This window comes from Trachypithecus francoisi, unplaced genomic scaffold (genome assembly GCF_009764315.1).
Source record: "Trachypithecus francoisi isolate TF-2019V2 unplaced genomic scaffold, Tfra_2.0 Lachesis_group2, whole genome shotgun sequence".
Classification (NCBI taxonomy): domain Eukaryota; kingdom Metazoa; phylum Chordata; class Mammalia; order Primates; family Cercopithecidae; genus Trachypithecus; species Trachypithecus francoisi.
The window spans coordinates 109,405,365-109,693,722 of NW_022681465.1; the positions used below are offsets into that span (position 1 = coordinate 109,405,365).

At 40.7% G+C, this 288,358-nt stretch overlaps 3 protein-coding genes and 1 pseudogene across 3 annotated transcripts in view; 1 reads left to right on the plus strand and 3 right to left on the minus strand.

Annotated features, from left to right (window-relative positions):
• Nucleotides 1-437: 437 nt before the first annotated feature.
• On the minus strand, nt 438-185,727 carry ARSB (arylsulfatase B). The gene is made up of 9 exons (XM_033179952.1): nt 185,679-185,727; nt 184,378-185,175; nt 169,154-169,340; nt 161,267-161,457; nt 156,138-156,345; nt 94,542-94,785; nt 62,169-62,239; nt 5,059-5,181; nt 438-3,894 (listed from the first exon to the last, which is right to left on the minus strand). The coding sequence occupies exons 2-9, from the start codon at nt 184,684-184,686 to the stop codon at nt 3,629-3,631; spliced, it is 1,599 nt and encodes a 532-aa protein (XP_033035843.1). The 5' UTR covers nt 184,687-185,175; nt 185,679-185,727; the 3' UTR covers nt 438-3,628.
• Nucleotides 185,728-204,936: 19,209 nt separating this feature from the next.
• On the minus strand, nt 204,937-276,281 carry DMGDH (dimethylglycine dehydrogenase). Its single transcript, XM_033179953.1, is given in 17 exon segments — nt 204,937-205,436; nt 205,438-205,626; nt 212,267-212,401; nt 231,207-231,266; nt 233,970-234,127; nt 235,969-236,186; nt 237,431-237,561; nt 238,379-238,544; nt 240,239-240,392; nt 240,800-240,969; nt 248,573-248,771; nt 251,636-251,884; nt 258,581-258,785; nt 261,418-261,582; nt 263,063-263,161; nt 270,976-271,150; nt 276,087-276,281. Coding segments are annotated over 17 exon segments (2,601 nt in total). The 5' UTR covers nt 276,188-276,281; the 3' UTR covers nt 204,937-205,409.
• Nucleotides 206,125-208,175, minus strand: LOC117065311 (annotated as a pseudogene).
• The window catches only part of BHMT2 (betaine--homocysteine S-methyltransferase 2), a 20,787-nt gene continuing 8,669 nt past the window's right edge, over nt 276,241-288,358 (plus strand). Inside the window, exons 1-4 of the mRNA XM_033181552.1 lie at nt 276,241-276,387; nt 284,439-284,571; nt 286,355-286,446; nt 287,764-288,165. Coding sequence (XP_033037443.1) covers nt 276,355-276,387; nt 284,439-284,571; nt 286,355-286,446; nt 287,764-288,165 — 660 coding nt within the window. The 5' untranslated portion in view covers nt 276,241-276,354. The remainder of the gene's footprint in view (nt 276,388-284,438; nt 284,572-286,354; nt 286,447-287,763; nt 288,166-288,358) is intronic.

The following is a 288,358-nucleotide window of genomic DNA, read 5'->3' on the forward strand; positions in this document are numbered from 1 at the left end:
GTGGCTCCCTGCTTACTTGCTCTGGAGGAAGCTAACTGCCATGTGTGAGGACATCCAAGCAGCCTGTGGAGGTGCCCACATGGCAAGGAGCTGAGGCCTCCAGCCAAGAGCCTTGTGAATGAGTCAGCTTAAAAGCGGAGCCTGCAGCGTGCCACTCAAGTCTTTGGATGAGCACAGGCCTGCTTGACTACAATCTCGTGAAAGACCCTGAGCCAGAACCACTGGGCTAAACCACTCCCAGTGTCTTTACCCTCATAGAATGTGTGAAGTAATAAATGTTTATTGTTTTAAGCTGCTAAGTTTTCGGGCAATTTGTTATGCAGCAATAGAGAGCTAATACTCTCTCTTAGTGTCACTTTGTTTTCACTCCTACCCTTCCTTGACCTCCCTCTAATACCTTATTTTATAGTTTATATTCTTAGGGCAATGATTGACACTTTTTTTAGTTCTAAAATTTTTACTATATTTATTTATTTAACAGCTTTACTGAGATATAATTTATGTACCATAAAGTTGGCTGACACATTTAAAAAATTGTAATAAAACATAAAACTTACCATTTTAACCACTTTAAAATATACAATTCAGTGGCAGTAATTGCATTTATGCTGTTGTATAACCATGACCACTATCTAGTTCCAGAACTTTCTCATCACCCCAAATGGAAGCCCCATACAATGGCTGACACATTTTAAAAGGTTAATTTTATTTTGTCTCCCAAATCTGGAACAATCACGTAGTAACAAAGAAAAATGAGCTCACAATTAAATAAGCAAAACCTTCCGTAGAGGTAAAAAAAATGTGCTAGGCACGGTGGCTCACACCTGTAATCCCAGTGCTTTAGGAAGCCAAAGTGGGTGGATCACTTGAGGTCAGGAGTTTGAGACCAGCCTGGCCAACACATGGTGAAACCTCATCTCTACTAAAAACACAAAACATAGCAAAGCGTGGTGGTGTATGCCTGTAATCCAGCTACTGGGGAGGCTGAGGAAGGAGAATAGCTTGAACCTGGGAGTTAGAGGCTACAGTGAGTGGAGATTGCATCACTGCCTCTAGCCTGGATGACACAGCAAGACCCCATCTCAAAAAAAAAAAAAAATTGGAAAGAAATAACAATATTTCTAACAACAATATATCAATCTTTTCACATTCTTACATAGAATCAGATAATCTAATGAGATACATTCTACTATGGATAAACCAAAATCTCAAGTACTTATTTTACAAAAAATTAGTCTTCAAAACTCTTTTGAAGTCCACTGGGTACAGAACATCCCCCACTGTGTCTGGCAACCAAGGAGCTAGAACTGGAGATAGCTGCTGGGAGGACGGCAGCAATAATAGATAGGTGCCCTGTAGCAGTGGCCTCCAACAGCTACCTACACCCAGCCCTGGGATTCGGAGGATGCAGAAGGAACATCTGGGCTCGGTTATTTCATGCTATCAGCCATACGCTTCCAAGTGGGAGGTGGTGGCAGTTTGGCCAGCTGTTTGCCAACCCAGGAGTTGGGTAAAGGTTGGTAAGAGATGTTATTAGTTCTAGCACCATTTCCTTCCAATAGTCTCATTTTAATACAATATAGGTTAGTAGTGACCAGAAAATATTGCTACTGAATTGAAGGATGACTATACAGGGACCTATATCAGATTATTTGTTGCTTTTAGTTTCTAGTGTCCCATAAAGAATAGAAATGGAAATTGCTGACAAGAGAGTACCTTTGGTAGGCACAGTTCCTTTTCTCCCCGCACTGGAGAGGATGCTACAACCTCGCTGTAGAGTGTCCTGTGACTGCCCAGTGATGTACATTACGCTCCTACCCCAGGGGGGGCAGTTTGAGAACCGAAAATCAACAGTTGGAAGACATTTACATTACCTCCATATTCAGCTCACTGGACTAGCATCTTTCATGGTGTGAGACTTTCTCATTTACTCATTTGTCCATTTATTCATTTGTTTTAAAAAATGAGGCCAGGCATGGTGGCTCATGCCTGTAATTCCAGCACTTTGGGAGGCCAAGATGGGAGAATTGCTGGAGCCCAGGAGTTTAAGGCCAGCTGGGCAACATAGGGAACCTTGTCTTTTCGAAAAATAAAATTAGCTGGGTGTGGTGGTATATGCCTGGAGTTCCAGCTACTTGGGTGCCTGAGGTGGGAGAATCACTTGAGCCCAGGAGTTCGAGGCTACAGGGAGTTGTGACTGTACCACTGTACTCCAACCTGGGTGACAGAGTGAGATCCTGTCTCAAAAAGATACAAAAAATTAAAAATAAAATAAAACTTTAAAAATGTATTGAGTGCCTTCAGGCAGTGTTCCAAGCACTGGTGAACAAAATGGTGGGGCGAATGCAGAAAAGAATGTCATTTTTGCACATATTTATCTGGGTTTGACACTCTCAAGCTAATATGGACTGTTCCACATTAGTAAGACATTAGTGGGATTGAGAAAGAGCTGCAGGTCAAACTGTGCATCCTCTTTCCCAGACCCCAGAACCTCAATACAAGCAGTAAAACAGAGAATAAGAGGACTGTGGGTGTGCCCTCCTCTGCTTTACCAAGGCCCAGTATCCCAGATACTGGCCACTTGCTTTTTTGTATTGGTTCCTGAGGTTTCTTCTCACTGCTAGTAAATAGCAGTGCAAGTCTTAATACATTATGAGATAAAGCCACAATCACGATGACTAACTCCATGAAACATAGGAAAAGCCTCGCCGAACAGACGCCACGAGCCAAGCATCCACCACCCAGCCCTCCTAGTGTCTACCATGAACATCCTCACAGAGCAACTCCACTGCCTATTACGGGGAGGCCTCTAGCTTCAGCCCTAGGGGCAAAAGTAAGGCAGGGCTCAGCAGCGTTCCAGAAATCAGGGGTGCTCAGGTAGCGAAGCAAAGTGGCCTTCCCAGGGATAGGACACTGAGGTCAAAAGGAAAGGCAGGAAAAGCCACAGAAGAACTGGAAGTGGCAGGAAGTCTAGACAGAGTGAGCAATGGCTGGGGAAAAATAAATGAGGATAAAAACGCATTTCTTTATTGTAAAAGCCACAGTCAAGGTGCAGGCATTTTGCTGTTGACCTGAACAACAAAATGGGCTTTATGCTCTGTGATGAGAGAAGCTGAGTAAGCGGTGAACCAAGAGGGGTGGTTCACATGGAGTGCCTGAACATGATCCTTCACCGACAGGGAAAAGCCTTGGCCAACAGAACCATTAATAACTGTCTGCTGCCTTCATTTGTGTAAGAAATGTGATTCACTCCAATAAAACCGGCTATTGGCAGACGGGAATCGAACGTCTGACTTGTGAGGCTAAAAGAGCCAGCTGTTGCAGCCTCCAGGACTCAGTGAGAACTTCCTATTTCAAGTTAACTTCCCAGCTGTCCCACAGCTTAGGAAAGTGGGATAAACCCAGCCATCCCCACCTCTAGACACATGCTCCGGCCAACAGCAGGAGTGTTGCAGATTTTATCAGCTTCTTAAATGCATTAGGGGTTGAAATTAGACACCTCGGTGTGGTTTAAGAGCAAGAGAAGGGCCAAGTGAACTCAGGTTGGGATAACAAATGAGACAAGAGTCATGAGGAAAGGTCTGAGGTCCAACTTCCAATGGAAAGGTTTTCTAGCCTCCCTGAAATCCTACATCCAAGGGCCCCACACCCCAGTGGCCTTGGGGTCACAGCGGGGGTCCTGTGCAGGGAAGTACACGGGCACTGAGTGTTTATGGTAGAACTGTAGGCGGGACAGGAGCTTTGTGACGATGTGAGGATATTCTCTGGACAGGTCATGTCTTTCTTCAGGGTCCCGATCAATATCAAAGAGCCAGAGGGTCTTGGTTGGTGGGTCTGATGAGGGTATCTCAGAAACATTGTATTGAGACGGTGGAGGGAACCAGTAACCACAGCCTAGCAAAGAAAACAAAACAGTTTACTGAGGGAGAAGCACAGAGGCAGGTTCTAATTTCAGGGAAGGAGTCTGAGGCCAAGGCTGCACTGGGTCGTGGGTGTGGACACACAAAAAGATGTGGCCCTAGATGCTGTCTCTAGATGCTTCTCAGACTCGACTTCCGGTGCTTTAACTAGACATGTCTCACTGCTTCACAAGCAAGGACACCCGGAAATGTGTGTGCATGTGTGTGTGTCCTTGTCACAAGGACTGGGGCATGGGGTGCTGCTGGCATTTAGTGGGCATGAGCTAGTGATGTTAATATCTTGCAATACATGGGACAACCCCAGTCAAAAAAGACTTGTCTTATTGCAAATGCCAAGAATGTTCTCATTGGAAACATTGATTAATTACATCACAGCCTTAACCATCATCCCACATATTTTAAAAGTATTGAAAAGATGTTACTCTTAGAGAATATAATCAAGGGAGCAGCCTCCTTCCCCAGCTATACCACTGGTTGAGGGTGTAGCTCTCAGAGACTGTCTTTGCTAGCTAAATGTGTTGTGCTTAATAACCACACATATTTCAAATCTGTATTTTCCATGAGGCATAAGAGTGGCATTTATTCCTTTCACCCCTGCTACAGTTAATTCTCTCTCTCTCTTTTTTTTTGTTTGTTTGTTAGGATGAGTAGGTTAAACCATTCCTTCTTACAATTTCCTCATTCAGCAGCCCCAGAGATACGTTTTGCAAAAGGCAGTTGTTACTTTGGTAAGCTGCTCCTTGATGATCCGTTGGGAAAGCTTACTTGCACCATGACAACAATGGAAGCTGTGTAACTGGGAACAGGCAGAGTCTTAGAAGTGGGAAAAGAAAACCCTGAATAGTTGTCTTTCTAGGACATATATCAGGAGGGATCATGAAAGATTAGAAAGACAAGTTAAGATTTCAGGTATCTGAGCAAAGTGAGGTGAGTGGTAGGGCTTAGGAGCCTTGAGGAGGAGCCACAGAGGAAGAGGTAGGAAATGGTTAGAACAAGAGTGATAATGTCCTCTCTTTCCAGAGAAATGGCCGTGGGAATAAAATCCCAGGAGTGCAGACAGACTGGAGATACTGCTCTGAGGACACAGCCCTGCTTTGTCTACCCCGGGAAGGGAAGTTTGCTAAGCTAAGCACTCTACCTGGGTAGCCCGTGAGGAGTTTCCAATTTCCATGTCTAATTGCAGCATGGACAGATGTGTTAAAGACTGAATATTCTGGAAGAGAAGAGTCATCCTTTGCTGGAGCCATGCTGTTCCCGGGACCTGGGAAGAAATAGTTTGAAAGACTTAGATCGCTGTTATTGGAACGTGTCGTTATAAATCAGCATTTTATACTCTTGCAGAACAGTAGCTTTTATTCAACATTGGAGTGCAAATGTGTGTCTTGCCACAGAAATGAATCTTTTATTAAACCCAAACAGAAAGCTATAGTTACATGAAATGTCAGTCATAAACCACCGCAAATATAAAGAAAATCCCAAAGAGATTACAACACTAATTCATCCTTAAAATCGCTATGTTCTGCCAGTGTACAGCTAGCCATATGCAGAACAGTGTTCTGTTACAGCAGGGTGACTTTTTTTTGGTTTTTGTTTTTGGCTGTTAAAAATTTAAATACATTTTCTGTGTGTACTTATACTTACGTAAATAGTATAAGAAATTATAAAATGTACATTCTAATGCAGTCATTTCAAGCTATGAGAGTTCATGCATGCCATGACAGAGTACAAAGATTTATTTTTTAACAACTCTTATGAAATCTAAAAGTGAGCAGTGCTCAGTTAACTATTCAGATAGGATAACTATGGGGGTAAGAATAAATGTGGTATACAAATTTTTGGCTGGTATCATGGATTATATTAATTGATCATGTTTGAGATCTTATATTAATTTATCATCAGGTTGGTTTTTTGCTTTTGTGGGGAGCAATTACTAATCTCTACCCCCTCTTAAGTTTGAAACCAATTAAGAGGTAGAGGATAAACAGATGGAACAAAAAACATTGCTTTTGTTACTGACAAAATTGATTGGAGAGAATATGGCTTCAGATCTGTGGCAGAGTGATCTTGTTTGTAATTGACGCTTGACTTAGAAAGACTTAACCCTCATCGCTGATCTGCTGAACACCCATTGGCCTCCCTTAGAGCACACAGCTGAGAGCAGACCAGAGTGCTTACATATATCCAGGTGACAAGCTGGCTGGAAATTGGACCCAGCAAAAAGGGTCTGGGTTGAGCATGCTCAGTTCCTCCTTTTGAGTAACTTCTTCCTTTGCCTGATTATGAAAGGAGTGAACAAGGAGAGAGTTCTACTCTTGCGGAAGACCCTGGTGGGTCCACGAGGGCCCTCACCTCACTCCTACCTTTGCATATGGTAGGAGTGAATAACATATAGTCTGTTTTAAGCCCACATTTATCTGTTAGCTTTGCAAATATGGTCATGGCAATCATCTTGGGATCACTTCGAAAGGTTGCTGAACCACCAGCCTAATAATTAATTGTCATAATATGTGAAATGTCTGTAAAAGTATAGACTCCATTGGAATGGTTAACCCATCTGTCTGCCTTCCTTTGATAACAGACTTTGAGAGAGCCCTCATCCTCACCCAAGCAGGGCTTCTGTGCTCCTGGGGTTTTCATGCAGGGTGTGTCGGTGGTGGAAAAGGTGGGACATGCCATTCTTTTGACAGTCTTTTGGAAATGACCTTGTAGAGACAAGCTGGAGACAGATCCAGCAAACACTGGTGCTTTCAGAGCTTCAGTCTCAACAATCACACAGCAGCAAATCTTTAGCACCAAAGAGGAAAATATTTTTGACTTCTTGTTTCTCTGCTTGTGGATATTTTGGCTCCAATACAAACGGATCCTTCTAGTACTTGAGGTGCATGATGATGACTATCACAGGAAGTGGTTGCTAACATACAGACTGCGGTAAAACCGTGAACCCTCATGGTTTACTCCTCACAAGTTTGTATGAAGGCCACATTTTGATACCAAAGAATGTTAAATAAAACAAGCATGTTTTGTGAACATAAACAAAAAAAGGAAATTTAACTATCTCATCTATACATGTATTTATACACATTTTTTTTCTTAAAACAAACAGGAACATAAAATACCTAAACAATAAATAAGCCTAAGACTAAACTATGAAAGATACTATTATCTTGACTTTATTGTTTTCATTTTGAGAAATTAAACAAAGGGAAAATTACAAAGAATAACATGACTAACACCCTATGAGCCATCACCCAAAATGAACAGATGTTAACATTTTGCATGTTTGCTTTTTTTTTAAAAAAAAAAAAGAAACTGGACAATAAAAATGAAGTTGAAGTCTCCTTTGTTCCTATCCTCAAACTCTGTCCTTTCATTTACTCCTCTAGAAGCTGCTACTATTGTGACTTCAGTCCATCCTTTAGCCATTTTAAAACGCAGAATACATATGTGCCAAGGGATAATAAATAGTACTGTTTTATGCTTTAACAATGTATGTGTGTGCTGTTGGTGGGAGTGTAAATTAGTAAAGGTATTATAGAAGACAGTATGGAGGTTCCTCAACAAATTAAAAATAGAACTACCATACAGTGCAGTAATCCCATCACTAGGTATTTATCCAAAGGAAAGGAAATCAGTATACCAAAGGGATACCTGCACCCCATGTTTATTGCAGCACTATTTACAATAGTCAAGATATGGAATCAACCTAAGTGTCCATCAATAGATGAATGGATAAAGAAAATGTGGTATATAGACACAATGGAATACTATTCATCCATAGAAAAGTGTTTGTTGGTAAAGCCATCTAGGCCTAGAGTTTTCTTTGTGGGAAGGTTTGAAATCATTGATTTAATTGTCTGAGCAGGTATAGGACTATTCAGATCTTCTGTTTCTCCCTGTGTCAGTTTTGATACCTTGTATTTTATTAGGAATTTGTGTAATACATGTGAACTTTTGGAGCATCTGTAGTAATATTGCCTATTTATTCCTGATATTGGCAACTCACGCTTCTCATTTTTTTCCAAGATATATTTTCCTAGTGTTTAATTGATTTTATTAGTTATTAGTGTTTTGTTTTTTGTTTTTTTTTAGATGGAGTCTTGCTCTGTTGCCCAGGCTGGAGTGCAGTGGTGCGATCTTGGCTCACTGCAACCTCTGCCTCCCCAGTTCAAGCAATTCTCCTGCCTCAGACTCCCGAGTAGCTGGGATTACAGGCGTGTGCCACCATGCCCAGCTAATTTTTTGTATTTTTAGTAGAGATGGGGTTTCACCATGTTGGCCAGGCTGGTCTGGAACTCCTGACCTCATGATCTGCCCGCCTTGGCCTCCCAAAGTGCTGGGATTACAGGCGTGAGTCACCGCACCCAGCCCAATTTTATTAGTCTTTTCAAACAACAAACTTTTGGCCTTGTAGATCCTACCTATAGTATGTTTGTTTTCTATTTCATTAACTTCTTTTATCTTTATTATTTCCCTCCCTTTAGTTTCTTTGGGCTTAATTTGTTATTCTTTTATAGCCTTTTGAATAACAGATACTCAACATTTTCATTTCCAATACATACATTTAATACTATGAATTATCCAAGCACCAATGTAAAAAACATGTAGTCTGAAGTTGTTGGTCTCAATGCTCTGTATATCATTCAGGTCAACTTTGTTAACTATGGTGTTCAAATCTTTTATATATTTATGGTCATTTTTGCTTGTCTGCTTGTTTTATCATTTACTGAGAGAGGTATGTTAAAAATCTCTCCTATGACTGATAATTATTTTGAAAACTCCCTCTTTAATTCTAATAATGCTTTCCTCCTTTAAATCTACTTTGTCCAATGTATAGATAACCCAGTTTTAGCTAGCATTGTTGCTGCCGTTAATATGTGGCCTTTTGTGTCTGGCTTCTATCACTTGGCATAATGTTCTCAAGGTTCATCCATTTTGTAGCACATATCAGTACTTCATTCTTTTTAAATAATAATATTCCTTTCATTCCTGTATGTTGCCAAAAATATACCACATTTTCTTTATTCATCAATTAATGGACACTTCTTAGTTTATACTTTTTGGCTACTATGAGTAATGCTGCCATGAACATTCATGTACAATTTCAGTGTGGATGTATGCCTTCACTTCTCTTGGGTATATATCTAGAAGTAGAATTGCTGAGTTATATGGCAAGTCCATGTTTAACCTTTTGTGTAACTGCAGAGCATTAAAAAATGGCTGAAATGTGTTCTGTATCACATTCTCAATTTTATTTTTTTTAGAGACAGGATCTCACTCTGTCACCCAGACTGTGCAATCTTAGCTTTAGTTCACTGCAGCCTTAAACTCCTACGTTCAAGTGATCCTCTCACCTCAGCCTCCAGAATAGCTGGGGCTACAGGCACATGCCATTATGCCCAGCTATTTTTTATAGAGATGAAGGTCTTGCAACATTCCCCAGGCTTTTCTTCTGGCCTCAAGTAATACTCTCACTCCAGCCTTCCAAAGTGCTGGGATTACAGGCATGAGCCACCATACCCACCCAATTTCATCCTTTTGTATGTAGATACCTCAGTTGTCTCAGAACCATTTGTTTGAGAGAGTATTCTTTTCCTCTTTAATTGTTTTGGTATCCTTGTCAAAACCCAATTGACCATAAGCATGAGGGTTTATTTCTGGACTCTCAATTCCATTCCATTGATCTATAGTTTTTAAAAAATCAATATCTATCTATCTATCTATCTAGATACAGGGCCTCACTATGTTGGCCAGGCTGGTCTCAATCTCCTGGCCTCAAGCAATCCAGCCTCCCAAAGTGCTAGGATTACAGGTGTGAGCCACCACACATAGCTGATCTATGTCTATTCTTACGCCAGTACCACACTACCTGGGCTTGTCAAGCTTTGTAGTAACCTTAGAAATTAGCAAGCCGGGCCGGGCGCAGTGGCTCAAGCCTGTAATCTCAGCACTTTGGGAGGCCGAGACGGGTGGATCACAAGATCAGGAGATCGAGACCATCCTGGCTAACATGGTGAAACCCCGTCTCTACTAAAATATACAAAAAACTAGCCGGGCGAGGTGGCGGGCGCCTGTAGTCCCAGCTACTCAGGAGGCTGAGGCAGGAGAATGGCATAAACCTGGGAGGCAGAGCTTGCAGTGAGCTGAGATCCGGCCACTGCACTCCAGCCTGGGCAACAGAGCGAGACTCCGTCTCAAAAAAAAAAAAAAAAGAAATGAGCAAGCCTGAGTCCTCCCATTTCATTTTTCCCAAGATTGCTTTGGCTACACTGGGTGTTTTCATTATTAACTTGACAGTGTATTGGATAAACTGTCAGGGCCAGAGACAGGAGGCAGAGGTTTCTTAGAATGTTAACAAACTTTTAAAATTTCTTTGACAGAGTTGGACTAGATTCTGATTTAAGAAATATTTGTTGATTAACAACTGTATGTGGTAGTAAAGCATTGTGTTCTGGAATTCTACGACATGAAGTGATGAGCAGAGACATCTAAGAGAAGTTCCCAAGGTGAAATCCAAGATAGTTGGTGACAAAAGAATATAAAAGATAAATAAAACCCAAGGTTTTGAATTTGGTGATTGAGAGAATAGTGTTGATATTGGCAGAATAGAGATGTTGAGATGGGAAATAGCGGGGAGTATAGGATTCTGGAATGAGACATACTGACTTTAGGAATTAACTTGAGCTCAAGGTAGACGTCTCCACGACATATTAGAGCTATAGGACCGGCCGCTGTCTGAAAGACTGAGGCACACACTAAGCACCACCCGCAATGCAGTGATCGCTTAATCCTGGAAGTGGATTTGCTGTCTAGGGAGGGAGGTAAGAAAGCAGACGCCCAGAAACAGAGCACTGAGGGCCAAAGGAAAACGGCAAACGGAGCAGAGAAGAAAATAATATGAGGAAGTGAACCAGTTAAACAGGACATCGCAGAAGCCAAGAGAGCAGAGGGTTTCAGATGGCGAATCAGAAGAGCCAAATATTCCATCTATTAGCTTGATGAATGGGCAGAAACTAGGGAGTTAAGAGAGAAGTATAAACAAACAAATTTTTCTCATTTCCTTCTGAGCTGAAAGCCACCTCTGAGATAATAAAGCTTTCTGGCCAGGCAGAAGTATTCAGATATAAGATGGATTAGCCGTGTGTATTGATTTTGGATGGGAAAAAGGAGATCAGCAGAAAATTTTAAGATGGATGAAATATGTTACATAATACGTAGTAAACTTACAGCACTCCTTATCTGAGCAACCCCTAGAAACTGGGAGTTGTTACCAGAATGAAGTGGACTGGTGGTTTCAGTGCAGAACTGCGTCCTCCAGACCGAAAGTAGGTTCTGGAAGTAACTCGGAAGTTGTCTTGAAATAGGATGGTGAGTTAGTGGGTAGGGGTCCAGGTTCGCCATCTCCATTTCAACACAGTAGTTGAACTCCTTAAGGAGGAATCTATAGTATCTGCTAAATATGTTGACTCCTCTACATTTTTTTAATTTTTTTTTTTTATTTTTTGAGATAAGGTCTTACTTTATTGCCCAGGCTAAAATACAGTGGTGAGAGCACAGCTTACCTCAGCCTTGAACTTCTAGGCTCAAGTGATCCTCCTACCTCAGCCTCCTGAGTGGTTAGGACCACAGGCATGTGCTACCATGCCTAGCTAATTAAAAAAAAATTTTTTTTAAGAGGCCACTGTGATTTTTGTAATTGTCTCCCTAGGTTACCGGGCTGGTCTGAAACTCCTGGCCTCAAGTCATCCTCCCACCTTGGCTTCCCAAAGTGCTGAGGTATTACAAGCGTGAGCCACCACACCTGGCCTACATTTTTGTTTGAAGAAAGGGTCTATGGCTAATATATATAGTTTGAAATATACGAATTAGTGATTGGCAATGGGTTCACCAAACAGGGAAGGGACTGAGGGAGGCCTGAAGATACTTCTGATCTTCAGGAAAGGCAATCCTACTCTCTTGACTGCACAGGGCATCATCTTGACCTTGGAAAGTATTGTATCATACAGTCTATGATTGTACTTTTATGAAACGCAGTATTTTTCATAACACGCAATTTATATGTTTGTTGTATATATGTTGGAAAATACAGAAAAACATGAAAAGGAAAATAAAAATGACCTGTTAATTTATTCGTTGCTGTTAACATTTTGGTATATAGCCTTTGAGACTTTTAACTACATAACGCTTAAACAAAATAAATATGTGAGCCGACCTGCAAATAAGAAGAGGAAAGTCCATGGAAGACAGGAAGTTTTCATGCCCAGAGAGAAGAGCATGGGCGGATCAGCAAGAAATTAGTAGAGAACCTAATAATCCATCCAAAGTATGAAAGCAAACAAGAACCAGTTTGGCTTCTGAAGAGGGAAATGATGTACAAAAGCAATATCCCAGAAAGGCAGTTCTTAACGATGCATGTACAGCAGACTGGAGTAAAATGGCAGGGAGTCTACAAAGTCATCACAAAGGCCACCATAGTATCCTGGAGGGCAGGCTGCAGCTGACAAAATGGTGAAAAAGAGTGAATTCAAGAAGGACTGAATTTGTACTATAAAGCGTTTGGGGTGGAAGCCATAGAGAGAAATAATAATAAAATAGTAATAGCAGCTAATATTTAGCAAACATAATACAGATTAGGCATTGTTTTAAGCACTTTGTGTCTAATTTAATCTTCGTGAAAGCTCTATGGATGAAGAAACTGAGGCACAGAGAGGTTAAAGGCACATAGCACCATTTGGGTCAATACGAGGAATGTGTTTCCACCAGACAGAGTTTCCCCAAGACAGAAAGAATGGGTTTCCTTGGAGAGGGTGATTTTCTGGCACTAGAGGTGTGCAAGCAAGGGCTTGGCAGGGTGGTGAGGTGAGGGTGGCACAAGCAGCGCTGGAGGGTGAACGGGAGGGTCTAGGGGCACTTCCTCTCTGAAATGCTGCTCAAGTACAATGAGCTGGGCATGATTGGAGAATGGGGCTTAGGAAGACCTACTGTTGTGACCCTGAAGGAAAGCAGTGCTAGGGATGGTAATGAGGATGGAGGAAAGGGCTGTATGATTGAAGTGGCATCCTACCAGCCCTTCTCCAGGAGGCCATAGTGCACAGTAGTATAGAACAGGCACTTTTGGAGCCAGACTGCTTAGGTTTGAATCTCAGCTCCATCACTCACTGGCTGTGTGATCTTGGTGTTAGCTGGCCTCCCTAGGCCTCAGTTTCAGTATTGTTGTGAGGTCTAAATGCAACGATACAGTAAAAATGTCTAGTACTAAGTACAGCACACAGAAAGTGCACAGTAAATGTTATTACCAGCTGTGCAATCTTGGGCAACTTTCTAAACTTCCCAAGCCTCAGATGGGAATCAATCATATAGCCCTTTCCTCCATCCTCATTAGCATCCCGAGCACCACTTTCCTTCAGGGTCACAACAGTAGGTCTTCCTAAGCCCCATTCTCCAAGCATTGCCTCAGATTACTATCTATAAAATTAATATAACAGTAGCAAGTGAGAAAAGGCATATAGAGTGCTTAGTAGAATAGCTGGTATATTGTTAAGACTATTGTCAACATTGAAGATAACAACATCTAATACTTAAACACTACATGCTTATAAACATAAAACACTGCTTTAATTGTTCTATGTACAACTCATTTAATCCTTGCTCTATGAAACAGATAATAACATCTGTCAATAACTATCACTGAATGGTAGCTATTATCATCAGTATAATATAGTTTTACTTTCTTTTACAACCTCTTCTACCCAAGACATTACAAAGAGGCGAAAAGGAGGCAAAAATTACTATTATATCAGAAAAAACAAAATAAAACCAAACAAAAAAACAACCAAACTCACTCCTCTGGTGTGGATTTAGAGAGGGTCTGTATTTGCTCCCCCATTTATGTTCCAGAATTTGAAGAGGGATGAGGTAAAAAGGATTTATGTGTAGAAGCTATAATTTACCACTTTTAGTTTGTAGCCCCTTTTCTGTCTGGTTTGTTTGGCCTGCCATTCATTTCTACTGAGTTCTATTTGTTTTTGGTCATTTTATAATTCATGACGATCAGTAAAATTTCATTCTCTGCTAATAACCTATCTGACTTTCCCTGCCAGTGTGATGCCACCTTCACACTTAATGATGTATGCATACTTACTTAGAGTAAAACTTACTCACTTGGGCTAAGTGAGAAAAACACCCCAGTTGTCCCAGAAATTTGGTTCTTGAGGAATTTTCTAATCTGGAAACTTTGTTGAGTATGTTTTTAATGTACAGGCAAGATTTAGGTTTAATTAGCAACTATCTTCAACTTTTGTACTTAAAAGTTCCTAAAAGTTTGTTTATTTATTATGTAAATCAAATGTGTCTCTTAAAGTTTATTTACGCTAGAGGTTAGTTTATATTAAACATCTGATTGGCTGACCATTTCTTCATGGCTCACTCTAACAAAAGCTCAAAGGATCTCAAACTCAAAGGGAGGTTCAAGTCATTAAGGTCCTTCATGTGCCAGCAAGTCAGAGACCCAGAGCCCGTGAGTCCCCCTTCCAGATCAGTGCACCCAGGCTGCGTCTGAGCGACTGTGCTGGTGCACATGTGGCTCAGATCTCCAGTCTGCTCATGGTTTTGCACGTCCCAACAACTGCAGGCTTCGGCCAAGGCCACCCTCTCATCTTGCTGTGTGGTAAGGGCTTTCATATTCAGACATGCACGTATACACTGTTGTCTAGATTTTTGTTTTTAAAAATCATCGTGGACCTAAAAATAGTTTTTCCCTAAAATTAGTTCCCTAAAATACACTGACTAGAAGCCCCATACTCTGAACTGATGCTTTAGCGAACCTCTTTGCTTAATTTTTGAAGACAAAAAAAGCCCCTAACAGCTGGGAAGTGGGGCTACGCAGAGCTGTTTTGGATGGCGTGGTGGCATGCCGTTTGCCAGGCGTATCCAATCTTTTGGCTTCCTTGAGCCACACTGCAAGAAGAATTGTCTTGGGCCACACACAAAATACACTAACACTAATGACAGCTGATGAGCTAAAAAAAAAAAAAAAAAAAAATCACAAAAAAAGCTCATAATGTTTTAAGACAGTTTACAGGCATGGTGGCTCATGCCTGTAATCCCAGCACTTTGGGAGGCTGAGGTGGGCAGACCACTTGAGGCCAGGAGTTCGAGACCAGCCTGGCCACTGTGGTAAAACCCAGTGTCTACTAAAAATACAAAAATTAGCCAGGTGTGATGGTGCATGCCTGTAATCCCAGCTACTCAGGAGGCTGAGGCATGAGGAGCACGTGAACCCAGGAGGTGGAGGTTGCAGTGAGCTGAGATCGCACCACTGCACTCCAGCCTGGGCAACAGAGTGAGACTCTGTTGCCAAAAAGAAAAGAAAGGAAAAGGAAAGTTATGCAATCAAAGCCATCCTGGGTCACGTGCAGCCCGTGGGCCGTGGGTTTGAATAAGCTTGACCTATGCCATCACTCTCTGGTTCTGAAAAGTAACTCAGAGAAATCAATCACTGGCATTTCAATAGCCTTTAGAACAAGCTCTTTTTCTTATCTTACCAAGTCATTTAACCACTCTGAGTTCCTGTTTTCTTGTATGCAAAATGAGAACCAAAATACTGCCTGCCTGACAGAAGGAGCATGAAGAGGAAAGAAGATTGTACACATGGTGAGCATTCTGTGCGCTGCAAGTGCACAGATCATGGTACAGGTCTCCTGAATTTCCACGGCGGTTGCCATAAGCCCAGGCAAATAGGTAAAACTGACTGACCAACTGAAAGAAATCATTTCAATATATGTTGAACCTATGGCCTCTGACTGACAGCTGTCAAAGTCAAGGTGTGACCAACTGGCCAACCCTCTTATGACTGTGAAATCTGAACCAGCTGCCAAGGGAACAAAGTATTGTTAGAAAATTATGTGGGGAAAATGTGGTAACACCACTTAAATTCTATATGCCACACTACGGGTCTGGCCAGAATTGTAAAAACAGAGAGAGACAGGCCGGGCGTGGTGGCTCACGCCTGTAATCCCAGCACTTTGGGAGGCCGAGGCGGGTGGATCACGAGGTCAGGAGATCGAGACCATCCTGGCTAACACGGTGAAACCCTGTCTCCACTAAAAAGAAAATACAAAAAACTAGCCAGGCGTGGTTGTGGGCACCTGTAGTCCCAGCTACTCGGGAGGCTGAGGCAGGAGAATGGCGTGAACCCGGGAGGCGGAGCTTGCAGTCAGCTGAGATTGCGCCACTGCACTCCAGCCTGGGTGACAGAGCCAGACTCTGTCTCAAAAAAAAAAAACAGAGAGAGACAGAGATTCCCAATTTTGGTTCTGCCTTGGGGTCACTGGAGCCTACAGTCCCTTTCATACCTATCTTTGGTTCCCTTAGTCTAGCCCAGCTGAGCCCTGGCCTGTTTGGCCCAACATGGGCTGCCTGAAATTACCATCTTCAGCAGCATCTGTTGCACTTATGATGGTCTTTGCACAGCTATTGCCCTAGGACAGTCCCACAGAGGACTTTCTGCCTCACCAGGTAGCCATGCCACAGATGGTCAGCTGGAGCAATTTGAAAGATCTCAAATGTGCCTCCTATACTACCCACCCTATTATTTCCATGCTGCCTGCAGTGGGCACCTAGGAGACATTCAACTCCCACCCCTTAGAAGACAATGCTCTTTTTCCCACCTCCACACTTATCTTACACATAGTGGGGACAGGGAGGAGCAGGAAGTTTCTACTCTAATTGGCATTTTTATGTAAAATAGATTTTATAGCTAAATCAAATGTTTATGAGCGTGGATGTACTCAGTTGGTCAGTGAATTTCAGAATGGAAGAAACAAAAAGATGTCCTCTCAACTGCTTGGGAATCAGAGTCTGGAAAGGAAGAGTAAGGAGACAGCAGAGAGCTGAGAAGTGTCTGGACCCTGTGGCCATGGTCTCCCCAGAGTAGATTCATTTACTTTGTCCACAAATACTTCTTGAACTAGTCCTAGCTGCTGGGCACACAGCCAAGTGGAGGAAGGCGAGGAGACAAGCGGTGATGATCAATTATGATGGGTGTTGTGGTCAGGGATGGGGGCTCTAGGAACGCAAGGTGGGGATCTTGATTAGTCTAGGGAAAGGAGAAGATATCCCTGAAGAAGTGAGGTCTTAGATGAAACTGGAAGGCTGAATAGGCATTAGAAAGATTTCAATTTTTATTATTTTTTTTGGAGGAGATGAGGCAAGTATGTGTGTGCTGGGGGCAGCATGGGAGGAAAGTAGAAAAGGAGAAGAGTGATCTGGGCACAGGCACAAAGCAACGTAGTACCTTCTGTAGAGCCCATACATTTAGGCCCCAGAAATTCTCAAGTTATATGGTTTCGGCTGCAACCTTAACTTGAGCATAAACATTTCTTTAGGCATTTCCAAATATCTAACCACACTGCTGGAATCAATCTCATCCTGTAGGAGTCTCTTCTCAGGCTTACTTTAAGCTGGCTATAGGTGCTGTAGTGGATTCTAAATTTGCTTGCTATTAATTTTATGAACTGATTTTTCATTCCTGGGCTTGTGGCCCTGTTTAAAAAAAAAAAAACAAAACCCACCAGGGTTCTTGGCTCAAAGGGCAATTCTAATTAATATATCATTTTGGAAAAAAGAAAAAACACAGAATAGATTCAATAGTCTTCAATCGCACAAACATGAAATAAAATAAAAACATCCAGTGTTTATTGAGGCCAGTGAACTAACACTGGGTAGTAAGAGGGGAGGGTGTGTCCTGGTATAGAAGCAAGAGTAGATGTGACTTGTCCTGAAATAGGAGCCTAAAGAATCTAACACAAGGCAAAGAAGACAGGACTGATAAGGGAGGCAAAAAGAAAACAGAAAACAAAGAAGAAAGGCAAAGGGAGAGGTGATAGGAAGGAGGAGGAGGGAGAGGAGGAAGAATGCTTTATCAGGCAGGATATTTGGGGAGTATTTACAAGCCAATTTTTTCTTTTTACACTTATTTATCTGTCTCACTGCTTGTCAAACTTTTCCAAAATTAGGTGAGGCCAGTGGGGTAAGAGGGATAGAGCGAAGCTCAGAGTAACTGGGGCTCAAGCATCATTTAACGCCTGACTTTCATAGGCATTACTAAACATGTGCTCTGCTGTTTTCCAGTTGTCCAGGCTGCCCTTCACTTTTACCAGAGCTAATTAATAGCAGTATTAGCAGCAAGATTGAGATCCCTGGCTTTGGAGCCAGACTAACTGGGCCAGCTCTGCTATTTCATAACTCTGTAACCATGGGCATTTTACTTAGCCTCTGTTTTCTCACTGATAAAATCAGTAACTACCTGAGAGCTTTTTGGGAGAATTAAATGAGATAGTACATTGAAAGCCCATAGTTTGTCCCTGGCACACAGTAAGCTCTCAACAAATGTTAGTTATTATTATTATCATCATCATCATATATAGTAGTTATTGAAATTACACAGTTAAGGCAGTGGTTTTCAAACTTTTAAGGGCAAAATCTTCCTTCCGAACAAACTCTATACAGCTGCCCATCACATAAAACAGCTAAAAGCAGAGCTGGCCAATGTCCACCTTGGTTCACCTTTGGGAGTCTCCAGAGGTCCTCCAGCTCCATGGACCCCAGGGGGATGCTGGTGGCCCAGGGCACTCTGCTGGATGCCCCCATGTGGGTGCAGGTACATGTGGGGAGGGGGCTGGGAGCCACGCCAGCTTTGGGGAAGTGGGGGCTGGCTTGTGGGTCTAGACTGTAGTGGGCCCCAGACCCTGTGCCTTTCACAGGCACTGCCACCCCTCAGGGCCTGTGCAGCTCTGCCAGCGTGTACCAAAGAAGAGTAAAATAGGGAGGCCTGACCACCACTAAATATTTCCCTCATTTCTGAACTTGAACCTGATTGCCGCAAGTTTTCTATTACACCCTCACTACTTACTTAGAATCCTGTCTGTCCTCGGTGAAATTCTTATAACCTGAAATAGGAGTGTTGGGAAAAATATGCCAGACATGAAGCTAATCAGAAAAAGGTGAGGAGGAATATTACAGATGTTATTTATTACCTACAGGGGACAAATCAAAATACTCATAATTTTTATATATGCACTCCACATGACGTATTTCAAATGAATCTTAAGTTTATGATTTTCAGTTTACAAAGTCAATTTCTCTGACACCTACTCACTCAGTTCATATTTGATATTTTAAAAGTCCTAGTGAAAAAAGAGCTTTGATGTGGCGTACTCAGCCTAGACAGAGTTCAAATGTTAATCATTATTGCATTGTGCATAGTAAGTATTCAGAGAATGTGCTGGTGTTACAGGGAACTTCAACAACTGGTTAATGCCTGACATCAGCCGGAGTGTCGATTGAGCAGTGTAAACCAAAACAACAGAAAACAACCATTCAATGAATCCTCAACTCATGACTATTGTAGTAAATTAAGCCATCTATACCTGAAATAGGTTGATGAGAGCTCTTCTCATGCTTTGGTTTAAATTGAGTCTTGAAAAAAATAGCTTATTTCATATTATTCATTTACTTACTAAACAAATAACCGATTTTGTTGACCACTATATGTGTTAGACACTAAATCTTTAGAATGAATAAGCTGGAGTCCAGCAGGTAATAATAAAATTATTTAACCAGCATAAATTCTAAAATAGTGGAACAAACATCTGTTGTCTGAATAAATAAAATGCACAAAGTGCTAGGAGATTACAAAAGACATACCAGATCCCCAGGAGGATCCAGGAAGGGCCTATGGGTGGCCAATGCAACAGGTAAAGAAAGAGTGACAAATATGATCAAGGCAGAAGGAGGGTCTCTCTTTTTGAAATTTTCTTCTTTCTAAGGTATCCTTCCCCTTTTCAGCCTCTAAGTGAGAAAATGCATGCAAAGCACTTACTGCAGTGCCTGGCACAGAGAAAATGCTCCATCTGGGTTAGCCTTCATTTCTACCTGCCATTCTTTTCTTTTTTCTTTTTTTTTTTTTTGATGGAGTCTCGCTCTGTCACCAGGCTGGAGTGCAGTGGCGTGATCCCGGCTCACTGCAACCGCCACCTCCTGGGTTTACGCCATTCTCCTGCCTCAGCCTCCCGAGTAGCTGGGACTACAGGCACGCGCCACCTCACCCAGCTAATTTTTGTATTTTTAGTAGAGACAGGGTTTCACCATGTTGACCAGGATGGTCTCGATCTCTTGACCTCGTGATCCGCCCGCCTCGGCCTCCCAAAGTGCTGGGATTACAGGCGTGAGCCACCGTGCCCGGCCTCTACCTGCCATTCTTTTCACCCTTATTTGCTTATTCTGTTTTCTCTGTTCATCTCTTCAATGCTTTCATTCCTCTAGTTTCCATGCCCAACATTTCGCTGGGCATTCTAGACTCCAGAGTCTTATCTCTAACCCAGACTGTTCTTTTGTGTATCCAACCATGGTGCCTCTAGCCCGGGCAAACCTGCACAGGAAACAAAGCCCAGCCTTCTCACTTCCTTCTCACATCACTCCTTCGATGGTGCTCCACTCCTACACTTCACATAGAGATATTGACATCCATCTCCTGGCCTTGGCCATCAAAACAGGTTCAACCTCTTCAGCTTGCCTCTCCCGGTATCCACCATGGACAATAGCTGACCTGCGCTCTCTGGCTCCATCACCTTTCTGCTGCCCCCATGAGCCATCCTGCTTTTTTGGGGTAGGGGTAGGAGTCACAGAGATCCTGTATATTCAGCTGCCCCTAAGATAGCTTTATGGGCAACCCCTCTCTAATATCCGATGTCCACTGCCAAGTCCTGGGCTCCCAAACTGCGTGCCTTGTGTCCACTTCTTCTGGCTGTATTTAAGGTGGAAATAATATATGGACTGAGAAGAGAACAGGGAGGAAGATGGAATTCTGGAAAGAACCACCATTTGAAAGGCAAAGCAGAGGGGAAGCAGCCTCTAAAAGGCTAAGAAGGAGGAGTTAGACTAGAAAAAGGCCTCAGAAGTCAGGGAAAATACTCCATGGAAAAAATGGTTAATATCAAAGAGAGGGAAAGTATGAGAAAGCAGGAAAGCAGATAACTGGATTTGGCAACAGGATGTTACAGATGATGTGGAGACAGAAAATGCACGGAGCTTTTAACATATAATGGCCATAATAAACATGAACTTGTGGATCTGATGAGCTGGTAACAACAAAGATAAGATTGGAAGAAAAGCAAGTATTTTTTTCTAATCATCCTCCAATTAAAGTGACAACAGACAGCCATCTCCAGTTCTGGCACTAGCAGATGCTAATCGAATACAGAACTAGGGCCACCATTGAATTCACATTTTTGGTCTGTCTCTCTCTAAATACACGTTTTTTTAAAGTAATTGGTAGAGTCTGTCAACAAATGGTTATAAATAGGCATTGTGTGTAAAAAAAAAAAAAAAAAAAGAAAGGGAAACTAAACCCAAAATATTCCTCTTCAGCCTGTGATTATGATGATGAGCATGGCCCAGGCTGAGTCTCTGGCGAGGGATGAAAGGAGAAAGGCCCCCCCGCCCCCATCATGGCATTTAGTGCAATCCCAACCACAAAGCCTCACCATCCAAAACAACTTGCTGAAGGCTGAGCTCACCCTGTGTTGCACAGTTCATTCCGGTGTGCAGGAAAAACGTGTCTAGGCTCTAAGCACATTTTTGGATAAGGATGAAATAATGTTCATTTAATACTTAATTTGGAAAAAGGGCCCTGCCCATGGAATCAGCCTTTTAATGGCTGTCAGGTGGGCCCGCCCCCTGCCCCCTCCGGGGAGCTTGGTGATGCTATCCCTCTTGACCCTGGGAGCCCACACTGGGCTAGCATTGGCAACAATTACAGTGCAGAAAACTGAAGCTGGTTGGCGTTCTTCCAAGGGCAGCCCTCCACAATATTGCTATCCACGGCCCAAATCCTGGCATGTTACACAAACCCTGTAATCACTGACATGAGGGCCACTAGGTGATGCTTGCCAAAGGTAAAAAAGCAAACATTTGAGACAACTCTTTCTAGCCTCCTCTAGTTCTTGGCAGCAGCCCTGCTGAAACTAAGGATGTTTTATATTTTGAGAAGTTATCAGGGTCTCACAGGAACTGGGAATCAGAACACAATTTCTCTTTCCAGTGAAAACTGGAAACACATCTGAGACAGTAAGCAAAGATGGTTTCTTAGCTCTACAATTGACTTAGAATGAAATATGAAGGAGGTGACACCCAACTCTTCAGAGCAGCTTTGAAAAGGTTCAGCTTCAGAGGGCACCCACCTCAAGTGCTCAAGAATTCGTAGATGCAGATTTGAATCTGGCAGCTTGATTATGGAGCTCAACAGACAGACATCCTGAGATTCCTGAAACCTCAGTCCTCTCTCAAACAACCCACGTTAACTTTCACATCCATAATCCCAGCGTGCTTCCTGAGAAACGCCAACCGTTAGACACTTCAGCCACATTCATGAAATGACTCATTTGGGGGGCAGAATCTGGATCTGTGCTGGCTAGCCGAGTCTGGAAAGAGATTCCCTCCCTAACAGTCAGTTTGCCTCTTTTCCTTCCCCTGATGCTGGTGCTCGCCTACTCACATGAAGGATGATGTGTACAGCAAAATCCTACTTCTGAACCTGCATACAGAAAACCAATTAAGATGGGGAGAAAAATGAAACAGAACTGAATTTTCCATCTGACTCAAACAAGAATGTTTAGAACCAGGCAGATTTAGAAATAGAATTGAGGGGCCTGCTATCATAGTAGAGGCTCATTTTACTAGAGGATGGTACCCTACAAAGGTGTAGGTGAGCAGAACCCCACAGAGTCAAGGCAGATTTTGAAGCTTTGGCTGTTTGACCTGATGCCCTCTTCTGTCTCTCACAGGGTTTGGTAGATGAAAACTCTTGACAGCAGGGAAAATTTAAAAGACAGAGCCCCAGGGCAACACCCTTACTACACCTTGCAACCAACCTCTTTCTTGGCGAAAGAAGGATTGTGAGTGAAAAAGTGGGAATATTTGTGAGCAAGCACTCTGTGACAAACCCAGAGGTGGCTTCCTGAATGAGCAAAAGAAGCAAAGTAGGGGCCAGGTGTGGTGGCTCATGTCTGTAATCCCAGCACTTTGGGAGGCCGAGGCAGGCAAATCACTTGAGGTCAGGAGTTCAAGACCAGCCTGGCCAACATGGGAAAACCCCATTTCTACTAAAAATACAAAAATTATCCAGGTGTGGTGGTGTGCACCTGTACTGAGAAGGCTGAGACAAGAGGATTACTTGAACCCAGGAGGCAGAGGTTGCAGTAAACCAAGATCACACCACTGCACTCCAGCCCGGGTGACAGAGCAAGACTCCGTCTCAGAAAAAAGAAAAAAAAAAAAAAGCAGCAGCAAAGCAGGAGGCTGTGTACAGAGGCTGGAGGAGCACTCACAGGCTCCCCTCCCCACCGTGCATTTTACCCAGACCTCCATTTGGGGCTGGAATTCCCAGAAAAAGCACTCCCTTTTAACTGACCAAGGCTTTGCATTTTAGAGGGGGTCATATACTAAAACAACAACAACAACAAATCAACAGAATTTTTTGAGCATCTGCCATGTTTAAGAAACTGTGTAAGGTGTCACAGGAATTACAGAAAAACATTAATTAGTTAATTATTTTTTGGAGGGTGTGCAAGATACTGTTTTAGATACCAGGAAAAGTATCTCTACTTAAGAAGCTTAGAATGAATTGGGAGAATAAATGTCAATAAAAGGCAATACATGATAAATGCCAAAGGAGTGGTAAGACCCAATTTAATTTAAGCATTAATTACTTTGAAAAGTAAGTACTACAGAACTCCAGAGATGGAAAGTCTATTTCTGGTTGGTTGGAAGGGAGACTTTCCAGAGAGGGTGAGACTTAGGGGATGAAGCCTTGCACTAAAACATCAGTAGGATTCAGAGAGGAGGATGAGCAGGAACAGAGTGTTGGCAGAGTGTGGAACAGTACAAGGTGGGAATTCACCAAGGTTGTTTGGACTCTGGATAGTTGAGCACCCTGGCTGACTTGAGGAGGACAAAGTAAGAATTGTCAGGAAAAGATGGGTTGTGTTAGTACCTCCAACATATAGAAGTTAGAACTTTATTCAGTAGGTAATTGGAAGCAAGTAAAATTTTTTGAGCAGCAATGAAAGGTGTGTTTTAGAAAGATACATCTCCACGTTCATTATATTGTGATTACTAATTAAGTTTCCAGGATGACCTGACAATGTAAAAAAGTTGCTCTATACAACAGCCAGGAAAACTCTGTCACTGGAAGGGGATAGTCTACATTGTAAATATGTAAATTAGCATTCTGTATCAGAGCAGAAAGAAACCAGTTGAAGAGCCTAGTTGGACAAGTACTGAACCAGTCCAGGGTTGGATTGGTCAAGTAAGTCTAGGTGACGAATAGAGCAGGAAAAAGGACTGCGAGGTCTGGAATGGCATCACTGGAAGAAAACGTGAGAGATGTTGCTCTTGGAGGGAGATGAACTGCATGACATGAGCAATTGAACGTGTAGGTTTAGAAGTGCTGATGGATTTGCCACAGGTGCACTCTCACTCACACTCCTCAGCGTACTAGGAATAAAGCTGAAACTGCAACATGGCCCATGGGGTCTGCATCATCATCTGCCCCGTCTCTTTGGGATCACACTCTGACCGCATTTCTCAGCCTCTCTTGCAATTGGGCATGTGCCCGCGGAATGTGAGTGGGGTTGGGAGCACCACTTCCAGGCAGGTCTGGGCCCAGAAAACCCTCTCGTGCACAGCCTTCCATGCAGACAAGCATGCTGGCCTTGGCAGCTCATTAAAAATGGCAGAGCTGCAAAATGAAAGGAGCTGTGGTCTCCAAGACACTGCTTTGAACAGGGATGTCTAACTGCTCAGGAATATCTAGTTTGCACTTTCTGCGAATGAGAAATAAAAGTCTATACTGTTTGAATGTCAGTTTTGGTTTGTTCCAGCAGCCAGAGTTATCTTAACTAATCTGTCATTCTCCCAGTCTCATCTCACCCCACTGCTCTCACTGTGTATGTTCCAACCACACTGGTTTCCTTCAGTTCTTTGGGCACACTGAGCTCGGTTCATCCAGTCTAGCCCTTCCCAGCTGCAAGGGTCTTTGTGTTAGCTCTTTCCTCTACCCGGAGCACTTTCTACAACTCCTTGCCTGGTAACTCCTTTTCCAGGTCTCAGATCAAATAACACTTTCTTAGAGCAGCTATTTTTTGGCCTCCCAAATTAAATCAGGGCAACCCCTGTTCATCTTCCATAACACGTCTTACAATTTATCATTATGTATTTATTTAATAGATTTAATATTATTTACATTATATTTGTTAAATTAAACTAAATATTTTTAATACATGTCTCCCTAGAAAAGTATATGATCCAAAAAAAGCAGGGATCATGACTCTTGTTCACCCGTGTACTGTTCATTCAGCATCTAGCACCGTGTGGGTGTTTGAGAAATATGATGAATAAATGAATGAACTGGAGTGCTGCAGTCAGGGTTAGATTTGAGAATGATCGCAATAGGGACAGATAGAGAGTGGACAGAACAGAGCAGCAGGCTGAGAAACAGCTCCAGGAAACACACACCAGGGTACAGCATCTACCTTCCACCCCTAAACAGAGGCCGTGGAGCAGAATAAAGTTTAGAGAAGAGAAACTAATTAGAGAGATAATTATTACAGAATGAAGAGCACTCAAGTTCTCGAGGGGCCTTAGACATCATCTAACCTGAGTTCCCCTTTGCATAGATGAGGAAATAGAAGTACAGTTCCCTGGCTCAGCCAATTGGTCTCCACGGTGGGGAGGCCATACTAAAAATGTTAGAACTGTTCTGTTTGCATTGATACCTGAGAGGGAACAGGAACAAAGTCTTTAAATTTGTGGCCAGGATAAACCTGTGGTCCTACTGCCAGCTTTAAGGGGTGCCCTGTGAAGGTCTCATAACAGACTTAAATGAACCAATATCTCCTAAGATCTCAACTCCAGGATATTTTCTCCTGCAGGGATTAAAGAGAAAGGGGACTGTTTGAAAACACGAGGAAGGGACATCTAGGTCATTATTTGGTTGTGTTTGCTGTCCTTCAAGTGAAACACTTATCTGAATGCGATGAAGAGGCTTCTTCAGACAGAGGAAGAGCAGGGGGCCACGGAGAGAGTCAGTTTCCTCCCCGGTGGGACTCATCTGCTTTCCTGGAGAGTGTTTCCATTCCATCTTGAAGCTGGAGCTCCAGCCTCCCGACAGACAATTCTCCCTAACGCACTACCCTCTGCACTAGAGACGGCTGCCTCTTGTATTAATAAGATTAAATTAGCCCATCAGTCCCTTGGTATCCTCTGAACACGTGAGAGAAAGTCGGCAGCTTACTAGGGCTTTTCCAAGAGAAATATGTGCTACTAAAAAGTGATTTCTACACACATCCCTCCCTCCCTTGATCAGGAGGTAATTACTGGGGTACAAAGGCCGCTGAAGCTGGGGCCTGGCAAAGCCAAATGTGTGCTGCTTTCCAACTGCCAAAGGGAGGAGACAGAGCCTTGGCCTTGCTCCACTGGGGCCTGCACCACTCTTGCAAGCTTCCATGAGTGAGGTCAGTGGCATCCAAGTTCCCACAGAAACAGTCCTGGTCTCCTTGGCTGGAGGGCTTGATCAGCCATCTGCTTCCCTGCTCAGGCTGCTTTCCTAGTTGATCCAGCCCAGAGCCCTTGCAGAGCTTCAAATGATGCAAGTGCTGTGAAGACCAGAATTCTTCCTCTGTGGAATACAGTGATGTATTCGTTACTTCAACAAATGCTTATTGAGCATCTACCCTGCATCTGTGCTGGGCTAGGAACTGGTTTTATCCCATTTGATGATTATTTATTGAACACCTACTTTGTACTAGAAGCTGTACTCCAGTGCTATTCCCTGCAGGGAAGGAGCTGGAGGTCCGGGCAAGGGCCGATTTGTGGTTTCAGTGCCCTTACTCTCCCACCAGAGGGCACCTGGCAGAGCTAGACAGGGCCCTGGCAGTGCTGCTGAGTCAAAGGTATAAGCAGGCACCCAAATGGCTCTAACAGTCTTTAGCCATTAACGTTCTTTCGTTTCAAGGAGCTCACATAAGACACAGGCACAGTGAGACTCTTGCAAAATGTAAGAAATACCAGGGAAGAGAAGTCTCTCAGGATTAGCAGCTGCTCACTGCAGATGTAACCAAAATGTGCAACGAAAAAAAAAAAAGATCCCCTCAGACTCAGTTTCTGTGGGGAAAAAAGTGTGTCACTTCAGCTCAGCATGATTTTTTAAAAATCCAAACTGATTGAATTCCTTTTTACTTTCCTTGCCACCCCATCCAAACCATCCTATCATTGAGGTTAGAGGACTTACTTGGTCAATGTCATCACATAAGCCTCTCTTAAGGAAAAAAAGTAGAGAGTAAATTAGAGAGGATGGGAAGGTTGGAAACTGCCTGCTGTTTATATGACAGAAGAAATGGAAACCACTGTACAATTCTAACTTACCAAGCAGGATGAAAACACCACTAGGAGCAAAAGGGAGAGAGCTCAGAGGAATCAGGAGAAATCTTTTGACATGGCAGATAATTAAGACACTGAAACTAACAACCAAAGGCAGAAAGGCAAGCTGTAATTATCCAAATGCTTTCAAAGAGTGGATCCTGGAGAGGAGACAACAATGGGTGGTTCCTACTTTAACCAATGTGGATAGCCTGGTAGGGACTGGCCTTCCTGTCCTCAGCATGGTTGGGTGCAGTCATTGGCTTCCAACCTCCTAGCTCCCAGACAGTGGACATTGTACCTGTGCACACTGAGGGAATGGGGAAATGCTGCCCCATGCTCCATGCATCTTCCAGGTCCATGGCACATTTCCTATAAAATCAAGGCCAGGGACTTGAGGGCAGGGACTACCCCTTCAAGCTCCTTTTATATTACACATAGTACTTTGCTCAGAAAGAGTCACATGTATATTTGCCAACCAGAGACCATTAGCGGGGACACAGCATCCGGCTTCCAGGGTGTAGTGACATCAACACACAAGATACCGTTTCTTACAAGTGGGAAGTTCCTCACAGACTTACTCAAATGAGCACACACTGGGGAGTGAAACAGAGACCCCGGCCAATGTTGTCATGTCATGAATCACATTTCCCAGGGGCTGCTGAAAACACTCAGCCTTTTCCTAATAATTGCTGAGTTGCGTAACAAGCAAAAGGCTTAATCCTACAGTCCCATCACGTTTACCTGTATGCGGAGTTACTTTCCACTTATCTGTATGGAGAATCTGCCATATTACGGACATATCAGAGCATAATTCAGCCAAAGAGGCGCACAGGCAGCTATAAGACATTATCAGAACCTACACTGTAGTGATTTTATAGCAAGTATGTGAAATTTAATATGATTAAAAGGAAAACAAAATGAGGTTGTTAGGAAGAAAGATGTCTTTCTGTTTCTCTTCGTTACTGTTATTTCTAATTGCTTTCCCCTCTATCCACTCTCCACCACTCAAGGAAGAGGCTACTGGAGGCTCTTTCACTGCTTTCCACAGAGGCAGGAACCATTTCTCAGAAAGCAAGGCTCACTCTTCTCAGCACTGGGTGTTTCTGGTTCTCTCTGACCTTGACTCGAAAAACCAGCAGGAAAGAGGAGGAATGATAATAAATATATGGTCAGCATGCCTTTGTCCTCTGATAAGGAAAGTGGCTGGATGAGCAGGAATGTCCAATGGAAGCAAATTTAAAATTTTTGATTATCATCGACTGAGCAGCCGGGTGGCTTTGTGAGCTCTGAGGCACAGTCACACGTAGACATGATGCCTGTGGAACTGGTCGCGGCCCCGAACCCCAGGCAAGGAGCACTTCAGGGGAGCAGTTATTCACTGCTGTGGAAAGAGCAACACCAGGGAGAGGCACTGCGAGCTTGGGCTCCCGGAGTCCCCGCCTTGTCACTTTCTAGCTGTGCAGCCTTGGGGGCAAATCGTTTAACTTTCTAATACCTTGCTTTTCTGTAAAATGAGACTAATACTACCACCTACCTTCATTGGGTTTCTGTGAGCGTTAAATGCACTAATGCACGTTAAGTGCTGAGCAATAAAATAGAAAGTAGGGTGGCCTTTATTCTTATTATTATAAAATCTGTTCTGGATTACCTTCCTCTCTAATACCCTAGTGTGTAAGTTAGGAACTAAAGGGATGACAATAATCAAACAAAATTAACTCATATGCAGAGAAAATACAAAACAATAACAAAGTCACAGTGTCCCCTGGCACGCGTAACAATTGTATACCTGAAGGATGTCATAGGTTGTTAATATGTAAAGATCTTTAGAGATCTTCTGCATGCAAGATGCAGTATCACATACCATCAGAGAAATAATAATATCTTTCATATGAACAACCATTATTTACTGAGATGGCCCCCTTCAGAAGCTTACAGGAAACAACATGTGATTCCTGGACTGGCACTTCTCCTCTGGATAGATTACAGGATTGACGCTTTCAGCCTCCTGTATCCATGCAACTGGATTTTAAAACATTTGTAGGTCTGTGCAGCCACACCACACTGTTGCCTCCTATTAAGTTCCTAGTCAGCCACTCCTCCTCACCCTGCGCTTTGCAGGTGGCCCACGCACAGCACTCTACATTGACCTGATGACATTCTGGCCTATTAGATTTGCCTCATTATTCTTCACCGTCAGCTTCTCCTGGATTCCGACTTCATCGTCTCCGTACTCATGATTTATTCAAAGGCCCTCTGGTCTCTGAAATGTGATAAATATGGTTTTGGTAGCTTCCTTCAAGTCACACCACTGGAAAGTGGCACATGGATAGGACACTAGACAACACGGTTACCTTAAATGGGCAGACGTCCCCCAAAACTCTACAGTTCCATTTAAGACTCCACCAGCTGGCATGCTCTCGCCATATTTGTGGTCTGCACTGGCAGAAAGCTGGGCCGTGAATGTGGGAAATGGCTGAGGACAATACAGTGAGCACAGAGCATTCCGTGTTGGGGTGTGGTGTTGCAAGGGGTGTTCTGGGAACATGAGGGTGGTAGAAATAAGGCCAAGAAAAAATCCACTCTGAAAAATGTTAAGCTACTGGACTAAAGAGCTTCTAGTCTCCCTCCTTAAGAGTGAGACATAATAGGAACATTTGAGAGAGTCAATAATCCAGAGCTAAGCCTGCCCTCCACATTGTATGTTCCCAGTTGGTTGGTGGTCCCCAAGCTCTATCAGATAGCACATCTTCATCAGTTGGCTTCCAAGCTGATTTAGCCATATGAAAGTGTCTTTCTTTTAAAATGTTCCCATGCTGGCTCCCTTGGATACAGGCACAGTGAAAATGGCACATTTATCTTCTGCAACCTCAGGAAGGCATATTCTTCATGGGATGGAAGCAAGTGACCCACCTCAACGGAGCCTAAGCCCAGGCAAGCAGCACTTCAAGGGAGCCTGGTTTCCAGTACCACATGCTGCTCCCCACCCCTTCCTGAGCCAATGGGAGGAAATGCATCTAATTTCCAAAGCCTTTTAAACATATTTGAGGAATCTTAAGGGAAGGCCTTTTAAGAAAGTACCAAAAGGGTAGATAGACCAAAAATTTGGACCCTCTTCTCTAACCTCTAGGAGATCCTCAGAGGTAACCTGGGGTGAGGAAAAGGGACAATAAAGCAAATTCAAGAAACGAGCAAATGAGAAGAAAATACTGTTTCCCCTTAATCTCTCAAATACTTAAAAAACACCTTGTCAGGAAAAATGTCAAACATGCACAGAAGTAGACTGAGCAGAATAAACACCATGTACCCAACAATCACCAACTTGTGGCCAAGCTTCTTTATCTTTACCTCCCACCCCCTCCTCCCCATATTATTTCCAAGCAAATCCCAACCATCATATTTCATCTATAAATATTTTGGCATATACCCCTAAAAGACAAGGATCCTTAAAAAAATAAACCGCTCATAATCATGATACTATTATATTAGTAGGAATTTAATGTGCAAAGATGAGCAATGTTTTCTAAAACATTCACGATAATTTCCTAATAGCCTCCCATTTCTAGTTAGTGTTCAAATGGTCTGACTCCACATGGTTTTTAAGCCACTTTTCTGACGAGGCCTGCATGGCCTCCTGGGTGGCTGGGAGGACGCTGTTCTAGAGCACACAGCTGGCACAGGGTAGCTCAGCATGCTCTCCGGGCACATCCTGTACTGGGTGGAGTGAGACAGTTCACATTGCACTTACACCTCCCCGCACACAGAAGCACTCCCACTAAAGCATTTCCCGGTTTCCGGAGCCACAGGCAGCTTCAGAAGTCCAAATACTTTTGAAGGCCACAAGGGACCCATCTTACTCCCAGCCTTCAAGACAGGTCAGCGCTCCTGCCCCCACTGGTGCCCCCACCCTGTTTGTAGTAATGCTGGAGGGACACAGGATGGCCCCCTGGGCTCCCTCTGCTCGGGTCAATGATGTGCTGGCTGACTTTTTACTGGATGTGGGGTGGGTAGGGCAGCACACAGCAAGACGTCAATAAGTGTTAGCTGTGCCATGTGCTCTACTTTTGATTTATCAACTAGTCAGAGCTAAGATGTTAATGAAATCTACAGGCTTTCATCTTAGATAACGGATTTGCAAAACAGACATGTATAAATGACAAACTGTGCAAACTGTGTTTCAGGCACTGTGCTGGGAGGGGTCCAGAGATGAATGGACAGATATTCAGGTCCCTGTCTTGGATGGATTCAGCATGTAACAAAGAATGTGAATAAATAACTCTATCATAATGGGCTAGAGATGCATAGAACACGCTGAGCGGGCACCGAGAGGGGTGAAATCAGTATGCAATCCTGCCAGGAAAGGTGGTGGTCAGAGTGGCTGGGAAGGCCTTGCCAAGGAAGGTTACATTTGAACTGGATCTCAAAGAACAAGCCAGATTTTACCAGGCAGAGAAAGGCAGGAAAGGTCAGTTGGGCAAAGGGGACAGCATGAAGAAAAGCACGGCAGCACATTGGGAGAACAGGGGGAGGATCTGGCATGGCTGAGCAGGGAGCTAGCGGAGGAGAGGGTTGGGGAATGAGGCCAGACTACTGGGTGGTGCCATGCCTGTGCATGGCCTCTGTGGTGTGGACTGAGTCTGGCTTTCTTCTGGAGCAAGCACTGGAGGCTCACTGAGGGGTTCTAAGCAGGTGAGTAATTCTCCTAGAGAGGATTTCAGGCCCACCCATGGTGGGTGGTGTAGGTGTCTTGTGACAGAGCTTTCGGCACATAACAGTGTCTCTCTTCTATGTCTATAACAAGGGCCAGCCCCGTGGAGAGCTAAAAAGAGTGAGGAACAACAAGAAGACAGATAATCCTGAAGCATGTTCAGGGAGGAGGGCAGGAGCCAGGTCTGGCTCAGCTCCCTAAGTCAGTAGCACTTCTCGCCTTCAGCTGAAGCTGGGAGACCCATCCTATGGTCAGGCTGAGGGCTGCCAGACCCTGCGGCCAGGCCTAACACTAGGCAGAGATGACTCTGCAGCTGTTTGCTCACACTCACTACCAGTCACTCTTCACTCCGCTTTCCTGCTCTGAAAATCACGTCCTGGCAATCTGCCCGTCAGACCTAGAGCCAGCCTTGCTCTCTCCACTGCAGGCCTGTAGGCCTGGCCTTGAACCCCAGCCTGCTGACATGCTTCTCAAGCTACAGGCCCACTGCTTGGGCCTCTGATTCTGGCTGACCATGGGCCACAGAGAGGAATAGGTGGCTGATGCTGCAGTTGTAGACTGCACAAGCAGGACCCATCTCTGGGCCCTTTCCATCAAGCTTGGTCTGGTGGCCAGTGTGGTGGGCACCCCACTAGACCCCTTGATCCAGTAGTGAGTTCCAGAAAAAAAGGCACAGCTCCAAAGCTCATCTGGAGCAAACTCTGTTCTCCTAATCTCCATTCACTTCTCAAACTTCCTGTCCCCCACAAGTTTCACTGGCCTCCTAGTACCTCCTTACCAAAGGAAAAGATTAAGTGGTCTTTTCTTCAACTCTTATTTCTCTTTCGGGGACAGAGCCTGCTATTCAGGGCATCAGGGAAGCGGGGGAAATAAGGATGGGAGCGATTAAGTTCATGTCCGAAACCAGCTCTCTGATCCCATGAATTTCTTGTACCCCTGGTACAAATGAGAGAACTGAGTTGTGAGATGACAGGTAAAAACAGCACAGTGAAAACCCCTCTTGCTTTGAACAGAAAATGCAGTTGGTGCCTGTGAGTTGTTTCTCATTTGCTTTGGAAAGATATCGTCTAGAGAATTTGGAAACCTACATCCCATTTCAGAAAGGAGACCAGATTTCTGCTGACAGTTTGGCAGGGGGTAGAGTTTGTCTGTTTTTGCCATGAGAGCTCGTTTTCTGGGGGACACACCACACAGTTCTAATTCTAGATGCCAACAAAGCTGCACCATTAACCACGGAACTTGAATTAGCATTGAATGGCTTTTGAGTTTTTATTTAGGATGCATTTTAAGAAAATACAAGGCCTTCCAGCTGCAAACAGTAAGCACCACCAGGGACTATTGAGTTTAACATCTTTAACTAGGATCTGTAGTCAGCCTTCCTGTGCTTTGGGAGTTCCTGGAACTTTCAACCACAGAGTCCTATGTTCAGCTGTGTCAGAAAATGACTGGGGTTGGATTTCTCCTAAGCTCTCAAAGGCTTTGAATCTTTGACATAGTGTTGTTAACATAGTTAAACTGTTTTCTACACATAAGGCTTACCCAATACAACAAATTCGCAATACAAGAAAAGTTAGGTAAAGTTTCTATAGAAAATTCAGATCCTAAAATGTTAAATTTAACAACATGAAAAAATGTCCAGAGCTGTAGGTGTGATAAGCTGAAGGCTCCCCTTGCTTTTGGAGGCAGCAGGAGCTCAGTGCAGAAGCACGAGTTTGACACTCACAACTCGCTGCCATCCTATCTTCACGTTAGGTTTCATCTTTCCAGACTGCAGTTGCTGAGGTTAGCCTCCATGTACTATCCTGGTCTTGCCCCCATTTCCTGGTGCAGTGAAACAATGGATGCTCTGGAAAATGTGTTGATTAAATAATTGAAGTCACACATGGATACACTAGAAACTTTCTTGCGGGGCGGCATTCTTTCGGTTAATGGGATTCTGTTCTGGGTAGAGAAGCTGCTTCCCTCATTCTCTCCCTAAGAACCTAAATTCCATCAAGAGGACACAATCAAACCAGCAAGAGAAACTAGTAGGACAACTGAAATTCATCACAGGAGGCCACAAAAGAGTTAATTCAGCTCTGATATGAGGATTATGAGACAAGGGTATAAGGATTACACACAATGGATTTCTAACAGAATACAATTTTTTTTTTAAAGGACAAAAGTAGTGCCTAGGGACGTTTGTTTCAGATGAAGAAATAACCACGTTAACCTTTTAAACATTTGCATCTGTGAATTGCAGAGGCTCAACATAAAGCAGATTGCCTACATCCACTGCAGCCATTCTGGCATGAGAAAGTTCTCTTGCCTAAAGCAAAACAGATGTGTGAGAGGAAAAAGCAAAGTCTCTTATGGGTGTATCAACATTCAGAATTATACAGTTATCTCAGGAACTATAGATTGCGTGAAGCAATGAATATGGAATCCTTCCCATATTTTGTCCCTAAAAACTCAGTATAAAAAGCAGAAACTTAATATTAGAAAAATACTAATTATAAAGGCAGATGAAAAAGTTAACAGTGTATTCACATTTCATCTATACTTTTTTTTTTTTTTTTTTTTTGGCCAACTGAGCTAATCCTGTACCACTGATTAAATATTCAGAATTGTTGGCCAAGTGCTGCCTAAGAGAGATCCACTTGACGGTTCAAGCAATTAGAAAAAGTGCCACATCCTTGCATGTGCCTCCAGACAGGAAAGAACACATCAGGGACATCCGCATATGTATTCACATACGGGATTCACAGGCAAATCAACTTGGAAATGGGAAAGTACACAGAGGATACCCCACTTGAGGTGCAGGTCGGCTCGGCTGTCTGCTAGGTCCTGGGAAAGGCACAGAAGAAACACAGGCAAGAGCACGGGCACCGAACAGGAAGGAAAACAATACCCCAGAGGGCACAGCCACCTAGCCCAAAAGAAGAGTATTTACAGTGGGCAGGGGAGGACAGAGCATGGACAAAGTCTCAACAAGCAATCATCCGAAACCAGGCTGGGGAAATCGTTCAAGGAAATGTCAAGTTTGAATGATATGTAAAATGTGTATATGTGACAGATGAGAAGTGGCTACACAGCGATCAAGATCAATTTGGTAGAGAGAAATGCTAATATGATTAAAATGACCCCAAATATTGGTATGATCACATTACTACAGAAATGAAGTCATATGAACATTCTGTTCAAACACACACACACATACACACACTATCACAATTTAGCATTACATGCAGCTTAGAGGGCTTAAAATTGTACTGGTACACATGAGTTTAATAACAATTGATGGGCTAGTGTGGTGGCTCATGCCTGTAATCCCAGCACTTTGGGAGGCTGAGGCAGGTGGATTGCTTGAGCTCAGGAGTTCAAGACCAGCTTGGGCAACATAGCGAAACCCTGTCTCTACAAAAAATACAAAAATTAGTCGGGCATGGTGGCATCTGCCTATAGTCTCAGTTACTTGGGAGGCTGATATGGGAGGATTGCTGGAGCCCAGGTGATCGAGGCTGCAGTGAGCCATGCTTACACCACTACGCTCCAGCCTGGGCAACAGAGTGAGATCTTGTCTCAAAAAAATTTGTAATAATAATTCGGTGGCTCAAGCCTGTAATCTCAGCACTTTGGGAGGCCGAGACGGGTGGATCACGAGGTCAGGAGATCGAGACCATCCTGGCTAACACAGTGAAACCCCGTCTCTACTAAAAATACAAAAACTAGCCGGGTGAGGTGGCGGGCGCCTGTAGTCCCAGCTACTCGGGAGGCTGAGGCAGGAGAATGGCGTAAACCCGGGAGGCGGAGCTTGCAGTGAGCTGAGATCCGGCCACTGCACTCCAGTCCGGGAGACAGAGCGAGACTCCGCCTCAAAAAAAAAAAAAAAAAAAGTTTACAAATTATGCGTACACAGATGGAATAAGTAAATTCCTTCCTTCCTTCCTGTTTTTTTTCTTTCCTTTTTTTTTTTTTCCTCTTGCTCTGTCACCCAGACTGGAGTGCAATGGAGCAATCTCAGCTCACTGCAACCTCTGCCTCCTGGGTTCAAGAGATTCTCCTGTCTCAGCCTCCTGAGTAGCTGGGATTACAGGCATGTACCACCACCCCGGCTAATTTTTCTATTTTTTGTAGAGATGGGGTTTTTCCATGTTGGCCAGACTAGCCTCGAACTCCTGACCTCAGGTGATCCCCCTGCTTTAGCCTCCCAAAGTACTGAGATTTTAGGTGTGATCCACCATGCCCAGCCAATATATTTTTATGAACAGTTTTTCTACTTAGGCAGTGATAAAAATTAAACATTAGATATAATATCTACTTAAAGTCATACAGCATTTATTTATCACTTTAAAAAAAAGCTAGGCCAGGCACAGTGACCCACACCTGTAATCCCAACACTTTGTGAGGCAGAGGTGGGATGATTACTTGAGTCTGGGAGTTCAAGACCAGCCTGGACAGCAAAGCAAGAGCCCCATCTCTACAAAAAATAAAAAATTAGTTGGGCATGGTAGCACATGCCTGTGGTCCCAGCTATTCAGGAGGTTGAGGTGGGAAGATCGCTTGAGCCAGGGAGTTCAAGGATGCAGTGAGCCGAGACAACGCCTTTGTGCTCATCCTGGAGGACAGAGGGAGACCCTGTCTCAAAAAACAAACAAAAAAAGCAGTGATTTGTACTCCAAATAATGGAGTAATGCAGTACTATAAAAATCTCTTCTCATTTTGTATTTATTATGAGTATTGGCAAAAGAGAGGGTCATCTTCATTTTCTTCTGATTTTTAAAATATAAAATATTTGCTGAAATTGTTTTCTAATATACAAAATTGTTTGGGTGAAAGAAAAAGAACTATAAAACACAAGTATCAAACTGTCTGCAACAAAAACACTTAGATAATATTCCATTTGGAAAGAATGAGTTCCAAATATGGATTTTATGAGTAAACAAATGTTCTGTACTGCAAAAGTTAATAGACTGTCTTCACATTTAATTTCATGATCACTTCCTCTATTTGACTCTTCTGTGGCATAGCTTGAGATGTCTGCAAGCCCTGCTACTTCTGAAGGAAAATATACAGAGCAAAAAGACATGCTGTTAATCAAAGACTCTGGCATCTGAATTTAATAATTAGATGCCATTTGGAGTCTATATAGTTTTTCAATAGTGTAACACAAATCAGTCAGCACGTACATTTCAAAAGTGGTTAATCTCTTTTTACATGCACATCTGTGATCCCTTATGAAATATTCTTAACAGCAACCTAATAAGAAAGGAGAACGAACCTGTGGGTCAAAAAGGATCATCACGAAGCCATGAGATGTCGAGTCAGTTTTTCCCTAAGTCTCTCACCACATAAAGCTACTGTGCCTTTATTTACATATTTTTCCCAACTCAAATGGTCTCTCCTCTCTTTTAAACGCCCACTCTCTTTTTCTGAAGTCTTCTGGGAATTCCATGAAGGAACATTCTTCCTCTTCCCACCTAATATCTCACCGGCTCATCATTTTCTCTGTTACTCACTTGCTTCTGTAGCACAAACTGTTGGGTGTTGTTTGTTATCTTCATGTATGTCTACCTCCTGCTCCCTAACTCAGTTACATGCTCTTCCAGGACAAGGAACTACGGATTATATGCTTTCCATGTCTACAGCAAGCTTCCTCAAAGTGTGGTCCTTGAATCATCAGAAATTGCTTGGATGTTTGGTCAAAATATAGCTCAGAGATCCTGAAGTTGCATGAAGGGAGGACCTAGGAAGCTGCATTTTCAGCATGCTGCCCAGGTGACTTTAATGTACACCAAGGATTGAGGACCCCTGTATACAAGGACTAAGAGAGTGCTATGAATAGAATGGATACCGAGAAGTATTTGTTGAATATATAAGGGCACACAAAGTAAAAAACTCCAAACTAAAACAACAAAACCAACCAACCAAAAAAAAAACAATGTGCAAAATTAAAGGAGTTGGGATTATTTAGTCTTGTGCCTGTAAGTTTAATCACAACCCAATTATTTTTTCATGAAGCTGACTGTACTAAAGCATTATTTTACAGAGATTGCTTATTTTCTAGTTGCATCGTTGCTGAATAAGGCAAACGCTCTCCCCTAAACTCCTAATTAGAAGATCATAATGGTCATCTCCTTTCCTCTTCTCACCCTTCCCTATTGACCTTCCCCAAGAATCCTTTCCTTGGCTTTCCTTCTTGTCTCTATTGCTTTTTCCCTGCTTTTTTCTATGAGACTGACTACTCTTCATTCATCTCACTGTGGTTTGCAGCTTCAAGAATAGAAGAGAGCAGTCAACAAAGACAAATTAGAACAAGACACCCCTCTCTGTGCCAGAAAGTGCAACTTGGCAAATGAAGGACAGGCTGTGCCCCTGTGCAGTTAGCAACCTGTGAAACTGTATGTGGCAGCCTGTCAAAAAAGGTGGAGGAAAGCATCTGGGCCTACATTTTCCTGAAGATGGCTTTTCAAAATTTCGGTTTTTAGCTGACTTCACTCTTTTCTCGATATGCTATTAGGTAATAAGAAAAGTTCCAAACATTATTCACTGGGATGCTCGAAAGTAAGCCGCATGTGCCATATTACTCTAAGACAAGTATAAAGGACTTGCATTTTATTTCCACAAGGAATGAATAAAGGAAAAGGAATTTACTTTTGGGAAAAGGTAACACAAAGAACTTTGGTCTATAAGGACACAAAGGAATTCTCATCTCCAGAGATATTTTGAAATAATATAAGAAATGACCCATTTGTGGTAGCTTATGGTTGATCTAAGTAAGACAGCCTCCTGGGGCCCCTTCTTTCTTGGAGAAGGCACTTTTCCTGTGATGCCAGGTTCCTAGTTCCCATGTCTTCTGCCACTTCTGCAGGAGCCACCCAAGACCCTGAGGGGCCCTTTCAGAACCTTGGCTCTAAAGTCATTTCTTATGCCCCGGGTTATCACCTTCAGTAGAAAGTTGGTGGTAGCTACAACAGCAGCGAGCACTCAGGCTAGTCTGTAAAATATACAAAATTCCTTTCCTGAAGATATACTGATTTCTCAGGGTACAGTTGTGTCAGGACTGCATTTCTAGTCCAGGAGATTCTTACAATCTCACTAGACTGTGAATTTCTAAAGGGCAAGGACTGTCTTCTTCATTATTCTAGTGCCTAACAGGGCATAGCAAAGAAGGTGCTCAACAAAGACGCTTACTGATTAAAGGGGCTTGATTAGCTCTGTCAGCAAATTCTGCCTCCAAAAGTCCTTCTCTGTTTGGCTTCCAGAGAATATTTCCCTTCTGTGTGTCACTCCCCAGTCCCACCCTCAGTCACAGATTTCTGGTCCCTGAACCCTGGATTTTCAGGTGTCATTCCAAGGTCAGGTGGAACCAAGGGCTCCATGATCTTCTCCCCCTTGTGTTACTCCTGTGATTATGTTATGTTTGGTGGCAAAAGGAATTCTGCAGATGCCATTAAGGTTCCTAACCAGAGATGATCTGCACAGGCCTAACCTAATCACATGAGCCTTTTAAAAGCAGGGAGTTTTCTCTGGCTTGTTACAGAAGGGAAGTTGAGAGATTCTAAATGTGAGAGGGATTCAACAAGAGAAAGCTTCTCCATTGCTGACTTCACCATGAAAGGGGCAATGGGACAAGAACTTGAGAAGCTGAGGGTAGTCCTTGTGGAGACAACAGGGACTTCAGTCCTACAACCACAGCAATTGAATTCTGCCAACAGCCTGACAAGCTTGGAAGAAGGTTCTTCTGCAAAGCCTCCAGGTAAGAGCCCAGCCTGAACAACACCTTGAATTCAGCCCTCTGAGATCCTAAGCAGAGAACCCAGTTGAGCCTGCCCAGCCTTCAGACCTACAGAAGTGTGAGGTAGTAAAAGGGTATTATTTTAAGCTGCTAAATTTGCGGTAATTTGCTATACAGTGATAGGAAATAAATGCAGCAGCCCTCTGGGCCCTTCTGTAGCAGTACCCTCCTTGTCTTCTGGACTTCAATCAGTTCTCTACTGAGAGAGATAAAGAATGATCATTAGTAGGCACAAAATAACAAGAGCTATGGTAACCACTGTTGTCCTTGTTCACTGACCAATTATCCAACTGCTTCACTCTCTCTGGTTTGTGCTTCCCTCCCCAAACCCACACATCCTTTACAGCTTCCTCTCTGTTCTTTCTCTGGGTGGGCTCTGGCAATTTATGGTAAAAACCTCTTTCCTTGAGCTATATCCTTTATGCTCCCAGGACCCACTCGGCTTCAACATAAGCAAGTAGAAATATAAATAACAACAAATGTTATGTGTAGGTCCTGCAGAACATCTATGGTCAGGTCTGGGGCAATAAATGGGTGCCTTTAAGAGTCAGATCTGATTTGAACAGAAATAAGTCAAATTAAGATCTCTGATAGGCTGGGTGCAGTGGCTCATGCCTGTAATACCAGCACTTTGGGAGGCCGAGGCGGGTGGATCACCTGAGGTCAGGAGTCCGAGACCAGTCTGACCAATATGGTGAAACCTCATTTCTAATAAAAATACAAAAATTAGCTGGGTGTGGTGCCATATGCTTGTAGTCCCAGCTACTTGGGAGGCTGAGGCAGGAGAATCACCTGAACCCGGGAGGCAAGAGTTGCAGTGAGCTGAGATTGCGCCACTGTACTCCAGCCTGGGCAACAGAGTGAGAGCAAGACTCAAAAAAACAAAAAACAAAAAACAAAAACAAAACAAAACAAAAAACATCTCTGATATACAACTAAGGGCTGGGCACAGTGGCTTACACCTGTAATCTCAACACTTTGAGAGGCTGAGGTGGGTGGATCACTTGAGGTCAGGAGTTCAAGACCAGCCTGGCCAACATGGTAAATCCTCGTCTCCACTAAAAATACAAAAAAATTAGCTGGGCATGGCAACACATACCTGTGGTCCCAGCTACTCAGTCAGCTGAGGCAGGAGAATCACTTGAACCCAGGAGGCAGAGGGTGCAGTAAGCCAAGATCACACCACCGCACTACAGCCTGGGCGACAGAGCGAGACTCCGTCCCCCTGCGCCGCCCCCTCAAAGAAAGATCTCTGATATACAACTAAGATCTCTGTAGATCTCTGATATACAACTAAGACTGCACAGGCTTGAGCATCTGGGGCTGAGACAGCTGCAATTTTGGATACTCTTAGTGGTATCTGAGATAAAAATCCTGCATCAAAGATACATATCTGAGATAAAAATTCCCATTTGTAAGGTTCAGGGCTTTACCCAAACTACACGGTGCTCCGCAGAATGGCCATCTAGAATCTTGCACTGCTGGCATTTCATTTCTCCTTTCAGAAACCCCACTTTCCTTGGGTTTAAATGGAAAGAACCCATCGAATAAAGCCTTTATTTTTAAGAGAGAAGGGACATGCTTTTCAAAGGCCTTGCTCAATGTCCTATCATAATTAATCCTCCCTTTCTCCTTAAGCAACCTTGCTCAATCCTCCTTTTAGGACTAACTTTATTCTGTTTTGCATTGTAAGTAGTTGTTTATAGATGTCCCCTCCCACCCTTGCCCTGGCCCTCTCTGGCTCCTTAGGGGCAGGGGCCATGTCCCATTGATCTTTACACTTCCCTGGGGCCTGCACAGTGAGCACTGAATACCTGTTGAGGGAGTTTAATTTCTGCATGGAGTTAGATTTATAGTGGAGATTTCCTTTGCTGTTAGGTTTCAGGTAGGTGCTTAAGACCCCTTGATCCAGGGAGAAAAGGGCCAGGCGGCAGCTGCCACTCAGTCTGCTTCTGAAATCTCCACACAGGAGTAAGGAAGGGGCTGCTGGGAGGTGATGGTCCTATCAGCCTGAGCAGGTTGAAAGAAGGGGCAGAGGAAGGAAGCTCTGAGGGTCAACTTCACTTTCCATCCCTCAGCCAGCAGCAAGCAGGGCTGCTTCTCAAATTTGATCTTTTCTCTGCCTTGGCAAAGACCAAGTGCATTCCCTGTACGTGAAACAATGCAGTTGCTGTTTCCAGACAGACAAAAAGAGTATGGGTGGGAAAATGTGAGGAAAGGCTTTTTCGTGACTTATTTTTTAAAAAAATGTATGTTGTGAGAAAACTTGTCATGAAGATAAAATATGCAGTAAATTCTGAATCATAAAGGAAAAACATTTCCCACTGTTCTCTAAAATCTACTATATTTAGTTATTTATTCAATCACTCAGCACACTTCAAATGTGCCCTGATTAGGTGATGCTTCCCTTTGGGAGATTTGTGTATGTGCTTGTCTTCTAGACTGGAGGGTCTCCAGGGCTGGGGCCTTCCACAGTTCCTCTTCATATTCCTAATGCCTAGCACAGTGCCTGTGACAGCAAGAGCTCAGGAGATGACAGAACCACAGAGACTGAAGGGGCCACAGAAGTAGACAGGAAAAAGGCAGAGCCAAGGGGCCTGGGAGGCCAAGTGCTTCAGGGTGACGAACACTGGCAAATGGCACAGAAGGGCCAAGTCAGCTCATCCTGAAAAGGAGCCAAGGGATTCAGAAAGCCCACTGGTCACCTGTAGGGGGCTGCTATGGTTTGTGCCTCCAAAATTCATGTGTTGGAACCCCCAAGGTGATGGTATTAAGAGGCAGGGCCATTGGGAAGTGATTAGGCCCTGGGGGCTCCACCCTCATGGATAGAATTAGTGCCTTTATCAAAGAACCTGAGGAAAAGAGTTCTTCCCTTTTCCCCTTTTGTCCCTCCTGCCACGTGAGGACTCACTGTCTCTCTCCTCTGGAAGATGCAGCCACAAGGCGCGATCCTGGAAGCAGAAAGGAGCCCTCACCAGACACCAAATCTGCTGGCACCTCAGTCTTAGACTTCCCAGCCTCCAGAACTGTGAGAAATAAACTTTCATTATTTATAAATTACCCAGTCTGTGGTATTTTGTCATAGTAGTAGCAATGGAGTCAGGGGTATTTAGGAAAGAAGGCTGATTGCAGTTGGGTCAAAAGTAAATGGAAGGAACATTCACTGATACCTACAAATAAACATGTTTTAAAAATGCATCTAAATGTGGCCAACAGGGTGAGACCCGGTCTCTACTAAAAACACAAAAATTAGCTGGGTGTGGTGATGGACGCCTATAGTACCAGCTACTTGGGAGGTTGAGGCAGGAGAATTGCTTGAACCTGGGAGGTGGAGGTTGCAGCGAGTCGAAATTGCACTACTGCACTCCAGCCTGGGCGACTGGCTTTTCTCAAAAAAGGAAAAAAAAAATCATCTAAATGTACACTGTTACATGACTGGCTAAATAAACTATAGAATACCATGCAGCAGGTAAAAGAATAAAGTAGACCTTTATCAGGGTTTCTCAGCCTTGGCATTATTGACATTTCAGGTGGAAAACTCTTTGTCACAGGGCTGTTCCGCGCATTGTGGGATGTTTAGTACATCCCTGACCTCTACCTACTAGATGCCAATAGCACTCCCCACTCAGGTCGTGACCACCAAAAATGTCTGCAAAAATTGCCAAATCTCCCCTGGGGGGCTCACTAGCCCCTGGTTGAAAACCACTGATTTGTACTCACTGATCTGGAAAGATCTCCAAGACAGATCGTTGAGAGAAAAAAGTATGTGGCAAAACTCCGCCCCCTGACAACATTTTATATGATACTATTAATGTAAAAAAAAAAGTATTGTATACACCACAGCTCCATAAATCCATACTGTATACGTAAGCACATCTAAAGTGGTCTGTAAAGTCAAAACTGTTAGCAGTGGTCACCTCTGTGGAGGGGGACAGGGAATAGGGGTCATAGTGAATTTTGGTTTTATTTATTTATTTATTTATTTATTTGAGACGGAGTTTTGCTCTTGTCACACAGGATAGAGTGCAATGGTGCAATCTCAGCTCACTGCAACCTCCGCCTCCTGGGTTCAAGCGATTCTCCTGCCTCAGCCTCCCAAGTAGCTGGGATTACAGGCACCCACCACCACGCCCAATTTTTTTGTATTTTTAGTAGAGACGGAGTTTCACATGTCGGCCAGGCTGGTCTCAAACTCCTGACCTCAGATGATCCATCCACCTCAGCCTCCCAAAGTGCTGGGATTACAGGCATGAGCCACTGTGCTGGGCCAATTTTGGTTTTATTTGTATGGCTGTGTTTAAATAAATAATGAAAATGGAAATGTATTTGGTGTTAAAATTAGAAAATGAATGGAAATTGAAGATACGGAGAAAGCACATGCAAACTACTTCTGACAAGGTTTAGTGGTGAGAGTGAGGCAGAATTCAAGGAAGGAATTTTTAGAATGTGGGAAAATGGAGCACTGCTAAATTCAGTCAAGTTACAATTTTGTATAAAGCACTAGGAGGAGGGGGTGCATATCTTCTAGAATGCTTCTACTTATTAGCTCAAGATTTCAATAATGCTTTGCCAGCAATGACTTTCCCACTAGAGTTAAATATGCATGAAATGACAGAATTCCTCTTTCTGTTTTTCTACCACGTTTCTTTAATTTGTGTTTCTTTGGTGTGTGTACAGCTTTCTCTAACTAAAGTGCTGATGCCATTGTGGAAACTGTCACTCTTCAGAGTTGGAAAGACCCAAGTATAAAGGCTGACTCTGACTTGTTTGGTCTGGCATGCCCAGGGATACTGCAGGGGTGTATTTGTTTTTCATTAATTTGTTTGTCATTTTTCTCCATGATCTATGGAACATTTGTTTCCCCTGAAGCAAAAAGTCCTGAAATGTCAAAGGTTTTTTCTTGGTGTCTGCTGGGGTAATGAACTGTTGAGAAAAAGAGATTTTTCTTATATGCTATTTTATTGTAGAAAGAGACATTTTGTGACCTTTTGCTGTTTTACAGTGATAATGAATTTTCTGACAGACTTGGAAACTTTGGGCTTCTATGTTAAAATAATAAAGTTTGAGGAATAACACTGACCTGGACTTTTGGAGAATTAATCAAATACAGATTTTGGAAAATTGATGAGTTTGGTCTTTAGCAAGACACTCTAGTTTATTACTGTCATCAAGGCAGTACACAGATTTATACCACATAAAAACGTCCAACAATTAACTACAGACCCAAGTCCCTCAACAGAGATTTTGACACTCTTGGTGGTGGGAGGTTTAGGCCCAGGAGACTTTCAGCCTGATCAGTGTTGCTTTGTGGCATTTTTTTCTTTGTTCTTTTTCAAAAATTTAGTTGCAAAAGTAACAGGTATACTGAATTGAATGAAAAGGATACTAAAAATTATCCATAATCTCACCCTCTAAAGCTAACTGACCATTATAACATTTTGGTATCTTTTTTCTAATCCTGTTTTTTTGTTTTGATTGTTTTGTTTTGTTTTGTTTTTGAGATGGGGTCTCGCTCTATTGCCCAGGCTGGAGTGCAGTGGCGTGATCTTGGCCCACTGCAAACTCCGCCTCCTCCTGAGTTCACACCATTCTCCTGCCTCGGCCTCCCGAGTAGCTGGGACTACAGGTGCATGCCACCACGCCCAGCTAATTTTTGTACTTTTAGTAGAGACGGGGTTTCACCACATTGGCCAGGATGGTACCGATCTCTTGAGCTCGTGATCCACCAGCTTTGGCCTCCCAAAGTGCTGGGATTATAGGCGTAAACCACCGTGCTTGGCCTCTAATCCTGTTTTAATGTCTATATTATTTTTACACAACTGAGATGGTGAATACAAAATTTTATTATTTTGTGGTTTTTCCTTTCAAATATTGCATATAATGTTTTGTTTCTAATCTCAAAACACTTTAAAGGAAAACTATAGGAACATTAATCAATTCTACCATTGTCCCTATGAATGTGATGATTAGATCCATTTTTCACATGCTCTGACATTGTAGGTGTGTTTATGCTTTCATTTTTGAGAGGTGAGAAAACAGGCTCAGTGAGTCCAGGAGGCAGGCCAAGCTCACATAATGATGACACTGGGCAAGATGCTCCGTGTCCCGTGGAGGCAGAGTAACTCCAGTCCAATGGCTGTCCCAGTGACTACTTTGACTACCCAAACAAATGCATGGTGTGTAATACCAGGCCACAGAAATCTCTCAGCCATTTAAGAGGCATGAGCATGGGGAAGTTTCCTCTTTTGCACACAGTAGTGGCACTCTTAATCACCTAGTTTCTCTACTAAAACTCTTTCTGGGGACTTTTTGGGGTTTGCCTACACTCATCCTCAGTACTTCCGCAAGATCAGAGGAAGTACTTGAAAGAAGTCAGAACCCATAGCCTAAGTAGATTTCCCTAAGAATGTTCATAGGAGAAGTCTGCTACCTGATTCTTGATTTCCAGGGACCTTCTTCTAGGGTGGTGGATACTCAGCTCCTTGCCATTTTTTAGAAGCTTGGTTTTCTTTCTGAATGTTCACATAATGAGAAACCAGGAACAAAAGGAAAAGAGGACTAGGTTCTGAGATGAGCTCTAAAATCTTCATGTCTTGCTGGCTTGAATGTATCTTAAACTTTTTTTCAGCAAATGCATCATGTTACTTTAGGATCAGAAAAGATTTTGGTATTTGGATAATCTGAAGGATAATGTAAATTGCTACACAACTAGCTTAAATAGAAATTTGGGGGAAGAGATTATAAATACTTATAATTTGGATATCTGTTTCCTCCAAATCTCGTGTTGAAATGTGATCCCCAATGTTGGAGCGGGGGCACAGTGGGACGTGTTTGGGCCATGGGGGCAGATCTCTCATAAATGGCTTGATGCCCTCCTTGAGTCTTGTTCTGTTCATGTTTTAAAGAGCTATTCTTTAAAAGAGCCTGGGATCTCTCTTGCTGCCACTCTTGCCATGTGCACACCTGCTCTCCCTTTGCCTTCTGTCTGAGGCCTCATCATAAGCTGAGCAGATGCGGGTGCCATGCTTGTACAGTCTACAGAATCATGAGTGAAATAAACCTCTTTTAAATTACCCAGTCTCAGGTATTCCTTTATAGCAAGGCAAAACAGACTAATACAATTTATAAAACAGTTCTGAAATTCAAGGTCTTACATCTCTGTCTTTAATTGGATATCTTAGAAAAAATCTTTAGTCTTACATACTCATGCAAATATTTTAAATTATAAAGATTGAGCTTCAAATGGGGTGAAAGTCCTCTAGACTAGGGGCTCAATATTCAAATTGTAGTCAGAGACCCAGCAGCATTGGCACCACTCAGGAGTGTGTTAGAAATGCTGAATTTGGGCCCCGCCCCAGCCCGACTGAACCAGGTGATTCGTGTGCACATTCAGGCATGAAAGGCATTAAGTGTAGGGTAGTAGACCAGACGTGTGGAATGCCAATGTTTTCACCTAGTATTCCCAGGTGGGTTCCTAGGATATGCAGGAAAGCTATTAGACCTGTTCACAGCCTGCTCTTTTCTTCCCCATTAATAGCCTAATTTCTGCTATTATCTTTTCATCATGACTTTACTAATCAGCAGAATCTGCCCCCAACTGCTGAGAGAGACAGTAGCTCATAACTATCTGTGATTTTCTGAAATAGATTATTGTCTTCTTGGTTTTCAGTCAGGTTAAGATAGGCAGAAAATAAGATGGCTGGTTTAAAATCGTTTTAACAGCTGCATTGGTAATATACTGCATTTTGACAGATGTGGTTAGTAACTCTAAGGAGTGCATTTTTTCTCTCACTTGCTTACTTTTGTTTCTAGAAGTAAAACAGCCTATGGGCAATATAAGTTTTCGAAAGTATTCAAAAGTAGGCCTGGGGTCACGAATGTGTTTGGTTTAGCAGTTAGGAGAATTTAAACTCAAATCCAGTTGGTTTTTAATTCAGCTTAATCACCAAAACCTGATAAAGTGCCACCAAGTTATCTAAAAGCAAGCAGATACTGCACAATGGAAGGGTTGATGTCATCCTTGGAGCTGCCAAACCATCAACAATCTGGAAAGCGATTTAAAAGGGAAAATGTAAAATATGACAAACGTAGTTCTTAGCTTTTTTTCTATGTACTTCCAAGTGTCTGTGATTTATGTGCATCTTTTTCCTTTCTTTTCTAAACTGGTTTTCACTGTCATTATTTTCATTTAAAAGATGTTTATTCACTGCAGGGTAAATGCTGCTCTTTATAATTTCTGGAAAGACTAAGAAAAAAATCCCATATACATTTGAAAATATGCTTACAATTAGAAAAAGAGAAAGGTTTAGATTCCTTTTCAGTCTCTAACATTTGTTTTTTAAAACATTAGTTGTTAACAATTAGAAATCAAGTACTATATTCTAACTTGTCCAAAAAATAACCCAGATCCAATCTTCAACTTTCTTTAAATAAAGTATATTTATGTCACAAATCATTCTTATATCTCAGTCAAAAGATAAGGGAAGGTAGTACTTAAGCTGACTTTCTCATTCCTCTTTTATTATTCTTTTCTTTTCTGAGAAAGAAGCTAAAAGTCAGCTATAAGCACTGAACTATTTTTTTTGAAGGAGTTTTTACAAAATGATGTAAAAGAAAGGATCTGAAATGAATATAAATAGTTCAAATACCCATGACTTCCTGTTTAAGTCATTTTAAATTTATAGTAATATCAGTCTCAAGTAAACTTGAGTCTCTTAAACTTGCCGTCGATTAAGCCAAATCTAAGCTTTCTTATGTCTCACTTTACAAACAAGCATTAGCTATTACAATCAAGTACCTCTGACATCTATCCAGTCTTTTCCATGGATCTTTTTTAAAGGTTAAAAAAGTTAACTCCATGTCTTTCCTTTTTCTTTTCTTTTTTTTCTTTTTTTTAGACGAAGTCTCGCTCTGTTGCCCAGGCTGGAGTGCAATGGCACGATCTTGGCTCACCGCAACCTCTGACTCCTGGGTGCCAGTGATTCTCCTGCCTTAGTCTCCCAAGTAGCTGGAACTACAGGTGTGCGCCACCATGCCTGGCTACTTTTTGTATTTTCAGTAGAGATGGGGTTTCACCATTTTGGTCAGGCTGGTTTCGAACTCATGACCTTGTGATCTGCTCGCCTCGGCCTCCCAAAGTGCTGGGATTACAGGTGGGAGCCACCACGTCTGGCCCCTTTTTTCGTTTTTTCTTTAAGAAAAGACATTTATTCAACAACTACTTATTGTGCTACTGTTCTAGATGTTTGGGTATAGAAAAGAACGCAAAAGACTAAATTGTCTGCCCTTGTGGAACTTGTATTTTAATGGAGAGAGGAGGATGATAAATAAATATTTAAAAAATAATTGTGCCAGATGATGATAAAGAAAAGGCAGGTATTGGGGGCAGGGGGTAGCTACACAGTGCCTAGAACACACTGCACTGTCAACAATGGTTAGTTTCTTTTCTTTATTGCTCTCCATGTGATTTCTCTCAATTCCTTTATAATATATATACTTATATATAATACTTATTATATATAATTATAATACTTATAATATATACTTAATCGTGTATATTCTCTGGTTCAAAACTGCTTCTGTGAAGGCATTTAGGAAAGAAGACAAATAGCACAGGTGTTACCCCTCACATTTTAAAGGAAGATGCTAAAGCTGACTGCAAGCTCCTTTGCTGGGAAAACAGTATGATGCCCCCAAAATAAGTGAGAGAGATACTAACAGACCTCTACAAACATTCCAAACTTGAAAATAAGGGCAGGTTACAGGGCAGAATGGAAGCCTCCAAGGGGGAACCTCTTTGGCTGCCATGGGTCAGGAGCATTGGGAATCACCTACGACAGGAAGCCCCAGAGCATCCCTGGCATACCAGAGGGAAAGGGCACCTACAGGGGGTGCATCCTAATAGGGGCACAGCCAGCTGCATACCTAGAATAGAGTCCAGATAGTGACAAGAGACTGTAAACCTGGCCCCAGATCAATGGCTCCATCAAATAGAGCCCGCCTAGACATGATTCTCTCTTTCTAGGATAGCTCACTATACCACTCACTTCTCATCCATAGGTCACTAAACTAGTTATAAACATCTTACATAAACTACTCCTCCTGCCTTTTTTTGGAGACCACATCTTGCTGTCACCCAGGCTGGAGTGCAGTGGTGCACTCTCAGCTCACTGCAACCTCTGCCTCCCCGGTTCAAGCGATCCTCCCACCTTAGCCTCCCTAGTAGCTGGGACTACAGGTGTGTGCCACCATGCCTGGCTACATTTTTGTATTTTTTAGTAAAGACGGGGTTTTGCCATGTTGGCCAGGCTGGTCTTGAGCTCCTGGCCTCATGCAATCCACCCACCTCAGCCTCCCAAAGTGCTGGGATTACAAGCATGAGCCACTGTGCCCAGCCCCTCCTGCCTTTATACTTGAGATTATTCTAACACTTTGATGAGATGGATTCCAAAGATAATCCAGCTATATCATTTTTAGTAAAAACCAGCCTACAAAGGAAAATTTATACCTTACCCATATGACTGAATCAGGCCCACTCAGGACTTCCTCTTGACTGAGGCACTTAAGGATTTGGGACTTGGATTACATCTACCAAATCCTTTCAGGCAGTGCCTAAACCAGGCTTTGTTTGGATAAGTGGGAGAGAAACTGCTAGACTTTGACTAGGGCTGTCATTCCAAAGAATTCTGGGACCCACAGTCCTAAGTGCAAAACAAGAGTCTCTACAAATAAACTCCCAAAATTTCTGAATTTTTTTTTTTTTTTACTTCATTGAGAGTTTCCTGTGAAATAGGAAGTGTTGAAACCTCAGCATCTATATAACCACCTGTGGAATTAGCAGATTTTTCTTTATTCTGGGATTAAAATAGTGCAGACACAAAGGGACTTTCCTGTGGACAACAGCAATAGCTGTTTTAAAAATTCTACAAACTAAAAATAGGAGGGAGTTTTCTTATACTGATAAAGAGTACTTAAAAATCTGCAACCAATATCATACTGAACGGTGAAATGTTGAAAGCTCTCCCTAAATAGAAATAGAAAAAGCCCACCAAAATACTAACAATGCTTTTCTGGGTAGCAGAACAATAGGTTTACGGTGATTTTTTTTCCTGCAGTTTCAGAAATTTTGAGCTTTTCTGTATTTTTAAAAATTTCTTGCACCACTCAATGTATTATTTGTATAAAAGCAAACAGGGAGCTTCCCTGTTGCATCCAGGATGAAATCCCATCTCCTTAGTGGGACATACTGTCCTTGTTTAGCTTTCCCACCTCTTCTTTCATGCCTCCCCTTTGTCCCCCAGATAGGCTCACACACCTTTTGCTCACAGCCTTTTCCATTTCCTGTGATGGTCTTTTCCACCTAGGAACTCTGAGGTTCAGCGCAGTTGAAAGAGGGCCTGAGTGGTTTAGCTCTCCTTCACTCTCATAGCAACTATCAGACTCTGTGGAAATGATCTGACAATTAAGCACAGCTTGTAATGTCTCTACCACCATAGCTTTCAACTGTTATTTGATTTTCTTTTAACTTTTTGTATGTTCTTGTTCTCTCCAACTAGGTTATAAATGACTTGTTGTATTTTTCATAAAGTCTAGGGCGACAGAGCAGGTATTTGTGGTAGCAGAATAATGGCCCCCTAAAGATGTCCATGTCCCAATCCTCAGGACCTGTGAACATGTTAGGTTACATGGCAAAGGGGCATTCAGGTTGCAGATGGAATTAAGATTGCTAATCAGCTGACTTTCAAATAGGGAGGTGATTCTAGATTATTTATCCAGGTGGGCCCAATGTTATCACAAGAGTCCAGAAAAGTTGAAGAGGGAGGCAAAACAGGTCAGAGAAGATGAGATGATAGAAGCCAGGTTCAAAGAATGTGCTAGAAAAGGACTCAACCTTCCATTGCTGGCTTTGAAGATGGAGGAAGGAGGCCATGGGCCAAGGAATGTAGGCAGCCTCTAGAAGCAGGAAAAGGCAAGGAAATGGGTTCTCCCCTGCAGCCTTTGGAAGGGACTGCAGCCCTGCCAGTCGGTACCCTGGATTTAGTCCAGTGAGACCTGTGTCAGACTTCTGACCTATAGAACTGAAAATATCCAAAAAATACGAAAATAGAGTGATGGTTAAGTATCGGTTGTTTTAAGCCATTGAGTTCGCGGTAATTTGTTTGATCAGTGATAGAAAACTAATAGCGTTAAATATTCTTTTCCTTCATTCACATTAAAATCAAGAAAGATAAAACCAAAGTTGTTGAAGTAATGGACAAATTTAAAGATATCCTTTTTGAGAACACCTTGCCTAATCACTCCCAAATGCTGTCACTTCTTCATTTGTCCTTACTGCTTATATTATATCACTTATCATTTGTTCTACTTTATTTTACAACTGTGTTAATATCCTTTCCTGGGCATATGTTTCCTTCTGATTCAAAAGACTCTTTAGAAGCAGGGGCCATGTACTCATTCCCTAGGTATTTGCTGCCAGAGGTAACAGACTTCAGTCTATAAATGCCTGATTACTAACATCTTACATTAATGGTTACTAAACAGGCCATTTAGTCTGTTTTCAACAACTTCCCAGAAATGTTTTGAAAAGTTTTACTTCAGCCTTATACACAAGCACCCTAAAACCCCTAAAAATTCTGACAAGATCAATAAATATTAACAAAGTACATTTACTTTGTAAATTTTAATTCCATTGGATATATTCCATACAATTTTGTGAGGTTTTATGTTTTTACAGAATTTTATGGTAGACTCTTTCAAGAAAGGTAGATATATTTATCCTTACAGATGGTAAGACTGGGGAACTGAGGTAGGAGGATGACTGGTCCAGATTGGGAGAGGCAAAAAAGTGTCTGGACACCCTCAACTCTTTGCCAGACCTGGGGAGGCTCCGGGTGGAAGATGGAAGGGGCAGAGCCACTGGACCTGAGAGGGGCTGTTTGGAAGTTACTCTGCTTTTGTGTTGAAATTCAAAATCAGCATAGAACCTTTAATCAACTATAATTAACAGGCTACACTTGGAAGCTATGGCTAAAATTTCTAGGCTGTACCAGAATTAAAGAAAAGTAAGCAAATAAATAGACAGTTGGAAATGAGACAGTTTGGCATAAAAGTAACCGTGGGGAAGAAATATAAAAGTTGATGTGCAAATGGAGTTATGGGCCACTAACCACGTTAATCACGTGGTGCTGTAGAGAAGGGATCTGGTGAGGCAGGTGGCCCTTGGTCAAATGGCCTAACTCCAGAGGTGGGGCCAGGTCAAGCCCTTCAGGTCAGCTTCTGTGATCTGGCTCACAGAAGCCCTAGAAAACGTTGCTTACCCTAATTTCTCCAAACATAAGATTGGGGCAGTGGGATTTGCCATTTCTGCGTAGCCTAGGCCAGTGGTGAGAGTTAATTAGTGTTTTTAAAGTGCTGTGGATTTGGTTTGGTTTATGTATTTTCTCGGGATGAAAGCCAGGATGCCAGCACCAAGTGTTAACAGTGAAGGTTTCATGCGTGCTCCTTGAGATGTGCTGTGTGAAGTGGGGTGGAGGGGATACGAGGCTTGTGGGATCGCCTTTGGCATCAAAAAGGCCATATTTCCAAACAGACTTTAGTGCTCCCCAAAGCGGAGGGGGCAGACTAGAAGCCTTTGAAAATTAAAAAGGAGAAAGCTATCTGTGTTTTGGCTCTGTGATTGAGGGCATGTAGCAAACCACACCAAGGAAAATTTGACGAGCTGCTAAAGACAAATATTGGCAGCTAGAGACGACACAAAATTCTAACTGCTCTGACCTAGCACAGGCAGGCACGGAAGCAGCAACTCCCACTCTGTAAGAACCCAGCAGATTTCAGATATTCCAGGCTCGCCGGAACCCTCGTTGGAGCTGGTTTTCACAAATAAAGCTTTATGGCTTTATTCCTGATTAAGGAAGTCATATGTGCTCATAATTCAAAACTAAAACTGGAGAAATACATAAAGGGAAAAGTGCAACTTTCCCACCCTGCCCCAATCCTAGCAGCCAGAATGTAATTGTTGTTGACTGTGGTTTGGACATATTTACAGGAGATATCGTTATAATCGTTCCCAACTTATAGGTGATGAAACAGATGGCTGGAAGAACTCACCCACAGGCTCACAGGAAATAAGTCAGAGCTGGTACTGAATAAAACCCAGGGTTTCTGGCACCCCCAAACTCTACCTGTTTTACTAGGTGACACTGCCCACCCCACACTCAGCTCCCTCATCCCCCCAGCACCCTCCAGTGGAGTGACTACAAGTCACTGGCAGGGCTTCCACAACTAGCTCTGCAAGCAGAAGCTACCACCATCTGCAGAGTCAGATTACATGTGAATCCAGCAAGGCTAATATCACTACTCGACCCATTTTTCCAGCCTCCTTTAAATGAATCATGTCCCATCAACATGCTATTATATAGGTGAGATGATTGTAACGCAGATCTGGGTGCCCTTCTCCCACAAGACAAGCGTAGGACACAAAGCGATGAGACCTGCGAAATCAGAGGACATGATGTACATGCTGGGTCTGAACAGCCCTGAGTTCCAGCTCTGATATTTAACAGCATGCATGACCTGGTGCCTCAGTTTCTTCACCTGGATTATAAAGAGTGCACAAACTGCCAACGGGCCCTTAGCCTCTGGCATTCTATGTAATGTTGAGCAATCTGTAGCAGGATGAACCCCATGTATTCCCCCTAACTCTTTTAATTCTGCTTAATATCTAATTTCAGGCTGAAAGAAAGATGCCTCTGTGTCACTACTTCTCTAATATGCCCAAAAAGAAATAAAAATGCCTTGAAAATGATGTATGAAATTATTATTGTTCTCGCTAGATTGATTCTAATCAAATCAGCTAATGATAAATTATTCATTTATTAGCACGTATTCTTTCAATATGTATTTATCTTTTATACATAAGACACGGAGAGAACTATACACATGAAGTCTTGCTCTCCTTATAGCTCCGGATGGGGAAAACACAGTGAATATAAATACTGCACTATAAGGCAGCAAGAGCTCACTGTCCTGGGAAGCTCCAGAGAAACTCAAGGGATTCAAGTTCAAAAGAATCAGAGAGGGCTTCATGGAGGAGTAGGAATGTGCACTGAACTCTACAGAAGGAGCAGGGCAACAAGGGAGATCCAACAGGACTGAAGGAGGGCATTGCAATGGTGCTGAATGGTGGATGTTGTAGGAGGGCTTGCTGGTGGACAGCTGGGAGCCACCGACAGCCTTCCAGCAGGGTGGGGAGAGGCTGTGTCCATGCCCTCTTCCAGACTCTTCCAGACTGGGTTTTAGCCAGACCTTTAAGTTTGGCTTTAGTCTAAGTGATCTCGAGTATTTATAGCAGTACCTCATGCATCCCAGGCCATCATCATTTATTTATTTACAGAATAAATAATCTTGGAAATGGTAACATAATACTGGAAAATGGCTTTGAATGGCGCTCTGAGGAGGAAACAGGGAGCAGTTCCAGGCATTCCAACCTGGATGACTCTTGGATCTCAAGCATGGATTTGGCAATTGCACCACAGAAAATGTGTGTGTAAGAGAGGAGAGGGCGGGAAGAAGGCTGTTCTTTCACCCTATAATCATGAGCAGAAATAACATCTCATTAGAAACTTTAAAGAGAAGAGGGCCTTTAAATGAAATAGTAACAAAGCTGTATGGAATCACTTTGAAGAGCTGGCCTTTGGTGGTGTGGAAAATGCTAACATCTGTCACTGCCCTTCGTCTATAATCAAGCTTCTACCAGCAGAATCTCTGTGTCTCCTGTGTGTGCGTACGTGTTAAATACATACACCTGTGTTACATGATTGGCTGTGTTAGTGTTCTGGCCATCACAGAATGCTACGTCTGACTTCCAGAGTAAGTCGTGGTCTCAGATGGGGCAGGACCATTACTGCAGAACAGCCAAGATCAAGTCCGGCGCCTGCAGGATAGGTGTATATGTTTTTCCTCAGGCAAAATAATGCCTTTGAAGCGGTTCTCCTTGTGGTCTGAGCCATGCTTGCTGGGACCTTGGGGGAGTGTGGAATTTGGGGCTGGAGCTCCCCTTGGAACCATGGAGAGCTGAATTCAGACCTGTAGGACCTCACGCCTACCCTGGGATTATGGCTGTTTCCCACCACTTTAGAGGTTTCCAGGCTTTCTCATGAATCAGCTTCAGTGGTGCTATTCCCCAGGCTCTCTCATGGGTTTCTTACACTGACCACCTTGTGCTGCTGCACAAAGATGGATCAGCCTACTACAAGGAAATATTTTAACGACATGGGGCAATAAATAATTCTCAGGAATTTTCTCAGAAGGGAACAGAGGAAAAGAGAAGGGTATTATCTGAACAGAGACCAAAGCACTTCCAAGGTTACTTCAGAACAAAACCTTCAAAAATGAATAAAAAGTCTCCTCAAAGCACACAGGTAAGCAATTACATCCCACACGTCTGACACTGGTCATGAAGCTGCAAGGCAGGGGAGGGAGGAAGGGGACAAAAGTGGAGCCAGGGTTGGGGCACTGAGATAACCAGTGACCAGTGAAACATTCAGAGGGAACATCCCAGAAAACAGGAGCAGAACCGAACTCAGAACAGCAAGAAGAGGCAGAGCCCCAGACTCAGAGGGAAGTCAGGCCGAGCCAGGCCAGAGGCAAAGGCTTTATAAATCTCTGTTTGTCTACTGAGGAGGTCTGGAGAAAGGGATGAAGATGGGCAGGGAAACCCCACATCATCTTTTCTGGTCGGTCTTTTCAATGCAGGGAACGATGCGGGTGGGCACTTAGAAGCTGAATGAATAGTTTCAAATATCTGTATATAATGTCAATTACAACTTAATAAGTGACTTGTAGCTTCTAAGTTATTTTCACTTAGGCACAAAAGGTAGGTTTGGGGTTTAAAAGGAGTGTAAGCGGCCATCTGGAGGTACTTTTAGGCTCAGGAAAGGCTATAAGACAATAAAACAAGGACTTTGACAGGTTGATCTGTTTATCATTCATTAGCAGATATTTACTGATATTAACCCAACAACTTACTATGATGTTAGGTTCTTTGCTACGGAGCGCTTATTGTGCATATGGCAGTAAATGAAAAAGATAGAGACCCTATTCTCGTACAGTTTCTCTTCACTTTTGGAGGGAGGGAAAGTTACATTTTATTTATTTTTTATATTTTTAAATTGTGGTAAAATACAAACAACATAAAATTTACTATCTTAACCATTTTTAATTGTATAGTCCAGTGGCATTAAATACATTCACATTGTTGCGCTGTCATCATTATCATCCATTTCTACACCCACTCAAAAATCATGCCCCATTCTCCCCTCCCCACAACCCCGGACAACTGCCATTCTATTTTCTGTCCCTATGAATCTGACTACTTTGGGTACCTCATGTAAGTGGAGTCATACGGTTTTTCCTTTTGTGACTTGCTTAGCATAATGTCCTTAAGGTTCATCCATGCTGTAGCATGTATTGGAATTTCTTTCACTGTTAGTGCTGGATAATATTTCATTTTGTGTGTGTGTGTGTGTGTGTGTGTATATATATGTATATATATGTATATATATGCCACATTTTGTTTATTCATCCATTCACTGACGGACACTTGGGTTGCTACTACCTTTTGGCTATTCTGAGTAATGCTGAGTAATGCTGCTACAAACGTGAGTGTACAAATACCTGTTTAAGCCCCTGCTTTTAGTTCTTTCAGGTATATACCCAGAAGTGGGATTGCTGGATCCTATGATAATTCTATTTTTAATATTTTGAGTAATCACACAATGTTATTGTCCATAGAGTCTACACTATTTTGCTTTCCCATTGACAGTGAACAAGGGTTCCAATTTCTCTACATCCTCAGCACTTCTTATTTTCCCCTCTCTCCCTCCCTCCCTCCCTTCTTTCCTTCCTTCCTTCCTTCTTCCACTATCTCTCCTTTTCTTTCTTTCTTTTATGTTTTAAACTGTAGTCATCCTCATTTTAATGGTGTAATTTATGCATGCATCCTTGAGACTTTATGCTTTACTGCAGAATGGTGAATCTCCTGCTCTGCGAGAGATCTGGTGACCCCTGGTGTGTGTGCATGTTTCTCTGTGAATGTGTATGTGTATCAATACTTTGTGTCAATCTTTGAGTATTTTTACTGTTAGTATCCAAGCCACAACCTACCATGGGTATGTGACCGTGAAAAAAGTCCTGACTCCACCAGCAGGATGGGCCTCTGGGTACCCCATAATTTGACTAGGGGAATGGGATGTGTGTTGGCAGGGGACAGGGGAGGTGTAGCTGCTGAAATCCAAGAAGCCAGCTTCTGGGGGCATGTGGTGCTAGGCAGAAGGCAGAAATCTCCTGGGAAGTGCCTAACGCCTATTCGTATGATTCAGAATCAGAGGAGACATTGGTCAACAAACCCCAGGATGACCCACTAAGGGAAAGAGGAGATAGAAAAGCGGATTGATACAGTGATGTTTTAGAACAGAGATCAGAAAGGTGGCCAGGATGTAGTAATAAGAAACTCATAAAATAATTCAAATTCCTCTAGTGCATATAATGTTTCTAGCATTTTCACTTGTGTTCATCTATTTATGACCATGCCTTTGGCAACATCACTGCTTATCAATGGACACACTACTTCTAGCAGGCAGAAAAAGGAGAGAAGCAGAGTCAGCAGATTTGCTCCTTTGAGGTCCCATCCATGTAGAGACCCACAGAACACTGAAGCCAGAGGGACATTGCAGATCATTTAATTCCTTCTTTACTCCACAGGTGAGGAAACTGACGAAGTGGCTTTAGGGAAGGTGGAGGTGGAACGCTACCTTCTTGTCCCGCAGTAAGCACCAATGATCTGAGAAGAGCTGGAGTGAGAAACCACAGAAATGCTTCTGTGATAACACTGACTCCATTCTTAATCCTTAGTTTACACCTGAGATTGGCTGCTTTCTGACTTTACTCCACAAAAGCCTCTGTGCTCTATGAATATGATATCCAGACTTAGCTGTCCTCTAAGTACATGTTTTTTATAGCTGGATTTAATTTTTCCTCATAAATGAATTGCATAGAAAAGGAAATGGGCTTGTATCATCATCCTAAAAAGGACCAGGCACCCAAAGACAGCTAGCTCTTCTTTTTTCTGCTTCTGCCTCTCAGTAGAGTGAAGTGAATATAAAAACTGGGCAGAAAAGGCCCATGGAATTGCCATGTGTGAGGAGGTGGGTGGCACCTTGCTACCTGCAGGCGCAGATAGCAGAGAACGCCCTGTGTGTATGAAGCAACAGTGAAGTGGTTCTACGTGCTTGCAAGAGCCAACAATGTCCTTCGTTATCTGCAGGAGTCAGAGCAGGAGTCCCAAGCTGGCGAGGAAGCCAACATGAAGGCCTGGGTGGGCTCCAGAGAGGGGAGAAAGAGCAGCAGAAGGCCAAAGAGGATCCCTAAATTTGGGGCCACAGTACTGGGTCTTATAAGTCCTCCACATAATATGTAGGAAACTGAGTCCAAGAGAAGTAAATGTCCTTACAGTCTAAGAAAATTTTCTATTCTAATTTCCACACTCTTACCAACTTTTACACTGGCGAAACCTTTTGCCTGTGCTGTTATTTTGCTAGGGCCCTTTAGGTAAGACAGGAGAAAGCACAGCAAGTTGCACCAAGAACCCTGGAGCGCGCAGTGCTGTGGTGATAGTGTATTCGTCCGTCCTTGCATTGTTATGAAGAACTGCCTGAGACTGGGTATAAAGAAAAGAGGTTTAATTGGTTCAGGGTTCCATAGACTGTACAGGAATCATGGCTGGGGAGGCCTCAGAAACTTATAATCATGGCAGAAGGAGAAGGGGAGGCAGGCACATCCTACATGGCTGGAGCAGGAGGAAGAGTGCGAAGCGGGAGGTGCTACACACTTTCAAACAACCAGATCTCATGAGAACTCACTCAATATCACCAGAACAGCAAGGGGGAAATCCACACCCACGATGCAGTCACCCCCCGCCGGGCCCCTCCTCCAGCATTGGGGATTACAATTCAAAATGAGATTTGGGTGGGACACAAATCCCAACCATATCACATAGGAGTATAGTTCCCAAGCTCCTACTTCAAATGCCAAACGAAAATACAGCTTAGTGAGTGAGGGGTCTTACGGTTTTTTATTTGTAGGTGGAATTTAGCAGGTGAAGACATTTACAACCATTATAATGTGAGTGGCATATTCCACATATCCCCTAGACCTAGGTTATACTGGGCTTTGCAGTGCATTAAATTACTCAGAAAGTTTTAAAGCCATTCCTGCCTCCCCAGTATTCTCTTCCAGCCACCCTTAGAGATTTTGATATGACTGAAACGTATCTCTTAGGTGTACTGGGGTAGAGAAAAGTTTAGGAGTCATTGATGTAGCCTCACAGTAATTAGTCACAGCTTTGTGATCAGCTCAGCTGATCAACTTACTTTCTAGCACCTTCTAGAAGAGGTTTTTAGGCCAATAGAAATATAATGCAAGTCACATATGTAAGTTAATTAAAATTAAATTTTCTATTAGCCACATTAAGAAAAGAGGAGACAAGTAAAACATTAACAATATATTTAATTCAATATATCCAAAGTATTATCCTTTCACCAAATAACAAATCTATAATATTGTATGCATATAATACATAGGTGTACTAAGTCTTCAAAATCTGATGTGCATATTCTACTCACAGCACATCTCAATCCACAGTTAGCCACATTTTAAGTACCCAACAGCCACATGTGGCCTGTGGCTACCATACTGGACAGCACAAATCTAGACTGTTCTTACAGTCCTTAGGGCTCAAACCTTCCCCTTGCCTCTCTCATTCACATGGATTTACTCCAAAAGAAATAGAAATTTCTCCATGACGTAGCCATTCTCGCCTGTCTCAGGGCCCTTTCCTGTCCAGGTCTTAATGTATCCACTTGGTCTTTATCGCATCTCAACTCTCCAATTGTCTACTGAGTCATCAAGCAATCATTACTGAGTGCCTAGCAAGTGCCCAGTATTTGTGTTAACTGACGAGGATAAAAAAATACAAGAGACACTGACTTCCAGGAGCTCTCAGCTTGGAAATGCAGGCACAAACACGCACACGTGAGGGATGGTATATGGGGACACATGCACACAGGAAGGAGTGACTGCTTCTTCCGGGGCTCTGGAAAGCATTCACAGAGGGGGCATGGGGCCGGGTTTTTAAGGGATGAGAGAGACTGTAGAGAGGTAAGGAAAACGTGTTTCAGGCATAGGGAAAAGCATATTCATGACAGTATGATGACCTGCATGCCTGGAGATGACAAGTGTCTAGGAGATGAGAACATGACAAGGAGTGCCTGGAGTGAGGCTGGCCGGGCAAGTGGGACCTGAGTGCCCGGTGACACATTTAGAATGACTGTGGGGTAATTCTCTGAGCAGGAATCTCTGAGCAAGAATATTTTGTGGCAAGCTATAATACAGTTTCGAAAAAACAAAGAAGTAAGGATAGCCTGAACTAAGGGGGCAGCAGTATGTCCAGAAAGGAGTGGATGGGAGCCCCCCATATGAATAAAGGAATAGGAGGGCACTGTTTGCAAGATGAGCATTATGATGAAAGCTGGGCAAAGGGTCTAATTGCTAAGGCTTTCTATGCCCAAACTCACAATGCTGAGGGGATTAGGGCCACTCGCATGGTATTTATACAGGCCTATTTCAGTCCATTGTGATCCGGAAGCACTACATGCATGCCTGCCTGCCCTGAAGGAAATGGTAGGGCTCTTTACAGGTTAATTTAGGCAGGAGGCAGGATCAAGCGGAATCACTTCCAGGACTGCTAGGAAAGTCACACCTGTGACACCCAGCAGGTGTTGGGCAGTACCTGACCGGCCCAATCAGATAATGTGGTTGCTCACACTACACTGGAACCCAACTGTGGTTTATTGGACTGTGAGTTTTCTGGCAGGCGGCTCTGGAGCTCTCAGGTAAGAACAGGACAGCAATGTGACATCTACAGTGAGAAGGAGCCTCAGAGATGCCATGAGTTCTTCTTTTGTAAATGGGGAAGGCTGGGGCAGGAAGAGTTCAGTGGCTTAAAGGCTAGTAAGTGGCAGAGCAAGAATAGAATTCACCTTTCTTGTTTCATAAGCTGGTGTTCCTTTCATAGCACACTGCCCTCTAAGATGAGTGGAAGGTGTGTCCTGAAGAACTGTTTAGCTTTATAGCAACTCAGGAAAAAAGAGAAAGCTAGGCTGGAGACACACTAGGTAATCAAACCACCTTGGTGGGCCAATGAGATTTAATCTAGTAGCAATGCACTGGTACTCACACGGCGAAGAGTCCACGAAGTTCGGGTCGATATTATGCAGCAGCTCCATTCTGGGGGATGGGCTTCCTTCACTGGAAAACAATTTTTAAGGGAATGTTAATTTCCTCTCTCTAATGGGCACGAGTTATTTTAACACTTCCCTTCCTTGTACTTATAGGAAATAACAAACCTGCCAGTTAACAACTCTGTCATGAACTTGGAGGTCTCCACAATCACGGCTGGTGCATCTTCAAGTAGTCATCATTTGTCTATGTGTCAAGCAAACGATGATATTTAAAAAAAATGATTCTGGGACCCTTTGAAATAAATATTGTGGCCTTATTTAAACATGACCATTTTCTTACACCACAGAAATGAGAACTCAAGTCACCTTATGTAGACTTCAGACGGAACACTTATAAGTAAATGAAGAAACTGCATCTGCCAAAGTGGTGGCACCAATATTACAGATGCAACATGCCTCTTAAATAGTAACCTACATCAGAAAAATTAATGTCTTCCACATCCAAATTTGCAACATGGATCTTAGATTTAATATAAATACATGAGAAATACCTAGATCTCTTTAAGGCTTTAAAAAAATGCGTACACACAAATACAATCACCACCTACATTTGTGCAGAAAAGTGACTTGGAGATCACTTAGTTCAACCCCCTCTTCTTACAAACGATGAAGGTACATAGTAAGTTATTGGTAGAATATTGGGTTGTGTGACTCTCAAAGCAGTGTTCTTAAAAAACTGAGAGCACAAACATCACCAGATGTATGTAGGGAGCACATTAAGCACACAGGTCATTTTGCTAGTATAAACTCAGCCTTACGGAAGTAGCTAAAAACAATGTAAATCATTGAGGGCGTATTGAGGACTCCCTGATCCAATACAGTTCAGCTAAGTACTAAAGGTTGCAAAGTACTGTTAACACCACAGAATTCATACATAATCGAAATAATCAATAAGGCTCTTGACGTAACCAAGACATGGTTTCACGTGTCCCAATGTCCACACCCCAAACTCACAGCTAGCTGTTTATAGCAGTGGTTTGGGATTTCAATACCCAATACAATTTCAAAATCTCTGGGTTGTGACTCACAACTTTGTATTTGCCAAGTAAGGAAATATAAAAACAAATCTTAATTAATTAACTTAAAGCAAAACAAAATAACAAACTTCAACTACCATCACCATTATGTTATAAAATAAAGTTAACAGCAAAAAAGGTAGGAAAGACACAATCTCAGACTAAATGACAGCTCCTTAAACTGAGCATATTTAACTTTAGTATTCTATAAGATGTCATTGCCCCCTCTACTCCATAAAACACAGTGATCAGAGTGGAAGGGAGATACTCAGGGGTGCCCACGGTCCTGGGGCAGCAGTGGCAGCACTGCAGGGGTAGGAGTGAGGCATATTTCCCAGGATCTTTCTTTTCTCATTTTCTTTTGGAGGCACTTAACTGCCTGAATATCCTGGAGACTATCAACCAGTCCAAAATGCCAGGAACTAGAGTTTGATCCCAGAAGCTCTGAATGAAAGTAGCAATGATATGTAAAGAAAATGGTAAATATGAGAAAATCTAAATAGAATGATGATGATGTCTAATTTGTGGACTTAAAACCAAGCAAGTAAGCCGGGTACAATGGCTCATGCCTATAATCCCAGCACTTTGGGAGGCTGAGATAGGAGGATCCCTTGAGGCCAGCCAGGAGTTTCAGACAAGCTTGGGCAACATACTGAGACCCGGTCTGTACTACCACTACTAGTACTACTAATAATTTGAGCATGGTGGTGCATGCCTGTAGTCCCAGCAACTCAGGAGGCTAGGCGAGAGGATCCCTTGAGCCCAGGAGTTCAAGGCTCTAGTGAGCTATGATCACACCACTACACTCCAGCCTGGATGACAAAGTGAGACTCTGTCGTAAAACAAACAAACAAATAAAACCAAGCAAAGAGAGTTAAAATCCTGGAAAATAATAGCAAGCAAGGAAAGGAAATCAGAATGAAAGCCTTTTAAAGTCTTTATATTGTTTGGAAGTGGGGTAAAGCTACTGACTAAATTTAGATTTAGCTAACTAAAACTTTTGTGTTAAAATTTTAGGGCAACTATTAAAAATAAAGGCTTTTTCTGGACTATAGGGTGAAAACTCAAAAATTTCAGGGCCAATATATTAATATATAACTACTTATCTTTAAAAGTAGAGTTCACTGTAATACCCCCAAACATTAGGCACAGTTAAATAAAAATATTTTCCTAATAACTTTAGAGACAGTTTATATACATATTCTTCATTCATGACATTTTTTCATTATTCAGAAGAGTCACAGGTATTTTAAATACAAAAATTTAATAAGATGAGATGATTTTTTGAAACCACAGGTTGTATATAATCCTAGTTGACTGTTTGTTAGGGAAAATCTTCATAGGCAGAATCATTGTGATGCAAATAGGAGCCAAGCCCTCCAACTATCTTAAGTATGTTGTGATTCTACTTTTCAAATGCACACATCAGAATATTTTGATAAGGATGTGGTTAGAGATATAGGCCAAGAAAACACAATATGTGACAAGTGATTGAAACAATGACCAAACACCATTAGGGACTTCCCGAGGGGGAGGCAGAGAGGGACTGTGGGTTTCCATTAATAGTTAACACGTTATTAACACAGATTCAATTAAGTAATTATACCCCCTCCCCCGCCCTCCACCACACACACACACATCAACTCAAGAAGGTACAGAAACTGCATGGTTAATTTCAGTGCAGACATGGGTACAATGTACTGATACTGCAACCAAGAAGGTGGGTTCAAGTCACCTGGAGAAGACAATCTGGGGGCATGGGACAGAAATGGAACTTGTGGGAAGGAGGGGAAGGGGTGGGTGATGAATTGGAAAATCTCAAAGCTAACTCTGCAAGCCTCATAATTTTGCCTAGGAGATATTTTAGAGTCATAATTTTGAAAAGACCAGTAAATGGCAGAGACAATGGTCATTAGAGAGACGTGGCCGGTTGTTGGGGAGGAGAATCCTCAGGGCTGAACGCCACATACAGGAAGAGCACGCCCCAGACCCTGCGCAGGGCCCACTGTCTACTGAGGAGTTAACATTTCCCCAGACCGAAGAAGCTGGACATGGGTACACAGCTTGGGAAGAAATGTTCACCACCATGTTAATAAACTTTCTCTTTATAAATTCAGACAGGAAAGTTCAGTAAATACCCACATGTTTTCAGCATAATTTTAAAACCCTCTTAAGAACCCACAGATTCTTGGCCACTTAAATTTGAGTGGTCTCCAATAATATATGAAAGATCCCCCTCTTGCATTTAGAAGGAAAACGCCTGGTGTGTGGTGGGTTGTTTTTAGTTTTCCTTTTTTTTTTTTTTTATTTTTTTTTATTTTTAGGGCAAAGGTTTTCCATTGTTGTCTCACTCCCATCCCTTCCTCACTTCTCTGGACATTTTTGACATCAATAATCTTCGCTTTCTTACGCATGTTCCTCTATCCTTCTGTTAAAAACAAAATAAGAAAATTTTATTAACCATCTTATTTGCCATCAAGTATCCTGTTTTTTACAGTACGCATTCTCAAACTTTGCTGCACATTAGAATCACCTGGGAAGCTTTTAAACCCCAGATGCACAGGCTGCATCTCATACCCGTAAGATGGCTGGCGGTGGAACCCAGGCGTCGGTACTTTTGGACTCTTCAGGTGATTCCAGTGTGCAGCCAAGCATGGGAACTGCTGCTCCTAAGCAATGCTTCCCAAACTTTAACGTACCTATGAATCATCTGGGGAGCTTGTTAAACTGTGGATCCTGATGTACTTGAACTGAATGGGGCCCAATAATCTGCATTTCTAGCAGTTTCCCAGGTGATATTGATGCTGCTGATCTCAGGACCACACTTGTAGTATCATGGTTTGAGGAAGTCTCCTGGAGTCCTTCCACATGGGATCTCAACTCTTTTGGAGGCTCTTAAATTAAAAACTTATTTGGATTAGGGCTGATTCAAACATAATGAGTCTCAATCTTGGCTGCACAATGCAATCACCTGGAGAACTCTTAAAAAATATTGATGCATAGGTTCAATCCCAGGAGACTGAGTTCATTGGTCTGAGTTTCAGCATCAGCATAAAGATTTATAAAAGTACTCAAACTTAGCTTTATTGAAGTATAATTTTAAAACCATACAATCACCCACTTAAAATGCACAGTTAAATGTTTTTGGTATATTCACATGGTTGCACAATCATCAACAGTCTAATTTTAGAGCATTTTTATCCTCCCAAAAGAAATATCGTACCCATTAGCAGTCATTCTTCATTTTCTACTCCACTCCCCTCCCGAGCCCTAGCCAATCGTTAATCTGTCTCTGCAGATTTGCCTATTCTGGACATTTCATATAACTGGAACCATATAATACGTGCCCTTTTGTGACTGGTTTCTTTCACTTAGCGTAATGTTTTCACAGTCATCGATGTGGTAGCATGCATCAAATATTTCATTCCTTTATATGGTTGAATAATATCCCATTGTTTGAAGATATCACATTTTCTTTACCTATTTAGTTGGTTAATATTTGGACTGTTTTCAATATTTGGCTATTACGAATAATCCTACTATGAACATTCATGTACAAGTTTTTGTGTGGGCAATTGTTTTCATATCTCTTGGGTCTATAACTAGGAGTGGAATTGCTGGGTCATATGGTAACTCTGTAACATTTTGAGGACTTGCCAATTTTCCAAAGCAGCTGCACCATTTCACACTCTCACCAGGAATAATAAGTGTTTCAATTTCTCCACATCTTTGACAACACTTATTAATGTGTCTTTTTGAATGTAGCCATTCTAGTTGGTGTAAAGTGATATCTCATTGTGATTTGATTTGCATTTTCCTAATAATTAATGATATTGAGCATCTTTTCATGTATGTATTTGCCATTTATATATCTTCTTTGGAGAAATGTCTATTCAGATCATTTGCTCATATTTTATCTGTCTTTCTATGGTTGAGTGGTATGAATTCTTTATATATTCTATTTGCAAGTCCCTTATCAGATACGTGATTTGTTAATATTTTCTCCTATTCTGTGGGTTGACTTTTCCCTTCCTTGAGAACATCATTTTGAGAATAAAAGTCTGCATTTTGATGTAGTTCAACTTATGTATTTTCTCTTGTGTTGCTTTTATCTAAGAAACTACTGTCTGACCCAAGCTCACAAAGCTTTACTCCTGAGTTTTATTCTAAGAGTTTTATAGTTTTAGTTTTTACATGTAGGTCTATGATCCATTTTAAGTTAATTTTTGTGTATGCTGTGAGGTAGAGATCCAACTTCATTTTCTTTTTTTTGCTTTTATTATGTTTAATTGACACAAAAATATACATATTTATAGGCTACAGTATATTTCAAGATATGTGTACAATGTGTAACAATAAGTCTGTAATTAGCATAACCATAATCTCAAATATTTATCATTTCTCTGTGTTGAGAACATTCAAAATTCACTCTTGAAGCTATTCAAAAATATATAATAAAGTGTTGTTAATTGTAGTCACCCTATAGTTCCATAGAGCACTAGAACTTATTCCTCCTATTTAACTGTACTTTTATATCCATTAACTAACCTTTGGCTATTCTCCTCTCCCCTACCCTTCCCATCCCCCAGGAAAAACACTACTCCACCCTCTACTTCTATGAGATCAACGTTTTTTAGCTTCCATGTATGAGAACATGTGGTATTTATCTTTCTGTGCCTGGCTTATTTCACTTAACATAATGACCTTTAGTTTCATCCATGTTACTGTGAATGATAGGATTTCTTTTTGTTTTATGGCTAAAGAGTATTCCATTGTGTATATATACCATATTTTCTTCATTCACCCGCTGATGGACTCTTAAGTTGATTCTATATCTTGGGTATTGTGAATAGTACTGCAATAAATATGGGAGTGCACATATCTCCTTGATATACTGATTTCATTTCCTTTGCATATATACCCTGTAATGGGATTGCTGGATTATATGGTAGTTCTATTTTTAGTTTTTTGAGGAGCCTTCATATTGTTTTCCACAATGGCTAGATTTATTTGCAGTCTCACTAATGGTGGATAAGAGTTCCCCTTTCTCTACAACCTTGCCAGAATCTGTTATTTTTTAACTTTTTGATAATGGTCATTCTAACCGGGTTGAGATGATATCTCATTGTGGTTTTAAATTTGCATTCTCTCATGATTAGTGATGTCGAACATTTTAAAAAATAAATCTACTAGCCATTTGTATTTCTTATTTTGAGAGGTGTCTATTCAGCTCATTTACCCATTTTTAAACTGGATTATTTGGGGGGTTTTTCTGTTGAATTGTTTCAGTTCCTTATATATTCTGGATATTAATCCTTTGTTGAATGAAGAGTTAGCAAATGTTTTCTCCCATTATGTAGGCTGTCTTTTTGCTCTGTTGATTGTTTCCTTTGCTGTGCAGAAGATTTTAGTTTGATATAATCCCATTTGTCTCTTTTTGCTTTTGCTGCCTGTGCCTTTGAGGTCTTCTCCATAAAATCTTTGCCCAGACCAATGTTCTGAAGCATTTCTCCAATGTTTTCTTTCAGGAGTTTCATAGCTTCACGTCTTATATTTAAGTCATTAACCCATTTTGAGTTGACTTTTATATATGGTAAGAGACAGGGGTTTGGTTTCATTTTTATGCATATGGATATCCAATTTTCCCAGCACCATTTATTGAAAAGACTCTCTCTTCCTCAATAAATGTTCTTGGTGCCTTTGTCAAGAATCAGTAGGCTATAAATACACGAATTTATTTGTAAGTTCTCTATTTTGTTACATTGGTATACGAATCTGTTTTTACACAAGTACCATGCTGTATTGGTTACTATAGCTTTGTAGTATGTTTTGAAACCTGGCAGTGTGATGCCTCCAACTTCGTTCTTTTCACTCAGGATTGCTTTGGCTATAGGGTCTTTTGTGGGTCCATACAAATTCGAGGATTTTTAAACTTCTGTTGAGAATGTTATTGGTATTTAGATAGGGATTGCATTGACTCTGTAGATTGCTTTCAGTAGTAAGATCATTTTCACAATATGTAGTCTACAAATCTATGAATACAAGATATCTTTTCATTTTTTGTGTGTTCTCTTCTGCTAGTTTGTTGCTGGCATATAGAAATGCCACTGATTTCCGTATGTTGATTCTGTATCCTACAACTTTACTGAATTTGTTTATCAGTTGCAAGAGTTTTTTGGTAGAGCTTTTAGGGTTTTCTATATATATGATGATATCATCTGCAAACAGGGACAATTTGACATTCTCCTTTCCAATTTGGAGGCCCTTTATTTCTTTCTATTGCCTTATTGCTCTGGCTAGGACTTCCATTACATTGTTGAACAAAAGTGGTGAAAGTGAGCATCGTTGTCTTGTTTCAGATGTTAGGGGAAAGGCTGGCAACTTTTTCCCATTCAGTGTGATGCTTGCTATGGGCTTATGATACATGGCCTTTATTGTGTTGAGGTGTGGTCCTTCTGTACCTAATTAGTTGAGTGTTTTGATTATGAAGGGATGTTGAATTGTATCAAATCCTTTTTATGTAACTATTGAGATGATCATATGGTTTTTATATTTCATTCTGTTGATGTGATGTATCATGTTTATGGATTTGTATATGTTGAACCATTCTTGCAACTTTGGGATAAATTCCACTTGATCGTGGTGAATGGTCTTTTAAATTTATTTTTATTTATTTATTTTTATTTTTTGAGATGGGGTCTCATTTTGTTGCCCAGACTGGAGTGCAGTGGCTTGATCATGGCTCATTGCAGTCTCAATCTCCCAGACTCAAGCCATCCTCCCATCTCAGCCTCCCTAATACCTGGGCTATAGGAGCACGCAACCATGCCTGGCTAATTTTTACATTTTTTGCAGAGATGGGATCTCCCTGTGTTGCCCAGGCTGGTCTTGAACTTCTGGGTTCAAGTGATCCTCCTCCTACCTTGGCCTCCCAAAGCACTAGGATTACAGGCATGAGCCACCACACCCGGCCGTGAACAATCTTTTTAATGTGTTGCTGGATTCAGTTTGCTAGCATTCTGTTGAGGCTTTGTGCATCTATGTTCATTGGGGATACTGGCCTAAAGTTTTCTTTTCTTGTTGTATCCCCGTCTGGTTTTGGTATCAGCATAATGCTGGTCTTGTGGAATTAGTTTAGAAGAAGTACCTTCTCTTCAATTTTCTGGAAGAGTTTGAGAAGAATTGTTATTAGTTCTTTAAATGTTTTGTAGAATTCTGCAGTGAAGTAATCAGGTCCTGGGATTTTCTTTGATGGGAGACTTTTTATTATAAAATTCAATCTCATTACTTATAATTGGTCTATTGAAGTTTCCTATTTCTTCTTGGTTCAATCTTGGCAGGTTGTATGTATACATGAATTTATCCATTTCCACTAGATTTTCCAATTTGTTGGCATATAGTTGTTCATAATAGCCTCTCATGATCACTTGTATTTCTATGGTATCAGTTGCAACGTCTCCTTTTTTGTTTGTGATTTTATTTGGACCGTTTACATTCTTGATTCATCTAGCTAGTTATTTGTCAGTTTTATTACTTGTTCCAAAAAACAACTTTTCATTTCATTGATCTTTTGTATTTTTTTTAGTGTGAATTTTGTTTATTTCTGTTTTCATCATTATTTCTTTCCTTCTACTAATTTTGGATTTGGCTTGTTCTTGCTTTTCTAGTTCCTTGAGATGCATTGCTAGGCTGCTTATTGGAAATCTTTCTAGTTTTTGGATGTAGGCATCTATTGCTATACATTTTCCTTTTAACACTGCTTTTGCTGTATCCCATAGGGTTTTGATATGCTGTATTTCTATTTTCATTTGTTTTAAGACCTTTAAAATTTTCCTTCTTAATTTCTTTATTGACCCATTGACCATTCAGGAACATGTTTAATTTCCATTTCCATGTGTTTGCACAGTTTCAAAAGTTCCTCTTGTTATTGGTTTCATTGTGGTCAGGAAAGATATTTGAGATCATTGCAGTTTGGTGGCTTTCTGTAGTAACAAGGTTTTAGTCTTTTCTCTTTCTCCTTTATGCATCTGCTCTACCAGTGAGTTTTACTCTTGTGTATGTTTTCATGAGAATGATTATCATCTTTTCTCTTCCAGATATAGGACTCACTTGAGTGTTTTTTGTAAAGCTAGTCTAGTGATGATGAATTCCTTCAGTTTTTGTTTGTCTGGGAGACTTTCTTTCTCCCTCATTTCTGAAGGGTAGATTTTCTGGGCATCCCATTCTTAGCGGACCATTTTTTTCCTTTGGTACTTTGAATATGTCATCCACTTCCCTCCCGGCTTGTCAGGTTTCTGCAGAGAAATATGCTGTACCCTAGAATGACAGAACACAGTTGTTATTTGGGCCCTGGAAGACAAGGAGCAGCACAGCAATGACTCCACTCGCCAGAGAGAGGGGTGTCTCAGCAGCTCAGACTTCACGAGGCTAGTACAGCCCCAGGAAGGAAGGACACTAGAGTTGTTTGGCCTGCAGGATGGGGTGTCTCAGCTCAGCCACTGCTCGGTTTCCCTGGGACAAAGGATACCACGTCAGCGCAGCCCTGGGATTTATAGCTATTCAGCTCAGCCAGGGCACCAATTCCCCAGAGAGTAATGTGTGATTTCAGCTTGAGTCCAGGAGGTATGACTGTTCTGAGTGGACCAGGCACCATTTCCCTAGGATGCAGCATGCCGCTTTGACTTAGGCACTGGAGGGGCATGATTTCTCTGAGCAGTCAAAGTACTGTTTTCCCAGGAATCAGGACACTGCTTCAGCTCTGGCCCGAGGAGGAAAGGGTGGTGGGGGGTGCAGCAGCTCCGCCTCTGCTTGGCCCCACAGGGAAGCACAAAACAGTTGCTCAACTTGGAGATGTCAGGCCATTGGGCTGGGGCAGTTCATCAGTGGCTTAGCCTCAGCTAAGAGAGCCATGCATACTTGCCCCCAGGGCAAGACACACCCAGCCATAGTTCCAAGTCCAAGATGGCATAGCACGGGAGCTATGTGGGCCACAGGGTGTGGGTCATAGTGTCGGCTCCTTCTCTGGGGGGAGCACAGACATGTGGACTTCAGGCAGCTCCCTCAGCTAGGCTTAGTGCGTGTGAGGACTGCAGGGGACCCCAGTGCTCAGGTCTCTAGGTATCCACGGTGTTAATGCGGCTGCTGGGATCCTTTTGTTGACCTCCTTGCAGTAGGGAGACATTCCTCCTAGTCCATTCCCAGTTGCTTCCAGTTGGCGTTAGGGTAATGGAGGCCTGGCATTTCTTCCCATTCTCTATGTGGCCATCCCAAGTTTCTGTGCTCACCAGGGTATCTGTTACTTCTCTTGTGCACTGCTGTGCTCCTCCTCAGTTATTTTCGTTAAAATGAAGTTGTTTATTCATTGTTCTGTCTGTCTTTTTGAGGGAGAGGAGCACTAGGGTCTTCTAGTCCACCATCTTGCTGATGTCATGCTTCTTCAACTTCATTCTTCTGCATGTGGATAGCCAGTTATCCCAGCACCGTTTTTGAAAGGACTATTTTTTCCCAATGAAACTACCTTGGCACCCTCATCAAAAATGCAATCTGATTTTAACACACATCTAAGATTAAGTATCGTTGCTCTCTGGCCTTGTTATAGAGGTCACCATATGTGATTACATGTTCCAAATTCTTGGTTTTTTTCTATAGAGCAAAAGATGGGTGTTTAGCTTTTAGGACAGTTAGGTAAGAAGTCCACATATAATGATAATGGCTTCCCCTTGAAGAAAAGTCCTGGTCTCCCAGAAAGTATCTTAAGAAATCTGTTGATAACTTCCTATAATCAATATCTTAATATATGCCATATAGGAATATTAGTACCTTGAACACAAAGCTTTATCACAATGACACAATTTCTTCCACAAAGGTGTGTATACCAAAGTGGTCTGGAGAAAAGGTATATGTTGTATGTTCATAACACAGTTTCAGCAATATCAACTCTTGGGATCGCTTGTGATCTTGCAGAATAAATAGTGGCCCTATCAGAACCATAAAATGGTTGTGAGGTTGATTATTGCTATACTATCATCATGTGTTAGCTTCTATCTTCTATATGTCTCTCTCTACACACACACACACACACACACACACACACACACACACGTATTCATTTTTAGGTAATGCTACAATACTATAGTATTCCAGGATTCTTCTGTACATCATACAGTTCCAAAGTTTCATTTCCATACAATCATCAGAAAATGAACTTTCCTCCTGACCAATTTCTGAAGACATCACTCTCTCATAAGAAGTATAGCACTGTCTTTGGGAGCAAAGCCTTTCAGGATGTGCATCCCAACTCCAGCAATTACTGGCTGTATAAACTTGAGTGTTGTTTTTCTCATTAGCAGAATCTAGATAGAAGTACCTATCTTATAGAGTTGTTATGAGAATTGCATGAGGCAACAAAACCCCTTTTACTGTAAAGCATAGATCCGGATTCTGCAGATATGGAAATAATATAACCACAAAGACTATGACCTGGGACATAGACACAAGAATAATATGAACATAAAATGAAACATTAATATTCCTACCTATTCTTCTTGCTGGCAAGGGCTCCCTTTATGAAACACACTGGGGTAGATATAACTTTAATTTCTAAGACACTTTATGATATTCTCTCAATACGAGAGTCTCTTTTTAGAAAAATATCAGTGTCAATATAGTCAAGTCACACAGTCTACTCATTATTAAAAATATATATATTGCAATCTGTTATCTAGGTATTTTCCTTATTTTTTGGTTTTGGCAGATGGTATCGTTTAGCTGCATGAGCAACACTGTCTTTATTAGACTGTTGATTTCATTTGTGACTTAAAAATCTCTAAATAATGACTGATGGTGTTAATGATAAATGGTTTTACAATAATCACACAAGTTTATGAAATGTCCTGGTTTTAGGTGAACCAAGGTAATGGGTGTTTTTATGACAGCAAATACTTGGGCTCCAGGCTGATAGGAACAAAGCAGAGCTCTCTAATTAGCTTCTTTAAGGTAGGCACCCATGGGACGGTTCAAGGATTGCCACCATACAATGTTTACCCCCATCCCAGCACATATTAATGGCTAGCTATGGCAATAAGTAGACAAAGACCTATGTGAAGAAAATAACAGAACTATCTTGTTTACCACTTGCCACTTAGTGATGAAGACCTGCCTCTAAACCGGTGAAGCTGGCATGTTTTACCCATGCCTATAACAACCAAACTAGTTATTTTGGGGTTTCGTTTGTTTTGGCCAGGCTAGTTTGGATAACAGTAGCTTGTATTGATAGAACATTTTTTTATGTGCAACACACCATCTGAAATGCTTGTATGTTTTCATACATGTATCATTTCATTCAACCCTCAGCACTGTGAGGTAGAGACAAGTTTGGCATGGCACGATGAAGTCACTTACACAATCAGGTAATAGGGCTGGGTTTGACACTCAGGCAGACTGACCCCCAAATCCCTTCTGTAACCACTATGCTAAATCCTCCGCGCAGTGAAATGTACACATGGCCTCCGTGTCTCCTTGAATGTATAGTGTTACCATTCATTTGGTTTATTTTTAAGGCTCCATAAACAAATATCTCTATTAACTGCAAATGCTTCTATTAATAAAAGTTCATCATTTTTTTCACCCTCTTCTCTTGAAAACTTATAAAGTCTTATATCATTGTCTCTGATGATATTTTCAGTATTCTGTTTAAATTTATCCCACATTTCACATTTTCTAGAGTATTTTTACTTACAAAAACAGGGCAAGGAGACAGCCACTGACCAGTGACCAGTTTCCAATATGCTATAAATATTTTCTAAAAGTCTACAGTTTCAGACACTGAGATCACAGCACTGTCCATTTATAAATAGTTTCCAGTTTTTGATTTTCATTTTCCTACTAGTTGAAGGGTGGGGCAACAAAACATTTCCCACAAATAAATGAAATGCTATTACATTCCATACTTCTTTTACCACTAACTGCTGACCATCTGTCATAAAAGACACACCCTGAAAGGCAGTATCAAATTTTTAGAAATAGCAATGACAATACTTTCTGAGAAGAAATTTTGAAGAAAAAAAAAAAAACACCCCAGTTACTAATGAAAACACTGACCAAGACATCCACAGGGTAATGTCCAACCTGTTAACCCTTTGTAAGCACCATCATCATTGTTATCATCTTCACTCCCAGCTACTGAGTTCTTACAATGTTCCAGGCATGGTGCTAAATGTTTCAAACACACTCACTAAATCCTCACATAGGTGTCTACAGGATAGGCTGTTATTTGTTACATTTGTTACAGATAAATGTAACTATTACTACATTTTACACAAGGAAATCAACGCTTAAAGATCACACAAGTAATTAACGGAGGAGACAGGATTTAAACCAGATCTAATCAAAGAGTACCCATTTTTAACCACTATCCCAGTGAAACTCCTTACAGGACTTATTTTCTTTGTTAAGGGTGTGTGTGTATGGGGGGCAGGTGACATTTGGTTTGTGTAAATCCCATGCTTCTTGAAAAGCCATTTCAACATGCAAGTATTACCATAAATTAAGAGTATAGGCATGGAAATTAGAAAATGTTGATGAAATTCAGTGAGGAAATTGATAAGTTGAATTCACTGGGTCTAGAGTTATATATGGAAAGATACTTTTCATGTAGATTTTTATTAAGAAGGCTTATTAAGTTTTTTAAGTAGTCTACTCAAGAAAAAAGTAATATCAAAAATCACTGAATCATACCCTTAATATAATATTTTCCTATTCATTACTGAAAAATAATTGGTAGGACTTCTGGGTTAATGTCAGGATAAACTTCAGGGACTAATATGCCTTTCTTCCAATTTCCATTTTAATATCCACAAAGAATTACAAAAAGATGAAAATTGGCAACAGCGTTGGAAACTAAAGAGAAGACCAGATGCCAAAGTCCCAAGGGGATTTTCACTAATGCCAACGCTGAAGAGATGAACAACATATTCTTGGATTCTGCCACAAGAATCAAAACATGATCCCAAAGAAAATAGAAGAAGAGGGATTTGCTTTGCCTCCATCAAATGATGGCACTCAGGGGCTACGCTAACCAAAAAAAAATGAGTGATGATCTTCCATGAACTCTCCTTAGAGAGGCATCATCATGCCTCCTCTCACCCCGAACACTGGCTGCTTTCCTCTCTATGTCCACCCCTGCGGCAAGCAGCAGACTAACACAGAAGAGATCAGGCATAACATGTAGCTTCCTGGAACGTGAAACCACCTAACAAAACAATCTGAAACAACCTCAGAGCGCTCCACACTGTGACTGTAGGATAGAAGCCCTTTTATCCAAAAGGTTGAGGAAATTACGGAATTAAATAATATAGCATTCCTTAAACATTTAGTTTGAACTTAAAAACATAGATAGTTCCAACTATGTGGTCAATTTTGGAATAAGTGTGACATGGTGCTGAGAAGAATGTATATTCTGTTGATTTGGGGTGGAGAGTTCTGTAGATGTCTATTAGGTCCACTTGCAGCAGAGCTGAGTTCAATTCCTGGATATCCTTGTTAACCTTCTGTCTCGTTTGTTCTGTCTAATGTTGACAGCGGGGTGTTAAAGTCTCCCATTATTATTGTGTGGGAGTCTAAGTCTCTTTGTAGGTCTCTAAGGACTTGCTTTATGAAATGTAAAAGAACAGAAATTATAATAAACTGTCTCTCAGACCACAGTGCAATTAAATTAGAACTCAGGATTAAGAAACTCTCTCAAAACCGCACAACTACATGGAAACTGAACAACCTGCTCCTGAATGACTACAGGGTAAATAACGAAATGAAGGCAGAAATAAAGATGTTATTTGAAACCAATGAGAACAAAGACACAACATACCAGGATCTCTGGGACACATTTAAAGCAGTGTGTAGAGGGAAATTTATAGTACTAAATGCCCACAAGAAAAAGCAGGAAAGATCTAAAATCGACACCCTAACATCACAATTAAAAGAACTAGAGAAGCAAGGGCAAACACATAGCAGAAGGCAAGAAATAACTAAGATCAGAGCAGAACTGAAGGACATAGAGACACACACACAAAAAAACCCTTCAAAAAATCAATGACTCCAGGAGCTGTTTTTTTGTTGTTGTTGTGTTTTTTTCTTTTTTTTTTCTTTTGAGACAGAGTCTCTGCTGCCCAAGCTGGAGGGCAGTGGTGTGATCTCGGTTCATTGCAAGCTCCGCCTCCCGGGTTCCCGCCATAGCTGGGACTACAGGTGCCTGCCACCACGCCCGGCTAATTTTTTTTATTTATTTTTTATTTTTTATTTTAGTAGAGACGAAGTTTCACCATGTTAGCCAGGATGGTCTCGATCTCCTGACCTTGTGATCTGCCTGCCTCAGCCTCCCAAAGTGCTGGAATTACAGGCGTGAGTCACCACGCCCGGCCTAGAGGCTGGCTTTTTGAAAAGATCAACAAAATTGATAGACCGCTAGCAAGACTAATAAAGAAGAAAAGAGAGAAGAATCAAATAGACGCAATAAAAAATGATAAAGGGGATATCACCACCGACCCCACAGAAATACAAACTACCATCAGAGAATACTATAAACACTTCTACACAAATAAACTAGAAAATCTAGAAGAAATGGATAAATTCCTGGACACATACACCCTCCCAAGACTACACCAGGAAGAAGTTGAATCCTGGAATAGACCAATAACAGGCTCTGAAATTGAGGCAATAATTAATAGCCTACCAATCAAAAACAGTCCAGGACCAGACGGATTCACAGCCGAATTCTACCAGAGGTACAAAGAGGAGCTGGTATCACTGCTTCTGAAACTATTCCAATCAATAGAAAAACAGGGAATCCTCCCTAACTCATTTTATGAGGCCAGCATCATCCTGATACCAAAGCCTGGCAGAGACACAACAAAAAAAGAGAATTTTAGACCAATATCCCTGATGAACATCGATGCAAAAATCCTCAATAAAATACTGGCAAACCGAATCCAGCAGCACATAAAAAAGCTTATCCACCAAGATCAAGTTGGCTTCATCCCTGGGATGTAAGACTGGTTCAACATATGCAAATCAATAAACGTAATCCATCATATAAACAGAACCAAAGACAAAAACCACATGATTATATTAACAGATGCAGAAAAGGCCTTCAACAAAATTCAACAGTCCTTCATGCTAAAAATTCTCAATAAACTAGGTATTGATGGGACGTATCTCAAAATAATAAGAGCTATTTATGACAAACCCACAGCCAATATCATACTGAATGGGCAAAAACTGGAAGCACTCCCTTTGAAAACTGGCACAACACAGGGATGCCCTCTCTCACCACTCCTATTCAACATAGTGTTGGAAGATCTGGCCAGGGCAATCAGGCAGGAGAAAGAAATAAAGGATATTCAATCAGGAAAAGAGGAAGTCCCTGTTTGCAGATGACACGATTGTATATGTAGAAAACCTCGTCTCAGCCCAAAATCTCCTTAAGCTGATAAGCAACTTCAGCAAAGTCTCAGGATACAAAATCAATGTGTAAAAATCACAAGCATTCCTATGCACCAATAACAGACAAATAGAGAACCAAGTCATGAGTGAACTCCCATTCACAATTGCTTCAAAGAGAATAAAACACCTAGGAATTCAACTTACGAGGGATGTGAAGGACCTCTTCAAGGAGAACTACAAACCACTGCTCAACAAAATAAAACAGGACACAAACAAATGGAAGAACATTCTATGCTCATGGATAGGAAGAATCAATATCATGACAATGGCCATACTGCCCAAGATAATTTATAGATTCAATGCCATCCCCATCAAGCTACCAAAGACGTTCTTCACAGAACTGGAAAAAACTACTTTAAAGTTCATATGGAACCAAAAAAGAGCCCACGTTGCCAAGACAATCCTAAGCGAAAAGAACAAAGCTGGAGGCATCACGCTACCTGATTTCAAACTATACTACAAGGCTACAGTAACCAAAACAGCATGGTACTGGTACCAAAATAGAGATATAGACCAATGGAACAGAACAGAGGCCTCAGAAATCCAATCTTCTGATTTTTGACGAACCTGACAAAAACAAGAAATGAGGAAAGTATTCCCTATTTAATAAATGGTGCTGGGAAAACTGGCTAGCCATATGTAGAAAGCTGAAAGTGCATCTCTTCCTTATACCTTATACAAAAATTAATTCAAGATGGATTAAAGACTTAAATGTTAGACCTAAAACCATAAAAACCCTAGAAGAAAACCAAGGCAATACCATTCAGGACATAGGCAATGGGCAAGGACTTCATGACTAAAACACCAAAAGCAATGGCAACAAAAGCCAAAACAGACAAATGGGATCTAATTAAACTAAAGAGCTTCTGCACAGCAAAAGAAACTACCATCAGAGTGAACAGGCAACCTACAGAATGGGAGAAAATTTTTGCAACCTACCCATCTGACAAAGGGCTAATATCCAGAATCTACAAAGAACTTAAATAAATTTACAAGAAAAAATCAGATAACCTCATCAATAAGTAGGCAAGGGATATGAACAGGCACTTCTCAGAAGACATTTATGCAGCCAACAGACACATGAAAAAATGCTCATCATCACTGGTCATCAGAGAATGCAAATCAAAACCACAGTGAGATACCATCTTACACCAGTTAGACTGGCGATCATTAAAAAGTCAGGAAACAACAGGTGCTGGAGAGGATGTGGAGAAATGGGAACACTTTTACATTGTTGGTGGGGGTGTAAACTAGTTCAACCATTGTGGAAGACAGTGTGGTGATTCCTCCAGGATCTAGAACTAGAAATACCATTTGACCCAGCGATCCCATTACTGGGTATATACCTAAAGGATTATAAATCATGCTACTATAAAGACACATGCACACGTGTTTATTGTGGCGCTATTCACAATAGCAGAGACATGGAATCAACCCAAATGTCCATCAATGAGAGATTGGATTAAGAAAATGTGGCACCTATATACCATGGAATACTATGCAGCCATAAAAAGGATGAGTTCATGTCCTTTGTAGGTATATGGATGAAGCTGGAAACCATCATTCTGAGCAAACTATTGCAAGGACAGAAAACCAAACACCACATGTTCTCTCTCATAGGTGGGAAATGAACAATGAGAACATTTGGACACGGGGTGGGGAACATCACACAATGGGGCCTGTCGTGGGGTAGGGGGATAGGGGAGGGATAGCATTAAGAGAAATACCTATTGTAAATGACGAGTTAATGGGTGCAGGACACCAACACAGCACATGTATACATATGTAACAAACCTGCACGTCGTGCACATGTACCCTAGAACTTAAAAGTATAATAATAATAATAATAATAAAAATACAGATAGATAGTCACTTTGTAGTCTTTGCATGCAGGGCTACTGGTTGTTGTTCCTATCATCTTTACTTCATAAGCCATATGTATAATGTTTTATCTATAGTTTCTAGTGCCGTTTTTCTTAAAGTGGAACAAAATCCTAAGAACATGTGAATTTCTAGATTTTCATAGAATAATGGTGGCCATCTAAATTTTAAATCCCTTCATACACTCTCTTTAAAAACCATATTGATAAAGAAAGAAAGTAAAATTAACCAAAGCATAAGCCTGACACAAGCAGGAGACAGGGCCTATTTACATCCTGGAGGAAGTGAGGAAACAACACTCTGAGACCTGAACGGTCAGGGCTGGTACCCATCCAAGGGCAGAGTCAGGCCAGAACTATGCAAAAGAGGGTGAGGAGGTACAAGAGGGGTGTATTTTCACGCTGTTGATAAAGACATCCCTGAGACTGGACATTTTCACGCTGTTGATAAAGACATCCCTGAGACTGGACAATTTACAAAATAAACAGGATTAATTGGACTACAGTTACACATGGCTGGGGAAGCCTCACAATCATGGTGGAAGGCAAGGATGAGCAAGTCCCATCTTACATGGATGGCAGCAGGCAAAGAGAGAATGAGGAAGATGCAAAAGGAGAAATCTCTGATAAAACTATCAGATCTCATGAGACTTATTCAGTACCATGAGAACAGTATGGAGGAAACTGCCCCATGATTCAATTACCCGCCACCGGGTCCCTCCCACAACACATGAGAATTATGGGAGTACAGTTCAAGATGATATCTGGTGGGGACAGAGAGCCAAACCATATCATTCCACCCCCGGCCCCTCCCAAATCTCATGTCCTCCTATTTCAAAACCAATCACGCCTTCCCAACAGTCCCCCAAACTCTTAACTCATTTCAGCATTAACTCAAAAGTCCACATTCCAAAGTATCATCTGAGGCAAGGCAAGTCCCTTATGCCTATGAGCCTGTAAAATCAAAAGCAAGCTAGTTATTTCCTAAATACAAGGAGGAAACAGACATTGGGTAAATAGAACCATTCCAAATGGGAGAAATTGGCCAAAACAAAGGGGCTACAGGGCCCATGCAAGTCCGAAATCCAGTGGGGCAGTCAAATCTTAAAGCTCCAAAATGATCTCCTTTGACTCCATGTCTCACATCCAGGTCACGCTGATGCAAGAGGTGGGTTCCCATGGTCTTGGGTAGCTCTGCCCCTGTGGCTTTGCAGGGTACAACCTCCCTCCTGGCTGCTTTCACGGACTGGCATTGAGTATGGCTTTTCCAGGTGCATTGTGCAAGCTGTCATGGGTCTATCATTCTGGGTCTGGAGGATGGTGGCCCTCTTCTCACAGCTCCACTGGGGGTATCCCAGCAGGGACTTTGTCTAGGGGTTCTGGCCCCACATTTCCCTTCCGCCCTGCCCTAGCAGAGGTTCTCCATGAGGACCCCACCCCTGCAGCAAACTTCTGCCTGGGCATCCAGGCATTTCCACACATCTTCTGAAATATAGGCAGAGGTTCCCAAACCCCAATTCTTGACTTCTGTGCACTAGCAGGCTCAACACCACGTGCAAGCTGCCAAGGCTTGCGGCTTGCACCCTCTGAAACCATGGCCCAAGCTCTACATTGGCCCCTTTCAGCCATGGCTGGAGTGGCTGGGACACAGGGCACCAAGTCCCTAGGCTGTACACAGCACAGGTACCCTAGGCCTGGCCCCTGAAACCACTTTTTGCTCCTAGGCCTCCAGTGCTGTTATAGGAGGGGCTGCCATGAAGACCTCTGACATGCCCTGGAGACATTTTTCCCATTGTCTTGGGAATCAACATTTGGCTCCTGATTACTTATGCAAATTTCTGCAGCCTGCTTGAATTTCTCCTCAGAAAATGGAATTTTCTTTTCCATTACATTGTCAGGCTGCAAATTATCCAAACTTTCATGCTCTGCTTCCCTTATAAAACTGAATGCCTTTAACTGAACCCACGTAACCTCTTGAATGCTTTGCTGCTTAGAAATTTCTTCTGCCAGATACCCTAAATCATCTCTCTCAAATTCAAAGTTCCACAAATCTCTAGGGCAGGGGCAAAATGTCACCAGTCTCTTTGTTAAAACATAGCAAGAGTCACCTTTGCTCCAGTTCCCAAAAAGTTCCTCATCTCTCATCTCCGTCTGAGACCACCTCAGTCTGGACTTTATTGTCCATATTGCTATCAGCATTTTGGGCAAAGCCATTCAACAAATCTCTAGGAGGTTCTAAACTTTCCCACATTTTCCTGTCTTATTCTGAACCCCCCAAACTGTTCCAACCTCTATTACCCAGTTCCAAAGCCGCTTCCACATTTTCAGGTAATTTTTCATCAGTGCCCCACTCTACTGGACCAATTTACTGTATTAGTCTGTTTTCATGCTGCTGATAAAGACATACCCAAGACTGGGCAATTTACCAAAGAAAGAGGTTTATTTGGACTTACAGAATCACATGGCTGGGGAGGCCTCACAGTCATGGTGGAAAGCAAGGAGGAGCAAGTCACGTTTTACATAGATGGCGGCAGGCAAAACGAGAGCTTGTGCACGGAAATTCCCCCTTATATTACCATCAGATCTTGTGAGACCTATTCACTATCATGAGAACAGCATGGGAAAGACCTGCCCCATGATTCAATTACCTCCCACTGGGTGCCTCCCATAACACATGGGGATTCAAGATGAGATTTGGGTGGGGACACAGCCAAACCATATCAAGGGGAAAGGACTCAAATCATGTCTGATAAGGTAAACTCCAGAAAGAGAAGGCGGCACCCAAGGGATGAAATGTTGATAGAGGTCTCATACCTGACAGATCAAAGCACTGGCTAGTGGGGAGTCAAAAGGGAGTCCAAGGAAGTGGCTTGGATAAGGAAGTGTGCAGGACAAGAGTGGCTGCCTTGGGCAGGTACCGATGCTGAGAGAGGAGCAGCTGAAGAACAAGTGTTCTTTGGAAGACGGGTGGTAAAGGGAAAGAAGGACATGGCCAAAGATCAGGGTTCTATTACAACAACACAGTATCAGAGAATCGTGAGAAGGTAGACCAAAAAAGAAAGGGGCTACATTTAGCAAAGAAACTGCACTTCACTGTAGCAATAGACAGTGCTCTTGAAGCACCTGAAGTAAATGAAATTGTCCAAATCCCACCCCTATGGATTGCCTGCTATCGTAGATCCAGGAAAAGCCAACATACATAAACACGAACAAAACCAAAAAGAACTCAGCATGTATGCAAAGTTACCATATGAGTTTAAAAAAAAAGTAGAAAATTAGAATTCAAAAATTTGGCAAATGAAAACATTCGCCTGCTATGGAAAAACAGTCATAAGGCAGAGGAAAACTGTTACAGGCTATTTCAACATGAATTAAATATAACGAAATCAGCAACTGCCAATATTAAAGAAACAACAACTATGATTCAGAAATTGTAAAACTCAGACATTACACTTTTTAAAGGAAAGGAACTGGGAAAAAAAAGACAAAATCTTAGAAATGACATTATACATGACATTCTTTATGTGAAAGCATGTAGAGAATAGAAATTAAGAGAGAGATAATTAATTCAAAATAAAGAAAAAATAAAGAGGCAAAGAGGATATGAGAGAAATTGACAGAAACAAAATTTATGTAAAGAAGATTCAATAATACCTATAATTGGGAGTTCCTGAAGAAGAAAAACAAAACAGTGGAATATAATATTTAAAACTGCAATTTTTAAAAACTCTGAAATAAAAGAAGATCTGAATATACAAAGTGAAATAACTCACTTTGTTTCTGAGAAAACTGACACAGTAGGGTCACCTTTGTGACACATCTGGAAAAATTCTTAGATTTTAAATAATAACTATAATAATAGTGATAAAAAATCTGGGTGCTCAGACAAAAAACACAAAGTCACTTGCAAAGGAATAAAATCGGGCTGATATTAGACTTATCAACAGTAACATAGAAAACAAGTAAAGATTAGGGTAACATTTTCAAGAAACTCAAAGCAAGAAAGTGTGGGACAAAGGTTTTATTTTAACTGGTTGAGCTGGTGTTCCATTATCAAGGTTGTACAAAATGTTTTAATAAACATGCAAGAATTCAAAGAATCCTGGGAAATCTATTCAAGGATGAATTCCTCCAAGTAAGAGATAATTGCGAATACTTTAGAAGTGGATGGGTGGTCAGTATTGAATATATTATTGTAGACCTAAAACTAAAACAAAATTGTGGATAAAGAGAGAACAGTATTACATATTACATGCTCTGATAAAGTAGGAATAATACTACTTAAATCGCAAAACTGGAAGAGAATGAATAAAGTTGCATAAGTTGCTTGACTTCCTTACGGGTAATAAGTGGAAGCTGAAGATGTCATTTAAAGGTGACAAACCAAACAGTGGAACCTAAGTAAGAAAAAAGGGACTAAGGAATTATATAAAGATATTTGTATAACGATGAACAGTAGGATAAAATATAAATTTTTCTAAATATTAAAGAACTACTAAATAAAAGGTCAAAGACAAAAAGTAAATGTAACAAAACCATGACAAAAGTAAGAATAGAAATAAAAATACTTAAAAATATGTATAAACTCATCTACTAAAATAAAACATTACAGACTGGATCATAAAGAAAAACCTAACACTATACTTAACAACTACAGAATACACATTGTTTTCAATTACACCTGATATGGACAACAAGAAAGACCATCTGCTAGGCCAAGTCTCAAATTTAAAAGAATTAGTCCAGGAGCGATGGCTCACACCTGTAATCCCAGCGTTTTGGGAGGCTGAGGCAGGAGGATTGCTTGAGCCCAGGAGTTTGAGACCAGCTGAGGCAACATAGTGAGACCCTGCCTCTACAAAATAAAAATGTAAACATTAGCTGGGTGTAGCAGTCCACGCCTGTAGTGCCAGCTACTTGGGAGGCTGGGGTGGAAGGACTGCTTCAGCCCAGGAGGCAGAAGTTGCAATGAGCTATGATTGCAACACTGCACTCTAGCCTGGGTGACAAATTGAGACCTTGTCTCTGTTAAAAAAAAAAAAAAGTAATAATAATTGAAATAATAAAAAGCATTTCAATTATTTGTGGTCCTCAAAACCACAACTGAAATAAACTAGAAATCAATAATATAACTAGGGAAAAACCCAAAATTTGGAAACTAAACAACGCACTGCTAAATACATGGGTCAAAGAAAAAAAATCACCATTTGCACGATTCCCCACAGAATACATCCTTTCATATGAAAGAACTCAAACATAAATAATTACGTTCAAACATAAATAATATTAATATTCTAACATTCAAACATAAATACATTCAACATATTATATTCAAACATAAATAATATTAATAATATACAGAATTCTTGTTAAATTCTTTCTGTTCAAGATGCTGTAGACATTAGTTTATTGTCTACTGGTGAGTACTATTATAGCAAAATGAACCAGGTAAAATGAAATAACGAGAAAATAAAAAGAGCATCAGTGGCCGGGCGCGGTGGCTCAAGCCTGTAATCCCAGCACTTTGGGAGGCCGAGATGGGCGGATCACGAGGTCAGGAGTTCGAGACCATCCTGGCTAACACGGTGAAACCCCGTCTCTACTAAAAAATACAAAAAGCTAGCCAGGCGAGGTGGCTGGCACCTGTAGTCCCAGCTACTCGGGAGGCTGAGGCAGGAGAATGGCGTAAACCCGGGAGGCGGAGCTTGCAGTGAGCTGAGATCCGGCCACTGCACTCCAGCCCGGGCCACGGAGCGAGACTCCGTCTCAAAAAAAAAAAAAAAAAAGAGCATCAGTAAGCTGGGGGACAACTTTAAGTGTCCAAGTGAAAAACATGAATATGTACATTGTTGCCAGATTAAATTACAGGCTTAATCTCACTCAGTATAATTTATGAGAAGCTTTTCTTTTAATTTAACAAAATAATTCTAGAGTTCACCAAGAAAAATTAAAAAGTGAGACTTGTCAAGAAAATTTTATAAAGACAATATAATGAAGGAGAGGCTGATAACCATTTCTGCTAGATATTTAAATATATTCGAAAAAGACAATGATTACAATAGTCAGATGCCAGCATGAGAACACATAAGTCAGTGGGCTCAAACAGGGGGCCCCAAGACAGATCACAGTACTCATAAGAACTTAAAACCTAAAATAGTGCCATAAGTCAGCAAAAAGAGAAATATTATTCAATAATCAGTCTGAGTTCTCTTATTAGTATGTGGAATGAAGTATCATTTTATTTATTTATTTTTTTCTTGAAGTATCCATTTCAGATCAGAGGTTAACATTTAGTTCATGGACCATCATGCTTTATTTGGCTTCATGACATCTGTAACACTGAGGTGAAAAGATTTGTTTTTCCTTTAACTTTCTTCTTGAAATGATATTGATAGTGGGGGAAAAGTCTTTATAATGACATATTACATTTTTAAGATTTTTAATACTGAGTTGTTACCACTGTCATGACATCTAAAAGTGTTTCCCATTGATGATTTAAAAAAATTCTACCATTATGATCAGGAGATTTGCTTTTTTTTTTTTTTTTTTTTCCTGAAACAGGATCTTGCTCTGTTGCCCAGGCCAGAGTGCAGGGGCATGATCACAACTCACTGCAGGCTCAAGCGATCCTCCTGCCTCAGCCTCCTGAGTAGCTGGGACTACAGGTGTGTGCCAACACACCCAGCTAATTTTTGTATTTTTTGTAGAGACAGGGTTTTGCTTTGTTGCCCAGGCTGGTCTCAAGCTCCTGGGCTCAAGCAATCTTCTCTCCTCAGCCTCCCATAGTGCTGGGATTATAGGCATGAGCCACCACGCCTGGTCTGCTTATGTTTTACATTGTTTAATTAAAGATAAAATAATTAAAAAGAAACTTGTAAAATTTTAATCCTTTGGTTTTCCTGCTTGTCAACCAACCTTACGAAATGTCTTCAAACAACCTATAGGCTGCCTATGGAGTTGAAAAGCAGAAAAACTACACAGAATTGGAAAGAGCTTAGAGAAGTCATGTCCCCTAGAAATGGCAAACATGGTCTGTGGCTTGGAAAGAAGAAAAACTGGAGTTGAAGGAGCTCCTATTGTAAATAATGTCACCCACTCCAGAACTGCTATTTCCTCTAACATTTTAATATTTTGAAGCAGTCCTAAGAGAATTTGTAAGTATACAGCTAATAAAGCTTCTGATGCTCTCAGCACAGACAACTGTTTTTCATCCGTTACTGGCATTCCTATTTCATGAGCCTCTTCAAATTTTCAAAAACTACCATCATCTCAAAAGTGGTATTTCCATTTCTGGAAAAAAAGTTTCAGATCTCTGGGCACAGATCGGGTGTCTCTGACATTTGGCTGTCCATTTGTTTTTGCTGCTTTGGAAAAGACACACCAGACGTCAATGTGACTGGGCGATTTCTATATCAGCAGGCAGGGGTGCCAAATGTCCTGCCACCGATTCTGAAAGAAGGCTTGCCTAATGCTGCCAGGAGCACCAACTTCATTAGGCTGGAGGCTGAATTATTATTTCAGGAATTTTTCTCAAGCAATGGGAACAGAATGAGAGCAGTTTTTTGCTTTCTAAATAGAAATTTGATGAATTTCCACAAACCAAGTCTTGAAATGCATGATCAAACTTTACTTTTAAATAATAATAAAAAAAAAGAAAGCCCATTATAGCCTACTTGGGCAATAATTTCCGCCCTATCTTTTGGTTAAAGTCCTGCAGTCACCACTATGTATGCTGCTGAAGAACAATGTGTCCCCGTTGCATAACAGATTAGCCACTAGGAGAACCTGCTAACACCAAAGAAAGATCTGCAATTTGGAGCTAAGAGTGATTCGACTTTTCCCAATTTCTCTGCAGTCAGAAGCAAACATGAGCCAAAATTTTAAAGGTTACTTCTGATCAACATAATCTTAAGGTTGAAACGTGGATTTATAATCCAAAATTTAGCTATATGGACAAACATCAATGATGTGAACTTTGCCAAAGATAATAACCTCAGTAAATTTGGGACTCAAAATGATTCGATTTTTTTTCGATTCAATCCTACCCTCACCTGGCAAAGTGTGTTATAAAGCTTTGATTCCATGTGCTATTATGTCCTTATGCAAGCCAGGGTTTACAACATTTTTGCCACCAAAACAAACCAAAACAAAACACAAATCAAAACTGACTGGATATCAAGCATGCCACAAATGTTGCCACCTCAAAATCACTCAAAGCTTTCACAGCCTTTACATTGAAAGTTGATGATAACCTGAATTAAAGTTCAGGATTTGCTTTGCTTGGACATTTTTGTTTAATTTCCTTTTCACCATGAAGTGGGCATTAAGTTTTGCATTGAAACGAGCAAAAGGGGCATAGGCTTGTAAAGAATGTTTTAGAAAAGAATGTGTAATCAATTTCTAATATCATAAAATAGGTAATACCTAGGTTTTTGTGCCTATGTTTAGGTAGTTTTTTCCTGTAAGTTCAGTTTTCATTGGTCTCAAAGAGACCGATAATCTTAAAAAACTGCAAAAAAAAATTACTCCTCTGATTTGGATACTGACCTCACATAACACGCACACCATCTTGCAACAATTTAAGAATTATGGCTGAGCGCAATGGCTCACACCTGTAATTCCAGCGCTTTGGGAGGCCAAGGCAGGTGGATCACTTGAGGTCAGGAGCTCAAGACCAGCTGGACCAACATGGCGAAACCCAGACTCTACTAAAAATACAAAAATTAGCTGGGTGTGTTGATGCATACCTGTAATACCAACTACTCAGGAAGCTGAGACATGAGAATTGCTTGAATCCAGGAGGCAGAGATTTCAATGAGCCAGATCATATCACTACACTCCAGTCTGGGTGACAGAGCAAGACTCTGTCTTAAAAAAAAAAAAAAGAAAAAAGAAATACATGGAAGAAACTCGGGGCCGGGCGCGGTGGCTCAAGCCTGTAATCCCAGCACTTTGGGAGGCCGAGACGGGCGGATCACGAGGTCAGGAGATCGAGACCATCCTGGCTAACACGGTGAAACCCCGTCTCTACTAAAAAAAAATACAAAAAACTAGCCGGGCGAGGTGGCGGCGCCTGTAGTCTCAGCTACTCTGGAGGCTGAGGCAGGAGAATGGCGTAAACCCGGAGGCGGAGCTTGCAGTGAGCTGAGATCCGGCCACTGTACTCCAGCCTGGGTGATAGCGAGACTCCGCCTCAAAAAAAAAAAAAAAAAAAAAAAAAAAAGAAACTCAAACCACAACACCTAGAAGAAGATGTAGATATTTTAGCACATTTGAAGCTGAGAAAAAGACTTCTGAACAAAAAAGCAAGAGAAAAGCATTTCATTGACAAATAAACGTGGGAAAGACATGCATGTAGAAGACATCAACAAAATAAAAACACAAACAAAAAAAAGGAAAAATATTTGCAAGAAATACAACAGTCAAAAAGCCTGACATAAAGGAGCAAACAAATCCACAAGAAAACACCCACTTTCAGTAAAATAAGTGTAAAAGCACATGGAATGAATACTTTCAAAAGAGAAAATACAAATGGAATATAAAAAGTTAAACATTAATCTCCATAATAATAATAAATCAAGTTAATACAAGACCATTTTGTCTATAATATTAGCAAAGATTTTTTAAAAAGCTTGATAAGGAAAAGCTATGAGGAAGATGAGCACTTTCTACACCTGTACAAGAGAACATTGGCACAGCCTTTTTAGAAAGCAGTTTTGTAATGTTTATCAAATGCTTTTAAAATAATGTAGGGGCCATCCTCGGCCCTCTGAAAGTTCACTGAAAAATCAACTCGCAAAAGGTGGATTAACAGGAGAAAAGGCATGCAAATGTATTTAATGTGTATACATGGGAGCCTTTAGAATGAAGATCCAAAGATATAGAGGAAATCGTTCATTTTTATGTATAGGTTTAACAAAGTATGGACAGCCGTGTAGAAATAGAACTGGACAAAAGGGTATGCTCTAATGCTAATAGCCTGAGTGGCGAAACCCAACAAGGTCTGTCTGTCTAGATTCTTCTTGGCCTCTCTGGGCATGCACTCCTTCCTTCTGGGTGTGGGATAGGACCTGAAAACTAAAAAAAACTAAAAAAGAAAGTCAAGGAAAGGTTAAGTATATCAAGGTATATCCACGCGATCAAATGTGGAGTGTTATGACCTACAGTTAAACAAGGTAGGCCAGATAACTTTTTCATGGCCACTTTTCACACAAATAGGGCAGAGGGAAAATTAGAATAATATTTCTAGGTTTTATGATTAGCCCTGGGGAGAAGGGGTCCTGGTTTCTACAACCTGCCTTGGGGAAGAAGGATTCTAGTTTCTATGGCTTGCCTCAGGAAAAAATGAGACTGAGAGACAAGGGAGCAGGAGGAAGTCAGACAAAAACTTTTGTTGTAGAGGCTGCTTCTGTGGCCTCCAGTTTGGGGTATTGTTTTTCAAGCCCCAACACTGATCACTTTCTTTAGCTCAATGATTTAATTTCAAATCATTTATATCTAAGGGGAAAAATCCAAAATGTAGACAAAGAGCTCATGTAGAAAGAGTTCATTTCAGAGCTATTGTTTTAAAAAACTAAAAAAGAAAGTCAAGGGAAGGTTAAGTATATCAAGGTATATCCATGCGATCAAATGTGCAGTGACAAATAGTGTTTGCATTGAGTTTCTTGGATGACACAATCAAAAACCAATGGTCTGTTAAATAAGGAAAAAAGATGTAGTAAAAAAATGCTGAAAAGAAAAATTATAAGGAAATATGACAAAATGTTTATAGTAGTTGTTTCTAGTAAGATTTGAGTGATTATTATTATTATTATTTTTTTTTTTTTGAGACGGAGTCTCACTCTGTTGCCGAGGCTGGAGTGTAGTGGCACTGTGTCAGCTCACTGCAACCTCTGTCTCTTGGGTTCAAGCAATTCTCCTGCCTCAGCCTCCTGAGTAGCTGGGATTACAGGTGCCCACCACCACACCCGGCTAGTTTTTATATTTTCAGTAGAGACGGGGTTTCACCATGTTGGCCAGGCTAGTCTTCAACTCCAGACCTCAGGTGGCCCACCCACCTCAGCCTCCTGAAGTGCTGGGATTACAGGCGTGAGCCACCATGCCCGGACAATTATTTTTATTTTTTGTAGTTTGCAAATTATCTACAATTACATATAGTACTCACACTTGAGGAAAATAAATTTAAATTTAACATATAAAGTTTAGATCATGGACAGAGGCAGAAATGTTTTAAAGAAAAAGAAAAAAGTCATCTCATATGAATGAGCAAATAATGAGCACAAAGTTTCAAAATTTCTGGTGAGAGAAAAGGCTTTATTGCTTTGTTTCTCAGCTAAGCTGTTTAGTGGCATTAATGTTTCTGTGACTTGGAAGCTGTAGAGAGTTCTCGAAAGGACACGTCATAAACCCATCATTGTCTCCAAACTGACAAATCAACTTTTCAGGCAAGAATATGAGGAAACAATTTGAGGCTAGTGAGGATTTTAAAATAATATGAAAATAATATGACTCATAAGAACCAAAATAATGTTTAGAAACGGTGAAGAAATGGCTACCCAATACTATAAATGTTGCTGCTTGAAAAGTGATCTTTAAAAATTAATAAATTCTCCAAGGAAAACATGGAACTTTGAGTTGCAAAATAATTGAAAGAACGTAATAGAACTAATGAAATCAGATTTTCCCTTGGGTTTGTAAGAGATGAGGACCTTTCCTAGTCTCACTCTTCTGGGTGAGGCCCATTATAGAAGAACCGATAGACTCCATCCATGTTGTGTGACGTTGAGCGGCCCGGCTGAACACTTCTTCTATCCATTCCTGAACTCACAGGACTTTAAAGTTTAAACTTGAATAGCTATCAAACTTCCTTTGTAAAAACTAATCTTAGGCTGCTCAACCCTACTATTTTTTTTTTTTTTTTTTTTGAGACGGAGTCTCGCTCTGTCGCCCAGGCGGGAGTGCAGTGGCCGGATCTCAGCTCACTGCAAGCTCCGCCTCCCGGGTTCACGCCATTCTCCTGCCTCAGCCTCCCGAGTAGCTGGGACTACAGGCGCCAGCCACCTCGCCCGGCTAGTTTTTTGTATTTTTTTAGTAGAGACGGGGTTTCACCGTGTTCGCCAGGATGGTCTCAATTTCCTTACCTCATGATCCGCGCATCTCGGCCTCCCAAAGAGCTGGGATTACAGGCTTGAGCCACTGCGCCCGGCCAACCCTACTATTTTTTTACATTAATTATTAATTCCAGAAAAATTGATAATATAAAAAGATAAGAAATAATCTATATATTTTGCAACTGGAGATTGGTTAAAGCATGGTATTTCCAGAATGGTGAATACTATGATTATGTTCAGCACAGACCATAAACTTAAATGCCTACAGAGACTAGGTAGGTAACATAAATGAGTGTAGTGGACCTGTATTGGAACTCGGGAGCAACAGAGACTGAAGATTTGAAGGGTGGATACTTCATCTACAGAAAGCAGCAGCCATTTGATTCTAGTCAGTTGTTGGCCTTCTGGAAATGTGGTTGCAGTACTGTCAGACTTTCCTATTTTTAAAATACTTTTATTCTGAAATAATTTCAAATTTACAAAAAGTTGCAAAAATAAGACATAACAAAAGAATACCTATGCACCTTACCTACATTCTTTTATTTAATTTTGCAGTCCATTTGAATTCTCTCTGTACACATGTACATACACACACACACACACACACAATTTTTTTCTGAACCATTTGAGGATATGTTAAATACATCATGGCTTTTTACTCCAAAATACTCCATTGTGTATTTCCTTTAACTAGAAACCTGAAACCTACTATTCTTGAGCTGGGACACCTTGTGTGGGATGAAGAGATGGCATGAGGAAGTCCTCTCCCCCTGGCCACTAAGGGGCAGTCAATCAGGTGCTACCCCCAAACAGAGCTGTAACACTAAACAGAGATTGAAAACCATTGCACTAGACAATTGTCATTTCACCCATAAAAATAATACCTCCAATATATGCATATTTATTTATAAATTAGATTTATGTACAAGTCTACTAACATGTGTCTTATAAAACATATACTTAAAAAAGGATGAGATGAAATTGGATATCAATACAAATACAATATTGAAATTTTCTTCCTATACTCCAAGGGAACATCTTGCATTCTCTAAGGCATGTGCCTCCCAACCTTGGGGGCTATTGCTCTATACTGTGGCGGTTAAACAGGAAAAAGACTACCATGATTTCCAAATCTGAGTCTGGGTTCTGCTCCCTGAGGTATCTCCTTCACAGCAGCCCGCTCTATCTATCACAACATACGACTTTTTTTTGCCTTCCTGGCACTTATCACCACTGGCAGTCATCTTGCTCATCTGTGTGTTCACTTGTCCAACACCTTTTTCCCCTGACTAGAATACAGCTTCCTGAGAGGCAGGATCTTGACCGACTTGTTCATTCCTAATTTCTCAGTATCTAGAACAAGGTATGGCACATAGTAGGTACTTGTTAGATACTTGTTAATAAATGGAACTAAACATATCCCTACTTCCTATCCCAGCTTTCCCCTCACTGTTTTGCCCTCCATTCTTCCAGCAGGCAACAGGACAAGTCCCCTGACCCCCTGCAGGAAGCTAACAATACCCTAGCCTACTTCTAAGCAAAACTTCACAGCTTCAAAGACCTTCCATGGAGGGGGATGGGCTGAGGACAATCTTGTTCTTCACGTAAAACACGGGCCTACAATCTCAAATTTATAATTTACAAATATATATCCTTACAATATCTCTAAAGGCATTTATTTTTCTTAAAAATCATGTATTTGTAAGCTGAACTATCATTTTAACACAAAAGCTATCATTCTTGCTCATTGGAGTCAGGTTGCTCTTGGAGTTTCTGTCCTGGGAGGAAAAAGGGAAGGATGTAGGTACCTGATGGTTTTCCACACGTCGAAGCCATCCAGAGGCTTGGTGCCATTGGTGTGTCCCCCGGCCAGCTTCACGAGTGTTGGCAGCCAGTCAGAGATGTGGATGAGCTGCCGGTTCTTCACGCCCTTCTGCTTTAGCAAGGGGCTTGCCACAAAGCCCACGCCTCGGACGCCTCCTTCCCACAGGCTCCATTTTCTTCCTCGAAGGGGCCAGTTATTACCCCCTGCCAAAGTCTGCCCTCCATTATCTGAAACACAGTTAGGTCTTGGCATGAGGATGATGTTAACTCTTAAATACATTTAAGAACAGAGGCCGGGCGCGGTGGCTTAAGCCTGTAATCCCAGCACTTTGGAAGGCCGAGACGGGTGGATCACGAGGTCAGGAGATCGAGACCATCCTGGCTAACACGGTGAAAGCCTGTCTCTACAAAAAAATACAAAAAATTAGCCGGGCGAGATGGCGGGCGCCTGTAGTCCCAGCTACTCGGGAGGCTGAGGCAGGAGAATGGCGTGAACCCGGGAGGCGGAGCTTGCAGTGAGCCGAGATCGCGCCACTGCACTCCAGCCTGGGCGACAGAGCGAGACTCCATCTCAAAAAAAAAAAAAAAAAAAAAAAAAAACCAGAGACTGTTTGTACATTGTTATTAAATGGTGCTTAAATAATAATAATAAAAAAAAGAAAATTCCTGGCCTTTTCCCACCCTAAATTCCCTTTTCCCATTGACACTACCTTTCACTACTCAGACATAACTAAGGCCCCGTGTGACACATATCTACCTTTAAATCCTCCATCGAGAGGGCCACTGGAAAACAAAGCAGACCCTTGATGATATGCACTTTGGAGAGATCCCTATGCTAAATAATCCACTAAACTTTAAATACACCTCTGTAACTTTGTATAGCATGGGAAAATGAGTCCATGGAAGCTGGGACCCTCCCCATATGTGAAGAGAAAACTAAGTGAATTTTACTTCGTGACTTAATGCTCCTTATAAGTGGGGAAAAAAACTGACCTTTTTGTTTTCCTCTTGGAAAAAAAAATTCTACAATTTAAACTGGAAAATGAATTAACATTCCACTCCCTGGCAATAACATCTCTTTCTTAAGTGTGAAAGCTGAGTATTTCTCTAGTGGCTGATAAATGTTTCTGTAAACAGAGCATTGGATGGAAAAAATAATTGTGAAAAAAATTCTTCCCTTCTTGACAGGATAGTGAAATAAAGCTTCATTATGTACAATACCAAGGAAGAGAAGCTTTCTTCTCCAAGACAACAGAGGGAATAGGGGATCTTGGCAAAGACAGGGTAGAAGTTAGTAGAGTAACTGAAGTGAAGTATCTTCCCAGCCAGGTGAGGGCTCAGAGTTACACATTAAAGTGGACAGTAGAAAAGAAAAAGTACCATTTCTTATATACTGAGGTTATAGAATCATACAAACTCCCAAAGTTTCCACATATTTAGGTGACTTTAGAGACACATTTTAAAGAACACATACTTTGCATTAAACTTAAAAAACAAACAAACAAAAATATTACCCAAATGAGCCACATGAGGGCAGTATGACAGACCTCCTGCTGTATAGGATGTTACATATAAAAATTTATTAAGAAATTAGAGATCTATCAAAGCTACAGGATGCACCTGGGAGGAAAGAGAATGAACGTTTGTTAAGCACTGACTGCACTAGGAATGACTCTGATTTTGCATTATCTCTCACAGCATCTGGAGTTGGCAGACCTGGAATAGAAGCCTGAGGCCAGACACTCACTAGCTGTGTGGCCAGGGGTGATATACCACCTCAGTTTCCTCATCTTCATGTGGAAATGACGATCCCTAATTGTTTTAGTCCATTTTGTGTTGCTATAACAGAATACTGAGGCTAGGTAATTTGTAAAGAGAAGAGGTTTATTTGGCTCACAATTCTGATGACTGATAAGTCCAAGCACTGGGCAGTGGCATTAGTTGCTGGTGAGGGCTTTTGTGCTGCATCACAACATGGCAGAGAAGTGGAAGGAGAAGCAGGTGCAGGTAAAGAGGGACCAAAGAGGAGGAAGAACCTCACTTTGTAACAACCCACTCTCCTGGGGACTAATCCATTCCCTTGAGAGTGAGAACTTACTCCTGGGAGACAGTATTGATCTATTCATGAGGAACCCACCCCCATGACCCAAACACTTCCTACTGGGCCCCACCTCCCAAGACACACTGGCAATTAGACTTCCAGATGAGCTTTGATGGGAACAAACCACATCCAAACCATAGCACTACTTCATCTATTATGATGGAAGTGAAGTGACAATGCTTATGATCTTTTCTTGGCAGGGTACCTGACACAACCTAAGTGCTCAATAAGTGGTAGCAACTGCTTTGTTCTTAAAATTTACAGCAACCCAAATAGTTTAGTATAATAACCATTTTGTCACTGTTTTTAAAGGAGGTTTGAAAAAGTCAAATAGCGAATAGACGGCAATGCTAGGATTCCAACAAGGTCTGTGTGACACCCCAGGCCCCTGCCCCTGGAGCACCATGCTCCTGCTATCCCTAGTATAGAGTAGACTCACACAGGTAGGCCACAGAAACTTTCACTTCCTGATGAAAACCACAAATATGATCACCCTCAGCAAAGTGTACACTCTTCCTGTGAGTGTACATAGGAAGTTATTCCAAGGTGATGGTAATTCCTTTTAGAGAAACCTTAGCTGCTGGTAGGGAAGAAATTCAAGCCTCTACTGCCAAAGAGACATTTGGTGGAGCCTTTAACACACCAGTTCTCAGTTATTTTCTGTGCTTCTTGAAATGGAGTAGAGAAGAGTCTTGAGTTAGATCAGGTGAGGAAACAATTCTTCAACACATGGGTCGGTGACAATCTCATCATTTGACATCACAGACTTACAAGAACCTTTCCTCAAACCTCCCCACAGCACTTCTTGACAAGAACTCAAGGCCCAAACATTCACTCAGGCCAGTTTTTGAAATACACATTCCATTTCATATTGAAGCTGAGCAGACCCGTATATTCAAAACAACAAAAGGTCACCATCAGTAGACAGAAGAAATTCCTCCATGTTCATGATACTGTACAGAATAACAGTCACCCATAACCAATGTATCGAAACTTAGAAGAAGGTGCTGTTCGTGTGATACAAAAATACACTGGAAAGAAATGCCTACACTCTTCTCATGATATCAAGAAAGGCTGAGACAGAATGATTATTTCACTCTGTTGTCTGGATTGCTATAAGTGATGCTGGCTCAATACTTTAGAAGCCTGTTGTCTTTTTTTAATAGATACACTTCTCTGAGATATTATGTAGTGTCCTTCAGTTGCACATGTTTGTTAGTGCTCAACAGAAAGTACTGGATGAAGATGGTGGTGGAAATAAGAGTGGAGATGATGGCGACAAGGATGGCTGGATCTGGAATCTGATTCTAAGAGCGGCTCTTCAATCATGACTCAGATAGGAAAATTCTCTGGGTTGTACAGAGAATTTGGCCACTGTTGCTACTGTAGGAAAGGGAAGGTATTTCCACATATCATTAGGGGAGGCCACGGATGTAGTGAGTGTGACTGTTTTTGCAATTAGCTCTCTGTGATGTTTTGCCATTAGCAATAAGCGATTCTATCAACAGCTATTTTTTTCAAGAGCACTCCAAAGAGAAAGCACTGTCAATGGACACATGTACAACTTCTCCAAGACTCTCCTGGCATAGCGCCAACCGCAGATGTGGCCTCAGGAGAAGGGCAGTTCAACCTCGCCTGTCCTTGTACCCCTACAGATGGCACTTGGCCAATGGTTACCACTTATCAGCAACGGGGCAGAATCCACTGAGTTAGGCCATTAGTTGGTTAGCTATATGAGAAATCGGGTGAGGTCCATAAGTTCTAGTTCAGTCTCCTGGGTATTTCAAAGAGTTCCACATAAAACTGGCCGGAGTAGCAACAAGAATAAAATAAGCTCTTTTACAACAAGGTGGAAAAGGGAGTTTCCCATATTGCTCACTGAAGTTTAACAGAAATTAGAATTTAAAAAGACAATGGAACCATCAGCATTTCAAAGATGTTTCTTCTTGTTTTCCCTTCCAGTTTTATTTTTCAGCAAAAGTTAATTTCTTTCTTGTTAAGAATTCATTTTCAAGAGAAATTTTTGTTTCATTTCCTGACTGACATATGAAAAAACTTCCAAATCAAAATAAGATGACGCCGGCTCCTAAAGGAAGCAAAGAAACGTTTTTTCAGGGAGATGGTTTTGCAGCAATGTTTTGGCACAGGGAAAATCTAATTATAAGGCCTTTGCTGTATAAAAAAGAAATGTCAAAATAAGACAAACATTATCATATACAGACCGTAAATCTCACTTTATTATTCATTATTGAACAAAAATAACTGTCAAAAAGTCATGGAAAAACATTGGTTTGCCAAAGATCTGAGCAAAAACATTAAGTATATGACAATGAAGCCTCATCCATATCCAGCTGATAAAAATCAAGATGAAACCATGACAACAGCATTAATTTTTAGGACTACTCCCCAAACAATGTAATGTGTGGCTTGGCCGTGGACGGCTGCCCCGAAACATCATCTCCACCCCACCATCCCTGTGGATGCTTCAGCCGGGGCTTACCCTAGCCATCCTTCCCACCCTGACTCAAAGATCACAAAAGGAAAAGCAAGGAAGGCTCTAGCAGCCAGCCTCATACCAGGCCTGGACATCTCTCTGAACACGGCCCTGATGAAAGGGTGACTGACAGATAAGTAGGCAACATCATTTCAAAAATGGAGAAGTCTCTTTGTCCCATAAAAGTATCTGCTTGTTGATGGTTGATTCTTTGGATTTTTTAAAATTACTGAGATGCAAACTGGAGTGCTAATATATGTCTTGGTAGTCATCTAAAGGATTCAGTAAATTCAATCTTCTCCTGCTAAAAGATTTTGGAGAAGATATTCAAATTACATTCTGATATTCTCAAATCTTCTCTCTCTCTCTTTTTTTTTTTTTTTTTTTTGAGACAGGGTCTCACTCTGCCAACCAGGATGGAGTGCAGTGGCACAATCACAGCTCACTGCAGCCTCGATCTCCTGGGCTCAATCAGTCCTCCCACCTCAGCCTCTCAAGTAGATAGGACTACAAGTGTGTGCCACCACGCTTGGCTACTCTTTCCCTGTTGTACTACATTGAATCATTTCTGACAGAATGTGCATTTGGTTCTGCCAAGTTTATCTTTAAAATAGTTTTCCAATCATCCCCCCTTCTACAGCCCATTGCCTTGGGTCAAGCACTCCTCTATCTGGGCTCCTGGGCTAATTTATATACCGCTTCAAGTTGCCACCAGAGGTGTTTGTAAAACCCAAAATCAATCAGGCCACATGCATGTTTAAAGACCTGATTGCTTTCCAATCAGGAAAAAGTTCCAACTTTCAGCCTACATATAGAATCCCTCAGATCTGGCCCCAACCTCCTTTTTGGGCATCAACTCCTGTCCTCCCCCATAAAAAGTGCCCTGAGCTTCAGTCACGTCGAACTTCTCCCTGTTGTTAGAATATATCATGCCCTTTCATCCTAATTTTGCCTTTGCACCTGCTGGCTTTCTTGCCTACAATGCCACGGGTTAAAGATCACATCTTCTGTGAACCTGCCACTTAGTGCCCTAGATGGTCTTCATTTCTGCTCTGTATTTCCCCTATATTTTATATGCACATCTTCTACTATACTTAGCTCTGTCTATTGTTAAACAGTTGTTCATGGCTTTGTCTTCCCCACGAACTCTGCTCCTCAAGAGCAAAAGTTTCTTATTGTTTGTATTTCCAAGACCTAGCACAGGACCTGCCACAGAGAAGGGCTCGATGACTTGGAGGAACGAATAAATGGGGAAAAGGCCACTCACCAAAAATAGAGGTTAAAGGCACTAAACATTAACTTTGGTCACTGCATTGTTTTTTCTAAGCCTTTGTCCAGCTACTCTGTGACCTTGCCTTTTCACTGGCCATTCTACATACTGCTGTGTAATCTATAGGAACTGGCAAGGGGTGCTCTTGGACCCCAGTGAGGATTTAAGTAAATCAAACCCACAAATATCATATTTGTTTATCTAATCTGGTTCCTGGTCAGCTATGTTGGAGTCTAAGAGGGTTGATTAGCAGCATTTCATGAAGCATCAGTCCTGGCCTGGAAGAAAGAACTCACTCATTCCTTTAACACATCTTTCTTGAGTGCTGCCATGTTCCACAGACCACTCCAGATCTGGGAAAAGGGCAGCAAACATGATGGACAAGGTCCTGTCCCTCATGGAGTAAGTGAGAAAAAGAGATAAGATGTCTCCATTCATGGTAGGCAATGACTGGGCTTTGTGGAGGAGCTGAAACCCTAAGGACAGGACAGAGCCAGCCAAGTGACCATCAGAGAGATGAGAGCCCAGGCACAGGGAGCAGGAGGCCGTATGCAATCACACATTGGAGACTAGGGTGTCTGTGTCAAGGCTGCTCCTTAATTAAAGACTAATTATACTATTAGGTATACTCTGCTGCCAGAAGTTAAGGAAAACTTGAGCTAAATGATGACTAGATACAAACAAAAAGGTATAGGTCTAGGTGTTTTATGACTATCATCACTTTCCCCTATTACCCCTACTGCCCCATGTCTAATTTCACTGAAATGCAGGGAACTGAGAGGAGCTAAGCACTGTGAGTTTGGGCAAGTACTCAATCTCTGAGCCTAAGTTTCCTCATTTGAGAAATGAGGATAACAAAATACCCACCTTAATATTGTGCCTGGCATAGAAGCAGTGCTAAATAATATTAGCTATTTTTATTTATGCCAGTCATCAGCACCAGCAAAGTACACAGAACAGAACAGGCTCCTATCTGGATATTTATTAAACATATATTAGATTTAAGTATTATAGACACACTCCAAAACATCATGTTTTCATAAGATGAAAGTATTCTAAGAATAGTGTCCTCCTAGATTGCATTCTCTATTCTTTTTTTTTTTTGAGATGGTGTCTTGCTCTGTCACCCAGGCTGGAGTGCAGTGGTGCAATCTTGGCTCACTGCAACCTCTGCCTCCAGGGTTCAAGCGATTCTCATGCCTCAGCCTCATGAGTAGCTGGGACTACAGGCGCCCACCACCATGCCCGGCTAATTTCTGTATTTTTAGTAAAGACAGGGTTTTGCCATGTTGGCCAGGTTGGTCTTGAACTCCAGACCTCAGGTGATCCATCCACTTCTGCCTCCCATAGTGCTGAGATTACAGGCATGAGCCACCACGCCCAGCCTGCATTCTCTGTTCTATAGGTAATTTCTTGAGAAGTGCAACAACACAATGAATTGTGAGGGGTGTTGTTACTATCAGGGGAGAGCCAGGATAACGCCTTTCTGTTCCCATGAGTTTAAATAAAGGACATCAATTATCAAAGAAAAAAACACTATAACAATGGCTTGAGATTCAAATTAAACACCAGAAACTGAAGATTTGTTCAAATACACATTTGATTATTTGTAGGGGTTTAAAATGGTTTGCAGCATTCAGGGTAGATAAGTGCTCTGACCACCAGCTCAGACACTAACCAGGCTTTACATCTTGACTAAGAGCACCAGCAAGGAGAATGTCCAGCTGGGCTAGTAAGAGGAGGATTCTGGTGGAGTGCAACTGGCAGCCAGGCACCAAATAACCAACTGATATGGTTTGGCTGTGTCCCTACCCAAATCTCATCTTGAATTGTAGCTCCCATAATTCCCATGTGTTGTAGTAGGGACCCAGTGGGAGATAACTGAATCACAGGGGCAGACTCCCCCACACTGTTCTCGTGGTGGTGAATAAGCCTCACAAGATCTGATGATTATATAAGGGGTTTCCCCTTTCACCTTTCTCACTTACTCCATGAGGGACAGGACCTTGTCCTCACCTTCCACCGTAATTGTGAGGTCTCCCAAGCCACGTGGAACTGTGAGTCCATTAAATCTTTTTCTTTATAAATTGCCCAGTCTTGGGTGTGTCTTTATCAGCAGTGTGAAAATGGACTAATACACTGATGTAGCCACCAAAAGATTCAGATTTAAAAGAAGATGGATGCAGGGAAAGGGCAAAATCAGGCATGAATGAGAATTAAAAAGAAAAATGTTATAAAAGGTTGTAGTAAAATATTTCCTCACTTTAATGAGGCTAATGCCATTTCTTATAATGCTAAGATACCAATGGGGTTTTATCCCTCCTTTAACATTTATTAAGGATGAAAAGATTCCAAAGCCTGTTGAAAGATTGAAAATGTTTGTTCTCTACAAGTTATGGAACTGGAAACTGGAAAACAGTGTCCTAATTTATGACTTACTGGCAAGCAAACAACTTAACTTTTTCCTGTAATTTAAAACATAAGCAGTCACAGATCTTGGAGATCTTTAGATGAAAGTTGTAAGGTAAGTACAAAATGTTGAGGTGCTCTCACTTAGGAGGTATGGGTAATGCTAGGTTTAATCTTCATATTCAGAATCCCCCTGACAAGTAGCACAGAAGACCCATGTTTGACGTATTAAGTGAGTAAAAGTATCAAATGTTTGTTCTGTCTTTTTAAACAACTAAAACCCTGTTTGTTTTTCCTATTGTTTAATTTTTAGGAATGTTTGATATTTTTTACTAATGGATTTCTGGGCAAACTAATTTTTTGGCATCCTTGCAGAGTATTACAGTTTACTCACACATTATTCGGCTCCCCTTTCAGACCTAAAACCCACTGAACACGGCCAGATGATTTTGACTAGACAGCTATTTATCCTTCAGTAATGCCACTAGAGAAGTAATGAATGCGAAAAGTACCACACAAGTGCTGGAGAGTCTGGCAAGTTCAAGGGCAGCAGAAGAAAAGTGAAAATACCATCAAGACACAGGAACAAACGGAATTGTGGTTTCAAAAGAACAGGTGTACTAACAACTTGCGCGGTGAGAAAGATGGAAATTGAAGTCAATGTGTTTTCAGAGAGTGTTAAGCCAGAGAAAGCTAGCACATTCTATTTGGGTGGAAATCAACTATTTCAATTTGTCTTTATGATTCCAAGTATATAATACAAGTTAAGCATTCTCAATTTTTATCTTTGGAGCAGAAACAACATTTTACTGAATCTCTACTTCTTAAGTAGTAAGATATGCCTTTAAGGTTACTCAGAAAAATCAATAAACCAAACTGAGTGGACAGAGAGTTTCATTTCCCGAGAGTTCTCTGAAGTTTTGCCAGATTCTAAAGGATCTCACTGGTGTTTGGGTGTTTAATGCAGAGGGAGGCAAACAAAAGTCACGAGAACACTGATGAGCACAATCCTCCCTGAAGAATAACTGGAGAGTAAAACATCTAATGGCAGATACATCAATACATCCAAACATAAGCAGTCTGTTTAAAGAATTTTGAATATTGAATGCATACTTAATAAATCAATAATAACAAGATCCCCTACGGATCTGCAGATGACACTTGCTCTAAAGACAAAGTAAAATAAACTCTGTGAGCCCCCAGAGTCCTGGGCAGCAGCCCACCTCTGACCAGGCCATGCACAGTGAGAGTGAGGGGAGAATCCAGTGATTGACACTGGACATCCCAAGCAGATAAGGAGGCCGCTCAGGAGGCAAGAACATGGAAAGCAGCCTGGGGCTCCATGCCTAATGAGAGGCAAATGGCTAACAGGAGGCCTTGCAGCAGGAGACAAAGGGATAAACAGTCAAGGGCCAGGATGAAAAACCAAACCAATCAATCAACCAATCAAACAAACAAACAAATCAAAACAAATGCTCCTGAGTTACCACAATAGGCACCACAAAGCCCATGAAATTAGAGGCTAACTCAGGGCCTATTCAGTCTCAGACACAGTTCTAGCAATATGTGTGGTGTCTGGTGTCCTAATTTTACAGCAGGCTAGAATCTGCAAGTCAGGAAGATGCATACTGCTGGACATAATCTTTGTAGAAGGAGGAAAGGAGAAGAAAAATATAAATTGTAAAAGTAGACCACAAACCAAAGTGTCTTTACCTATTTCTCCGACATTGAATGACCCACACTGATGTATCTTGAAGACACCACTGAAAGATGCATAATACAATAAAAAAATTAAAATGATGACCCTACATCATTAAGACAGTGAGAGACTCATGGCATAATTAAGGATGGTTTAGACCTAGCAAAAAGGTTTATATCCCATATTCCTGTCACTAATCCTATCTATCTACAGCAATACAATGTGCCTGCCTTCACTTGATACCTTGCAAAGGTCACGATAAGCACATGAAAACTTTCACTATCCTGGCATAAAGTTAGGCATACAGACTGAAAACAGAGAAAATGATTATAGGCTAAGCAGTATGCCTCATGTGCCTTGCATCTCTACTGGAATGATGTTTCCAAAGAGTAAGTAACAGCTTTTCTCATTCCTAGTAATTCTGTCACCCTGTGACCCTCAACCCAGGAAGCAGGCAGGGAGGTCCATGTCTGGGCTCTGGAAATGGATAGTCAGCAGGTGGATGAGCTAATAGGTTTAGCTTAAGCAATCACTCAGAGTCAGGGGAAGAGAGAGGACTGGAAACGAAGCTAAAGGACATGGCTGTGACCTTAAGCACACATCTTGGGCTCTGCCCCCAGGACTGGATCTAGTGTAGAAGAAATAATGGATGTAGGGATACAAGAATGGAAAGAACCATGCCTCATCCCCTGGAGGAGCCTGGGGGCAGATGAGAAGACAGCAAGACTCCCTGCAGTTCCTGTGTCCAGTATAGTGTGGCAGCAGCAGATGACAATGGTTGCATAAGGTGACGGAAGGAAGGCTAGGAGGCTTCTCACACCACAGTGAGGAAGGAGTTGCAGCTCCACTGATGAATGTTTTGGATTTGCTGTTGAGAAGAGCACAAATGTGGCACAGAGATGGTCCAAAGAGTCTCCGCAGGCAAGGAGGTTGCAGCATGATGTAGATGGATGATATCAAAAGTCCAGACAGGAACAGGAATGTTTCTGCAGAGGCTTGTGCAAGGATGACTATGGACCACACACTTCCTTCAGCTCCAATGCACTGGCTCCCTGGAGGGAAGCCAGGATGAGATCATGAATTAACTGAGATGATTTAATTGACTGTAACCAGGTTTCCTCCACCCAGCAGAATAGGGACCCCAGCGGTACTGAGTTCAGTGACAGGGTAAAAAAAAAGTAAGTTATATGATTTGCATATCTAAGTTTGTGCACTGAAATTTGTGATTACTGTGCATATGTGTGAGCACTATGGCTGGATGTCCTGGATTTGATAGATATAATAATTGTGTTAGGTTATTTTGTAGGTGAAATAGAAGTTAAATCCATTTTTATTGTTTTGGTTATTTTTAAGCAGTAATATGGACTCATTCCAAGACTTTACATTTTTGTGTAATAGCAACTATAATGATAGGAAAAGTACTGAAATCAGAAGAAAGTTTGTTTCTATAACATGCCTCTCAAGCTTTTCAAATCTAACACCCCCACCCTTTTCATAATAAATATTTTATAATGCTCCTTTGTCCTGAAATGGAATTTATACACAATACCGTAACTATATGTCTAATTAAAAAAATAACTATCAGTGTAATACAGAGTAGAAAAAGCCAACTAATAATAGCATGTACTTCATAGGAAAAAGTGCAGGCTCAATCCTAAAAGACATAGCAAAGTGGTTAGATGATTGCATACAGTTATAGATGAAATAAATTTGGACTTAAGGCCATTCTATACTAGAAATACCAAAAAAAAAAAAAAAAAAAAAAAGAGAGAGCAGGGATAAATGTTAGGATAAAGATTAGAATATTAATTATATATTAAAACCACACAAAATTACTTTGTGTTTATGTGTAAAACAGACTTAGGTTCTGGTCTCAGAAAATTATAAACAGGCTTTTAATCTTCATGACCAACCAGCAGGGTATTTTGTAAGTTGTGCAGGACTTGGGACAATTCCTTACTGTGTGGGGTCATTAGGGGCATTGCATCCTGGGCCCCCTACTCACTAAGTATCAGTAACACTCAAGTGAATTTCTCAAATACTCTCAGTAAAAACCACTGCCCTATACAATGGCAGGATTGGGACATATGGCCAGTGATAGGTAGTGATCTCTCTTTCAAGAGGCTTCACAGGTTAGCACTCATTACCTTGTGAATTTAACACAGTTTGGGGTCTGGCCTAAACCTCTGTGAGCTTACAAATAATTCTGTCAGCATATGGAAAGAGGTTCCACTTCTTAGAAGCAGAATCACTGTAAATGATATATATATAATCACAAAGTCAATTAATTGATTTACAAAGTAAATTTATCACAGTGACTGGCATGTTTATGGCCCATGTGAGTGGCATAAATATATGGGAAATCAAGTTAAAATCAGATCTCCTGGCGAATAAGGACTCAGATATAATATTTGTATTTTTGTAATATGTGAAATCTCATAATAATTTTTCAGATCTAAAATATATTCTATAAATATAATAAAATACTTATATTTACTATATTCAAAAAATGCACTGAAAGAAAGCTGCTTTAATGAGAAAATTCACCAAGTTTCAAACATTTTTTTCTAGCAACTAAGACTTCAAAAATGATGAATCTAAAGTTCATTCAGGAAAAAATAGATAACCTACATGCCCTATATTTATTAAAGACATTGAAATTAGTAATTAAAATTCTTCCCACAAGCCAGGTGCGGTGGCTGATGCCTGTAATCTCAGCACTTTGGGAGGCTGAGGTGGGTGGATCACGTGAGGCCAGGAGTTCGAGACCAGCCTGGCCAACATGGAGAAAGCGCATCTCTACTAAAAATACAAAAATCAGCCAGGTGTGGTGGAAGACGCCTATAATCCCAGCTACTTGGGAGGTTGAGGCAGGAGAATCATTTGAACCTGGGAGACAAGGGTTGCAGTGAGCCGAGACTGCGCCATTGCACTCCAGCCTGGGTGACAGAGTAAGATTCTGTTTCAAAGAAACAAAACAAAACAAAACCTTCCCACCAAGAAAATTTCAGGCCCAAATGCCTTCATTGGCAAATTCTACCAAACTTTTAAGAAAGGAATAATACTAGTTCTATACAAACTCTTTCAAAAAGTAGATAGGAATCCTGTATTTCACAACTTATTCTATGAGGCCAGCATTACTCTGACACCAAAATGAAACAAAGACATTACAGGAAAAGAAAACTACAATGAACATAGGTGTAAAAATCCTTAACAATATTTAGGAAATCAAATCTAGCTTTATATAAAAAGATAATTAGTTTTCTATTGTTCTAGTGTTCTATTACCACATACTTAGCAGTTTAAACAATACACATTTATTATTGTACAGTTCTACAGGCTGTACAATCCATTCAGCTGCTGAGGCCTGTACAAGTCTGACACAGGTCTCACTGGGCTAATATCAAGGTGTTGAGAGGGCTGCATTCCCTTCTGGAAGTTCCATTTCCTTGCCTTTCTAGCAAATCCATTTCCTTGCCTTTCTAGCTTCTAGAGGCTGTTTGCACTCCTTGGCTCATGTCTTTTGAGCTTCATACTAGAGTTATGAGTGAATTGCATACCACAAATACAGTAATAGAGTATTCTGAGTTTGTCCAGGTACTTAATTTTACCAGTAGGTTTTATACTTTGAAAAGTTTTCATTTGCACATTAGTGTTTTTTCTTTCAGATTGAAGAACTACCTTTAAGTATTTCTTGCAAGATGGGTCTAGTAGTGGTGAATTCTCTCAGCTTTTGTTTGTCTGGGAAAGATTTTATCTGTCCTTTATAGTTGAATGATAATGTTGCTGGATACAATATTCTTGGATGGCAGGCTTTTTTCTCTCTCTTTGAGCAATCTGAAAATGCCATTCCACTGCCTCCTGGCCTGTTTAGTTTCCTTTGAGAAATCTGTTGCCAGATGAATTAAAGCTACTTTTATGTGTTATTTGCTTCTTTTTTCTGCTGCTTTTAGGATCCTCTCTTCGTCCTTGACCTTTGAGAGTTTGATTTTTCTATGCCTTGCAGTAGTCTTATTTGGGTCAAATCTGTTTGGTGTCCTCTGACCTTCCTATAGCTGGATATTTCTATCTTTCTCAAGTTTTGGAAAGTTTTCAGTTCTTATCCTTTTGAATCGACTTTCTAACACTTGTTCTTGCTCCACTCTCTCGACACTAACACCAGCAATTCTTAGATTTGGTCTTTTGAGGTAATTTTTTACATATTGCTGGTGGTCTTTGTTACATTTTGTTCTTCTTTCTTTTTTTGTCTCTGATTGTGTATTTTAAAACAGTTAGTTTTTGAGCTCCTTGATTCTTTCCTCTGCTTGGCTCATTCTGCTGCTCAGAGCCTCTTAAGAGTTCTTCAGTTTGGCAAATGTATTTCTTAACTTCTAAGATTTCTGTTTGATTTTTAAAAATTATTTCAATCTCTTTGTTAGATTTCTCTGATAAATTTCTGAACGGCTTTTCTGTATTATCTTGGAGATAGCTGAGTTTCCTTAAAATTGCTATTTTAAATTATTGGTCAGAAGCTTACAAGTCGCCACCTCGTTAGGGTCAGTCACTGGATTTTTGCTTTGTCCTTTGGGGAGACTGTGGTTCCCTGTTTGCTGTTGTTACTTGTGGGTATATGTCTATGTCTTTGCACTGAAGGATTAGTCATTGATTCTAGTTTTCTCTGTCCAGCTTGCTTTGTCTTTCATTGAATGTATTTGCTTAATCTTTGCAACTAGGTTGCTGCCTCCTTTTCGGCTCTAGGTGGCGCCATAAGCCCAGGTTCAATTTGGCTCTAGTAAAGGGTTGCAGCACTGCCTGTCCCAAATGGGGGAGGTCCCAAAGGGATTATCCCAGGTATGTTCCACAGGCTCCTGGGCAGGAACCTCTAGTCAGCAGTGTGGGACCTGTGGAATGTACCTCCTACAGTGTGTTGCTGCTGAACAGCCACTCTGATTTGGTGTCTCATTTGGCTGAGTTACAGAGCAGAGTTTCCAGGGTTGGGGATGGTAGTCTCACCTTCTGACCTTTGTTGCTGCCTGTTCTCAGAGATATTTCTTCCGACAGCCACTCACAATGCTTCCCACGAGTTAAGGCAGGGACAGGACTCCTGCTGTGGAACTCAAGAAGGTGAGGAAGCTGGTTGACCACCTCAATGTCACTTTTTCCAGTGTAAAAACTGACTTGAGGGAGATTTTCCACATGCTTAGTGCTGAAGGAATGTAGGGGAGGGGATTCGCAGATGTGGAAGTCTGATTCTCCAATCATGCTTAAGGTTTTTCCACTTCTCTGTGGCCCTAGGAACTGTCTCATCCTCATACTTGAACTCTGGGTTGTTGCTGGTGAAACTCTCGATGCTGTATGTTTGTTTTTGGTCTTCTCTTGAGGGATTGAAGCCAGCTTTGCTTCTACACTGCCATTTTGAAATCTTGCATTCCTTGATTCATGCCCTCTTCCTTCACCTTCAAAGTCAGCAATAGGCCGGGCGCGGTGGCTCACGCCTATAATCCCAGCACTTTGGGAGGCCGAGACGGGCGGATCATGAGGTCAGGAGATGGAGACCATCCTGGCTAACACGGTGAAACCCCGTCTCTACTAAAAATACAAAAAAATTAGCCGGGCATGGTGGCGGGTGCCTGTAGTCCCAGCTACTCGGGAGGCTGAGGCAGGAGAATGGCGTGAACCCGGGAGGTGGAGGTTGCAGTGAGCCGAGATCGCGTCACTGCACTACAGCCTGAGGAACAGAGCAAGACTCTGTCTCAAAAACAAACAAACAAACAAACAAACAAACCCCCCCCCAAAAAAACAAAACAAAAGTCAGCAATGATGTTTGAATCCTTTTCATATCATATTACCCGACCTCCTCTTCTGCCTCCCTCTTCCACTTTTAAGGTCACCGATTGCATTGGCCCAACCAGATAATCTAGGACAATCTCCTCATCTTCTGGTCAGTGTATCAGAAACCTTAATTTGGTCTGCAATCTTAATTCCCCTGGTCCTATAACATAACATATTCACAGGTTCCAGGCTTTAGGGCATGTTTGGAGGTAGGAGGGAGATGAGGATTACTCTGCCTACCACAAACATGATGATAAAGTGATATTTATCCCAAGACTGCAATCGATTTTCAAATAGAAGAACATAGTTGGAAGAATTATACTATCCAATTTCAAGAACTACTGTAAAGCTATAGTAATCAAGATTTCACAGAACTGGAATGGAGTGCCTTAGTAAAACAACCACATTTAAATGGTCATTTGCTTTTTAGCGAGGGTGCCAAACCAACCTATGGGGAAATAGTTAAAAAAAAGATGCTAGAGTATTCTGTTATCTATGTTAAAAAAAAATAAACAAAACCTTGACCAACCCTACTTTATAACACACATAAAAATTAAAGATGAATCATATTACAACTCATTAATAAAAGATAAAGAACCAAATTAAAACATTGGAAAAGGATTTAAATAGACATTTCTCTAAAGAAGATACACAAAAATAGATGGTCAATAGATACACAAAAAGATGTTCCACATTAGTCTTCCAAGAGGCACAAACTAAAACCATAAGAAGATACCACTTTGTACCCAATAGGATTACTATATAACAAAAAAGACTGACAATTGATAAGTGGTGGTAAGGGCATGGAGAAAGTGGAACACTCATGAATTGCTGGTGGGACTGTAACATGATGCAGCTGCTTTGAAAAACAGTGTCTTAGTCTGTTTTCTGTTGCTGTAACAGAATACCATAGGCTGGCTAATTTATATAGAAAATGAGTTTATTTAGCTCATGGTTCTGGAGGCTGGGAAGTCTAAGAACATGGTGCTGGCACCAGGTGAGGGCCTTCACGCAATGTCATAACATGACAGAAGGCATCATATGATAAGACGGCAAGAGCAAGAGAGCCAGAGAGAACTCACTTTTAAAACAAAGCCACTCTCAAGGTAATGAACCCATTCCTGTGATAGTGACATTAATCTATTCATGATGGCAAAAGCCCCATTAATCCATTCATGAGGACAGAAGGATTCAGTTTCTAACACATGATCTTTTAGGAGATACATTCAAACCATGGCAAACAGTTTAGCAGTTCCTCATAAAGTTAAGCATAGATTTACCAATTCCACACCTAGGTATATACTCAAGATGAGTAAAAATATGTGTCCACACAAAAATTGGTACCTGAGTGGTCATAGCAGCATTATTCATAACAGTCCAAAAAAGTAGGAACAACCCAAGTATCCATTAACCGATGAATGGATTTTTAAAAATGTATATTTTCAGCAATGTATAGCAATAAAAGGGATATTATTCATCAGCAAAAAGAAATGAAACACTGATTTATGCTACAAAATGGATGAACATCGAAAACATTATGCCAAATAAAAGAAGCCAGACACAAAAAGCCATATATTGTATGATTCCACATATATGAAAAGTCTAGCTTAGTGAAATCCATAAGGACAAAACACAGATTATGTGATTGATGGAGGAGAGGGAGTTGGGAGCAACTGCTAAGGGGTACAGAATTTCTTGCAACTTTAATTTTTTAAATGTTCTAGAATTAGACAATGGTGATGATTGCACAACTTTGTGAATATACTAAAAACCAGTGAACTGTACACTTTAAAAGGATGAATTTCATGGTATATGAATTATATCTCAATAAAAACAATACTGTATGAGGAAAAAGAAGATAGATCAAAGACCTAAATGTAACAGCTAAAACCATAAAACTTTTATAGAAAAACAGAGAATAGGTCTTAGAATAGGTCAAAAGTTTCTTAAAACCAACAGTTTTGTTTAATATATTTATGTATAAAAATTGATAAGACCCATAATGATGTAAGAGGAAGCAAAATGATGATGGAACTTCAGAGGGGGGATAAGCAGTGGCAGAAAATACAGCTCTGGTCAGCTGGGGGGATCTCATTGCAAGTAAGCACCCATCCTGCATGTTTTGCCATTTGGATGAGAGGTGGGTTAAAGAAAAAGTCCTACATTCAGGAAAAGTCTTCCTAGTGTCACAACAATGTAAAAAATCTGCTTCATTTAAACAGTCCAAGCCTGCTCACTCCATATATATTTCAGAACACAAGCAGGGATATATCTCAGCACAAAAGATGTGATTCCTCAAGACAGCATTCTAAATACTTCCCTAATTATCAAAGCCCAGAGCTTCCAAGACATGTCAGATTCTTTGTTCTGTTTTCACCAGTCCATCAAATTTGCTTGGCTTCTTTTATAAAACAGTAGACCTCTTCTGGAGTCAATGTGCCTCTCTTTCTCTTACGGATCCCTACTTTTATATTGCATTTTTTCAGCAAGGCCTTTTGTGGTAAGCTGACCCCACAAAACATCTGCCTGGCATATGAAACACAAAATTCTTTTTTTGGAAAGCTTTCTGTATGTATCAGAGACTATATCATTGTTTATTCCATTTTTGGCTTCCTGAAAGTTTATGGAATCAAATGGAAAATGACTTCAAAATAGATAAGAGATTACATGAATCTTTTCTATGCTTCAGACAGTCATGAAAATATATTAACCCTATCGGATATGAAATCATGTGCTGGTGATTTTTTAATTTACATACAGTACAATTCACTTATTTTGGTGTGCATCATTATGGATTTTGACAAATAGAGTCATATAAATACCACCACAATCAGGATAGAACATTCTAACACTGTGATAACTCCTTCGTATCACCTCTTTGTAGACAAACTGTACACCCAGCCTTACCCCCGGGCAACCACTGATGTTTCTCCATCATTAAGGTTTTGCTTTTTCTGGAATGTCATATGAAAAAAATCATAGAGTGTGTAATCTTTTCAGTCTGGCTTCCTGCATTCAGCATAATGCATTTGTGATTCATTCATGCTAATGTATCAACAGTTCATTACACTACTGAGTAGTAGTAGTCCACTGCACAGAAGTACCACATCTGTTTATTTGCTAGTTGAAGGACATTTAGGTTTTTCAGTTTTTAGTAATTATCAGTAAAGATGCTATAAATATATGGGTATAGTTTTTTGTGTGAACATGCTTTCATTTCTTGTGGGTAAATTCCCATGAATGAGATGGCTGCTTTCAAGGTGTTTTTTTTTTCATCTTTAGTTTTCAGCAGTTTCATTATGATGTTGGTGTAGTTTTCTTTGAGTTTATCCTATTTGGATTTCACTGAGCTTCTTGAACTTGTACATGTATCCTGCACCAAATTTGTGAAGTTTTCAGACATTATTCCCTTATATATTTTTTCTACACTAATATTTCTGCTCTCTTTCTGGACTCTAATGACATAAATGCTAGACCTTTTGATATTATTCTATAGGTCCCTGCAACACTGTTTTTCTTCTTTTTTTCTGTTTCAGGCTGTATAATTTTCTTGCTTTTATTTTATTTTTTTGAGAGAGGTTCTCACTCTGTTGCCCAGGCTGGAATGCAGAGGCACTATCTCAGCTCACTGCAACCTCTGCCTCCTGGGTTTAAGCAATTCTCCTGCCTCAGCCTCCCGAGTAGCTGGGACTACAGGCACGTGTCACCACACCTGGCTAGTTTTTGTATTTTTTGGTAGAGATGGGGTTTCATCATGTTGGCCAGGCTGGTCTTGAACTCCTACCCTCAAGCGATCTGCCCATCTGAGCCTCCCAAAGTGCTGGAATTACAGGCATGAGCCACCATGCCCAGCCCAGACTGTGTAATTTCTATTGATCTATCTTGAAGTTCACCGACTCTTCTTTATCAGCTCCATTCTGCTATTGGACCCCAAGAGTAAATTTCAAATTTCAGATATTGTATTTTTCAGTTCTATAATTTTCATTTGTTTTGTTTGTTCATTTGTTTGGCTTTAGTTTCTATTTCACTGCTATTTTTCCATTCATTTCAAGAGTGTTCAACTTTGTCTCATGGAGAATGGTTATAGTAGCTACATTAAACTTTTTGTCTGACACCACCAATATTTGGATGATCATCTCAAATGAGGTCATCGCAGCTGAAATAAAGAATCTATTTTTAGTCTTTTCCCTTGAGTACTGCTCATATTTTCCTGTTTTTTTGTACAATGAGTAATTTTGAACTATATACTAGACATTTTGAATATTACGTTCTGAGCCTCTAGGTCTGGTTAAAATCGTCTCAAGGGTATTGATGTTTGTTTGGTTAAGCAGAGAATTAACCTAGTGAGACTCAGACCACAAGTTTTGTCACACCTTCTGTGGACAGTGGTTCTAATGTCAGTTTAGTTTTTAAAGCCTTTGCTATGATGTTTGGATTTGCCCAGCACATGTGCCACTCAGGGGTTAGTCTAGGACCTGGGCAGTGGTTCACATGGCAGTTGAGTTTTTGAAGCCTCTGCTTTGCCCCTTTGGGTCTGTGTGGCATATATGCAGCTTGGAGGTGAGCCTGGGGCTCAGCTCACACACAGAACCAGGGGATCCTCTTCTCCAGTTCTTCCCTCCCTTTTGATCCTTTAGATCCACCCCCATCCTCTGCTCCAGGGGCCCCTTTACATGGTTTCTCTGATCAGAAAAACAGGTTTCTCTCATGTTGTAGTTCCCCATTCTGTCATGCACTTCTGTATAATAACTGAGGTTGCCTTTGGGAGCAAAGTAGCAAAAAAAAAAAAAAAAAAAAAAGGAAAATAACAGAGATTATCTCACACTCTGGTCAGAAGTGTGGGTCTTCTTTTGGGATTTTAGGTACCCAAACCCCATCACAACACCAATGCAGATCTTCAGCTGGGGCCTGTCTTGGGGTAGAGTTAGGAAAGAAAAAGGAAAGGAAAAGAAAAGACAGTCTGGACACTATGGCTCACACCTGTAACCCAGCACTTTGGGAGGCTGAGGCAGGCGGATCACTTGAGGCCAGGAGTTCAAGACCAGCCAACATAGTGTGATGCCCATCTCTACAAAACATAAAAAAGTTTTAAAAAAATTAGCCGAGTGTAGTCGTGCATACCTGCAGTCTCAGTTGTTTGGGAAGCTAAGGCAGGAGGATCACTTGAGCCCAGGAGGTAGAGGCTGCAGTGAGCTAAGGTTACACCACTGTACTCCAGCCTGGGTCACAGGGTGAGACCCAATGTCAAAAAATTAAAAGAAAAGAAAAACCAAATAAAATAGGAATTCCCCATATTCTTGAGCAAGAGAACACTTCCCTAGACGTCTGGTTAGAAGTAGGAGGTTTCTCTTGGAGATGTTGCTGCCAATGCCTGCTGCATAGTTCCATAATTCCACTGGCTCTTGGGTCAAAGTCAAGAGATAGAGGAAAGAAAATAAACCTCCGAAACTCACCACACAAGGGATTTGTGAAGCTTTGACTTTATTCCCCACTCTCCATTCACCTGATTTTGTTTTCTTCTCTGTCCCTATTCTTATTATCCTTGCTGTTATATTAGGTTGGTGCAAAAGTAATTGCAGTTTTCGAAAACCTCAGTTACTTTTGCACCAACCTAAGTACTTTTAAGAAGCCTCAGATAGTTGCTTTCAGTATTATCCAGAGTTTTTAGTTGTAATCAATGAGAAAGGTATTTGCTGACTTCCTCCATCCTGGCGAGCATGGGAAGGTGGTGCCCATGATTTTAATGAGAATGGACTAAGGGAACTTGTGATATCCGTTTTGATTTTTTTAAACCTTTATCTGAATTAATACAGGAGCATACTTCATGTCAGGTAAGAATAAAAAAGGAAACAATTATTTGACACATCTTAATTAAGCACCTGCTAGGTGCCCACTTCTCTGGGGAAAGGCAACACGGGTTCAACACATGGTCCCTGCTTTCAAGGGAGGCAACATCTACAGAAAGCATAGCCTATGTGAAAAAATACAAGACTGTACACAACTAAGGGCAAAAAAGATACAGAGAAAGGAGAGCAAGGTAAAACCTGGGGAATTAGAGGCAACAGGGAGGCTGTTCAAGCCCCCAGCTAGACCTTGATGGAGAAGACAAGGCACATTCCATCAGAGGGCAAGGGGATGGGGCAGGGTGATTATTATTCTAAAGTTGGCTTTGTACTTTTTTATTACACAGTGAGTTTGTTTTCCCAAAAGGAAAGAAAGAGACCGTTTCTAAGGGCATTTGATCACTCCTGACCCTGTTCTTCCCTCCCCTTCTCTCAGCGTGGTGGAAAAGTGTTTCCAGGACTTTGGTTCAGAGTAAGGACTGGAGGCCCAGCCACACTGGAGTGAGTCATGAGATCTTTCCTGTGGAGTCTTGAATTACCACAGACAAAACTCTCAGTAACTGTCGGAACTCAGCTGGTTGCTGGTTTTGCTTGCACGCTTTAACTGTGTTAAAGCACTCGGAAGTTTATTTTTCATATTTTATTTGGGTTAATTCCTAAAAATCACAAAGGCAGCGCCTTCATACTAGGACGGTATCTATTATATTTTTTAAAATTTTGTTAAGTATTCAGGAAGGCTTTGCATGGACTGCTCCTGTTAGAAGACAACCACAAAGCAGGGGAGGCCATGGGTAGAACGGTTGCACAGATGGCAAGCATAAGGAAATAGTGGCCAAGTCCATTGTGAACTTTCACTTGCAGCTGTGTGGAAAATACCTATGCTGGTGACTCAATGTCTTTGGATTTCTAGCTTTAGATTACAGCAGAGAAGACTGATTTTCAAGTGCTGAGCATATAGGGAGACTGGCAAACGTGGGCCAGTTTTGAGCCCATCAGTTACCATACATTGCACTACAGAAGGATAATTGGAAGTGGGGGGAAGAGAGAATTCTTGTGGTAATCAGGGCATCAAGCATGGCACCTGGACAGGTGGCATGGCAACCAACCTGACAGCGATACTGTGTCTATTTCCAATAATAGAAATTTAGCTCCCTTCCAGCGTAGCTGTATGCTGGGGTCTTGATTTTCTTTTCTGGAATGAGGTGTGCGCAGATGCAACGTTATTGCTCACCCGGCCCATCAGAGTCACATATAAATGGCCAGGCCAGTGATTGTATCATACTTGTGCCTTTCACAGTTTTGTCTGGGAACTCTACCTTGTGTTGTAAAAGACCTTGTGTCCTCTGACCTCCCTCCCCGGACTTCCAGCCTCCTCTTGGCCTGCCGCTGGGACTGTATTTTGTCGCTTATCTAACACAAAATAAACAGAACAATCTGGAGCTAATTTAAGTGGTTTACCATATCAGGATACAGCTGGGAAAGATTTTAAGAAAAAGGCTCAGCAGGAACAATAGCGCTGTGAAGTGGAGCAGCAGCGGAGAGCTCAGGAAGGCAGTTTCAGGCAGCCTGGCAGACAGCTGTCAGCCACTCCAATAACAATTCCCGCAGCCAATGAAAACGGGCAGGCTCTGTGCGGGCAGCCTGGCCGGAACACCAACAATGGAAACAAAGGATTAGACAGCATTCTCAGTTAATGGCTCGAGTGTCACGGCCACCAGTCTCCCGGGAGCCAGTGCTCCCAACCAGCAAGGACTGGAGAGGAACTGCAGATGAAACACCACTTCATTTCTCTACAACACTGGCCAAGATTTTTTTTTTTTTTTTGACATGCATGCATCCACGCTGGCTTTATCCTGACTTATGAATCCAGCAAGGCCCACAGAGGAACATCTGGTTTTGACATTAATTTCTTCTACTCTGCAGGATGCTTGAGTTTTTAACTCGTTGGGGGCCTCTGGCTAGACCTTGAATTTCCTGGTGCAACTTGACAGAGGTGAGAGGGCTTGAGGGAGTTAAATAAAACTATGTGCTGCCCTTGAAAGGACTTGCAAATGCTTTATATATTAAACAAAGAAACTCCACTTGGATCAAGCTCTTGACAAAGATCCAACCAATTAGGTAAACGGTATAGTCTCTAAAGGCAGTGACATTTCATGCAAGGAATACTGAATTGGAAGCGTGGAGACTGGGACTTTTGGTCTACTTCTGTCACTGCAAAAGGTTTCTGGGTCAAAGTTTCCTCACTTAGGACCATGTGCCCTTATCCTCTTCTTCATCATTTAATTTATGATATTAGCTTATGCTCACACATTTTTTTTTTTCCAGAGAGTGCTTGACTTAGTAAAATTTTCCCTCTAACAAGAGCAACTTTTGGGTTTATTATAACTTAATTCCACATGTTTAAGAATAACTCTAAAAAATAATCTGTGTCTGTGTTCTAAAGTAAGAATAATGCCATCTGAAGGACCAATAAACAAATGAAGAAGTAGAAATTAATGTTGTATTAGTCGCTGCCCCATCTATTGTTATATCACATCATAATATATCATTGAAATAGCATTGATTATCAAAGTTCCCATGATAATAGAAAGTAACACTAACATTTCAGTGTAAAAATAGGAGAGATATGCATAGGTCTTCTAAGAGCAGAAAAGAAGATGAAAACTTCTAAAGGATAAAAAGATGGGTAGGACTGGGAACTATACCCTTTAGAAATAGAACATCTCTTCTATCTCTAGACCAAGTAAATTCAGACAATGATTACTTCAAAAATATCTGAGCACACTAAATTTTTTTAAAAAAATCTAACTATCTGAAGATATAAAATCTCTCTAGAACAGCTCTCAAGCAATAGTGTGTCAAATCACCTAGAGGTCTTGTGAAAGCAGATTGCTGGGATCCGTCTCCAGAGCTGCTGGTCCTGGGAGGGGCCTGAGAATTTGCCTTTGTAACAAGTTTCCAGGTGATAGCAATATTGCTACTCCTGGGACCATACTTAGAGAACTACTGCTCCAGAAAGAGACTTAATGGCTAATACCTTAAAGTCAAATGATCTTACTCTGTATTTTTGTTGTTGTTCTTTTAAATCAACAAAAGTGATTCAAGTATCAAGTGTGGTTGAATAGTGAGAATGAAAAAATAAGAAAAAAACGAAGGGGTATTGAATCAGTGCAGAATATTCAGAAGTCACACACAGAGAAAACGGATGTACCTTGCCTTTGGCGAGGAGTAAATTATCAAAGTACTGTAGCTACCTTCTGAAAGGTAAAATTGTCCTGACTCAAGGATGAAAAGGTATGGCAAAGGGGAAGGTTTTATAATAATGAGTCCCTGAGTCTAGATCTGATACCAGTGGTTCTCATCCTGGCTACATTATAGAATTACTTGGGCACACTTTGGGAGGCCAACGTGGGTGGATCACCTGAGGTCAGGAGTTCGAGACCAGCCTGGCCAACATGGTGAAACCCTGTCTCTACCAAAAATACAAAAATTAGCCAGGCATGGTGGCGCACGCCTGTAATTCCAGCTACTCGGGAAGCTGAGGCACTAGAATCGCTTGAAACTGCGAGGCGGAGGTTGCAGTGAGCTGAGATCACGCAACTGCACTCCAGCCTGGGGAACAGAGTGAGACTCCCTCTGAAAAAAAAAAAAGAATAACTTGGGCAATCAGAAACTTGAAAGGGGGCTTTCCGGGTGATTTCCAAGTATAGAGAAGATTATGAACCTGCCTACAAGTTATTCTACTCTGCAGAAAAGATGAAGTGTTGAATCACAGAGACAAGAGACACAGCTTTCTATGGATGGCGATTTGAAATCCCGTGACCGGACCACAGAATCTCAATATAAAGACAATGAAGTCAAGATAGATTAAATGATATACAAGAGGCTGTGTAGCTAGTTCGGGGCAAATCTACAATTAAACCTCTTTTCCTGAAGCCCATCCAAATTTCTTTCTATCATATTATTTGACTGAATTTGCAATAATAATTTTAAAAATAGAAAAAGGTGGTATTTGGGGAGAATCTAAAATAGATTCAGTACACAACAGTAAGGTCAATTATCACATTGGAGATTCCAGTGGTTTCACTCAAAATATCCACTTTAAGAAACTAAGAAGTCAACACAGGCTTTCATCAATTCTGAAACTACCTCTAATGTAAACAGACCTTTCACTATCTACAAGCTAAGTGGTTCCAGTGAGGTTGGTTACTAACATAATTGTAGTACACAAAGACCATGGGAAATTGAAGCATAAGGAAAAAGAGAGAAGATGGACTACAGTGATGTTGTCTGGCAACCTTACAAGATCACAGGCAAGCTCTTCTCCAGCAAGCTGTTTCTCATACTCTACCAACGATATCAACATATTGCACTGGGAGAGGTTTGCCAGAAGGAAAGTGAGGTCATGGAGTGGTTTGGTGAAGCCCACAGCTTGTCTGTGACTCAGCCTACTTTATGGGACTCAAAGTGAATTAAAACTACATTTTAAAAGCTGTGTCTTCCACCTGGTTATCATCACTGTTTTTGGCTAGCAGGAAAAGGGCCTGTCAGTTTTATCTGTAGGAGGTAAAAAGGAACAGCACATTTCAGGGAAAAGCAAATAAACATATTTGCTGCGGTGGTTTCAGGTTTACCAATGCAGCAGGTGGGTCAGGAAGCACAGCACTGATCCCAATCACTGCAACATTGACATTTTGCTCAACCAAACATGACGTCACACGACCCACGAGAAGGTATGTTTTGAACTCACAATATGGAATAGAGGTCATACAGGAGCTTCTCCCCCATGTGACCAATGCATCTACATTTTACAGGAATTTCTCCCTCTTGGGATCAATTCATAATACCTCTATCCATTTCCATGTCTTGATAAAAACAAAATAGACAATCACAAATTATTTTTAAAGCAGCTTTGCTGAAAAGGCATTAGAAAGAAAGAATCAATGTATCATTTTGATCACTTAAAAGCTTTTTTTCATGGTTACTCAAAACCCACGCAAAGCTAGGTGATAGGGCTCAGTAAATAAGAAGGATTCTGGAAGACGATTTCCTGGTCAGTTGGAGTTGCCTTCACCAGTCCTATCCCTACCAGCCAAAAACTGTGATGAGAACCAAGCTTTTAAAATGCAGTTTTTTTTTTTTTTTTTTTTTTTTGAGACGGAGTCTTGCTCTGTCGCCCAGGCTGGAGTGCACTGGCCAGATCTCAGCTCACTGCAAGCTCCGCCTTCCGGGTTCAAGCCATTCTCCTGCCTCAGCCTCCCAAGTAGCTGGGACTACAGGCACCCGCCACCACGCCCGGCTAGTTTTTTGTATTTTTTAGTAGAGACGGGGTTTCACTGTCTTAGCCAGGATGCTCTCGATCTCCTGACCTCATGATCCGCCCGTCTCGGCCTCCCAAAGTACTGGGATTACAGGCTTGAGCCACCGCGCCCGGCCTTAAAATGCAGTTTTTAATTCACTTTGAGTTTCATAAAGTTGGCCAAGTTACAGCCAAATGCAGCAGTGTGAGGTAGACTTTGTATTTTTACTATCCTGTTGTGTGACGGAACTTATTTATTTCTTTTGATTCTCAGGTTTCTCATGCTATAATTAAACACAAATGTGGCTCCTATCATTTTATTTTACAAAAGTGAGTTAGAGCCTCTTGATCCATATTTCAATATAGGCTCAGTGTTACATATTTGTGATTGGAACTGAAATCCACAGACCTGCCAGCTTAGTGCATCACAATTATTTTCTGCCACTATGTGTACATGTTTATACCGAACTATCACATTAAGGTACCCAAGATTTCAGCTGGGGAAAAAAAAATTCTTTGCTAGCTGTAGTCACCTAAATAATTATGTCTTAAGATGACTGCTATTGTTAAAACTCATGTTTCTAAAAAAATTTTTAGTGTCAGAAAAATTTTCACTATAAAAGGTTAAATATTTACTTTTGGAGTAGAATAATAATAATTCACATTTTCCTCTTTATACATTTCAATACTATGATTTTTTTTTTTTTTTGAGACAAGGTATCACTTTATCACCCAGGCAGGAGTGCAGTGGTGCAATCATAGTTCACTGGAACCTCAAACTCCTGGGCTCAAGCCATCTTCTCACCTCAACCTCCTGAGTAGCTGGGATTGCAGATATGTGCCACCATACCCAGCTAATATTTTTAAAAATTTTTTCAAGACGGGGTCTCCCTATGTTGCTCAGGCTGGTCTCAAATTCCTGGCCTCAAGTAATCCTCCTGCCTCAGCCTCCCAAAGTGCTGGGATGACAAGCATGAACCACTGTGCCTAGCATCCACATATTAGTATTTTTTATCAGAAACATTATTAAATTTTTAACTAAAATTAATGAACAAATAATAAGGATTTCTTTCAAAAACTGACTTTAAATCTAAAATCAGTGTGGTTTATTGTATAATAAAGTCTAATCTGGTCATCCAAAAGTTAGAAAGCATTATTTTAAATGTTAATTTACAAAGAAGAAAGAAATGAACTAGGAAGTACTACCTTGTTTCAGAGAGAAAAGTAACATTTCAGAGTCTATTATTTAACAATATAAAAGAAAACCAGCCCTTAATGTGACCACCAATCCTTCTCAATGCCACATCTTGTTGGACAGAATGGCCCACGTATCAGAATGGAACAGTCCAACAAATACTCAGAGTCATCAGATGATGCTAACGATACCTCATTATTCATTTTATTTCATGTTTTTGAGACAGAGTCTCATTCTGTTACTCAGGCTGGAGTGCATGATCTCAGCTCACTACAACCTCTGCCTCCCAGGTTCAAGCGATTCTCCTGTTTCAGCCTCCCAAGTAGCTGGGACTACAGGCACCTGTAGTCAGGCCCAGCTAATTTTTCTATTTTTAGTAGAGATAGGATTTCACCATGTTGGCCAGGCTGTTCTAGAACTCTGGACGCAAGTGATCTGCCTGGCTCAGCCTCCCAAAGTGCTAGGATTTAGAGGCGTGAGCCACCGCACCTGGCTTCATGAAAGTCTTATGGACATTAAATGTTCCTATTAATTTTTTAGTAATTTGCCAGGCAATGGGCTACTTTCTTTAGTTTTTGAGCTTGCTCCTTGTTCCGTATGTGTGTATTTTTGTCTAGAAGAGACAGAATTCAATTCTGGCAGAAAGTTTCCCTGTTGTCAAACCAATCTGGTTTTCACTATCAATGCACAATCAGCTTGATTGCTGTTTCCCAGTCATTTCCTGGATAACTGGTTATTTGATAATTACTTGACCAACTAACTACTGCTGCCACCTCTAATCAATTAAAATTGACACAATTTCTAGGCCCTTGGCTTTTTACTAGTATTATTTTTTAAGTTTCATCAGTCATTACCTCAGGACTTTTCTGAGCTGCATTGCTACTGTAACTAAAAGGAAAACCAGTGATTCCAGGAAAAGACTATCTTCCTTGAGGATCACGATTAGGAAAGCACGTTGTTAAAGTCAGTCGGAGGCAAGCTAACTCTATACACTAAAAGAAAAGATGTCCGACAGGCAATAGTGAGAAAGGTCAACTAGGTTTTCTACTAAATATGGATATTACATTAATGTGGGGGAGAAAAGAAAAGGAGAGTGAGGGTATGAATGAGAAGGTAAAATGGAAGCTGACACCTACCAGATCTAAGTGGATACTACAGGTTGAGTGCTCCTTGTCCAAAACGCTTGAGACCAGGAGTGTTTGGGATTTAAATTTTTGGGGGGATATTTTCATATATGTAATGATATATCTTGGGGCTGGGACTCAAGTCTAAACATAAAATTCATTTATGTTTCATATACACATAGCCTGAAGGTAATTTTATACAATATTTTAAATAATTTTGTGCATGAAACAAAGTTTGACTGCATTTTGAATGCGACTAGTCAAAGAAAGTCATGTGTGGAAACTTCTACTTGTGGCATCATGTTGGCTCAAGAAGTTCCAGATTTTGGAGCATTTCCGATTGTTGATTTTCAGGTTAGGGATGCTCAACCTGTACAGCCTTTATGTAGTCTTAGTTTGTGTCTTCATTAATGCTCTGAGATTAGCATTTATTACAAGTCTTCCTTAAGATCAATGATTCATTGTAAAATTACTGAAGTTCTGGATGAATATAACATGTGGTAAGTGGGCATGACTTCTATAAAATCCAAAATATCCAAGATACCTACATCTCACATGTGAACAGCTGATAATAATCACACACTCTATCTCACATTTCTTTTAAGGCTCTCAGTAGGAGGTCTATGACAGCTTCCAATGCAAGTTCAAAGGCAAGATAAGAGGTGAACCCATGGCCAGGTGCCCTGACTACTGACAGAAAGAGAACAAAGGACTAGAAATCCTTCCTGGCCTATTCCATTCCAGAAGAAAGGAAACTGGACCTGGGCACACAAACTTTCTTTAGTCTAAAGTGGAGAACAGAATCAGATTTCTGCGTTAATGTGGTAAAACACTAAACTTTCCTGTCTTCTGGGAAAATGCAGGTAGAACAAGAGGTCATTGAGATGAGGACCCCTGGGAATCTTACCTCAAGATCCTCTGTTTCCTTCCCATCCCCAAAGGCATCTTTCTCTTATTGATAAAAACGAAAAGATAAGGAAGCTACAACATCAATTTGTTCTGCAAATTAAATGTTACATTAATGCAAGTTTTCTCCTCGAGATTTATCATTTTCCTATTAAGTTGTATCATTTATCATGTCCTAAAAGCAATACAAGTGTGTAAGAAAATCTGGAATGGAGCAAAGAATGAGACAAAGGTTTAGTAACTGGAGGTTGTTATTCATTCATGGGAGGATCTTTTTGGCCTGTTGCTGCCAGTAATTATAAATACATAGATACATACATACATGTATTTCAATGTGAAACTTTTAACTTATCAACCTGCTATGTGCCAGTGTTCCAAGCACAGGGAATGATATAGTGGTGAACAAGACAGACAAGGTCCCTGCTCCTATAAAGCTGAATTCTGGTGAAGGAGACAGGTGATAAATAAGGAAAGCAAATAATAAACATTAAGAGAATTCCCACTGTGGTAAGTGCCAGGACAGAAACCAAACACTGTGATGGGGCAGACCATGAGGGAAAAGGGAGCGAGTACAGAAGATAAAGAGGAGTTGACTTCTGAGCTGAGAATTAAAATGACCAGGAGTCAACTTTGTCAGGTCGGGATGAAGGGAGCTCTAGGCAGAGGAAGCTCAAGTTCAAAGGCCCTCTCTAATACAATATTAGGTAGTAGGATATACTGTGCCAAAGTTCCTTTTAAATTACAGACTATATTAACTATATTCCTATAGTTTTCTGTTGTCAAGAAAAACTTAAGCTAAATATATAAAGCACAAAAGAACGTTAACTCAAATTTTGTGATTATCGTTACTTCTCTCTCATTATCTGTATAACCCACCTACTTAATTTTATTGAAATTTATTTATATGATAGGATACATGCCCATCTGAAATCTTTTTTTTCTTTTTTGTCTGAGCTATGCATTTTTCTCAATTAAACCATTGGCTTTTTAAAATGCAATTATGTTTGTTTTCTTTTATTTTATCTTATTGAGACAGAGTCTTGCTCTATCATCCAGGCTGGAGTGTGGTGGCACAATCTTGGCGCATTACAACCTCTGCCTCCTGGGTTGAAGTGATTCTCATGCCTCAGCCTTTACAGTTGTGTACCACCACGCCCAGCTAATTTTTGTGTTTTCAGTAAAGACGGGGTTTTGCCATGTTGGCCAGGCTGGTCTCAAATTCCTGACCTCAAGTGATCCACCCGCCTCGGCCTCCCAAAGTGCTGGGATTACAGGAGTGAGCCACTGTGCCCAGCCTGCAGTTATGTTTAAAAGTGGAATATTAAACCACAGGTTCAAGGGGGAATCAAGGAAAACCAGATACACTTCAATCAAATTTGGCCACCATCAGTTAATTTCTTAGAAACTTATAAGGGAACAGACCAAGAGATAGACACAACTCAAACGGTCACCACACTTCCTTACGCTGGCCCATCAGCATCATAAGACAGGTTTTCAACCCTAAACACAACTCATTCTAGTTTTTAACTATAAATTTGACAGAGGTGTAGAAAATAGATTTATTAGTAAATAGTAGGGTTATTGTTTCTCTTAGGAATTGTATCTTCTTCTAAATATAGCTACTAAATATTTGACATGTAATTGTATAGTTAATATACTTGCACATTAGGGATTTCTGATGGCATTATTACATACCTGTGAAAACCACCACTCTTAATACTTCTGTTAGCTGAAGTCAGAAGCTTTAGGAAGGCAACACATTGTCAGGTTTTTTATTAGTTATTTTCCACGTGGAATTAAACTTTATAGAAACTTTTCAGGGATGTTTCAATTCAGTTTATTGCAGAATGTATCAAATTTGATTTTTTTTTTTTTTTTTTTTTTTTGAGGCGGAGTCTCGCTCTGTCACCCGGACTGGAGTGCAGTGGCCAGATCTCAGCTCACTGCAAGCTCCGCCTCCCGGGTTTACGCCATTCTCCTGCCTCAGCCTCCCGAGTAGCTGGGACTACAGGCGCCCGCCACCTCGCCCGGCTAGTTTTTGTATTTTTAGTAGAGACGGGGTTTCACCGTGTTAGCCAGGATGGTCTCGATCTCCTGACCTCGTGATCCGCCCGTCTCGGCCTCCCAAAGTGCTGGGATTACAGGCTTGAGCCACTGCGCCCGGCCCAAATTTGATTTTAAGGGACTTTCTTACATTGAAAAAAATAAATTCCTTATTTTAGAATAGTTTTAGATACACAGCAATGTTGCGGAAACTTTCCTTATGTCCCAAGTCCAGTTTCCTCTATTGCTAACAACTGACATTAGTCTCATAAATTTTAGGTGGCAAAAATCTCAATTTCATGTGCGCGCACACACACACACACGCACGCATGCATCCACATACACACATCTAAAGACTTTTCAACCCAATATGGTATTTCTGAAAATTAGAATCTTTCAAGACCTCTTCTTAATGCCTGATTTTCTAAAATGTTAGAATAACAGTGATTTATTAAATTAAGTAACTCTTCTTCAGACATTTTTAATAATTATCTAATTAGCAAAAACATTTTTTCTCAGTTCAAAAAGTAATTAGAAATTATAACCGTAAAGGGGTGCTAATAAGGTTTTCACAGATGCATTAAGTGCCTGAACATTTTTTTCATTTGTTTCACCCCTCTGCTGATGAAAGTTACCCTAATTAATCCTTTCTCTTCTGCATGACAACACCAACAGAACATGCTGCAGTTGAGTACTGGTTGTAGAGGAGAAGGAACAGAGTCAATTACGATTTGGGATTTTCCATAAGTGTGAGATTTCCTATTGATTGGGCACAATTTCAATACAGGAAGCTAGGAACCCCACTCTCCAATCTGAGAGAAGGTAGAGTTGCAGAGAGAATGGAGCTCAGTATTCCCTCATGGGCTCACCTGCTGCGACTTTATACAGCATGTTAGCTGACATACCGGTGAACCTGTGACCCACACTAGAGAGTGATCATGACAGGGAAAGCTGTGGGGACCACATAGTCCTTATTCCATCAGTGTCTACTTACCACACACATCAGCGCACTTGCAACATCCCTGTGGTTCTTGAGCGTGGAGAGGCTGCCAGTGCCAGTAGCTAGCCTGGGACTAGACTTCAGGCAGAGTTCACGTATGGTCCAAACACCCAAGGGAGTTTGGACAAGTTTGATTGACTTTTGTATGCTTAATGTGGAGCCCTGCACTGAGGAACCACTGAAAGAGTAATTTATTTATGTATTTATTTATTTATTATTTATTTTTTGAGAGGGAGTCTCACTCTGTCACCCAGGCTGGAATGTAGTGGCATGATCTCGGCTCATTGCAACCTCCACCTCCCGGATTCAAGCGATTCTCCAGCCTCAGCCTCTTGAGTAACTGGGATTACAGGTACGCGCCACCACACACAGCTAATCTTTGTATTTTTAGTAGAGATGGGGTTTCTACCATGCTGGTCAAGCTGGTCTCGAACTCCTGACCTTGTTATCTGCCTGCCTCAGCCTCCCAAAGTGCTGGGATTACAGGCATGAGCCACTGCACCTGGCCGAGAGAATAATTTTCTAATAGATGAAGAAGTGAAGCGTTCACTTACCCCTAAAAGAACTGCAGAGATTTTGGGTGATATACACCTCTAGAAGCCCAGGAGTCAAGGGCTTTCCAATAAGGCAGCCACAAAGCTCTCATCTGAATTCAGAGCACTGGCTGGTTTGCAGTTGCTGCTAAGTTCCCAGACTCCTGTTTAGCAAGCCAGTGTCTAAGGAAGCATGAACGCATTTTCAGTGAAAAAAAGCCCAGCTTCACATCCCAACCCCCAAGAGATAGAAGGAGGGAATTGGGACAGAGGAGCCACCTGTTACAAATGAATTCTGGAAAGGGTAACAAGCGTGTTCTCTGGGAAAAGAAATTGGGTGGCTGGAGGGAGGCAGACTTCCTTTTCATTCAGATGCTCTTGTCATTTTAAAAGTTTGTACTTCATGCACTGTTGGTTCAAAAATAAAATAGGCTGGATGTGGTGGCTCACACCTGTAATTTCAGCACTTTGGGAGGCCGAGATGGAGGATTGCTTCAGCCCAGGAGTTCAAGACTAGTCTGAGCAACATAGCAAGACCCTGTCTCTAATAAAAAATAAAATAAATTATTATTTAAAAGTTAACTCTGGATGAAGTCATTTATCTGGAATAAGATTACTGTGCAGTCATCTGAGGAACACTTCAAACAGGAGACAGGATGGAAGTGAGGGATAGAAAGATACACTGTGAGACTCAGGTCAGCAGCAATACCTAGGCAGTACTTGCAGTAGGCCTTGAACAGGATTCAGAGCCAGGCTGGCTTCAGGTGTGACCCAGCACATTCCCAGCTGTGATGCCTATGAGGAGGGAAGCCTTCTGCTTGAGAAAAGGAGAGGAAATTGTAAAGGGGACTTCTTCTTGCAGCTTAAGCAACAGCTCAGCCACAGTGAGGTAAAGTACCAAGCTGACTCTTGATATCCCTGATTCGAGGCCTTGGTGCTTATCATTTCTGGAGCTGCCCCTGGGCAGCAATGGGGTTTCACCATGTTGACCAGGATGGTCTCCATCTCCTGTCCTCATGATCCTCCCGCCTCGGCCTCCCAAAGTGCTAGGATTACAGGTATAAACCACTGCGCCTGGCCTATAATAACAGATTCTTAATCTTTCAAGCTCCAACCTGCAGTGAGTTGGTGAGGACAAGGGAGTCAGTATGAACATGCGACTATGAGGAAATGCTTTTTGAAACTGTCTTTGCTTGGGCCAGAGACCGAAGTTTGCATGCAGGTAGTTTATGTTGGAAATGATCCCAGAGAGCAGGACAGAAAGGCTGGGAGAGCCAAACAGGGAGGGAGGGAAAAAGCAACACCTGGATGTGTTATCAAGTTGGCTGGCCACTGCCACAGGTGGCTCATGCTCCATCTCACTGGGACCCTTTGAGAATTCCAATAAGGTTCATCTCACAGCTGGGGGATCCATGGGGGAAACATGTATCCACTGGTTCCCAAAGAGTAAGTGTGGCCCCATGGGCACTGTCTCCCAGCACACCTGGGCTACGCACATGCGAATCCCTCAGTGTCAGAAAACATGGGCTCAGGGCAAGGCACTGTGATTGCCCCTGTGAGAAACTCACCAAAGCCTGCTCTGACCCAGTTACCATAGCAGCAGCTAGAACAAAATATGGTGCTTCAAGAATCTGCAGTGATGCACAGAGGTGTCTACAACAGACACTGTCTTAATAAGTGTGGTTTCTAAATGAAAGCCTGGAGCTGAAGGATGCAATTGTGGCTTTTGCTTTAACTATGGATCACAGTCCCTTAAGCTCACGTCGTCATCTGAAAAATAGAGACTAACATACCTACCTCACATTCTGGAAAAGACTTAAAACTAGAATGCTGCCATTCAATAGTTTTTAAGAACTTTAGTAAGATTTAAAGACAGCAATTGGCTATTGAGTCATTAGCTCCTGCCTGCCCCAGTCCTGCCCAGTTGTGAATTCTGAGGACGTCAATGAATAGGTTCAGCTCTGCTCAGGCCCTAGAGACTGACAGCTTCATGTTGAGTCTATAGTTTTCTCTGCTACCCTACAGTATTTTGTGTGGGCATCCGCCTGCTTTCCAAATGTGCATTCCAGTTTCCTGAAAGCAAGGTCCCAAGGCCTGCCCAGCCCTTATGAACCTCCTTTTCCAGGGGTGCTGGGCTCTGTCCACATAGCATGGCTGAATATGATCCTGCTTCTTCCTGGACCTATGGAATATAAACATGGATATAATATTTGTAATTGCCCAGAGATTACTGCTACAGTCTCCTCACCAACCAGTGCAAAATGGCAAAAGCCCAGATAGTGATGATGATAATGATAATAATAATAGCTGTATTTATTAAATTCCTGCTTATGCCAGGCCTGGTGCTAGGTGCTTTATGTGAAATCTCTCATTTAATCCTCACAATAGTCCTATGAACAAGCTTTGTCCCTATTTTGCAGATAACAAAACAGATGCTCAGAAAAGTAATTTATCCATAGTCACCAAATTAGTAAGTTGTGGAATGAGGGCCCAAGTCTCAGGTCTGTGCAATTACAGAGCCTCTATTCCGATTTAATTATTGTGCTACACAGTCTCTCCAAGACAGGCCCTAAACTTGCCATGTCTACTTGGCCATGATAAGTCAGACTCCCTGTCAATTTTCTGGAGCCTGTCCTATAGCCAGCTCAGCCTCCTATCTATGGCTTTGCTCAGCTTTGGCTTCCCACCTTCTCCCTTCCCAACATGCCAAGTTGAGTCTACTATTAACAATGTTTTCCAAGGAATTCTATATTGACTGGACCTGGAATCTTTTTGGTACATTTCCCTATCAGTCATTTGACTTAGGCAGTCTTTGAAGTTAAAAAGTGATATAAATTCCTCATGTGTTCTCAGAGTTAGGATTAAATCTAGGTTTATTACCAAGTTCCTATGATGAGCAATATATGCCCAAAGCTAAGAATAGTAAGAGAGCAAGGAGAATGTCCTTCAGGGAATAGAATGAATTGGGGTTGAGATAATGACATATAATTTTAAAATCAAAGCATTGTGCTGAAACACCAACATTTAAAATCATTTTTCTTTTCCAAAATGTGTCTCTTACTCTCTACACATTGTATATATACATGACAGGGAGAAAGATCCACCAACCATTATTTTTACACCTGCAAACATATTCTCAAAGTTCCATACATTTTTCAAGGCCTGAATGCTTAAGAAAACATACCTTGGCTGACTGGTTGCGTATCTCCAAGGAAGAGGCTGTTTATGTCTGCTCCTGTCTGAATCTGGAGACTTGGAACACCTTATTATCATGACCCATAATTTACTCCTCATTTACAATTCTCAGCAGGATCTCCTCTCCAGTTCATGGCTACACAGACCGTACCCTAATCCACATGAACACAGTTTCTGCATTCAATGTAAGAAGTGATCTTGCTTAAGTCCCAAAATCAATTAGTGCTTCAAGACTTGGGAAAATATTATAAACAAAGGAATAGCCACCCAAGGAAAAAAGCAAATAAATTCCTGCAGAGAAAATAAATGCCATTCGCTTCCAGTCATATACAGCAATAAAACTGATTAAATTCCTCACAAATATAAGCTGACAAAGCAGTGGGAATGTGCTAATGAAGGTCTCACAGCCTCACAGGGACTGCCTCTGAGAAGTGAGCAAGGATGCCTAAATCCTTTTTATTACTATTGGAGGAAAGAAGTAGCAAGATTGAGAATTCTTCTTTACCTCTGTTCTATAAATTTTTATAAATAACTGTATTACTAAGCAAAGCACAGGGTAGAATTTAAGAAAAAGGAATGCTCCTAAAAATGAGATATACCTCTCCACTTTTCAGAACAGTATGTTCTGTTGTAAAGAAGACACTTTACTATTCACATAGCCATGTGATACTATGATTGCAGCACCTGAAATGGAAAGTAAAAGATCTAAATTTTCAAACCATTTCTGGCACTGGTCCCCTGTGCTTTTCAACAAATAACTTCCCTGTGTTTATTTCCCTATTTTAAAAAAGGTGATGATTATTTCTAACCTACCCCAGAGAAGTAGAAGATAAAGATGCTCCAGAACAAAAAGTATTTTTAAAAGACCTTAATAATAATAACCCTCTTTTTTGGAAAAAAAGATTAATTCTATTTTACGGGGAAATACTTTACTAATCGTGAGTTTGTCCACAGTAAGATTTTATAATCTTAAAAAAGAAAGATTCCTGAATATGGATGGATTAGCCTTGGGAATATATTTGAACTATATAGTTTCTAATGATGAAAATTTCAAAGAAAATATGTTTTACAATATGGGTACTGAATAACATATTGATCCAAGATCCCACAATCCTATTTGCTATATGTTATAATAATTTTTCTTCTGGCCAGAATCCTATTTTTTATATGTTGTAATAATTTCTCTTCTGGCACCAAGGAGGAAAGGATAGCACATCTCAGCAAACAAGTTAAGAACTGAGTTTTCTTTGAAGCAGCTGGAAAGGCTTTCTTCCCCCTTTCTGCCTCCATTATGTTGCACTCTGCATTGATGAAATAACAATAGGTATGATTATGGTTCCTGTCCAAGCGCCTTTCTACATGCTGAGGCCCCACTGGAGGCATGGACTGTAAGAAATGAAACTTGCTTCCCCTGCTTTTTTTTTCTTTAACATTCCAACTCCAGTCTTATGCAACCAAATGAATTGTATCTTTCAGTGGAGTCACTGGGAGGCAATACCCTTATTTCAAAGATGATGCTCAAAACTGGTTTTGGAATTGCCTTCCAAGCCAGTTTATGAGTCTCCTAAGCAAAATGACTTTACCACTCCTGCCTCCAAAGTACATTAAACAGACACAGCTTTTGCCTTGAAGACTCTTACAGTCTACCATGTGTTATTCTCACTCAGCCTGATCATTGAAAGAGAAAATCTTCAACAAAATAATCCCTGGAGAACTCTCAAGAGGTATGAATTATTGCACTTATGAAGCTACAATCGAAAGCAGCACTGTCTAATGGAAATAAAATGTGAGCCACAAATGTAATTTAAAGTCTTCTAGTGGCCAGATCATGAAAAGATAAAAATAAACTGTTGAAATTCATTTTTTTTTGAGACAGGGTCTTGCTCTGTTGCCCAGGCTGGAGTGCAGTGGCATGATCACCACTCACTGCAGCCTTGACTTCCCTGGCTCAATCAATCCTCCTACCTCAGTCTCCCGAGTAGCTAGGACCACAGGCATGTGCCATCACACCCGGCTAATTTTTGTATCTTTTTGTAGAGATGGGTTTCACCATGTTTCCAAGGCTGGTCTCTAATTCCTGGGCTCAAGTGATCATGTTCTGGGATTGCAGGCATGAGCCACCACGCCTGTCTGACTGAAATTAATTTTAATATTTTATTCAACCCAATATATAAAAATATTATCATTTCAATATGTAATTCATATAAAAATTATGGAGATATTATTTTTCATTCTTTTTTCATATCATCTTTGAAATTCACCCTTATAGCACATCTCAGTTCAACTTTACCACATTTCAAATGCTCAATAGCCATATATGACTAGCGGCTGCGTGTTGAATAGCACAGACCCACGCCTTTTTCTCCCCTGAATAATGAAGGCCAGGGAACTATTTAGTATTGATTAACTGAGGTCTTCCTGCCATTTTCTTAATTCCTTCAACTTATGAGTAGATAACTATAGTATAAAAACACTATCTTTAACACTGGGCAGTTTGGTGTTCTAACAAAGAAAATCTTAGGTCAATCTAACACATACCAGAAAGAAGAGAAATCAAAACAGAGATGGTAAAGAAAGGCGTAGAGGCTCTTTCACCCACCACCAATTCTGCCTCCGCTTGGCCTCTGATGCCACAATAGCTTGAAGAGGCTGTATGCGGCTTTCTCAAAGCTGGGAAAAGGCCAAAGGCAGCTTTGAACCAGAGGAGTTTGCCTCTGCCTATGAAAAACAGAATCTGTTATCTAAATTGCCTAACGATTCACAACCCAAACAAAGAAACCTCACAAGACCAGAATCCAGAGACAGCAGGGGCCAGAAAAAGCTGAGACAGGAATGTCATGCTTAGGAGGGAAAAAAGGAGACGAAATTGAAGACTCAAGAAATGCCTCTGAAGACTCTTAATTTCATTATCTCAGGAGACCAAGGCAGCCAGGCCTCTGTGCATTCGTAGTAAGAGTGCAGACTCCATGGCCCAGACTGTGCACAGACAGACTTCATATCTGTCATATGGGATGGAGGCACATCCTTCGGGGAGTCACATTAACCATCATCAAGATTTGCCGGTGTCAAGAAGCACAGGACGAGTATGATCGGTCCAAAGGGCCTGGTACCTGAAGAGGGCTATCTAACAGCCAAGCAAACCCCATGGCCACATGCTAGACTGCTTCCCCACTGCCCACAGGGAGCTAAGGGAAACCACAGTTCATGCCTCACAATATGAGTAAGAATCCATGGACAACTATGATTGCCATTTGCTTTTGCTTTTTTTTTTTTTTTTTTTTGAGACAGAGTCTCATTCTGTCACACAGGCTGGAGTGCAGTGGAGCCATCTCAGCTCACTGCAACCTCCGCCTCACAGGTTCAAGCGATTCTTCTGCCTCAGCCTCTGAGTAGCTGGGACTACAGGTACATACCACCATGCCTGGCTAATTTTTAAATATTTTTAGTACAGACAGGGTTTCGCCATGTTGGCCAAGCTGGTCTCGAACTCCTGACCTCGGGTGATCCGCCCACCTTGGCCTCTCAAAGTGCTGATATTACAGGTGTGAGCCACCATGCCCGGCTGCTTTGGCTATTTTTGTGAATGAAGGAATAAAGTTGATCTCTTTTAAAGAATCAAAAATTCTTCCATCAGAGGATCAAAAGAAAACAATGGAAACCTGAGATTTTGAACTTAAAAAAAAAATCTATGAAGTTAATTGTATTCTGTTCCATAATTTACCTGTTTTAATATAACAATGTTTTAAATTATTAACTGGTTAAATTGTTTATTTTCCCTTCTACACATTCAAGCAAAATGAATGCTCCAGGAAGATGTGCCCCATTTCTCCTGTGGTCTTGCGTGCCTCTTTGAACACCAAAGGCTGGACAGGCCTAGTCAACATGCTCAGAACACACCTTCACTTCCTCTTCCTACATCCCTGCTCACTCCCCATGCCCAAAACGTCCTGCTCCCCGTGTCCATTCACCTACCTACATCTTAACAATCGTTCAAGCATAGTTTAACGGATGTTCCATCTCCCCTATGAAGCTCCTCAGTGACCCCTCTGCTGTCTAGACTTCATCTTTCTGTTCTGCCCTTAACCTGGCACTGTGGCTCCTGCAGCTGTGTAGCTGAATCCTGAATCCAGGCATACTCCTGTACCTCACACAGTCCCTGAGTTCTTTGCTAGGCATTGTGCTAGACTACTGCCTGACGTATTTTTGGTCCCCTCCTTACAATTCACATTCCCTTCAGTAACATTTCTCCTCATACTAAGTGATTTTCAGTCTACAGGGCAAGGAATCAACACAGTCTTTACATGGGATGGATCATGGACTCAGACATGGGAAAGGAAATCTCCATACCACATACTTGCCTGGCCCCCTCTTCACCCCCAGAGGAATCTGAGACTTGTGCCTCACACTGAATTAGAGAGCACTACTACGATTCTAGGTGTGCTTTAAGAGAGGAGACTGGGTGCAGTGGCTCACTCCTGTCATCCTAGCACTTTAGGAGGCCAAGGGAAGTGGATCACCTGAGGACAGGAGTTAGAGACTAGCCTGGCCCATGTAGCGAAATCCCGTTTCTACTAAAAATACAAAAAAATTTGCCCAGCATGGTGGCGGGTGCCTGTAATCCCAGTTACTAGAGAGGCTAAGGCAGGAGAATCACTAGAACTCTGGGGGCAGAGGTTGTAGTGAGCCGAGATCATGCCACTGCATTCCAGCCTGGGCGACAGAGCAAGACTCTGTCTCCGAAAAAAACAAAAGAGAGGAGACTGTATCTCATTGATCTTCAGAACTCCTCAGGACAGTACATTGTCTTAAATAACAAGTAGAGTCATGCTTGTTAGAGTTATGTTTGTTAACTAATTCCTGTTACCAAAAAGAAAATAATGAGTGGTCAGGTGACCTCACCTGGGACCAGCCTCGTGATCACAACCCACCACAGACGCCAATCAGTCAGGCCATTCCCTCCAGGGACTCACAGATGTGATCTGAGTGTACTGCACACAGGGCTTTGTGCAGGCCTGAGTTTTCCTCAGGCCCCACTACTCAGCCTGCTCTATTACCTCGGGACTCCAGAAGGACCTTCAAACAAAAGGGGACACCAAAGTAGGAGTTTAAAATGGCACCATACAGCCAGATTGTCAGCCCAAACACAGCACTCCCTTTGTTCCCCACCCTTATTTCATTTATATTTTGACTAATTTGCATGTATTTGAATATTTCACCAGATCACAGGCTATTTTGAGGACAGGTATATAACTTTTTTTGGTAGCTTCCACAGTAATGGATGTCATTCTTAACATTTGTTAAATTTTTTGCCATAATCCTCATTTTTTAAAAAAAGATATAGACAAGAAAGTGTTCTGAGATGGAAACGATTAAAAGAAAAAGAAAAAAAAAACATCCTTTTCTTTGAATAGTCATGGTAGGAGAGGCTGATTAGATATGGCCCATACTGTGAAAGAAAAATACAAAAAAAGATCATAAAGATTACAGTCAGTTACGAGTGTAAACCACTGGAAAGGAATAAGCCTGTGGTGCCAATAATCTCTGAAATATTTTCTCATTAAGAAAACATGAAAAAAGAGTCCTACAAGGTTAAGGATTGTTCTGTAAGAAAGGCACAGGCCTGGAAGGCAGAATTTCTGTATACAACATTTTGTTGATGCTTTGTACCTTACTGCCAAAGTCAGCAAGAGAAGTGACTGGGGATTTTTTTCAAACATATTTTTATTATTGTGTTTAGGCCTGATGGGGCAATCTCATGCTTCTGAAAGCAATGGACAGCAGCCTGTTTGAAGCCAAGCACAGCGGGGTGGTCTCCCGCCAAGAGCTCAGGCACTGCGTTCCCAGGCCCTCCACGGAAGAGCAAGTCTCCGATAAACTCCTGGGGAGGAAGGCGACTGTAGTCTTTCCTCAGCGGACTAAGTCAGAGCTTCAAATTAAGTCAGAAAACCACAGCAATCTTTGTATAACCCCAAAGCGGAGAGGAATCTGGGACAGAATGCCGACAAAGGCTAGCCCGGGAAATCTCTCTCTCTCGTTTTTTGGAGTGAATGCCTTGATACAAGTATATTCCACACATATGTGCAGCAGTTACCACTGCCCTCAAGGAGAACCCCACACAAGGAGAGTAAAATGGGAAAGCATTAGCCTGTTTTGGTTCTTTAGCAGCTAAAATCTAACCAATTTTTTTTTTCTTAGAAATATTACTACAGGGTAAATCCTCATTTTTACATTCTAGAAGAGATGAGTATAAACAATGCATCACTTTTGTTTTTTCAACTGATAATACCGGTGTCCCCTTTGAAACCTAAATTTCTATCTTGAATCTACTACTAATAACAATGATAAAAGTATTCCAGAACAAAAACACCAGCATCTATTTTCTGCTCATTCACGAATGCATATTCCTCACTTAGTGCCCCTGTCTTCCTCTAGCTGCCTGTCTCTGGCCATTTCACTGCTCATTAATATTTCTACTGGGATAGGAGGAGAACTTCAGAAAGATAAAAACACAGCCCATTTTACCACTGGTTTCTGGGTAGAATGCAAGCTAGAAAAGAATAATGAAATTTTACAGAGAGTCGTGTTTTCATATCTCTGTAAAATTTCATTATTCTTTGGCAATTCATAGGCAATTACCTATGCTGACTGGTATGGTTTGGCTGTGTCCCTGTCCAAATCTCATCCGAATTATAATCCCCAGATGTTGAAGGAGGGACTTGGTGGGACAGTTGTTTCCCCATGCTGTTCACGTGATAGTGAGTGAGTTCTCATAAGAGCTGATGGTTTTATTAGGGGTTCTTCCCCCTTCACCTTTCTCTCTCTCCCTCCTGCTACCATGTAAGATGTGCTTGCTTCCCCTTCCGCCACAATTGTAAGTTTTCTGAGGCCTCCCCAGCCATGTGGAACTGGCTCTTAAATCTCTTTCCTTTAGAAATTACCCAGCTCAGGTATTTCTTTATAGCAATGTGAGCATGGACTAATACACTGATCTTCACCCAATTCCAGAAGATGGCTGCATATGTATCAAAAAGACATACTTCAGCCAAAAAGTCACGAGCAGTCTAATAGCTCTTTGTTTTAGTTGGAATTCAGTGAACTACATTCTCCCAAGGTGGAATCCATTCCCAGGGGTATTATATAAGATATTGCTTTACCTCCCATGTGACTGAGGCAGCCTACAGCTGCCTTCTGGCAGTCATTAGGGCAACACTAACCTTTCTGCATCATTATCAGATGGACTCACCCAACTGGTAGGAGGGCAAGTGTAAGAGACAAGGCTAAGTCTCCATTCCAACATCAGTTAACCACTTAGTCTCTCTGGGTCTCTGTTTTTAAAATGAAAACATTGCATGGGGATTGTCTCTAAAACTCTTTCCAGCTCTATCTCTCTAGAACTTCAATTATCCAGGCTTTCTCTGCATGGCTCCCATACTCTAAGCAACCTGGATCACAGCCTACTGACACAGTGATTATAAGCTTGAGCTCTGAAATCAGACAGGTCTAAGTTTGATTCCGTTCTTCCATTTAGGAAGCGCTATGCTTTGAATGAGTTATATTACTTGCTAAGCACCTATTTCTTCATCTAGAAATGGGGGATACTAGTAGTACCTATTAAATGGGTAGATATATGTAAAGTGCTTAGCACAACAACTAGGTTACAGGAAGTACTCATACATTTTTGGCTGTTACTATCATAATCATTCTCCATTATTTTCTCCATGGAGGCATCTAGAATGGACCCTTCTCTCCCCTTTTGCCTATCCAAACTCTAGCATCCTTCCATCAACACCACAAGCCCCAGCTCCTCTGTGAAGTCTTCCCACATGACTCCACTCATATTTCCCCTCCCTGCTATGAAACAGCACTTACTGTCATTGTCAATGTCACACCATTTAGAAATTAGTTGTATAAAGTCTTACACTATTAGCAAGTGGGTTAGATAGCTAGCCTTACTGCTCAGATAAGAATGTGGGTTCTTGAAAGCAGAACCTGGAACTTTTATATGTGCATAAACACAGAGGTGACACTGCTCATCACACAGAAGATGCTCAATAAATGCAGGTGAGTTGACATTTTTATTTTACCAAAAAAGTATTAATGCAAGTTCCAAAGGTGTCAAATATATACCTGTGGATTGAAGAATGGGCCTCAATTTTTATAAATATTTACAGCTTCCTATGTATTTTTCTGGATTTACAACAAAATCCCTAAGTAGAAGAAATCAGTCCATGGATTCCCAAGAAAACTAGAGCCAGCTCCTGCTCAAGTTTCAAAGGCTCTGAGGTGCGATGCTGTTAAAAGCATCTATTTGCCCAAAGTTGTTCTTATCTTCACAATCACTCACAAGTCACAATATTTTAAACAGTTAATTATTCCCAGGCCTACAACAATTACTTTTTCTTGTGGAGGTCAATGGTGATAGAGTCACTATTGTCTGTTTTTCAGAGGAATCTGCTGAGCTGCCCTACAGATGGGGACACTGGGACTATCACACAAGCATTAGGATGAGCATTTGCATGTGTAGTGAATGTATTTTCTAGGAACAGAACTAGTAGAGGACGGGAGGTGATCAGAAAGAATACTAAAAATTTTCAGTCATTCCAAAGTGACTGCATGGAATTATGGTCCCCAAAGATGTCCTAATCTCAGAATCTGTGAATATGTTAACTTACTTGGCAAAAGGGAATTCAAGTTGCCATGGAATTAAAGTTGCTAACTAGCTGACCTAAATATAGGGAGATTATCCTGGATTATTGGAGAGCGCATAGGTTATGAGCTCTAAAAGTTAAAGAAGGAAGAAGAATAGATTACAGTGACAAGAGAGAAGAAAAAGGAGGAGAGATTCAAAACATGAGGAGGACTCAACCCACTGTTAAAGGCTCTGAAAGTGGAAGGAGAAAGTCAAAGAACAAGGGGCAGCAGCCACCAGAAGCTAGAATTAGCCCTAAGCTGACAGCCGGACAATAAGCGTCTTGGTCATAGGACCACAGGGAGTTGAGTTCTGCCAAAAAGCCCAAATGGCCTCTGCGTTAGCCCTAGAAGACCAAGTAGCCCAATGCCTACTTCAATGCCATTTCTGGCATCCTGGAACATCAATAATGGTGAGGTACAGTTTACCATCACAGATAATCAGTGTAGCTACATCATAGTAAAACAAGGCACACTATTTGGTGTTAGAATTAATATCTGATTAGTCTCTTTCAAATATACATATGCATTCTGGATGTCATTTAGAGCAAGAAACCTCCTGTGTCCTTTACTATATATGTTACAATTGTAATCAAAGTATAGATGTTTAGTATAATAAAAATAAAATACTACAATCATTAATGGTTAATATTTTGTTATAAATATGATGGCTGATATAATAATAATATATATATTTAAGAACTTTCAGAGTTAAAAAATAGGAAAATGAGTGAATAGTTAATGAAAGAGAAAATGTTACTTTGGAAGGCTGAGGCAGGTGGATTGCCTGAGGCTAGGAGTTCAAGACCAGCCTGGCCAACATGGTGAAACCCTGTCTCTACTAAAAATATAAAAATTAGGCAGGCATGGTGGTGGGCACCTGTAATCCCAGCTACTTGTGAGATGGAGGCTGAGGCAGGAGAATTGCTTGAACTGGGGAGGCAGAGGTTGCAGTGAGCTGAGATCACACCACTGCACTACGGCCTGGGTGACAGAGCGAGATTCTGTCTCCAAAATAAAAATAAATAAATAAATGAGAAAATGTGGTAGACAGATAACTTTAGGAAGAACCTTGTATCTTTATGAAATCATAAATATTTATGAAAATTAAATATTTATAAAATCATAAATATTGTACTAAAATAATACATGGCAAAATAGATGATATAATTTTGATTTTTCTAGTAGTATTTGGTAAACTAGCATTCATCACATTAAACAAAATGACCTTTAAGCATCACATTTAATTTTTGATTATTTAATTTCATTTTTAAGTCATAAATTTTTCAAAAAAAGGAGATGAATTAAAAGCAGAATTTCAACTTTGCTCCCTCAATAATTAATGGTACAAAAAACTCCAAAATCATATCCAATAGCTTGCATAATAAATCACCTTCAATTTAAACATAAAAAATATAATAAATATGAAGAAAAGAAGAAAGTATCAGAGGAAATAATGAGGTTCTCAAAACATCTTGTATTCTCAGTAATCAAAATCAAAGACTGCTTTAAAAAATAATTCCTCATGATTTTCAGAAGATGGATGCTAAAAATATAAATGAAAAATGTGTCATAACAATTGCTAGAGACTGCTAAGCATCTTCAGTAGAAGAAAGAGGATTCTTGACATTCCTGATGCTCATTAACAGACTATTGAAATAGGAAATAAGTCACTTGGTCCTGTGCATGGTCAGTCTCATTCCCTACTGTTTCCCAGGGCCTAGCAGACAGCGTGGCCCACGGCAGGTGTGCCGCTGATGAGTGAACAAGTGAATGAATGAATGAATAATAAGCATAGGTAGTAGCAAATAGCCTGATGAGAGAAACATGAGGAAATAGAAGCCATTAAAAACAAACAAAAAGCAAACTAGAGACCAAAGGCTAGAAATAGTTTCATCTCTAGCCACTTAGCTATTATTATATGACACAACCTAATAACAATAAAGCACTTAGTATGTGTCAGGAAGTGCTGCGATCTCATCAGTACTATCAAGTAGTTATAATTTTTATCCACACTTCGCTGATAAAGAAAATAAGGCACTGGAAGTTTATATATCTTGCCCAAGATTGCATAGACATCAGTGGAAGAGGTGAGTGTTGGACACAGGCCATCTGCCTCCTGAGTATTTACAAAAGTTCCAACGTCCCTCTCTGGGTCTTTTTTCCTCTCTCTCCTCCCCTCTCCTGCCCTCCCCTCCCCTCCTCTCCTCTATTCTCCCTTCCTCCTCTTTCTTTCTCTCTCTCTCTTCTTTCTCTTTCTCTCTTTTCTTTCTTTCTCTCTTTTCTTTCTTTCTCTCTTTCTCTTTCTTTCTTTTTCTTTCTTTCTTTCTCTTTCTTTTTCTTTCTTTCTCTCTCTCTCTCTCCCTGCCTCCCTCCCTCTCTCTCTTTCCCTCCAACCCTCCCTCTCTCTCTTTCCCTCCGTCCCTCCCTCTCTGTCTTTCCCTCCATCCCTTCCTGTCTCTTTCTTTTTTGGTGGATTCTTACTCTATCGCCCAGGCTGGAGTGCAGTGGTGCTATCTCAGCTCACTGCAACCTCCATCTCCTGAGTTCAAGCGATTCTCCTGCCTCAGCCTCCCGCGTAGCTGGAATTACAGGCACAAGGCACCATGCTGGGTTATTTTTGTATTTTTAGTAGAGACATGGTTTTGCCATGTTGGTCAGGCTGGTCTCAAACTCCTGACCTCAAGTGATCTGCCTGCCTCAGCCTCCCAAAGTGCTGGGATTACAGGCGGGAGCCACCGTGCCTGGCCAGGGTCTTCATTTCTTTCTAAGATCAGATGATCTCGTAAGATCCTTACAACTCCTAAGAGAAAAAAAAAGAGGAGTGGGGAGGGGATAGGTGTAATACAAAATGTCAAGTTGCCCTTAACCCTTAACTTGAATGAAAATAAATGAACCTCTACTCACATATGAAGCTTCTCTCTCACTTACCTCAAGAGATTTCTCAAAGCCTACAGGTCTCACTGGTGCCTACTAACTCCCTCATGATTTTACTTTGCATCTCTAGTCAGCAGAATCTTGAAGTTTGAAAAGCCCTACATATATCTTTATGCTTACACAGGGCTCACCTAGCTGCTTGTCCAAATAGGAGTCCTAACAGTAATGCATTCAATAATGTTTGTTTGCAGAGTTCACAGACACATTAATAATTAGTATGTCTTTGTAGATTTTATATCTTTAAATATTTGGTTAGACTACTGTAGGAGGCAGTAGATACAGGTACCAGATAAGAAGCAATGTAAGTAAATGCATTTTTTTTAACAGTTTGTGACAACCTGATTTTATTTTGGCCCCTTCTTCTTGCTGTCACTGTAGTTTCCAGGTGATTATTTCTACATAGAATCTAATTTTCATTTTGCTTCATCCTCCAGTGCAGCCTGTCTAACATAACATACCTCTTGCCTCACAGAGAATTTTGGCTCCAGTAGTTCTGAGAGGAGCATAAAATATAAGAAATGGATTCATCTTAAATGTGACCTTTAAAATGGAATGCAAAAGAAGAGATTAAATTAAGCCCAAACAAATTGGAAAGCTTCTTGCAATTTAGTCAATAAATATGCTCAGTTCAATACATATATACAAACAGATAGCTATACATATAGATATATCTTCCATTAATTATAAACTCATAGAAAGGCCACAGTACTCTCTTCTCACAGAATTGTGAAAATCATGATTACTTCATGTTTCTCCTGCTAAAAGTTCATAATATTAACAATATGACATTATAGCATAGCATATATTAAGTACTATAATAAAACATTGAAGATCTGATAAATACAGAGATTGAGAGGCATTTTTGCCTTAGACTTTGGGATTGTGAATTCAATGGTTTGACACAGAGAATACAAATGCAAGACCCTTTGATGCGGGGTGGGGTTGGTTTCAAAATGTATTGGTTATTGATTTTGGAACTTCCAATTCCAAAATGGTACCATAGACACAATCTAGCTTCACTCCTCTCCACAGAAAACCAAGACAAATATAAGGGCCAAGATGATCACTAGCAATATCCCAGAACTCAAATATGAGGATGAGTCCATTTCCAGGGTCACAGAGAAGTGAAAAACTCTGAGGAGATGGTAAGAGAATCAAATGTCCATATCTGCCACCCCCCCCACCCCACTGTGGCCCAACTCACGGTTTCTACACTGGAAAAAGTGAGATGGAGGTACACAACCATTTCCCCACCATCCTGGGTTCCCTGGCAGGAGACCTGCCCATGCTTTAACCCATGGGAAGCATCACGAGTACCCAAAGGGCAACACAGCTCTGAGAACAGCCAGAGACAAAGAGGGGAGGTGGGACTACCATCCCCAGCCCTGGAATCTCTGCTTTGTAACTCAGCCGGGGACACCAAATCAGGGTGGCAGTTCAGTAAAACGTATTGGTTATTATTTTCACTCAATAAAATAATCAACAAATTAGTACCTATTGCTAATAAAATTTTAAAGTGATCCAACATGCTCTCAGTGTGGACGTTAACAGGTGAAATCTAAAGAGGTGGCATGAATTAATGACTGGCTATGGAGAAGTTCATTCAAGTCTCATTATTTTGAGGCATGGGTTGTAATTTTCCTCTATGATAGATGTGCCAAATACATGCATAATTGCAAAGAGTAAGAGAGTGTGGACAAACTCTCTGATTTATTCACGTAACAGTTTTTCCTTAGCTTTGTCAGAAATTAAGTGTCTGAAGAACCCAGTGAGATTGGTTTCCTAGCACATATTACTTTGTTCCTGGCACAGAATTTCTATAATATTTTACAAGTCTGCCAATTGCATAAGTACATTTAAAACCTTGAATGAGCTCTCTCTTTGCCAACTACCAGTTTTGAATGAAATTCTTATATGTAAAGGGAAAAGGGATGTAAGATTTAGAGGAATTAGTTAAGATTATTAACTCCATTTGAGATATTAAATTATATGTAATACTGTGAAAGCTCAGATAATAAGTGCTAAAAGTTTAGGCTCTGCAATAAATTGCTCTATTTGTCTGAGTAGAAATGTATTATTGAACAGGATCCAGTCACTGTCCCTCAATGGTGGTGCTACTGACATCTGAGGCAGGACACTTCACTGCAGGACTGGCCTGAGCACTGCAGATGCCTGTTCACTAAATGGAAACTTCACCCTCAAATCACTGTGACAACCAAACCACCTCTGCTCTCTGTCTCATATGTACTGTGAATCTATGCACTCTGATGCACTACTGCTATGTGGATTACATAGGTACTCTGGCCATGGGCTTCACTCTTCCCAGCTCTCTGCAGATGTATCCAGTGTCAATGGGAGGCCATCAAAGGCTTTCATTAGCACTGACAACATTCTGAAAACTGGCAGAATTACAAAACCATCAGCTTTCCTAGTAAAAAGAGCTCTCAACATCGAGTGGTACAAGCTCTCCTATATATTTCTTAAATCTGTCCTCTCATCTCCATCCAACTTCCCTCTGCCTTTATTCAAGTGCTCCTTATCTTCTCTCTCCTCTCTACTGTCAGAGCCTCCTAAAAGGTTGGCCTGCTTCCAATCACTCTCCATTTCAGTTCTAAAGTGAAAATCTGATCCTGCTTAAAACTTTTCAGTGTCTCACTGTCGCCATGAGACCCTTCGCAATTCCTCCCTGCATGTGCACAGGCCCCTTCTGAGTGGACCCCTGGGTCATGCTCTCCAGCCTCACATCTCACTGCTCTCCACCTTGCAGTCCAGGCTCCAGCAATGTAGACCCCCCTCGGGGACTGCTCTCCGACCTCCCTGTCTTTGTTTATGTTCCTTTCTCACAGGCAAGAATGCTGCCCAGTCTCCTCATGCGGCCTGTGCTCTGCTTATCTGGCCAAGCCATTCCCAACCTTTCCATCTCAGAAACCCTCCCCACACCCTGGGCTCTGGGAGGTGGCTCTTACTGTGTGCAAACAGTACCCTGGGCTTCATCCTAATATTCCCACTGCATAATAATAATACACGTACCTGTCTACTTCACTAGAGTGTGAGTTTCATAAGGGAGAATTATGTCCTAGTTATCTTTTTATCTGCAATGAAAGACGGAGTGAATAAATGAATGGTCAACCAACTTGCGTTTAACAGATAATGAAACTGAGGCTAGACTCTATATAACTCATTGGCAGGAAAATTGGGACTCAAACTCTGATCATGTTCTATCAGAGAAGGATTAAAAATATCATCCTTAGATTTTAAAAATCTGGAATTAAAAAGTCCTAACTAGAGTAATCAGACAAGAGAAAGAAATAAAGGCATCCAGATTGGAAAGAAAGAAGTCAAATTATCCTTGTTTGCAGATGATATGATTTTACATTTGGTAAAACCTAGAGGCTCCACAAAAAAACTATTAGGACTGATAAGCAAATTCAGTAAAGTTACAAGATACAAAATCAACATACAAAAATCCTTAACATATAAAAATCAGTAACATTTCTATGTGCCAACAGTGAAAAATCTGAAAAAGAAATAAAAAAAGGTATCCCATTTACAATAGCTACCGATAAAATAAGATACCTAAGAATAAACTTAACCAAAATAGTGAAAGATTTCTACAATGCAAACTATAAAACATTGATGAAAGAAATTGAAGCAGACACAAAGTAATGGAAAGATATTTCATGTTCATGACTGGAACAATCAATATTGTTAAAATGTCCATACTACCCAAAGCAATCTATAGATTCAATGCAACCCCTATCAAAATACCAAAGACATTCTTCATAGAAAGAGAAAAAATAATTCTAAAATTTATATGGAACCTCAAAAGACCCAGAATAGCCAAAGCTATCCTGAGCAAAAAGAACAAAACTGTAGGAATCACATTACCTGACTTCAAATTATACTATAGAGTTATAGTAACCAAAACAGCATGGTACTGGCATAAAAACAGACACCTAGACAAAACGAAGAGAATAGAGAACCCAAAAATAAATCCATATATCTACAGTGGACTCATTTTCAGCAAAGGTACCAAGAAGAGACACTGGAGAAAGGACAGTCTCTTCAATAAATGGTGCTGGGAAAACTGGATATCCATATGCAGAAGAATGAAACTAGACCCCTATCTCTCACCATATAGAAAAATCAAATCAAAATGGATTAAAGACTTAAGTCTAAGAACCCAAACTATGAAACTACTAAAAAAAATCATTGGGGAAACCTCCAGGACATTGGACTGGGCAAAGACTTCTTGTGTAATATCCCACAAGCACAGGTAACCAAAGCAAAAATGAACAAATAGGATTCCATTGAGTTTAAAAGCTTCTGCACAGTAAAGAAAACGAACAACAAAGTGAAGAGATAAGCCATGGAATGGAAGAAAATATCTGCAAACTAGCCATTTGACAAGGGACTAATAACCAGACTATGTAAGGAACTCAACTCTACGGGAAAAAAAAATCTAATAATCTGATTAAAAATGGGTAGGGGCCGGGCGCAGTGGCTCAAGCCTGTAATCCCAGCACTTTGGGAGGCCGAGACGGGTGGATCACGAGGTCAGGAGATCGAGACCATCCTGGCTACTAACACAGTGAAACCCCATCTCTACTAAAAAAATACAAAAAACTAGCCGGGCACGGTGGCACGGCCTGTAGTCCCAGCTACCTGGAGGCTGAGGCAGGAGAATGGCGTAAACCCGGGAGGCAGAGCTTGCAGTGAGCTGAGATCCGGCCACTGCACTCCAGCCTGGGCGACAGAGCAAGACTCCGTCTCAAAAAAAAAAAAAAAATGGGTAAAAGATCTGAATAGACATTTCTTAAAAGAAGACATATAAATGGCAAACAGGTATACAAAAGGTGCTCAACATGATTGGCTATCAGAGAAATGCCAATCAAAACTGCAGTGAGATATCATTTCACTCCAGTTAAAATGGCTTTTGTCCAAAAGACAGGTAATAACGAATGTTGGCGAGGATGTGGAGAAAAGGGTACTTTCGTACAGTGTTGGGAATGTAAGTTAGTATAGCCACTATGGAGAACAGTTTGAAGGTTCCTCAGAAAACTAAAAACAAAACGACCATATGATCCAGTAATCCCACTCCTAGGTATCTATCCGAAAGAAAGAAAATCAGTATACCAAAGACATACCTGCACTGCCATGTTTTATTGCAGCACTATTCACAATAGCCAAGATTTAAAAACAATGTAACTGTCCATCAACAGATGAATGGATAAAGAAAATGTGCTACATATACACCATGGAGTACTATTCAGCCACATAAAAGAATGAGATCCAAACATGTGCAACAGCATGGAGGGAACTGGAGGTCACTATATTAAAGTGAAATAAGCCAAGCACAGAAAGACAAACATCCCATATTCTCACTCATTTGTAAGAGCTAAAAATTAAAACAATTGAACTCATAGAGACAGAGAATAGAAGGATGGTTACCAGAGGCTGGAAAGGGTAGTGGGGTGAGGGTAGGGGGGAAGTGGGTACAGTTAATGGGTACACAAATATACTCAGATAGAATGAATAAGATCTAGTATTTAATAACACAATAGGGTGACTACAGTTAACAATAATTTATTGTACATTTAAAAATAACCAAAAAGTATAATTGGAATGTTTGTAACACAAAGAATGATAAATGCTTGAGGGCATAGATATCCCTGTTACCCAGATACGATTATTATGCATTGTATGCCTGTATCAAAATATCTCATGTACCCCATAAATATATACATACCTACTATATACCCATAAAAATAAAAAATAGAAATAAAAAAAACAAACCCAGAATAGTATGTGTGTAATGAGAAAGACAACATTTGTTAACAGTGGTATTAATCACATACTGCAGAAAATATGGCATGAATCAATCAAGGTTGTGATTTATACGCAGTAAGAACATGGAAAGTAGAATAATTAAATTTAAGCTTTCCTCATCAGCTTTTTGAAGAGTCTATTTCTAGAAATAAGTGCATTTACCTGAAATGAAAACTACCTAGGAGAGGCTGAACTTCAAACCCAGCTGGTTTCCAGCTGCCATATATATATTCCTCCGCGTGAGGAGGATATATGTATAAACACAAATATTGTCAAATTTAAATAACTACATATATTCCTTGTAAGGTAAATTCCCAAAGTTTGAATAAGAGTTACCTTAGCTCAGAGGTTCTCAAATTTCTGTGTGCAAAAGAATCACCTGAAGTCCTGTTAAAAATGGAGATTTTTGGGTCTCGGTCCCTGGGTTTCTAATTCAGCTGAGTTGTGATAGAGTCTGACAAACTGAATTTTTAAGATTGTGGTGAAATTCACATTACATAAAATTAGCCATTTTAAAGTATCCAATTCAGTGACATTTAGAACATTCACAATGTTGTGCAGCCATCACCTTGAAAATTGCATTTTTAACAAATGCTCTACTGCTGCAGGTAGTCCCCAGACAGTGCACTGAGAATAACTACACTAAGATGATGGGCAGAGGTGGCAAGGAATGAAAAGTCTCATGGATTTCTCTCAGATTATAACAGAAATGTTTAAAAGTTAGCTTTACCAAACATCAAAATCTAAAAATTATGCCTTTGCCTATGCCTTCACCAAATATAATCTGACACCAAGAAGCCAGATTATTTTCATGGTTTCCTTTACTAATGGACTCAACATTTATTGATGTGAATGCAACCAGTATTCTTATCCTTATAAAGAAGTGCAGGGCTAAGTGAAGTAAAGTGAGAGAAGTGGGAAAAAAGGAATCACTGCTCTGCGATTAGTTAGTCTGGGTCCTTGGGTTATAATTACATTATTATAGCACATTATTAATTTCTTTTTTATTTTATTTTATTTTATTTTTATTTTTTTATTATACTTTAAGTTCTAGGGTACATGTGCATGACGTTTATATCATGTATAACTCCCCAATGCAATCCCTCCCTCCTCCCCCCTCCCCATGATAGGCCCCAGTGTGTGATGTTCCCCTTCCCGAATCCAAGTGATCTCATTGTTCAGTTCCCACCTATGAGTGAGAACATGCGGTGTTTGGTTTTCTCTTCTTGTGATAGTTTGCTAAGAATGATGGTTTCCAGCTGCATCCATGTCCCTACAAAGGACGCAAACTCATCCTTTTTTATGGCTGCATAGTATTCCATGGTGTATATGTGCCACATTTTCTTAATCCAGTCTGTCACAGATGGACATTTGGGTTGATTCCAAGTCTTTGCTATGCACATTATTAATTTCAACTACAGGAAATGAAATTGTCAATAAACACAGAAAGTCTCTGGAGAAAGAAATGCAAATTAGGTTTCTCCTTATATTCAAACCCTCATCTAAATGTAAGTAAAACTAATTAGTCTGGTAAGGGTTAATACAGGCTGGCGTGGTGGCTCACGACTGTAATCCCAGCACTCCGAGAGGCTGAGGTGGGTGGATCGTCTGAGGTCAGGAGTTTGAGACCAGTCTGGCCAACATGGCGAAACCTTGTCTCAACTAAAAATACAAACATTAGCTGGGCATGGTGGTGCATGCCTGTAATCCCATTTGGGAGCCTGAGGCAGGAGAATCACTTGAACCCGGGAGGCAGTGATTGCAACAAGCCAAGATCGTTCTACTGTACTCCAGCCTGGGTGACAGAGCAAGACTCCGTCTCAAAAACAAACAAACAAAGAGTTAATGTAAATATACAATGGCTGCATTAAGATGTTGACGTCAATCACTGTTTTCTCTTCAGGGTTGCAGAATCGGTTTTCCTAGTTTTAACTCATGACCTAGTTACTCAAGAGTTGGCTCTAACTTTAACTTATTTTACTCCAGGTCAGATTCCTGTGCAGGTTCCTGGAATTTAGCAGCTACAAAGATCAGCCATGGTGACAAAAGCATCCAGATAAAAATGGTGTCTTCGTAACAGCCACTAGTGCTGCTTCTCTGAACTACTACCCTGCTAAAACAACAAACACAGAACAAGATGAAACCCCATCACAACATAAGAAACCAAGATGGACAGACAGCTTATAATGCCAGAATCTTGGAGACATGTCCATAAACTACGAGACCAAAGAAGCTGGGCTGAGAAAACAAGAACTGGCCCACCCTGCTTTGCCTCATGACACAAAGCCCTCCACTTAGCTTAAGAGAGGCAGGAAGACAGCCTGAGAAGGGACGGCACTAATTTAAGCAGAGGAGAATTATTACCTCCTCTACTTCTATGTGCTTAGAGATCACAACTCCCAGAAGACAATAGGCAGGAAAGGAGAAGGTCTGGCAGTGCTGGCACACTGTATCCTGAGGAATGTCCCCAAAAATAAAGCCCTGAAAATGTGAAGATAGGAAGAGTCTCGGGTTCTTTTAGCCTGTCAAAGAATTAGGGTGCCAAAGGAGAAGTAACTGTAACTAGATGGATCAGGTTCAACAGAGTAGAACACTTAATGCCTATATGCCACCAGGAACTCTGTGAGGTGTATGCATCAACCTGACTTCAAGCTGCAGATTTCAGAAGGAATCAACCAGGGAACAGTGACTAGAGGCCACAAGATGGCCACACATTCTGTGTGTGCAGATCCTTCACCACTATACTCCAAGGAAAAGCATCTAGCTGGCAATGACTTCCTATAAAAATACAGATTTTAGAAAAGTTCTATTCAGAAAGGTTCAGGAAAAGGATGGGTCCTGTGAACACAAGTGTAGAAATGCAGTACAATGGGATGATATAAAAGTAAAAGAAAATGAGATGCAAAAAGACAACGATTCGGGTAATTGGGTTTTGGCCTCAAGTAGATTTTGGTTTGAATTCTGGATTTTTCAGTTGTTAGCTGTGTGACCTTGGGCTAATCACTTAATTTCTTTAAGCAGCTCACATCAATAATCCTAGCATTTTGGGAGTCTGAGGTGGGAGGATCACTTGAGCCCAGGAGTTTGAGACCAGTCTGGGCAACATAGCAAGATCCTATCTTTATTTTTTATTTTATTTTTCAAAAAGAAGTTTCGATTTCTTCATTGGTAAAAGGGGATCAAGAAGCCATTTACTATCTCACAGGGTTACGTTGAGGTTTAATGCTTATTAAATGGTGATCACTACTATACTAACAAGCTTGGAAGAAAAGGGTACTGATTGAAACAGAGACAGCACTACAAAAAAACTAAAAATACAATCAACAATAATCTATATTGGAGATATTAAAGTGTAGGATTAAAATTGCAAACATGTCTAAACTGGTAATGCAGAAGAGCTCCAAAGGCTGAGAAAAATGACAAAAAAAAATGAAAAGGGTGAGAGAAAAGCTGAATCAGGGATTCAATATAGTAATTAAAGATATTTTTGAGACATAAATCAAGTAGAACAAAAGCAATAAACTAAAATATGAACAAGGAAAACCTCCTGGAGTGAATAATCATCTCAGCATGCAGTTCCAAGGCTCACTGTATTTCAGGCAAAATTAATTTCAAAACATTTTAAACACATACACCTAGATATAATTCAGCGAAAAATGTAAACTATGGAAATAATTTTTTAAATGCCTCCACAAAAGGCTTCAGGGACCAGCTAAACAGAAAGATCTTTCCAACATTCTGTAAATTATTCCAGAGCATAGAAAAAAATGGAAAAACTAACCACATTATTTTACGAAGTGAGTACAACCAAGACAACAAAACCTGACACAAAAAAGAAACCACTAACTCCACTTTCACTTCTGAATTGATGCAAAAATCCTAAATGAAACCCTAGCAAACTGAATTCATCAGTATAATAAAAATATATATGCACAATCAAGTTGGATTTAACCTAACAAAGCAAAGATGATCCAAGATTAAGATATCTATTAATACAGTATCAAAATATAAGACAACCCTATTTTAAGGTGATCCCCATTTTCTCAGTGAGAAGTTCCAAATATTATTACTACCAGCTTGAATAAATACAGATGTTTATGAAATAGTCAACTATCTGTTTGAAAGTACAATTATACATACATATTTGCAATCATACAATGAAGGAAATATTTATCTTAAAATATTTTTCCATTCTCAAATATCATGAAAAAAATTGTATTCTACCTCTTTCCATGAACTCTTCTGTCTTTCTTTCTTTCTTTTGAAACGTGGTCTTGCTCTGTTACCCAGGCGGGAGTGCAGTGGCGTGATCTCAGCTCACTGCAGCCTCAACCTCCTGGGCTCAAGCAATCCTCCCGCCTCAGCCCCTCCAGTAGCTGGGACTACAGGCATATGCCACCACACCAGGCTAAGTTTTGTATTTTTTGTACAGACAGGGTTTCACCATGTTTCCCAGGCTGGTGTTGAACTCCTGAACTCAAGTGATCTGCTTGCCTTGGCCTCCCAAAGTGCTGGGATCACAAGCATGAGCCACCAAACCCAGCCTCCCATGCATTCTTGATGGGAATGTTATTACAAAAGCCACTTGGAGATATTTAATACAGTCTTCCAGAACTAGCATCTTCACTTCTGTCTGAGCACATTTAAGCCTAGGTACAACACATTAATCCATATATACTTTCACTTCAGAAAATCATTTGTTCTGAAATTGTATAATTGTGATCTCTAGAACAAAGACTTGTTTTATAAACTTATGACTTCCAATTCTTGCAACAATTAGGTCATTTCCCGGGAATAATTTTACTACATCCATGTTAAATGTCCTAGCATCTTTTTTAAAATTGATTCTTTCTAGTAACTTCTCTAGGCATTCAAAACCAGCACTGATCAAAATGCTATACCAGGATATTCAAAATCAATTAAATTGAGAATAATTCCCAGAATCTGAGAGATCATGTAAGGATTGAAATAGGTCTCCCTTTTTTTTTTTTTTTTCTGAAGGGTAAGTTTTGGGAGAAAAACAAATTTTAACCTTTTTTACAGCAGGACATACTTAGAAAATTATGGTATTTGGATAGCACCCACGCAAATGAATAAGGCTGCTCAGGGTAGATGCTACTCCGGCCCTGCCCAGGCTCCTCAGTAGATCAATATTGCAGCACACCATATGGAAAGCTCTGCTATATCATGAGATCCTATTAGAACACTGCGATCATCAGCTGGGAGGCAGGATACTGTAGGCTCTGCCTGGCTGCGTGAACTGGGGCAAGTTACTTATGCTCTTTGTGCTTCAGTTCTCATATCTGCAACATGGGACAATAATAGTTCTCAGAGAATTCGTTATCCTGAGGATTCACTGAACTCATTCGCAGGAAGCACTTAGAACTGCGTCCCACACACAGTAACTGCTCAACAAATGCCACATTCAATAACTATGCCTGATTGAAAGCAAAACAAAACAACTCGTAAAACAACAAAACCACAAAAGTATGAGTAGAACACCAAGATGAATTCCTCAGCATGTCACCTCACCCCTACATGGTTACTTTACAGTGAAACTCACCAGATGACAAGCCTGACCTCGTACTTGAAGTTTCCATCAAATTGTTAGACGCCAGCCAAGAATCTCTAGGGATTTGAGAAAACCAAACCACTCTCATTAAAGACAGATTAAACAAAGATATAAACAAACTAAAAAAAAAAAAAAAGAACTCAAAAGGAAGAGAGATAATATTGGCAATATCAGCAAACTTTAAAAAAAATATATACATACATATATATACACACATGACATACATATAAGAGTAATGGTTAAGAGCACAGGCTTTGGGGAAACAAGTTATGACATCTATAAATTAAAAACAGAACTTTACAAAAAAGGAATTATCAGAAAACACAAAAGAGTTGCCGTTAATTAATAGACATGGCAGTTGAAATAAATTCAGTAGAAAGCTTACAAAACAATAAGAGTTCCCAAATAGAAGAAGAAAAATAAAGAAAACAGGAGACAGGGAAAAAAAAGACTATGAAAAATTAGAGGACTGACCTAGTAACCAAATAATAGGAGTTCCGTACAGAAAAAATAGGGGAAGGTGGGATGGAGGGCCACACAATTTCAAAATAAAACATACAAGAAAATTCCCTATAACAAAAGGATCTGCATTTTCAGATTGAAAGTGCCCTCTGAGTACTCAGCATGATGAATAAATGACGATCTACACTCAAAGCACAACACAGTGAAATTTTAGAAAACCGTCTCTAATAAGAGGGGGAAGTTGCATATGTAACAGATTAGGAATCAGAATGGCATTGCCATAATGAAAGTGATTTTCAAAAGTAATCTTTGAGATTATGAGTTTTATTTCTCCCTTCTTTTCTAATTTGTCTACAATAACATATATAATTTTTATTGTCAGAAAAAAAAAAAATTTTGAAATGGAGTCTCGCTCTATTGCCCAGGCTGGAGTGCAGTGGCACAGTTTCGGATCACTGCAACCTCTACCTCTGGGTTCAAGCAGTTCTCCTGTCTCAGCCTCCCGAGTAGCTGGGACTACAGGTGCTCACCACCACGCCTGGCTAATATTTGTATTTTTAGTAGAGACGGGGGTTTCATCATATTGGTCAGGCTGGTCTCGAACTCCTGACCTCAGGTGATCCACCCACCATGGTCTCACAAAGTGCTGGGATTACAGGCATGAGCCACCGTGCCCAGCCCCCAAAACAATTTTAATACAAAAAAAAAAAAACTAAACTTGGAGACACTTGTGTAGATTTAAATGGCTCCATTATTTATCTGTCTTCATAATGTCACAATCTGTCTCTTTGCAATGATACAGAGACCCTTCTAGTTGGCAGGAGTTGTGGCCATACAACTCCTGGGTTGTAGAGAGAGCTAGGAACAAGCCACTCTAGGGATTCACTACCCACCAGCCCTGTATATGAGTGACGTCCACTCATACATACTCAGTTAGTGAACATGTGTTTTCAAGCCATAGCCCCAGAATATTTTGATATCTGAGGGAAAGGGGGAAGCCCATCACTCTTTTTCCTTAGATACATCTTTCCATTCACTATTATCATGTCTCCACTATTGCAGTTTGCATTTATTTAAATAAGGCAATGCTAACTGCTCCAATTTGTCTTCATTCCACCTATCGAATACCATCTCTTTGCCAAGAGATGATTTTCCTATTAACAGACTTACCTGTAGAAAAGATGAACACCGTGTTGTTCCAGAGCCCACTGCTTTTCAAGGCTGCAGTGACATTTCCTACTGCTTCATCCATAAGGGACACCATTCCTGCATAGTGATGCCTGTTCTTGTCTTGGATAAAGTCATATGGCTTTAGGTATTCCTCAGGGACCTGAAGGGGCTCATGCACAGACTGGAGAGCAAGGTAGAGAAACAGAGGCTGGAAAGAAAGTTTGTGCAAATCAGTTAAGAGGACATGGAAGCATTAAATATAGAAGGATAAGACAGTTCAGATTTATGCATTAATAAAAATAATATCAAGACAACCTACAGAAAGGATTGAAAGTATTTGTGAATCACATATATGATAAGGGACTCATCTCCAAAATATATAAAGAACCCTTACAACTCAATGAAAAAAGACAACTCAACTACAAAATGGGCAAAGAATCTGAATAGCAATTTCTCCAGAGAGGATATACAGAAGGCAATAAACACATTTAAAGACAGTCAACATCATCAGTCATTATTAAGATGCAAATTAAAACCACAATGAGGTAACACTTCACATCTGCTAGGATGGTGATAATTTAAAAATGGAAAAGAACAAGTATTGTTGAGGATATGCAGAAATTGGAACTGTCACTCATTGCTAGCAGGAATGTAAAATGGCACACGTAGCCACTTTGAAGAAACATTTTGGCAGTTCCTGAAATTGCAAAACATAAGAGTAGTGTTTTTAATACTATATGGTAGCTTAGTGGAAAGAATTAACTGGGGCTCCAAGGTTCTCCAGTCACAGTGAGGACCCCACCTGCAGCCACTAGTCCTGGGACCCTGCCTGTGAACAGCTGTGGTCAATTTTCCCACTCCTGCCAACCAGAGCTCGGCTCACTGTCAGCCTAAAGCCAGCAGCTGCCATCACTGGAGCCTGAACTCTCCCCTGGTTTTTCTTAGGTCCAGACCCCTGTTCAGATCAACTGTCACAGTTGCTGCCTTTGCACCAACCCTACCTATAACCCTTTCCAATGTCTTAGGAATGTGAAATGAAATCCTAGGCATGATATCATTACTAAATATCTAAATATTACATAAAAGCAAGACATTATCACCTAAAGCTATTAGCATATTCATGTTTGAGATACTGGGGGTTCTTTTCCCTTTCTTATTTATGCCATATGGTTCCTAAGATATATACTGTAAATATCCTCACCACGCTGAGAAAACTTATTTCAGTGAGGATGAAAGTCTTATTTTCGTTTCTTTAGTGTATTTGCCTAATTTAAAGTATAAATGAAAAAAAGCATATGATAGGTTTTGAAATTGTTTTTCTTTGACTTCTAAATTAAGACATTTCTTTTCCAAATTGTGTCATGGAAAAGTAAGAGTCTTCCACTAGAAATTAACATTTTCTTTAAGAAGCTTCTAGTATATCAGGAATATAAAATAACATTTGCTTCCATTCTGTAAAGTGCTGAGGTGGGGGTGTTTTGTTTTGTTTTGTTTTTCTTTCTTGAGACAGAATCTTGCTCTGTCACCCAGGCTGGAGTTCAGTGGCATGAGCTTGGCTCACTGCAACTCTGCCTCCCGGGTTCAAGCAATTCTCCTGCCTCAGCCTCCTGAGTAGCTGAGATTACAGGTGCGTGCCACCACACCTGGCTAATTTTTGTATTTTTAGTAGACACGGGGTTTAACCATGTTGATCAGGCTGGTCTCGAACTCCTGATCTCATGATCCACCCACCTTGGCCTCCTAAAGTGCTGGGATTACAGGTGTGAGCCAACGCGCCCGGCTGAGGGGGGACTGTTTTTAAAAGAAAGATATTTTATGAATATGTTGCTTTCAGTCTGTGTCACTAGTATGGGGAATTATCCTGCTGAAAAAGAGAAAGGATGTTCCTTCTTAACACATGTGAAATGGTGATTAGCAGTACCTTCCTGAGTCCAGCATAAGCAACTGTGTTTCAGTTATGAACTACCTCCAAATGCTTTTTCTCCTCAAGTGCTTTTTAAAATAGGCACAATTTTAAGTTAGTCTGTGGATTCTGCATGTGCCTTTTTTTTAATGATTTTTATCTTAGAACAAGTTCCTTATGCTACAATCTATATATAGTACCTGAGAAATTAGCCCAGAATTAGATTCAACATCGGGATAAAATCATGAAAAGTGCAGCTCCTCAAACTGGTGAGTTGCATCATTTTATACAGAATTGAAAATGTAAACATGTATTAGCTGTCTTAAACATTCTTGGGTTACAGCTTGACTATTGATTATTTCATTCACTTATGTCTATGACTGAAACTTTCCTTTGAGGATACTGGGAATGCTGGATACTGCTATAGCATGTTTTAGACACGACAAGAAAATGACCATCCTCTCCTCTGGCAACTTCCAGTTACCTATGAACAGCAGCTATGCTAATAACACTCCTTCCGTGGCTAGCAAGCTCTTAGGGCTTCCTATTGTCCTCAGTTTCGTGCTTTCCCCACCACCCCAGTTAAGAAAGCCCACCCACAAAGATCTATTATTTCACTCGAGTTGCTTCCTCTTATCTGTTTAATGTTATGGAACCCTGTGAGATAATATTCTATTGCTCTTTAGTAGGAATGAATTTGTATTGTGGGCAGATTACAATTGTTGCATGATTAAGGTATGGCAGATTGTGAACCTGTAATGGGTAGCTGGCTTCTGCTTGCCTCTCCATATTTGAGAGGAATGCCCTGAATGACCCATCCTAGAATGGCTCTCACTGCACCAGGCATCAGTGATGACTGCACATTAGAATCACTGGTAGGAGCCAGGGAGGAGGAATAATGAAACACCAATGACTGGGTCCAACCTCAGAGCAATGAATCACAATATTTGGCATCAGTAGTGCTTATAAGTTTCCCAGCTGATTCTAATATATGGTCAGGACTGAAATCATTAAGGTGAATCATGAGCTGGGACTCAGAATCTCTGGTCTTGGATATTAGCTGTGAACTAGGGAGGTTGATTAAGTACATGAGGTCTGGAGTCAGAAACCATGAGTTTAAATTCTGATTCTGACTCTCAATAGCTTTGTGACCTTGAACAAGTTACTTAACTTCTCTAAGCCAGTTTGCTTATGTGTAAAATGGTGGCTCCCTCAAAGAATAATACACAGTTCTCTTAAGACTTTATCTTGTTAAGTGTTAAGGTGCATCCATAAAATGTCAAACATATAGAAGAAAACTGAGGATTTAAGTCAATTACCTAGCAACTATTTTTCCAATTATCTGAATATTTGTTTAGACTTAGATTTTAAATCTGTGTATTACCACATATTTGAGAGAATGTTCCCATTTCTTAGTGTTTCACAGAAAGCAAAGTTGCTTCAAGATACCAGCATAAGACAGTAATAGCCAAAAAAGTGGGACACACCTGAGGACGGACACCTCTTTCTGTGTTTTCACTTCTGCATATCCAGATTTTTTAATGAATGTCAGGAGTTGTATAACATTTGATAGTGTAAATATAATTTGAAGTTCAAGGTAAAGTTGTCTTCTGAAAGATTTTACCTTAGGTTGTGGAAGTCAAATAAGGATGCCAGCAATCTGGCATTTAACTCATCCAGAGAAGATTTCTAGTACTGAGCTCAAGTAGGCAGAAACCGAAAAAGGAATCAGCAGCCACAAACCAAGTCCAAACAGGTATGTAAACCAGAATCCACACGGTGATCTTCTTACAGTTTAGATATCTGACCCGCCTCCAAACCTCATGTTTAAATTTGATCTCCAGTGGGAGCCTAATAGGAGGTGTCTGGGTCATGGAGCTGGATCCCTCACGAATGGCTTCATGCCATCTTTGCAGTTATGAGTAAGTCCTCACTGTATTAGTACCTGAGAGGGCTGGTTGTTAGAAAAAGCCTGCTCGCTGGCTCGCTCTCTCTCTCTCTCTCTCCTCTCCTCTCCTGCCATGTGATCTGCACACGCTAGCTCAACCTCACCTTCCATAATGAGTGGAAGCTTCCTGAAGCCCTCACCCAGAAGCAAACACTGGTGCCACGCTTCTTGTACAGTCTGCAGCACCACGAGCCAAATAAACCTCTTTTCTTTACAAATTACCCAGCCTCAGCTATTCCTTTATAGCAACACAAACAGACTAAGACAGACCTGCACCAAGGACCTCCAGGCATTGTCAAAGAGGCAAAGTACAGGGAGTTGGAAGAACCAGGGAGCAATGCATATTCTATAATTTGTCATGTCAGGGTCCCACTGAAGTATTATTTTTATGGGTGTTCTTAATGAGCCCAGTGTCTGACAATATAAATATTTGTTCCCATTTCAAAAACATGTATGAGCTAAATTCAGAGAACTTAGCTTAAACTTTACCTCATGAAGTTAACTCTAGGTTAATAAAATAATCATAATAATAAGATTATTCATGATATACACAATAGATCAGTATAGTAAATGTGAAAAATAAGCTCATCGATGTACCAAGTATATGGATTAGAAGACCCAACATTGTTAAGACATCCATTCTCCCCAAGTTGTTCTATAGATTCAAATACAAATCCAAGCAGACACTTTGGGGAGCGGAGAGCTGGCAAACAGAAATTGACTAGATGATTCTAAAATTAACATGGAAATGCAAAAGACCTACAATAGCAAAATATTCTTGTAGGAAGGAAGTACAAGGTTAGAGGATCTGCCCTGATCCCAAAATTTATGGATCCCTTAACCAAAAGTTTGTCATAATAAAGCCTCATCTTATACCCAAGCCAATCATTTTAAAGTCATTTTATTAATTACTCACAGCGCATGCACATAATATACCAAAATTTTTAAGCTATATTTCCCTTGAAATACTACCAACATAGTATTCCTCAAAGCATGATCTGGGGACCACTCTTAAGAATCACCTTTTAAGAGTTTCTCTAAAATGCTGATGTACAGATTTCTCCCACGCCCAATAAATCACACCCTAGAGGTGGGCTCCAGGAATCTTCATTTTTAACAAGCTTCCTAGGCTGATTCTGGGGTATTGTATAATTTGAAATGGACTTCCCCAGAATTTATTAGATTTTTCCCTAAACAACAATGGCCTTTTCCTACATTTGTCTGAAAAGACATTAGCGTAACAAGATTTTGCTATCAGTAAATAGAAGCACAACTTACCTTCTCTGGTGGGTGGTTAGTTATGAGGGCTGTAGCCCTTTTGGTGAATATGTTTGTTGAATACATATTTTTATATCCTGTTGCAACTTCTTCGCCATCTCGAAAATCAAGAGCACATCGTGTGACATTCAGAGCATCAATTAATGTACAGCGCTCATGGGAATAATAATCTTCACTACCCAGGAGATATCCTGCAAGAATGGAAGACGAAAATAGTCAGCATAGCATAAAACTTGTTAAACAAACTAATGTTTCAGCATTTAATTGCCTAATGCAATTGATTACCCGTGACGAGGCTCATCAAATGACAAGGCTAATCAGCACCATTTCTCAACATGTCTGTATCTGGTAGCAGAAGGCATTAAAACATTACTGTATAAAAACTCAAATCTATTCCTCATTCACCTTTAGAATATAGGCTCTATTATGTAACACTAACAGTTTTTTTTGTTTTGTTTTGTTTTTAAATCAGAGTTGAAATTCAGTAAGGGTGATAAAATCTTAATCCTTCAAAGCTATATAATGGTAAAAATAATGTATCATTAATGTGACTTGTTACAGGTTTTTACTCTAAGGTGATCACATAAATGAGTGCAGGATTCAAATAACCTTTGTTGTTACTGATGTTGCGAGACTGGCTTCAAGGTTATTTACACAAGTGGTTCTAGGAAGAGTCATCTTTAGTCAGATGCTGACACCCACTGGTGAAAGATACAAACCTTTAATAATAGAGGATCTCTAGATGTAACAGAGTCAACAGATCAAACTAAAGTGAGCACTGAAATCAGACTTTTCTACCTATAATGATTTCAATTTCGCCCCAGATTTAAATGGCCTATCCCATAATTTTGACTTCACATGGAAGAAAACGGGTTTTCTCAACTAATAGTTGTTTCTGCAAATGTTCTATATTTTCTGTATTTTAAAATATTACATTTCTCTATTTTAAAGTATTAAAATAAGCTGTGCTACATACGATTCCATTTGTATTAAATGTCCATAACATGTAAATCTATACAGATAGAAAGTAGATTAGTGGTTGCCTAGGGCTGGAGGGACTAGGGGGAAATGGGGAGTGACTGCTAAGGTGGATGAGTTTCTTTTTTGGGGGTGATAAAAATGTTCTACAATTGGATTGCCATGATAGTGGCACAACCTTCTGAACTTATTAAGAATCACTGAATTGTACACTTTAATTGGGCGAATTGTATGATATGTGAATTATACTTTGATAAAGTTATTAAAAAGAAACATGATTTGCTAGACTCTTGGCTATCTCCTGACATATACTGCTTATTAACCTTAAAATGGGGATGATAAAGTTGGCCTAGCTCTTTCCTCAGTCCTGAACTTTCCCTATAATGACAATTAAGAGCTTTATAGACTTTATATAATAAATCAATTCATTTTAAATTAAATTCTCCTTTTCTATGACCCAATAAATTCAAGATCTTGAACACAATTAATACTTTGGTCTTAACTTTTACAAGGCAATCTTTTCTCCTATGTATATAATGGAAAAGGAAATACAAAGTACTTGTTAATTAATGTGTAAAAGAGAAAGAAATATATCCATAAAAATAATTTCAGCCCTTATATGGGCGATTAGAATGTCAAAACACTGGAGGTCTATTTAAGGTTTTTAATAACTACTGGGCATTAAAGCTTGAGGAAATCACTTCAGGTTCTTTAACTGTAAGTGTGAGTTGCTTTCTATCAGTTGGCAGAACATAGGACAGATATACTTGAATAGCAAAGGCATGAACTACAAATATTTAAAAGATAATACAGATAGGAGAAATCCAGAAATAAAACTATTCAAATACTTGGCAAAACTAATACCAAGCAACCACGTGACAATCACATGAAGCTTTTCATCATAACAGGGATTCACAAATTTGAACTTCAATACTGAGCCTAAAGATGACGGCAGCCTGTTCTTTTGGGGAAAAAAATAGACAACGCTTCTTGAACAACCAAATCTTCTCTGATGCATTATTTACCAGCTGCATTGAGATATAATTCACATACCACACAAGTCACTCATTTAAGGTGTAAAAGACATTGGTTTCTAGTGTATTAACAGGGTTGTGCAACTATCCCACCATCATCTGATGTTTACCAAAACAGCTGAGATGTAACAGTGGTAAGAGCTATGTGGTCATCATAACCTTCTTGGCTGCAAGACTCCCTTCAAATGAATTTGGGGTGTGTGTTCATCTAAATCCAGGTTAGGCTTCTTAATTCTCATAAAAGGAAGGATATCAATCAAAACCACTCAACTACATGGAAACTGAACAACCTGCTCCTGAATGACTACTGGGTACATAACGAAATGAAGGCAGAAATAAAGATGTTCTTTGAAACCAATGAGAACAAAGGTACAACGCACCAGAATCTCTGGGACACATTTAAAGCAGTGTGTAGAGGGAAATTTATAGCACTAAATGCCCACAAGAGAAAGCTGGAAAGATCTAAAATTGACCCCCTAACATCACAATTAAAAGACCTAGAGAAGCAAGAGCAAACACATTCAAAAGCTAGCAGAAGGCAAGAAATAACTAAGATCAGAGCAAAACTGAAGGAGATAGAGACACAAAAAACCCTCCAAAAAATCAATGAATCCAGGAGCTGGGTTTTGAAAAAGATCAACAAAATTGATAGACCGCTAGCAAGACTAATAAAGAAGAAAAGAGAGAAGAATCAAATAGACGCAATAAAAAATGATAAAGGGGATATCACCACCGACTCTACAGAAATACAAACTACCATCAGAGAATACTATAAACACCTCTAAGCAAATAAACTAGAAAACCTAGAAGAAATGGACAATTTCCTGGACACTTACACTATCCCAAGACTAAACCAGGAACAAGTTGAATACCTGAATAGACCAATAGCAGGCTCTGAAATTGAGGCAATAATTAATAGCCTACCAACCAAAAAAAGTCCAGGACCAGACAGATTCACGGCCGAATTCTACCAGAGGTACAAAGAGGAGCTGGTACCATTCCTTCTGAAACTATTCCAACGAACAGAAAAACAGGGAATCCTCCCTAACTCATTTTATGAGGCCAACATCATCTTGATACCAAAGCCTGGCAGAGACACAAGAAAAAGAATTTTAGACCAATATCCCTGATGAACATTGATGCGAAAATCCTCAATAAAATACTGGCAAACCGAATCCAGCAGCACATCAAAAAGCTTATCCAGCATGATCAAGTGGGCTTCATCCCTGGGAGGCAAGGCTGGTTCAACATATGCAAGTCAATAAACATAATCCAGCATATAAACAGAACCAAAGACAAAAACCACATGATTGTCTCAATAGATGCAGAAAAGGCCTTTGACAAAATTCAACAGCCCTTCATGCTAAAAACTCTCAATAAATTCGGTATTGATGGAACATATCTCAAAATAATAAGAGCTATTTATGACAAACCCACAGCCAATATCATACTGAATGGGCAAAAACCGGAAGCATTCCCTTTGAAAACTGGCACAAGACAAGGATGCCCTCTCTCACCACTCCTGTTCAACATAGTGTTGGAAGTTCTGGCGAGGGCAATCAGGCAAGAGAAAGAAATCAAGGGTATTCAGTTAGGAAAAGAAGAAGTCAAACTGTCCCTGTTTGCAGATGACATGATTGTATATTTAGAAAACACCATCATCTCAGCCCCAAATCTCCTTAAGCTGATAAGCAACTTCAGCAGTCTCCGGATACAAAATCAATGTGCAAAAATCACAAGCATTCTTATACACCAGTAACAGACAAACAGAGAGCCAAATCATGAATGAACTTCCATTCACAATTGCTTCAAAGAGAATAAAATACCTAGGAATCCAACTTACAAGAGATGTAAAAGACCTCTTCAAGGAAAACTACAAACCACTGCTCAGTGAAATAAGGGGACACAAACAAGTGGAAGAGCATACCATGCTCATGGATAGGAAGAATCAATATTGTGAAAATGGCCATACTGCCCAAGGTAATTTATAGATTCAATGCCATTCCCATCAAGCTACCAATGACTTTCTTCACAGAACTGGAAAAAACTGCTTTAAAGGTCATATGGAACCAAAAAAGACCCCACATTGCCAAGACAATCCTAAGTCAAAAGAACAAAGCTGGAGGCATCATGCTACCTGACTTCAAACTATACTACAAGGCTACAGTAACCAAAACAGCATGGTACTGGTACCAAAACAGAGATATAGACCAATGGAACAAAACAGAGCCCTCAGAAATAATACCACACATCTACAGCCATCTGATCTTTGACAAACCTGAGAAAAACAAGAAATGGGGAAAGGATTCCCTATTTAATAAATGGTACTGGGCAAATTGGCTAGCCATAAGTAGAAAGCTGAAACTGGATCCTTTTCTTACTCCTTATATGAAAATTAATTCAAGATGGATTAGAGACTTAAATGTTAGACCTAAAACCATAAAAACCCTAGAAGAAAACCTAGGTAACACCATTTAGGACATAGGCATGGGAAAAGGACTTCATGTCTAAAACACCAAAAGCAACAGCAACAAAAGCCAAAATTGACAAATGGGATCTAATTAAACTAAAGAGCTTCTGCACAGCAAAAGAAACTACCATCAGAGTGAACAGGCAACCTACAGAATGGGAGAAAATTTTTGTAATCTACTCATCTGACAAAGGGCTAATATCCAGAATCTACAAAGAACTCAAACAAATTTACGAGAAAAAAGCAAACAACCCCATCAAAAAGTGGGCAAAGGATATGAACAGACATTTCTCAAAAGAAGACATTCATACAGCCAACAGGCACATGAAAAAATGCTCATCATCACTGGCCATCAGAGAAATGCAAATCAAAACCACAATGAGATACCATCTCACACCAGTTAGAATGGCAATCATTAAAAAGTCAGGAAACAACAGGTGTTGGAGAGGATGTGGAGAAATAGGAACACTTTTACACTGTTGGTGGGACTCTAAACTGGTTCAACCACTGTGGAAAACAGTATGGCGATTCCTCAAGGATCTAGAACTAGAAATACCATATGACCCAGCCATCCCATTACTGGGTATATACCCAAAGGATTATAAATCATGCTGCTATAAAGAGACATGCACACATGTGTTTATTGCGGCACTATTCACAATAGCGAAGACTTGGAATCAATCCAAATGTCCATCAATGACAGACTGGATTAAGAAAATGTGGCACATATACACCACTGAATACTATGCAGCCATAAAAAAGGATGAGTTCATGTCCTTTGTAGGGACATGGATGCAGCTGGAAATCATCATTCTCAGCAAACTACTGCAAGAACAGAAAACCAAACACCACATGTTCTCACCCACAGGTGGGAATTGAACAATGAGATCACTTGGACTCTGGAAGGGGAACATCACACACCAGGGCCTATTATGGGGAGGGGGGATGGGGGAGGGATGGCATTGGGAGTTATACCTGATGTAAATGATGAGTTGATGGGTGCTGATGAGTTGATGGATGCAGCACACCAAGATGGCACAAGTATACGTATATAACAAACCTGCCCATTGTGCATATGTACCCTAGAACTTAAAGTATAATAAAATAAATAAATAAAAGGATATCATTTCTACCTTCTGTCCAGCTGAATATTTAAGTACCTAACTTGGTTTTAATAAAAAAATTCAAAATATCTACAGTCCATCCTCTTCCCAGAGTATAGATATTGACCCATCTGTTAGCAAAGGCATGATTGAAAAATTTCTAAGGATGTACAGGCTGTTTGTTCCTCTAGAATTTCCAAGATGACGAAGTAATCTTATATCCAAGCTTAATTTTTAACAGCTATTTGAGGTACTGAGAATACATCCAGGTTCATTAAAAAAAAAAAAAAAAGCTAAGATTGAGTAGTGAGGTCTGCTGGCAGACCTGGACCTGGATGAGAGTAGGGCACACACACCCTCCTGTCTGACATCCTTGCATCTTGATTTTAACCCTGAATCCAATGAGGCATTACAGAGTCATGTGCTTCAGCTGCATTGTTTTGGCCACCATATAATTACTTTTACTTAATTGCACTTTGGTGCTCTGGCCCTAGCTTGAACAGAAGAAAATACCTCAAAACATCTACAAGAAAACCACCACTTTATTATTAAAATGACATTTTTAAGGATGTTGTCTACCTTACCTTCTCCTTCTCCCAAAGGAGAAATTTCTCTCAGGCCTAAGAGCCAGAAAATGTTTTTGCTTTTCCTTAACATCTGGTTCCCATTTATCTTGTAAATAATGTAACTCTTATAGTCTTTTCCTTTCTTTCTCCCTCTTTGGACAAATATATTTCAAATCTCGGGCTGGGCACGGTGGCTCACGCCTGTAATCCCAGCACTTTGGGAGGCCAAGACGGGTGGATCACAAGGTCAGGAGTTCGAGACCAGCCTGACCAACATGGTGAAACCCTGTCTCTACTAAAAATATAAAAATTAGCCAGGCGTGTTGGTGCATGCCTATAATCCCAGCTACTCAAGAGGTTGCAGTGAGATGAGATCGTGCCTTTGCACTTCAGCCTGAGAAACAGAGCGAGACTCTGTCTACAAAAAAAAAAAGAAAGCAATTTCAAATCTCGGAGTTGAATACGAAGCCAGCCTAGAGCCATGCAACTTTTCTGTAATTTGATGTCATTAACCTGTTCCATCTTTTTCTACTCATCCTGATTATTTAATCCTATTTTAACTTTTTATGTTCAATATGTGTTTCTTTTTGACTCTGGCGGGTTGTAAATAAATAAAGAAACTGATGGGAGGCAGGTAGGTAGCTAAATAGCTGGACAGATAGCTCACTATAAAAAGAACTTGAAAGAAAGATATATAGCTAACAGGTGAGATACATAGGTTATTAATTAAGGCACAGGTTGTTACAGGTTTAAAGAGGACATATTTTAAAACAAACTCTAGGTTTCACATTTAGTTTCATAGGGCTATCAAGTTTATAAAATATTTATGATTATTTCTTATTATCCTTCTTATTACCATTTGTTATTTGGTTTCCTCATTTTCCTATATTTTTTAAAACCTATCTTCCCCAACCTTGTGATTGCAAAAACAGATTTCACAGATGGAAGGAACGTCAATGGAAGAGTCTTCCCTCACCCCCTTCAGAAAAAAAGAAAAAATTGTGAATACATTCCACAGGGAGAAAAAAACACACCAAATCTTTGTGAAGAAAATACTCTTTTTAAAAAAAAATTATTATTATTATTACTATTTTTTGAGACGGAGTCTCGCTCTGTCACCCAGGTTGGAGTGCGGTGGTGCTATCTCGGCTCACTGCAAGTTCCGCCTCCCGGGTTCACACTCTTCTCCTCCCTCAGCCTCCCGAGTAGTTGGAACTACAGGCGCCCGCCACCTTGCTCGGCTAATTTTTTTTGTAATTTTAGTAGAGTCAGAGTTTCACCGTGCTAGCCAGGATGGTCTTGATCTCCTGACCTCGTGATCCACCCGCCTCAGCCTCCCAAAGTGCTAGGATTACAGGCGTGAGCCACTGCACCTGGCCTGGAAATATTCTCACATCAGGTTTTGCCTGGAATTAAAAAAAAAAAAAATCAATCCATGTCCCTTTTTGGTAATAAGGGTCTCTGAGAGTACAGCGGTCTCCAACGTGGATAGTAAACTCTTGCAAGGCCCTAAGGTGGCATTTAGAACTCCAACAAAGGTAATGGGCTTGCCCACCATAAGGTCAGCACAGAGCCCCGCTTACAGAGGTAACACTAAAAAGCAGCCCCATTGCAGTGCCGACTGATTCACTCTGTGTTCAAATTTCCAGTTATTTCACTTGATTGCACTTGGGTGTGTTTTATGAGATGGCTGCAGTTAGTCTGAGTTGTTAAAGAAACATGTGCATTTCCATTACCAAAGTAAGTATCAAATCCTCGGTGGGTTGGAAGGCATTCTTTCCGGTACATTCCCAGGTGCCATTTTCCGACCATATGGGTAGTATAACCTGCTTCTTTTAGGAGCTGGGGCAGAAGTTTTTCATCCAAAGGAACACAGCTGGGCTGACAGGGCCAGATTATTTGGTGCTGTAAACCTGTACGGATCTTACAGAGATAAACATAAAATTATAGATTAATGACACTGAAATATTGTAAACAAGCAGATAAAATGGCCTCTACCTTACTGATCATATCTGTTGACTTGGATGTTTAACTGTATTCCTGTACTGGCTTGAGGATGTTTCTGAAAGGCAGAATTCTCTTATTCAAATAAAGTAGTAGACATAAACAGGATTTGAAAGACAAATAAAACCATTCCAACAAACAATATTTTCAACATCTATCAAGGCACTATGTCAGAAACCATTAACTCGTTACTTCTTGCCTCAAAAAAAGTAGCAATAATATGTGCTGTGAATCTATCAAGAAAAAAGTTCCAATTTTGGGCACAGAAGAAGTTGGTGTTTCATTAGAAGACACTTCTGTAATCTTTGAAAACTTGGTGATTTTTTACAAGTGGTTTTGTTTTTGTTTTTGTTTTGAGATGGAGTTTCGCTCTTGTTGCCCAGACTAGAGTGCAATGGCGTGATCTCAGCTCACTGCAACCTCCGCCTCCCAGGTTCAAGCGATTCTCCTGCCTCAGCCTCCTGAGTAGCTGGGATTATAGGCGCCCACTACCACACCCAACTAATTTATTGTATTTTTAGTAGAGACGGGGTTTCACCATGTTGGCCAGGCTGGTCTCGAACTCCTGACCTCAGGTGATCTGGCCTCCCAATGTGTTGGGATTACAGGCGTGAGCCACCATGCCTGGCTGAGTTATTTAACAGTATAATAAAATGATTATTTCCATTTTTTATTCTACTTTATGTAAATCTTAATATCAAAAGACTGTGTTCAACTTTTCCTTTTAAAAAGCGGCCATCTGACTGCTGCTTGGGAGTGGCTCACACATATATGCCCAGGGCATAAGGTCCATACAGCAACTAAACTTTAAGCAATGACCACTTGTTAACTTTTGGTGTAACATCGAATAGAATACCCACAATTATATGAAAAGGATATTAAAATAGCCCTCCCTTTTCCAACTACACATCTGTGTGGGGCCAGATTTTTCTTCTTCAATTTTTACCAAAAATAATATATCATAACAGGTTAAATGCAGAAGCAGATACAACCACCTAGCAAACTTCTATTAGTAGAAAAGATGTTAAAAAATATAAAACAATGCCATTCTTCTCACTTAACTACTTGGTTTTGAAAAAGAGAGCTTTTTTCATAAGTTATTTATGTTAATATAGTGGGTTTATTACTATTTTTCATTGAATAAAAAAATTTACAATTTGTTTTAACTTATGGCAAATTTTGAATGGTAACAACCCACTTAAATCTATGCTCCCTGGGGTCCTCAATAATTTTTAAGCAAGTGCAAAATCCTAAGACCAAAAAGTTTGAGAACTGATACTCTAATGTCCAATAGTGATCACTGCCATGAGGAAAAGTAAAGAAGGAGAGGGAGACAGTGACAGAGGTGGCATTTGTGATAGAGTGGAAAAGAAAGCTTCTCTGGACCAGGCGGGGTGGCTTATCCCTGTAATCCCAACACTTTGGGAGGCTAAGGCAGGAGGACAGCTTGACTCCAGGAATTCCAGGAGAGCCTGGGCAACATGCCATGATCTCATCTCTACTAAAAATAAAAATAAAAATAATTAGCAGGGCATGGTGGCCTGTGCCTGTAGTCCCAGCTACTGAGGAGACTGAGGTGGGAGGATTACTTGAGCCTGGGAGGTCGAGGCTGCAGTGAGCTGTGATCACTCCACTGCACTGCACTCCATCCTGGGCAACAGAGCAAGACCCTATCTCAAAAAAAGAAAGAAAGAAAGAAACCTTTTCTGTAGAGGAGATATTTGAGCAGTGACCAGAATAAAGTGAGGTGGTGAGACTTGGAGAAATCCAGTGTAAGAGCAATCCAGACCTAAGGAATAAAAACTTCAAAGGCCCTAAGACCTGAGCTTACTAGACAAGTTCAAAAGGCCAGCCCAGAAGCCAGAGTGGCCCTGTCACAGCTCTTGTGCTGGTGGGTGCCACTGCAGCCCCTGCTGTGGCATGACAGGGTATCACTCCTTGTCTACCCAGTCCCACCCTTCCCTAAAACTTGACACCTCCTGCCTCCTTGTCCTGGCTTAGCCAGGGAGGTGCTCTTCTTTGTAGGAAGTGGGACTGGGGTCTCAAATTCAACTCTGCACCAGACACAAGCCTTCCCCAGTACTGGGAGCTCTTGATTTATAGAATAAACAGGCTCTGGGGACAAGGGAGGTAAGAGTGCCAGTTCTCAACCCAGGCCATGGCTGGTCCCTTCATCAGCTGTAAGGTGGAGAGCAAGAAATGTGTTGCTAATAAATGATTTTTTATAAGTGTTTGTATTTTATTTGCCTTATAATTTAAAGCAGAGTAGCATAAGGCTGAGAGAATTAAATCCCATCCTGGCTTTATCACTTATGAGCTTTGTAACCCTGGGCAGTGACTTCATTCAGTAACCCACTAACTTCAGTAACTTTAGTAAGTTAGGAATTGCACCTGCTATTGCTTTACTGCATGATCTCTTTCCACATCCTCCTAAAAGAACAACATGGAATATCTTAAGTGTTAAGTTAAAGTGGGTTTATCTTGAGAATGATGGGTAAGTTCACTATCTTGATGTGGTGATGGTTTCACAGGTATATACCCATCAAAGCTCATCGAATTGTATACTTGAAGTGTGTACAGTTTATTGTATGTCAATCATATCTCAATAAAACTGTTTAAAAATAAAAGTGAGTTTAAGTTTTCTACTGAGATTGTTATGCCTCTCCTAGAAATAATTAGACACCTACCTACATTGGGATATGTGCCAGATACCTTCCGTTTGCCCTTCAAATCCACGCTGCCTTCTCAGTACTGCTCTCTGCCCTAGGAGGCTGACCTGTGAGGATCAAGTCAAAGGACACTTGTCTTTTGGTTTCTGATTGGGCTCAGCCAATGGGGAGCCCTGGCAGGAGTGAGAGGGAAAAAGGAGAGTGCATGGCCTCGGTTGACAGGCTGCTTAGCCTGGCTACATGAGTCTCTCTACCGAAGGTCACTCTGGAAGCAGACTTCTTTCTCTATCTGCCTCTCTCCTTCTAGGTTCTGGTAACTGGCCCTTCCTTTCTTCTCTTCTGGTCTAGGGGCAGTAACAGCTCCACTGGATTACTACACCATCCCTAGCATTTTCCCCACAGATTCACACCTTTTAAAATAGTCCCTTTGTAAATAAACACTCCCTAATTTGAATGTGCCACCTCTTTCCAGCTGGGACCCTGAATGGTAAGGATGTTGTAATATCCAGGCTGGGAAAGAGAAGCATTCCTCTTAGCACATGTGCACGCGGGCACACACACACACACACCTCCCCCAAATCAAAGAAGTATTCCTTCTACAGTTAACTCTGGAAGCTTACTGAAGAGAAAATTGACCCTAGGACTCAAAAACTTCATTGCATATAGTATGCTAATTGACAACCAGGCAGGACAAGTAAAGATAATATTTTATGGAATCCAAAGCCCCAGTGGAGATAAATGCTCTGTGAAAATTTCCTTAAATGGAAAGCTCATCCATCACATGCAGAGAATTAACTCTGATCACTAGAAAGCACTGCCAAGAGATGTTGTGCGATTTGGTTTCCCTAAGCCATGAGCACCAAGCCAGGTGGTCAGCTGAAGCCTGCCTCCATTATCTACAATCATATGGAGCAGGGAATGTGTTCTTTTCGGTTCCTGAGAATTTATTTGACAGAGCATTTTCATGGCATTATTGGGAAGCAGAAGCCAAACCCTGGATGACATCCAAAAACATGTTTTCGGTCTGTTCAAACACTATCTGAAGGAAGGAAGCTATAATGTGTAGAGAAGCAGTAAACAGGCAAATGCCGAGCTGGTTCCAACCCAGCACTTTAACAGAACTACAGAGCCACGCCATGCTGCATGGGGCAGGAAGGCAACCGGGCACCAACAGGAATCAAAAGAAAAAAAATAAGGATGCCCTGATAAACACAACAGAATATAAAACAATTTCATTCTAACACTCATCTGCAATGTCCAAAGAAGTGTGTTTGAATGAAGAAGGTTCTACATGCAATATACAAAAGTCCAAGGGGTTACCTCCCTATCTACCATGTGTGGCTGTCTCCTCTTCATTAAACCAAATCTTCTCTCAAAAAACAACTTCTCCTAAGATTTTACTTGACCATCAAAAATCCTCTCCACAAAGGCTAAAGGTCTGCAAATCCTGTGGAGGACCTGGCTCGTTCTAGGCTCTTTCTGTGACATAACTGAGAGCTCCTTGTTTACATATTGGTTGCACATAACAATTTATTTGGTCCAGTGTGTTATTCTGTCTTCTGGACACCTAGGAGATCCCTGCAGTATAGTCTCATAAGCTTAAAGGACAAAAAACAATCTCTTGCTGGGGGAGAGGAAGATGGCAGCTCCCATATCAGAATCTCTTCCAATTCCCCTTTCAGAGGTCCAGACAGTCAATCGATTAGTTATCTATATGGGAGTTCAAAGCATAATATTTCAGCTACACTCAAACTCTCCCAAGAGTGAAGCAAACCACTGCTGCACAGAAGGCAATAGATGTTCTTTCTCTCCGCACCTCAACAGTGTTGACATAATATCCCGTTGAACAGAAGGGAGGTTCTGTCCAGTCAGTCTGGTCTGAGCAAAATGAACTCATATCCTCATGTGCCCACATATGTGTGCAATACCTCCTGCTGCAGTACTTAAAAATTCAGAAAAATGGGCCACTCTACCCCTTCACTTTATACACTAGAGAGCCTAGTGGGAAGCTTCATGATCAGAATGCAATCACAGAACATGCTGGTGGCAAAGCAGGAGTTCAGAATTTTTAGCCTGTGCCTCGGCCAGTACACGGCAAGTTTTAAGCATGGTCAAGTGGCACTTGTGCCACCTTAGGGTTTATTCCTGGAGATGCCCAAACAACAAATGGATAGTGGAAAATCTGCTCCCTCCCCACAGAAGCCATTTAAAAAGCAGTCAGCTGCCCATGCTGCTGAAGCCAAGAGCTACAGACACGCATTATGTGTGCTAGGGGCCTGGCGTTGCCATCTGGCCTGGCCCTTCAGGACTCGGGCTGCAGAACTGGCCCATGTCACTGACAGTTTTAAGAGTCTATTTATTTTGGTGTTGATTAGTAAAGAGTGCAAATCTCTGACTAAACTCACAAAGGGATGTTGTTTATAAAAAAGAATAAACAAGTCAGAAAGGGTTTCAGCGCCTCCCTCTATTTAAAGTATAATTCCAAAGAAAGCCCAAATGGAAAAGGAAGGAAAATATGAAGAAAGCTGAGGGAAAGGAATCTCTCAAAAGGTGACATGATTAAGGAAACGCAAACAAAAGATAATGACCAGAGAGCAACAGCTTATGCTCAAAGTGATTCCTGAAATGAGAAACCTCGTAAATCAAGCAAACAGAAAATCCTCTAACTCAACTGGCCATATTCCACTCAGCTCTAAACTTATTTCCTTATTTCCTCATTCGCAATTTCCTGGCAGGTAAAAGATATAAAATCTGGAAATGTTTCTTTAAAATAGCTGCAATGTTTGCAGAATAAGGCCTCCGCACCCCCCTTCCCTCCTGGGAAAATGCCTCTTGGATTTGGCTAGGCTTAGGAAGGACGCCTGGCTTTAGCAAACCCATCAAAGTCACCCCAGGGCTCTGCTGTGCTTTAGTGAGGCCATCTTGCTTGTCCCTACGGAGCTAATGTATCCTTTGTTTCTCTCCCTAAATGAGCATAGGAATAAAGACACTGTTTTCTCTTAGGAGGCACCCATGGTCTCAGGGCTACATGGTTCTCTGACAGCTCCCTCCTCCTGTGCCTTTGCCAGGGGATCCTAGGAGCGCCTACCTTGAGACGTGCATCTTTCCCCAATCCCTGTACCCTATACACATTTCTTCCAGCTCTGCACTCTCCTGTGCCCTACTTCTGAACCTCAAAGTCCAGGGAGAGGCAACCACTGGCAGGAGTCCACTGAGAGGCCAGCAGGTGAGGGGCAGGCAGGACAGTGAGGGTGAGGAGGACGAGAAGCAGGAAAGGGAGGGCACGCTCAGGCAGAATGCCTGCATCACCATGCCCTCTTCTGCCTGCAGCATGCATCTTTCCTGCTCACCTTGAAGCAAACTTGAAGCAAAAGTCAAAAATTACCCACGATGCTCCAGTACAGCCTCCTTCCTATATTTCCTGTCCAAGGTTCCATCTCAGGAGTGAGTGAAAAGCCGTGAAAATGTCTTGTCCGTTTATCAGTGTGATTAAGAAAAATGTGGTTTGGATCCCTTAAGAATGAAAAAAAAAAAAAACCTTGGAGTCATCTTTCATTGCTTCTATTCTGTGCCAAGGTTTATGGAGTTCTGGTGGAGTGGCCCCCTTGGAACCCAAGGTAAGAACATTCCCAGCTGAGGACCAGTTACTTTTCTTAACTTTTTTCCCAGAAGAGTGTTTTCCTTTAAGGCCTATCACTTTCTTACCCTTTAATCTTTTCAATTTCTTAAAAAAAAGTAAGGGGACTAGAAATGACATGGCAATTTGAAGCAGTTTAATTAAGATGGTGAGCTCTTTCAGGAACTGTGTAAAAGTGCTTCTCACATTCGATCATTTAATTGTCCAACGCTGAGTGCTACTTTAGCCCAGAGACAAACAAGGCAATCTAATGGAGAAGTCAGACCTCAGAACCACTAATCACAATTAAAATGTGTGCTAGGAATAACGAAGGCATAATGAGTATTTTGTATGGAATAAAGTCAATTTGTAAGAATATGGAAAATTAGTAATATTAAGTTTTCTATTTGAACTAAAAGCGGTACACAAATTCTATTAGAAAAGCTGGAGAATTTTAAAATTAATAGTTTTAATCTTGAGGTTTTAAATAAGGGTAAAACAAATATAAAATCTATTTTCTTATGTGCATAACATGCCTCCAAGGGATATCAAGAAACCAACAAACAGGAGCTACCTATGGGAAGGAGGGCGGGGAGAAAGGATGAAAACATCCTCATCTATATATTTATATTTTTTACATCTTTTATATGTGAAACCTTTGAATGTATTTCCTAGAGACGATTTTAAAAACAGGTTACTTTTTTTTTTTTTTTTTGAGACAGAGTCTCACTGTGTCACCTGGACTGGAGTGCAGTGGCACCATCCTGGCTCACTGCAACCTCTGCCTCCCCAGGCTCAAGCAATTTCCCGCCATCCACCTCCCCCACCCCCTGGTCCCAACCTCAGCCTCCTGAGTAGCTGGGACTACAGGTGCTTGCCACCACACTTGGTTAATTTTTTTAACTTTTTAGAGAGATAGAGTTTCACCCAGGCTGGTCTCGAACTCCTGGACTCCAGTGCTCTGCCCACCTCGGCCTCCCAAATTGCTGGGATTAGAGGCATGAGCCACAGTGCCCAGCCACGCTTATTTCTTTTAAAGAAAAAGAGAGAATACGTATAATTAATTCTAATTGGAATTACATGTATCCAAAGAATGCCACACAGCACTTGACTGTATTTCCTTAAAATATACCCATTTAGAACACTGTTAGGTTAGAAATGTTCTTTAGTTTATAACAGCCTCAATGTAACCTTACTCTAAAAACTGACACACAAAAAAAGTTCAAGTTTTAACACTTTATAATGGGTGAGCAGCATTAAACCCAGGGAGACCCAGCCTCCCTCCTCCAGCTCTTGGCCTGCCTCTGGCACCCTCATTCACTCAGCTACCCTCTCATTCTTACAATAAGCTCATTCCAGCCTCAAGGGCTTTGCTTCTGTTGCTCCTTCCTCCACGTTAAACTTTGCTAGGATGTGTGCATGGCTGACTCCCTTCATTCATGCCTCTGCTCATACTACCTCTTTTAAGACACCTTCCTGAGTCAAGATCACTTCATCTACTTTATTTTCTTCTCCACATGTATTGTCATGCCATTTAAATTCACCTTACTTAATTGTTTGTATTTCTTTCTTCCCCCACCCCCCACTGCCGAGATGGAGTCTTGCTCTGTTGCCCAGGCTGGAGTGCAGTGGTGCAATCTCGGTTCACTGCAACCTCCGCCTCCCAGGTTCAAGCAATTCTCCCGCCTCAGCCTCCTGAGTAGCTGGGATTACAGGTATGTACCACCACACCTGGCTAATTTTTGTATTTTTAGTAGAGACGGGGTTTCACCATGTTGGCCAGGCTGGTCTCAAACTCCTGACCTCAGGTGATCTGCCTGTCTCGGCTTCCCAAAGTTCTGGGAATACAGGCATGAGCCGCCATGCCTGGTCTGTTTGTATTTATTTCACATCCCTCTTGGTTACTCCTTCTCCTTACCTCAACCCCTTCAGATTATAAGCACCAAGAGATTCCCAAAGTACAGTGGTGTAACTCGCTGCTCAGTAAATATTTGTTGAATGAAAGAATGAATGAATATATCACACTTAATGGTGATCGACTGAAAGCTTCGCCTCTAAGATTGGAAATAAGACAAGTATGTCCACTCATGCCACTTCTACTCAATATTGCACTGGAGGTCCTATCCAGGGTACTTAGGCAAGAAAATAAAATGAAAGGTATCTAGATTAGAAAGGAAGAAGGAAAACTTCTATTTGCAGATGACATGATCTTGCACTAAAAAACTCTAAAGATTACACAACCACACACAATTAGAACTAATAAGTTCATTAAAGCTGCAAAATGATTGATGTAAATATATCAGTTGCATTTCTATGCAACAGCAGTGAATTACTGAAAATAAAATTAAGAAAGGAAGTCCATTTACAATACCACTGAAAATAGTAAAACGGGAATAAATTTAACCAAAGTACAATGCTTATACATTAAAAATTATAAAACATTGTTGAAAGAAATTAAAGAAGACCTAAATAGGCTGGGTGTGGTGGCTCACGTCTATAATCCCAACACTTTGGGAGGCCAAGGCAGGTGGATCATTTGAAGTCAGGAGTTCAAGACCAGCCTGGCCAACATGGTGAAATCCCATCTTTATTAAAAATACAAAAATTAGGTGGGTGTGGTGGTGCGTGCCTATAGTCCCAGCTACTCAGGAGGCTAAGGCAGGAGAATTGCTTGAACCCACAAGCCAGAGGTTATGGTGAGCCAACACTGTGCCCCAGCCTGGGCAACAGAGTCGAGCGAGACTCTGTCTCAAAAAAAAAAAAAAAAAAAAAAAAAAACTCTAAATAAACAGAAAGACATCTCATACTCTTAAATTGGAAGTTATATTGTTGAGGTAATAATACTCTCCAAATGGTTCTACAGATCACTGAAATCCCTATCAAAATTCCACTTCCCTTTTTTTTTTATAGATACGGACAAGTTGATCCTAAAATTTATGTGGAAATGCAAGGGGCCGAGAATAGCCAAACTATCTTGAAAAAGAATAACAAAATTGGAAGACTCACATTTTCTAATTCTAAAACCTTTGCAGTACAAAGCAACAGTAATCAAGACAGTGAGGCACTGGCATAAGGATAGGCACACAGATCAATGGGATAGAATTATAAGTCATATATCTATGGTCAGTTGAGTCTTGACAAGAGTGCAAAGGGTGCAATGAGGAAAGAACATTCTTTTCAACAAATGGCACTGAAATATCTGGACACCCACATACCTCAAATCGTACATAAAAATGAACTCAAAATGGATCAAAGACCTAAATGTAAAAACTGAAATTATAAAATACTTAGAAGAAAACATAGAGGTAAATCTTCATAATTTTGGATTAGAAAATGGTTTCTTAGACATGGTACCAACAATATAAGCAACCAAAGAAAAATAGGTAAGTAGTACATAAAAATTTGTAACTTTTGTTTACATCAAAGGACACTATCAGGAAAGTAAAAAGCAATCCACAGAATGGGAAAAAATATTTGCAAAGAATCTATCTGATAAGGGTTTATTTAATAGTATCCAGAATACATAAAGAACTCCTACAACTCGAGAATGAGAAGATAAATAACCCAATTTTAAAATAGCCAAAGGATCTGAGTAGACATTTCTCCAAAGAAGACATACAAATGATCGATAAGACATGAAAAGATGTTCAACATCATTAGTCATTAGGGAAATGAAAATCAAAACTACAATTAAATACCACTTCCTACTCACTAGGATGACTTGAAGGCTATAATCAAAAAAGATAATGACAAGTGTTGGCAAGGATGTGGGGACACTAAAACCCACATACATTGCTAATGGAAATATAACATGGTATAGCTGCTGTGGAAAACAATTTCCAGTTCCTCAAAGAGTTAAACATAGAGTTGCCACATGATACTAAGACAGCCAAGTGGGAGGGGGTCCCTGGCAAAACTCCAACTGGACTATGCACTGGGGTGGAGCCACGGAGGTTCACGCCTGGCCTCTCCTCTGCCTGGGATTCAAATGGGCGATGAGGGAAGCAATGTAGCAGGGACTCCTTGCAGCGGGTCCCTGTTTCCCCCTTTTTTTCTTCTCACCCAATAAAACTCTGCTTACCCTTCAAACCATCTGCGAGCCTGAATTTTCATGGCCGTGAGACAGACAAGAACTTTTGGCATTAGCTGAACTAAGAAGTCCTGCAACAATACTGTGTTTCACTCCTAGGTATTAACACAAAAGAACCGAAAAAATATGCTCATACAAAAACTTGTACATGAATGTTCACAGCAGCATTATTCATAATAGCCAAAAAGTGCAAATAACCTAATGTCCATCAATGGATGAATGTATTAACAAAATGTGGCATGTCCATACAATGGAATATTATTGAGCCATAAGAGGGAAGAATACATGCTACAACATAGATGAAAGGCCATCTATTATATTCCATTTATATGAAATGTCCAAAATAGGTAAAGCTACATAGATAATAAAAAGATTGGTGGTTTCCAAGGACTGGTGGAATGGGGAAATGAAGAGTGACTGCTAATGGTTGAGTGGTTTCTTTCTGAGGTGATGAAAACATTGGTTGCACAACCTTGTGAATATACAAAAAACCATTGAACTGGACACTTTAAAATGGTAAATTATATGCGATGTGAACTATAACTTAATATTGCCAGTGGGAATGTAAATTGGTACAATCTCTTAAGATGCAATTTTACAATATTTATCAAAATTACAAATGAATCTACCCTTAAACCCAGAAAATTCCATTTCTAGGAACTTATCCTTCATCTACGTTCCAATATGTACAAAATGGCATATGTACAAAGTATTCACGTCACCATTCTTTGATACATCAAAAGGCTGGAAACAACTTACATGTTCATCAGTAAGCAACTGGTTGAATAAACTACAATGTATCCATTTAACAAAATATTATGCAGCCCTAAAAGCTGTGGGGATAATCTTTAGTCAACAAAATGGAATGATTTCAAATAAGTAAAAACAAACAAACAAACAAAATAGGAGCTGCAGATCAGTGTGAAGAGTATGTTATCACTTATATAGAAAAAAGAGATAAATGATATATATAAATATGTATTTCAGAGCATTGTTTGTCTACAAAGATGGGAATTGGATGTCTAAGGAACTGTGTGTGTGTGCGTGTAGATTTTCACTATAAGCCCTTTTGCAGCTTTTGAGTTTTTAAGCCATGTGAACGTATTTTCTATTTTAAAAATAAAATACAGATCTTTTTAAAGATTTCATAAATAATGAATGAATGAGTCATAGGGCTGTGGGAAGGCCCCTAGCCTGAGTGTAGAGAGACCTGAATTTCTAGTTCTTGAATTGGCCAGTAACTACTTACCCCATCTGCTAATTAAGTCTCCTCCATTGCCTCCAACCTGTACCCAGTCCCTACACATTTTTCACCATAGCATGCACGTTTAAAATAGTTCATTTGTGAGGGCTTTGAAAAATTAAATGTCTCAATATAAAAGGTTGAATTCAGGTTCCCGATTAAATAGTTCCTAGCAGCATAACAAGTAGTACACGCAATTTTTAAGATACGTTGTGTAGGGCAAGATTAATCTTTCTACCAGTAGATGGGGTTAGTATGATAGGTATGATAATGTGCATTTGCCAAGTTAGAAACTTGCCCTAATGGACACAAGAGCCTAGAGTCAAATTAATTTAGAGCTAGACAAAGTCTAGAGTTCAGCGCAGCTCCTCTGTTTCACAGATGTGGAAATGATGGCCAGCGAGGTCAGAGTCTGACACGGCCAAGACTGAAACCTACATCTCAGTTCCTAACCAGTCCTCTTTGCTCAATACATAATTTCTTAAACCAAAAAAAACTAAAACTCAGGATTTCATGAGAGTAAAAAGTCCAGTCAGTCTAGGCTTGTTTATCAACTCGTGCTTTTCTAAAGTTAAGTAATTATGGGAAAGCGGTCTGTAAATATTAACTTAAAGCATGACTGCCAAGTTCATAGATATGACTCTTAACAACTTCCTTCAAGTATCTCATTTTGAAACAGTCAAAAAATTCCTTCATTTTATTGTCTAAAATTATGCATAAGAAATGACTCAGAAACAAAATCTATTTTTATTTTACATGGAATATAGGCAATTTCTAACTCAGAAATATTATGGGTTGATTCTTTACATTGAACTGTTTAGGAATGACCCAAATGTCCAAAAGTAATACAGGGATTATTTCATAGGCATGCAGCAGCCGTTGCGATGACATTTTTAATAATTTTGAGTAGGCAATATGGTGTAGTGGTTATAAGCATCAACTCTAGGACCAGGCAGCCTGGGTCAAATCCTGGTCCAACCTTTACTGGCCCTGCAACCTTGGGCAAGTTTCTTAACCTCTTACAGCATCAGTTTCCTTGTTATAGAACAGAGATGACAGAGTTGTTGTGAGAATCAAATGAGTTAACACTTGTAAGTGCTCAGAACAATACCAACATACAGTATCTGAGGGAAACTCCTGAGCCCTCCCAGAAATATCTACTTCATTATAAGTGGACACTTGTTCACCCCGGGTAATATCTACTTGGTCCCATGAACTCTAACAGAATAAAGTGGGTGAGAAAAGTGGAGAAAAAAAATGTTCAGGGAAGCAAGGCTGCTTTAGATACAGCTACACTGAGAGGTCTCTAAACCTCTCAGAGTGCCCAGTTTCTCTACTCTTCCTTTACTTCATAACCATGGGGTACTCTAAATACTAAAGTTTCTTCTCCAAGACTGAATGTTGGTGACTGGTGGGGAGGATGTTAGGGGACAAAAGCAACTGATTACAGGAATGGGTTTTGTTTTGTTTTTGTTTTGAGATGGAGTCTTGCTCTGTCGCCCAGGCTGGAGTGCAGTGGTGCGATCTCGGCTCACTGCAAGCTCTGCCTCCCAAGTTCAAGTGATTATCCTGCCTCAGTCTCCTGAGTAGCTGGGACTACAGGCTCAAGCCACCACAGCCGGCTAATTTTTGTATTTTTAGTAGAGACGGGGTTTTGCCATGTTGGTCAGGCTGGTCTCGAACTCCTGACTTCAGGTGATCCACCTGCCTCAGCCTCCCAAAGTGCTGGGATTACAGGCGTGAGCCACTGCTCCCAGCCCAGGAATGGGTTTTTTAAGTATTTGCTTTCCTGTCCGAGTCTGTTGGAAGGGAGGAAGCTGGAGAAATGAATGGCCCTTCCATTCTTTTGCAATTTGAGTTCAGTTCTCTTACTTCAGAGCAAATGCAGAACCCTTTGGGGCAAACCTCACCTTTCCCTTCTTCTTTACTGGCACATCCCTTTACTCCCAGAAAGTGTCCAGGGTGAGATTTGCACAATGTAGGGGATTCCTGATTACACGTAGCAGCCAAAGTCAGAACCGCCAAAAGCACTAAGGTGGATGGTGAAGGGAAGCATCCTTTATTTTCATTTCTAACCTTGGCTACAGCTAGTTCTCACCCTTAGCAACACTCAATCTTTCCTCTTTATAAAAGCCTTCAGACCACTGTGTGTATCTTTATCACAAGTAAGCCCTCCCGTCTCTTGATCTTAGGACCATGTGAGGCTAGGGTTGATCTGAAAAGTTATGCGAACACATACTTGGGAGGGCAACGTTCAAATATATATCCCCTGTCAGTAGCACAGTAAGCTCAAATTATTTTTGTTGAGTAAACAGCATATGTACTCTGTGGAGGTATGCAGGTGGCATCCAACAGTACCCATTTACTGTATTTAATATGGTCATAACTTCAGGGTCTTAGAAATATGACAATCGTATTCAGACTGAGGGGGGAAAAGGTCAATTTCCCAAGCCCGAGACGACCAGTGGATGCAGGAAAAGCACAACAGACACGGCCTTGACCACTTTCTAGCTGTGCGATTCTTAACTTGCCAACGAACCTATACAAGCTTCCTGCCTCATCTGTAAAAGGGGGTAAAGAGAGCTACCTCATGCGCTGTTTCAATAATTCACTTTAAAAACAACAAAGTGCTACGCAAATGTTCTTGCTATTCTTAGTCATCTAACATCTATGCACGCTCCACATTTATATTTCCTTCGTTAACTGCGGAGTCGTTCCTAAAGGGAAGCTTTTAAAGAGGTAAGATGTTCAGAAGAGTTCGATACAAGGTTACATCTGAAAGGAGTGTCAGCAGCCTAAGAAAAACCAACCTAGCATCAGGTTTCACTCCAGGGGTGTTGAGAACTAGAAAAAAAAAATCTTTGGTGGGACACTCCTAACCCATGACCGCTGGGTTCTCGGGGACCAGGGTCGCACCCACGGCGGGCACCCCTTCATTTTACCTCTCCCCTCGTCTTTGCTCCCAGCCCGCGCCCTCCCCAGCCTCCCACCTCAGGACTGCTCCGCCTGCCGGCCGCGGCGCCCAGCACCCGGCATTCCCATAAACCCCTTCACCCGGAGCTTCAGAAAACGAAAGACAAAGCCACTCGCCCAACCCGGCGGCAGGGGCGCGGGTCCGCCGGGCGTCGGAGCCGGGCATGCGCAGAGGCCACGACGGGCTCCCGGCCTGCAGGAGCGAGGTCGGGGCAAGAAGCCGCCGGGGCCCATACGCGGGTCCGGGGACCGAGTCCCGCCTGCCAGCGCACGCGGCCTCAAGGGCCGGTTAGTAGCGGGAGGGAGGCGGCGAAAGGCGGGGCGGAGGCGGCGCGGGCGGCGGGGGCGCCTGGGGCGCAGCGTACCTGGTAGCGGCCAGTGAGCAGCTGGCTCCGCGACGGCGTGCACAGAGGCTGCGTGTAGTAGTTGTCCAGGAGCACCCCGCCGGCCGCCAGCGCGTCCAGGTGCGGCGTGCGGATGCGGGAGCCGTGGAAGCCCACGTCGTTCCAGCCCAGGTCGTCTGCCAGCACGAAGACCAGGTGGGGCGGCCGGCTGGCCCCGGCGCCCGAGCCCAGCGGCTCCAACAGCAGCAGCAGCAGCGGGAGGACGACGGGGAGGAGCGACCGCCGAGGTCCGAGGCCTCGGGGCAGGCTCGCCGAGCGGCGCGGACCCATCCTTGGCCGCCCGCGGTCCCAGCGCCTGTGGCGCCACCAGCCCCGTGTACAGCTGATAGAATGAGGAACTGGGCGGCCGGGGCCTGCTCCGCCCCGGCGCGGGACGGCACCCCTAGCGGGCCGTCGGCTTGCCAGACCGGGCGCTCGGCCCCCGCCGCCTCCGACCGGGCCCCCGGCCGCTGTGGCGGAGGAGGAGCCAGAGACGAACCCGCGGGCGCCTTGCTGCTCGGCTTCTTGGAAACTAAGCTGACGCTTGGAGGGCACCAAGGGCCGTTACCTTCCCCGGCAATGAACTTTGCACTGTGGTTTCCAGAAAAAAAAAGATGTGATATTTTATAACGCTTCAAAATTTACAAAGCATCTGCACAGCCCGCGTCTCCTGTAAAGCCTGCAACACTCTGGCAGCTAGACATTATACTTAGTGCCAATTTTTCATAAGAAAAAAGCTTATAAATGGTTAAACCTCTGACTCAGATCCTGACCCATGATGTCTTTTTTTGTTTGTTTGTTTGTTTTTGTTTGTTTGAGACGGAGTCTTGCTCTGTCGACCAGGCTGGAGTGCAGTGGCCGGATCTCAGCTCACTGCAAGCTCGCCTCCCGGGTTCACGCCATCTCCTGCCTCAGCCTCCCGAGTAGCTGGGACTACAGGCGCCCGCCACCTCGCCCGGCTAGTGTTTTTTTTTTTTTTTTTTTTTTTTTTTGAGGCAGAGTCTCGCTCTGTCGCCCAGACTGGAGTGCAGTGGCGCAATCTCCGCTCACTGCAAGCTCCGCCTCCCGGGTTCACGCCATCTCCTGCCTCAGCCTCCCGAGTAGCTGGGACTACAGGCGCCCGCCACCTCGCCGGCTAGTTTTTTGTATTTTTAGTAGAGACTGGGTTTCACCGTGTTAGCCAGGATGGTCTCGATCTCCTGACCTCGTGATCCGCCCGTCTCGGCCTCCCAAAGTGCTGGGATTACAGGCTTGAGCCAACGCGCCCGGCCCTGACCCATGATGTCTAACTAGCAAGTCATTTCTAGCACAAGAGCCCAGCCTGTGGCAGGTGGGAGGATGGTGAAAAGGCAGAGACCTAAATAGTCTTTCACATTCATTTATGTGTAGTGTACAGCCATGAAGCCACTTCCTCCCCACTAGCAAACAGGAGGCCAAACACGCAGTCTGATTGCACTGTGCCCTTTGGAAGGTGCAGTTACTTTCAGGGTGCCCTGGGAGGAGTTGGAGTGTTGTGTGGTCATTGAATAGCTCATTTGCTATGACCCCATTCAGAGCTGGCTTCCCCACCAAGCAGTGACCCTAAGAAGCACACAGTATCTAATTAGCCTGAAATATCTGTGAGTGGAAGGAAAAAAATCCTTTAGTCACGTGCTTATTGAATCGGGAAGTTAGCCGTATGACCAGTAGATTCCCGTTGCCATTCAGACTTTCTGTCTACTCTCTGTCTGGAGATATAGCTGTTAACAGGTGTAGGGGAAGGTTTTTGCATTGCCTAGAGAACATACCCTTCCAGGTTGAGTCTGATTCCTTGGAAGTTATTTACAACTTTGTAAGTTACAGATAAATAACAGTGGAAAACAATTCTTACTTATATATACACAAATGAACTTTATCCAGCAGAGTAACAATCCTTCCCCTCCACCACTACTACCGAGGAAAACAGTTGCACCTCCGCTTACACATTTTAGTATTCCTGATCTGTTCTTTGGATTGTCCTTTGAATTGCTTTTAACACCTTACCAATTTCCTTATTAATGAGTTAAATAAAATCATGTATTCACTTTTATATTTGTATGAGGGTCATGATTTTACCTTTTTTTCCCCAAGAATCCTTTAACACATGATATGTTTGCCTCTTACATACTTACACTTTTTTTTCTTTGCATGAAGTAGATTGTTATATGCACTTTAATCTCCAGTGGAATCAATGAAATTTAGCAGAAAAAAGTGAAAATTTTAGCATTAGTTAAATTCAAAGAATAACTTTGAAGAACTGTTTGACTCATTATGTCAAAGCTTGAACTTTTCATTGAAACACCCTGTGGAAGACCTTGAAGGACTGAAAATTTCCGCTGTGGTTTTGTGTGTCTTTCTCCCCCGTAATTCTTCTTCCCTATTCTCCTTGATAAAAATCAAGAAGAAATAATCGATGGGTGCTAATTTGCAGGCACAGTCCTTCCTTTGACCAACTTCTTCTGAAACTAGCTAACCTTGCACTGATTCTTATGTCCTATGTTTTTAAATAAAAGCATATGTTAATATGCTCTGGAAATGTGCAAATAGAAGAGTTAATTCTATTTTTCATCTATGTATTGAACACATAGTGTGCAGTACAAGCTAGTTATTTTTTAAAATATCTCAATTGGAGTTTGATGTTTCTTCACGATTAGAGGTTATGGATTTGTGCAGGAATACCACAAAAAGTGATGTGGTATGTTTCTCGGTGCTTCCTATTAAGAAGCACATGATGCTTTCTTATGGGATGACTTTGTTAGGGTAAACATTTCTTCACTGTAAGGTTAATATTTTCTTCTTGTAATTAATAAATATATAGAGAGAATTTGAGAATATGTAAATATCCTATTATGCCTCACACACATTATTTTGCTTACCAGTTTTAGTATCTTGCTTCTTGCTTCAATTAGTTATAATTAGGATGGCTACCAAATGCTGATTTTCTAATTCCTTCATTTCCTCTGTATTATTAGAGGAATTATATATGTGAACTAGTGAATTCCTGTTTTAATCAATATACTATAATCCTTTACTACAGTTATTTCAATGCTCAAATTTTCTCTGTTTTGGCCAGTGGGAGCCCCTACAATCTGGCTCATATCCTTTTGGCATGTCCTCTTGAATCTTTGTGCATGTCCACACATTTTGAGTCAATGAGATTTTCTAGGCTCAACTTGCACTTTTCCTCCCTCAGTCCTGGAATCAGACATTTCTCCAAGGAACCGTGATTCCGTTTTTTTTTTTTTTTGAGACGGAGTCTCACCCTGTTGCCCAGGCGGGAGTGGAGTGGCACAATCTCGGCTCACAACAATCTCGGCATCCAGGGTTCAAGAGATTCTCCTGCCTCAGTTTCCCGAGTAGCTAGAACTACAGGCACATGCCACCACACCTGGCTAATTTTTGTATTTTTAGTAGAGATGGGGTTTCACCATGTTGGCAAGGATGCCCTCAAACTCCTGACTTCAGGTGATCCACACCCCTCGGCCTCCCAAAGTGCTGGGATTACAGGTGTGAGCCACCGCGCCTGGCCAGAACTCTGATTCTTTTTAGGGATGACATTTAGAAACCAATCTCTGTGTTTTAGATGTGCTCATTGCTACTGGGCTGTCATCACTTCTACGATCTCTCTCAAGACAAAGATAGGAACTATATATACATATATGTACACACACACATATATAAATGTTTATACATACACCACACCCACATACTATATCTAAACATATATATATAACCATGAGTTTATCATGAATACCTCTAATTCTGTTTCCCCTCATTTCTATATGTGTATGGATTGTACCAATTTTCATCACTAGCTACTGAGTAGTATATTGAAAACAGTTTGGCAATTTCTTACAAAACTAGACCTATTCTTATCCTACAATACAGCAATCACACTCCTTGGTATCTATCTGAAGGAGGTGAAAACTTATATCCACACAAGAACCTGCACACATGCTTACAGCAGCTTTATTCATAGTTTCGAAAACTTGGAAGCAATGAAGATATCCTTCAGTAGGTGAAAGGATAAACAGTGGTACATCCAGAAAATGAAACAGTATATAGCAGTAAAAAGACAGGAGCTATCAAGCCATGAAAGACATGGTGGAACACTCAATGCATATTACGAAGTGAAAGAAGCCACTCTGAAATAGCTACATACTATATGATTCCAGCTGTATGACATTTCAAAAAAGGCAAAACTATGAAGACAGTAAAAAAGATCAGTGGTTGCTGGGTTTGGGAAGTGGGGATAAGTAGAGGTAGCATGGAGGATTTTTTTAGGGCAGCAGTCTCCAACATTTTTGGCACCAGGAGCTGGTTTTGTGGAAAACAGTTTTTCCACAGACGGGGCAGCAGGGGTGTGGGGATGGTTTCAGGATGATTCAAACACATTTCATTTATCGTGCACTTTATTTCTATTATTATTACATTATAATATATAATGAAATAATTATACAACTCACCATAATGTAGAATCAGTGGGAGCTCTGAGTTTGTTTTCCTGCAACTAGATAGTCCCATCTGAGGGTGATGGGAGACAGTGACAGATCATCAAGCATCAGATTCTCTTAAGGGGCGCACATCCTAGATCCCTCATACGCTCAGTTCACAATAGAGTTTGCGCTCCTATGAGAATCTAATGCTGCTGCTGACCTGGCAGGAGGCGGAGCCCAGGCTGTAATGCAAGTGATGGGGAGCAGCTGTAACTATAGATGAAGCTCCGCTCACTCGCCCACTGCTCACCTCCTGCTGTGTGGCCCAGTTCCTAACGGACCACAGACTGTACCATCCGTGGCCTGGGGATTGGGGACGCCTGTTTTAGACCAGTGACACTACTCTTTATGATACTACAATGGTGGATACATGTCATTATATATTCATTCAAACCCATGGAATGTACAACACCAAGAATAAACCCAAAAGTAAATTGAACTGTACATGATTATGTTGTGTCAATGTAGGTTCGTCAGCTGTACAGATGTACCACTCTGGTGGGGGATGTTGATAACGGGGGATGTAAGCGTGTGTGGGGACAAGGGTTATATGGGAAATCACTATACCTTCTTCTCAATTTTGCTGTGATCTAAAATTGCTCTAAAAAACCTAAGTCTTTTTTTTCTAATCTGATATGAGAAATGATATATCAGTATAGTATTTTGGTTTTGCTTTTCTCTTATGAATAAAATGGAACATCTTTTCATGTGATGAAGGGCCCTTTTAATGTCACTTTTGTGAATTGTCCGTGTTGTTTTCAGTTGGGTTTTTGGTCTTTTCCCATTCAATTTTAAGAATTTTTTGTATATTACACAGGTTACCCCTTTAATTGTGGTTATTTATCACAAATATTTTCTTCCAGTTTGTCCGTTGTCAAATTGGTGTTTTTAACATGGAAAAGTTATTTTTTAAGGTTAGACAAATTTATCAATATTTTCTATGGTTACATCTGGATTCTGAGTCACAGTTAAACTATCCTTATACCAAAGTTAAAGTAAAATTTACCCATTTTTTTCTACTAGTAATTGCATAGCTGCATTTTTACATTTAGATCCCTGATCCATGGGCATTATTTTTGTGTACAATGTGGAATATGGATCTCCTTTTCTTTTTCCAAATGACTGGCCAGTTGTCTCAGCACTATTCATAGGGAATTCCATTTTTGTCTCAATGATATGAGATGCCATGTTTATCATATGCTTAATTTCCACATACACTTGGCTCTATTTCTAGGTTTTCAGCTAGTTGGATTCTACTTGCCTGTCTGTTTACTCATAGCACTAGATGGTCTTAGGTTTAGAGGCTTTCCAGTATGTTGTCATGTATGGTAGGGCTAATGACTCTTCATAGCTTTCCACTATTAGTGTTTTCCTGGCTATTCCCGCATGTGTTCTTCCTTTTTCTTTCTTTTTTCTTTCTTTCTCTCTTTTTTTTTTTTTTTTGACAGTGTCTCCCTCTGTCGGCCAGGCTGGAGTGCAGTGGTATAATCATGGCTCACTGTAGCCTTGACCTCCTGAGTTCAAGTGATCCTCCTGCCTCAGCCTCCCCAGGAGCTGTGGACTACAGGTGTGAGCCACCACACTCAGCTAATTTCTCAAACTTTTCTGTAGAGATGGGGTCTCACTATGTTGCCCAGGCTGGTCTTGTCCTGAGCACAAGTGATCCTCCTGCTCTGGCCTCCCAAAGTACTGGGATTACAGGCATGAGCCACCACACCTGGCCCCAAAATTTTTATAATATTCACTTGTCATATCTAAGAATAAGGAGTGCCTTTCCATTTAAGATCTATTTTTGCACCTTTTAGAGGTGTTTTCCTCATATCAGTTTTGTGCTTAAACTTATTTCTAAATATTTTTATCTTTTCTTTTGCTATTGAAATGGGGCTTTCTTTACCGTTATAACTTTTAACTAGCTATTATTTGTGGACATGAAGGCTATGGTATCTACCAATTTGTATCCTACCAATTACTGAACTCTTGTATTGTTTGAGTTGGTTTAAACATTAGTTTCTTTTAGGGTTTTCCCAGTACATAGTCATATCAGTAAAAACTATTCCGGTCAGTTAGAAGGTGCGAAAATTGGGACAGAAATAAAAGCAGTTCCCAATTCAGAAGTGAGATAAAAGCTCATTGTTTGGTATGTGGGGTGCCTGGAACTCTGAACATATTTTTTACATAGAAATAATATACATAATCACCTGGCTTGCATTCTAACCCTCACAAAACCTATTTAACCCATAGTGAAAATATTTTATGACTCCTAAAGTCAGTACGAAAAAGACCAACAAACCAATTTTTAAATGGGTAAAGTGTAGGAACACAATTGTTTATAGAAGAGGAAATACAAGTGACCATTAAATATATGAATAGATGCTCAACCTCACTCAAAAAGAGAAATTCAAATAGAAACATCAATAATAGACCAGTGATAACTCAATGCTTTGGGGAGAGTGTAAAGAAACAAGCCCTCTTACGCATTCATCAGCGAAGTGAAATTTGGTTTAACCTCTAAGGGGAACAACTTTGCATATCTATCAAAATGCACATACACTTTAATTCAACAATCCCAGTTCTAGGAATTTATCCTGTAGAGATACTCAATGTGAGAAATATACAACAAGATATTCATTTTAGCCTTATTTGTAATAGAAAAAGGCCAATAATAGAGTCTGGTTAAATTAATTGTGGAATACTAAGCAATCATTAAAAAGGATATAAATTATCTCCAAAATACTGTTAATTTCTAAAAGGCAAAGGACATTATGGCTGGTATGCTCTCATTTATTTAAAAATATATGTGTATATATATGCATATATATAGATATATATAGAGAGAGGTGCATGCATGTTTATAGAATATTTCAAGAATGTACGGAAGAAATTATAATATTGGTTGTCTCTGGATAGACTGGTTAACTGGGGACAGGGATGGGAAAGAGAATAACTTCTCACTATATACCCTTTTACACCTTCTAAATGTTAAACTCTGTGCATATATCAACTATTTCAAATAATAATAATAATAATGGTAATAACATAGTTTACATTTCAACAAAAAGTAAAATTCATTATAATTGAGAACAGAGGACCAAGAATAAGTCTTCCCCAGTGAACACCTTTGTAAAGCCTGCAGGCCATGCACTAAGAGAATCACATAGATGCTAATGCCGTACCTCTTGATTTCTGGGGTTTACAAGGTTCTTGGCTTGTTATAAACTACATTCAGAAGACATGATTCCTGCATCTCGGTGCTTCTCCTGTTTTTGTTGCAATGTCTTTGAATATGATAAATATGACATACAAAGACTAAACAATTTTAAATACTTTATTTCGAAATTATTAACTGTTGGGGTACAGTAACAAGAGCTTCCTTGCTGGAGAGATAAGCATGGTAAGAGGTCTTTCTTCAGAGAGAAAACCTGAAGTCCACTAACTACATGTGGCAAATTGTGGTTGGTGTTACTTATTGCTTCATTACTACCCTGAACTGTCCAAGAGGAGATAGACTTGAACATCAGAAAGAAGACTAAACTTTGTTAATTTAGATGCCAGCTATTAAATATTTTTATGATCTATTTCGTTTTAGAAACAGATAGGAATGGATTTATTACTACCATATCTAAGTGAGGAGCAGAGAGTCTTCTCAAAGGCCTTTAAGATCATAAACCAAACTTACAGAGGTGTTTTTGAGGTCCTTTGATCCTTCTTTTAGCTAACGAATATAAGTTATTCATTAGTGCTAACTACTGTTAATGCATTAAGAACTATCAAGATTCTATGCATATAGAAAGGTATTTCTCTGGTTGGGTGTGGTGGCTCACACATGTAATCCCAGCACTCTGGGAAGCCGAGGGGGTTGGATCACCTGAGGTCATGAGTTTGAGACCAGCCTGGCCAACATAGTCAAACCCTGTCCCTACTAAAAATACAAAAGTCAGCCAGGTGTGGCAGCGTGTACCTGTAATCCCAGCTACTTGGGAAGCTGAGGCAGGAGAATTGCTTGAACCTGAAAGGTGGAGGTTGCAGTGAGCCAAGGTCACACCACTGCATTCCGGCCTGGGTGGCAAAGTGAGGCTCCCTCTCAAAAAAAAAAAAAAGGGAAAAAGAAAAAAAAATATTTGTAAGAAGCATCTTCAATTTATTGTTGGCTTTGTTCTTGAATTAGTGTGTGTGTGTGTGTGTGTGCGCGCATTGGGAGGAAAAGGGTCAGAAAAGAAAAGAAAAAGAAAGATTTATTTTACTTCAGAGATTCTCCAAATTTATGAAATTGGTAATCTGGATAAGAACCACTATGGCCAATTCAAACTGAAACTCCCTTGACCCCTTCATCCCACCCATTGCTTACCATCTCCTACTTCCTTAAAACTAACTAGAGAGAGAAGACAGTGCAAAATAGCACCATTCTTATAAAAATATTCCGGCATAGCACTTTTTTGTGCATAAGACAATTGCACAAAAGTGTACATAGGTCAAGGAATCATCACAAAGTAACTGCTATGTAACCACCAGTCAGATCAAGAAACAGGATGTTGGTCTTTTATCTTATTGCTTCTTTCCTTTCCTTACCTTTCATACAGGCTGAGCCTTAGAGTTGGCACAATACTCAAAATATACTACTGAATTGCATCTGTTTTTTCTGTATGGGACATTTTACATTGTATACCCATTTCTTTTTTTAATTTTTTAAAATAGAGACAGGGGTTTCACTATGTTGCCCAGGCTGATCTCGAACTCCTGAGCTCAAGCAATCCATCCCCCTCAGCCTCCCAAAGTGCTGGGATTACAAGTGTGAGTGACCATGCCCGGCCCATGGTATATCCATTTCTTAAGCATCAGTTCTAAGCCAGCTCCTTCTAACCATGCATAAGTATCTAAAACCAATGTGAGCACTTGTATTAAAAAATAATAAAAATAGTCATATTGTATAACAAAAAAGGGTGATATGGAATAATCTCCAATATACTGTTAATTTCTAAACGTTAGGCCAAGGAGGTAAGTCTGAATGATTCTAGCAGTTAAGAACTCTCAGAATGAATGCATGTAGCTCAGTCTATGAGGGTTGGAGGCCTATTGGTGTAGCTGAGTTTTCCAAATTAACTTACTTGTAGAATACAATGTTTGCTAAAGCATAGGCATAAAAATATGAAAATTTAAAGCCAGTTTAATCATATACATGTATATATGAGAATAAAATTGGGGGAGGGGAGGATTTGGTAGGGTAAATAAAAAAGAACTGAAATACTTAATGATGTCATCAAGCCTACCACCAGACGTCTTGTTATGTGAATTCATAAAATAAATAATGGCTTAAATTACTGTTAAAAGGGATCCAATGGCCCAATAAGAACAGCTCCGGTCTGCAGCTCCCAGTGTGATCAACGCAGAAGACGGGTGATTTCTGCATTTCCAACTGAGGTACCTGGTTCATCTCACTGGGACTGGTTGGACAGCGGGTGCAGCCCACAGAGGGTGAGCCAAAGCAGCGCAGGGCATCTCCTCACCTGGGAAGCACAAGGGGGATTTCCCTTTCCTAGCCAAGGGAAGCCGTGACAGATGGAACCTGGAAAATAGGGACACTCCCACCCTAATACTGTGCTTTTCCAACTGTCTTAGAAAATGGCACACCAGGAGATTATATCCTATGCCTGGTTCAGTGGGTCCCACGCCCATGGAGCCTTGCTCACTGCTAGCACAGCAGTCTGAGATCTAACTGCGAGGCGGCAGCTGGACTGGGGGAAGGGCGTCTGCCATTGCTGAGGCTTGAGTAGGTAAACAAAGTGGCCAGGAAGCTCAAACTGGGTGGAGCCCACTGCAGCTCAACAAGGCCTGCCTGCATCTGTAGACTCCACCTCTGGGGGCAGGTCATAGCTGAACAAAAGTCAGCAGAAACTTCTGCAGACTTAAACATCCCTGTCTGACAGCTCTGAAGAGCGCAGTGATTCTCCCAATATGGAGTTTGAGCTCTGAGAATGGACAGACTGCCTCCTCAAGTGGGTCCCTGACCGCTGTGTAGCCTAACTGGGAGACACCTGTCAGTAGGGGCCAATTGACACCTCATACAGCCACGTGCCCCTCTGAGACGAAGCTTCCAGAGGAAGGATCAGGCAGCAATATTTGCTGTTCTGCAGCCTCTGCTGGTGATACCCAGTCAAACAGGGTCTGGAGTGGACCTCCAGCAAACTCCAACAGACCTGCAGCTAAGGGTCCTGACTGTTCAAAGGAAAACTAACAAACAGAAAGGAATAGCATCAACATCAACAAAAAGGACATCCACAACAAAACCCCATCTGTAGGTCATCATCATCAAAGACCAAAGGTAGATAAAACCACAAAGATGGGGAGAAACCAGAGCAGAAAAGCTGAAAATTCTAAAACCCAGAGCGCCTCTTATCTTCCAAAGGATCGCAGCTCCTCACCAGCAATGGAACAAAGCTGGATGGAGAATGACTTTGACGAGTTGAGAGAAGTAGGCTTCAGAAGGTTGGTAATAATAAACTGCTCTGAGCTACAGGAGGATGTTTGAACCCATTGCAAGGAAGCTAAAACCCTTGAAAAAAGATTAGATGAATTGCTAACTAGAATAAACAGCGTAGAGAAGACTTTAAGTGACCTGATGGAGCTGAAAACCATGGCACGAGAACTACATGATGCACGTACAAGCTTCAGTAGCTGATTTGATCAAGTGGAAGAAAGGGTATCAGTGACTGAAGATCAAATTAATGAAGTGAGAAGAGAAGTTTAGAGAAAAAAGAGTAAAAAGAAACAAAAAAAGCCTCCAAGAAATATGGGACTATGTGAAAAGACCAAATCTACATTTGATTGGTGCACTTGAAAGTGACCAGGAGAATGGAACCAAGTTGGAAAACACTCTTCAGGATATTATCCAGGAGAACTTCCCCAACCTAGCAAGGCAGGCCAACATTCAAATTCAGGAAATACAGAGAACACCACAAAGATACTCCTCGAGAATAGCAACCCCAAGACACATAATTGTCAGATTCACCAAGGTTGAAATGAAGGAAAAAATGTTAAGGGCAGCCAGAGAGAAACGCCAGGTTACCCACAAAGGGAAGCCCATCAGACTAACAGCAGATCTCTCAGCAGAAACTCTACAAGCCAGAAGAGAGTGGGGACCAATATTCAACATTCATGAAGAAAAGAATTTTCAATCCAGAATTTCATATCCAGCCAAACCAAGCTTCATAAGTGAAGGAGAAATAAAATCCTTTACAGGTGAGCAAATGCTGAGAGATTTTTGTTACCACCAGGCCTGCCTTACAAGAGCTCCTGAAGAAAGCATTAAACATGGAAAGGAACAACCAGTACCAGCCACTGCAAAAACATGCCAAATTGTAAAGACCATCGATTCTAGGAAGAAACTGCATCAACTAATGAGCAAAATAACCAGCTAACATCTTAATGACAGGATCAGATTCACACACAACAAGATTAACCTTAAATGTAAATGTGCTAAATGCGTCAAGTAAAAGACACAGACTGGCAAGTTGGACAAAGAGTCAAGACCCATCAGTGTGCTGTATTTAGGAGACCCATCTCATGTGCAAAGACACACATAGGCTCAAAATAAAGGGATGGCAGAAGATCTACCAAGCAAATGGAAAACAAAAAAAAGTAGGGGTTGCAATCCTGGTCTCTGATAAAACAGGCTTTAAACCAACAAAGATCAGAAGAGACAAAGAAGGCCATTATATAATGGTAAAGGGATCAACTCAACAAGAAGAGCTAACTATCCTGAATATATATGCACCCAATACAGGAGCAACCAGATTCATAAGGCAAGTCCATAGAGACTTACAAAGAGACTTAGACTCCCACACAATAATAATGGGAGACTTTAACACCCCACTGTCAATATTAGATAATGAGACAGAAGGTTAACAAGGATATCCAGGACTTGACCTCAGCTCTGCACCAAGCATGCCTCATAGACATCTACAGAACTCTCCACCCCAAATCAACAGAATATACATTCTTCTCAGAACCACATCGCACTTATTCCAAAATTGACCACATAGTTCGAAGTAAAGCACTCCTCAGCAAATGTAAAAGAACAGAAATCACAACAAATTGTCTCTCAGACCACAGTGCAATCAAATTAGAACTCAGGATTAAGAAACTCACTCAAAACCGCACAACTACATGGAAACTGAACACCCTGCTCCTGAATGACTACTGGGTAAATAACGAAATTAAGACAGAAATAAAGATGTTCTTTGAAACAAATGAGAATGAAGACACAACGTATCAGAATCTCTGGGACACATTTAAAGCAGTGTGTAGAGGGAAATTTATAGCACTAAATGCCCACAAGAGAAAGCAGGAAAGATCTAAAATCGACACCCTAACATCACAATTAAAAAAGCTAGAGAAGCAAGAGCAAACAAATTCAAAAGCTAGCAGAAGGCAAGAAATAACTAAGATCAGAGCAGAACTGAAGGAGATAGAGACACAAAAAACCCTTCAAAAAATCAATGAATCCAGGAGCTGTTTTTTTGAAAAGATCAACAAAATTCATAGACCGCTAGCAAGACTAACAAAGAAGAAAAGAGAGAAGAGTCAAATAGATGCAACAAAAAATGATAAAGGGGATATCACCGACCCCACAGAAATACAAACTACCATCAGAGAATACTATAAACACCTCTACACAAATAAACTAGAAAATCTAGAAGAAATGGATAAACTCCTGGACACATACACCCTCCCAAGACTAAACCAGGAAGAAGTTGAATCCCTGAATAGACCAATAACAGGCTTTGAAATTGAGGCAATAATTAATAGCCTACCAACCAAAAAGAGTCCAGGACCAGACAGATTCATAGCCGAATTCTACTAGAGGTACAAAGAGGAGCTGGTACCATTGCTTCTGAAACTATTCCAATCAATAGAAAAACAGGAAATCCTCCCTAACTCATTTTATGAGACCAGCATCATCCTGATATCAAAGCCCGGCAGAGACACAAGAAAAAAAGAGAATTTTAGACCAATATCCCTGATGAACATCGATGCGAAAATACTCAATAAAATACTGGCAAACCGAATCCAGCAGCACATCAAAAAGCTTATCCACCATGATCAAGTGAGCTTCATCCCTGGGATGCAAGACTGGTTCAACATATGCAAATCAATAAACGTAATCTATCATATCAACAGATCCAAAGACAAAAACCACATGATTATCTCAATAGATGCACAAAAGGCCTTCGACAAAATTCAACAACACTTCATGCTAAAAACTCTCAATAAACTAGGTATTGATGGGACGTATCTCAAAATAGTCAGAGCTATTTATCACAAACCCACAGCCAATATCATACTGAATGGGCAAAAACTGGAAGCATTCCCTTTGAAAACTGGCACAAGACAGGGATGCCCTCTGTCACCACTCTTATTCAACATAGTGTTGGAAGTTCTGGCCAGGGCAATCAGGCAGGAGAAAGAAATAAAGGGCATTCAATTAGGAAAAGAGGAAGTCAAATTGTCCCTGTTTGCAGATGACATGATTGTATACGTAGAAAACCCCATCGTCTCAGCCCCAAATCTCCTTAAGCTGATAAGCAACTTCAACAAAGTCTCAGGATACAAAATCAATGTGTAAAAATCACAAGCATTCCTCTACACCAAGAGCAGACAGAGAACCAAGTCATGAGTTAACTCCCATTCACAATTGCTACTAAGAGAATAAAATACCTAGGAATCCAACTTACAAGGGATGTGAAGGACCTCTTCGAGGAGAACTACAAACCACTGCTGAATGAAATAAAAGAGGACACAAACAAATGGAAGAACATTCCATGCTCATGGATAGGAACAATCAATATCATGAAAATGGCCATACTGCCCAAGGTAATTTATAGATTCAATGCCATCCCCATCAAGTTACCAAAGACTTTCTTCACAGAATTGGAAAAAACTGCTTTAAAGTTCATATGGAACCAAAAAAGAGCCCTCATTGCCAAGACAATCCTAAGCAAAAAGAAGCAAAAAGAACAAAGGAGGCATCATGCTGCCTGACTTCAAACTATACTACAAGGCTACAGTAACCAAAACAGCATGGTACTGGTACCAAAACAGAGATATAGACCAATGGAACAGAACAGAGCCCTCAGAAATAACACCACACATCTACAACCCTCTGATCTTTGACAAATCTGACAAAAACAAGAAATGGGAAAGGATTCCCTATTTAATAAATGGTGCTGGGAAAACTGGCTAGCTATATGTAGAAAGGTGAAACTGCATCCCTTCCTTACACCTTATACAAAAGTTAATGCAAGGTGGATTAAAGACTTAAATGTTAGACCTAAAACCATAAAAATCTTAGAAGAAAACCTAGGCAATACCATTCAGGACATAGGCATGGGCAAAGACTCCATGACTAAAACACCAAAAGCGATGGCAACAAAAGCCAAAATAGACAAATGGGATCTGATTAAACTAAAAAGCTTCTGCACAGCAAAAGAAACTACTATCAGAGTGAACAGGCAACCTACAGAATGGGAGAAAATTTTTGCAATCTACCCATCTGACAAAGGGCCAATGTCCAGAATCTACAAAGAACTTAAATTTACAAGAAAAAATCAGACATCCCCATCAAAAAGTAGGCAAGGGATATGAACAGACACTTCTCAAAAGAAGACATTTATGCAGCCAACAGACACACGAAAAAATGCTCATCATCACTGGTTATCAGAGAAATGCAAATCAAAACCACCATGAGATACCATCTCATACCAGTTAGAATGGCGATCATTAAAAAGTCAGGAAACAACAGGTGCTGGAGAGGATGTGGAGAAACAGGAAGACTTTTACACTGTTGGTGGGGGTGGAAACTAGTTCAACCATTGTAGAAGACAGTGTGGTGATTCTTCAAGGATCTAGAACTAGAAATACCATTTGACCCAGCCATCTCATTACTGGGTATATACCCAAAGGATTATAAATCATGCTGCTATAAAGACACATGCACACATATGTTTATTGTGACACTATTCATAATAGCAAAGACTTGGAATCAACCCAAATGTCCATCAATGATAGACTGGATTAAGAAAATGTGTCAGGCTGGGCGCGGGGCTCAAGCCTGTAATCCCAGCACTTTGGGAGGCCGAGACGGGCGGATCACGAGGTCAGGAGATCGAGACCATCCTGGCTAACACGGTGAAACCCTGTCTCTACTAAAAAAATACAAAAAAAAAACTAGCCGGGCAAGGTGGCGGGCGCCTGTAGTCCCAGCTACTTGGAGGCTGAGGCAGGAGAATGGCGGGAACCCGGGAGGCGGAGCTTGCAGTGAGCTGAGATCCGGCCACTGCACTCCAGCCTGGGCGACAGAGCGAGACTCCGTCTCCAAAAAAAAAAAAAAAAAAAAAAAAGAAAATGTGTCACATATGCATCATGGAATACTCTGCAGCTATAAAAAGGATGAGTTCATGTCCTTTGTAGGGACATGGATGAAGCTGGAAACCACCATTCTGAGCAAACTATCACAAGGACAGAAAACCAAATACCACATGTTCTCACTCACAGGTAGGAATTGAACAATGAGAATGCTTGGACACAGGGTGGGGAACATCACACATTGGGTCCCATCGTGGGGTGGAGGGGTGGGGGAGGGATAGCATTAAGATACGTAATGTAAATGACGAGTTAATGGGTGCAGCACATCAACATGGCACATGTATACATATGTAAGAAACCTTCACATTGTGCACATGTACCCTAGAACTTAAAGTATAATTAAAAAAATAAATAAATAAATTACTGTTAATCGGATTTTTTTTTTTTACTTGCAGCTAAATGCTTTCTAACCGATGTCCATTATAACCTGTCTTATTAGGAAACTGCTCCTGGATGGTAAGATCACATGCTCCCTGTCTCTAACCCTTACCTCTTGCTCATTTTTCAATGCAGTCTGGTTTTTGCCTTCACTAGTATCCTGAAATTATTCATGTCAGTAGCACCCATGACCACTCTGCTTCACCTGAGGGATGCTTTTCAGCCTTTAGTTTTACTTGACATCTTTTTATCTTCTGACACTGTTAGCCATCCCCTCCTTCTCAAAATGTTCTCTCCCCTCAGCCTTCACGACATCATGATTTGTAATTAAACATCTCCTTATTTTTTTAGTTAAATGCTTGATCTCTCGAGTCTATAAACTTCATGAAGGCAAGGCCATGTCTGTCTTGTTCACCACTGCTCTTTCGGTGCCTGGTCTATAGTAAGTACTCCACAAACATGCGTAGATTAATGAACACTAAGGAAAGCAATTACTCATATAACTTAAAATACAGGAAAGGCATTAGTAGACGTTATGTAGACTGTGCTTGGTTGGTGGCAGACCTGGGGAAAGCAGGTCTTGTGATTTTTTAGCCCAGTAGCTTTTGTGTCACCCCACCACCTCTGTGCTTCATGGCATGTTAATATTTCCAAAATGTTTTCCTGGAGAAAATACAATTAAATAATGTGTTACCCTTTTGTCATTCATAATGCAGCTTTCCATACATGTTATGGTTTGATTTTCTCCCTACAGCTTCATTTGTTGGAGGCTTCATTCCTCACTGTGGCAGTGTGGGGAGGTGGGGTCTAGTGGGAGGTATCTGGGTCATGGCATTTCTCATTAATGCCTTTGTCTCAGGAATGAGTTAGCTATTTCAGGATTTCTAATGGGTTCTATAGCTAATGGGTTAGCTATAGCAGGATTTCAGTCCCCTTTTTCTCTCACAAGCACGCCCTCTCACCTCTTCTGCTTTTCTGCAATGCTATGAAGCAGCACAAGGCCCTCACCAGATGCAATCACCAGGTCTTGAACTTCCCAGCTTCCAGAACCGTCAGCTAAATAAACCTCTTTCCTTTATAAATTACCCAGACCCAGGCATTTTGTTATAGCAACAGAAAACAAACTAAATACACTACTTGTATTCTAATTCATTAATGGCAGGGGATAAAAATAGGATGATAATTTATATTTTTATGTGAAGATTCATCAGAAGAAGGATATAATTAATTTGATTTTTGGTGGCTCCGCTTTCCTGGGACTTTAGCTAAAGAATGCTATTTGTATCTACTCATCTGACAAAGGGCTAATATCCAGAACCTACAAAGAACTCAAACAAAAGTACAAGAAAAAAACAAACAACCCCATCAAAAAGTGGGCAAAGGATATGAACAGACACTTCTCAAAAGAAGACATTCATACAGCCAACAGACACATGAAAAAATGCTCATCATCACTCGCCATCAGAGAAATGCAAATCAAAACCACAATGAGATACCATCTCACACCAGTTAGAATGCCAATCATTAAAAAAATCAGGAAATAACAGGTGCTGGAGAGGATGTGGAGAAATACTTTTACACTGTTGGTGGGACTGTAAACTAGTTCAACCATTGTGGAAGACAGTGTGGCGATTCCTCAAGGATCTAGAAGTAGAAATACCATTTGACCCAGCCATCACATTATTGGGTATATTCCCAAAGAATTAAAAATCGTGCTGCTATAAAGACACATGCACACGTATGTTTATTGCGGCACTATTCACAATAGCAAAGACTTGGAATCAACCCAAATGTCCACCAGTGACAGACTGGATTAAGAAAATATGGCACATATACACCATGGAATACTATGCAGCCATAAAAAGGATGAATTTTTGTCTTTTGTAAGGACATGGATGCAGCTGGAAACCATCATTCTCAGCAAACTATCGCAAGAACAGAAAACCAAACACCACATGTTTTCACTCATAGGTGGGAACTGAACAATGAGAACACTTGGACACAGGAAGGGGAACATCACACACCCGAGCCTATTGTGGGGAGGGAGGAGGGAGGAGGGATAGCATTAGGACATATACCTAATGTAAATGACAAGTTAATGGGTGCAGCACACCAACATGGCACATGTATACATACGTAACAAACCCGCACGTTGTACACATGTATCCTAGAACTTAAATTAAAAAAAAAAAATACTATTTGTGTAGCCAAAACTTTTTTCCTTTCACAACTGCTGTGTTTCCTGATAATATCAACCTTTCCTTTTGTTCAATTAAAATATGCACAACATGCTCTCAGTAAAATTCCAGAATCTTGTCTGTCTGTTATTTAATGTCCCACACAGTATACTTTAAGATGTTTTTTTTGTCATCTTTCCTTATCAGTAGAAAAGAAGAAAGACACAGATTAGTTAGGATGTTAACATTAGCAACATAACACCACCCATCAATGTTTTGATAATGTGTTGACTAGAAACTGTTTTTGCAATTCCAAGACGTTTTCATCACTCAAGGGAAGAAAGTGCCTATCATTCATCATCACATTCTTGAGAATGTTTTTCTGAACTGTAGACACGGACTTCTGCACATCACCAGTGTTTTCAAGTATGCTGGCTGTTTGCTGTTCACAGCTGACACTAACCTATCTCCGTGTATGTTCCACTTTTCAGAAGCTAGTGGTTTCAGTTAGGCCCTTTTAAGTCAAGGTTCTCACCCAAGAACTGGCCAGCAAGCCATCAGGAGCCGAGAGCTTTGGGAACTGGTCTTTTATTCTCTCTGTTTCTCTCTCAGTGTCTCCCTCCTTATCGGGAGCTCTCATTGCTCCCTTGGGTTTACGGCTTCTATTTCTATCCATCTTTTCAGCTTCAGCTTTTAGTACTAACCAGGTTTTCCTCTGATGGTTCACAATCCAAATTCCCATGGAAGAAATCTGGTTAACTCTTCTCAGCTTTCCATAGTCAAGCTGTGTTGAAGGTCATTGTCAGCCCATGAATTGGCTGATACCAAACCTGGTGCTGAGGCCAGGACGGACTGGCTGAGTATGAGTGGGGGTGCTGGGGTAATCCACGAAACCTAATAGCACCTAACATACAACAAAAGGGAGAATGAGGGCAACTTCTTAAGGAAATCGGGGTAGACTTCTTTTATACTGTGCATAGGATTTCTTTAAAATTTTCACATTTATCTGAATGATCTAGTCTTTTATTCATCAGTTTTAGTGCTATATTAACTATATGATATGAATGTAATGTTGTACTTTCATTATTGCTTCTTGATAACATAGTATCCAAAATAGAGTCTAAACCTATTTCACAGAGGAGGAACCCAGAGATGGTATGTAACTATCCTGAGGTCATGGGGTTATAGAAAGGCAGAGAATGAGAAGCTGATATCCCAAATTCCCAGCATTAACATGAACTGGATTAAAGAACCTAGATAAGATTCCCAATAATTAGGAACCCTCTTGTTACCAAAGGGATTTCCTTCTTTTCTCATTTAAGAGGACATGCCAAAGAGAAACAAACATGTGAAGAGTTCTAATATATAACTACTACTATAAAACATTTAAAACGTAAAATTGGCACCTTTTCAAACCTTACAAGAAATCATTTTAAAGTTTATTCAAATGACAGAATCTTACCATGCTTCACATTCAGTTTTTTTAATACTTAAGAAAACTTCTATAAATGTGTAATAAATGTATGCATGTATAAATTAATCATAAATGATAAACCACCCTTTACAAAAGAAATTGATTTATTCCATCAACTACACCCAAATAATTTCAAAAAGTATATCAAAGAATTATTTCTAAATTGATTTTTTTTCTTGCTGTACATAGCACTAAGGACAAACTGTCAGCTCTTAAGCTTTTGTTTGACCTGCTTTGTTAAATGCTTTGTGAAATGATATTCAGAACAGCACCATGTGATGTCAACTTGCATTAATTCTTTCCCAAAGAGAGGTGTTCAGTATTCAAACAGTGTTTATACTGGCACAATCTATTTATGCTTCAGCTTCATTTCTGAAAGTTTACAAGTACCGCTTCCTTTGGAAGACTCTGTTCTTTCTTGCAACTTCTCTTCTAAAACAACCTTTGAAAGGAGAATAATGATGTCCTATAAAGCTCCTTTCAGGGAAGTCATTAAGAAAATGATAAATATTTCAGAGAATTGAATTAAAATGTTGGCTATATGTCAATGTTAAATTTTACTATTTTCATTACAGATATATCATGAAAAATTGAAACTATCATTTATTCATCTAAGGAAAGATTTCTCTATGAAGTAAATCCATCAACAACATTATACATGTTTTTATGTAAAAGATAATTTATTAATTTTTTTCAGCTATCAAGAAAAGAATGCATTTGTTACTAAAATTATAAAATGTCCTTTAATTCATTTATAGTAATGATTGTAGATATTAGCAAACACCTAAATGTTTTGCTGATTAGGTGATGTGGGGTAATAAAAAAAATTCATTTCAAATTTCTTCATTTAAAAGGAAAATATAAATCATTTATCTATTATTCTGTCTTGCTTAGAAAACACTTAACTGAAAGGTTTCGTTAAGATTCTAAATCTAGACTTTGATGATTTTGAAATGAATTCCTGGTTTCCTCTATTCCCCTGGGAACCAACTATGATAATTTCAAGGACAGTCATTGGCAAATCCAATTCAGTTGACTGCTAAAGGTCTTTTTTCAAGTTTTGTCCTTTCCACCTTTTTTTCTGAAGCCGGTTTCTGGTTGGTTCGGTCAATACCAAAGGTTCTTGTATGACGACTGCTGGGTAATTTTTGCCTAATAGTTCAACTTCCACTTGCTGTCCCACTTCACTTAGTTCCACAGGGACATATGCGAAAGCCAGGCTCTTCTGGATGCTGTAGCTATAGCTTCCAGATGTCGTGTTGCCAACCACCTGGGAAACAAGACCCAACAGTCCTCAGTGTCTCGGTCACAGCTCTGTGCTCCTCATCTCTGGGTGAAAAAAAACTGAAATACAGATTCAACTTACAAAATGGAAGCTTTCTGAAATGCTGTCTGGGGGCACAACGCCAGAGACACAGGAGGTAAACTTCACATTTTGAGAAGATGAATGAAAGCTTACAAATTATGAAAAGTAACTCTCAAGGTACACATCTGTATTACTCTGAAATTTCTCATTTTTAAAACAGTAATACTTAGTTTAGGCCAGGAGTAGTGGCTCATGCCTGTAATCCCAGCACTTGGGGAGGCCAAGGCAGGCGGATTATTTGAGGTCAGGAGTTCGAGACCAGCCTGGCCAAAATGGTAAAACCCTGTCTCTACTAAAAATACAAAAATTAGCTGGGCGTGGTGGCAGGCACCTACACTCTCGGCTACTCAGAAGGCTGAAGCATGAGAATTGCTTGAACCTGGGAGGCGGAGATTGCAGTGAGCCGAGATCTGGCCACTGCACTCCAGCCTGGATGACAGAGTGAGACTGTCTCAAAAAAAAAGTCTATACAATAAGTTTGATTAAAAGATAAGAAGGTTATTGGAAATCAGGTCTAAAGGAAAGAATGAAAAAGAAGGAAAAGCAGAAAATACAGAAAACTGTCGTCAAAACATTACATGGAACAAAAAGAAAAGGAAGACAACAAAAGTAAAACACGATACATAGCCCTGCTCAAAATGGCTTCTCCTGGCCACACTACATTGCACTAATCCTTAAAGTCTTACCGTCTGGCACAGTGGACTGCTTATAGCTGGAGCTTAAGACATGCAGGGACGGGAATCAGCCTGGTGATCATTCAGCTGCCTCAGCAAAGAGCACGCTACCATCAACAATCTTACTATAGCACTTCCAGTATTTTAGATGCTAACACATTCATGACTTTAATTGCAGACTCCTATCTCTGTCGTCCCAGTTTTTAATTCTCTTTGAAACCCCAAATCAGAAGCTCTCCATATGATTTCTAAACTTACTGTGAAAACTGGTTGATTGAAAAAAAAAATGTGAATACATTCATTAGTAAAAGTTTCTCTCTGGCTGATTGTTAACTGCCAAGTTATAACACATGCTTTAAAACTGCTGTTTTCCTTTAGATCATAGTTCAGTGATACAGGCAGGGATTAGGGTCAGAGAGGTTAGAGTTTCAATCATTGCGGGGTTTTTTTTTTTTTCCTGGTGTGGAAGAAGACTACTGACTCTCCACATTTATTGCTTTATATTATAAGAATTAAACAAAGAAACAGAGACAAGAAAATCACTTTTGGAAATTTCACAATCACCAATTTGCAACAGAAATTGAGGCATAATATTTATGCTAACAAATATGTTGGAAGAATTGTCACCTCAGCCCACAACTGCAGGTGGAAACTCCTGGATTTTCACTTAATCCATTACTCAGTGATGAACATTTTTTGTTTTTTTTCCAAAGCCTTAGATGATTTTCAGGTGAATGTATGTTGTTCTTCTCCACTAGTATGTTTCTGGCACAGTTAAGTTTAAAGTGATCTGGTCCTACAGAATGCCTCCAAACCAGCGTGATAACACCACCAAGATATTCCTCACATTTAAAATCTCCATGAGATGAAGAAGATGTCCACCAGCTGCGGTCTCCCCATCATCCTCACAATCCTGTAAGGTCTGTTTATCCTCACAATATATTCTGCAGGCATAGATGCTGTGGGTGGTACTAGCTATTTTCTTATTCTCATACAAGTTGGAAAGAACCATTTTCGCCTGTTTGGGACGAACTACTGGAGCCAAGTCTGCCTGAAAAGTACTTATTTGGCCTGTAACAGAAATGCCATGATCAATCGCAGAGAATTCTATTTCTCTTTGATTTTCACTGATATCAAAATCCAGTGCTTTTACCAAGCTTTCTGGCTGACATGCAAAAATGAGATCATCTTCACTCAACATCTTCCTCTTCAGTTTCTTTCTTTACATCTGGGCATGATTCTGTCATCTGAGATTTTGTATTGGAACATCTCTTATTTTCTCCACTCACAGGTAAAGAATACTTTCACCAATATTCTGTTATTTTCTCATTAAATATTTTGGGAGGAAAAGAAACATAGCCTGGATCCCAGGGACACAAAGCAGGTACTCTCTCTGAACCAAGTGGGGCGGCCACATATGTATTTCCTCAAGGTTATTCAATAAATGGACAAGTTCTTGCCCTTTAAGCCAATGAGTATTCAACTGATGGAGAGGCGGGGCTGGACCTGGGTACTCATTTGGTAGCATAACTTGCAAGCAAAGTGTCCATTTGGGGTCATCTATATCATCACTAATTCTAGCACAAAACATTTTGGCACAGTCATCAATGACACACCATTCCTCGCCATCAATGGCTGCCATTACTTCACTTTCTTCATCCTGCCTTTGGTCACCCCTGCGTCCCCCTCAGCCATGTGGCCCTGGGAGCAGCTCTGTGGCTGCACCTAATCATTGCTTTTGTTTGTTTTTTGAGATGGAGTCTTGCTCTGTTGCCCCAGCTGGAGTACAGTGGTGCAATCTTGGCTCTCTGCAACTTCTACCTCCCGGGTTCAAGTGATTCTCCTGCCTCAGCCTCCTGAGTAGCTGGGACTACAGGTGTACACCATCATGCCCAGCTAATTTTTGTATTTTTAGTAGAGACGGGGTTTCACCATGTTGGTCTTGCTGGTCTCGAACTCCTGAACTCAAGTGATCAGCCTGCCTTGGCCTTCCAAAGTGCTGGAATTACAGGAATGAGCTACCATGCCTGCCTTAATCATTGCTTTTTGAAAGACTTTCTTGGTAACCTTGGTTTCATTTCCCCACCTGTAAGAGAGAAGTTTCGGTTTGGAGCCCTAGGAGAGTTAACCTGGTTTGCTTGAGCATCTTCAGAAAACAGGAAGAGACCTGCGCGGGTCTCAGGCTGTAATCCCCTGACTCACTGGGTCAAAAGCCCACAATCACTCTTAGGAGACTACATACATCGTTTCCTCAGCCCTTCTCATCTCCTAACATCCCAGCAGTCATTTGTCTTGCAGCCATTCTGCATTAGTAAACTAAAAAAAGAGAGTCCTTATTTATGAGTGCTATTTTTAAAGTTTGCTTTGCTTTCTGCTAGAATTTACTTTCATTTCTACTTGAATTTCTCTCTAATCCAGGGGTTAGAAGCCCAGGGCATTTCAGAAGTCTGGCCTTTCCTTTTACCTTATTACTAAATCTCCAGGGAAATGTTTTCTCTTGCATAAATTTTAAACAGTTTTCCCTAAAATCTTCCAGGTTCAATTAGATCCATTCCACCTTTTAGTTCAGTGAACTGTGAGAACAATCGGTCCCCACCCTCTGCCCGGCAAATTCTCATTCTTTGTTAAAACAAACATTGACCTTCTTTTTACCAATGTGAATAATTCTCATCTATTTTTAGCCTTTTCTCGTTTCTCTCTCAAATTATGAGAAGTCTCTATCTGACTTCCAGAAGGTAACATGGCAAATGGCCTTTGAAGGAAGTTAACATAATTTAAGTTTGATGTTCTATTGTGTTTTTCTTTGACTGTCCCTGTGTGTTTTAGTTTACAAATAATAATTTTAAAAACCTTTTAAGCTCTCCAAACCTCTCCACAAACCTCTTTTTCAAAACTTCCTTCCAAGATAAGCATCTTTTATAACTGAGTCACCCAATACAAAGAAAGCCTTTCTCATGACCATCTTTATGCCTTGATTTAAAAAATAAATTAAACCTCATTTAAGGTTATAATCCCTTTCTCCAGCACTGCCCTGCTCCCAGTTGGACTTGACCTTTCCCCAAGGCACTAAAGACCATCTGACATGCAATATACTTTATTTATTTTGTCCATTGTCCATCTCTCGCTCCTCTGGAATATAAACTCCATGAGGTCTGAGATTCTTGTGTTTTGTTCACTGCTATATCCCCAGTGCCTAGAATATCGCTGGCATATAGTAGACACTAAAAAAAAAAAAAAAAGTCAATAAACAAATACATTTGTACCCTATCTCTAGCACTGGAAATGCTTGCAAGCATAAAATACTAAAAGCAACACAAGACAAAGTCTGAAAATAAAAAGCAAAAATTATTTCATATCAGTCCAGAGTAAAGACGATCCAAGGAGAACCTCTGAAAAAGGATCAAAAAAGAAGACCATCTGCATGTTAAAATGATGACCTTACTAAGTATCAAAGAGCAGGGAAACTCATATTAGGAAATCCAAGAGCTAGGATCCTGTAATTGGATTAGCAGTTTTATAAGCAGATGGCAAGGAAAGGTGAACAATATAGCATGTAAATGCAGTATATGCATAGGGCAAATGAAAAAAACTTTAGATTGGAGCTTGGGTTTTCAAGGTTTTAAAACTAATTTTGGTATCATCATATTTAAGGTGGCTAAAAATCAGTTGACTGTGGATGATGTGGGAATACTGAAAAATATAGCATAATATCTCTTTCATTCCATGCTGAGTAAAACAGAAGGCTGGTGGAAGGGTACGTGTAGACCATATTAAGAAGTACTGAGAAAACTGACTGGGAATAGAGTGAAAAATAAAAAACAAAGGAATGATGAGGTGGGAGGAAATGTAATGACAAGAACACGTTATCTCATCCAATGGCTTCATTTTACAGATGAGAAAACTGAGGCCCAGAGATCAGCTCAGGATCAGGTCAAACAGTTAATTAATGGCAGAGCTGGTTATAAGTAGAAATTATGTGAATTGTGGGCAAATATGAAATGGGGAAGAATACATATTAAGAAAAGAGGGCTGAACCAGAGATACAGAACAGAAAGAGAAAGAAGAGACAGGGAGAAAGGTAGGAACAGTTCAAACAGAAGAGCAAACTCAGCCCAATTTAAGAAGGAAGTAAATGTCGGCCCATCCAGGCTTACAGACAGGTGAAGGCACTTGAAATCTGAGAAAAGTCAGTTGGCGTCATAGACTCTAATAACATTCACCTGATACTCAGATGCACAAGGATGTGGGTATAGAATTAAATTCTTAAGGCCGGGGGCAGTGGCTCATGCCTGTAATCCCAGCACTTTGGGAGACCAAGGTGGATGTATGACCTGGCTGGTGATCAAGACCAGCCTGGCCAACGTGGGGAAACCCCATCTCTACTAAAAATACAAAAATTAGCCGAGCATGGTGGCATGCACCTGTAATCCCAGCTACTCAGGAGGCTGAGGCAGGAGAACCACTCGAACCCGGGAAGCGGAGGTTGCAGTGAGTCGAGATCATGCTGCTGCACTTCAGCCTGGGCAACAGAGTAAGGCTCTGTCTCAAAATAAATAAATAAATAAATTAATTAATTAATTAAATTCTTCAGAAACTACAGGGGGACATCAGCAGAGAGAGAAAAGAGATCAAATTGATCTCTTTTATGTCTTAGAAGAAAGGACCAGAAATTCAAAGCTGGAAACTAGACCTGAGTTGGAGATCGGTTCTATCAATCACCAGCCATGTAACCTCAAGCAAGTTACTTCTGAGCCCCTCAAAGCCTCGTCTTTAAAATGGAAATGATCATACATATCTGACAGGCCTGCTGTAAAGTTAAATGGGAGAGCACATGAAAAATATCTGGTATACAGTAAGAACTCAGTAGTTGTTAGTTCTTTGTTAAATTGACCCATGCTTTAGCCCCAAAGGCTGTGATTTGACACCACTGGCTTTCTCCATTTCTAGCACTCTTTGTGTTACTGATGAGACAGAGAAAATGGAAACAAATATCAAGTAGGCTGCAGTGAATAAGAAAAAAACCCAGGCACAGAAGCTCTGAGTCTTGGGTAATGACCAAGCTGACCCTGTTCATTGTGGAACCGTTGTTTAGATGAGCTTTGAAGGCTCTATTCCCTCCCCGTGGTCTAAGCTGGGTGTCCCACATGTGCCTGCTAACACCAGGAAAAAACACACCCACACTCAGTTTCAACAAAATTGGGTTTTACAAATAGTAATAAAAAAATGGAGACAGTAACTGAATGCAGAAAGCTTGGGAGAAAAAATTGAGAAAAAGTCCCATTGATACGTTATCTGACTTACCCTGGTTTTACTGAATACAAATAGAAAGAATGAAAAGTAACATTCCAAAATGAGAAGGTGATTTTACTCTTCCTGAAGAGCCAAATGGTTTCCACTTTTTGCTTTACTTTCTAAGGTTCTACCCTCTATTGTCATAGATGTTTTCATTTGGATTTTTTCCCTGTTAATATGCTAATTGTCTCCTTCTGAAAGATCCATAAAAAGTTAAATCAGAATGCCAAATTTTTTATAAAATCCATCTTTTGCAGTTACAGACATGGATGTGATGAGCAAATAGATCATTCACCCTCTAAATCATACCCTCCTCATTGTCCAATGTATTTCAAGTCTTTGGGTTTGTTTTCTTTAAACAGAATATATAGAATTTTATGTTTTCAAAAATGAGCAACATTTCATTTTCCTTTCAGTTAATTGCATTCTGTCTTTTGAATGTCAGCTCAGAAATCAAAAGTGTGTCATCCCTCCAATAAATAATTAATAGCAAAAGGGTTTAAGAGAAAATAGGAACAAGGGGAGTTTCTGTTGCAGAAGACGCCACAGCCCCTGGCAGTGAGGTCCTCAGCACTCACCTTGCCATTGTACCAGATGCTTTCATTTCCCTCTGGATCAACATCATCCGTTGCCAAGGTGAGGCAGACCAGTCTTCGTTTCAGCCCCTTGGCTTTAATCTGTTTCAGTGCTTGCTTTCCTATGAAGTCTGCTGGCTGCAGGAATCCAAGATAATGATGATGAATGAATGCTCAGACACTGTGACAAGGTTAGAGATGCAAGCATTTAAATTTGTCTTTGCTATTTTCTCGCCAATTACACATTAAATAAAAATACAGATTGGATCAAATGTCTAGACAAATATTTCTTAGTCCTCAAATGACAGTATCAGCCACCTATTCCTTCAGAATATGTTAGACTTAAGGGTAATAACTTGTGATGACAATTTACCAGAACCACCTAGGCAGAAAAACATAAGGCATGTTGCAATGGTGGATTATGAAAGTGACCCTTGTGTCTCATGGGTCTGGACAGTGGTACGGGCTGTCAGTAAGCAATGTGCAACTCAATTTCTACCTATAGAAAGTCTTTTACAAGAAGAAAATTCACGTTTTTGAAACATGATGCTAAAACAACCCCAAAATGCAGTATTTTCTTTTTGCATCTTCAGAATAATGTCTCTGGAATGTATTTACCTATTGGGTCACATTCATTAGTTCATTCTCAAAACATTTATTGAGTCCCTACTGTGTGTGAGGCATAGTGCTAGGCCCTGTGTGGGCAATAAAATGAGTTAGACACAGACATTTTTATCCAAGAGTTTATTCTCTAACACTGTGCTTTTCAACCTTTTTTTTTTTTTTTTTTTTACTTCTTCCATGTAACACATGACAGATGACATTCCTATTCCTAATACATTCCCATGGACACACTCAGGGTCATTCCCAATGCAATCAATATAAGGGAATGAGAGCGACATTGTTATAGGGATAACCTTGAATTCATTCTTATGTATTAAAAAAAAAAAGTAGTAATCAGGCAAACTGGAAGACTTCACACTTATTGGTAATACACCTTAATACAGCTTACCTGTGAGCAGGACACACAAGTGAGCAATGACTCCTCAGCAGAGACACTTAGCTAATAAGGGAGATAGAATTCGACTCAACCAAATGCCAGGAGACACATGATAAGTGTGATAAACTAGTCAGAGGTGAAGAGAGAGCACTGAGAGCGAGCGCCCTGGAGGGAGGGCTGACATCCATGGGAGGTTGGTGTGAGACTTCTGCATACTCTGCCTAGACAAGCATCTCTTATGTGAGGGAAAGGAAATTTGTGATATATAAATCACGTCTACAGTGAATGAGATTTAATCAGAGATCACAATGTGGAAAACAAGATTCTCGAAACAGTTCCCACAGATAGACTACTCTCTGAAAGCAAAGAAAGGAAACAACCAAAAACTTCAATTTCTTCACTGGCAATAAGAAAGAATATTTCATGCCTAAGATGTCCTCCACCACTAACATTTAGGACTTACACAGTTCTTTCTGCACTTGAAACATTTAGGACTGAGTGTAATAAATCCCCTTAACCTCCAGAGAAGCAGCAGCAGGGGTCCTCACACACCCTCACTGAGACCCCCCCTCCCAGTCTATTCCTTTCCCAGTTTATAGCCTCTAGGATGAATCCACAATGAAATATTATTTCTATGGATAATCCAACTTTAAGTTGCTGACCTACACAGGAAGTTAGAGAAAGTTTCCATTAGCTGAGGTTAAAATAATGTACAAAATGAACATCCAATTCTCTCTCCTTCCCCAGGGTGATACAAATGGTGAGAACCAACTATAAAGCTTTGTTATGAAGCCAGATCATGAAAATTTAAAGAAGATTGGAACTCGTGTTATCTAATATAGGGCAAATGGGGGTGGGGAGTCACAGGAAGAGCTTGATTCATTTGAATTCATATGTAGGATAAATTCATGATAACAAGTCATAACAAACCAAAGTTCACTATAGTTAAAACATGCAGAGTTGGTCCTTGAACGATACCACTTTAAGCTGCAGAGGTCCACTCATATGTGGATTTTTTTTCAACTAAACACAAATAGAAAATACAGTATTCGTGGGGTTTGAAACCCATGCATATGGAGGGGATGACTTTTTGTATATATGGGTTGGCGGTTCTTGAGAAAACCCAGATTTTGGTATATGTGGGGGTTCTGGAACCAATCCCCCACATACATACAGAGAGGGATGACTGTATATCTAAGAAAGAATTCTATAACAGCAACAGTTTTTTTTTTTTTTTGCTTTTTAAAAAGGAGACTTGCAATCATAGAATAATGATGACAAAGGGTGCTTTTTAGAGTTCTTGTCTACATTGGAATCAATAACTATACTGAAAAAGTTTTATGTCTTATTGTGTGGAGAAGCACTTAAACAAGAGTCAGTGACCAAACGCATTATACGGTGTGATTTATGGAATGCCAGCAGATCTGAAATTATTTCCTCACCTACTGTCATAGAATCTGAATCTTTACTATTAGAGATACATTTACAGCTTGAAGGTTCTTAATCTTCCTGAGTCTCCTATTCAATAATTTTCTTTCAATTATTTATTCAACTGTTCTTAAGACCCTGCTGAATATTAGATACTGTGTTAGGCAGGGAGTATTCAGAGCTTCAGAGAACATGATCTTGGGCCCAGTCCTGAAATTATTACATCTCCTCAATGTATTAACAGGAAACAATGTTTTAACAGGAAATGTTTTTCCTCAATGTTTTAACAGAAAAAAAGAACAATTTGAGATTATTGGAAACATAGCAGAACATGACACATAATAGCATATCAATTAGCAATACAAATTTTGAAATATGAGTCATGGTTGGTTCTGTGTGTTCTAGGGTGTAAAAATCACAAAAGTTTTATAAATCTAAAACAAAGAAAATCTAATATGTGGAGGCAGAAATGCAAACAAATAGAAGCCTCGATAGAGGTATGGACAGTGGGGGCCCAAGGAAGAAAATGACCCAGTTCCGCCTGGGATGGGAGAGTGGGGATCGGGGCAGCATTCTTTGAGCTGAGTTTTGAAAGATGAATAGGTTTCATAACAACTACTGTCTGTACAGCCTTTCCCAAAAGTGTCTGTATTTACATTATAATTTGATCTATACAGAAACACCCCACAGATGCTGGGTTTGGAGTCTAAGAGCAGCGCGTTAACTCAGTCAAAGACAGGCAAATCAACAAACTGGTTAAGAACCAAGATCTCAGGAGGCCTAGCCCTGTTCGTTTTGCCTACTCTGAACAGCCTTAACGGAGCCACTTAAATCAATATCTGCTACACCTGAGGGGATATGGTGGCAGCTGGCCATGACCAGCTGGGGGTGCTGGCTGAGAGCTATTGGGCAGAGCTAGGCGAGGGATGAGATGTGCTGGAAAGGGAGACTAACTCTACCTTTGTCAAATTCACATTTTACCAAAGGCTGAGAAGGAATATCAGGTATTAGCTAGCCATGAGGGAAATAGGAAAGGTTGGGGGTGAGTGGGCAAAAACTTTCTCTAGAAAAAAAATTAGAGTAGTAAATTCAGTTTAAAAAATAATAAAATATTAATAAGTAACATTTACAATTTCTTATGCCCTTGCTATGTGTCACATACTAAAATGATGGCTTCACATTCACAAGCTCATTTAATCCTCATGACGACCCTTTAAGATGGATATTTTAATCCTCAGTTTATGAAAGACTAAACTGAGGCTTAGTTACATGACAAGATAGACCTGCACTTTTAGATTTTATCCATATTTTTTTAAATGCCTGTACCTGGAGTCTGTCATTAGAAAGCATAGATGATATAAATACTGTAAATAAATAATGTTTCTTTTAAATTTCTTTTAGGTGAACAGAACCTATTTTGAATGACATTTATTACAAAATAATGTTTGTGTACTATGTAAAAGTATCTGAAAACATTCTGAATGTTAATATTAATGCAATTTAATATCTGCATTTGTATATTCCTAAATTAGGAATTGGGTATTTTCAGTAATTTCATCCTCAGACATGAAATAAAACATATTCTAACAAAAACAACAACAAAAATCTCACTGAAAGTAAGGAACACTTATTTTCTTTTTTCTTTTTTTTGAGATGGAATCTCTCTCTGTCACCCAGGCTGGAGTGCAGTGGTTACAATCTTGGCTCACTGCAACCTCCATCTCCTGGGTTCAAGCAATTCTCCTGCCTCGGCCTCCTGAGTAGCTGGGACCAGGCACACACCACCATGCCTTGCTAATTTTTGTATTTTGGGTAAAGATGGGGTTTTGCCATGTTGGCCAGGCTGGTCTTGAATTCCTGACCTCAGATAATCTGCTTACTTTAGCCTCCCAAAGTGCTGGGATTACAGGTGTGAGCCACCTCACCCAGCTGGAACACTTTCAATAAGTGCTATAAGTACAGACAGGAGGCTGCACCTGCCCATTGGCACAATCCCCCTGTCTCAAGCCAACAAGGTTCCTGACTTAGGAAGATTTTAAGTCAAGTGATAGCATTTCATTTTCATTTTACTTGGCTTTGCTCCCAAGATTATATATGTTACTGTACTATATAATTATTAATTATAAATGAGAGGAAAATGTGTCTGAAGGTTAATGCTATAATTAAAATTGGTGCTTTCTGGATGACCCAAGAACAGAAATATATTTCTTTAATAAGTCATTGCCAAATTAACTATATAAATAGCTATTAATATCTTTGAAAAATGTATAAATTTCCAGAGCACTGAGACTATAGACTAAAAATAGTCTTGGCTTGTGTTTTTAAAATTTATTAATTTTAAATAGCAATATGAGTCATTAAAACAGCCACCTGTAATACATACTAAGTATAATATCTACCTATATAAAAACATTAAGTAGATTTTAAGTGAAATATAATTACTCATCTCTCATTAGCTCTATTATAAGAACCATATTACCTAAAAGCACATGTAAATGAAAGAAAAGCAGTATATTTTTGGTCGTGATTCTTAGGGCAATGGAGAGCTCTCAGATATGTAGTTAAAGTCAAATTTGACAGACCCTGCATGATAGGCAGGGTCTGATATGGAGAGTCAGGGTAGTGGGCTATAAGACACTGGGGAGAGATTATGAAAATACAGTCTTGGACCTTTTCTTTTCCATCTATATGGAGCCAAAAACCCATCAGAAAATCCAAAGAAGTCATCAATATTTTTATTGATTTTGTATCCATCAAAATCTACTCATCTTTCAAAACTCAACTCAAGCAACTTCTCTATCCAATTGGTGATGATGGAATGCTGTCCCCAGCCCTACTCTGCCACCCCAGGGAGAATTGGGTCATATTCTTCCTTGGGCCCCCACTGTCCATACCTCTATCATAGCTTCTGTTTGTTTGAATTTCTGCCTCCACATGTTATTCTTTGTTTTAAATTTATAAAACTTTTGTGATTTTTACACCTTCATAGAAAGTTCTAGAGACATAAGGGAATCAGTGTAACATCCTCTGTCCCAGTAAAGCTTCCTTCAAATCAGGCACACTGGTTGTGGAATCAGTCTCCTGTGTCTTATAGGCATAGAAGGGCTGCAGAGACTCTGGTCATCAGCTACTATAAGTGGCAGAATGAAGATGGAAATCCAGATGACAGGCTGCACCACTATCCCTCAATACTTTCCTGAAAAGCTTCTCATTTAGAATGGATTTTGGATCATCATTTAAAGCAATCCAGGTGGAAATCTCGTCCCAAAGCCTGTGGCCATCACTCACCTACAGTCTATGTGAATCTGAACTTTCTTTACTCAGTTGTGCAGTACCCTGTGCACCTGTGCCACTGTATATGCCTCAGGAAACTTATAATAAAGCCATAAACTGGATTCATTCATTTGGGGGAATGAATTCACTTAACACCCCCAACCCCCATAATAGACAAATTACAGCATTATTCATTTCATATTTACAAAATTAGAATCACAGGAGTCTTAAAGCAAGCAGAAAACTTAGTCCAAACTCATTTTCCATATGAGAAAACTAAAGCCCTACAAAATTATGGGTCTTGCCAGCAGTGACAAAGTGAGTTAGCACCAAACCTTAAACCCAGGCTTCTTGACTCTTGGTTCCTTTTCCACTATTCAGAACTTCTTAACATTCCACATAAGTTCACAGTAACCACAATTTCAACATCTCCTTGATAGCAAAATATTGCTATCAAGCAATGTTTTGGCTGGAAAGTGAATATTCCCTGTATCAGTCTGCTCTTGCATTGCTATAAAGAAATACCTGAGACAGGAAGCATGATGCTGGCATCTGCGTGGCTTCTGGGGAGGCCTTAAAGGCAAGCAAAGTTAGAATCATGGTGGAAGGCAAAGGGGGAGCAGTACTTCACATGGCTGGAGAAGGAGCAAGAGATAGAGTGCAGAAAGATATTACTCACTTTTATGTGACCAGATCTCATGAGAAGTCACTATTGTGAGGACAGTACCAAGGGGGATTGTGCTAAACCAGTCATAAGAAATTTCCCCCCATGGTCCAATCACCTCTCATCAGGCCCCACCTCCAACACTGGGGATTACAATTCAACATGAGATTTGGTGGGGAAACAGATACAAACCATATTATTACACCTCTAACCCCAAAATCTCACATCTTTCTCATGTTGCAAACTATAATCATGCCTTCCCAGAGTTCCCCAAAGTCTTAGCTCATTTCAGCATTAACTCAAAAGTCCAAAGCCCAAAGTCTCATCTGAGACAAGGCTAGCCCCTTCTGTCTATAAGCCTGTAAAATAAAAAACAAGTTAGTTACCTCTAAGACACAATGGGGATACAAGCACTGGGTAAACATTCCCATTCCAAAAAGGAAACATCGGCCAAAAGAAAGGAGCTATAAGCCCCATAGAAGTTGGAAACCCACCAAGGTAGTCATTAAATCTTAAGGCTCCAAAATAATCTCCTTTTACTCCATATCGTACACCCAGGGCACACTGGTGTGCCCAAAAGCTTTGGGCAGTTATGCTTCTGTGGCTTTGCAGGGTTCAGCCCCCACAGCTGCTCTCATGGGCTGGTGTTGAATGTCTGCAGCTTTGGCAGGCTGAGGGTGCAAGCTGCTGGTGGATCTACCATTCTAGGGTCTAGATGATGGTGGCTCTCTTCTCACAGCTCCACCAGGCAGTGCCCCAGAGCGGACTGTATGCGGGGGCTCCAACCCCACATTTCCCCTCCACACTGTCTTAGGTAGACGTTCTCCATGAGGGCTCCACACTTGCAGCAGGCTTCTACTTGGACATCCAGGCATTTCCATACATCCTCTGAAATTTAGGTGGAGGTTCCCAAACCTCAACTCGTGCACTCTGTGCACCCACAGGCTTAATATCATGTGGAAGCTGCCAAGGCTTATGGCTTGCACCCTCTGGAGCAGCAGCCCAAGCTTTACTAGGGCCCATTTGAGTCACAGCTAGAGCTGGAGCAGCTGGGATGCAGGAAGCAATGTCCCAATGCCATGCAGGGGAGTGGGGACCTTGGCCTGGCCCACAAAACATTCATTCCTCCTAGGCCTCTGGGCCTGTGATGATAGGGTTTGCTGTGAAGGTCTCTGAAATGCCTTCGAGACCTTTTTCCCCAGTGTTTTGGTTATCAGCACTTGGCTTCTTTTTATATATGCAAATGTCTGCAGCCTGCTTGAATCCCTCCTCACAAAATGGGCTTTTCTTTTCTACCACATGGTAGAAAAATGTTGCACATTTTCCAAACTTTTACACTCTGCTTCCCCTTTAAATATAAGTTCCAACTTCAGATCATTTCTTTGTTCACACATATGAGCACTGGCTGTCAGAAGTAGCCAGGCCACATCTTGAACACTTTGCTGCTTAAAAATTTCTTCCACTAGATACTCTAAATCATCATTCTCAGTTTCTAAGATCCACAGATTCCCTAGGGCAGGAGCACAATGTAGCCATGTTCTTTGCTAAGGCATAACAAAAGTGACCTTTATTCCCATTCCCAATAAGTTCTTCATTTCTATCTGAGACCTCCTTAGGTTGGCCATCTCTGTCCATATCACTATCAGCATTTAAGTCACAACAATTCAATACATCTTTAGGGAATTTCAAACCTTCCCTAATCTTCCTATCTTCTTCTGAGCCCTCCACACCCTTCTAACCTCTGCCCATTACCCAGCTCCAAAGCTGCTTCCACATTTTCAGATATCTTTATAGCAATATCCCACTTCTTGTACCATTTTTCTGTATTAGTTTGTTCTCTCACTGCTATAAAGAAATGCCTGAGACTGGGTAATTTATAAAGAAAATAGATTTAATTGGCTCACAGTTCTGTAGACTGTACAGGAAGCATGATGTGGGCATCTGCTTGGCTTCTGGGGAGGTCTCAGGGAACTTACAATCATGGTGGAAGGCAAAGGGGGAGCTGGCATGTCTTACATGGCAGCAGCAGGAGCAAGAGAGAGGAGGGAGGTGCTACATACTTTTAAACAACTAGATCTCATGAGAACTCACTCACTTTTGTGAGGACAGTACCAAGGGGGATGGTGCTAAATAATTCATTAGAAACCACCGCCATGATCCAATCACTTCCCACCAGGCTCCACCTCCAACAATGGGGATTACAATTTGACATGAGATTTGGTGCAGACACAGATCCAAATCATATCACTCCCATATACAGGTAGTTTTCATTCTCTGCCCTTAGCTATTTAAAAGAAAGCACTCATATAGCATTTTTCTAACCAAAATTACTGACCAGTTAAAATTTCTTCTCAAAGGTCTTTAATATTACTAGAATAGGAACCCTATTCATTAAAAAAGGGGGATAAAATAGAAACCTGGAAAATAACTAAAATATAGTTCCTAAGTCAGGCAAGAAATCAGGCTAATTAGCATTCAAATCAAACTAGATTTTCAAAACTAAAGCCCCCATTACATGTCTTTAATATTAAATCTTACTAGATTAGATATTAGAGAGAACACTTATTTTTCAGTTTTTTAATGTAATGATTAAAAAGAAAACTGAAATGAACCTGTGGCTTTATCAGATTTATGTTTAACTGCTTTGGCCAACAACTACAATATAGAGTTTTCATAACAGATTTCATCTCTCTAGAGTAGAGTGAAGAACAATTGCCCATTTGGTATTTTAAGTATAGCACTTAAGCCTAAATGCAAAGTAAATAATAATCAAAGGAAATTTTAAAAGCATGAAGAAATGAAGCCTCAATAGGGACCCAAGATCTTCCTTACTGAGATCTTAAAAAAAGAAAAAGGATTTCATGTAGAGTTCCTTTTCTCTAAATGACTTATTTAGATTCAATTCAATAAAATGGAAAGGAACTAACACTTAGTGAGGTACCAAATGTTCTTCATCTCATCTAATACTTATGACAAACTTATGGAGTGAATATTTTCTTCATTTTACAGATGAGAAAACTGAAATGCTCATAGATTAAGCAACTCATCTAGTCCAAATCAGTATATGGGAGAAGCACAATTCAAATTCTTCAACAAATATTTACGGAGCCCTCACTAGTGATCAGACACAGGGGTGAGGCTAAGGATTCTTGGCCTCTGTCCTCACAGCATCCACAGTCTAGCTGAGGAGGTGGCCAGGAATATAAGGGGTAGTGAGTACTAGGGCAGACGAAAGTGCAGAGTGCTACAGAAGACGGATTATCAACATTTACCTGCCTGAATGAGCACCTATATCTGAAGGGTCCTAAGCCACACTTCCAGAGCCAAGCTCTCCAAACCCGCATGCTCAGACGCCTTCTGGGACTCTCTGCTTGGCTACCCCAGAGTCCTCCAACCCAAGTCCTCCCAACTTCCCACCCACACGCCTCCACCTGTGTTTCCTAGTTAACCAACAGTTCATCAACATCCTCCTCTCCACCCCTTCACATGTAGTCCCTCATGTGGTATCCACCCTTCCTTCTAAATAGCACTTATTGCTCTTTCTTCTCCATCCTATGACCGCTGCTTTAGTTGAAGCCTTCGCCTTCTCTCTACTGGATTTATTTGATAATTAGGAGAATGGTCTCCCAGTCACCAGACAAACTCACTTTTGATCTGTTTCCCATCACCAGAGTGTCACTCCTTACTCAAAATTCTTGGGTCACTCCCCAGTTTCCCCAGGATACACTCCAAATTCCTTAGCTTGGCACATGAGGCCCTTTATGATGGCCCAGGACTTTTCAAGCATCCTCTTTTGACACTACTTTCAACAACAAAATATTTACTGGGCATCTGCTATGTGCCAGCCCTGAGCTAGGTGTTGGGGATAAACATAATAAACAAAACATATGTTGTATTGCCAGCACCTGTACTCAGGAAGCTTACCTTCTGTTCAAAAGAAAAACACGAAAAATAAACAAAATAATGGCAAGCTCTAAGTGCTGTAAGGAGAATATAGCTGCAAAATTTTAAAAAATTATCCAGTAAAATCCAATGATGTTTTAAAAGGTGATATATCATTACCAAGTGGGTTTTATCCTAAAAATGAAAGGTTGGCATAATATTAGAAAATTAATAAATGTAATAAATTATATAACAAAGTAAAACAAACAAACAAAATGGTTATCTCAGTAGATGCAGAAAATCATTTGCTAAAATCCAATATCCATTTCCGATCTTTTTAAAAAATGTTAAGAGTTAACACTAGGAATAGAAGCAAATGTCTTCAACTTGGTAAAGAACTTCCAGGCAAGAACATAAGGCAAGCCCATCCTGGCCAACATGGTGAAACCCCGTCTCTACTAAAAAAATACAAAAAAAAAAAAAAATTAGCTGGGCATGGTGGTGCACACCTGTAGTCCCAGCTACTTGGGAGGCTGAGGCAGGAAAATCACTTGAACCTGGGAGGCGGAGGTTGTAGTGAGCCGAGATCATGCCACTGCACTCCAGCTTGGAGACAGTGCGAGACTCTATCTCAAAAAAAAGAAAAGAAAAGAAAAGAAAAGAATATAAGGAAAGAAAAAGAAATAAAAGATATCCAAATTAGAAAAGACAAAGAAAAGCTTTATTTTTGTACAGCATGATTATCTATGTAGAAAATCTGATGGAATCTACAAAAATGCTACTAGAACCACTAAGCAGATTGAACAAAGTTCCAAAATATAAGATCAACATATAAGACCAATTGTATTTCTATATTTTGGCAATAAACAACTGAAAATTGAAATTAAAAATACCATCTACAATAGTATCAAAACATGAAATACTTAAGGATAAATATGTTAAAAGATGTGTAAGACCTGTATACTGAAAACTATAAAACATTCCTGAGATAAATAAAAGATGACTTGAATAAATGTAGAGATATACCTTGTCCATGAATTGGAATACTTGAATTGACCCATAGATAAAATGCAATTCCAATAGTCTAGCAGGTTTTTTGGTACACATTGACAAGCCGATTCTAAAATTAATGAAATTCAAAGGACCTAGAATAGCAAAACAGCTTTAAAAAAAAAAGAGAACAAAGTTGCAGGCCTATCACAACCTCATTTGAGCAACAGTAATCAAGACAGTGTAGTACTGGCATTTGGAAAGATAAATAGATACACAGAATACAACAGAATCTAGAAATAGACCTACAAACATATGGACAACTGACAAATATATAAAGGCAATGAAATTCAGAATATATAGTGTTTTCAACAAATGGTGCTGAAAGCAATTGGTCATCCAAGTACAAATAAATAAAACTTCAGTCCATACCTCATAGCAGATACAAGATCAACTAAAAATGGTTCATAGACCTAAATGTAAAAAGTAAAATAATAAAACTTCTAGAAGAAAACATAGCAGAAAATCTTTATGACTTTGGATTAGGCTAAGATTTCCTAGATATGAACCAAAAGCATGATTCATAAAAGAACAATTGATAAGAACTTTTAAAATTCAAAAATTAAAAATGGCTCTTTGAAAGACACCATCAGACAAATGAAAAGTCAAGACATCTGGAAAAAATTTACAAAGCATGTATCTGCTAAAGAATATAGAAAACACTTTATAAACTCAATTTTAAAAAAATCTTAGGTAAGAGATTTAACCAGACATTTCACAAAAAAAGATATAGAAATGGCAGATAGGCACATAAAAAAATGTCCAACATCTTTTGTCATTAAGGAAATAAATTAAAACCATCATGAGACATCACTACATATCTCTTAGAACAGTTAAAGTTAAAAAAACTGACCATGGAAAGTATTTGACAAGAATATAGAGGAGCTGGAGCTCACATACTGCTGGTAGGACTGTAAAATATAAAATGGCACACAGCTTGGCAAAACAGTTTCTTACAAAGTTACCATACACTTGTCATTTTATTCAGTCATTTCACTACTAGGTATTTACCCAAGGAAAAAGAAAGCCTATGTTGATACAAATACTTGTACACCAACGTTCATAGTGCCAGCTGACTTTTGATCAACTCAGGTTTGAACTGCCTGGGTCCACTTACATGTGCATTTTTTTCAACCAAGCAGATCAAAAATACCGTATTTACAGGATGCAAAACCCAACTTTTTGTATAGGCAGGTTCTACAGACAAACTGCAGAATTTGAAGAAAATTTTGGTAGCCTTGGGCAGTCACAGAACCAACCCCCAGGTATACCAAGACACTACTGGAGTTTTATTTGTAATAGCCCTAAACTGGAAACATCCCAAATATTTATTAATGAGTAAGTATATAAACAAATGGTAGTATATCCATGCAATAGAATACTACTTCCTATAAAAGGGAATGAATTATTATTATTATTATTATTAAGGCAGAGCCTTGCTCAGTTGCCCTGGCTAGAGTGCAGTGGCACAAACACGACTCACTGCAGCCTTGATCTTCCAGGCTCAAGCAGTCCTCCTTCCTCAGCCTCTCAAGTAGCTAGGACTACTGGCATGCGTCACCATGCCCAGCTAATTTTCTGTGGAGACGGAAGTCTCACTATGTTGCCCAGGCTGGTTTCAAACCTGGGCTGAGGTGATCCTTCCACCACCTCCACCTCCCAAAGTGCTGGGATTACAGGTATGAGATGCTACTTGGAATGATCGATTAATAAACATAACAACATGAATGACTCTCAAGTTATGTCGAGGGAAAGACTTCACACACAAAAAAGCATATACTCTATGATTCCAGTTTTATAGATTTTGCATTTATTCTGAAAATTGCAAAATAACCTATAGTCTCAGACATAAATTGTTCCCTGGGGGGTAGGTGAGGCTGTGGGGAGGGTGGTGAGTAGGGATCACAAAGGGGCATGAACACCCTGGAGATGAGGGATAGGTTTACTATCTTCACTGCGGTGACGATTTCACTGCTGTATCATGTATTAAAACTTATCAAATTGCTTACTTTAAAATGTCAATTTATTGCATGTTCAAATACACTGTTAAAATAATAAGAAAACTAAAAGCAATCTTAAAAATTACTTCAATTCATTCCTAGACCTGGTTTTCCATGGATATCCCAACTTGAAAGCAGTCAGCTAAACATCACATTTCAGCTTTTAGGGTAGAAACAAAGTACTGTTTCATAACAGAAATGGGATATATGTGAAAATAATGATGCAATGGCTTTAGTTTAATGTATCCTGACAGGTGTTTCAGGAATGATCAGCTACACTTCCACTAGGTTTTACTTCTTTCCTTTTCCTTTCCTTCTCTTCCTCTCCCCTCCTTTCTCCTCTCCTTCGCCTTCTCACTCAGCAGTGAAAATGGGTAAGAGAACAAGGATAGCTTAATTCAGATGACACAATTATGTGGCTCATAAAGATAACATGACACCAATGTCTTCAACCACTGTGCTAGGAGGCATTTCATAGCATTTTAGACTTGCAAAAGTAGCCTTCTTTTACAGATTAAAAATCTTAGGCATTAAAATCAAGTTAAATGGCTTTCCTGGGCCACACAGCTAGAATTTGGTGGCTTAAAAAAAAATTCACTTACTACCCAGTTGTAAAAGCAAAAACAAAGATGTGGGGCAGAATACAAACCTGTAGCCTAGCCGGAATAGGCTCTAGATCTATTAATTTACTTCCATTCCACCGCAGTTCTATAGCACCATCCTCTGACCAATCCACCTGTTTTTCTACTTTCCTATGTACTTTCAAGACTGTAGTTGGTAGAAGTTAAAAGAACTAAAACAGTGGTTCTCAATATTCACTGCATTAAAAAAAAAAAATCACCTGTGGAGCTTTAAAAAGGAATCATGGACCCTACATCTAGAGTAAATCTAATTGATTTGGGGTAGGTCCGTGTTCTTAAATAAACTGCACTGAAACTACTTGGAGGGCTTATTAGAATAGATTGTTGGGCCAGGTGCGATGACTCACACCTGTAATCCTAGCACTTTGGGAGGCTGAGGCAGGTGGATCACCTGAGATCAGGAGTGCAAACCAGCCTGGCCAACATGGTGAAACCCCATCTCTACTAAAGATACAAAAATTAACTGGGCATGGTGGCGAGCACCTGTAATACCAGCTACTGGAGAGGCTGAGGCAAGAGAATTGCTTGAACCTGGGAGGCGAAAGTTGTAGTGACCCGAAATTGCACCACTGCACTCCAGCCTGGGCGATAGGGCGAGACTCCTCAATAAAAATAGATCGATAGATTAGATAGAGAGAGAGAGAAGAGAGAGAGAGAGAGAGAGAGAGAGAGAGAGAGAGTTGGGCTCCACCCTGGCAGTTTCTGATTTTGGGGGTCTGGGATGGTACCCAACAATTTGAATTTTCTAGCAGGTCCCCAGGTGACAGTGATGCTGCTGGTCTGTGGACCATATCTTGAGAACTACTTGGTTAGTTTTTAGTTCTTTTAGTTCAGGTAATTTTTAGTTCTTCGGGATAATATGTTCAGCCAGTTGAAAATCTTTGGTTGAAAACAGTAATTCTCCATCTCTGGAGAATCACCTGGGAATTAAAAACAACAACTGATGCCTGAGTCCCTACAATGGATTCTTTTTCAATTCATCTTGGGTGTAGCCTAGGCCTTGGGATTTTAAACAGCAATATATTATTTAAAAGAATCATACCCCAGATGATTCTAATGTCCAGTCAGGGCTAAGTATCACTGAAAATTTTCTGCCTCCTCAATTCTTATTACCATTTACCTCAAACTTCCCAAAGAGAATTGGATACTTTGACCACTATATTAACAATTGCTTTCTAACTTGTCTATGAACAATGGTTTCATTCCACTTTGATTTTTTTCTTTGTTTTTTTAACACTGATGTTTTAATAATAGCTAATATTTACTGAATACCTGGGGTGTAGAAGGCTTGGTGCCGAGTGTTTTACCTCTTTACCAGGTGTTTCTGGTTGTTTTGTTTTTGGTTATTCAACAGTTATGCTTTAAATCTTTCCTCAGAAAGAGACCCTGCATTTTCTAGAATCAACATTGTCTTACAACTTATGGTTAATAGAGATCACATTTTATCCTGTTTCTACTGGTTAGAAGCTCTAGACAGGGAGAGAGAGGAAGGAGAGAGAAAAAGGGAAAGAGAGGGAGAAGGAGAGAAAGAGAAAGAGAGGGAGAAACATATTATAGAAAACAAGTTCTTCTGACCTGCTTCAACACATTACATTTAATACTTGAGTCTCTGTGAATCTTCATGGAAGTTCTTCAGAAATGGACAAAAATTCAGTATTTCCACAAGGAAAATTCCAGGAATACCTATGACTCCATCCAAAGGCAGCTGATTTTCCTTTTGCTCTTGATTAATGCATTTCTTCCATTTCCAGCTAAAAAAAGGCCACTGATTTTCCCCCCAAAAGTTACTTCCTTCGGAACATACCAAAAATACCATTGAGAACAATGATACGGGTTGTTTCAGGTGAAGGATTTTTAGTTAAGGAGATTTTAAAAGCACAGATTCAATTATTTTTACCGCAGCTTTGGTCAAGGCTTCCTGGCAGGGCTCTATGGTGCACTTCCCACAAGATGGCAGTGTTGTATGTGGCTAGAGAGCCCTCTGCTTGTGGAAGGGTTATCTTCATGGCTAGGAACGTATCCCTACAGCTTTAGTTCCTGAAATACCATTTGTTTCCAACTTCATGAGACCTGAGAGCTACCGGGAGTATATCTTTAACATTTAGATCTATAGTTTAGCAAGATGTCTAATCAGCAGTACTTAATAAATGTCTTCTAGATGAATGAATGACACATGTGTATCAACTTCACATAAGCCAACACCAGTGGAAGGAGGTTGGGACAACTCCAAGAGGGAAGGAAGCAAGGGCCACTGCACTGTCTCCCTTTGTGATGAAAGAGTTCTTCAGTACTCCATTGTTCTTTCCCTGCTTTCTTACAAGTTTCGACAAGAACACGATTCACCCTAATAAGGCCTGATGGCCCATCTGCTCACCCAGCCATTTTCCTCCTTAAAATGGGCAAAGCAGCTATTCTGATCCTATCATAAAACACAAAATTAGTTACAGCAAAAATATGTGGGGGAAGTGTCCATTAATAAAAGGTAGTCCATACAAATAATATATGTTGCCAGAGGGAGAAATTCCTGGGCAGTCTTTCAAGTCTGCTAAGCCCACTGTGGAAAAGGACTTTGTGGGGGGAAAGTGGTGGGTGGGAAAGCTCCACGATGAGGTCAGAGGGTGGCGTTCGACCTGAGCTAAAGCAATGGCTTCCCCCAGGTCACTTTCCCTCTCTGTGCTTCAGTTTCCCTGCTTCAGATGGGGGAGGGGAGTACCAGCTGATCCCCCGGGACCGATCTAGCTCTGACATAGTCTGCTTCTACCTTTTCCTGACATCATGGCTTAAATGATCATTGTGTAAATGCCTAAGGGTAAACCAGAGAATTCTATTTGTTTGCTTTGAAGGGAAAGAAGTAGCTGATTTCAAGCAATTGTAAAATGCCAAGGTTTTTGCTGTGTTTGTTTTGGTATCAAATATAAATATCTCTCTGTATTAGCTGTTGCTTCTGTTCTCCTACAGCATCGATTTTCTGAAGCAATATAGGCTTACAGTATTTAAAATGTTGTATGAAGCCAGTTTGGTAACATTTTGGTTTTTGGGCACAGGACTTGAATGGTCAAGCTACAAAGCTTAGTTTGTAATTTTAATAAGTTTTCCAGGAATCTGTTTCATAATATAGACTGCTACGAAAACCACCAAAGTTGATCTAATCTATTCACCTTTCTTGGAGATTAGCAAGCATCATTATGAGTAGGTTAATACCAACTAGCCACTTGAATTGACATAATTGAAAAAGACTGGCTCAGTTGGGGCCAGGTCCTTGGGATACAAGGACCTTTACCCTATAAAATCATTAGGAATTAACTTTGTGACACTTGAATGGGAAACAACAATTCAGAAATTATAAAAACATGCCAGAAATCAAAACTAGTATCTGTCAAACAACTAACTTCATTCTGAGATGAGTTTTGGTTATTTGGCCATATAACTTCACTAACAAATACACAATCCACCCCTGCTAATAATCATAAAAGATTTTTGAAAATCCCATTTCAATACAAAGGGATTATTTATCTATGCCTTATTCCTAAACAATAATATCTGAACACTGAAGCAAAAGAATCAGTTATCTATCTACCTGTTGGTGACCAACAACAGAAATTTAGCACTTTCAAGAGTCGGGCCATTTTTAACCTTATTTGAAATAGCTAAAGTAAGGCTTCTGCTATCAGAGGGAGCAATCTGCTGCTAGGGTCTGCCCAAATTCCAAGCACCTGCTTTCTCTGGTCTGGAGGCAGATGGTACATCATAAAAATAAAAGCCATGAGGAGAGTGTACAGAAAGATATTCCCTTTAAAACCCTTTAGGAGGTTCTTTTTCCTAAAATCTCATACTATAAATACACATGTTTTATGTTAATATTATAGCTGAGAATTTGGGAACTGATGCAGGGTCATGAAATAGGTTTCCTTGGCCTGATTGAGTCATATACATGTATTCACATATTTCCACAGGATGGGAAATCAGTCTTTAGCTTATAACCACCTAGGGCAGGACGTTTTATTTTTGGAGTTCTAACAAATGTCCTAAACAGTAGCCGCTGCTGCCCTTATTCTTCAATACTACCACTCACCACAGCTCTATTAAGTTCTTTTATTATCATTCTTAGGCACTGCTCAATGGAGTAACCTCATTTATATTTTTAAGACTTGTACATATGAGGTTGGCTTTAATAAATTGGCCTCATGATATGCTTTTCCACTGTAATTATTTAGAGTAATGCTTCTCAAACATTAGATGCATGAGAATCCCCTGCAGGGGCTGTTAAAACAGATTTGTTGGCCTGACTCCCAGAGATTCTGATTTAGTAGTTCTAGGGTGGGACCTGAGAATTAGCATTTCTAACAAGCTCCCAGTGAGGCTGATGCTGTTAGTCTGAAAGCTACATTTTAAGAACCACTGACATAGGAGTTCCCTTTGGAGTGTCTTATCAGTTATGATTCCTTGGGCTTGTATTAGTTTCTCAGTTAATACCCATTTTATGCTCAACACATTTGAAACGTGTTATTTGCTTATATTCAGACGTTGCAGTTACACACAAAGATGCTTGGCAAGCAGATGGACAGATCTGCTGAAGCGAGGCTGCTCCACGCTGTGAGTATCCAGAAGGATCAATGAATGCAGTATGTTTGATCAGCTAATGTGCAATTTCCCACGTCACCAGGAGTTACCGTAAAATACACAACATGACGCACTTCCAACATGAATGTCTACTAGAATCTGACAGGTAATCATCTTATCCTTACTAATTTTTATCTTAGAATTTAGATTTAGCCCCTAAAGATGCTGGATTCTGCTATCTTAAATCTGCACGCACACTCCAATAGCTTGAAATAAGCAAATGTTGACAAAAGAGTAATATGACACAATTGAGCAATGCTAGTATTTATGTTCACCTTGTTTCTCCTATAACCATACTTGGTTAAAGTTTAAAGCATGGCTGTGTCACAAAATAGCATTGTAATGTTAAGATTTACTTCAAGCACACTTTGGAATGTAAACATACCTTATTTAACTTCACAAAATATTCCAGTCCAGCTTCCAAAGGATTTGTATCACAGTTCATCTAAAAAGGAAACACACATCTTAAATCTTAGATGAGTGCAAATCATTTCGGTAACATCACTTTCATATTTGTTTTTTTTGTTTTTTTTTTTTTTTTGAGACGGAGTCTCGCTCTGTCGCCCAGGCTGGAGTGCAGTGGCCGGATCTCAGCTCACTGCAAGCTCCGCCTCCCGGGTTTACGCCATTCTCCTGCCTCAGCCTCCCGAGTAGCTGGGACTACAGGCGCCCGCCACCTCGCCCGGCTAGTTTTTTGTATTTTTTTAGTAGAGACGGGGTTTCACCGTGTTAGTCAGGATGGTCTCGATCTCCTGACCTCGTGATCCGCCCGTCTCGGCCTCCCAAAGTGCTGGGATTACAGGCTTGAGCCACCGCGCCCGGCCTCATATTTGTTTTTAGGAGAAAGAACACGTTTTGATTTTTCAACACGGATTCCAAAGAAAGGCAAACTACAGACTGGTTTTGAAAATAATTTTTTAATCCAAAATTCAATGTAGCCTTTCAGCAAAACTGGTCATTTGAATATAACAAATATAGAAACTAAAATTCACTGTGTTTCCACAGCTCTCTCATTTTAATAAACATCTGAGGGAATGCACGTGATGTTCCTTCTAGAAACACGATTTTCACATGTTTTTATGCAACAATTTTACATAACTACGTTTTGAAAAGTTATTAAGCAATTTACTTATCTTACAGTTAACCAAGAATCAGGGTAAGGCGGAGGGAAAGCAGATGGTGGGAAGGTGGCTGATAGAGTTCAGGAGAGGAGAAAGGAATAAGCAGAGTTTGAATTTCTATCTCTTCAAATGTGGCCAAGTCACTGTGATAGCTACCAAGTCAGGGCTAACGGCAGTATTTGGTAATAGACCTGAAGTTAATGGTTTTGTTTCTTTCTTTGTTTTGTTCTCTTTGCAGTGAGGGAACTAGTCTAAACCCCCTAAAAGTAGTCAAACTTTTAAAGCAACACAGCACCTACATAAACCAAATGAAGGAATGCTTGTTTTACATGACATAAAACGTTGCCTCATATTTCTTAATCAATTTGAGCTATTCTAAAATTATTTTTATCTGTTCAAAATTTCAGAATTACTTCAAAGAAAAAAATAAAAATGAAGCACAAAGGATGGCAGTACCAACACTAGAGGGCGCTCTGGCACTGCTGGGAAACTGAAGGGACTGGAGAAGAAAAGCTCTCCAGAGGAGGTCGCAGGGAGAGGAAATCTGAAAAAATAAAAGGCAGGAGGATGGAGAAATGTCTGACTCTCAAAGGGCTGCTCCCGCTGCTTCATTACCCGGAAAGTGTGGGGACAGCGCTGTCCTCCGTTTCTGTCCTGCGCCTAGCCTCGCCTCAGTCCCCAGTTGTAGCTAGAGAATCCCCTAATAGGGGACCTCTCACGAAGACCTTGCCCACTTGCTTCTGCGTATTCTAAATGCCCCCGGGTCCCTGCCTGGGCTTTGAAGCACACTCCCCCTCCAATCAAATGCCCTTTATTATGTGCTTGGCACTTCCGAGACTCTCTCTACTATCTGTGAGAATTCTGTAGCATAAAAAATCCATTTCTTAGAAAAGCAAACAGAAGTTCTGGAGGGTTAGGCCAGATAGCTGGTGCGTGGTGGAGGAAAAATTCAAACCCAAGAGTCCCCACTCTGAGTCCATCTTTTACCACTATCCCTTATCTTACCTTTCAGGCCTAAAACCTCAGTGTCTTCCAAAGAAACAACTAGTAACTCTGAAATAGTGAATGGGTCCAGAGATAACCTGCCATATTGGAAATAAAGTAGGAGAACAGAGTTTAAATCACAGGTTGGCTACTTACTAGGTAATCTGGTTCTCTAAGTCTCAGTGTTATTATGTGTAAAATAGAGGTAATGGAGAGTTGAGAAGGAAAATGAAATCATGCATATGAAAATATGTAAATGGTTAAAGCACTATACAAATAGAAACCCCCCTTTTTTTTTTGAGACGGAGTCTCACTCTGCCACCCACACTGGAGTGCAGTGATGCAATCTCGGCTCACTGCAACCTCTGCCTCCTGGGGTCAAGCAATTCTCCTGCCTCAGCCTCCCGAGCAGCTGGGACCACAGGCGTGCACCACCACACCCAGCTAATTTTTGTGTTTTGAGTAGAGACAGGGTTTCACTGTATTGGCCAGGCTGGTCTCGAACTCCTGGCCTTGTGATCCTCTCACCTCGGCCTCCCAAAGAGCTGGGATTACAGGCGTGAGCCACCGCGCCCGGTCATACAAATAGAAACTCTTAATAACCATTATTAATGGTGGCGGAAGGCTGGACCACCACATTCTGGACCATCACCCCTGCCCCTCGGAAAGGAGTGTTAATTCACCAAAAGGTACAAGATAAGAAGAAAATGAAGACGGGCAAAATGACAGAGGAGGAGAGACTTTGAAAAGTGTTACTCTAATGCCACGAGGCAGGCAGGCTCCCCACAGTCCAAGACAGATTGTCTAAGGCTCTCAGCCAGCTAGGATGAATTAAGGCAGAATAAACATGATGTCAGAATTCCACTGAAATTTCACTTGAGAAATTAAGGAGAAAAACCTCTTTCCCTAATGAAATAAAGTTATCTAATGATATGTCATTTCTCTTACAGCCAAAACCAATGTTATTGCAGTTCAAACCAGTCCTTATATAAAAATGATATAAATAAACATAAAATATTAATAAAGATGCTAGCATCTCAAACCTCTGACCCCCAGGCTCTGAAGGCTTTCTCCAGGCGTAAGGCATTCATGGCATAGGTTCCAAAATTGTCGATTTCCTCCTCCTGGCCTGCATTCATGATAGCGTCATACAGCGCTACAGAATCTTCTCTTCTGTGGTAGAGCTCCCAACCCAGCTCACCTGAAATAAACCCACAGGTGCCGCAGCACAGCAAGAACAATGATCACTAGATCTAATGTGCATTAGCTAGAACACATAAAAGCAGGAGAAATTCCACTTAAGCAACATAGGCATTGTCAGTCTCTAAAAAGACCAGCTCACAAAAAGTTACAAGACCCCACTGCAAAGAAACCCACCATATCACAGATGCATTCGTGCCGATCCTGGCTCCCATGTAGGTGGTGGTATGCAGGACACCTCTTGTCATGACACAGAAAGACTGTAATGCAGGAATTTTTCTCCACCCTGGACCCCAGCTTTTTAATGAGGCTTGACTGTTTTCCGGGACAATGACGTGAGGTGAATAGTTAGCATGGCACAGTTTATCAAGGCAACGAGTTCAAGGTTTAAACCAATCCCTTGCCCAAAAATCACAAGCTTAAAAATATAGTCAACTAAGAATTATTCAAGTTATCCTCATAGTGAGAAAGCCACACTCTCGGACTTCTCCCCTCCCACTTCTTCCCTAGTCATTTCATTCACCAATAGGGCTGTAGGCAAAAATCAAAAGAAGTGAAATTTAACCCAAAAAATCCTGCTTATTTTTCTTGTTCTTGTTTTGTTTTTGTCTTGTTTTGTTGTTGTTGTTGAGACAGGGTCTCACTATGTTGCCCAGGCTGGTCCTGAACTCCTGGGACAATCAATCAATCCCCCTACTTTAGCCTCCCAAAGTGCTGGGATTACAGGTGTGAGCCACTGCATCCAGCCCTGCTCATTTTTTATTTTAGAATTTGCCAAGGTTGGGTGGAAGAAGGGCAGGGAAAAGGTATAGCAGCAGCCCAGGGAAGAGCCATGGTCTTCAATTTGTGTTCTCATTTCCCAAGGTGGAAGGCTCGTGGTAAGGTGTTTTTATGGGATACCATAGAATAGGAGCAACATATAATTGAATGAATGCTTGGACATGCAGTACTCCTGTGAGAGACAAGGAGTTCTAGAAAAACTTAGAAGGGAGCCCAGAGCACCACTGGGGAACTGAAGAGTATTCATTCATCTCTGTATCAAATACCTACCATGTACAAGGTTAGGTGCTAGATGAAGACTTCCCAGTGAACTTACAGTCTGGAACGAAAGACGGATTGTTGGCAGTGCTCTAGGAGAGGTACCTGATACATTCAAAATGGTCTCTATGGGAGATTCTAGCTCCAGGAGACCATCTTGAATGTTTGCAGATAGAGTTGGCTGGCCTGACTATTTCAGCCAATCCTCTTCCCCACCTTTTTTTTTTTTTTTTTTTTTGAGATGGAGTTTCACTCTTGTTGCCCAGGCTAGAGTGCAGTGGTGCCATCTTGGCTCATACAACCTCCGCCTTCTGAGTTCAAGCAATTCTCCTGCCTCAGCCTCCAAAGTAGCTGGGATTACAGGCATGCGCCACCACACCCCGCTAATTTTGTGTGTTTTTAGTAGAGATGGGGTTTCCCCATGTTGGTCAGGCTGGTCTTGAACTCTTGACCGCAGGTGATCCGCCTGCCTCAGCCTGCCAAAGTGCTGGGATTACAGGTGTGAGCCACAGCACCCGGCCCCCACTTTTTTATCTGTCCTTCCAAATGGTAGGCAGCTGTGGGACTGGAGCAACAACTAGAAATCTGTGGAACCACTTTCAAGATGAGGAGTGAATAGACAGACTTGACATAAGAGCTGGGCAGAACAAAAACCTTCCTCCAAAGTCGCATGGACAAAAGTGAGTGTGAGTGTGCACATGTGTACACACCCACACATTTCTGGTGACATGACCTTTTAATTTTAAAATTTAAATTGACCTTTTAAATTTCAGAGACTTACTCCAGGTTGTTTTCCAATCTTACCAGTATAAGATATCCTAATAGCAGTGACAGGAATGTTGGAAACCTTTAAGGACTTGGTTTGAAGAAACTTGAAAACATCATCACTAAGATCTTCAGAGGTCAGTTTCTGAAGGACCTTTCTTGCCTGTGGCCCAGCAACTCCAAGGACTCCAAGCTCATCGGTTATGTTTTTAATTTCAACATCATATCCACCTTTGACTGCTTCTTCTTCAATCCATCTGTGTTTCAGTCATGAACATGGTGTTAAATATTGCTTGAATAATGTACTTTGGTAACAAATTATTTCTCTGAAGACATGCTTTGTGTCTAGAGTTATCAGAAAGTCCCCAGAGTGTCATTTCATGAAATCACACTGATTTTTTAAAGTTGAGGAAACTGAGCCCCTGAGATGTTAAGTGATTCTCTTTAAATCACCCACTTATAAATTTGGGTGGTAATTTTTCACAGTACAGAAGGATCCTTCAATTTAATGAGCTCTGTTGCACAATTCTTTTAAATAGTGACACAGCCCTTTTGCATTTAAACTAATGATTCAAAAATTAATTTAAACCCAAATTTTCTCCAATACCTGTACACAGAAGGTATACTCATGTTGCTAAGGGATAATAATGTGCCTGCCACAGGACACGTAATTGCTCTGACAATCACAAGGAAAAGACAGAAACTCTAGTTTCAATTTCTATGGCTTGATGAGTTATTGGGACCCAGCTCTAGGGCTGGTTTCTAATTTATTGAGCAGTCCTTGAGCTGTCTAAGTATATCACAAAATGTTCATCTAGATTTACACAAAGCTAAGCTATTAAGATGGCCCCAGTACTTCTTGGATTGGAGCATATAATTTGCATCACTTTACAACTAAGGCGAGAATCTGTCAGAGTAAGACATTTATTAAACAATAATATTCCAAATGTTTTCGGAATATTAGACTAAAGACTTTATAGTAGAATAAAGATTCATGTAAACATTGGACTTGGCAGGTCAGCAACTTAGATCTAGCTGTGGGCCAGAAAGCACAAAGCATCACAAAGGACAAAGATAATTTAGGAAGACAGCTTACAGAAGTGGACCGAATGTGGACATCAGAATCAAAAAGCTCGGGTGAATAAGTTCCCTTAACCCAAACCTCGGTTTCCTCATCTGACCATGGGAATCATTTAAATCTTGCAATATATTAAGAGAATTTATAAAGGTAATGTCTAAAAAAGGTTCTGGCACATTGATGATGCCTAATAAATGGAATTAATATTATTAGAACCAGTAACCTATGGATGAATTACCTTTGGGAGGGGCAGAGGTCCTCACTTCTAATATTTTCGTATAAAAAACATAAAGTTTATTTGAAACCATCAGGTTTAAGAAGAAATAAAGTTGTACTTTCGAGTACTGGTAAAAAGAAAAATTCAATGTAAGACTGAGTCAATATATAATGTGTACAAAATTTTCCTACTAGGTGTGCACTTACCTAAGATCATGAAGTTCTGATCCAGAGCCAGTAATTAAAAGAAACTCCCCAGGAGACTGGTGAGAAACAGTCAACTCAGCATACACTCGACCTTTGGGTGTTAACATGTGACTTATATTTGTAAAACCCACCTACATAAAAAAATTTAAAATTACCTTAGGATGAACTAAAAATCACATGCATCCTTTTAACACCTATTTAAATAACAATGTGGGTGTTAGGAATGAAAACTATCTGACTCTTACCATTCGTGTCAGTTGTATGAATTATCTGTAAACCTAAACCCAACAGTAATTTGAAGTTCTCCATTTAAACAATCATTTAAAACTCTTTGTCATTTAAAAGCTATTCTTCATTTAATTGCAGAATTCAATTTTAAGTTACCATCAAAACAATTAAGCAAAGTCATAAGGTCCTTGGATGAGAATTCACTCAACAAAAATTTAAATTTGAAAATTAGCTTGTAGGCCAGGCATGATGGTTCATGCCTGTAATCCCAGCACTTTGGGAGGCTGAGGTGGGTGGATCACCTGAGGTCAGGAGTTCAAGACCAGCCTGGCCAACATATAGTGAAACCCTGTCTGTACTAAAAAATACAAAAATTAACTGGGCCTGGTGGTTCATGCCTATAGTCCCAGCTACTTGGGAAGCTGAGGCAGGAGAATCACTTGAACCTGGGAGGAGGAGGTTGCAGTGAGCCAAGATCAGACCACTGCATTCCAGCCTGGGTGACAGAGCAAGACTCTGTCTCTCAAAAAGAAAAAAAAAAAGAAAGAAAGAAAATTAGCTTGTATACTTTTGGTCAGTTGAAGAGTTCTAGTGTTCATCCAGAAATCATGAGGTGAACTAAAATAACATGTGGGTTTGGTCAGGGGGCAGGGGAAATGAGAGGATGAAGAATTAAATAGGTCAGAATCCTGGACCTTGTATCCCTACAAGGCTATTTACCTTTGGAATGACATTTGCAAAGAGATGGTCCAGTAGTCTGATGGAATCTTGGCCTTTGATGTTAAACTTGCCAAATGGTGATAGGTCAGTTACCCCTACTCTTTGCATAACCTGTTTATACTCTGAGCCCACAGGCTCAAACCAGTTTGTGCGGCGAAAACTTGGCCTGAAACACAACATTTAATGTCATAAAACAACTGCCGTTCATTTTTCAAAAATTACAGAATAGAATATTTTAATAAGCCCTACTCATCTAGAAAATCCTATGGGCAGCGGGGAGTGGGACTCTGGGAGGCGGGACCATGCAACCTGAAATTCTGTTCTGCCAATCATTCATGTATGTTGGAATCTAATCTTTTAAAGTTACTCATTTATCCCTTTGACCCATTTCACAGTGAGTAAAGTGCTGATTAACTGGAAAATAAGATACAATTCATGGGCTCTCAGATCTGGAAGAGAGTTTAGAAGTCAACCAGTCTGATGGTTTTCAATTCTAGATGCATATTAGAATCATCTGGAGAGCTTTTTAAAATGGGCCTAATTATATCAGTGTCTGGGTTGGGGGGTGGGGTGGAGCTATCTGGTTCAGCGCTTCTCAAACATTAATAGGAATACAAATCACTTGCTCTTGTTAAAGTCCACATTCTGAAGCAGCAGGTATGGTGTGGGACCCCACAGTCTACATTCTCCCAGGCTCCCAGGAGATGCCTATGCTGTTGGTCCACACCTGGGGTACATAAGGATCTGGTCCCAAATCTTCATTTTTCAGAGAAAAGGCACAAAATGATTTCCAAGGCCTTTGCATTAGTTAATGACAGAGCCAGATCTGGAACAAAGGTCTCTTGACTCATTACTAAAGGTCCTTTCTGCTTTACGAAGTGGACTTCTAATGTGGTATTTTAACTTCAGAGCAGGATGCCGTGTCTGTAACATGAATTTTTAGTAGTTTAATTATTAAATGGTAGAAGAAACTTAGGCCAGATCCAATCAGCAGTAAGTGAAGAGTAGAAGTGATATATTAGAGTCATTTAGGAAAAACCAGATCAGTATTTGGCTACTAGATAATCTAGATTGGCTGCCTATAAAGCCCAAATTCATTCATCAACAACGGGTTCTCTGCTATACTTTTACCAATTAGATCTAGTCTTAAAATAGCAAAACCTATTGTAAAAAGCAAAATGACGGCTCAAAAATAAGGATAACATAACTTCCAAATTTGCAACTTGTTTTCCCTTGGTCTGTGGATTCTCTTGAGAAAAAAATATATAATCGCTATTAATCCAAAGTACAACAATGGTAGGTAGTACTTTATCAGAACTCAGAGAACTGTTTTAGTGGCATACTTTATGTTTTCGCTTAACCTGGAATGCTATGCAAGTGATCTTTTCCCCTAATTTATCAACTGTGCATATAATTTGCATGGTTCAGTGCACACACTCTAGAATGCAGTTGCTTTGAGCGATTTCAGGATGAACAGAAAATCCCAAACCACATTTTGTGGTTATACACGATGTGATTCCACGAAGCATCCTAAAATACAGCAAACCTTTAGGAGCCAATTGAAGCCATGTGGGAATTTGGAGGGGGTCAGAAGGTTCCTCTGAGCTTCTGGTAAATGCCAAGAGGCTTCGCCAAGGCCGGCTATAGGACGCGCAGGGCCACGTAAGTCCTAGATGTGGGCCAGTGTCCCGTGGGCTAGACTAATGCCACCACTGCCAGAGAGTAATTTTTGTGGGACAAGGCTCAGTGCTCCTTGGAACAGGGTGGAGCAATGGAGTGTAAGGGGGAATCAGCACTTTTTGCTGTCCCATTGTTTCACCCCTCGGTCAGAACCACAGGCAGGTAAAGTCCTTCTCCTACCTGTATTGAGTGTCCTGGCCCGGTTTGTAGAACCAGTGTGGCTGCTCCCAGCCAGCATGGAACCCCATGGAACACTTAGACTCCAGCCTTTGGTAGAGCCCACTGACTCGTTGAGTGGGTCTCCCAGCAAACCGTTCTTCTTTAGGGTAACCAACTGAAAAAGGAAAATTGGTACTATAAATCACATATAGCCAAAACAAGATACTTTGATGGGATTCCAAGTATGGAAATACAGTACTTAAAATCCAGATGCATAAACATACATACATACATGTATACATACATACATATGAATGATTTATGCAGAAAACAGAGCTGTCATTTATATGACTCATCAAAGACTAAAGTAAAAATACATTTAAAATTTAAAACCAGCAAGGCATTCCACATGTTAAATATATACATCCATATACATTCCTTGTTATGTTTTAGGGGCACAATGCATTTTGGAGTCCCTAACTACCGCCGTCCCAGTGAATAGAATAAAGACCATCTAAAGTCAGAGATGCTACAATTCAATTCTGTCAACACTTTGTAGACAACAGTAAATTTGTACCTTACCAATATTGTTGAATCCATATGATTCTCTTGCTTTGGCCTCAGTGTACTGGGTGGTTGTCCATTTGCCATAGCGATTTGGATCCAATTCTATCAGATCAAAAGGAGGTTCTCCATGCAGGATCCAGTCACTGAGATATTTCCCTACCCCACCAGCGTGGATTATGCCATATCTTTCAAATACAGGGATAGAAAACCCATTACTAACACATGTAGTTTTCAAATGAAACATGCTCAAAATATTTTACAGGGCTTCAAAGTTGGATTGTTCTGCACTAATCAGAACACACAAGTAACATAATCTCTATGGAACAATTTTTTCCTTAAAAGTGACATGTTTAGGCATCCAAATTAAATGTGCCTGACTTGATAGCTAGTTTATTTACAGTTTCAAGAGAGGTACACCTGCAAAATAGCTCCTTATTGGGCAGGGCACAGTAGCTCACACCTGTAATCCCAGCACTTTGGAAAGATCGTTTGAGACTAGGAGTTTGAGACCAGCCTGGCCAACAAAGTGAGAACTCATCTCTACAATAAAATTTAAAAATTATCTGGGCATGGTGGCACAAGGTACACAGGTGGCTGAGGCAGGAGGATAACTTGAGCCTAGGAGGTAGATGCTGCAGTGAGCCATGTTCACACCACTGCACTCTGGCCTGGGTAATGAAGTGAGACCCTCTCTCAAAAAACAAAACAAAACAAAACAAAAAAAACAACAACAACAAACAAAATAGCTCTTTATGGGGAAAAGGCTCAATGATCCTTGACTAGTAACTAATAAGAATTTTGCTTTAGGAAAACTAAGGGTTGAAGCCAGGATGCAAACAGGCACGTGTCTGGTACCCTAACAGCCTTCCTGAGGTATGATTATCCTGACTGGTAGGAAACACGGTGGGAGAAACGTGTGTACTGTGGTGTCCCATCCATCTCTTCTCAGACTCAAGTTAGTTCTGACCTCCTTAGACAATGATCTCTGTGCAGGGAACTTGAGCCATTGTCTTAGAAACATTCATGCAAAGAGGCCCTCACCTGAGGACTTGTGGAAAGAGGTAGAAAGGAACACTGTCTCTTGTATTTTGCAACTAATAGGCCCCTTGATGGGGAAGATGGGCTTGTTTTCTATTTTCCTAAGATGATACTTTAAAATCAAGAGCATGATGTGGAAAATAAAGGGGTTTTGACATCAGAAAAGGGATCAGTTTTACATTGGCCATGTATAGTTCTACCCACTCACTCTTGTTTAATGAAGGCCTCTACCGTGGGTTCATCTGTGGTTTAAGTCAGGAGCTTCCAAGGAACTGAATGAGCAGAGAGTCAAGGGGAGAGAACCAAGAAAAGGGGATACACAAGGAGACATCAAGACACAGAAATGCTAGTATCCCAAACAACAACAACTTAGCCAGAACCACAGCTTCTAAGAGCATGGGAGGAACTTTAGCAAACACTGAAAATGTTAACTTTTCCCACAACAAGACACCTGTTTTGCTTTCATAAGAATGAGTGCCTACATTTTATAGAAGACTTTCTCAAAGAGAATAAAAAAAACAGCAATTTACATTCCTTTGGGCAGTTTAATAGACATGAGGCATCCAAATTATCCACAAACAACCTCTCTAAATTTTAAGAAAGCAAGAAAAATTATTAAATATATGCTTAAAATGTTTATTAAAGTTAGCACATTCACTTAACCAGGCGCAATGTCCATATAGAACAGGTACCATTTTTGAGAGCTATATTGTTGACAAGACTTGAAGGCTTATGAAGTTCTACCAACACTGAGTGCCTCCCATTTACCAGGCAGAGTTTCCATCTAACACGTAGAAGCTGATTTATGCTTTAGCAATTTATTTTAAGGAGAAAGATAAGCCCCCCACACAGAGGCTAAATAAAGTAACACAGCAGTAAAAAGTAGATGCAGGATACAAATTCACTTATCTGACCCTGGAGCACATGCTCCTTGTTATTGGACTTTTCTGTCTTCAGTGGTTCTCAATCTTTGTTCAGCCAGGACACACACTCAGATACAGCACTGTCTATATTTTTGACAGACTCCCAGGGAAGAGCCAGGGGTGCTTGATTTTCTATGGCCTGGCTGCTATACCATCATGTTCTTTCCCTTTCAACCATGCCCATGAGCAAATAAATGGGCAGAGCGCTGTTATTTGGGTGGGAGTAGGGTGGAGGGGAATCCTGAATCAAATCTAATTTATTTCTGAAAAGTAAATATTTTACAAACAAGTTATCCAACCATTAACAAGTTTTACGTGAACTACACATGGCCAATGTAAAACGGATCCCTTTTCTGATGTCAAAACCCCTTTATTTTCCACATCATGTTCATGATTTTAAAGTATCATCTTAGGAAGATAGAAAACATCTCTGGAGAATCCCTGGCTCAGTAGCTACAAGTATAAAAGCATGGGGAAAAGATCTGGGTATGATTCTTGTTCTGCCACTGTTAGCTGGGTGACCTTGGGCAAGTTATGTAACCACCCTGCGCTTTATTCTTCCGTGCACACTTTCTTTATGGTGCTGGCGGAGAATTAATTGCCAAGGTATTTAAAAGCACTTAGTACACTGCACAGCACATAGTGGGCAAGGAATACATGGTGGCTATTGGGCCCTTGTATGACCAGTTGAAAGGATTTTAATAAGGAAGTAACGTGTGAAGTGAAAGTAGAAGGGAACTTAAAGAGGAGAGGACAGTTAGGTTCTTCTTCTGTCTCTAGCATTAATCTGCAGAATTCCAGATTCTTCTCCATGGCCCTAGGCTGCTATGCTTTTTGAGTGTTTGTATCTGGTTTTTATAACTCTGTTAAATGACTGGATGTTGCATCTTACAGCACTCTCCCCTCTTTAACTTTGCTGTTTATAATCTGTTCTAACCCAAGAAAATCAGATTCAATTAAATACAATTCATAAGACATTTTTTGGGCACTGTGTTAGTCACCTAGAAGCAGAAAAACTTGTTGGAATTGTGAGTAAACAAATGTCCAAAGTAAGATAGCTCTGGCTGAGGATATTCTGTGAGTAAGGTAAATGGGCACTGGCACATATGTAAGCAGTTTGCAAACACCTACTTCCCTGAACTGACTGTACCAAGAATCAGAGATAATACTACAATAAAATACAGATTCCTGGGCCCCCTCTCCAGACCACTAAATCAGAATCTACAGGAGTAGTATCTGGAAATCTGTTTGTTTGCTTGTTTTGATTCAACACATCTTTCATGGCGCTATAGACGGAATGTTTGTGTCCTCCCATAATGCATCTGTTGAAGCCCTAATCCCCAATGTAATGATATTTAGAGATGAGGCCTTTGGGAAGTACTTAGAGTTAAATGAGGTCATGAGGGTGGGGCCCTCATGATAGGATTAGTGTCCTTCTATGAAGAGACACCAGAGAGCTTGCTCTCTCTCCACACACACACACACACCCACCAAGAAAAAGCCACATGAGCACATAGCCAGAAGGTGGCCATCTGCAAGCCAGAAAGAGAGCCCTCACCAGAACTCTGCCATGATAGCAGAGTCCCTGATCTCAGACCTCCAGCCTCCAGAACATGAGGTCCCAGACCTCCAGCCTCTGGAATTGTGAGAAAGTAAATTTCTGTTGTTTAAATCACCCAGTCTCTGGTACTTTGTTATGGCAGCCCAAGCAGACTAAGCCACATGGGTTCTAGTGACAAATAATAGGAATTTCACAGATGAGAGGTATAGGAGATAAAAAACGTGCATGTGACTAACCACATGGTCAAGACTCTGCTTTTTAACGTGTTCCTCAGATTATTCTGCTCCTCACCCAGGTATGGGAACCACTGGCCTCCAGAGCCATGGAATAAGTGTACTGATATAAGCCAGGAGGGGCAGCTAATGGGGGTATTCCATTATATTACATAAGAAATATCTTAGAAAGCTCAACTTTTCTAAACTTTTTGTTTAGACCAAACCTGTCAAAGACAGGGAGGCACTTTGCCCACCCCCATTCCCACCTGTTATCTTCTCCTCCCACCTCCCAGTATCCATGACCTGAGAAAATTAGCCAGAGCAATCAGGAGAGGAGTCTGACATCAGTCACATGCAAACAGATATGATTTCTAGGTTATAAGTAACTTGTTATAGAGGAAGCAATTTTCTACTTTCCTTAGCAATTAGTTAATAGGTGTTCCACATGAGATCAGTGACTCTATCTGCTCAGAATATGCCTTACAGTCAATGATCTTCAATTTTCTATTATTTAATACTAAAATTCAATTGGAATATCAAAGAGAATAAAATACTTAGGAATAAATTTAACAAAAGACATGCAAAACTTTTACTCTGAAAACTACAAAGCATTGTTTAAAGAAATTTTAAAAGATCTAAGTAAATGGAAAGACATTTCATGTTCATGGATCAGAATACTTAACATTGTTCAGATGTCAATAGTCCCCAAATTGATCTACAGATTCAATGCAGTCTCTATCAAAATCTCAGCTGGCTTCTTTGCATAAATTGACAAACTGGTCCTAAAATTTATGGGACTTCCAGCCAAAGCAATCTTGAAAAAGAACGAAGTTGAGGGATTCACACTTCCTGATTTCAGAAATTACTACAAAGCTAGTAACTTCTAGTAACAGTAATTAAGAGAGGGTCAGCTGGGTGTGGTGGCTGATGCCTGAAATCCCAGCATTTTGCGGGGCCGAGGTAGGTGGATCACTTGAGGTCAGGAGTTTGAGACCAGCCTGGCCAACATGGCAAAACCCCATCTCTACTGAAAATACAAAAATTAGCCATGTATGGTAATACGTGCTTGTAATCCCAGCGATTTGGGAGGCTGAACCAGGAGAATTGCTTGAATCTGAGAGGTGGAGGTTGCAGTGAGACAAGATTGTGCCATTACCTGGGCAGCAGAGCAAGACTCTGTCTCAAAAATAAATAAATAAATAAATAAATAAATAAATAAATAAATAAAAGACAGTGTAGTAGTCACATAAGAACAGACACAGATGAAGGAGCAGAATTGAGAGTCTAGAAATCAACCCATACATCTATGGTCAATTTATTTCTTATAAAGATGCTGTGGTATAATAAAAATTAAATATTTGGTCTTTGTCCCTAGTTCCTGACACAGGGTTCATAAAACATTTGAGATTTACTATTTTTTTAATGTTAATGAGATAGCTCTTGTGGAGAGAGGACAGCAGCCCTAGGTAGCTTCAGGTTGGGGGCTGGTTGCGAGAAAACCACATGATTAGAGATTTAGAACTTTCAGTCTCACTCCCTACTCCAACCTCCAGGGAGTGGAGAAGGGATATTGAGTTCAGTCACCAATAATAATTTAATCAATCATGCCTACACAATGAAACTGCCATAAAGACCTAGACATGGGGTTCAGAGAGCTTCTGGGTTGGTGAACACAGTGATGGGCTAGAAAGGCGCCTGGAAAGGGCCTGGGGGCACTGCACGGCCCACCTCTAACCACTCACATTTTGCTCTATGTATCTCTTCCATTTGGCTACTCCTGAGCTGTATCCTTTATAATAAAAGAGTAAACATAAGTATTTTCCTGAGTTCTGTGATTGGTTCTAGAAAATTATCAAATCTGAGGAGAGGGTTGTGGGAACACCCAGCTGGTCAGAAGTATGGGTGTCTCCCAATACTTGAGACTGGTGTCTGAAGTAAGAGCGGTCTTGTGGAACAGATCCCATAATCTGTGGGGTCTATGTTAATTCTAGGAGTTGGTGTCAGAATTGAAATGGAATTGTTGGACACCCAGTTAATACTGGAGAATTGGAGAATTGGTTGTTGGTGTTGGAAAGTACCACATGTTTGGTATGAGAAAAGGAATCAGAAAAAAGACATTACAGATGCCAGCATAATTCAATGAGGACAGAATAGTCTTTTCAATGAATAGTACTGGGACAACTGGCTATACATATGAAAAGACTGAAGTTGGACACCTACCTCATGTCATATACAAGAATTAACTCAAAACTGCTCACAGACCTAAATGCAAAAGCTAAAACTATAAAACTCTTAGAAGAAAACATAGGTTTAAATCTTCACGAACTTGGATTAGACAATGGTTACTTGTATATGACACCAAAAGTACATGTGAACCAAGAAAAAATATGCATTCTGGACTTCATCAAAATTAAAAACTTTTGTATTTCATTGGACACCATCAGGAAAGTAAAAAAACAACCCACAGAACGGGAGAAAAGTTCTGCAAATCATGTACCTGATAAGGTTCTTGTATCTAGAATATATAAAGGACTTCCACAACGAAACAATAAAAAGACAAATTAACCAATTATGAAAATGGCAAAGGATATGAATAGACATTTCTCCAAAGAAGATATATGAGTAATGTGCAGGAGAAGCACTCCTACTTCCACATGCCTGCATATGGACTCTATAAGTGATCATATAAGCCCTCAATTACATTATAACTCCCCATCCCAAATCTCCATCTGACTTTCTCCCTCTGGATGTCCCATGTACCTGAACTTAACACTTCAAGCCCAACCCATCAAAAATGGAACTCATTATTTTCTTGGCTCTCTCTCCATGGCTCTAACATATAGACAGTGGTCAAGTTAGAAAGGTTGCCATCATTTGCCATTTGTCTCTTTCCCTTCAATATCTTATGGAATTGATCACCAAATCTAGATAATTTTATCTCCCATCTCTGTCTTCACTGCTCCTACCTTAGTGGAGACCCCAGCCTCTCTACTGGATCAGAAGAGCTATGCCTCAGTCAGTCTTCCAGCTCTGGTCAGACCTTACTGCCTTGTTGTCAGCTGTGTTCCAATGCCTAGCCCTAGGCCTGGCACAGAGCTAGCAGTTATTAAATATTAGTAGAATAAATGGCCAAATAAAATGGGGAAGAAAAATAGAATATTAGAAGCTGTGATATGATAGTTGAGTGGGCTTGACATCAATATTCACCAAATTAATGGAACAAATATCAGAAATGAAACACCAAAGAGGCAATGGAGTCATAAATGGGAAGAAACCTGAAGAATTATAAAGCAACAAATCATGTCGGACAAACATGAATTATGGTGAAAAATGCAGCAGATATATTATACATTTGATATTTTGAATTATCTTTGTCACATTGTGTTATGAAAACATCCTTGTAAAACTGGAGCAAATTGACTATCTGAAGATACACAGCATAAAATGAGACACAATTAATAGAAATGGCAGGAAATACGCAAAGAGAAAGCTCCAGGAGGCTGGGCATGGTGGCTCACACCTGTAATCCCAGCACTTTGGGAGGCTGAGGCAGGCAGATCACCTGAGGTCAGGAGTTCGAGACCAGCCTGGGCAACATGGTGAAACCCTGTCTCTACTAAAAAAATGCAAAAAGTTAGCAGGCGTGATGCTGGATGCCTGTAATCCCAGCTACTGAGGAGGCTGAGGCAGGAGAATTGCTTGAACCTGGGAAGCAGAAGTCGCAGTGAGCCAAGATCATACCACTGTACTCCAACCTGGACAATGAGAGAAAAACTCCATCTCAAAAAAAAAGAGAAAGCTCCAGGAAATTATTGCCCTTCTGTATTCCAGGAAATAATTGCCCTTCTTTAAAACATATACAAGTGATTGAACCAGTACTTTTTATTCATTGTATGAGTCCTTGGTCATGAAAGGGAAAAAACTCTCTGGGTATCTCTCTGTTTCTCTCTCAGCCTCCCACATTTCCCTTTTGCATCCTGAGAATATGGAACTAGATTTAGCTAAAATAAGTGATTCTACAATAAATGTTGAATTACATGAAGATACTTACCCAAAGCCTATAGCCACCCAGTAGTTGCTGACTCCCTGATGGGGCCCTACCATAGGCAGAATGTCAGGAGAATACGTGATAGGACCGTTGACGACATTGATGATGTCAGCCTTTTTCAAGACAGGAACCATTTCCATGGCAGCTTCAATGTGTTCCATGATTCGATCTAGATCAGACTCAAAGAGTTCCTTTCCAAAACCTAAAAAGATTTGCCCTTTGTGGTCAGGATGCCATAGCTGAGCTGACAAGTCGTGTAAAGTGATTTAAGCCTCTGACATGGCCTACATTTAAAGATGGCCTGTTGGGAAAGTACTGCCATATTTTGTTAAAGTCTAAACTTGATATTCACTATCAACAGATGAGTATCCATTTATATTACTGAAAACAATGTTATTGTTCTTGAAACAAAATCATAAAAGTTAACCTTTAATTAATATAAAACGTAAATGTATGAATAATATAGTTTTTGATATTTAATCCAATCACAGTTTTATTTTTTAAAAAAAACATAATTTGGTTTGTCAAGAGAGATCATTATGCTTCAATTAACCCATAAGAACCTGTTTCATCCCCTGAGATGAGGGCAAATGGGAGTTTACAGAGTCAGGGTAGAATACTGGAAAAAGTGGAACACTGCTCCAGGATCTAAGATGATGAATTTTAGACCTCTTTTAACTCTCCTTTCAGCAGGGAAGGAATGGCCTGGAGGCCTCCTTCCTCCAGCCTGCCCCCACACACATCCAAGGGCTAGAGTTCTGAAAAGAGGCAGGGTCTTGAAGCACAATCCTCCTCTTGTCCTAAAAGTCACTGTGATTACAGGCAGGGCCACAGATGAGCTTCTAAAAGAATGTCTCCACCAACACTGGTGATTTTTCCACACAGCAGCCAGTCAGCTTCTTGCCCTTCCTGCAGACTGCAGGTAGAGTCAGCCTCATGGAGGCCTGCACACCATCAGGGTGGACTAGCACACATGCGTACCCATGCTCACCAACAGCTAACAATGCAGCTTTCCCTCCAAACGGCATTATTTATTTTTTTATTTTTTTTTTTCTTTTTTTATTTTTTATTATACTTTAAGTTCTAGGGTACATGTGCATAACGTTTATATCATGTATAACTCCCCAATGCAATCCCTCCCTCCTCCCCCCTCCCCATGATAGGCCCCAGTGTGTGATGTTCCCCTTCCCCAGTCCAAGTGATCTCATTGTTCAGTTCCCACCTATGAGTGAGAACATGCGGTGTTTGGTTTTCTCTTCTTGTGATAGTTTGCTAAGAATGATGGTTTCCAGCTGCATCCATGTCCCTACAAAGGACGCAAACTCATCCTTTTTGATGGCTGCATAGTATTCCATGGTGTATATGTGCCACATTTTCTTAATCCAGTCTGTCACAGATGGACATTTGGGTTGATTCCAAGTCTTTGCTATTGTGAATAGTGCCGCAATAAACATACGTGTGCATGTGTCTTTGTAGTAGAGTAATTTATAATCCTTTGGGTATATACCCAGTAGTGGGATGGCTGGGTCATATGGTACATCTAGTTCTAGATCCTTGAGGAATCGCCATACTGTTTTCCATAATGGTTGAACTAGTTTACAATCCCACCAACAGTGTAAAAGTGTTCCTATTTCTCCACATCCTCTCCAACATCTATTGTTTCCTGACTTCTTAATGATTGCCATTCTAACTGGTGTGAGATGGTATCTCATTGTGGTTTTGATTTGCATTTCTCTGATGGCAAGTGATGACAAGCATTTTTTCATGTGTCTGTTGGCTGTATGGATGTCTTCTTTTGAGAAATGTCTGTTCATATCCTTTCCCCACTTTTTGATGGGGTTGTTTGTTTTTTTCTTGTATATTTGTTTGAGTTCTTTGTAGATTCTGGATATTAGCCCTTTGTCAGATGAGTAGGTTGCAAAAATTTTCTCCCATTCTGTAGGTTGCCTGTTCACTCTGATGGTAGTTTCTTTTGCTGTGCAAAAGCTCTTTAGTTTAATGAGATCCCATTTGTCAATTTTGGCTTTTGCTGCCAAACGGCATTATTTAATTATTTGTTCAAGATTTATTTGAAGGAGAAGCTGCCAGCATGGGGGAACAGCAGAGAGGGAGGCTTTTAGTGGTATTTCAACCCTCCCTGTGGGATCAGGAGCAATTCCGCTCAGGCCCAAATGTGCAGAGCCCACTCAGCACAACCAAAGCCCTGAAACCAGCTGGCCTAACTTCTGTGAAAGGCAGTTTAGTGATCATTTGCTATTATTTGGGCCTACGCTTTGAGGAGTAGAATGGAGGGATTCATTTCCTATCTCAAGAAGCTTATCAAAGTATAATTTTAGGAAGTACCATTTCCTACATTTCTTTATATTCCCTGTAATATTTCAGTGCCCCAGTGATTTTTTAGCTCTTTTTATAGATTAAAACCTGAGATACCTCCTTAGATGACCCAATCTTCAATCTGGCTCTGTGGAAGTATTTCATGAAAAGCAAAAACAGACCCATCTCCCTTAAAGAACTTGAAAGAGAAACTATAGTATCCCCTGCTTTGGCATAGAGGCACAAGCCTTTTCCATATCCATTTTCGTAGCATGGGAAGTACTCTGTTTACAGTACCAAAAACCCTGCTCTGTTATAGACTCTCGGGTTTTCATTCTTAGTAGGATGGATATCTGGCCTTTGATATCAGTTGTGTTTCCAGCTGTAAAAGCACAATAGCATCTATATTCAAATCTTGAAAGTAGACCAAGCTGGCAGTGGATTGAGGAAAAAACGGGGAGGCAGGAGGTTGTGTGGGCAGGTAAAAATGTATCTGGAACCTTTCAAAGCAGCTAGAAATGTTTCTTCAGCTTCTCTACCATCAGCTATATCTTTCTTTCCCCCCACTCCCTGCTGTGATTGTTCAAAGGGATATGAGAACAGAGCTCACCTCAAACCCATCACCTCCAATGTCCCAGGTATCTGAATTAGTCTAGTATTATGCTGTTGTCTTATTCTACAGCCATCCCCCAGTCATGGAGAGGATGAACCATTCGTGTCTGACCAGCACACACTTTCATTTGCTGAACCCACCTGGAGGAACTCCATTGGTGACCCAGGAGTCCTGAACTTTCATTTTCTGCTGACTTTCATATGGACCAAACAAAAGCCCATCCCTTTCCTGTCGGAGATAGTATGATCCTTCCAGGTCACGGAGCACAGGGAGTTCTTGTTTCAAAGCTTTCACTTCAGGTATAGTTGATGTAACAACATATTGATGTTGAACCGGAATGAGAGGATGTTCTAGTCCAATCATTTTACCTACTTCATGAGCCCAAAATCCTTAAACAAAAAAATCATTTAAAAGTGTCAGCACATATATAAATACACAACTGACACTCACATAGCAATTTATATTAGAATAAAATGTTTAAAAGGCTTAAATACTCATGGCAAAGTCTAATAAATGTCATAACAATCTTTAAACTTTTTGTCATTGCAAAACTGAATGGGGAAAGAGAAGACAATACTTTGCATTGCCCAGAGATTCGAAGATATCTGTGATCTAGGGGAACTCCATTCCTGAAAATGTTGTTGCCCATAAGCAAAGGTAGGCAGGAAAAAAACAAAAAAAATTTATTTGAAAGAAAAAACAAACAACCCAAATATACAACATGTACAAATGTCAACAAGAAGCACTGTTACAGACTGCCCCTCTTTGTTGACAGGGACAGTCAGGAAAAGGAAGAGGCCCCCGTGTTGCTGTGACCAACCTAATACATAATGATATACCTAAGGAAGCCCTACAAGCCAACTCTTCTATCCTCTAAGCCCTATTCTCCCCAAATTGTTGATGCCTAAAATTCCAAAAATACAAGATTGTTCTGTTAAGTTAAAATTTGAAAATGGTGCATACTTTGGGAGAGAAAGCACATTAAGTTTTATCTGTTGTTTTAAAAGTTTAGTTTGAATAAGTTTGTAAGATCCTTTATTGTAAAGGCACAAAAGCACCAGAAGTCAAAACTAGGTAGAAAGAGAAGCCACAAGAAAGGGGAGATTGGTCTCATAAGTAGGCGGGGAGTTCCCTAGACAAATGTTTCTCACTTCACTGTTAGCACGAAGATTGTCTTATTTGTGGAGGTGAATGTTACTTTTTTCATTTGCAAAAGATAGAACTGGATAATCTGTGGCTGAAAGGACCCTGGATTCTTTCCCATGATGACCCTTCAGTACACAGATGTGGGAGCTAAAGGCTAGTAGAGTAAGACATGCCCAAGGCCACACTGGACATCCTGTAATCATCACATCTTATTGGTTTTTCTTGCAGCAGACTTTATTTTTAAAATCCAAGGCACCTTCACTGTATAAAGGGATTTTATAATCTAAAATAATAAAAATGCTATTATTTGGCAAGGATATGGTGTTGACTGACCATCGTTAGATGATCTGGGGGCAGGGAGTTCTATTTGCTTGTTTGTTTCATCATAATTTTGAGTGATCATTGAAATGATTACACGAACCTATTTATTTCTTTAGGAGTTACACAATAAGTTTTTAACCATTACTGTCTCTGCTGTTTTTCTGAATCTAATAAGGAGTTCTGAAGTCTCTATCATTATGAGGTTCCAAGCTAGACAGAGAATCATCAATTATGAATCAGTCTGGGAACCTAGATTATGTACTTGTGTGTGTAAGTTTATTTCCTTGTAACCACCTAAACCGTTCCTTTGCATTCTATTATTTTGTTTGTTGCAATGGCTAAGTTGGTCACACTTGTATAATAAATCCAGAAATGGATACCCATTTGCAAGCCAGAAATCTAACTGTGGGCATTGGAGCTATTTGCCGATGTTATTTTGTTTTGTTTTTTGAGACAGAGTCTCGCTCAGTTGTACAGGCTGGAGTGAAGTGGCATGATCTTGGCTTACTACAACCTCTGCCTCCTGGATTCAAGCCTTCTCCTGCCTCAGCCTCCTGAGTAACTGGGATTACAGGTATCCGCCACCATGCCCGACTAATTTTTGTATTTTTAGTAGAGATGGGATTTCACCATTTTGACCAGGCTGATCTCGAACTCCTGACCTCAGGTAATCCACTGCCTCCGGCTCCCAAAGTGCTGGGATCATAGGTGTGAGCCACCACACCTGGCCTGTTTTGTTTTGTTTTTGAGACATGGTCTCACTCTGTTGCCCAGGCTGCAATGGAGGGCAGTGGTGCAATCATAACTCACTGCAGCCTCAACCTCCCAGGATCAGGTGATCCTCTCATCTCAGCCTCCTGAGTAGATGGGACTATAGGCATATATCACCACGCCTGGCTAATTTTGTATCTTTTATGGAGACAGGGTTTTGCCATGTTGCCCAGGCTGGTCTTGAACTCCTGGGCTCAAGCAATCTGCCCAACTCAGTCTCCCCAAGTATAGGCGTGTTGGTCTTTTAGTAATTTTGAGACTTAATTTACTCTTGCTAGTAGGAAGATGTGAATTACCAATGTCTGGACTGTATACGAAAATATAGCAAAGCCACATATTCTAGTTATATACACTAGAACATTTTTTGAATATACAAAAATCAAAATATTTAGCCTAGCAATTCAAACTGCTACAATATCCTCAATATATTTGTTTCAATTAAAAACAGAAATTGAAAAAAGAAATTCTGTCCTATTCAAACGTATTTATGAATTTCTGAGTCCAATTGCTTGCTTATTAATGCACTTCATCATTAATATAAACTAGAAATGTATACAGAAGTATCATATCACTATATTACTTCAAATCCCACAGCAAGCTGTTTTACCCATAGACATCTATGGGGCTGGTGTCTTTAGCATTCTCTTCTTCTATACGTCAAATTAACCTAAATCTAGCTAGAGTTACACTTCAACTCCTGCCTGATCACTCACCCACTAAGTCCAAGGGAAGAGAGACAAGTGTAGAAGATTCATTCTAAAATCTATCATTATCACCTGAAAAACAACTGAAGCGAAGTGTCAATTAAAAATGACTACTGGAAATGGCTTCCATTTTTTAAAAATGCAGTGATTAATAAAAATGAGGTTAAAATGCAGGCTGAAGGTTCACAGACAAGTTTACGTCTACTAGATGGTTTATATGATGACAATGATGGCCTCATGCTTTAATGCAGAGTATCAGACACAATTAAGCAAGTCTTTTTGGCTGAACACTGAGCTTCGTGTGAGCATAACCCAATCACATTTCTGATTTGCCATGTTAGGAAAATTCTTAAGTAAATTTTACAAAGTTATCTCAGATTTAATGAGTCAATTGGAAATGAGGTCAAGAGAAACGTTCAACACCACGTGGAGAAAAAGCCTGCATCATAATAACTGGTACCCGCCCGCGTCCCTGAGCTGCACCTGAGTGAAAGGGTAAAGTGAAGCCAATTTGGAAAGCTTCAGTAACTAAAGGCAAGTTAGACTACTGCCCATCAAGAGGTCGGAAGCATCAGGAACTTCCCCAGTTCTGCTAGCTCAGAATACAGTCATTATATTCTCTCTCCTGTAGAAACACCTACACAATAGTGTTTCTTTAAAGATTTTCTTGCAGATCATCTAGTACAGACAGTATAGCACCTGGAGTAGTTATTTAAAATGCAGCTTCTGAGAACCTACCCAGACCACCTGAATTAGAATCTTTTTGAAGCTTGGGAAACTTCCCAAGGTGATTCTTATGCACACTAGTTTGATAACCAAGCTCTTTGGGAAGTCAACTTATCAGCAGAATCGGTGCTGGATTCTACACCCACTCTGCTAGTAAATTGGAAAACAAAGCAGTTGAGCAGTCTTAAATCTGGTACCAAGAAGCTATCATAACCTGATGCTAGTGTCTCCCAGACTAGGGCATGGAATATGAAGGAAATAATTGCAATGATCATAATAATTACCTAATTTTTTTACTGCTTTCTACCTGGTGAGCCCTGTGCTGGGTACTTTACATTATTAGCTTATTTACTGCCCATAATAACTTTTCAAGATGGGGGACATTATGCCCATTTTACACATAAGTAACTCACCCAAGTCACTCAGTTGGCAATGTCTATGTCTCTGGGCCACAGAGCACCACTGCCATGGACAATGCCAGAAACACATCAGCTGACAAATTTTTACTCTTAGACTTTTCTTTTTATGGATACCCTGCAGACCCAGCAGCCTTTACATCTTTTTCACTTTGGTTGTATTTCTAAGTCCATATCCTGGTTCCTTTAATCAGATTTCAGTGCTGGTCTGAGGGCCTTGCCCGAATTTGGGAGATACTATGGTCACTGAGAAACTGTGAGAAACATTCCACCAGCCACACACTCTCCACTCATTTTATTATAACATGATGCCTACTGCAGATGGTTGCTTTTATTCATAAAATTGATCTTTGTTAGCTTCAGTTCCAGAAGGGAGCATATCCAAACTTTTGTTCCCAATTACTGAGGCTTACCCTTTGGGGGATCTTCTATGCTTTAAATAAAGATTTTTTGAAAACAGACTTACAGATAATTAAACACACACACACACACACACACACACACACCCCTCCACACCTCCTGTGGACTGCTAATATGTAATCAGTTAGATTTTCTTGGTAACTTTTACCCAGTGGAAGAAAAGAGATGGAAGAGAAAAAGAAAAAAAAAAAAAAAGATTAGGGAGCAGAGGTCTGATCTGAACGAGATAAAGAATTGAGATAAGTTACTTCCCACAAGTTTCAGCAAGGAGCTGCCTGGAGTTACTAGGAAAAGGGAGTAGAAGTGGCTAGGCAAAAAGCACAAGAACAAAGGAAAGAGGGAGACATTACCACTCCATGCAGGGCCACTCTGTCCTAATTTCAGGGACTTGTTTTCCAGGCCAGCATGAGACAGCTGTTCTCAAGGACCTCCTTTCCCTGCCCTCCTGCACCCCATCACCCCACAAGATTTCACAGCTGCAGAGAAAGCTTCATCTGGTAACTAGTGTTATGGGTTTAGGTCAGATCTCTTTGGAGATCATTCAGTCTTCCTCTTCAGTGATTCCTTATTTGTTACAGTATGTGGTTTAGAAAAAAAAAGTATTACAATGACAACTCATTATGTATGTATGTTGATCCATTTTAGGAAAACAATGGATAAATGTGTTAAATAAAGGTCTTCTACGTTATTTCTCAAAATATCAATCAGGAATGTATGACTGCCTAAAGTACTGTGTTGAGAAAAATGGTGGGGCTTTGTCCAAGCCCATCTGAAATGAGTGTAGTGATTGATTAGCAATGTCTGCCACAGGTGCTGGATGTGGAAGTCTCAGTATGTTACTTTAGTATTTGCTATCATGATGAAAACAGTCAAATGTTTTTAGGGCCTGAATTCATGAGACTATAGAAAAAGTTGCAAAATTACAAAGAATCCTTGCTACTTAGAAAAAAGTCAGAATTATTTCATTGCCTTAAGTTTTCTGACAGAATTTAGACCAGAGATTCCTAAGGGCATTAAGAGAGTATAGTGTCAGATGGAGACTGGAGGGAAAGGGAGGCTCAAAAACAATGCAATGTTGTATTATACCACTGCTCTTACTTTTTAGGCAAGTTATTTTATATTATTGCAAATTTCAAATTATATTAAAGAAAGCATGATATTTTATTGCTTTTCAAATAGGAGGCATGGGTAAGAGAATTTGGAAATAACTAATTTAGACTTAAATATTGAAGACATGACTTTGTCTCTAGGACCATCAAAAATGCTTTGTTAAAAAATTATATCAATTGGCTGGACACTGTGGCTCACGCCTGTAATCCCAGCACTTTTGGAGGCCGAGGCAGGTGAATCACCTGAGGTCAGGAGTTTGAGACCAGCCTGGGCAACATGCTGAAACCCCGTCTCTACTAAAAATACAAAAATTAGCCGGGCATGGTGGCAGGTGCCTGTAATCCCTGCCACTCAGGAGGCTGAGACAGGAGAATCACTTGAAACCGGGAGGTGGAGGTTGCAGTGAGCCGAGATTGTACCATTGCGCTCCAGCCTGGGGGACAAGAGCAAAACTTCATCTCAAAAAAATATATATATAACATATTATATATATATATGTATCTCAAAAGTTACAATACAGAGAAAAGAATCATAAGGGTATGAGTTTCTGGCTTGTCCTCATGGGATATCATTTGATCAGATAAATAATAAAGATTATTTTCATTCTCAAAGAAAATCAGTCACTGCCTCATGCTTATTTTCGGTTTTAAAGTAAACATTATAAACCATAGGAAAATATAAACTATTATCCCAGTTTAGAATGCACAAGTATTTTCACTATAATTTATTTTGCATGTGTGATAGTTCAAAATGACTTGACATGCAATCCACCTATTCGAAAGTGTATTAACTCAAGAATCAAAAGGCCAGATGCCAGTCCTGGCTCTGACATAACGATCAGTGGCCACTTGGCCAAGTAACATGACCCTTTTGGACCTTGCCTCTGCAAATGAAAATGAGTGTGTTGTTGGATTATCCCAAATATCCCTTTTGGCTTCACTACTCTGAGTCCAAACTGTAACAGAACAACCAAAAGAGAAGATTATAAAACATGTTTAATAATGTTCTAGAAGGAAAAGGGTTTAAAAACTTTTTCAACTAGAGTCAAAAGTCATCAGAAATGGATGAGATAGAACCCAAATGATCAAATCTGCCCTAAAAAGCAAACTGGACACAAAAAGGATGCTTATGAACTTCAACACTAGAATTTGGTTATTCATATACAGAAACAGTGAACACAGGAAGGAAAAAGCAGCATAATTTGGAAAAACACAATCTGGAGCAAAATAAAATGCAGAATGGAGGAAATAAGCAAGTTTTTATGGATAACCAAGGACAGAGTGTTAGCGCATCCACCAAGAGCAAAGTGATGGAGGGAGGGCTTTGTCACTTAGAAACAGACAAAATGTTTAATTTGGGAGCATCACAGTGCTTCATGACAACATCCATAGTATGAAACATTATAGCTAAATATCTTCTTTCTTTGGCACTTAAAAAGACAGAAATTTCAGAAAAACACCGATATGCTTACCTGCAGCATTCACAATTCTATTTGCTCTCATAGACCCCTGTGGTGTTTCCACGTCCCATGTTCCATCTGACCTGGCTTTCAGAGAAGCTACTGGTGCAGGATATTTTAAAAGGGCACCATATTTCCTAGCCCCAGCAGCCAGGGCCATAGTTAGAGAATAAGGATCAATGTGACCATCTCCAGGATTATACAATCCAGCTAAAACCTAAATCAATCATAGCAGAGTCAATATACAAACAAATATATACTTATTACTCAGTAAAAATACCTCCTGCTAGCAAACGTATAGTAAAACTGGACATTAAAATTGTTTCTTGATCTGGAAAGTAACTGGACCCCTGAAGACTTCATGAAAAAGCCACCATTCAAGTCCTGGACTGCTGAAAAGAAAGAGAAATAAACCTCTTTCTTGTTTACACCTTATTTTGGTTTCTGACATTTGAAGCCAAATCTAATTCCAATTGATATATCAATTATAATTTATATTTAATTGTTTAATACTGTTAATAAATTACATGTTAAATAATATATCTGGTGTCAGGAAATTTATGTTTGATTCAATAATTCAGCAATTAATCATTGAATATCTACTTTGTTTTAGGCCTTCAGGCAAGGTACTGTGGGGAGAACAAAGAAGAATGAAACTCAGATGGGATAGGTTCATAGAATGATCAGTGAAATATTATATACAGGTCTCATCTATTCAACAAAAATTGGCTGAGCACCAAATACAAGCAAGGAGCTTTTGTCAAATGTCTTTTCTGTATCTATTGACATAATTGTGCAGTTTGTCCTTTATTCTATTAATGTAGTATTGTTCCACTGATTAATTTTTAGATGCTAAACCAACCCTGCATTCCTGGAATACACTCCATTTGGTCATACTGTATAATCTGTTTTATATGTTGCTGAATTCAGTTTGCTAGTATTTTGTTGAAGATTTTTGTATCTATGTTCAAAATGGATACCAGTCTTTCTTTTTGGGGGGATGCATTTGTCTGATTTTGTTATAAGGACAATACTGGCCTCATAGAATGAGTTGAGAGGCATTCGCTTTTCTTCTATTTTGGAAGAGGTTGAGAGAGATTGGTATTAAGTTCTTCTCTAAATATCTGGTAAAATTAACTAGTGAAGTCATCCAGGCTTGGGGTTTTCTTCGTGGGAAGTTTTTGATTACGAATTCAATCCTTTCATTTATTATAGGTCTTGTACAAAGGACTTTCTATTTTAAGGGAATTCACATTTCTAAAGACTTCCAAATGTCACACAGGTGTTTTATAATGGATATGACCTCATTGTAGTGATTCCACATCCATTTGGTTTGGTACCCTCTCCCAGATGCAGAGAATACCCTTCACAGATCTTCCCATTGCTTAATGAATGCCCTTGAGAAAAATTCATGACAGTGAGGAGTTCCAGCAAAGCATTCAGGATTGACATATAAACAAATATAAGTATATCCTTACTGGCAGTGGAGGTAAAATTTCAATGCAGACAATGTAGTGCAACATCAATCTGCCATCACACTGGTATCACACACAACTACAGACAAGGGAGTGCCAGCAGCCTGTGAAGACTCGCAAAGGCAAACAACTCTAGCGCCCAGGTCAATGATATGAACCTTCAGAGACTGGAACCACTGCAGTGGTCACCAGCAGGGAAATAAGCATGTGTTTCCCCAACAGCCCCATCTAATACACTTGGGCAGTATGTATAATGCAAGGGAGTCAGAGAGCCTGGGTTCAAATCTCCACTCCAGCTCTTTCCAGTGAATGAGCTTGGATTCACTATGTAAACTGTCTAAGCTAAAATTTCTTGTTTAACAATAATATATACCACATAACCCAGATATAGATAGAATTTTTTTTTTTTATTTTTTAAATTTTAGAGACAGGCTGTCACTTCATTCCCTAGGCTGGAGTACAGTAACGTAATCATAGCTCACTATAACCTCAAACTCCTAGGCTCAAGAGATCCTCTTGCCTCAGCCTCCCAAGTAGCTAGGACTACAGATGGAGTCCTACTACCCCACAGTCAGCTAATTTTGTGTGTGTGTGTGAGTTTGTAGAGACGAGGTCTCAGTATGTTGCCTAGGCTGATCTTGAACTCCTGGCCTCAAGCAATGCCCCCACCTTGGCCTACCCACATGCTGGGATTACAGGAGTGAGCCATGGCCTCTGGCCTGCCTCATACTATTATTGTGACGATTACATGAAATTATGCATGTAAGGACTTAGCATACTAACTGGTACATAAATATGTGCTATAGTAAGTGTTAGTCATTGTTATTATCATTCAAAAGGAATTATTACCCAGTAGGAAAAAACACTAAATTTCATGTCAAGTAGATTATCTCAGGCAAATGCAGTATAAATCTAGATCTGTACCTGGCACAGAGTCTGTAAGGAGAGTACAGCTATAAGCTAGGTGATATTTGTAAAGCAATGTACCATGGCATTTCTTAATTTGATTTTTAAAACATTTTAATACCACAGTCTTTCTAGACATTTATCATATCAGGTTATCATTCTCCCTGTGTTCTCAAACAGAAGATTTGTGTATGGAAACCCTTAGATCTGGGGAACACAATAATGGAAAGGTATTGAAAATGTTTAATCAATTGTCATAGGTGAAAAACAAGATTTATCATTACCTTTTTATATATCATTTACTGTATATAACAGCCCACCTTGTAAATTACCCAAATTCCAAAATTAATCACATGATTTTGCCACATTTAAAATGTGTATACAAAGTTTTCTGTTTTTAGTTAACTTCTTAATAACTTTTTCTAATTTTTACTTAACAAATGGTAAAAATGCCTTTAAGATAAATACCTTATTCATGTTGAGTAAAGGGAACATCTCTTGAATTTTTTCAGGTTCAATGATATACTGTTCTGTTGCATGCCAGCCAGTCCGAGTCATTTGATATTTAAATTCATCTACCCTTACAGGGGTGGTAGCAAGTCTGATACTACCTGGCTGATGGAATCCCACCACCTGTGACAATAATTCCAATAAAAACATATAAATGAGTCATTATGTGGTACTCAAACATGGTTCTGCTCCAGTATAATAAAAATGCAGCTGTACAAAAAGATTTATTATGAGCAAAAGAAATAACTATTAAAATATTTGCATCTTATTAAAAGACACTTATTCAGCAATTACCATATTTACTAAGTGCCTCTTCGGTGCCAGGCACCATTCTAAGCCCCATAGATGTCGGAGTGAACAAGAAAGGTAAAGACTCTGCCTAAGTGGCATTTACACCCCACAGTTGAAGACAGACAGCTAAATGCAAAATCATAGAGCATGGAACGAGTATTAATGTACAGAGTGAAAAAAAACTGTATGAAAAAGAGACAGACAAAAAATTTAAGGAGAGATTACGTAGAATCAAAATGTTATAATGCTTAGATTGTCTGAATTGAATTAAACATTCATTTAACATTTATTACAGTCCTTCAGTTTGCCAAACACTCAGTTACAGAGATAAAAGATATAGCCCTTGCCCTCAAGTTACTTTTGGGAGGATCAACAAGTAAATCAATAATTACAATAGAGAGAGACTCAAGTTATAAGAGAAGTGTGCACAAATGCTCTGAGAACCAAGAGATGCGACCTCCAGCTTTGACCTGCCTAGCAGGCAGGAAAAGTCAAGGAAGACTTCTCAAAGGGGGTTACCCTGGGGAAGGTGGATGCTGAAGATGGGGCCAGGGGGTATGTTGTTTCAGAGGAAGCAGCAGAAAACAGAACAAAACACAACACAAACAAAAAGCAGTGATTTGAGAGAGCTCAGCGCATTCCAAAACTATATGTTATTGAGAGTAGCTGAAGCAGATAAGCAGAGGGAAGAGTGGCAAAAGAAACTGTTGGGACAGCAGGCAGAGGTCAGTTGACAAAGGTCATGTTCCTAAGGCCATGCTAATCCTTTGGCTTTGTCCGGTAGACTGTGGGGAGCCATTGGATGGTTTAGGCAAGGGAAGTGACATGGAAAATTTGAGCAGAACTCAGTCTTAGCCTATGGATATTATTTTGCCTGCCATTTTATTTTGAGAGTATGAGCAAATATGAGAAGGAATAAACATGAAAGTGAGGAGCTTTTAATGAAGTACTGTTCAAAGGCATGCAACAATCTGGTACATTCCATTGTCAGATCCTTTGCAATGCAATTGCTGAAAGACTCCGATTTCTTAGTTTCTAGATATAGTAACTGGCTAAAGATACGTTTGAAAGCTGCTTTTTATTCTTTCTTCATTTAAAAAATAAAGAACAGTTCATGACATGAATAATACACTTTGAGAAATTAAGTTGATTTTAAAGCAAACTCTAGAGGTTCTTACCTTAAGCTCTCATCATATTCCTCTACTACATCAGGCACTTCACACAGTCATACACAATGATGCATCAAAATCCTTCAGAAATCTTACATGTTTCTGAGAGGCCGACATAACAGATTCAAGTTAAATGCCTTTACCTGCCCAGTTTCTTCTTCCAGTTTCTCATAAAGTTTGATGCTATCATAATGTATTTTCTTCAAGTTTATTCCAGGATGAAAGTAAGTTGTTAAACCTGCCTTAAAAGCAGAGAGGAAAAGAAATACTGAAAAAAATTAACATTCTCAAAAGTTGACAGTTTATGTGTTAAGCAATAATTTAATGCTGGAAAGAAACTGAGAAGCACCAGCCAGTCCTTTGGAATGAGAACACATCAGCACCAGTTTGAGCACACCAGAGCATAAGACTCATGACAGGTTTTAAGAAGCAATGTGAACTACGTGAGTAAGGTGAGAGCCAGCCAACAAACATATATGTTAAGTCCCTAAAAGCTAACATGGGACTTATGGGCGACAGAGCGAGACTCCGTCTCAAAAAAAAAAAAAAAAAAAAAAAAAAAAAGCTAACATGGAGAGCATTGTACAGAGATTCAGAAATGGGATGATTTAGATGGAAGGTTTAGGACTATATGCTATATAGTCCTATATATGACTATATAGAAAAGTATGTTGGGAGGCCAAGATGGGCAGATCACGAGGTCAGGAGTTTGAGACCAGCCTGGCCAACATGGTGAAACCCTGTCTCTATTAAAAATACAAAAATTAGTTGTGCATGGTGACGGGCGCCTATAATCCCAGCTACTCAGGAGGCTGAGGCAGCAGAATTGCTTGAAACTAAAAGGCGGAGGTTGCAGTGAGCCAAGATCATGCCACTGCACTCCAGCCTGGGCAAAAGAGCGAAACTCCATCTCAATCAATCAATCAATCAATCAATAAAAGTGTTGGGGAGGCCAGGTGCGGTGGCTCACGCCTGTAATCCCAGCACTTTGGGAGGCTGAGGTGGGTGGATTACCTGAGGTCAGGAGTTCAAGACGAGCCTGGCCAACATGGAGAAACCCCATCTCTACTAAAGATACAAAAAATTAGCCAGGCATGGTGGTGCGTGCCTGCAATCCCAGCTACTTGGGAGGCTGAGGCAGGAGAATTGCTTGAACCTGGGAGGCAGAGGTTGCAGTGAGCCAAGATCACGCCATTGCACTCCAGCCTGGGTCACAGAGTGAGACTCTGTCTCAAAAAACAACAACAAAAAAAGTAATGTGTGAATGGCATAACAATGTGGACTCAAGCCGGAAAACCATGTGTGTGTTCCCTTAAGCAGAAGGACCATGGACTAGCATAGGATCTTCTTTGATCCAGCCTCCACCCTTCTCTTAAATGGAGCAGCCCTCCTGGCCCTTTCCTGAAATTGTAAAATTTAAGAACTAGAAAATTCCTTATCACTAGAGCCTGATGAATAGGTGAACAGACTTTTGTCAAAGCTTAACCTGTTTGATGAGCACATAGGTGGTACACTGAAAATCTTTGTTGAATAATATTGATTGATTATTCTCAGAGAAAAAAGTATCTAAACATTAGCTACACTAAAACCCCCTTTTCTCAAATCTGGCAAATGTAATGTGGAATCCAGACAAAGAATTCTAAGCAATTATATGAAGCAGTTTCACTCGAGTGTCTGGGGCCTCACTGGGCAGCTAATTTATTCTGGAAAGCTCATCAGAACACAATCTGTTCACAGTAAAATCTACTTATGAGTATTGATAAGGTACTTCTATGGTAGTGGTGAGCATCTGATCCTCCTGCACTCAAATACTCCATTAAAGTTTGTCAATCATCCTTTATAACCAAAATCCTGGGGCTTCTATCCAGTACTTGTTCAAGCATCTGGACATACCCATGGCTGAGATATATATATATATACACACACACACACACACACACACACGTACATATATATATATATATATATATTTTTTTTTTTTTTTAGAAAAATCCTGGCCCAGCTTACAGGTCATCCAGTAGCACAGCTCCATGTGGAAGCAGAGAAGGGATTCCATTACAATGCATCTGTAAGCCAAGCTCTTAAACTTCACGGCCAACCATGCCCTGCTGCTTTAACATGTTGGTATCCAGTGTGCATGCAAACTTTCTTGGTTCAATAATAGAGAATCCCAGGCCTTCAGGTATCTGCTGGTGACCCCCATTTTGTCTTCAACATATGTCCTATATATATGTCCTATATAAAACTGGCAATATATATTGTCAGTTGAGAAATCTGGTCATCACAAGCACTAGCCTGGGGTATCGATCACCATCCACTCCTCAAGATCCTCTAAGCTTCATACCTAGGTTAAACTAGACCACTGGAAAATTATCTATCTACATGACACAATCCTCTTCTGGAGTGAAATTTTAAGTTAATTCTCTTTCACTTGAAAAGGTCACATTGGTTCATTTTTCAAAAACTCTTACTGAAGACATTTAGCCCAATGTACTTGGTGTAGGTAACAAATTCTTTTAGAAATTCGTTGTCAAGGAAAAGTTAGTCTCCCTTACTGCAACGGTATACCCAGTTCTATTAAACAATTCACACTACCTTCTTTTCCTTGCTGCTGCGATAGTCAGAAATAAGATATGGACTCAATTTTCTCACTCAGACATAAAAATTATTTAATTTTTATACCCTTTCTTTTATATATTGGCTTTTAAAATCTGTTTAAAATTTGGGGCTACCCATATTAGTGCTTCTATTTAAATTATTTGAAAGTGACATCACACATGATATCTTTTAATTTAAGTGCCAGACTTGAATATGAAGATGGCACAATGTTTTTCTCTTCTGTGACTTCAACAAGGACATATTAAATGAGAAGTCTGAAAGAAGGAGAAAACATTATTCTTATCACTCAGGATTTTATAGTCTGATTGAGGTTATGAAAGTTTCATACATGAAACAATTAAATCACGGGTAAATGATTGAGTCCCAGACACATAGTAGCTGTGAAACTCGGGAAAGAGAAGATGCTAGAAAGGTCACGGACGTCATAGGAAAGGAGTTTAGCTATCGTTTGGAAACAGTGATTGCAGTTGGTGGGGAAGATAAGGAAGGGAAGATGAAACAGAGATGTAATCATTAAGAATACAACCCTTTAAATAAATTAAGAATTTATAAATCTTCATTGAGATAAATAAATAAATAAATAGAGGAGAATGTAAAGCTCTTCCTTAGACTGACAATTAATTAGTATAAAAGGAATGATGGAGTTAGAAAATTCACCACTGGATGCTAAATAATGGATAGCATAATGGATGCTAACTAGTACTTCCCCTATCTCTTTAACAACCCTCCCCCATCTCATGAGCCTCAACTACCTCAAAAAGTCCAGTGACCGATGTCAAATCAACCTATATTCCAGTGGCTCCAAATCTTTCCATACATTTACACCCAGTACAAAGTTTTGAACCTAACCACTAAAATACGTGTATCTCTTTCCTTACATGTGATACTAAATATTAATAGAGATCATAAACACAAAAAAACAACTTAGAATAAGTGAAGTACTCAAAACACTTTTTATTTTATATATTGTGTGGAAAAGTTTTTGCATATGAAGCTTATTAAGAACACTATAGCGAGAGCTATGTGATTAACACATGTCATTATTAGAATATCTGTGCTACATTAACATTTGTAAGACAGCAATGTGAAGGCCTGGTTCTGGCTTTACATTATTTTGAGACTGCTTTTAATGGCTGTATAGCTGCAGAAGACACCGATCAGTGATGCACAGACCCAAGTGAGAGAAGGGCACGACTGGCTGGGTCTCTGCATGCTGACACCCCTTCCTCCGCCTCAGTCAACACTCATATGAAGGTTTCTCTTCACATTTGACTATGACATTTCATGTTCTCGTGTCTGCCAGTTGTTACAAACTAGTTGGAAGGTATCGCATTTTTTGTATTTTAAGTAAATAGGAACAAATCCTATTGAAACTCCTCATTTAGAAAAAATTTGAAATGGGCTAAAAATGTATTTCTCACATATATGAGAGTTTTTCTATGTGATACATATCATTGTGGGGCAGAAAACCTAATAATAATACCAACATTTCCAAACATCCCTTTTCAAAATGCTCTCTTCCCAACAGGACTGTTTTGCAAAAGGCAATTATTTCTCACTTACTCAAAGCATCACTTTTTCTGTGAAGGGACAGGCTGCACTATTTTTTTAATATATAATCTGCTATGTAGAAATGACTGGCAGCCATTTGCATTCACAACTCTTTTAGCTACTGCTAGTGGATAACCAGCAAACCTCTATGTAATACAACACTCTAAAGTTCACCCCTCTCCCTTTCATCATACATTATATTATTTTAAAGCCCTGTTTCTATAAAGCTAATCACAGTGATGATATCCTAGAGCATGAAATCTGCACTATGTCATGGTACACGGAAGACAAGAGAAAGAATGAGGACACTCCCACCAGGAAGTGCCAACCTCCCGCGTAGTCAACCTTGAAATCATACGCAACACATTGTCCACATCAAATGTGAGGGCTATTGATAAGTATCAGTAAAGCTTACATTCTTTCTTATATTTGCAGACAAAAACAAATGGAAAGTTCTTATATTGCCTCCTACACCCCAAATGGTTCATCCTGAATCTTTAGTCCTCAGCTCTCCAAACATCTGCTTTGGTGCCATCCCAAGGGGCAGCCCCTCCTGGGGATCCCGAGCTCCAAACCTCCTTCTCGCTCCATCCTCTCTTGTTTCCCTGCATCCACATGAAATGCTCTATACTATTAGGTGTATCATGAGCTGACAAAGCAGTCTTGTTAAAACCTTATGGTTTTGTGATTCCATTTAGAAGATTCACTTTGCAGGCGTACTTTCCTCTCCAAGCATTTAATTCCCACACTCTTTAGTCACTTCTCTCATGGAGCACATACCATGTTTCAGGGAAACTGCCTTTATTTTTATAGTCTGCCCCTGTTAGCTGGCTCTGCAACCTTCCTTATTCTCAGATCTACTCCACAAATATCTCTGTGTTAAAAATTCCTAGTATCAGCCGGTCACGGTGGCTCACACCTGTAATCCCAGCACTTTGGGAGGCTGAGGAGGGCAGATCGTGAGGTCAAGAGATTGAGACCATCCTGGCCAACATGCTAAAACTTCGTCTCTGCTAAAAATACAAAAATTAGCTGGGTATGGTGGTGCGCACCTGTAGTCCCAGCTACTCGGGAGGCCGAGGCAGGAGAATCTCTTGAACCTGGGAGGCAGAGGTTGCCGTGAGCTGAGATCACACCACTGTACCTCAGCCTGGCAACAGAGCGAGACTGTCTCAAAAAAAAAAAAAAAATTCTTAATGTGACCAGGCTCAGTGGCTCAAGCCTATAATCCCAGCACTTCACTTTCAGAGGCTAAAGTGGGAGGATTGCTTGAGCCCAGGAGTTTGAGGCCAGCCTGGACAATGTAGGGAGACCTCATCGCTACAAAAAATTTTAAAAATTAGCAAGGTGTGGTGGTGCACACCTGTGGTCCCAGCTACAGGTGCTGATGTGGGAGCATTGCTTGAGTCCCGCAGGTTGAGGCTGCATTGAGTCATGATCACGCCAGTGCACTCCAGCCTGGGTGACAGAGTGAAACTCTGTCTCAAAAAAAAAAAAAAAAAACCCTAATATGTTGGATTTCTTCATACTGCTGCTCAAAGGGAGGCATCTTTGACTTGCAAAAAAACCCTAGAATCAACTTCCTAGGACAACTCTCTTTTATTCCATGGGGGCCAAATAACCTGGCTTCTGATGCCTGATTCTGCCTTGAACTCACACTGCGTGGATCCTCATTTTGTAAACCATAGCCTAATACCCTGTATGCAAAGCAGGATAATGCCTTTCCCCACTCACTTTGGTATCTTTGTGTTTAAGAAAAAAATATTTTGCGTAGTTAACTTTTAGATTAAGGGTATGTTGCTTTTTATTTATGAGACATCTAAGAAACAAAATCTTAAGGAATCCTGTAACCTCTTCTAAAATGCAGGCCAGGCCAGGTGTGATGGCTCATGCCTGTAATTCTAAAGTCTTGGGAGGCTGAGGCTGGAGGTTCATTTGAGGCCAGGAGTTCAAGACCAGCCTGGGCAACATAGTGAGCCCATTTTGGGAAATATTTTAAAATATTTAAAATATTTCCCATTTCTAAAAAATATTAAGAAAATAGCTGGGCACGGTAGTGTGCACCTATATAATCCTAGCTACCAGAGAGGATCGCCTGAGCCCAGGAGTGTGTGCTTATGGTGAGCTATGATTGCACCACTGCACTCCAGCCTGGGCAACAGAGAAAGACCCTGTCTCAAAAAATAATGATAATAATAATAGTAATAAAATCAAATGCAGGCCACATTAAATCAGTGTATAAGTGAGCAAATAAGTCATTCAAAGATTAAAGTATACGCCTTCAGTAACAATTCAGAAGTGGTGAGAGGGTGTAAGCCCTCCCTCGAAGGATATTTCCACTTGCCTACATTTCCCTGCCTAAATGCCCTTTCCTGAATAGCCTCATGGCCCCCCGGCTCACTGCTCCGCAGTCTCTGTTGGCAGGTCGCCTCTTTGAAACATCCTCCCGAGCACCTCCTTCTTCTCCTCCTCCATTATTTTGCATCCTTGCTTGTATTTTACTTTTTGTTCATGGTGATTACTCTGTAGCATTGATGGGTGTGTTTTCTGTCTGCCCTACCAGAATGTGAGCTCCACAAAGGCAAGGTCTTTGGGCTTTTGAGTCTGGGCAGCACTCTCCCCCAGATTGAGCTGGAAGCAGGCAACTCTTTTCACGCTAAACTCTCTACCGTATACTTTGAGCACATGCTAGATGTCAAAAAGCCCCTCAAAGCAGGGTTCCCTCTTGTTACCTCTTCTCGGCCGAGGACGGCTAATGATGAAACGGGATGATGAACAGGGGCTAAGGCTGCCCAAAAGAAAACTGCACCAGCAGTCATAAAAACTTCCTCTCCCATCCTGAGCTGATGTCAGAAATCCCTGGTTTGGCAATATGACAGCAGTGTCAATCCCTTCATCTACTTGAGCAGCTTTCCAGGTAAGCCTAGTCAATTATGGTGCAGCCCTAGAACAATTATGCATGCCATGAAGAATGCAAGACTGACTTGGCCTTGTGTCTTATGTAACACAAAAGCTGTGTCACACTTTTCCAGTCCTCATAGTCAAGTCCTCAGGGGGCCACACTATCATCTCACAGCATAAAATTATAAGGCTGGGCGCGGTGGTTCACACCTGCAATCCCAGCACTTTGGGAGGCCGAGGCAGGCAGATCACGAGGTCAAGAGATCGAGACCAGCCTGACCAACATGGTGAAACCCCGTCTCTACTAAAAATACAAAAATTCGCTGGTCGTGGTGGTGTGCACCTGTAGTCCCAACTACTCGGGAGGCTGAGGCAAGAGAATCGCTTGAACCTGGGAGACAGAAGTTGCAGTGAGCTGAGATCGCACCACTGCACTCCAGCCTGGGAACAGAGCAAGACTTCATCTCAAAAAACATAAAAATAAAAATAAAAATAAATAAAACCATAAATAAATAAAAGGACCACCAAATGCAGGTGAGGGAAGTGTAGGTAAAGATCTTGGGCCCATATCCAGGCTCACTCAGACAGTATCCCTCCATATAAAGCTAACATTTATTATTCAATACTTTGTGTTCAATAATTTTACATGTTAACTCAATCTTCATCACAATCCTATTAGGTAAGTACTATTAATATTCCTATTAAGACACCAGAAAATGGAAACTTACGTAACTTGCCAAAAGTCACAAGGGTAGAAAATTGCAAAGCCGGGATTTGAATCCAGAAGCCATATGATCAAGATGAAGACATCATAAATATTGGTTGTCATCTGCAAGTACACCAGTTAAACTACAACTGCACTTCCGACGCTATTGAAAGGGAACACACTCTAAAGAACTCACAGTTGGGAGTTGTGAACGGGAAGGAAATGGACTATACTCATGCACAATTCCACCCTTCAGACAGTTTGGGGTGCTTTTCTTACTGCATGCCAGGTAGATCCAGCCGTGAGCTCTGATTTCTCCAGCAGGACCACATCCTTCATTCCTGCTTTGGCCAGGTGATAAGCCAGACTCACACCAACACAGCCACCTCCAATGATCACTGTTTCTGCTCTGTCTTTCCATTGCGTCTCTGCAGATGAGGGTGGTTTTTCCTCTCTGGAAGAGGGAAAGTTAAATGGGAACTTTACTCGGCTATGGCAGCTCTAGTTCTGGCCTGACTAATGCACTTTCCCTTACCTGTTTCTCTAGTACTTAACACCCACTGACTGAGATTTGCATGATACTGATTTAACAATTTGGAGCATCTAAACTGTGACTTAGGCAACCTGGTTGGGGGAGGGGTATTTGAACCCCATTCCATATAATGACTCTGGTCCATTGTAGCTACTATAGCCAAAGAAATGAACAAGTAGCTTTTTTTCTTTTTCAAAGACTCTAGAGAACAGGTCAGGTTTGGTGACTCACACCTGTAATCCCAGCACTTTGGGAGGCCGAGGTGGGAAGATTGCTTGAGCCCAGGAGTTCAAGACAACCCTGGGCAACATGACGAAGCCCCATCTCTATAAAAAATACAAAAATTATCCAGGCGTGGTGGCACATGCATTTAGTCCCAGCTACGTGGGAGGCTGAGGCTGCAGTGAGCCATGACTGTGCCACTACACTCAAACCTAGGAGACGGAGTGAGGCCCTGTCTCAAAAAAAAAAAAAAAAAGATTTAAAACAGTACACCTGTCTAGGGTACTTTACCATGAATCAAGCTTGTAGGACTGGAAGTTGCTCTAGATGAGTCTGAGTGAGAGGTGAACGAATGTGAAGGCCTAGGACATTACTGTATACTACTGTAGACTTTATCAACACTGTACATTTAGGCTATCCTAAGTTTATTTTTAAATATATTTTTCTTTTTTCAATAATAAATTAACAGCTTACTGTAACTTTGTTATTTTATAAACTTTTAAATTTTTTTCACTTTTGTAATAACACAGTTTAAATGCAAATGCATTCTACAGCTATATAGAAATATTTTATTTCTTTATATCCTTATTCTAGAACCTTTTTTCTATTAAAATATATTTATATATTTTTTAACTTTTCAAACTTTTTTTTTTCTCCAAGACAGAGTCTCACTCTTTTGCCCAGCCTGGAGTACAGTGGCTCGATCTTGGCTCACTGCAACCTCCACCTACCGGGTTCAAGCAATTCTCCTGCCTCAGCCTCCCACGGAGCTGGGATTACAGATGTGCACCATCACACCCAGCTAATTTTTGTGCTTTTAGTAGAGATGAGGTTTCACCATGTTGGCCAGGCTGGTCTTGAACTCCTGACCTCGAGTGATCCTCCAGTCTCAGCCTCCCAGAGTGCTGGGATTACAGATATGAGCCACCATGCCTGGCCAGAGCTGTCATCTCTTATGATAACAATGCCTTCTTCAGGAATACCTCCTGAAGGACCTGTCTGAGCTGATTTTACTGTTAACTTTTTATTTTATAAGCAGAAGGAGTATGCTCTAAAACAATGATTTAAAGTCTAGTGTAGTAAATACATAAACCAGTAGCACAGTCATTTATTATCATTGTCAAGCATTATGCACTGTACGTAATTGCATGTGTTATACCTTTGTGTGACCGGTAGCACAGTAGGTTTGTTTAACCAGCATCACTACAAACATGTGAGAAAAGTGTTGCATATGACATTATGACAGCTATGACATCACCAGGTGATAGGAATTTTTCAGCTCCATTATGATTCATGGGACCACTATTGTATATGTGGTCCATCATTGACCAAAACATCGTTATAAGGCACATGACTATACATATATGTATATTATAATATGTATATTCTATGTGTGTACACATTTTAGAGTAAATTGTAGGTATCATACCCAGTTGCTTCTAAATATTCTTGTACTAGTTTTGTAAGAAAAAGGACATTCTCTTACATAACGACAGTACAGTTCTCAAAGTCAAGAAATTTAACATTGATATAGTATTATCTAATCTATAGTCCATATTTAAATCTAATCAATTATCCCAGTAATGTATTTATAGCTAGTTTTTTCCAGTCAGGGATGAAATCCAGGATTCTGTCTCTTTAATCCCCTTTAATTTAGAACAGTTCCTAATACTTCCTTTGTGTTTTATCACCTTGACATTTTCGAAGAGTACTAGCCAGTTATTTTGTAGAACAGTTCTTACTGTGAGTTTGTCTGGTGTTTCCTCATGATGTGTTTTTGACAAAAACATCATGAAATTGATGTGGACTCCTTCCCAGTGTATGTGATTAGGAAGCATATGATGTTGGTTTGTCCTGATATTCGTGTTGTTTCTATCTGATGATTTGCTTAAGGTGGTGTCTGTCGGATTTATCCAGTAAAGCTACCATTTTTTCCTTTGTATAAGTAATAATGTGAAGTGTTACTTTGAGACCATGTAAATATCCTGGTCCTTATCAAACTTTTACTGAGTGACTTTAACATCTATTGATTATTTCCTAACCGCATCATTCCTATTATATTTAATAGATGGCATCCTACTGTAAGGAAGTGCTTTTCTTTCACCCTTGCTTGTTGGTTGGTTGTTTACATTAATACGAATTTATGGATATTTATTGTTTTCAGTGGTTTCCAATCCATTACTAGTCATCATTTATTTTAATCCCAAATTGTCCTAGATTTGGCCATCAAGTTCTTTAAGTTGACTCCTGTATGCTTTTGACATGGCTACGTAATTCTCAGAGCACGTCCTTATTTCCTGGTGCCACAACGCGTTTCAGTACTTTCGTTTCACCCGTTTTTGGATAACTGTTAATGTCTCTTTGTGTGTTGTGTAAGAAAAAAAATAAAGTACATATGACCCAACTACTTTGGACAGAAATCCATTTTTAAATAGACTGGGCATATCTTGTACTTTAGTTGAAACCATTACAGTGGTGACAAAAATAATAATCTTAAAGGTTCTTTTTTGTGTGTTCAAAAGAAAGAATTATTTCTTTCAGGACAGTGGTCAGTTGAAACAACAACAACAAAAGAGAACTTAAGATCAGGAAACCTGGGTTTGAGTCCCCAGTCCAATTGAATAGCTATTTTAAAGAAATCTACACAAAGTTTTCTCATTTGTAAAATGGAGCTGTGAAGGTTCTGTTTGGCAACATATGATAAAGCATTATCAAATATATAGTATTTCCTCTGCCCAGCATGCCATCACAGGTTTCAGGCTAGGTATAGTGTTTTTGATTATGTGGATAACTATCTTAAAATCCTTCCTAATGTAGTCGAGGATGGTCATAAAGGTATCTGAAATAAAAGTTAGGAGCCATGCAGAAAACCCAGGTCAGTTATCTTCTATATTAGAAATGACAAGCACAACCTGACTGTGTGCTTGTTCAACTGCTTTCCAAAATAAAACATTTTTTTGATAGTTTGAAATTGGGTATATAAAGAATATGCAATTGAAATAGCTCAAATTTTGGGTGTTTTTGTTTTTGTTTGTGAGATGGACTCCCTGTCGCCCAGGCTGGAGTGCAGTGGTGCAATCTTGGCTCTCACTGCAGTCTCCACCTCCCAGGTTCAAGCGATTCTCCCGCCTCAGGCTCCCAAGCAGCTGGAACTATAGGTACACACAGTGACGCCCAGCTAATTTTTGCATTTTTATTAGAGATAGGATTTCACCATGTTGATCAGGCTGGTCTCAAACTTCTGGCCTCAAGTAGTCTGCCCAACTCAGCTTCCCAAAGTGCTCAGATTATAGGCATGAGCCACCACATCCAGCCAAAATATGAATTTTTTGGATAGTCTTGAAATTTGTATCTTATTTATCTAATCAGTTTTAAACAGATTAACTTGTTTGTTAAATTTCCATTTTATTTTGCATTGGATTAAAAACAAGATTATTATAAATATTTTTGTGATGCTTTACAATTTTCAAAGCACTTTCACACGCATTCTCTTATTTAATATTCACAGCAATCCTGTGAGTTACATAGAGCAAAATCAGTATCCTCATTTTATAGAGGAGGAAACTGAACCTCAGAAGTGTAAGGTCACATTCTGTGTAACGGATGGCGCAGGAACTGTGAGTTGGTGGCTATTGCGTCCAGCACTGGAGACAAACCTAGCACATCATAACACCCAGTAAATATGTGTTGGATGGATAGATGGAACTCAAAAGCAGGTCTTCTGATTCCAGAATTTCAGGTCATAGGACATAAAATAAAATTCGAATCAACTCATAATAATGTTGAGTGATGCTGGTAAACAAGCCTTACCTGGCAGCCAGGAATAATCTGCAAACATAAGAAGTCGAAAGATGCTCAGCATTGCTCATGTATAAATACAGACCAATCAAAACAAGGACATGCCATTTTTACCTATCAGATTTAGCAAAGATAACAAAATGGGCTATTCTGGGAACTAGGGAAGATGTGGGAAACAGACACACACTGGTGTGCCGCATGCAAACTCTTGCCACCCATTTGGAGTATGTGTTGCTGTCTTTCGATCTTTCAGATGCATGTAACCCTTTCCCTAACAAGTTCACCTTTAAAAATTGGTGCTACCGACTCCCATATGTACTCAAAGATAGATGCATAAGAATTTTCATATGCACGTTATTTGCAATAATAAACAACCAAAAACCATTTAAATGTTAACGAATAGACTGTTTAACGATAGTGGAGAATATTGACAGGATGGAAAACTATGCAGCCATTAAAAGGAACAAGACAAGTTGGTGTGTGCTGATATGGAAAATCTCCAAGATATATTGATAACTGTAAAAAGCAAGATGTCAAAAAGCCAAAAAAAAAAAACCTATACTCACCTGTGTTTGCCTACGCATAGACTGTCTCTGGTTAGATTCGGAACACACTGTTAACAATTGTTGACTGACCAAGGGGATTGGGGCAGGAGAGACTTTACGCGGGGAACCTTTGGATACTGTTTCACTTTATAATTAATAGATAATTCGAGAAGATATATCAAGGCGCATTTCTTGAAGGCCCGAGCGCTTCTAACCCCAGAGCCTGCCTCAGCCTCTGGCTCCCACCCCCGCAGCCACCCCTTCGCGTCTGAGCAGGCCGGGGCCCCACTCACCCTTCCCGGCCGCAGACAGAGCGCGGGCGCCCTGGAGAGCCCCGCCGCGGGCAGCTCCGCAGCAGGAGGCCCCGCAGCCGCTGCGCGCGGGGACGGAGCATGACTAGGCAGAGGTCGAGGCCGAGGGCGCGGGCGCCTGCTCCAAGGCCAGCGGGCAGCCTGAGGCCGCGGGGCTGGCGGGGCGGCGGTCGGACCCTCCCCCGGGCAGGGGGCGGACTCCTGGACGGCCGCGCGCCCGGGAACCCGGCGCCCACAGAGCCGTGGCACCATGGCACCTGCCGGACGCCCGGGGGCCAAGAAGGTGAGTTTCCTCCCCTTGATCCTCACGGAGCCCCTGGCCGCTGTGAGCGACTCCGTTCACACTCCCTGTCGATCCCTAGCCAAGCCCTGGGGCCTCGGCAAAACACCTGGACAGGACGGCCTCGATTTTCCCAGTCACAGGTTGATTAGCGTTTATGGAGGCCTTACTCGGTGCCCGGGGCTGCACAGAGTGCTGTGCTCAAGTTATCTCCTCATCTTGACAATTATCCCCTTTTCACAGGTGAGGAAACTGAGGTTCAGCGAGTCAGGCGACTAGCTCAGGGTCACGAATCCAGCCCCGCAGGGAGCGAGGATCAAAAGTCTAGCTTTCGGACTCAGGTCGCGCGCACGTTTTCTTCCCTCAACCGACCAGCACCCGCAGCTCTTTGGGCTAATCCGCCCCAGAACCCTTCGGACTGTCCCTCGCGTTTTGGAAAAGTCAGCAGCCTGGCCAAGCAGCCTGGCCAAGCAGCCTGGCCTTGCGAGTCGCCGGCTGGCCTGAAACCAGTCCTGGATAAGGACTCCCCCAGAGCTGCGGCGCAGGATGGAGGGTGGGTGGGATTCGTTAGGACCCCTCCACCTCCTCCCACCCGGTGGTCCCCAGCTCCTGGCCCCTTTCCCGGTCTGGTCACCAGATGTTGGTTTTATGCCCAGCCATTTCTTTGTCGGATATGTGTGTGGGTGGGAGGAAGGGGTGACTAAGCAAAATTAGAAAGGGCATGAGCATGGACGAAGAACATCCCCACGACCATTCAAAGAGACCCCCACCCCCGCCAGCCCTGTCATTCAGAGTGGGAGGAGGGGAGGAGGAGCAGTATATGCGTAGAAATGTGTATCACCGAGCTATTTATACTAAAAAGTTAGGAACGACCAAGATACTCTGCAATAGGGGATTCTAAATAAATTAAGGTTCATCTACTTAAGGTATTAGGCAATTAAATAACTTAGTATGAGAACCAGCAAAGTGCTTTGGCAATGTTAAGTTGCAAAAGGAAATATATCACAAACTGATCCCAACCGTATACAAATATTTATATACACACTGTAAGGAAGGACACAATAATGATAATAGTTACACAAGATGTGGAATATTGGTTTAAAAAGCGTGTTTTAGGATATTTTTTCAGATTATAAAAGTCAAATGTGAGTATTGAAAGAAATAGTTAATAAAAAATAATCAAAGAACATTGTGCTGACTTTTTTCTCTCAACTTTCTCTAACACTATGTTCATCTTTACAGTTCATTTTTTTAAACGTTTTTAAAATGCCCTATTTTTGTTCAATTTCTTTGGGGCCTCTGCTGTTACAACACCAAGATTGTCACACACTAATCCATGTGAATGTGTACCTGGGAGTTAAGGGGTTAATGGGAAGGAACTCATCTCACCTCTCTCCTCAGCTAGCAGGTACATTTTAAGAATTCATTCAATTGCTACAGACAAGACCTCCAATTAGGTCTTTAATCCAAAAGAGCAGTTCCGCTGGCAATTCTAGGAAGAGGGGGAGATATTTTAGATAGATTGGGTTTTTCTGGGCACCTCCTACTACACAGTGAAGTTGATCCCCACTGAGTATGAATAGAGATGTCTGGAAGCCAGATCTTAAACCCAGAGGTCTCAGGTAGTGATATCTGCAAAAAGGGGGCATAAATGCACCCTGGAGCTGGCTATCAGATGCAAGGCAGGTTCACCGCCAAACTGATGGGGAGGATGGGATGAAAATATAAATGTACTGCAAAATTAATGTATAGTGTTCCTTATTTTACATGTTCCTGTCTTTATAATTATACAGCTGACTTTCGATAATGCTAGTATAATGGTGAGGAACAACACACACTGGGGCCTATTGAAGGGTGGAGGGTGGCAGGAGGGAGAGGATTAGGAAAAGTAACTAATGGATACTAGGCTTAATACCTGGGGGAGGAAATAACCCATATAGCAAACCTCCAATGACGCATGTTTACCTATGTCACAAACCTGCACATCCTGCACATGTACCCCTGAACTTAAAAGTTAAAAAAAAAAATCTCAAGAAGAGATCATACTGGTATAGTAATTAATTGAGGTAGAATAGCAGTGAAGGAAGGGCTAAAAGATGCTCTGAATTCAAATCTTGATAACTTAGTTATTTTGTTAATGGATATGTAGAAAAATGGCCAATTGACCGGGCACAGTGGCTCACACCTGTAATCCCAGCACTTTGGGAGGCTGAGGCAGGCGGATCATCTAAGGTCAGGAGTTCAAGACCATCCTGGCTAACACGGTGAAACCCTGTCTCCACTAAAAAAAAATACAATAAAACTAGCCGGACGAGGTGGCGGGCGCCTGTAGTCCCAGCTACTCGGGAGGCTGAGGCAGGAGAATGGCATAAACCCGGGAAGTGGAGTTTGCAGTAAGCCGAGATCGTGCCACTGCACTCCAGCCTGGGCGACAGAGCGAGACTCCGTCTCAAAAAAAAAAAAAAAAAAAAAAAAACAAAATTAGCTGGGCATGGTGGCAGGTGCCTATAATCCCAGCTACTTGCAAGGGTGAGGCAGGAGAATTGCTGGAACCCTGGAGGTGGAGGTTGCAGTGAGCTGAGATCGTGCCACTGCACTCCAGCCTGGGCAACAAGAGTGAAACTCTGTCAAGAAAGAAAGAGAGAGAGAGAGAGGGAGGGAGGGAAGGAGGGAGGAAGGGAGGAAGAAAGAGAGAAAGAAAGAGAGAAAGAGAGAAAGAAAGAGAGAGAGAGAAAGAGAGAGAAAGAAAGAAGAAAGAAAGAGAAAGAAAGAAAGAAAAGAAAGAAAGAAAGAAAGAAAGAAAGAAAGAAAGAAAGAAAGAAAGAGAAAGAACAAGAAAGAAAAGAGAAGAAAAATGGCAAATTTAAAATGGTGGACAAATATCCAGATAACAAATGAAAACGTATTCCTCCCTTTACTTGGTAAAGTCAAAAGATATAAGATACAGTCAAAATATATACTACAATTTTCTTAAAATCTACCTGATTTTCTGCTAAAGAGTAACATTTTTTCTTCTTGAGGACAAAATTCTAGCATATGCAACACATCTGACATTTTCAAAACAGTCCTGTTTGTTTGCTAGTTCTTGGCATAGCTTCTTAAGTATCTACTCATTTTAGTTGTTATATGAGGTGGTAGGGATATAGACCATTAAGATATGTCACCTGCCTCCAAGCCTCTTACAGTCAAACTGAGGTGACAGGTAAGTAACCAGATACTGCTGTACAGGGGGATGCATGAATGAAGTGAAGCGAGACACAAAAGAAGTGTAATCACAGGTGAGACTGGGTCAGTGAGCCTGTGCTCTGGTAGCAATGGAAGACAGTTCAGAGTAGGGCTGGAGAGAACTGGAGACCATCTCAATAATCAAATGCAGTGAGGATGCTGGGGCATTTGAGAAATGTGTAATACACTTGGCATAACCCTGTGATAGGTTGGATGTGGGAGGTGAGAAGCTAACCTGCAACATCTGAATTCTGTGCCAGTGTTTTCCCTCGACAATTGTTTGATTAAATTTGATTTTTTTTGTTGTTGTTTTTGAGACAGAATCTCACTCTGTTGCCCAGGCTGGAGTGCAGTTGTGCAATCTCAACTCACTGCAACCTCCGCCTCCCAGGTTCAAGTGATTCTCCTGCCTCAGCCTCCCAAGTAGCTGGAACTACAGGCGCTGCCACCATGCCCAGTTAATTTTTGTATTTTTAGTAGAGACAGGGTTTCACCATGTTGGCCAGGCTGGTCTCAAACACCTGACCTCGAGTGATCCACCTGCCTCGGCCTCCCAAAGTGCTGGGATTACAGGCATGAGCCACCGTGCCTGGCCTAAATATGATTCTTAACATGGTGAACCTAATGAAGTGTATGTGATTTTCAGGAAAAGAGTTTGTACACAATAACCGTACCTCTGACTTTCTCTTCTGTATTCCTGTGTAGCATTTATTTGTCACATTCTGCTGTGATTATTTGTTGATCTATTGGTTTTCCCCAAAGTAGCCAGACTTTGAGCTTGTGGAGGGCAGAGACCTTGTCTTATTCTGATGTTTATCCCACTTGCCTACAATTATACCTGACATGTGGAAGTTCTCAATAAACATCCAAAATTTAAGGCCTCTTTTATATTTCAAAAGTACAAATTGAAAAGAGTGAATTGCATTTTATGCAGGGAGGAGAAAGAAAGAGATGAGAATCACAGTAAATATTAACATTTCTTCTGCATTCAGCTAAAATTCAGCTTTAGATATAAAATATGGAAAAATAACCAGAGTTGAGAGCTCTCTCTGCCAAAACAGTGTTTATGTTTAACATAGTTCACACAGCTGGGCTCCATTTACCTGCCCTCCAAGTGCACAGTAAAAAGAAAATGCTGTAGATATGGTGACCTATCATTAACTAGAGTTATTTACCTCTAGTTAAACCCCTTCTGATGGACCTTCTTGCACTGCAGAGGAAAGAAAACTAACCACATTGCCAGACTCCTTTGCAGCTAGGATCTGGATAAGAACTAGGATACCCAATCAGATGCACCGGCATGAGTCCGGGAAGGTGGAAGCATAGCAAGCATGGCCATAGTGCAGCATTCCAGTGTCATGTGAGAGGCAGGTGAGGTTGCTGGAGCAGCCTCCTTCTCCCTATATGACAGCTGTGTTCTGAAGCCAGCAGTTTACTAGTGGCTTCTCTTAGTTGTGGCAGAGGGTGCAGCCCCAGGCGGTCAATTCAGTCATGTTTTTCTAGGGTCATTCCTGGAAGCCCAGTGTAAATTTTTTATGTTACCCATTTCTCAATATTAAACTCCTTTCTGCTTAGCCGGAGTGGTTTGTACCTCTGCAGCTAAACTGGACATGGGGATAAAGCCAGAATAAGCCCCCTCCCTAGTCATGCCATTCAATGGCGATTGAGAAATCATTCAAGCCATATTTGACCTCTCATGTTTGGTTCCATACTGTTAACAGGACTGTCCTGGGAGGCTCTGTGGGAGGATCCTCACATGTCTGCTTTAATTTCTGGTTGCTTTTATTAGATCCAGGATTGACCTAGGTAAGGACAAAGACTCCTGTAACCAAGATCAAATTAGCTTCCCACTTATTTTTTATTGCCTTTATAGCCTTCCAACCTCCTGGAAAAAGATTGAAGACAATAATATATCAAGTAATACGGCCAAAATGTGTTTGAGATCTCTTTGTTCCTTGGTATCCAAGGAAACTTGCTCCTGATACCTTGGGTGGGTCACTTTGTGTGGGGAGTAAGCAAAGGAGAAATAGCAGATGCCAGACACTAGAACAGAAGCAGTTTCTCTCCAAAATCTGTTCCTCCTCCTTCCGTAGGATTAGCGTTGGAGCTGGACACATGGGCATTCACTGATGATACTTCCTGGCTTCCCTTGCAGCAAGGTAGAGCCATGTGACTAAACTCTCACGCAGGAAATGTAAATGTCAATGAGATGAGTCACTTCTAAGTTGAGCTAAAAACTTTAGGATGAGCCTTGCCACACTGTTTCCTCATCGTTTGAGACAGAGTATGAACGTGACTCTGATCAAGTTTCCCCCATGCTGAGGAGGACAGTACCCTAGGGCTGGGTTTGCAAACGCTTTCTGTAAAGGGTCAGACAGTAATTATTTTTAGCCTTGGGGGCCATACAGTCTTGGTGGTAACTACTTGACTCTGCTACTGTAGTGGACAAGTGGCCGTTAGACAGTATGTAAATCACTGGGCAGGGTTTTACCTAAGACCGTTTTTACAAAAACAGGTGATGTGCCAGATTTAGTCTGTGGGCTGTCATGTGCTGACCCCTGCCACAGGGAATGGCAAAGCATTAAGATGAAAGGACTGTGCACTTTGGTGCACACTCTGTAAAAAAGAAGCCCCCCACAAACAGTGGCTTTAAATAAAACTAGTTTCTTTTTCCTCTGTAAGAGGAAAGCCACTGTTTGTGGGGCCTCTTTTTCACAAGGCTTAGTTTCACTCTACACCAAACATGTAGCCCAGTAAGCTGTCTCTGTACCCTGCTTGATGTCTCCCTTGGATTCAGGAACTGAGGGGGTTTATATTGATTTCACAGAACAGATAAGACTAGTTAGAAGAGGAATCTGAGGCTTTTCTCCCTGATCCAGTCATTGCTTTGTGTCCGGCTATGGGCAGGCCTGAAATGAACTGGCCTATTATCAGTAAAAGGTTGTATCTTTCACTAATGCAGCCTAGAAAAGAGGCATCAGGATTGCTGTGGGGGATTGGGGGGATGGTTTGCAGTGGTCAGGGAAAGCATCTCTGAAAAGGTGACACTTGACCAAAGACCTGAAGGCAGTGAGGGGATGACCCTGCAGGCACCTGGGGAGATGTGGTTTAGACCAAGTGACATGTGAAAAGTTCTCTTATGCCCTTCGCAGGGTGTGCGATGGGGGTGTGGCTCACTTCTTCAGCTCCCCGCAGCTTAAACCCCTAGGGGGAGCATGCAGGTACCCCACCGCAGCGTCTAGGGGTGAATGTTTACAGCCCCCGAAGCCCCAGTGGGCATGTGTTACAGTGTGCTCTTTCAGCTTAGCTGTCCACTGGCAGCTTGTGTTAATCAGTTCAATTAGACCCTCTGCCTTATTGAAAGGACAGAGGACTTTCTGTATCCCAGGGTTCTTGCCAATGTACTGGAAAAACTGGATCACACGTGGGCTTGGAGAATTAGTGCAAGGTTTTATTGTGTGGTGGAAGAAGCTCTCAGCAGATGGATGGGGAGCCAGAAGCGGGATGGAGTGGGAAGGTGGGCTTCCCCTGGAGTCGGGCCGCTCAGCAGCTGGGCTCTCCTCTAACCACCCCTGGCCGAATTCCGCGTCGTCTGTGTCATTCTGCCGCCGATAGCCTGCCGAAGTCTGTGTGTTCTGCCGGTGTGTTTCTTTCAACGTCCAGTTGCTTGTGTTTGTGTTTGCTAGGGTCTTGAGGTTTTTACAGGCACAGGATGGAGGTGTGGTGGGCCAGGGTGGTCGTGGAAAATGCAACATTTAGGCGCAAAAACAGGAGTGCCTATCCTCACCAGGGTCTGTGGGCACAGGCCTGAGGCCTTCCTTTATCAAAAGGAAACTGCATCCCATGGCTAACTGCTCTGAATGGAACCTTTTAAATAAGTTATGAGTGGGCTAAATAGAAAGGTGGTAAAATAGAAGGAAAAGAGAGTAGGAATTTAGAAGCTAGTCTGATTTTTTACTTCCTTGTCTCTGTGATCTTGAGCAAGTCAACCATTCTGGGCCTCAGTTTCCTCATCTATACCTGAGAATAAAAACCGTCTGTCCTGCCTCACCGGCAGAGTTGCTGGGAGTGCCATATGATAACACACGTGTGAACACACTGCATGATTACGAAGCGTTGTGTCCACTACAGTTCTGTTCAGTGACTGACACGAAGAAAAGGTTTATTGTTCTCACCTAATAAGAGGTCCAGGGGTAGCAGCCCATGGCTGCTGCACCCACCCAAGGATGTCTTAAGAAATCTGCCTCATATGGCTGTCAGATGACTGCTGTACTCCCAGGCATTATGTTGGCATTCCAGCCAGGAAGGAGGAAAATAGACAAGAAGGAAGGGAGTGGGCGTCTATGTCAGGAAAGCAAAACTTTTCCAAAAATCCTCCACCAGCTCCCATATGTGTCTCACTGGCCAGCACTGTGTCACAGGGCTGCTCCCAGAGGCAAGGGAGCCTGGGAATTTTTTGAAAGTTGGGGGCATTGTCCCCCCACACACAAAAAAAGGGGAGAGAATGCACACTAGTTAGACAACTAGCCGTGTTGCCACAAACGCGTTGAAAAGCAAAAATAACTATCATGGAATCAGCACTATAATTTGACTCAGATTAAATGTTATTTAAGAATAAATAGTCTCAGCCCTTTCATTGTACAAAATAGGTACCTGGATTGGCCAAGAAACATAGTATACTCGATCTTTCTGAAATATTATTAAGCACATTATTTTAACCAAACTGCAGCTCTAAGAACATAATACATCTTCACCTAAAATTAGAAATTGCTTTTAGAAAAAAAAAAAAAGGTAGAGCGGAGCTTAGGTGCTGTTTTTCTCTTCTTCAGGGGATTTTGGAACGCCTGGAGAGTGGGGAGGTGGTGATTGGAGATGGCAGCTTTCTCATTAGTCTGGAGAAGAGAGGCTATGTGAAGGCTGGGCTCTGGACTCCAGAGGCAGTGATAGAACACCCAGACGCAGGTTGGTGCCCACATCCCCAAGAGTGTCTATCTCAGTGGTATTTTATTTAAATCTGATTGAGAGAAGATCAAGAAAAAAATAACAACTGTTTCAAAGGGGTGTTTTGCTTGCTAAAATTGCCAAGATGTAGAGACAATGGCAGTATGAAGGCGGAAGTATAGGCAAGAAAGTGACCTCTCTCTTCCTTTTGCTCTCTCTCATACACACACCTACCGACATCACACACCCACACATCCACACGCCCACACACACTCCCACACACACACCCCCACACACTCACACCCCTAACCCTACATCCACATATACACACCCACACAACACATATACACCCCATATACACACCCACACACCACAAACACACGTACACACCCACACAACACACACACACATACCCACACACACTCATACACACACACACTCACATACACACACACATCTGCATCTTAATGTATAGGCAGTGCTAAAATAGACATCTTAATGTTTGTTCCATGAATATTTACCTTGTAGATACACAGAGTTTCCTTAAAACAGCAAAGCTGTTCCTGCTTCTGATTCACCCTGCTGACAATGTGCATGGTTAATGTAACAGTGTGTATGGTGAGGGTGATTAATGGCAGTCACAGTGTAACAGCACAGACAGCCAGGTCCCGGGGTTAGGAGGGCAAGGAAGTCAACACAGTTTTATATCATCCTCCTGGCTGGAAAAAAAAAAGAGCTAGAGGTAAAGAACTGTGATGGGATTAGATAGTTACCTGAAATTAGAACTTTAATTCTCTTCTGACTCTTTTTTGTGTGTGTTTGTTCTCCTAAATTAAAGTGGGAAAATAAAGCCAAAGAATGAAATGGGTGAAAGAGAACACTAGCTGAGATTGGAACTTTTGATTCGCTCTGATTTTATGTATATTCGCACAGCGTATCAGATAAACCTAGGATCCTGTCTTGGTTCTTCCACTGACCAGCTGTGTGACCTTGGACAAGTCACTTGACCTCTCCAAGGATCCATATCTTCATCTGTTTCACGAGGGCACAACACGGGCTAGGTGTGAGGACTCATGAGTTAACCTGTGTGAAGTGCCCTGCGTATCATCAGCACGATGGCCATTGTGATTGGTGCGTCGGACACCCAGAGTTCTGTGGTAGAGCAGGACCAAGTTTTGTCCCTTTTGTGCTTAACAGGATGTTTTCATCTGGCCCAAGAAGAACTTGTTCTTAATGTTAAAAGACCTTTTTGCTAAACTGGGAAGAAAGTGCTGGAATAACAAGAGTAAGGATACGGGAGGAGGGGCGAAAGTGGTGAAGGAGAGGAAGGAATGACTTTTGGATAGCCAGGGAAAACTTCCAGACTGCTGTCTGACGTTCCCCAGCTGCTTGCTGCTGACTCTGATATGGGTGCCACCCACATGCATTCTGCTTTCTATGAGAAGCCCCTCACTTTACTTTGAGGGCTGCCAATGCTGACTATAGTAGACCAGCTATGTCCTTCACAACACAGGTATAGAATAAACCTCTCTGGACTAAGAGACCAAGGGATAATTGGCCAATCTGGTCTTAATCTCTTAATGTGACTGCACCGAGTTATTGAGGCTCATCACCAAACAATACAAGGCTACTCTGAACAGTACATCCTGCCTATGAATTCTACTGACCTTAATCTATAACCTTTTATCACTACTAGGTTTGAACTGAGGTATGATTGAAAGAGATGGGAGTCAGTGAAAATGATAGCTTCTGTAATATTTCTTTGTTCATTTATTTCAATGTTTAAAACCCAACTACTTTGTAGTTTGTCAACTTCACATGGAATTCTTGAGAGCAGGATCAAATGTCATGCAGACTTTCACCTTTTCTGCCAGTGAGGACAATATGGAAAGCAAGGTAAATGGCAATGGCTGGGTGCGGGGAGGGAGTCATCTATTAAAAAATAACCTCTACATGGGAAGCTATGGCATTGACGATGTGTTACTATACTTTATTACAAAAGTTCCATATAAGTATCTATGTATTGTCACATAAAGATATATACTAACTAGGCTGGGCATAGTGGCTTACACCTGTAATTCCAGCACTTTGAGAGGCCGAGGTGGACAGACCACTTGAGCCCAGGAGTTCCAGATCAGCCTGGACAACATGGTGAAACCCCATCTCTACTAAAAATGCAAAAATTAGCTGGGCGTGGTTTGAGCCCAGGAGTTTCAGATCAGCCTGGACAACATGGTGAAACCCCATCTCTACTAAAAATGCAAAAATTAGCTGGGCGTGGTGGCAGGTGCCAGTAATCCCAGCTACACGGGAGGCTGAGGCATGAGAATGGCTTGAACCCGGGAGATGGAGGTTGCAGTGAGCCAAGATCACACCACTGCACTCCAGCCTGGGTGACAGAGCGAGACTCCATCTCAGAAAAAAAAAAAAGAAGTTAATATATACTAAATGAATTAGCTTTCTCTCCCCATTTAGGTAGAGGAGGGGTCAGGACTAGGGGTGAAATAAACCATTGGAAGGGCATGGCTGTCTTCTTGTGTTATTTTTTAGAGAGAAAGCACTTCATAGATGCTCTTTTTACCTTCTCATTTCATTTTTCTCTTCTGGAGACATGGAGGCCCTAAAAAACACGACACTGGTGTAGAAATGAGAAAAAATGGGTTTAATATCCAGCATTGCCACCTATTGGTTGTGGCTTTGTGTAAGACACCTACCTGCATTGAGCATTGGTTTTCTCTCTGCAAAATGGAGGTAATGGTAGTACTTAAGTTCATAGACCTGTTGAGAAGAGTAAGTAAGATCAAAGATGTGGACGTATTGTGAAATATTCTGCAAATGTAAAATGTTAACACGTGTAAATATTAATGCCCATTAATTCATTCAACCAACCAACATGTACTGAGTATCTGTTATAGTCCATTCTCTATGTTAGATTCAAAGATGATACAAAGGCATAGACCCTATCTGGAGGCTCAAGGTCAAGTATGGGAGGCAAACAAATAGTTATTAAAATCCAATGTGGTAAGTACAGTAATGGAAATATAAGGTCATGGTAACAGAGGAGGCTGTACCCAACTCTGCTGGTCTTCTCTGCTTGCATTGAAAAGAGTGGCTTATATGCATCTTACTTGTTTATTGTTCCTTTGGTTATCTTTTATATTTTACCTTCAAACTGCTAGGCTCACCATCTGAACTCTTGCTCTCTGACCTCAGTGGGAAGATGTGAATGCTGCTGCCTGTGACCTCGCCAGGGAAGTGGCTGGCAAAGGTGATGCTTTGGTTGCAGGGGGGATCTGCCAGACATCAATATACAAATACCACAAAGAAGAAGCTAGAATTAAAAAACTTTTTCGACAACAGCTAGAAGTTTTTGCCTGGAAAAATGTGGACTTCTTGATTGCAGAGGTGAGGCTAGTATTAGAGGAAAAGGATTCAGCCTATTTTGCAAGCATAACTGCAGAGTCTTCACATTCCATGAGGGTATTGGACAGCCTTATGCCCTCGTTTCTTCCATGTGGGTGGTCAAAGGTTTATTTAAATGCATGGCAGTCAAGGTCTACATTCCCTCATTGGTATGCTAGGTTCTCTTGGAGCCAAAGGACAGACCCAGGAGAGGCCTGACCATAGCCTTTGATCTTCTAAGGTCTGGGTGGCTGCAGAAGCTGACTCGGGGGACTCTACAACCTAGAAGGAAGCATAGGGCACAGTGCATCCGGGAGTACCCTCTCCAGAGGGAGAAGCCAGGCAGGAGGGCACTGCATGTGTGGGCTGGGGACTGAGACAGCAAGGCCTAGAAGGTGGTGGCTGT

What these genes read in the sequence shown, in the direction of transcription:
- ARSB (XM_033179952.1), bottom strand. Translation starts at nt 184,686, where the DNA reads ATGGGTCCGCGCCGCTCGGCGAGCCTGCCCCGAGGCCTCGGACCTCGG. An exon ending in GACGTGTGGAAAACCATCAG is followed by an intron (nt 62,240 to 94,541) that starts GTACCTACATCC and finishes ATTGTTTTCCAG; the next exon opens with TGAAGGAAGCCCATCCCCCA. An exon ending in ACTCCTCACGGGCTACCCAG is followed by an intron (nt 3,895 to 5,058) that starts GTAGAGTGCTTA and finishes TTTCTTTGCTAG; the next exon opens with GCTGTGGTTACTGGTTCCCT.